This window comes from Calonectris borealis, chromosome 16, assembly GCF_964195595.1.
Source record: "Calonectris borealis chromosome 16, bCalBor7.hap1.2, whole genome shotgun sequence".
NCBI classification, from domain to species: domain Eukaryota; kingdom Metazoa; phylum Chordata; class Aves; order Procellariiformes; family Procellariidae; genus Calonectris; species Calonectris borealis.
Window position 1 is genome coordinate 19,538,980 of NC_134327.1, and position 277,996 is coordinate 19,816,975.

A 277,996-nucleotide genomic window follows, 5' to 3' on the forward strand; every position below is an offset into this window, starting at 1 on the left:
AACTTGGATACATACTGTAGCCCCATCTGTTTCATGGTTTCACACTTACAAGACTTTCGTCCTCCCTGTTTTGTTTTAATGAGGGCTGATAATATGTAACCTCCAGTTCAGGAAGCGGGTGAGGATACAGAGTAGAGTATTTCCCTATAAGAGTGTCCCTGCTGTCAGCATTTTTCACCTAGCCAGTTTTACAAAGCTGATGCTTGTCCTGATTTTATAAACTCTTGTAGCCTGTGACCTGCAGCTTGGGAATCTGCCCGCTGGCTGTCTGGACGCAGCACCCACTGGGTGACCCAGCAAGGTCAATGTGCCTACTGCACACTGACACCCTTCACTTCCAGCTGCAACGTGCCACAAGATGTCCTCTCTCCAGGACATGTCACATCCCCTTCCCACCCGTCTTGCTGATAGCCATGTGAATTCTGCAGCGATTTTGGCTGCAGAAAGATACAGGGTCTGGGAATCTATTTATAACCTGTATTTCCCACAGATTCATTTCCTGGAGTCTTTGCTCCAAAGATATGACAACAAGAGCTGAAGAAGAATCTTTGGATATTTATGCATTTTTCCAGCAGCATAACAACATCCTCAGGCTTATATTGGAAATATTGTGAGGTTTTCCTCTTCCTTGGCTCAAACAAGAATGGTTTGGGACCCACAGGAGAGTGTGAATCTGTTCCTCGTCTTTAAGGTATCTCCCCAGAACCTGAAGAGTTTGTACAGGACATTACCCCGGTATATACAGGGAGGATTTTCCTATGTCAACTCCGCAGATAGCACTGATCTCCATGGGCAGCACACAGGAGGAGCATAGCTTATGTAATATAATAAAGAAAGTGTGGGTAGTTTTATTAGTGATTAAGTTTATCTCCTGCTTCTTTTTTTCCTTCTTGGTGTTCATCGAAGTGTGAATTTTACCCTAGGGAGTCTTACCATGGTGGACTATGGGCAGGGTTTTCAAAGAGCTTTAGGCATCCAGCAGGAGATCCAAGTGCCTGGACAGCTATTTTTATTAGCCTACAGGTATTTGACGGTTGGGCTCTCAGTAAAAAAGAAATATGGATTGCAGAATATCATCTGGCACCTGTCAACCTAAGCAACAAGTGCTGACACTGTAACTTCCTCTACATCTCATCTATGCAAAATGCCTCATCACTGCAGGTACCAAAAATAACTGGTGGCAGAGCTGTGACTACCGGCAGCTGCCACTTGTACATTGCACAGGTATTTTAACCTACACGTCTTTTGTAAATAAATCTTTAAGTAGTCATTTGCACCAGCTTAAATGTTACTTAGCATGTATGCCATGTCGTGGTACCCAGCATTTTCCCAGCAAGCAATGTCATGAAGTAGAACCATAGTTGAGATTCTGTTAGCTTAAAATCCAGTCCCTGGCATGAATGTGTCCTGTGCCAGCTGTGCCAGACCAGGTCTGTACTGGGTCAGGGATCATTGCTACATGAACAGAATATGGGTCTTTGCTGTACCTACCCCTTCTAGCACGAGCTGCTCTCAGTGAAAAGAATCAGATATAAATACCTTGGATTTTTTCCTCAGCTGGGTTTGCCAGATGATCCACTGGAAAGCCAACCACCCACAAGAGAAGGTTTGAACAGATTTACCCAGCAGCTGCCCTGTTGCAAGACTCAACAGAAGGCGAGGCAGCAGGATCCCATAGTGGAGGTGTGGCTGGGAGTGGAGGGGCCGTCCACTGCAGGGAGGGAGCTCTTGCAGCAGCTAGGCTGTTATGTCAAATGTAGGCATGCTTTGAGCCCCAAGCATTAGCAGCGGAGTGGTTTTATCTCTGTCAGAAAGTTTCTGCTACCCACCTGCTAATTATCACCTCACCCCAACTCTTGCGCCATGGTTTCACTCCACAGCTTAACCGGTGCAGCGCTTGCTGCGGTTGGAAGGGGCAGCTACAGTCTTGCCCTCTCCACCTCCCGGCACGCTGCCCCTCCTAATTTTGTGGTGGCAGCAGCACTTGCCTAACCTTGATCTTGACTCAGAGGCAACATGCAAATGGTCATCTGTCCTTCTTCTTCCCAGCGAGGTGCAGATTAATGACAAAGGGCCTGTATTAAAGCTTTGTTGTCCATTAGTAGGAATCTTACTGCCTGCACAAAGCCAGAGGTGCAGGAGGGGTCGCATGCCTGGTTCATCTCAAATACAAAGGGTTTCTTGGGTTTTGGGGGTCTTCCTTTTTTAGCACTTCTAAACCACAGAGGTGTGATGCAAAAGCTAGCGGCATCAGTAACGCTGCTCCAGCGGGCTTCAGGCCTCGGGTGACTTTCCTGGATTACGGTAGTCTGATGCCCTTTTGGTTGTTTCTAATTGCTTAAATGTCAACAGCATCCAGGTGTCTGACGACGTCTATTACTCTCTCATCGCCCAGGCTGTGTTCTTCAGAGCACCGGGAGATGCTGGCAGCTACAGCAGCACTCGGCCCTCTGCTGAGCTGAAGTAAAACTGCATCCCCGTGGCCATTCCCACCCAGCAGCAACCCCCGGTGCAGAGGCACCGTGCAGCGGCAGGCTGCGCCCCTCCCAGGCGCCCCAGCTGAGGCGGACTTTTAAACCTTGTCAGGAGAAAACCACGGCGACAATTCTGCCAAAAGAAAGGAAACACAAGAAGCTTCACGCACTTGGAGTCGAGATGAAGCAATCTATTCAGCCAAAAACATCTTAGGCACCACTTGTTGTTCGCTCCAAAGTGCAAATTATAGCAAATCCGGATATTCTGAGTCAAGCCCCTATTTGTCCAACAAGCAAATCCAGTGGGAATCTCGCAGGAGCAAAAGTCAGTTGACTTAGAGAAGCAGCTGTCCGAAAGGGAGCCCTTCTTGTCCCACTGCTGTGCTCCCTGGCGGGGGGCTCACACATTAAATCTCACAGATTAAACGATTTTCTGAGTGTTTGATATTCCTGTTAGCCCTGCTGAGCCCCCTTAGGCACGGAAGAGCAGGCTGGACTCCGTCTTGGCTCAAGCCTCAAAAGCAGAATTGTTAACAGTGTTTTGACAGTGAGCTCACACTTATTTGCAAGATATACACCAGGAAGGGGCCAGCCTAATTTTCAGATTCTGTTGCAACGTCCGTAGAAAGAAAAATCATTCTGCCAAATGGGCAATTTACACCTGGAACTATGTTGTGATGGTGACTGTGGAAGCCCACAATGTGCTGTATGATCGATTCCATGATTTTATTGATACATTTGTAATGTTTTATAAGGGGTTTTAAAGTCCTGTCTCCATGAGTCACGAGATTCTCACCATTTTCTCTCTAGAAAAGTCTGTGGTTATGTGGCTGCAGAGAAATCCTGAACATCTCAACCTGACGATTCAATCCTCAAAGGCAAAGAACCATTTCTTTCCTACTTTCTAAATTTTAGTTATTTTTTGTTCTGCTGTGCAAGGGGGAGGACTGGATTGCTGCTCCTCAGCTGCCTGGAACGGGCACCGCCGAGTGCCAGCTACGGGCACTTTTGGAGAACCGCACCCCGCAGCGCGCCCCTCTGCAGCAATAGCTGTGTCCCTGACAGGATCCTGGCATTCAGCTGTCAACAGAGATCGTGTTATCAACTAGGCAGCTTCCACAGGCGCAGAACAAGGCAAATTCCTCTCTCCATCAAAAAAACCACAAATTTGTCTCTTTGCTGATGCAGACCAAAGGCAGCAGGAGCAGCTCGCAGAGCGCGGTGTCTCTGCTGGGGCGCTGGACTGTTGGCCCTTCAGCTCTCCCTGCGCTGGCCCAGCCGCCTGGGGATTCCCACGAGGACCCCGCCCGTGGGCTGGACACGGCGCAGGCTGAAGCACAGCCCCTGTGACGGCCGAACTTTAACCTCCAGCCTCCGTGGGCCTTGCGCAGCAGGCCCTGGGGGACCCAGCTCCCACAGCGACGGGTGGGCCGCGCGCTGCGTGTTCTCAGGTGGCTCCACCCGTGCCCCGCCACAGCGAAGGCTGAGAGGAACAAACTCTCGTTTATGCTCTGACCCTCGGGGAGGGCGGACACACGAAGCTGCTGGGACGGGTCTGCTCTGCCAGCGCTTTTTTACCCCCCCGAGGTCGGCCGGCTCCCCTCAGAGAGGCGCTGCCGCGGGGAGGGAAGCGCTGAACCCAGCTGAGAGAAAAACGGCTTCCCGGGTGAAGCGGGCCCCGGGGCTGGGGGATATCCGGCACCCGGCCGCCCGCCCCTGGGCCGGCACAGAAATCCTCAAAGCCCGGGACTGCGGGCGGAGCGGCGGCTCCCCGGGGCCGTTCCCGCCCTTCTCCTCAGAGCCCTCCCGGCCGCGCGCAGGGGCACGCCCCGCCCCGCGGGTCCTGGCAGGGCGCTAAGGAGCGGGAGTGCCGGCGCGGGCTTTGGCCCGTTTCGCCGCGGCGACGCGCAGACCGGCCCGCTGCAGCGGGCAGGACCGAGCCGAGCCGGGCCGGACCGGAGCGGAGCGACGCGGCCCATGCTGCCTGCGGGCTGCGGCCGGCGGTGAGAGCGGGTCGGCGGCGGAGGGGGCGGGCCGGCTGGCGGGCCCGGCGGGCCGCTGACGGCGCTGGGCCTTGCAGGTCGGCGGCGGCGCTGGCGGCGGCGCTGGGCGAAGGCGCGGGGCGGCGGCGGGAGCTGGAGCAGCGGGCGGCGCGGAGCCGGGCCCTCCTGCGGTGCTGGTGAGTGCGGCCCCGGGCCGGGCCGGGCCCGACCCCCGCCCCGCGGGCTCCCCCGGGTGGCCCTGCCCCGAACCTGGTCCGGGAGGGAGGCGGTGGAGCTCGGGCTGCCTCGGCGGGGAGGTCCGGGGTCCCTGGTGCCGGCAGGGCGGGCGCTTGTGTCCCCGCAGCCGTGTCAGAGGCCCCACGGGCCGTGGGGGAAGCTGAGCCCGTCGGTGCACAGCAATGCTGGGCCTTGGCGCTGTGTTTCTCCCCCCCCAGGGGCAGTGAGGAGGAGGAGCAGCCGCAGCCGGAGGCCGGCTCCAGCAACGGACACGGTGAGCGCTTCCCTCTCGACCTTGTGCCTCCCCGTGTCACACGGGCCCTGGGCCTGGCCGGGGTTGAGCCAGCTTCGGTGTTGGAAGTCCTTCCAATGCTCTGCATCGACTTGAAGCTCCCCCTCTACCTTTTTCCTCCCACTTTCCTCCTTGGTGTGTGAGCTTGGAGTCGCACCACGGTAACCAAGGCCGGTGATGAAGTGTCTGCAGGCCTGGCTGAGACGTGGTGGTTGTCACTTGTTGGAGAACGGGAGGTTGACTTGGGAGAACTGTCTCCTCCTGTGACTCCCATCCATCCTGGGTCTTCAGGGCTTTTGGCAAGCCTGCCTGCATCCTCTGTGTAGTTGCTGCGGGAGTGTGGCCAGAATACCCACTGCATCACTCAGTGGGTTCGGTTTCCTTCTGTAATACTTGGAAGAGTGAGTTAGTATAGTGACAAATGGGGAAGATCCAGGTTTGGACCTTCTGATATGTCTTCTACTCTTGCAGAGAACAGGCCTTTGCCCAAGGAGGTGGAGGAGCTGGAACTGCTGAACAGGGCCTTAGAGAAGGCACTGAAAGTCAGGAAAAGCATCTTGAAAACTCCATTAGAGGCCCAGGGAGCTGCAGGAGAGAAATCTGCAGATGAAGGACCTGCTCCCAAGAATGCTCAAGAGCAGCAAGTGCCTGCATCTGTTGAGGATGTTCCTGTGACCGCAAAAGTGACAACTGTAAGCAAAAAGCCTGCCTCTTTGAAGAAGCCCTCTCCATACAAGCTGAGAGCCCCTTATAGGACTGACCCAGATGTGAAAAGAACGCAAAGGAAAGCCCCAGCCAGATGTGTTTCTCAAGGTCCCAGGACAGCTGGGAAGAGCTCCTCAAAAGGAGTGGCTTGCAAACAAGGAAGGAGTCATAGGGCAGCAATCAGTGCCAGGGACCAAGAGGCCTGTGCTGCAGCTGAACCCCAAAAGACACCTGGCTTGTCCAGATCTGCCCTGGGTGAGCAGCAAAGCTTTTTCATAGGGGATTCAGCTCGGGGAAAGAACTCTGTAGCTGCTGGCAAGCAGTTATTTGATGCAGGGAAGAAAAGTTGTGGTTCTCTGGGACAGTCCAGCAAAAAGGAGGACCCTACAACTGAAGGTGCCTTGGGAAGGAGCACTTCCCCTCGGACAGTCACCCTCCAGGAAAAGGGGTAAGTGCTGAGAGATGGGCACCTCTGTCTTACTCTGCTTGACATTGACTAGCACATCTGCAAAGCCTGGTCTCTTCTACTGCTCCGTAGGGCTCAGCTGGGTTTCACCGCTCCTCAGATCCTTCTCAAGAGGAGGATCCTTTACAGTTTAAAAAGCCTTTATTGTGATTGAGTAAGTGTTTTCATTTTAAGGGCTTACTCTTGGATGGCTGGGACTTTGAAAGTCTTTTAATTAAGGCTTTTGATATTTCATAGCCCCCTGTGACTGTTTTGGAAAGCTGTCTCTGTAGAGCTTTCTTGAGCTTTAGTTTTCCTCTGAGTCCACTTTCTGTTATAGCTTATTGATTTCTTTTTTAATTTTTTTTTTTTTTTTACACAGTGATAATACGTAACGCATGAACACTCTCACACACATTCACACACACACACTCTCACACTTTCTCTCTCTCATGTGCCCAATGCTGTTTGGAGGGATGGCATCTGGGTTTAATACTATTCCCTTTAACCTGTAAGATACTGCCCATGTAACTACACAATCAGTATTGACTGGAATCCAGTTGTTTTCAGTGTTTGGTGTAGGAAGAATTATGAAGTGGATGTTACTGAGATTCTCTATGGAAAAGTGGCAAAATAATATTTAGAAGATTGACTTTGCATTCAGACCACTCCGCCTTGTTTAAATAATTTCTATGTTCTTTTCTGTGTGTTCTTTGCTTTAAAGAAGCAGTGAAGTCCAGATCTGATACGTGCCTGTCCCTGGAAAATTTTGAGAAATAGTTCTCAGCTGCCACAACCCAACTCTTGTGTTTGTGCAGGGAGGAAATTATCACTGTTCACATGGTGTTGGAATGGACACAGGACACTGAGTGACAGTTGCTGGGGGAACAGAAATCTGGATTCAAATGTTTATTTACTTAAAGTCCCAACCTTGTTCTTGTGTTCATAGTTTGCATGTGACTAGCTATAACTGCCAACCCGCATGTTTTTGCAATAACAAGTTAGGTTTATTCTGCTTTGGGGTTAAGGCGCATATTCCCAGTGGAAGCTGAAATGTCCATTTCCCATTTCTTTGAGTGTGATACGGTGCTAAGCAAAGCTGCCTTTGTCTGCACAGGTATGGCAATGTGTCTGTACTCTGCCTTGTCAGGGCTTTCCTCCCAGCTTCTCATCTTGGATGAACTTCTGATGGCTGGTGATAGGATGCAGGAGCTCTCTCAGGTCACATCAGCGACGCTCGTGGAAATGAATGAGCAGACCGATCCTCCTTCCTTGAGGACAGGCTGAAGGCAGTGGTGGATTCAATCCCCAGCATTGTTGACATCTTCCATTGCAGCTAAATTAATTTCCAATTTAGACAAAATATCATTTTCTCAATTTGAAGACAAGGCTCCACTGCTTTCCGGCAGTCAGGATTGACGCTTCCCGTGTTTTGCAGGTGCCAGCTGAAGCTACCCCTTCCCTACAGGAAAGCCTATTCCAGGAACGCCAGGTAAGCCCAGTCCACAACTGCCCTCTGCTTCAGGGCTGTGAGGAGGGGTCAGATGGGGGAGGCCTGGCTGGTTTGTGGGTCACGGGGAGGCACTGACCCCAGGGTGCGTGGGGCCTGCCCCTGGAGCAGGAGCGGTGGTGCGATACAGCGTGTCTCCCCAAGGCTGTTCCTGAGGATATGTGTTTTCATGTTATTCTAGCCACTAGTGTTACATTTGTTTTCAGAGTGCTAATCCCTGTTAATCCCTGAGTTGTAAAGGTACTGGAACGCTTTAACCGTGGGGTTAACGGTGCTGCAGCAGTCTCTGCTGACACCGTATGCTGGTAGCTGAAGGCAGGAAGCCGTGTGGGGTGGGTGCCTGTATACCCTGTGCAATGAAAGAGTTTCCCAACCGGTTGCTGACCTGAACTGCTCTGCTGGGGCACCTCTCTAGCCTGGAAGCACCGCGGCTGAGTTTGAGGCTGATTCCTGCTGATGAACTCTCTTAAATAGAGCCAATAACAATGTTATTGCACTGATGGTGCAGGCAGATGGGTGTCTGGTGACTCTGTGCTCTAGTCTGTTCTCCAGTCCCCAGGGAAGGGGTATCCCACCATTTCCTTTGGGAAATCTTGTCCTAATTCAGCAGATTTCTCATTATGTGGTTTGTCCAGATAATTAAGTTTAAACCATAGCTTAAATCTAGTTTATACCTCCTTGTGTAATCCTCAAGAATTCCTCCTCCTCTTGGGAGTTGTCATTTATCAGACACCAATTCGTTAGTCGCCCTTCAGCAAGTTGTAAAGACTTGGTTCCCTTAATTTTCACTTGTAAATTGAGCCTTTCGGCATCCTAATCACTCTGGTGTAATTTTACACTCTTCGCTATTACTTTCAACTCAGTGACAGATTGAAAATAACCTTTGTTCTGAAGATCCCGTATAGAGGGAATGCATCTTGCCTGGTAACTTCTGTTCTATTCTGTTCCATTAACCTTGCTATTTCTTTGCATAATGTGTTTTTGAAAACTGCAGTTTCTATCATGATTTAAAAGATCCATTTGGTTGGAGAGAAGACACATGCACACTCGGGTTAGACAGTCATGCACTGCATAACTATTTTAAGCTTCCTCCTGATGGCTCTCACTGCGGCAGGTTTTAGGAGACTGGCTGAGATGCACTGGCTCTTTAAAGCAGTCCTTTACTTAAAGGATATTATGGGGACTATGCATCAGTGGGGATGTTGAACTCTGTAAGTGAAATGCATCTCTCTTGGTAGCGCTATTTGCGTAACACTTTCTTTTAAAAATTGGACTCTGATACAGCGTCCTGGCCAGCTTACTCATGATACTGTCCTTAAGCCTCTGTGTTTTGTGTCCTGATACTGATGCACTGCTGTCATGCTTCTTGCCAAACATACCACTTTGTCCATAAAAAAAAGATTAAAGGAGAGTCTTGAGGACGTTTGGCATATGAAGGAATCACTGTACTAAAAGCTAGGGTGAGAATTTGTCCGCTCTCTGCTCTACACAGTAATTCCTTTTTGTACACATTTACTGACAGACTAAATGTATAGAAATGCAAATGACTTACCCCTGAAGAAAGTAAGGGAAGATTTGTTGTTTTCTATGTGATAAAAACATAGGTAGGACGATGTGACAGAATTACCGATCTGCTGTAAGTTCACATTCTGCTTGTAGAAATGTGTTGTCTGTCTTCTGAGGGCTGCAAATCCTTCCCCTCAAAACAAGTTGAGAGAAATAACATAGGTGTTTTGCAGTGTCTAATGCTTTCTACAGGGTGTCCTTGTTGATCTAATACCAGCTGTCACAAATGAGGGGGGAATGGCTAGTAAATAACCTGTGAAAGAGGGATGAGAAAGATGCTTGTATTTGAAGTGCTGCTATGTCATATTGGTGTGTTGCAGCTCAGTGTGAGCACTGTCTGGTACAGTGGAGCGTAACTCCTCCATCTCCTACCCCTTTTGAATTTTCAGGGCATGGGAGAGATGTCGTCTCTGCCAAACAAGTGCAGATGCAGCAGCTGCCAGGAACCGTTTTATAGAGAGGATCCAGACAACTGTATCCTTTCTCAGCTCACCGCCCCCTTCCACGAGCACGTGGTGCGGTACAGCAGGCACCGGGTGCGATCCCTGTGCAGCGTGCTCCCATCTGGAGAGAGTTATGCCTCCAATAATAGGAGTTCAAGCTGGGTCTCTAGGAAGTGTTTTTTTCATAGCGCAGCTCTTGAGCCGTCATAAAACTTCTGATCCAGACAAACGAGGCCACAAGGCAATCATGCCATACACAGCTGTGCTGTCCTCGCCTTCCCCTTGCAATGCCACTTCACGGGCTGCTTGCCCTCTGCCTCTGCCCCTGATTCCAGCTACCTGGCCCAGGGGCAGTGCACAGAGCTTGGGGTAGCACGCAGTAGTGTGAAACCTTCCTTAAGCTGCTGCTGTTTGAGTTCTGTTCACCGACGCCGGCCTTCAGTCCTGCAGAGATAGAGGAGGAATTAAAGGTCCTCCAGGATGTCCCCTCCTTTCTGAGCCAGTATGTGGAAGCTGAGCCTGCAGGTAAGGAGAAGAAAAAGGGCGGTGGAGGGGGCAGAAGGTGGAATAAGAATGATTTCAGTGAGCTCCATTTCCATGTGTCTTGTGTTCTTGGCCTGTGCTGGACACAAGGGACAGGAGTGTACTCTGCCTAACGTGAGGGCTGGTGAACCCAAGGCCACTCTAGAAACTGGTATTTGGTGGGGAAGGTTTCAGCATACTCATGCCTGCTGGTTTTCTTGTGCTTCTTTTCCAGACCATCCCACTCTGCAAAGAGAGTATGAAAGCCTTCTAACCTTGGAGGGTTTGCAAACCACAGTTTCCCAGTGCCTGCATAAGCTGCAGCTTCTGCAAGCAGGTGAGCCAGTCCCTGGTTTTGTAGTCAGGTGTGAATGTGGCCAACTATGCTTGAACAGTAGTTTGCCATCTGTGTGCAGAACACTGGACCACCATAATTTTTCTCCTGGTTATCCTTAATGGTAACGTAGCATTTAAAATTCTCTGATGGCAAACAAAGCTGTGGTATCAGTTTGCTACCCATCTGTGTTCAGGAGAGGCTTGGGACTTTTAACTGCTGCAATTCAGGAGGGCTGGTGATGGAGCTGTTGAGAGACGGAGGAGACCGCATGCCATAGCTTAAGATGTCCTGATTGTGCCATGTGTGAGGAGCTTACCCTGACTAATACAATGTCATTAGTCATTCATTTCTAGGAACAGTGAGAAGATCACAAATTCTGCACGTACAGATTTAACTTGTATATTCCTGCCTCTTGCCTCTTCTTCCACCCTGGCAGCTGTGGAGTCACAGATGAGGCTGCACCCAGATTGTGCTGGGGATGTAGGAAGCTGCTCTCCGGCCTGCGTTCCTCCCAGGGGCCAGACGTGTGACAGTGCAGGGGTGCTGGCTGTGCCTCTCCTTTGTTACTCCAGTTTCCAGGAGCTGAGAGACCTGTTTGCCTTGAAGCTTCAAATGTCAATGCTGCACCAAGAAATTGCCTTACAAAAGGTGAGTCTTTAAAAGTGTTAGTGCTCCTGGGGTAGGGCAAGAAAAGGGCAATTGAGGGGCAACAGCTGGCGTGTGGGGTCTTGATGGGGAGCAGCAGCACAGCAAGCTTTCCCAGTGGTGTTTCTATGTTTATGCCTCACGTCCAAGTCCCATCAGTGCCTTGCTTACTTTGTAGATGAATGGACTTACTTTTTTTGATAAGGCTGAGCAGAGGCCTTTAAATGTCTGACCCTCTCCTAATAAGATTTTTTTTTTTTAAGCTACTCTTTCAGAGTTTGACAGTGGAGGATGTTGTTGGTAATACCTGAAGACCCCTTTTGGCAGCCCTTTACAGTCTCATTAGGGCACCCACTCTGTCATTCTCTCCTGCCTGACCTCCAGCTAGCAAGCTCCTCTGCTGTCTGTTCCTTTCCTTTTAAACCTCAAACCACTGTGCGCAGATCTTGACTTCACTGTTCTGAGATTGCCTATACGAACACGCCAGGAAGTCAGTCTCCCCACCAGCCTGAGCAGAGTGCTTGCTGCACAGGGATTGCTTGTTCTTCTCAACCAGCAGCAGCAATGGCAGAGAAGATCTGTGAAATCACATCTACTCCTTTGACCTAACCTTTGTTGTTGACCTGAATGATAGGGGCTTTGGAAAAGCCATTTTTTGTAAACCAGGGAAGAGTTATTCATAACTGGCCACACTCCTCCCTCTGGCTGAAGATAGATTGCTGCCTGTCTTCAAATGGGACTTTAGCACTATAATTCTGAATTATAATAATTCTGAATAATTTTGAGGCTTTTGATTTTTATCTGCCCCAAATGAAGTAGTGACCAAAGCCTGCTGCCTGATGCTTCATCAACTGGCTCAATTTCCTTTGCACATGTATCTAAATAGGTGCTTTGTGCTGGGTGAGTTCTGAGTATCTGAAGCAGGTCTGTGCAGAGTGTGCAAGATAGGTGAAAATCTTGGGACAGGTGAAGTGAATGGACTTGGCACAAGATAAATACTCTGGGAAAGGTACATGTTACTGGGCAAAGCCCGTCCATTGCCTTTCCATGGAGAAATGCCAAGAAGCATAGAAAGTCCTGGTAGCTCTTTGGTGGTGAAGACCTGTTTCCTCTATTCTTATCCATCAGGAGCAGACCAGGCAGATGGAAAAGAGAAAGGGCTCTCTCTTAGGAAGTGGAGCAGTGCAGCGCTCCTTCATGTGCCAACTTTCCCCTTAGATAGCTTTCATGTCTGCAGCTCTCAACTCTTCCCAGAGATTAGCAACTGTGTCCTGTTTCCCTGTCCCGGTGCAGAGATTTTTGGAGAACAGGAAAGGGAATACCCTGACAGATGCCCTGTACTCTATTCTGTTTGGATCTTCCTTTGTTTCCACCACTGAAAAATGCTTTGAGGAAGGTGACTGACACATGCGGTTGATATCCACTCTTCTTCTGGGAAGGCAGTGTGTACAGTAGGCTGTGTGGGTTTTTAATGTGCAGACTGCTCAGACTACATGAGCTGATGCCAGCTGAGAAAAAAAAAAAATCTCAGGAAAAATTTCTGAGCATCTATTCAAGAGTGGGGCACTAAAGGCTAACTTTTGTCCTTTGATTGGAAGTTCACCTGTGCTGGAGTTGTCAGTCACAGTCATAATCCCAGAGTTTTGAGTTGTTAATTGTGCTGCGACAGGCCAGTGGGTTGTTTGAGAGCATGGACTGAGATCGTGAGCTAGGCTTAATAAACCAGAGGGCAGGCTGGGGAATGTTGGACAGCTTTAGCATCCCCTGTAGCCTGTGCTGCTGGGGAGGCCTGCAGCCTTGTTCTGTTTGGGCCACTTGCCCTGTCCGTCTTGGATTAACGTGACCCAACTGGGAGGTGACAGGAACAGTCATAAGTGAAAGGTTGAATTTGCCGTTGGGTGAGTAAGCGCTTCACTGTGTGGTTGCAGAGCTCCTGAATCCAGATTAGCTTCAGCTTCTTGCACAATGCTGATCTCATTCCAGTGCTGGGCCATCTCTGCAGCAGAGGAAAAACACGTTTATCTCACTGCTCTAAGAACGTGGGGTGGCTGCTGGTGTATTTCATGAGCAGAGGATGAACAACTCTGCCTTTGTAAATATGACAAAAGAAAGCATCTATCTCTCAATTAGCATGTTATTAGTCATATTGCTCTGGTTAGATTTCACTTGTTATGCAGCCACTTCACTTCATGGAATCCTAAAAGTGCTTGCTGGCTCTGGTGACGTGTCTCCTTTGCTTCTGCCCAGGTCATGATGGCAGAACTCCTGCCTGTCCTGGAGTCCAGGCTCTACCCGGAGGCCTCTGCAGCTCAGCTGTATCGGGCGATTTATACTCAGCTCTGTGAAGGAGGCAAGCGATTCCCTGTGCTGGTGAGAGATGACCTGGCAGACTGATCTGGTGGGAACCTCCTACTTGCCATTCACAGAACCAGAGACAGTTTTAAGCAATAAATCTTTTCTATTAACTTTTTTACTGTGCCTGTTTGTCCAACTAAATTTCAGGTGGGTTTTTTTTTGTGGGGTTGTTTGTTTGTTTTTCTTTTATATCACTTTTATGACCTGCTAACTCTGAGGTTTTGTGAAGCCCCTTCAGGGCTTCATGGACACTGGTTTTGGCTTTTCTTCCAAGGTCTGTCTCTCTGGCTAGCTCTAGATTCTTGACTGCCTCAATTGTGACACCTGGCTCCTATATGCAGACAGTGTAGCAGGCGATAAAACATGATTTATACTGATCATATAGCCACAGTACAGTGGGGCACAGCCTTCCAGCATCTGAAAATCCAGACAACCTGAGCTGCTGCTTCCCTATTACTCTGTTCACCAATTGGCATATAACCAGCGTTACAGTGGTCACTGTCTAATATTCACTGACTAACAGCGACTAACGATGTCTTCATGCACAGCGGCCCAGGCCACATGCGCTAGTGCCACTTGTGGAGCTACTCTGGTTTGCAGGTACCTGCTCTGAGCCGGGCTGGTGCCTGGACTGCCGTGCAGCTGGAGCGGTCCCTTCTCGTCAGCCTGTCAGTCACATCGCTGCTCAGTTCAGGGACCCTTCAGGCAGCTTCACGACTTGCCAGGCTCTTTTGCAAGGACTTGCACCTAGCCTACCACTGAAATATTTTTGCCATGTCATCTTATCTGGTGATTGTGCCTGAGGCAGCAGTCTAAGAAGGGTTGGGCTCTCTGCGCTTGAGAGATGTCGGGGAATCCAGCTGCGGCAGGAGGGAGCTGATAAAGCAGCCCGGTAGGTGGCACTCGGCCCTTTGCGTTGCTGCTGAACCTGTGCCAGTAGCTGCTGGAGGAGCAGAATTCTGGAGGGACTAATGCAGTGTCCTGCCTGGCTATGGGAGACACAGGTTCTGTGCAGTTCTGACCTTGTCACCATAGGAAAATTCCAGCTCCTGCATCTTAGGTTTTTGCTTGTAATCCCCAAATCCCCTGGCATTTCTATGTGACAATTAAAGCAAAGCTTTAGAGTTGTGTGGAATACGACTTGCGAGCACTTTGAAGTCCATTTAGGGAAGGGCGACTGTGTACCGCTGCTTATTACAGTTTGACTTGCACTGTATCTCTTAGCTGGACTAGGGCTGTTTGCTTGGGGGGATTTAGCTCTTAGCCTGACAGTGGTCATTATTTTTTCCTTCTGTTGTTTTCAAGGCCAGAGTTAGTTGTCTGTCTCTTCTGATTGTTTGGCCCTTTCTGACACTCAGAATTCACTAAAAATCATTCATGTGGTAGATGAAAATCAGCGTCTCTTACTTTCACTTCATTTTTTTTATCGCATTGCATTCATTTCTTTGTAGATGGTATTTGATTTCCCATGGAGTCTGCAATCAGGGCAGGGATTTGTTACCTTCTTCCCACTGCAGCGTGCAGAGGAATCCTCTATGGTTTACACCTGCATGGTCCATGGGGGAAACCATGCTGTGGTCAACAGCACTGAAGGATTGCAAGGTATTGATTAAAGGCTGCTGGTAGGAGCAGACACTGCCTCCTAAATTAACGTGGTCATATGCCATGGGCATTAACATCTGCATGTTTGAATTTTAGAGATGACACTTGGTATTGTTAATTATCGTGCTGTTATCCATAACTTCTGTCTGTAAGCAGTGCATGAGTCATGGAGCATCTGCTTCTTTGCGCAGAGCAGTCCAGTGTAAATTGGCAGTAACTTCACTGCCACAGCGAGGACTGCATAGGTGTGAAAGGACTGCGAAAAAGGCTGAGCCCACAAAAATGGGTTCGCAGGGGTTTTTACAAGCTCAAAAGGCAAGCTAACACCGTAGGAGGGGCGCAGAGGGGGAGCACAGCTCCCAGCGTGATGGTTGGCAGGTAGCTGCGTTGTTTTGTGCCTCTGGGTGCAGTGTGGTTTTATAACTCTTCCTACACCGTGTGAGAGACACTTTATAATTTTCATAAATGTGTAAGACTTTAAGTCATTTGAATGACTCACGTTTTCAAATTCGTCTTGTGCTATAGCAGAGATAAAGATTCAATAGCAACTTAACTCAGTGGTTTGGGGGTCTTTTTTGTTATAAAGTGTGCCATTGTTATAGAAGGAAATTATACTGGTACATCAAATTGGGATGAGGAGAAAAGAAAGACAAAAGGTACTATTTATGATGCCAAGGGATAGTATTACAAAAATACAGGAAATGAGCAGTATTTTTGGAAAGCGATAGATGATACCAGTGTTGTGTAGACATGAGCTGGGACAAAGCACAGTTAGGATCAGGGAGGATTAACAGCTCTTATTCCTTCTTTGTCCCCTACAGTTGAGTCTTAAAAGGTATTTGTTTTTTCACTACAGAAGGATGTGAGGCTGATCCCTGGGAGGAGACAGGTTTTTTCTTTTCTTTCCAGAATCTGTGACTTTAAGCATTTCCAACTGCTACGGTTTGTCTTTTCCACCAGCTTTCTCCTTTCCTTCCCCTCTGCAACTTCTCCACTTGCTGTTTTTGGGTTTGTAAATATGTTTGACCAGTGGAAAGACAGAAGCAGTGCTGCTGTTAGTGCACGCTGCGAGCAGTAGACCCTCTTGTAGGATTTCACGCCCGCTAGTCGTCTTTGGTTAGTTCTGGATGTTCATCGTGTTGAAACCTTCAAGGGTATCCTGCAGATGTTATCAGATATGCCGCCAAGTGCTTGCTACAGCTCCCTCCTTGGGAGATACAGCATGTAGAGAGACTAAACAGCGTGGCTTTAAGGATACTCTCCATCTAAAACAAATCATTTGAGTCTTGGTAAGAAAGAAGGCGAATCTCACCAAGAGGTGTGTAGAGGAATGTCCTGCCTCTTCCAACTTTTTTGAGGGGTCTAGCAGCATGTGAGCAGTGATGGAGCATGACAACCTGTGACCTGCTGAAATGATTGCATACACAGCACGAGCCGCAGGGTCCCACCCCTGGGGCAAGGGCAGGAAGAACTCCCCGGCCACCCGGGCCAGGAACACAGGTTACGGTTTGGAGAGGCAAAACCAGGTGAACTGTATGAAGGATAAGAGAATTTCGTCAACGAGCAATTTAAGATGGTAAGTGTTGAACTGGGGGGGGAACTCCCAGCTCTCTCTGTAGATGATAAATTTGCTGTCAGTGTTATTCTCCAAATGAGCTTTCCAAGAGCTCCAGCTAACTTAATTAAAACACTATATGTAGTCAAGGCTGAAGCATTAACACCTGAATCAGCAACTTGTCGGGCAGTCGTGCCTGTCAAGGGCTTCTAGAAAGAGCAATGATGCTGTAAAATGCTGAGACAGAAAGCTTGTATTTTTAATAGAAGTATTGGGGGGAGCTATGTATCCTCCATGCACTTTTTTTTTTTTTTACTCAAATCAATCTCTCCCTGAATTACAGAATTCAGCGTGATCTTGGGATTTCCAGCTGAAGCTTTGCTGAGAATTTTGTCTGCCTCTGATAAATCTGAAAGTGATGTTGTTGGGTTACGTGTGAGTGCAAACCACGCTGAGGATGCTGAACATGGGTAACCCAGGATGCGTAGCGCTCCTCCAGACTGTCCCATGGTGTCTAATTCTCAGTATACTGTAAGCAATGAGTTGGAAATGCTTTAATAGCCTTGTGAAAGCCAGGAGAACGGGCCAACATGGATTTTTTGCAGGCAGGCAGCCAGTTCACGGCTGCACATTTCCAGTCCCGAGTCCTATCACCAGGTGGGGTCACTGAGAGGCTGTAGCAGATGATGGATCTGACACAGGGGCTCTTACTTTTTATCTGTAAAATGGAGATTGATATTATTTCACTTGCTCATTAGCTTGGTTTTGCCACATCTATGCTCTCTAGAGCAAGGCCTCTTGTTGTGGTTTGGTGTTTGTTTTTTTTTAAGCATATACACTGGGACTGGCGCAGTTGACATCTGGTTTCACTGGAAGCTTCCTAGTCCTCCTTCACTTCCATTAAAAACAACTTCACAAAACAAAAACCCTAATCATGACTCAGTCCGACATGAAAACAATTCATTAAATAGGTATTAAAATTTCTATTATCCACCATGCAGATTGAATACTATTTTTGTAACATCAAAACCACCATCCAGAAGAAAAGATCTATCATCTTGTTTTTAATTTGTGAAGAAAGAAGGGCTTTAGCATTGTAATCAAGAAAAATCTATTTCTTGTTAATTAATCTGAGCCCAGTTAGAAAGAAGAGGGCAGGAAGCAGCGTGCTGTGTATGCCAGGGTATAAAGAGCTGGTAATGGGAGGAAAAAAAAAATTAAAAGCGAGTTTTGAACTGTAATTTCAGAAGGCGAGAAATTAAGCAGTGGGCTATTTAGGTACACAAACGGAGATGTTTGACTTATTTTTAGACAGAACAAGAAAGATAATCAGTGGATCTGGAGTTCGGATAGGAAAAAGCAAATAGAAGCAAGCTCTGAGTCAGTAGGGGAGACTGCCCCTGGAGAAAAGCCTGTCTGAAATCTTCCCTCCTGCTTTCTGAGAACACAAACCCCAGGTTGTGCTAACACCTGCCGGACAGGCTTTTTTCCAGCCCTTGCATGTTACAGTGGGAGACTATTAGTCTCATTTTATCTCCAGTTTAAGAAGAAAACAAGGGAGACTTAATGCACACGTTAGGTCAGCAAGACTTCAGCGTGGGGTTGCTTTATGCATCGCAAATTGTGTTGTAAATGAAGTTGCACTGCACCTCTGTAGCACCTCACCATCCTTTTTCCTCTATTAAAACTATTGCACCACATCTGTTGATGCAGCTGGCACAACCTTGCAGCTTTGGAATTTGGAAAAGTGCATTATCTCGCCCTTTCAGGGTTTTTTTTTTTCCTGCTTCAGGTTCTAAAGCAGAAGAATATACAACATTCTTCTCTTTTGAGATGAAGTCTCTTACAGGACGTGTTAGCAGTAAATCTTGCTTTTGAAATAGTTGGGCAGCTCAGTGCCATCATGCAAGGTGATGGGCATCTGCGGTTCTCACTGCCTTCAGGAGGAATTAAGTATTTGGTACCAACCAAACACGTAAACACACAGAAAGAGAGAGCACAAGAATTATAATTAAAAAAAAACAACAACCCCAAGCACAAAAAACTGCCTTTAAAAAATTAATGAAACCATAAATAGTCTACAGTGCTTTAATTACGGTTGTGTGCTGGCTTGCGTAATGGGACAGAATTCAAATTACTGGATGAGGGGATGAATCGGGCATAGTATTTTTTCATATTTTAACAAGTTTGGGCATATAAATTTAAACATAACCATGTGTTTCTGTGAGCCTGGAAGGCTCACTTTTAGTGTCATTAGGAAATTTGGGGTGTTTGGCAAAATGCTTGCAACTATTATCAATCTTAATTACTTGGTTTTGTCTAGTATTAAATGGTGTTTGTCAGGACCCATCACTGCACTGTTCTGGAGTCTTGAGGGTGACAAGGCTCTCGGCCGTGATCATATTGTCCTTGCAAAAGCAAACCCACCAGATTTAATGGAGTTGTTTGAATGAACAAACCATTCATGATTTGAAGAATATATGACTATGTCTCCCTTCTTCCTAGCAGCGCAAGTGCCACGGTCTCCATTTACAGAGAGTAATTCAGAGTTTTGCTTACGACAATGCAAATGGCATTATTTTGTGGGTTTGGGGTTTTTTGGGTTTTTGCTTTTGGTTGTTTTTTTTTTTTAAAAAAGCACTAATTACAGTAAAATAGCTAATTCTAATGTACTATTGTAGGTGTATTTCTTATCTGTGAGCCTTAAAACTACTGTGCATGCCCGATGAGTCAGACTAAGCTCTGCTCGTGCCCAGCTCTCCGAGCAGCGCCTGCCCAAGGCTGGCCACACGCGTGTCCGGAGCATCTTCAGGGGCAGAGGACATCAACAAATCGGCTGTGGATCAGCTTTTCTGCTAGTTAGCAGTGTTTTCCCGTTTCTGCATCATACCTTGTTCTCAATGTTGTTTGTGTTGAGAATCTGCTGTGGTCTAATGTGGGATAGTCAGCTGATGGGTGACGGGAGAGGAGCAGCAGAAGGCACGAAGGGAGGTCTGTACGTGCTCAGCCTGCACCAATATTGCACAGCTCTGGGAAGGAGTGTAGCTATCACCAGCCAGATGATATAATAATTCTTTTCCATCTGCTCCTATCTATATTTGAATCCACAGGAAAGCATCCTTCTTGTAAGACGCCTGAATCTCTAATTTCAAAAGCCGTCCCTGTTTCGGAAGTTCCTTGGCAGGCTGGCGCTGGTTTCCCTGCCTGTGCTGAGCAGTCGGCGCTGGGAGATGCTCCAGTGGGGCTCACCACGCAGCATAATGACACGGACCCAAAATAGCAGGGCGATGTCACCTAGCAACTTGTCACTGTTGCAGAAGTCTTTGTTGGAGTGGATCAAGGTGACACTTTGCTGTTATTTTCAGACCCACACTTCCTGATGGCTGTTGCCACTTTATTCCCCTGCTTTATTTACTTCTTTTTTTTTTCCTTTTGCTGAATCATAGACCTGGAAAATACTACTTAGGTCACCAAAATCCAAGATTGTGCCTCCTGATTTATTTTGCTGCCTGTTTTCCAGTTTTACAAGGCACACAGCAACTTAAAATGGACCATGAGAGGCCACCTGTGCTTCCTTAATGAAGCTTTCCTGCTGCGTGAGGAGTTTCTTCCCTGCTCTTTGTCTTAGAATTAATGGAGCCGCTCAAAACTTAACGCTGTCTTTGCCGGGGTTGTTTCCGCAGCCGGGTGCAGCCACGGTGCGATGGCCAGCGCTGAGCGACGGCTCAGAGCGTGCGCCCTGCACTGCTGGTGACGGGAGGGGCTGCGTCCCCTGGCACCGTCGCTGCCTCCCATAAATCCAGATGTCGCTGCTTCTGGATGTAATGTAATGTAATTCCTCCCTGCCTCTGAGTTTGCAGCCTTTTAGCCCTTAAGAGCTGCCCCTCCATATTTAGGTAGCTTTTGTCAGTCCAAGGAATGGATATATTCAATGGCTATATTTAATGGCTGTATTAAAACTGTTGAAGTTGCCGTCGAGAGCTCAGAAGAAGCCAGTCCCAGCTTGCAGCTGCGATTTGGACCATCTGTGGCAATGGGCTACATGGTGGTTGATCCCATATTCTCCTGCTCTCGTTTCACTGCAACTCTTTATTGCAGTCAAAGTTTGTTTATTATGGGGGATAGTTGTGCAATTGTTATTCAGTATTTCTTGCCCTAGTCTTAAGCTAGTGTGTGGCTCTTGCATGAACTGTACTGTACCAGCCAAATAAGGCAGAATTATTAATTTCCTCACAGAGCCACAGGAAAAAAAACCTTGTGGGGATGTCTTAATTCTTACAAACTACTGTGGGTTTTATTTTTTTACAGTTCCTCTGTGTGGTAAGTGAATGCATGTGGTCTGTTGGTGTTCAGTTGTTAAACAAGTGAGGGTCACTTGTTCAGAGCACACTTCTCGCAGGCTTCAGGGCTGTCATTTGCTCAGACCCCAGGATGTTGAGCTGTGTGTCCCGAAAATGAGAAACGAGGTGGGCACGTGTGAGTATTATTTCTTTCACTAACGCAGGGATATATGTGAATTGTATAGCAGAGATTATCTTTGCCCAGAGGTGTTACTTGCCCTAAGATATGTTGTTTTCTGTTCTTGTTTGCAGACCCATTGTCTTCTGGAAAAAATAAGGCATAATTCCTTCATCTACAAACCCTTTCTTTTACACAGTCATATTAGCTTCAGGACGTAGGCGTAGGGCATCCTGAGCGCGGCAGGACCCATGCCGAGCAGCTGGCACGTGCGGAGGTAATGGGCTATGCGTGGTGAAGCCGTAAGCAGAGCAAGCGGTGTGTGGGTATCTCTGCATCCTGGCTCTGCGTTCTTTATTTTAAGACTTCCGTGTGGTCTACGAATTATTTTGGCTCTCTGGTTTGGGTCTCTGGTTACCCATGTAACTATGGACCCCCCCCATAAAGCGCCTTCCTCCTGCCTGTGCACTGGGCACCGAGTGCCAGGGGATGTGGATCGCCTGCCGCACCTTGCTCCTCCCGGACTTCCCTGGTGGTGGTCAGTATCATACATGATTCTGGGCTTTCTTACTTCAAAAATGGAGTAATTAATCTGTTTTAGAGGGATCCTGGCTTCCTCATCCTTTCTCACTTCAGCTCTGTTTCCCTCCTAATCTGGATTTCTTGCTGAAAACGCAAGCTTTCCATTGCCCACCAAAGCCATTAACCCTCTCTGCTCTTTTTCTCCTCCTCTGAAACAGAAGTTTCTGTTTCCAGGTTGTTGTTCTTTCCTTCCCGCGCTCTCTGCCACAGTCCTGAGAGCCAGGCTGCAGAGCCTCTCCCCATCCGAGGGCACTGCAGCCCCGCGCTGGGCAGCCTCCCCGCGGCAGGGAGGGCTCCCGCTGCCCCATCCATCACCCGGACGGGTCAGCACAGTCCTTGGGGGTGGGGGGGTGGGGGGTGTCATCCGTCTCAGCTCCTGCAACGTGACTCATCCAGTCCCAGCTGCGCTTTTCTCTCCTCCTGTGGGAAGAGGGAGGAGGACGCATGCGAGTCTCTATTTCTGCTACAAAAATTACACCCTTACGTTAGTCGCAGAAGGGGCGTGGAGGGAGGGAGCTGAGGGCCCAGGCGTCAGCCCCACTGAGGGGGGGAAATTCAGTGCCCCCAAAAAATGGGCTCACACCATGCAGCCCAACCTGAAGCCTTTTCTTCTCTCCCTTAACACATTTGTGAGTTTTATAGAAACCCACTGCAAAATAAGAGAAAGATTTGCCTGAATTTGGCCTCTTTGAATGGAGAAGGGTAAGTTCATCCAGCTGCTTCCTACACCTGAGTATGAGAAGTTTCCTGGCGGTGACCTGTCCCAGCCCAAGCCCTGTGCAGGGCTGTCCTGGTCCTGCTAAGGCTTTTGCTTTTCCTTTCAAACCAGGGGCAAAGCCAGCGTGGCTCCATCATGTGTGGCCTTTGTGCCTCTGCTATCTGCTGTTTCGGTACTTAAAGAACAATTTCTTTTAAACCATCTCTGAAGTTTTAGAGGGTCCTCGGTCGGACGTGCAGGCAGCGCTGCTTGCTGCTTCTTTGGAAACACTATCTGGTGAGCTACGTCTCCGTGGGTATTTGATAATTTGATAACTCCGTGGGAGTTTGATATATGCATGTATACATGCATATGTATGTGTACATATCTATGTTTTACTCCTGTATAATTTTAAGCAGCTGTTAACACGGTAGCCGGTGCAATGGTTTGTACCAATGCAGGAGATGCACAGGGTTGCTACAGCGGGATCACATCAGTGTTGCTGAGTCAAATATTCAAATTCATCATGGATCAGAACTTGAGACGTATTAAAACATCGTGTTTTTCTAACCAGTTGGAGCTTGTTTTTGTCACCTCCTGCTTTTTCAAGGCCAGTTACTGCTCTTCAGCACCACTTAAAAAAAACACGTACAGCCATCAGTCGACTAACGCTGTCGTGTTTCAACAGAAGCCAAGAGTCCTTCCCAACGCGACGAGCGGAGGCTGGAGGCGTGGGGATGCTGTCACGGGTAGGACCAGACTAGGGCAGGCTGAGCTGGCAGCAGCATCCCCTTGGGCTAGAGCTGTATTTCGGGGTGTCGTCACATCACCGCTTTCTTGAGAAGCAGTTTGGGAAGAGGCCCATTGCCAGGCTTCTCACTGGGTTATCTTCTTCCAGACCTTGCTCTCAGCAGCTGCACTATTTTAGCTGAAATTTTCTTCAAGGGGTCAGTTTAGGGTAAATACTCAGCACAGAAGATTTAAGCCTGAACAGTTTCAGGTCTGACAAAGCTTCATGAAACTGAAGATGGAGCTTATAAGCTAAGTATCAGCCTTAAGAAGGCAGGGTTTGGCCCTCGCTGCTCAGAGGGTGTTGACTGGTGGGGCTGTGCTGCTCTTCCCCTCCACTGAGCTGCACATCTGACTTATCTGTAGTTATTTCCCAGTGCTATTTATTTGCACAGCTAGAGCCTCTGTGCTCGGGTCCCCAGTGTCCTGCGGCTGCTGCCTCGGGCAATGCTGCAGGAGCACAAAGCCTCCCTGAAATTTGGGAATTCATCTGATACCTGATCAACCTCCACTTCTGTTATTTATGGATGTTATTTAAGAAACTAGAGGCAAGGAGAGATCCCAGGGCCCTTGCAGACCCAGCCACCTCCCTTTTCACGCGGACAAGTCTCACGTAGCTTTCCAGGCTGAGCCTGGAGGGGCAAAGGCTGATTCAAACCAGCTTTATTCTCCCCCTTCACCGGAGTGGGATGTTTTCCCGAGGGACGGTGTAGGCAAGAGCAGTGCCCACAGAAACAGGGAGGATAACATGTCCTGTGTCAGGACTAATGCCCAAACCTCCCCTTTCCCAAGTCAGTCCCCTCAGCTCCTCTGCTTCTCCGTCTTCTCACCTTCCCGCAGAGCTGCCCTCACTGCACAGATCCCCTTCTGCTACAATGTGGATTTTCTCCCTTATTTTTGGCTTCCTCTCAGTTGATGCAGAAACACAGCTGGGCCCCATCAGCTCGGGGGAAGCTCTGACCTGGGAAAGGCTCCAGGTCTCTTACGTTTGCTGCAATAGCTCATTCCTTTCTCTCTCTCCTTCATGAAAACCAATTAAAAAAAACAATGCGGGAGAAGTGAGTAGAGATGGGAACTGTTCGTGCCAGCTCCGGTCTCTCTGTCTCCCTGATCCACTCATGGCAAAGGTGGCAGAAAAGGTTTTGCCCACAAAAATAAGCCTCCACTGTCAGTCAGAGCTGGATACGAGGCTTCTGTGCTCAACCCTTTCCAGGCTGTTTGTATCTCCATCCCTTCTTCCTCCTCCTCCTCCCTGCCCAGGAGCCCCAGGCAGCATCGCTGGGCTCTGCTGTGCTTTGCCACGTGCTGCAGCTGCTGTTGCAAGTGTGTGATCCTGCGCTGGAGCAGGTCACAGAACCAACGTTACCTACCTGTATGGAATAGTGCTGTTTAAATATAATTTCTCTTGATATTCAAGATTTGGGGGCTGCAGGGGAAGGAAGCAGGGAGCACTGTACCCGAGGGGCCGTGGCGGGTACGGTGGCGGTTCCCGGAGCCTGGCCCTGCAGCACACGCAGGCTCTCCTTCCCGGGCGAGCTGTCCTTCCTGCGGCTCTGCCGGTCCCCTCCTGCGACGAGCGGCCTTTCAGCGTCCTGCCCTCCTGGCTCTTACCCTGCTGCTGCCTCGCCTGGGTAGACATCGTCTCAAATCCCAAATCCTCCTCCACCTCTGCTCCAGCCCCTTCCAGGTCCCCTGACTGGTCACCCCGTGTCTCCCCCAGTGCCACCCCCAGCAGTGTTCCATCACCCCGGTGAGTCTCAGCCTTCAGCCTTCCCCAATCCAACCAGCATTCCCAGTCCATGGGCTCCCAGCAAGGTCCCCCAAGCCCTGTGCCAGGGGACGAAGCTGGCAGAGGGTGACATGGGGAGAAAGAGCAACTTGGAAGGAGGTGATGGCATTAGTGATGCGCAAGGAGGAGGTGAAGGGGCTCTGTGGAGTGGCTCGAAGTCCCGCTGCCTGTTGTTCCTTCAGGGTTTCGCTGCCCGTGGGGCTGCCTAAAGTGATATTTGCAGCAGCGTAGCCCTGGGTGGGCTGGGGGGAGCTGGCGGCGGTGGGCAGCCGGGCCAGCTCCCCTGCCCCAGCGCTGCCTGGCCAGGGACCGGGCTGGCAAAAGCAGATGCAAACTGTGAAAACAAGTCCCAGGAGCATTCCCAGCCGGGCGGCAGGCAGCTGCCTGCCCAGAGCCCGAAACGGTTAACAGGCAGCGAGGCCGAGCCGGTCCTCCCACCGGCATGAGATCACCGCTGCCGCCGCCAATCCTCGCTCCAATCCTTGCTCCATCTGCCAGCAAAAGAGCCGGGAGCCAAAGCTGGGAGCGAGAGCAGCGACAGCCGAGGTCCCGGCCCGTCTGCGCTGAGGCACCCCGAGGCACCGGACAAAGCCGACCATGTAGGATCCAGCCTCTTCCCTCCATCACCGGCACGGCAGCGGCTCGTGGCGGGACGGCGACCCGCGTCTAACCCGCCTGCGCTTTGCACTGGTTGTTCCTGGATTTTCTCGCCAACATGATGGGCTGCAAGTCCAACTCTCTCACTTGCCTGCAGGGAGGAAAACCTGGGCTGCCGCTGGCCACGGCCACCGACTCCACTGCTACACTCAACAAGCTGGCCCTGGCCACGGGCGGGACTGAGAAATCCTGGTACCGCTGCATCTTCCCCTTCGGCATCGTCTCCGTGGTCATCGGCATAGCAGCAACGTGCATCACCTTCACCATCAATGGCCCACAAATGGACATCGCTAAGGTGGTCTCGGTGGCCACCTTGATCTTCGGGGTGGGCCTGCTGGTGGCCGCCTATGTGTGCTGGCGGGCCAAGCGGGAGAGGCAGCGGAAGAGGCAGCGCCAGGAGCCCCTCGCCTTAGAGCAGGGAGCCCTATGACCCGGGCTGGGGGCAGAGGCTCAGCTCTACCCGGAGCCCCCTGCTTACGTACCCCCTCCGCCCGGCGCCCCACGGTAGAGGGGTGACAGCACCGGCTTTGTCGCACCCGAGGAGGTCCGGACCCTGCCTGAGGTCAGCTTGCCGTCATTCTCCACCCCGCCAAGCCACGCCGCCGCCAGCTCCCGGCCATCCCCGCTCCCGTCACGGGGCAGGGGCAGCCCCCGGCCGCGCGGGAGGCCCCGTCCCACCTGCCTGCCCGGGACTGGCACGGAAAGAGCCCGGACAGCGGCCCAAGGAGTGCGTCACCGTGCCCGGCCCCGCGGTGCACCGCCCCGCAGCCGGCAGCTGCAGCGAGCCCACGGCGCTGCTCTGTGCCGGGGGACGCAGCGGCTCGAGACAGCCCGGCAACCCCTGCTCGGCATCGGAAGAAACCGGTGTCGCTTCTGTCCTGTTGTGTGTTTTCTCTGTTGCAAGGACCCTTGTGGCTCAGGACAAAAGGAGTTTCGAAAGAAACTCGCGGGGTGCGGGGAGGTGCGGGGCAGGCTTGGCGTGGGGTGCAGGCAGGGGAGGGCTGGCAGGAGGCAGCAAACACCGGCACGCTAGCGTGGCTGACGGCACGCGAGGCCCTGGGGACAGCACGGGTGACAAGGGGAGGTCGGGAGCTGGGCGCAGCAGGGGGCGGCGGATCTCAGCACCGGCCGGGGGGGCGCAGGGAGCGGAGGGGCTCAGGGTTGGGTGTTGGGTGTTTGCCGTTCACGGTGTGGCGCGGTGTGGCAAGCGGAGGAGGAAACCGGGCTCTTTCTGTCGCCATGCGAGTGAGCCAGCCTGATGGCATTCCCGGGGGGCAGGTCCCCTCTGCGGGGGGGGAGTCTGTCTGCCTGGGATGCCCGGGGAGAAGGGGCTGGTGCTGTGAGCTTGCGGTGGCATCCCCCAGGTGTGGGAGTCTGAAAGCAATTCTGTTGCTGGAGAAGGAGCTGGAGTTGCATTAAAAAGGAGCAAATACATTTTTACCACTTTTTTGGAAATGAAGTGCCTGCTCCCATTCTTGGAATTTAGCTTGGAGCTCTTTACCCTAAAAAATAAGCGTGAGAGGTGGGCACGGGGTCCCTCTCCGGAGGCTCTCGGAGCAGCACCTCTGCTCCGTTCCCGGCCGCGGAGGCTGCGGCAGAGCCGAGCTGCTGCCCTGCCCCGGGCGGCCCCGCACCCAGAGGGGCCTCCCAAAACCAGCCCTCCTCTGGGCTCCTGCACGACAGGCGGCCGTGCCAAGAGCTACAGAGAGCAGCCACGCTCCCGGCCGCTCGGCAGCTTTCCATGCACACAGCAGAAGAGAGTGAATAAGGCCAAAAGCCGCAAGCAGGGGCACGTGGGAGCAAAGCTGAGCTCGCGCCAAGTGCGTGGGAGCTGGGTGCCCGGCACCCTCCCGAGCATGCCATGCCACCCTCCCTCCCAGCAGCTCTGTCCCCGCCGGTTCTGCCCTTGTAATTAAATCATGCTCCGCAGTCAGGAGAAAGCCTTGGGAGCTGCTGTGCTGCAGCGTGCGTCGCCCGGAGCTGCTGTGCTCGGAATACTGGGATGCTGGGATGCTGGGATACTGGGACTTGGTGTCCCGGTCCTGCAAAGTCAGGTTCAAATCCCCATGGAGGTTTGGAGTCATTTTCAGCCCCAGCTCTGACTGGGGCTTTACTTCCCCCCAGCTTTACCTCCACAAGCAATGCGGAGGCAGGGTGGTGTTACAGAGCCAGCCCAGCTCTGCAGCGGGTGATGAGTTTAGCAGGCGTCGAGCCCGGGCTGTTCTTCGTACGCCTGATCGTTTCTTCGGGGTGTTTGCGTATCTGAAGTTCGCGGTTTCAGCCTATTTCGGGGTAAGTGAAGCAGCGGCTTCCAACCGCGGGGGCTCAGCGATGTGTGTTGTGGGGGATGCTCGGCAAAGCACTCGACTATTGAGTGTTGGAGGGGCCAGCTCAATTTTATGATTATTATTATCACGACATTTTTTATTTCTTTCTTCTTGCTGTAAGTATTGCAGCAAACAGGTTTGCGGCTGCCTGCAAATTCCTCTGCTCTCACCTTGCTCATCACCACCGCCCGAAGCTGCCGGCTGGGCCATCAGCCCCGCTCCTAATTCTGCCCAAATTTAGCTCGTTTTTAAAGTGCTCAGCCCTTCTCCCCCCTCACTGCGAAGCAAGCCCCGTCTAAAAAGGATGCAGGGGCGGGTTGTCCGGGTGCGCCCAAGGAAAGCCTTGCCAGCCAGCCCGAAATCGCTGGCGTTGGGCCCTGCTACATCGCACCCTTTTTGATCTTGAAATCTGGTTCCCCAGTGCCGAATTGCCACTCTCCTCCCGCTCCCAAAGGGCTTGCTCGGGGCGGCTCTCGGCAGGGCAGTGCTTACCCAGCGAGGTGAAGCCCATCCTGGAGAGAGCCTGGATGAGCCGGAGTGCCGACCCAGGCCAGTCCTGGGCTATAAAGTCCAACACAGACTTTTCTTTTGTTTCTGTTAAAAGCTGGATGCTATTTCTGTAGTAAGACGCACACACCCAAAATCCCTTCTGCTGTCTGCAAAGGTTTTATTTACGTGGACGGACTCCGGCGAGTTCCCCTGCGGGACTGTGGCTGCTGCACTGAAGGGCAAGGCCTAGAGAAATTCATCTCCTTAAAGAGCACCGAGTGATTTTTTTGGCTGAGGAATACATGGCCAGGAGAGTTCCACCCTGTTCAGCAAAGAAACTGGACGGAAGAAGATAAAAGGGCCCACATGGTCAGTCCTCACTCACAGAGCACCTGGAGGTCCGAAATTTGCCACCCTGCTGGCACCACCCCGTGTTGCTCTTCCTCGGGCAGCGTGCAGGACGGAGCCGATGGCTCCCGTTTGCTGGCAGACGACAACCCTTGTCCTCAAGTCCCCGCTGGTGGCATCGCAGATGTGTGGGAGCTTCCTGGCCACAGCTGTTCCCTTCCCTGTGCAAGCTGGGGAGGCTCTGGAGAGCACCCCACCCGGGCACCCCACCCGGGCACCCCACCCGGGCACCCCACCCGGGCATCCCACCCGGGCATCCCACTCATACATCCCACCCAGGCATCCCACTGCGCATCAGAAGGCGGTTTCGTGGGGTGCAGTGCCCAGCAGACCCCTCGCTCCGGGTGCCTCGGCCCTGGGCGCTCACAGCAGAGCGAAAGGCCGGGTCTCCCACCCGAGCGCCGTTGGCGGGGACGGTGGCTCACTCGGATGCCTCGTTGCCCAAACCCAGTGGCTGAGGTGTCGGCGCAGGAGCTTTCGGTGCGCAGCTGCAGCACGGCCAGCCGGATCCGTCTGTCCCCGGAGCGGGGAAGTGCCCTGGGAAGGCAGCGCGGCAGCTGTCTTATCGCAGTCTGGGGCTGAGAGACGCTCTTTATCTTTTCTAGGTGAACAGAACCAAAAATCAATAAACTTGTAAAGCTCACTCGAACACCAGTCTTCGTCTGCTTTGCTTCCTACCCTCGCAGGCACCATGCACGCAGGGAGCCGCAGCCTGGCCCCACGCAGCACTGCTTGCTGGAGACTCGCACCCTGCCAGAGACCCCCGCTCCCTGGCAGGCGTTATTCGGGGAGAAAAGATGGTTCAAAGGCTGTGCCAAGACGCCTGCTTCCCAAAGTCGTGCCTCAATGTAACCTGCCCCTTGCGTTGCACCAACACCCCAGTCAGAGGCTGTTCTTCCAGTGTAAGGGAGTATTCCCTTATTCCAAGGACTTGCCTCCGGTGACAGCCTCCCCAAGGCTTTCTTCATAACAACAATTCATCCCCACTAATGTATTCAGCTTTTGTGACAGCAATGTGCCCTGTTTCTGCCAGATCCACCCGATCCCACTTTCAACAGTAAATAGGCTTAAAAGGAAAAGTGCAGGTTTTGCTGCATCAAAGTGAAAGGTTAAAAATCATTGCTATCAACTTGGGAGCCGTTACAAAGGGGAAACTTAAAAATAGAAATATGCATCCTTAAAATAAATCTGACATTAATTTCTTATCTTAGCTGCCATGTCGGTCCTCTCCTGCTGCCTGGGTTTAGCTGCACAAGCTGGAGGTGGAGCTCCCCGGGCTAGACCAGGCTCCGAGCTCAAGTCTCCCCAGGACACCCAGTCTCCAGTCCTCACCAGGACAGTGGGAACTCCTATTTCCCACACCGTTTTGCAGAAACTGAAGTCTCGAGCCCTTCAGAGGTGCGGTGACAGAGGGACAGTCGGAGAGGGACCATTTTTCCTGGCTGCCGCAGGACCCCAGCACGTCTGATGGAGGAACAACATCTCTGGCGGCAGAGCCGAGTCTAGCACGGAGGCCAGGTGTCTGCAGAGCTTCCTGCGGTGGAGGACACCCCCTGCCTTCACACGCCATTTGGATATTGGGGTGGGTGCAGAGACGACGCCCATTCGCCTTTCCCGCGGGGAGTGGGACCTGCAGCTCCGCCCGCCCCGCTCCCCCCCGGCGTGGTGGTGCAGCGGGGAAGGACCCGGCCAGCCGGCTCCCGGACAAGGGGACAAGATTTTGGGCTGGGGCGTGCTCCAGAGGTCTGCACACGTGCCTCCGGCCAGGGATGTGCAGTGTCCCCCGCTCCCGGCGGTGCTGCCGGCTCTCCTGTGCCGGGGTCCAGCTGTGACCGGAGGAATCGGCGACCCTTGTCCTCAGTGCATGACTGCGCGTCTGTGCTGCACCTGGGCACCCTAAAAAAAGACACGTGTTCCAGCTTCCTAAACAAGCCCTCACAGATTTAAAAACACATTTATTTTTGCTGCTTCTCCAGGTGTCAGCTGGGCCTGGAAGTTCCCGGGTACGAGAAGCGAAGCTGCTCACCCAGCCAGAAGCAGAGGTCCAGGCGAGCCGTGGTCCTGCGCGGCTCAGAGCCCAGCCTGACGCGCTAGCGAAGGCCTCGTTATCCCAGCAAGGAGCAGAGGAGCCTGCACAGCCCGAGACATTCATCCCTACCAAAAAACACCGCGGCGAAACAGTGCCCGGCACCGCTCCTTGCACTTCAAAAACAAGTCCACGTGCGCAGGGAGGCGCGGGAACGGCCAAGCACGGCTACTTGGCTCCAGTCCAAAGCTGCCAGCAAAATAATGAGTAACTCCTAGACAGCTGGGCTGAATTCATGGCTAATAAACGAATTTATTTACTCCCCTTACAATTTTTTTTTTTTTGCAAGGACGCGAATGGAAATTTTAACAGCTTCTTTCCCTAGCTGTGCGCAGAAAGCTCTGTCTTCCCCAGGCAAGGACAAGGGGCTGGATGCCAGGCACCGAGTCGACGTTGGGAGCAGACTTTTGGAAACATGAAAATTACCAATAGACCATCTGACGCAGCATCCCCCTCCCCAGGGCGTTGCTCTAACATTGGTTTAGGAAGCCTCAACTGGACAATTACCGAATATTTTGCTCTTACAGGAAGGTTTTTTCCAAATAAATGCAGTTTCTGCTGAAGTCTGTGTGGTTGGAGGACTCACTCCCCCAGAAATATCGTTGCACACCAGCCCTGTTTCCATGCTGCGGGGATGTCCCAGCCAGCTACAGCTTCTCCTGGGGCCCTGAGCGAGTGTCAGTGCCGTGACTCAAAGGCGGCCGCATCTGAAATTCGAGGTCCCCCCCGCAAACAGAGCTGCAGCGCTCGGCAGTGCTCAGTAGCCCCGAGGAAGGTCCCTGTGGCCCTGGCGAGGTCCCCGTCACCGCTGCAGGAGGGGAGGGGGAGGTCTGGGGGGAGCGAGGGGTGAGACCAGCACTCACCTCCAAAGGCTGGTGCGGCTCCTCTCGCCGCTGCTTGCTTGAGCCCTGATGGGGCTTTATACCACCTTCCCCCAGGGTTTTTACATAGATCGAGGACAATAAAGTTCAGAAGAACATCAGAGATCTTGCAGCCTAAAATGCATTGCAGAGAAATGCATTGCAACAAAGACGCTGGTGATGTTGAAAGGCCAAAGCTGCTGCAGTTTGCTTGGACACCTGAGCCCTCCCTGTCCTTTTGCTGTCCAGAGATTGTCCAAAAAAACCCATCTCGGCCCATGTCTCCTCGGACGAGGCCCAGCCAGGTGCTCCTGGCTGGAGGTGGGTAGGGAGGCAGGACTCCCACCGAACACAAAGACCAACCAAAGCCTTCAGATTAAGCCAGTTCCTTAGTGCCACGTGCAGTGTCCACTCCTGCGTGCCACCTTCTGCTCATCACAACCTGCCTTCAGGGCAAGGCTTGGGGGGAGGCCGCTGTTTGCTCCCGTGAGCCCTGGCTGGGGAGGGACATCTGAGAAAGCACCCGGGGGCTGGTCACAGCAGCATCCCTCATCTGTCCCTTTGCTGAAGGGGACATCTTCAGGGCGCCAGGCAGTGGACTCGCACGCCGTGCCCGCGGCGGCCCCGAGTGCCGGCAGGGAAGGGGCTGCTCGCAGCCCTCTTGGTCCCAGCCCAGCGGGCGGGGGGCGGCTGGCAGCTGCCCCTCCTGTTTACCCACCTAAGAGCTCACCCACTTAGCAGCGTTTCCAGACCTGCTGCTGAGCGCAGGTCACGCCTGGTTTTGTTTTTTATTCTCCTGGGTTTTGGTGAACCACGAACACCTCCAATTCTGTTTCTCCCCGGCATCTCCCGCTGTCCCCAGGGCAGCCCCTGCCAAGGGCGTGAGACACCCAGGCAGGACCCCAGGGGAGGCGATGGGGCTTGGAGCACTGGAGATGTCTGTAGGACTAGAGCTCCTGAGATCCCACCCAGAGCTCACCTTCATCGCAGGCTGCTTTTCTGTGGAGTGGTGGCAGCCCCGCGGTCTCTGGCACGATGCTGGGATTTGCTGTGCCTCTGCCTTGTAGCAGCATAACCACTGTGCTTTGATGGGAAAAACCTTTTCCGTCTCTTTTTCCCCCTTTGGATCATTTGGTGGGACTCTGAGCACTTGCCCTTTGCCCTTTCCATCCATCGGGTGAAGCTGCTGCTATGGGAAGGCTGGAGCCAGCTGCGGGTCCCCAGCAAGAGCCACCACCGCACAATTTCCTGCACACTTTGGGTATCGCCCTGCCCCAGCAGATGTGCCGGCATCGCCCCACTCCCCTGGTTCAGGTTTGCAATACCATGAGTCAAAACTACCCCTGGGCTCCCATACGTTACCACCAAAGCTTCTCAACTAGTGCTAACCCCTCCCTGGGGCGATGCTGGGGGAAGGCAGCTTGCTCCCCGGGGCACCATACGCAAGACGAGTTCAGAGACTTGGTCCGGAGACATGGAGACATGGAGACATGGAGAAGGAGACCTGGAGAAGGCCAGCTGTGCAGCCAGCTCGAAGGTATCTCCTGTATCAGCCAGGAGTTTATTAACCTTGTTTATCACCGTGGCATCAGAGCACGTCTTAAATGAACGACTCAGCCTCCTTGCAAAAACAGCATCTTTACAACGTGTGGCATGTTCTGTCAGCTCCCAGGAGCAAACCTCCGGTGACACGGGGTGGCAGGTGCCCCAAACCGGGGTTAAAAACATTGCAGGTTTTACCACAAGGCTGAAAAAAATCCATTATAAATGACTTTGCTGGCAGCAAGGTTATTGGAGTGGTGCCCGGAGACTCACCCGTGGTCAGGCACCCTTTTTGCAAGCCCTGCCTGGAGGTGCTCATGCTGCGAAGGAAAGGGGGGTATTTTCTTTCCCTGGCAGAAGAGAACTGAGGCACAGAAACCCAGTGATTTGATCACATTTTCCACACGCTCTTTGCAGAGCTGAGGCTTGAGCTGCGAGCTGAGCAGCCAGTGCCTGTACAGGATCAGAGGGGCCAAGTTCAGCCCGGACACAACGTGCCCGCCCGTGCAGGTGGTGGGTGTAAATGTATTTGGACCTGTGCTGAACCGCCTGGCGTGTGCTGGCAGCCGGCCCGCGCCTGAGCCAGGGATGGCATCAGGCAGCGAGGACGGGCAGAGGGTTTGCCCTGCTTGGCAGCTGCCCGGGAGACACCCGGCAGCATCCCTCGGCGTTGCCCAGCCGGCAGCCAGAGCCTGCTGGGTCATACGAGGCAGGGGCACAGCTCTCCCTCCCTCAGAGAAGTGGAGGAGATGCCAGCCCCCCCAGCCCACCCCACCCTCCGTCCCGCCGAGGCGCCGGCGCAGCGGGAGCAGATGGGCAGGAGCGGCTGGCGTCACCCGCCGCAGCGGGGCCTCGCCGGGGCCAGGTGGCTCCTTCTGCGGGGCGGGGAGCCTGCGGTCGGGGGAGGATGGGGGATCGCTGCGGAGCCCTCCCTGCTGAGCGCAGGCAGGCTCGCGGCTGCGACGGGAGCTGGTGGGATGCACGGCCCGCGGGTGAGACACGGGCTCCCCCACGGAGCACTCTACCCATTATAAACCCCCTATTCTCATTCCAAGAATAAGACCCATGGGCTCCGTCACCTTTATAAACTCTCCCATGACCTTCCTGCCCGTGTTTCCCTGTTCTTCCATTTGCTGGCTGTGCATCAGTCACCCGCCTTGCCCTGAGACCAGGGAGAAGCTACCCACGGCTGCTAATCCCGACAATTAGTGATTACATTAAAACCCATCTAACAAATACATACAGACTGTGCTATGCACAGATCAAGCCACTGAGGTGGACCGAAAGGCTCGGCGCTTTGGACATCCAGGATGCAGCTAAACCATCTGTGGAATGCCGACTTCTAATTTTAAGATGCAATTCTGCTGTCTTTTCACTCAAAATGAAAAGGCGCTGGTGCCCAGCGGGCAGCGCTGAGGAGGAAGCCTCCGCAAGCACGCTCGGACGCGGTGGCAGGAAGGAAGATGCTCCAACGCGGGACAGCTGAGATGCAGCAGGATAAGAAACCCTGCGTGTCCCCCACCGCCCTCTCCTCTTTGTGATCACAACAACTGCCCGGCACCGCGCTCGGGCTGGGCTTCCCACCCGGCGAGATGCAAAACGCGTTTTTCCTGAATCCGCACATATGCAGCTTGTGGAGGTGGAAGAAAATTATGGAAGGTTGTCATTCTCTCTCATTGATCTTGTGAAAACCAGGTACAAAACAGCATTATGGCATGAAATGTATTAAAAAGACTATAAATACCATGACATTATCAAGGTAAAATGCCAGAGATCATTACCTCCTTATGGCTTTCTGCTGGACTAAAATCAGTTTTCATTAGAGGCGCGGGCGGCTGCGGTGCCTCTCTGTCCCGTACCGCTTACGGAGAGCTCTTCCCGCGCTCCAAGCAACAGGTACGGAATAAAATCTCACTTTCATATTTAAAAGAACTAGTACATTAGGTCAAAAATTTGACCTATCTCCACTAAGTCATAGCACAGTATCAAGCACACTCTGAAGCATGTTAAAAATCCAAGCAAACCCACAGCTATCTAATGGTAGCCGACCTGGGGACAGTAAAAATGGTGGGATTTGTAGGCAATGAGGGTGCTTTGGGAAACTTCGTAGCACGTGTTAGCAAGTAATAGGTTTTCCTAGGGCTTGCTGCTGCTGGCATCCCTCTGGAAAAGATGCCACTTGGTAGTGGAACAAGTGTGGTCCTCCAGGAGAGCGGCAGGAGAACGGACGGTGAAAGCTGGTCTTGCAAGAGGCAGCACAGCGGCTGGTGGCAAACACAGGCTGTTTTCAGGCTTCGGAGAGGAGAAAATAACCGGGGAGTCAGGAAAAATATGATAGCTGAAAAAAAGAGAGACGAGCGGTGAGGTTTTGTTTAAACTGAAGTGGCATTTGCTAACGCTGCCAGGGCTGTAGAGCTCTCACCCGCATTTCTCACTGGGCGAATTTCCTTTAACTGAATAAGAACAAGGCAGCCACGCTTCCTTAAAAATACTTCTTTATAAGTACTTCTTTAAAAGTACTTCTTACATTATATTTAATTTTTTTAAACTCTCCATTTTGCAGAATTCCACTTAGAAAGTCAAAAATAAAATTACACCTGCGAGTTTGTTCTTTGCCGTTGAGATGTCACGGAGGCTGTTAAGGGCACCCCTTGGCGGATGCCGTCCCCGGCGCACACTGGCGATGCGCTGTGGTCCCTCCTCCCACCCTCACCGCTTCTTACACCCAGCATCCTGCGATGCAAAACCACTGCAGCTTTTTGCGCTGGGTCTCTCTGCAATGACATTTTCCGGACTTTATAATTTCCTTGTTCTGTTCACAGCAAAATCACTGTTTTACTCAGAGTCCTCTGTCCTGAGGACATTTTCTTGAAGAGCTGCCTAGCAGAAGTCCTGCGGGGCCGGCTCGGCGATTAGGTTTCGCAGGGGGCACTCGCTGATTGAGGTGTTTCCTCTGGTTTTTCATTATGCAGGGCTGTCATGATCATTCTTCACAGGGCACCCAGCAAGCACTTTTGAGGAAGAAAAGCATAAGCCACGCCAGAGCCCAGCAAAACTCATCTTGGTTATCGGTGCCGTGGCTCCAGCTTGTGCCATGTGGGTCATTTTTTGCTGCCTGGTTTTACTCTTGATTAGCTTTTGTTTGCAATATCTACTTCTGCTGGACTTCAAAAAGTGCCCAATAAAGGCTGAATTTGCAGGTTGTAGGCAGTGGCTCATGGTAGTGCCCCAGCTTGGTAAAGCACTTCCATGGGATTTATTTTAAGCGTGTGTTCAAGACCATATGCTGAAATGTTTTGCCAGAGCTAAGAACGGATCTGAAGTTGTTGAGTTTCACATGTTCTTAAGCCATTCCCTGAATCAAGCCCGAACTGGGGGTCCTGGTTTCTGCTGGGACAGGGTTAAACTTCTTCCTAGTGCTGTGTTTTGGATTTAGTATGAGAAGAACGTTGATAACACCCTGATGTTTTCGTTGTTGCTAAGTGCCCTGCCAGTCAAGGACTTTTCAGCTTCCCGTGCTCTGCCAGGTGCACAGGAAGCCAGGAGGGAGCATAGCCAGGACAGCTGACCCAAACTGGCCAAGGGGGTATTCCATACCATTTGGTGTCATGCTCAGTATAGAAATAAGAGGCGTGGTCCAGGAAGTAGCGATCGCTGTTTGGGCATTGGTCAGCGGCTGGTGAGCAATTGCATTGTGCATCACTCATTTTGTATATTCTATCATTATTGTTGTTGTTGTAATTGTTATTATTATTGTTGTTAATTTTTTTCCCTTCCTTTTCTATTCTACTAAACTATCTCAATCCACGAATTTTACTTTTTTTTTCGATTTTCTCCCCCATCCCATTGCGGTGGGGGGAGTGAACGAGCGGCTGTGTGGTGTTTGGCTGCCTGCCGGGTTAAACCACAACACTGGGTTAGTTCAGCCTGCCCCACCAAGCAGCAGGGATCCTGCTGGGATAAAGGGGACAAGAAATCTTGCAAAGTCTATTCTTCTTCACTCAAAGTGTTGACTTTTCAGCATTAAAAAAATACTCCAACTTACCAAAGCTTTACACTGAGATTTTCCAATTGACCAAAAATGTTGGGGGTATAGTAGGTGAACAAACACAAATAATTGGAAATTCCACAGCAGTAGCACATCACATCACTGTCGTCCATGTGTCCCTCCTCCCCCAGAGAGCTGGGCTGTCTGGTGGGACTGTATCTGCCCTGATGCTTCACACAAGCTACGGTGCATCATGGCACCCCCATCATGGGGTCCCACGGGGATGTAGTGACCATAGAGGAGACTGGAGGAAGGAAGCACCCATGGTGTAAAGCTAAGAGGACCCAGCTGGCATTTCTAAATCATCATCGCTGCATTTTTATGTCATTTGGTTTTTTATAGTTGGACATTTATGTCTTGGGGAGGCCACGGTGGGAGCAGAGACCAGGGGAAAACCAACCCACAGAGCCGCTCTGGTGAGTGGCTTCTCCTTCTCCTGCAGGTGGGATGCACAAAACCAGGTCTGCCACGTGCTTGTCGCCAAACGCAAGGGGACCTGCAGGGAAAACACTGTCAGTTTGGTCACTGCTCATGTGGGTGGGTTTTCAAGTCACTTGACCAATTTGTAATAAAAATAATCAAATGCTACAAAGCAGCATGACCCCTTACCGTATTGCCTTCACTTAACTTGCTCTGGCTTTTCTGAACATAGGCACTTCTGGAGTTATAAATTAAGCATGAAAATTGGTTTCTTGAGTTTGGTATTCGAAGTTTTCTGAGCCGTGGGAGTCCTTAAAGCAGGAGCTGAGAGAAACGGCACACTGTCACTTCTTAAAACGGACGGCCATCCTTGTACAATATGAAGACAATCCCAGGACAGGACAAGAGACCTGATGAAGGGTGGCATTTTTTAGGAAGGATCTGTTTGAATCCACTCGTGGCTGCCTTTCTTGTGGGCTAAAATTTGTTAAAGCAATTAAAAATAAGCATTTTATTTTTGGACTAGACCTTATCGGAGTGGAACGGGACCATGAGGGGGAGTCACGAGCCTCACCGTCATGATCAAATCCCACTGTGCTCGCAGTACGGTCAGTGCAGAGCAGCTGCAGGGCTGCCCTGAGCTGGGGTGGCTTATGCCGTCCCCCTGATGTCTCCTGGGGTGACGGGAAACCTGGGGGGATTGAGCAGGATTGGGAGGGATATTGCTTGGCTGGATGGCACTGGCCCAGTGGGCACGGTCTCATGGGGCTCCTCTCCCCAGGAGATGTGTAACACTTGCGGCAATATCGGGAGATGTGACCCGAGAGCCACGGAAGCGGTGGCAGGTCCCCCTTTGGCAGCTCCCCAATGCAGGGTGTGCATCCCTGCCTTCTGCCTCGGGCTCCACGCAGCGACGTGCCCGCGGGTGACAGCTTCGCTCCGCATTAGCACGCAGAGCCTGCTTGAGCTCGTTGGGTGCGGTGTGTGGGCAGCGTCACGGCTGTCCAGACCGGCCACCTCGGTCTGTGTCTGCACGTGCGTGTTTAGCCGTGGAGCATGTCCACGCTTCTCCCAGAAAGTGCTTCCTCAGCCAGCAGAGAGAAGTTCTCAAATTAAACCAGCCATGAGACAACGGCACCAAGCACGGGAGCTAATAGACAGCCTCCGAGGATGTCTGCCAGAGATTTCTGATACTTTGAGATGCATTTAAAAGTTTCAGCCACTGAGTAAAGCTCAGATCTGGGGGCACCCTCGGGCGGTTTACCCCCATACCGCTCGCTCTCCTGTGTCTCCCCAGCTGACAACCTCCCCCTCTTCTTGAGAAAACCTGAGAGCTTCTGAGGCATTTTGCGCCCAGGAAGAAATTGAAAAGTTTTAAAATTTGCTGTTGGCTGTGGAAGTCCTGCAGCATCACTGCACCTCTTCCATGTAAAGGTCACCCCTATTTTTGGGGGTCTTCTGCTGAACATTACCTCCTGCGGTAACACACGGCAGGGAACAGAGTGAGCGCAGCTGGACGTCGTGAGACTGGTGTAATCAGTTTTCGGTTTCATGCCTTCCAGCTTCACTGATCTCCCTTCCGCTCATTCGTTAGGAGACAACAGAGCACAGCAATCTTCTTCACAACACTCCTGTTGTCTAGAGCTTTCTGTTGTCTCCCTTTTCTGAAGACCTTTACAGCAGCAGGAACGTGCCTTCAGTGGCAGAATATATAGAAGCTGAATGTCTTTTGCTGAAGGCTTTTTAGAACCGACCAGTGAAAACCTCTTAGTGCTGGGTCATCGCACAGACTTAAATCCAATCGGCTTAGTTCAAACATCATTGTGCCACTACAGGGAAAGGGAATTTTCATGTTTACTGCAGAAGAATAGGAAAAAGATAGTAATCTCATGCACAGAAGGGATTTAAAGGGGTCCCTAAATTGAAGGCTGAACCCCCACGCAGGCAGCAACTTACATTTGCCATCCGCAGCGGCTGGCATCCACGGCAGGAGACACCAGCAACAAATCTGGAAAGAGTGACTCGCTCGGGAAGGATAAGAAAAGAATATACACAAACATGAAGTCCATATAATTTGTCCAGAGGAGAACCTCATATTTGAAGGCCAGCCTGGAATGATTGCTTTTCTTCCAAATTTGATCTAGAATGGCAACAGATCCATTTTGCTGTCAGAGGTAGCCTACTACCACTGCAGCGTGTACCTGCACGCCAAATTCATCCCTGTGCACGGGGCTGATTACAGCCAGAGTTGCACCTGCTCTTTTTCCAGTTAGGAATTTGTTGGAATCAGGTACGTTGGGGCATTTGTCTGGGTTTTCCGGACATCTGGAGGATGTTGGAAGAGTAGCTCCATCGGGGCTGGTAGATATCTGGAAAACTCATGGTAGATATCTGGAAAACATGTCCACTGTGCATGCATAGGTCAACTCCACAGCAGGACCAAAGGAAATTTTGCAATCTGAACTAAAGTGGGACCTTGTGAAGAGTCTGCGACTGCAAGCTGATGAGGAGAGGCACTTCACCAAACTCAGCTCGCCAAAGCTACAGAAAGGCGATTGCGAGCAATCAGGTTAACCTGCATCAAGAAGCTAGCACATGTCAAGGAAGGTCCGGTCGCTGATTGTACACACGCTGTCCTCTGCCGCTGGAGCCAACCGAGAGAGATTAACGTCAGGCAGCTTGGCAGGGAACAAAACAGCAACAGGGTTAAAGCCAACCTTTTGCTCTTTGCATTTCCAGCGCCTTGCTTGGCTGAGGGATAGGACCTTAAGATGTGCTAATGTGGTTACACTCGGTTGTCTGCTCATCTTCCAAGGATGCATTGACCCTAATATTAAGGGACAGGGTCTTAACTACAGAGGAAGCAGCACTGAAAAAGTTAAGAAGGGACTGGACTCTCCGACCACCCTTTGAACAAAAAATATAGGCTAAATTAATTATAAATGGAGTAATAAAACATCAAAAGTGGAAGTATGTAGAAGAGGGACAGGGGAGGATGAAGCCTTGGCCCCATAAACAGGAGATAAAAATAGGGCAAAGAGATGTCATCAATCTGAGGGCTATTTTCAAAACATCACATCCAAAAAAGCCTTGGACTGACCTTTTGGGGGAGAGACAGCAAGTGTTAAGCAGAGAGCCCCACCGAGAGCCCCACCGAGAGCACTCCCAAGGGTGCCAGCGCTGCCGATGTGGGCAGCAGGCAGAAGAGCTGGGTCGGGTGGAGGAGCTGGGGCTGCTGCACAGTGTCCCTTGGCTCGGGAGCTTCAGAGCTTTTGTCTGCACATGGTGACGGGAACTCTTATTTCTGTATCCAGACTGCTTCTGGATACAGAGATGCATTCAAGGCCTTCTAGTAAGGGACACATACTCTGATGGAAATAATTACAGGACTTTTTATTCCCCTTGCTCTGGAGAAGGTCCCTGTACATATCCATAAACCCGTCCCATCGTTCTTCAGATCTTTTCTCAACGCTTGCCTTTCTTGCATCGCCTACAAGACGCACAGACGAGGACGGCTGCTGTCAAGCTGCACGTGCTGACCAGGACCCTGTCCTTGCTGTTTCTTCCTCCCTCTGTCCATAGGCTGTACCTGGTGGTCGATTTTGATGGGAAGTCCTTGGGACGGGACCATCATCCTCTTCCGTGGCTGCATCGTGTGCTGGGCAGCACGCTTCAGGCCCACTCCTGCAGCTCCTAGGAGATACATCAGTAGCATTTATTTTTTAAGTACAATGATCTACACCATCTCCTGTAGGAATATTAGCAGGAAGAGGCTGTGCAGTGTCAAAAATCCCGTTCTCCTTCAGTACTCCCCAGTGGGATATTTTCAGAGTTGCTCTGTTGGGGTAGAAACTCCCTGGAGGAGTTTCTCTGGGATATTAACACTTTGCTTCCTCCAAGTATGACTCACTCTCAGCCACAGGCACTGTGGAAGAGCAGCACAGCAGCGTTTTGTGGGCACACGGTAAAAATCACTGGTTTGTTTTGCATCCAAACTGGGTATCTCCAAGACCACATCTTCTGCTCCAGGGCAGACCTTACGTCTGGCTGAGATGCCAGTGAGCATCCCATCCAGAGAACGCAGCATCCATGGTCAGAGAAACTGAGCCTTGTGCAGGAAAGGTGGAAACTTACTGTGATGTGAGGAAGAGGAGAGCTGTGAAGGAGAAAATGGTGGGAGAAAAGGGATTTCCTCCCCGCAGAGGTCGGAGCGTTGTCTGGGAGAGAGAGCAGGAAAGCCCAGCACGCCCTTCAGCCCAGAGGAGCGCGTCCTTGAAAGGCTGAAGAGTGGCTCAGGAGGTGACAGAGAGCTCTTGGAAGAGGGACGGAGCAAGCCAAAGCCCAAGGCAGAAATGTCAACTTTTAGAGTTGGGAGCTCCCGGAAAACATCTGGAAGAAACCACATGAGCCCTTTTGGGAGACTGGCAGTGCTCAGCGAAGGCGGCAGCACGCTCTCCGCTGCAAAACCTCAGGGATATTCCAGCGCTTTGTCTCTGGCCAGGCGCATGTTGCTTATTCTTCAGCCAGACCCAGCTGCAGATTTGAGCTGCGGAGGGAGGAACGGGGCTTTCCCTCCCCGCCGCACACACAGAGGCACGAACCCAGGCTCAGTGGGGTCTGGACTTGTTCTCATTTAATGGCATTTTAACCACGCCTCGCTCTAATCTCTGGCCTTTTAGCCTCCAGATCCTTGGCCAGCAGACAGGAAGCTCCCAGTAAGCTTTTAATTGTGCATGTAGCCTTGTTGGGACGGCTGCTGCCGTACTGGTAAACGATGTCCTTAACCCTGCAGTGGGGGTGGGAAGCAGGGTAAAAAAACCCTCTTGACAAACAAGCTGGGATTTTATTACAGCTTGTGTCACATCAGAGAAGCGAGAGCTGAGTCACTGCCAGGTACAGACAGTGACTGTGAGTCACCAGCATAGCCCGGCTCATCAATAAATCCGGTGCTCCGCTGCCCGGCGCCCAGGCCAGCGCTCCCCTGCAGCGCCGATGCTCCTTCGCCAACTTTTGCAGATGCCCTCGCAGCTCCAGGCGCCCCGCTGCCAGGCTGGGGTACCCGTCCTTGCAGCTCGCTTCAGCTCACAGCCTCTCCCCCCTTCGCCGAGGAGACGCTGGGCAGATCTTCACTCTGGCAGAGGTGGCTGCCCACACCACCCACGTGCATCAGGCAGGGCAGGACCACAACCGTGCTCCAAGGGCGCTGGGTGATGCTGGTTCCTCTGGATCCAGTTGCCTCTTGAAGAAGCTGTGGAGGCTTCGCCATACCTGGAGCTGGGGTGCAGAGGGCACGTAGCACTCAGCTGCCGGAGGAGAGTGCTGGAGACTTCCCCGCTTCACGCTGGGGCACCCAGGCACGGTGCTGGCAAGGCCAGCGCAGGCAGAGGCGGGTCCTGTGCAGGTATGAAGCGGGGAGCCAGATGCCTTCAAGGCTTTTGGCATGCAGAAAACCAGCACGTGGCTGTATATCCGTGGTGTGACAAGGAAAGGAATTAGGGATCTGTGAAAGTGTCAGAGACTCAAGGCTGAACTAAATGCGGCCAGCAGGTCGAGGGAGGGGATTCTGCCCCTCTGCTCTGCTCAGGTGAGACCCCCCTGCAGTGCTGCGTCCAGATCTGTGGTCCCCAGCACAGGACAGACGTGGACCTGTTGGAGCGGGTCCAGAGGAGGCCACCAAAATGATCAGGGGGGTGGAACAGCTCTGCTATGAAGAAAGGCTGAGAGAGTTGGGGTTGTTCAGCCTGGAGAAGAGAGGGCTCCGGGGAGACCTTATTGCGGCCTTTCAGTACTTAAAGGGGGCTTGTAAGAAAGATGGGGACAGACTTTTTAGCAGGGCCTGTTGTGACAGGACAGGGGCAAATGGTTTTAAACTAAAAGAGGGGAGATTCAGACTAGAGATAAGGGAGAAATTGTTTACAATGAGGGTGGTGGCCATTTACCAGGTTGCCCAGAGAGGTGGTCGATGCCCCATCCTTGGGAACATTCCAGGTCAGGTTGGACGGGGCTCTGAGCCACCTGATCTGGTTGAAGATGTCCCTGCCCACGGCAGGGGGTTGGACTGGATGACCTTTAAAGGTCCCTTCCCACCCAAAGCATTCCATGATTCTATGATTCTAAATCCATGCAGAGACATAAACTGGCATCTGTTCTCCTCTAAAACCCCAAAGGCCTGAGGTCTCACCCGCATGAGGAACCCTTTCTCTCTCTTCTGAGAGCTGCAATTCGCACCTCCTCCCTGGCTGCAATTCGCACCTCCCTCCCTGGCTGACCAGAAGAGGCTGTGAGGACATGTGGTCCCCGGGGGTCCCTCAGCTTCGGACCCAGCACCTTGCCATGGAATAAATGGAAAGTTTTTGACTGGAGAACTTGTTAAAAGATCTATTTCCACTGGCCGGGCTCGTGAAGGCAGAATGCACTGAGGCCAGTGTGTCTGTAAGGAGAGGGTCGAGCTGGGGTAGCACTTTGTGTTTCTGATTCTTGTTTTAATATGTTGATTTTTAATCAGTGAAATTGAGCTCAGGAGAAAAACATGCTTTCACCTGCATCAGGTGCCCGACTGGCCATGAGATGCTGCCACAGTGTGAGCAGTGTGAGCAGTATGAGCAGTGCGAGCAGTGTGAGCAGTGCGAGCAGTGCGAGCAGTATGAGCAGTGCGAGCAGTGTGAACAGTATGAGCAGTGCGAGCAGTGTGAGCAGTATGACCAGTGCGAGCAGTGTGAGCAGTATAAGCAGTGCGAGCAGTATGAGCAGTGCGAGCAGTGTGAGCAGTATAAGCAGTGCGAGCAGTATGAGCAGTGCGAGCAGTGTGAGCAGTATAAGCAGTGCGAGCAGTATGAGTAGTGCGAGCAGTGCAAGCAGTGTGAGCGGTATGAGCAGTGTGAGCAGTGCGAGCAGTGCGAGCAGTGCAAGCAGTGAGCAGTATGAGCAGTATGAGCAGTGCGAGCAGTGTGAGCAGTGTGAGCAGTGTGAGCAGTATGAGCAGTATGAGCAGTGCGAGCAGTGTGAGCAGTGCGAGCAGTGTGAGCAGTGTGAGCAGTGTGAGCAGTATAAGCAGTGCGAGCAGTGTGAGCAGTGCGAGCAGTGTGAGCAGTATAAGCAGTGCGAGCAGTATGAGCAGTGCGAGCAGTGTGAGCAGTATAAGCAGTGCGAGCAGTATGAGTAGTGCGAGCAGTGCAAGCAGTGTGAGCGGTATGAGCAGTGTGAGCAGTGCGAGCAGTGCGAGCAGTGCAAGCAGTGAGCAGTATGAGCAGTATGAGCAGTGCGAGCAGCGTGAGCAGTGTGAGCAGTGTGAGCAGTATGAGCAGTATGAGCAGTGCGAGCAGTGTGAGCAGTGCGAGCAGTGCGAGCAGTATGAGCAGTGCGAGCAGTGTGAGCAGTGTGAGCAGTGTGAGCAGTATAAGCAGTGCGAGCAGTATGAGCAGTGCGAGCAGTGTGAGTAGTGCGAGCAGTATGAGCAGTGTGAGCAGTGTGAGCAGTATGAGCAGTGCGAGCAGTGAGCAGTATGAGCAGTATGAGCAGTATGAGCAGTGCGAGCAGTGCGAGCAGTGTGAGCAGTATGAGCAGTATGAGCAGTATGAGCAGTGCGAGCAGTGTGAGCAGTGCAAGCAGTGTGAGAGTGCACTGGGCATGCTCCCCTGTCGCAGCAGGAGCCTCTGCTCGGGTCAGCCTGATGCAGCCATGAAGCTGCAACAGCACCAAATAAAACAGTGTGCCCTTAGCAAATACATCCACGTCCACTGATCGCAGCCCCCGCCGGGCAGCTGACACTGCTTCGGGGTGGCCTTGCTGGGAGAACACCCCCCGAGCACTGTCCTGCCCTGCCCTGCAGAGCATCCCCAATAGCCCTCCCGGCGCTTCGCAAATGTGCACCTAATGGAAATGCACCTAATGGAAATGGCTAAAATGACGGGCAGAGGCTGGGTGGCCGGAGGGAGTCGTGCAGGAGACAGGGCCGTCACGAGAAGTCTCCCACAGGGACGGCGGGTCAGATGGGGAAGAGCTTCGGGATGTCCTGGCGGGTGGCCGCTGGCTGACTGGCCTGGAGGCGATTTGGTGATCTTGGGCCATTTCCTAATGGCAAGTGTTCACAGCTGAGCTGGCAGTTAGCGCTGCCTGTGCCCTGCCAGGGAGCTCAGCGGCGAAGGCAGAGCTGTCTGCCAGCCGCAGAGTGCGGCCGTGCTGCCCAGACTCTGTGTTTAAGTGTAATGGGGACCTTTTCCTCTAGCACTGCCCAGTGCCTGTGCTGGGAATAAATGGGTGCTCTCTTTCTGCGGGGTGTTGCACTAGCAACTTCTGAAAGCTTTACTTTTACAAGAAGTCCTTTTAAAGATAAACCAGACAAAATGAAACAATAAACCTCTTGAAAAATTAAAGGAAAAGAAGAGTAATTTAACACAGAGTTAATAAAGGCAATGAATAATCTGCCAAGTAGCCGGGGGACAGACACGGCATGAAACTATCACTTAGAGCCTTTGCATCATCCTTCCTTCCTAACTCACCTTCTCTGAGCATCACCCCATCTCCTGCCCTCGGCCTTCAGTGACACGGCGCCTTTTGTATCAAAGGTGCCCAAGCACTTCCCATTCTTCCGTGTGCAGAAATCACCTTACTCAGTCCCAAAATACATCTGTGAACGTGGGAGGAGTATGGCAGCATGCAATAAATAACATTACCAACAGCTCAGGACCAGAAGTGAAGGATAAACTTGTTGCTGGATTGAAAATAAGCGGGGGTGTGTAGGACGAACCAGTGAAGCTGGAATTCAGCCACGAGCTCCTGAGCCCCGAGTGTGCAAGCAATCTGGCGCTGTGGGTTTGACTTCATTTTAGGAAGTCGCACTCCTGGCCTGGCAGCCCCAGCCAACGCTGGACTGAGCGATGGGCTCGATCTTGACTCAACGCCTCTGACAGCAGCACCTTCTTAACATCTTCATATTTCCAGGAAACCTTGGAAGGGGGCCCAGCCTGCCAGACGGCTTTTTAGAAATTGGGAAACCAATCATAGTTTGAGAAAATCATATTAGGGCCTCTCCACAGACACGGTCCGTGCACACGTGTGAGTCACTCCTAGCAACCCAGAAACCTGCTCGCACCAGTGCAAACGTCACGCTCGCGCCGGGTGAGCTCCGGCTGATGGATTAGTGCCGCAGCACTGAAATGGCTTCACAGCTGGTGCAATAAAGCAAAGATGCCAAACTTTGCAGGAAGCACAGCATATTCTGGGCAGTCCCAGCTGGCATCTGAAGAGCGGTGCCCGCCGAAGCCCTATGAGGTGGATACTTTTGTTTCTGGGGATAGTAAGTTAATTTATTCTTGCTCAGTAGGTGAGATGTTGTTCCGAAAGGGGAGTGCAATAGCTCGTGGGATCCAGGAGTCTCGCAAGGAACGGTGCCAGTGATCAGCAATGACACTGCAGACACCGGGGACCTCAGCTCAGTTCCTGGCTCGTGCTGGGGCGACTCAGGGCGGGCGCAGGGCACAGGCGGCATGGGGAGGACAAGTGCGAGGAGCAGTTTGCTGATGGGAATGGGCCGTTGTGCTGGTTTTGGCTGGGGTAGAGTTAACTTTCTTCCTAGTAGCTAGTATGGGGCTGTGTTTTGGATTTGTGCTGAAAAGAGTGTTGATAATTCAGGGATGTTTTCGTTCCTGCTGAGCAGCGCTTACACAGAGTCAAGGCCTTTTCTGCTCCTCACCCCACCCCACCAGCGAGGAGGCTGGGGGTGCGCAAGGAGTTGGGAGGGGGCACAGCCGGGACAGCTGACCCCGACTGACCAAAGGGTTATTCCATACCATATGACGTCACGCTCAGCATATAAAGCTGGGGGAAGAAGAAAGAAGGGTGGGAGGTTTGGAGTGATGGCGTTTGTCTTCCCAAGTCACCGTTAGGCGTGATGGAGCCCTGCTGTCCTGGAGATGGCTGAACACCTGCCTGCCGATGGGAAGGAGTGAATTAATTCCTTGTTTTGCTTTGCTTGCGAGCGCAGCTTTTGCTTTGCCTATTAAACTGTCTTTATCTCAACCCACGAGTTTTCTCACTTTTACTCTTCCGATTCTCTCCCCCATCCCACCTAGGGGGAGTGAGCGTGTGGCTGGGTGGGGCTGAGTTGCTGGCTGGGGTTAAACCACGACAGCCATCCTTCCCCAGAAGAGCTAGTTCGGGGACAGCCAGCATGGACAAGTAGCCAGACCCTTGTGCACCCCAGAGATGTCATCACGAGGAGCATCTGCTGGTGTCTTCCTCCATCACGGGGATTGCACCTACCAGCAGCCCTGTACAGTAACGCAAACATGCTGCCAACCATGTCATGCAGCATGGGGAAAGTGTTTGTGATATTGAGCCCGATCTGCATGTGCACGCGGTGCTGCAGGACATGGGGTTGGAAGCAATGAGGTACCTGCAGCAGCAAATCCCCCTTTCATCAGCATCCAGCCTCGTTCACGTGGCAGGGGTTTTGAGCACACACTGAGAGCCCTGCCCGTGACTAACAGCTCTGTGTTCGGCAGCCTCAGCAACACCAACGATGCTCTTCTCTTCCCCAAAGGTTTTTCCTCTTGTTCCTCCGCCACTGTCAAAGCTCTTTAGCTAAGGACACCCCCGGCTGAAGCTGTGTCTCCCGCAGGGAGGGAAGGAGGCGCTGGCCATGAAAGCTTTAAGCTCATTAGATGCCACTGGAACGGGTAATTAGGTTGATTTGTGCAGGAAGCACAGTGGGAGCAGCCTTTCTTCTTTAGGCACCACCGACAGAGAAGGGAGGACTCCCTGTGCAGGACTAAGGAAAAGTATGGAGGAAGAAAGAGCATGTTGAATACCAGTTATGCTGGGGAGATCTCTGGCAGGCTCCGGAGCCCTCTGCGACGTAGGATGGGACTGGAGAGAAGCACAAAGCAAAGGGCTGTCTCTGGGTGGTCTCCGGGTCCATGCTGGAAGCATAGGTGAGGGAACAGGATGGTGTGGTGGTGGGACTAGGGTCGGAGTGGCCTGCACCAAATCTCCTGCACAGACCATCCTGCATGATTTAGCCAGGGCTTTTGATCCTAGCTCGTAGCTCCACCAGTATAGAAAAAAATCCAGTTGCAAAATTTGGAACAGTGTGCCACAATGAAGAGCCCCACTCCTGGCATGGGCAAGCGGATGAGGGGCTGCAGCATTGCTGCCCTCACTGGGGGTCCCACAGGACCCTGACCCCCTCCCTGCCCCTCCAGCCCTGGGCACGCCTGCGCCTGGCTGCCCACTGCGCTGCCCTGCCCCGCGTGGCACCAGGCAGGCGGGACGCTGGCATGGGGTGTCCTGCAGTGCAGACAGCAATGGGGTATGGGAATGGGGCACCCAGCACCTGCTTTCTAACAGGCACTAAATATTCTCTGAGCCGCCCCATATGGGACCAAACCTCGAACCCCATCCTCTGCTTTCCCTGAGCCTCCCAGGTGGGACCAGACCCCAAACCCCATTTTTCTCTCCACAGAAGAACATACAATCAGTTAAGTTAAAAATGATTATCACTGGCAAAACCAGAGAGTGGAAATCTGGCACTGGTCTATGGCTTTACTCCTAACACTTATACGTTTGTGGGGTTTGAGACCGACGAGTGTTTCCTGCCCACACCTCCAGCAAAACTTCTCTCCTGCTCATCCAAAAAGCGCCTGCCAAAACTGTGGCTAGTGCAGGAGAGGCACCACGCCGTGGGAGCCCCACATGCAAGAGCCACATGTCTTCTCCTGTGACACCGTCCTCGTCCCCACAGGATGCTCCTGGCACAGGCTGTTTTCCTCCCTGCGCCAGGGGAGAACAATATGGGGCCCTCGGCTGCGCACGATGTTGTGGGGATTTTCTGGAAAGCTGTTAGCCGAAGGCTGCGAAGGGAACATGGTGAGGTAATTGGGGAAGATGAGACTAATCTCATTTTTTTGTTGTGAAAGGGGCGTGAAGAAGAGAAAAGGAGATGTACTGGTAAATTACCATCAGGGCTGCTATAGTAACACGGCTTTAAAGATTGCCTAGTCGGCCTCCTTGGGGCTATAGAAAGCTCTTCAGATTGTTCTGTAGTTTTCCACTTTCTCCTGACGCAGGCTGGCCAGGGCTGCCTCGTGCTTTCTGACCGCGCCATGACTTGCGGTCCTGCCTGTGCACCCACCACCGCCCTCGCCCCAACCTCGCCTGCGGCCGGGCGCAGGCAGAGCTGCCTACGCAGGGAACTGCTGCCTGCAGAAAAGGCGCAGCAGAAGGAAGCGGACTGAATCCCAGCGATGTTTGTTAACCTTTCTGCCTTCCAGCCCCCCGGATAGTTTCAAGGAAATACCTTTACTTACTTATTTACTTCTCGTTTCTCTCTCATTTATTACCTCTACTCACTTGTTTCCCCATAGGGCATCAGCTAAGAAGAGAGGGGCCCCAGACAAGCCAGCTGCCGAAGCACAGCCTCCCCGGTACAGCACAGCTCCAGTGTCGTGTACAGCCTAGTCCCAGGCGACGTGCAGCCAGAGCATCCCACGGCCAGCGCAATGCCCTGAGCCGAGCCCTGTCCGAGCCCCTTTGCCCCGACAGCTCCTGCTGACCCAGGCGTGCTTGCGTGCAGAGAGTCCCCTACGAAAGGGCTGGGGCCGGCACGGGGACGTGCGAGACGTGAGTCAAAGGGCGAAGCTTCATTTGCCACAACTGTGCGGTTCCCTAAGAGTCATTTCCCATCCCTAAAGGGGACAGTTTCCCTCCTCTTTTTAAAGGAAAGCCCCAAACTTCCGAGAAGCAGTGCAACGGCCCCAGTCTGAAGCGCTATGAGATGCCTCAACTGAGACAACACAAAGCATGGGAAAGAGCTTTTTTCCTCCAATCTCACATCAAGCTGCTTGAGCTTGCCTCTTATGCACAGACCATTTATATTTCTAAGCAGTTCTCCAACCTCATCGCTGTAGAGCAGGCTGCTTTCCTCTGCGTACCGAAGAGCAAGCCTTGTTTTCAGCACAGTCAAACTGCGATGTCAGATGCGATGCTTAAGTGTATTTACTGGATAAACAGGATTTAACAGGATTTCTGACTCCAGGGACTACTCATGAACCCCTGTCCTCTCCCAGCACTCTTGCATGTCATTCTTCTCTAGCTTAACATTCGTGGAGGCGTCTGTATTTTATGTCTTTGTTTCTTTGAAGTTCGCTGGGATGGAGATATGCTAATGTTTAATTTCTGCAGGAGGGAGAATGTGCTAACAACCAAACCCCACAAAAGAACCCAGGATAATTTAGTAAAAACAAAAGCCTAGTGAGAATTCTGCCATGAAAAATTTGAAATCAGTAGGTGTGCTGGCCTGCAGCTTCAAGCGTTTAAGAGTTTTCAGTTATACACTGTAAATCCATAGAAATAATCAATCTTATTCTTTATTAATATAGCACCTAAGGTGTAATTTTATTTCAGATGAGACAGATGTTGTCCCTGTGCCAAAGAGCTTAGGGTCTTCTAGATGTGCCGCAATATATGAAAACAAGCACGAGTGAAGTAAGATTTGGCTCACAGCAAATGAGGCCACATGGTTTCGCAGGAGCAGGAAAGAACCAAACGTGTCATCCCCTGGTCACACGCACATACGCAGCCCCAGCGGCTCCCATCATTAGCACACTGTCTTCCCAGCACCTCGATGGAGCCATCGAGCCCATCCTGCAAGCGGGCAAATTGGGGCCTGGAGAAGTCTATGGGGCCAGACGGGATCCACCCGAGGGTGCTGAGGGAGCTGGCAGAGGAGCTTGCCGAGCCGCTCTCCATCATTTACCAGCAGTCCTGGTTAACTGGGGAGGTCCCGGATGACTGGAGACTTGCCAATGTGACGCCCATCTACAAGAAGAGCCGGAAGGAGGATCCGGGGAACTACAGACCGGTCAGCCTGACCTCGGTGACCAGGAAGATTATGGAGCAGATCATCTTGAGGGCGCTCACAAGCCATGTCCGGGACAACCAGGGGATCAGGCCCAGCCAGCACGGGTTCATGAAAGGCAGATCCTGCTTGACCAACCTGATCTCCTTTTATGACCAGGTGACGCGCTAGTGGATGAGGGACAGGCTGTGGATGTGGTCTACTTGGACTTCAGTAAGGCCTTTGACACTGTCTCCCACAGCATTCTCCTAGAGAAGCTGGTGGCTCACGGCTCAGGCAGGTCCACTCTTCGCTGGGTAAAAAACTGGCTGGACGGCCGAGCCCAGAGAGTTGTGGTGAACGGAGTTAAATCCAGTTGGCGGCCGGTCACGAGCGGTGTTCCCCAGGGCTCAGTACTGGGGCCGGTCCTGTTCAATATCTTTATCAATGATCTGGACAAGGGGATCGAGTGCTCCCTCAGTCAGCTTGCAGATGACACCAAGTTGGGTGGGAGTGTTGATCTGCTGGAGGGCAGGAAGGCTCTGCAGAGGGACCTGGACAGGCTGGATCCATGGGCTGAGGCCAACTGTATGAGGTTCAACAAGGCCAAGTGCCGGGTCCTGCACTTCGGCCACAACAACCCCAGGCAACGCTACAGGCTTGGGGAAGAGTGGCTGGAAAGTGCCCAGAGGAAAAGGACCTGGGGGTGCTGGTCGACAGCCGGCTGAACATGAGCCGGCAGTGTGCCCAGGTGGCCAAGAAGGCCAATGGCATCCTGGCCTGTATCAGAAATAGTGTGGCCAGCAGGAGCAGGGAGGTGATCGTGCCCCTGTACTCGGCACTGGTGAGGCCGCACCTCGAATACTGTGTTCAGTTTTGGGCCCCTCACCACAAGAAGGACATGGAGGTGCTGGAGCGTGTCCAGAGGAGGGCAACGAAGCTGGTGAAGGGCCTGGAGCACAAGTCTGATGAGGAGCGGCTGAGGGAACTGGGACTGTTCAGCCTGGAGAAGAGGAGGCTGAGGGGAGACCTCATCGTGCTCTACAACTACCTGAAAGGAGGTTGTAGCGAGGTGGGGGTTGGTCTCTTCTGCCAAGTAACAGCGATAGGACATGAGGAAATGGCCTCACGTTGTGCCAAGGGAGGTTTAGATTGGACATTAGGAGAAATTTCTTTACTGAAAGAGTGGTCAGGCCTTGGAACAGGCTGCCCAGGGAAGTGGTGGAGTCACCATCCCTGGGGGTATTTAAAAGACGTGTAGATGAGGCGCTTAGGGACATGGTTTAGTGGGCATGGTGTGTTGGGTTGATGGTTGGACTCGATGATCTTAGAGGTCTTTTCCAACCTTAATGATTCTATGATTCTAAGATGTGATTTGCCCATGGTCACTCCACGCACCAAGAGATGCGGGGATTAGAAGATGCATCCTGCAAGTCTCGCTCCACCTCTTCACTTCCCCCTGGGCCATGCTCACACCCAAGAAGTCATCAGCTCCATGAGCCTCTTTTGATCCAGGTCCAACCCACTGTGGTGATGGCTGGGCTGGGGGCAGAATCATTCCTACCCTGTCAAATAGTATCTAAAAACCTTAGCTGTAAGGATTTGATAAAAGTAACTAAATACCTATGCAGTGGCTGTTATTCAGTTTGCTTCCTTTGTGCCTTTGGCACAGGAGGAATTCATGCAACTGTCAGTGCGACCACTTATGGGAGTGGGCGTTGAGCCAGTCAATGTCAAACCCTCGTTAGCTGAGAGGCTCTTGTAAGCATTAGCAAAGAAGCAAAAGACTCACGAAACTGTTCACTTCTTATTAAAAGACCAAGAAAAATACGGAGGTGTTATTTAAAAGTGGTTGCACTGGAACTAAATACCCACCTGCCAGCAGCTGTGCTCTGGGCACGGCCCAGACCTGCTTTCAGGGACACACACTCAGGAGATAAAAAGGATCTGCTGTGGTTTGAAGCCTGGGAAAGCAAGGAGCCATAAAACCAGGAGGGCAGCTCCATTTACTCCTCTCCTGGGGCGCTGGTGTTATGTGCTGTAATACACCAGAGGTGGATCTGCTGAATAAAAATATCGGCTAGTGTTTGTCAAAACCAGATAGCTCAGGCTTGCTCATGCATGGCAAGCAAAAGGCTTGCCAGGCCCGCTGCAGGACCTTGCAGCCCGTTGAAGGACCACTGGATGTAGCTAATCTTCTCTCCCGGCAGTGTTTGATTAACATTTGCAACCTCATTTCATCCACCCAGACATCGTGTCATCACCAGGGTGTTTGAGCATCGGCATGTTTTCAGGGAGCAGAGAGCAGGTACCTTCCATGACCCTGAAAGAGAAGAGAACAGGACAGGGCTATTTGTCCCACTGGATGTGAAACATAACTCTGGGGTCCTGCAGGGAGTTGACATAAGAGTCTGATGAACGTTGCCTGGGGTCAGTCACACAAGCCTCCCAAGAGTCAATCCTCATGTCCCTGTCTGCGGAGATGCTTCCAAGAAGGACACCACCAGGTGACTGCTGAAAATTTGCTCTAGAACAGGGACGCAAGTCCAGAGCCACCACTGTACTTGGAGCCTAGGCGAGGACCTTGAGACCTGCTGTAAAACTTCTTGATTTATGGGAGCTGTGTCGGAGCCCAGGAGGCTCCCTGGCAGCTATAGGTCACCTTACGCATTTCAGATAGCTGATGAAGAAGGAACATCCCCTGGCTCCGACATCGGGTTTGTTTACTCTCTCCTCCAGTTACATGTCTCAGATGGAGCATATCCATCTTTGGGAGTGAGACCAGTGCCTACAAAGCGGGCAAAGCTGTAACTAGAAACTTGCTGATGGAGAGGAGGGGATCGCAATCCACAGCTCAGACCCTGTTACGCTGCTCTGTAATTTTCTTCTGTTCTTCTGCAAGTAGCGGAAGGCTCCTACCTTCTGCCAGTAACCGCAGGCATAAATCTCAGCTGTGACCAGACCTGAACTCCCAGTAGGCATATGTTCCCTCATACAGGAATACACCATCGCCCTGGGAGGCAGCCAGTGCCCTCGGACTTTTGTGCTGTAACTGAAGAAATTGCTCTTTGCAATTGAGCCTACCTGGCCTGGGTTCAAGAGGAAGCAGCTCTCCCTCCTCTGCTCCGAGTGCAGACCACGAGCAGTACAGACATACCTCGGAAGGAGGACGGCCCTAGTCTTAGTAAAAAACACTGGTTTTTTCCTTCATGTTTTAATGAAAGTATGCAGTGCCCAGAAGGTTCCTCTGTTTCTATTATGAAATGTTTCGGAGTTTACCAGGATGTGGCTATTATTCATTGTTTTGCAGGCTTGTGAGCTGAAGAGTAAATTTTTATTAATGTCTTCTCAGACGAAAGGACTCAGCCTTGGGGTTTCACGCGTATTTACATTCAATGCTAGACTTGCAGGGATGTTCCTCTTGACATTTCACTTGGTTTCTCTCTGAGAACAGGAATCTTCCCACCCTCTTGCTTAAGCATTGTGCAATATTCAAGAAAAAAACAGATGAAAACCAGCCTTTGGCTAAGAGAGAGGGATCTGAGGACCTGACATGAAAGTTTTGCTCTCTAAGAAACTAGGCTGCTGTTCCCTAGCAGCTTGTGAAGGGTACAATTTATCCATGATCATAAGGAAGTAAATGTAAGAAACTTTCCTGCTGGAGGCAAAAGATGGCTTTAAGACAGATGCTTTGACTTCAGAACTGGACATCTGGAACTGGTTCCCATTTTTGCTCTAGATCCCATCTGTGACTTATCCAAAGCCTTTGCTTTTCATCCTGAGATCCCCTGCCGAAACTCTGAGGTCTAGGGCAGGGACTGCAGCGCCTTGTGTCAGAAAATGATGATTTAAAACACAGCCTTTGGGTGCTGTGATAAGGTATCGTGATGATTCATCGTAAATGGAAGTCATCTCTGCTTGGTAGCTGGCACAGCATCTCTGCTGGCCTTTGAAATGCATCGTCTTCTGCCTCTCCCAACCTGTGCTCTCCTATGAGACAGGAGTGACACAGAGCAAGCTTTTGTGGCACAACCCTCACTTGCAATTTATAAAGCTTTTCAATTGGCTGGGAAAGCCTAAAAATAGCTCTCTAAAAGCTTTCCATTGCTCCTTTTATCACTCTTCCCTATTGTGCTCCTCAGATGGAATAAGGACAGGTCAGCCGTGAGTGTTTCTTTCCTGAGCGTATCTCGCTGGATGTCCCAGACTTCAGAGAAGTTCAGTATGAGGAGACATTGGATCCGTGGGTCCTGCCTTTATCTGAAGTTTGTCTGATGGAGTCAGAGACAGCTTCCTCTGGGAGAGGGGAGGGATGGGGCTGCACGCATGCTTCATTTCAGGGTCTGCTTGGGGGAGGGATGGGGCTGCACGCATGCTTCATTTCAGGGTCTGCTTGCAGCAACCCAGCCCCACGCTTCTTGTTCTGGAGGCTGCCTTCCTCTGCTAAACTCTAAGCTTGCATCCAAATTAAAACACTTAATCTCCAATTCTTCAGGTTGCGGAGACAAAAAGCTTTAAATCTGGAATGGAGTGTAAATAGATCCATCAATGTCTGTCTCCGGGCTGCATGTCTGATGTGCTGAACGGTGCCTGGCTAAGCGGAGGGAGTATTGATGCTGGGATGAGTGACCGACTAAAGTGCCCATCTGTTCACCTGAGCCTCTGCTGACCAAAGTGCAGAAGGAAGGAGAGGTGGGTGAGTTGTGAATGACTCTGTGTTACCCTCTCAAATGGCACTTTAACCTTGCTGCGGAAAAGCTAAGCCCACCACCCATCACAGGAGCTGCAGTATTGTATTTATCTTCATCTTGACACCCTCAGCGTCCCTGTTCTTTTCTTGTTTTTTACTCTTGCTTGTCAAGTTGATATTTAATGCAGCCTCAAGAATGTTTATTGTGCCATCATTTTAATGTCCCTGAAAAGCTGGGCTGGAGAGTGCTGCCACCGACCGCCTACCAGGGATGAGAGCACAACCTCAACAGCAGTGGCACAGCGGCAGTCTCGTGCCAGATGTTTCTTAACAAAAATTGCTTTGTGCTATGGTGGTAGTAAACTCAGGCTTGTCAAGCAGCATGGCATGCATACAGCAATCCCACCTAAAACACAGAATATATTGAGTTCCCTGGGAGTGCCCATGGTCCTGCCAGTGCCCAGGTCACAGATGACCTGGTGGATCTGGGGTTTCCAGCTGGATGGCTCAGTTGAATGCTTTTACCCGGGGCCCCACACTTGCCTGAATTGGGGGCTGCCTCTGCCAGATCTCAAACTGAAACAGACCACAAATTTTTTCCTAAGATTAGATGAGAGACTCCCTGAAGGAACCAAGGCAGGGCAGAGAGCTCCACTAGCAGTGCTCTCCACTTTGAGTCCGACTCGGGATGACTGTGCCTCCGCTGGAGGATGCCGTGCTGCCAGTGAGGCCATCTTTCTGCTGATGAAACTGAAAACGGAAGAGGTTCAGCCTGCTTGCAGTCATGCGGAGTTCCCTCGGTACATTCCCAAGAGGTTGTTAATCCCATTGACCTGGCTCGATTTCAATCAACGTGGGAACACTCTGCCTACGCAGGTTGTTCCGATAGTGTTATTTGGGAGCAGCAGGGGTTCCCATCCTTATTTCATATTTTGTATGAGTTTTGTAAATGGAGTGTTTCATAGATACCTTCTGCCTTGGCACTCACACATGCTCTGTCCCCAGCCATCTGCAGTGTCCATCCCTGGCAACGCCCTGGTTTGTTTCCGCAATAACATAATTTTTCGACTCTCTAGTACCTGCATTAAATGCTTTTCCTTTTTTCATGAACAAGTTTTCCTCAAATTTATGCTCTCTGGCTTGAGCTGTACATGAAACCAGCCCTCACTGGTAAAGCCATCTCTGACAGCCCCTATCAGTCCAGGGTCTGGGAGCACGTTCATCTTCTTGTCCCTTGCACCAGTGCGTAATTTGGCCACACGGTGTGGGGTTTCACAGCCACTGCGTTGTCCCTGCTTGGGAGAGAACCGATGTCCTGTTTGTATAGGTTTTCTCACAACTTACAGTACAAACATTTTTAGATATGAATCCAATATGTACTTTGTTACACGGCTACTAATCAGTTAGTCACGTGTAGTGTCTCTCTGCCCCTAAGATACACTTCTCTGGAGGTAGGATGTATATAAAGAGCTTGCCTCTATTTCTCTGGTCATAAAGTCTTTCCAAAGTCCTGGGTTTTGCTAGCCCGATGGCAAAGGCAAAGCTTTGAGTTATTCCAAGTGTTTGCAGATGATATGAATCCACCAGTATCTGTGCACAACCAACCATGGCCCAGCGTGGTACCTGGGTTCTCAGACCGCCACTTTGGGGCACGTCACAGGTTTTGAATATCCTGCTCTTTCTGTACCGTTGGAGCACTTGATTAAGACACAGTGCCTTCCATCTTCACGTCAGCAAAATGTCGCTGGGTGACTTGCAATGAGGACAAATTGCCAACCATTAACCATGTGGTGGTGCATGCACAGGTGGTCACCCAAAGGATGCTGGTGGCCCCAAGCCTCAGCTGTATGACCAAAAGACTGAGATAGGTCTTTCTATATGTGTATGAGATGTATGCAAGCATGTCCCTGCACGGTGTCCCTCCTTATCCACGTGTCTTGGTCAGAGAGTTGGCAGGGCAGCGAGTGAGACACCATCCCCCTCACCCACCTCCACTCTTCTCTTTCCAATGTGGTTGTCCAGGTTTGCCACTGTCCCCCAGTGTGCTTGGTTCTGATGTCCCATGCTGATGTTTTGCTCACACGAGATGTGATGTCCTGGAGAACACCTGCCAACAAGCAGGACTTGAGGTGAGGAGATCAAAATTGGATATCAGAAAAGAGAAGCTCCCTCTGCTTGAGTCATTCCTGGGATCTGCTAGCGAGCTCCCTGGGCTCCCTCCACGTGCCATCTCATGGCTGGGACTGCCATCTTGTCCCAGACTCTCTGGTTAGACTCTCCTTACACTACCAGCTAAATTCCAGAACACTCTTAAGTAAAATTATTTACTGAACATCTGGCAACAAACCCTGGAAGGTAAATCTGTTCTCTTCACCCCAGCACCATCCACGGCTTTGCCATCTGTGTGGGTCCTGCACTCTTCCAATACGCTACATGGCACTGTCCCTACCTCTGTCCTAATTCAAAGGCATCGAATGATCCTTCCTATCAGATGTGAGCTCTGGAAATGTAATAGTTTGCTCCAGCAATTGAAACAGGTATCCTCTGGGACTGGTATGATCTGATTAAAGAAAGCACTGAAGTGCAAGACAACAGCAACATTAATGAGCCTGTCTGAGAACAGATGAGGCAGGAGAAAAACAGTCTGCCTGCTGGCTTCTGAAAATTAAGCTGTGCTATGGCTATGAAGATGCAGACTATTACAGGTAGCTTAGGAAGGACCAAAATATGACAGCTCTCACCATGCAAAGATACACACGCGAACACCTCATGCTCTTCAGCAGGGAAGAGTGGTAGGGATCTGAGGAGCCATTGCTCATGCAAAACATGTTCCTGAGGAGGGAATGAAACTGTTCTCCACAAATGCAGGAGCAGGCAACCTTCTTGACAGTGAATAAAAATTGCTAATCAAAAGAATTCTCATTAAAGCAATTACCATGTTCTCTGCATACACACACCCTGCATGTTTCATGAAGTCTGATAGAGTACAGTGCTGGGCCTTGATGGATAGGAAATTGCTGGTTAATCACTAGGGAATGGATAACTTCCTCACCCAATCTTCAGCTAATGACTTTAACACGCTCTTTTGAACGCAATTTGTACCAGTTGTGATTATAGAGAGACTGTTCAGTGAAATAAAGCTGGTTGATAAAGTTACTGCTCCCTGTGTGATTCAAAACAGGTCTTTGAAACACTTCACATGAGGTCTGGCTTCACTGAAGCAAAGATGCTTGGGTATTGTGTCATGCACAAGTGAAGGCTTATGTGACGTTGCTGATTGATTGGTCCTCTCGCAGCCTAGGATGGAGTTGCTTGTGGCTCCCCAGCACAGCCCAGAGCACTGAAGGAGGCCACAGCTGCTTCACCCACCTCGTCCACTGGCAAACCCAACTCTCCAGGAATTTATTCTCTGGCTTTTCCATCTAGCGTGGACCTAAGACTGCCCTCAAAAGTCGTATTTCATTTGCAATTACAGATTAGGAGGCCTACTGCCACAGCCTCATGGTGGTCCTGTAAGTGAAGTGCTCGCTCCAGAGCATTTGAAGCCTTTCTGTCTTAACCTTAACTTTTTATTCTTGCACTGGCTCTTTTTTTCCACTTCAATTTCCTTCTTGAAAATGCCTTCAGGTTGATATCTTGAAACCCCATCAGGAAAGCTTTATTCCTTGGAGACCTTTGGCACAACTCAAGAACTCAACAGCTGAACCCCAATTTAAAGTGTTGGGCCGGCAGCTGGCTCCCCAGGCACAGTGCAATGCCACACGGAGAGAGGCGGTGTATTGCTCCGCACATCTGGCAGGCTTTGGGATCTCTTTTAGCAGTTGTTCCTTGTCAGCCTATGGTCAGGACAGCAGCTGCCCAAGTGACATCGCTACAAGTGACAGGAGAGTCAGGCTTTATAGTACCCTTCTCTGAGATCACTTGGATTCCTGGCAACTTTGCTCTTATCTCAGTTTGGGGAAGTCCAAGCCAAGCTGACTAACAGTCAACTTAAATGAAGGGCAGAAAATAAACCTGTCAATCAGCTGCAAGAGCACACAGCTGCATGAAGAAGCACATTAGAGGCAAAGTGGACCTGTCAGAGATTCAGTGTGAGGTGCCTCTTTGGGAGGAGAAGCTCCCATGCTTTAACATTGCCTCTTTAGAGATAACTTAGTATAATTTTCTATGGGTGCTTCATAAAACAATTAAAACAAATGTCTTCAGAGTACAGTTTTCTTCCTCTCTGGGAATGTTTCCAGCTCACTAAATTACAGCATCACCACAAAGAAAATGAAATTTTATAATTATTAAGACAGCTATCAGAAGAGGGTAATACTGTTTAACCATGGAGTTGTGGTAGCATTGGGGCAGCGCCACGGAAGGCACATTCAGAGCTTTTGGCCTGACTTTTCACCCCCCTGGTGCCATCAGGGTCCAGGGTCTGGGAGGAAGCTTGGGTCATTCCTTTGAAGTGCTCAGGAGCACGGAGAGGTGCTGCTCGGGCGCTGCTGGCTGGAGCGGTGCAGAGCTCTCTGCCTTTACCTGCTCTCCCGGGCGTGAATCAGGAGGGGCTGTTGTGTGCCACAAACACAGAGTGGAGCAATTTGTAGGGCTCAGCAGAGTGGACACATGAGCATGCAGTGTCATAGCAGCAGGACAACGACAGGACTTTTACAGCAAGCGCTTATTTAAACACTTTTTTTTATCCACGATGAGTAACATTAAAAATTGAGTTTGAACTCATTTTCTCTCTCCCTTCCCACCCACTGTCCGTTCCTGTCCCCTCTCTCCTTTGCTGTCCTTCAGGCTGCCCCTTCTCCATCCTGTCCCCTGTTGGCCAGTCACTCCCTATCTTCCAAAGTCCTCCATCAACCTTTTCGCTTCCGCAACTGTGTTTATTGCTCTTCTCCTCTTTCCTGTTGCAGGCACACTTCCCTTCCTCCCCTGGTGATGTCCTGGCTTCGAGTTTGCCGGTGTTGGGTTGCAGATTCCTTGGACAGGGCCTGGACCTTGCAGCGTGCTTGGTGTATTCCTGGCCAGCTGTCAGTAACATGTTACGCAGGCTGAGCCTAAGGCGGCTCTTTGAAGGCATTCCCATGCTTGTCTCTTTGGCTCTGCTTGTCCAAGCTTCTTCTGTTACACCCTCAGACCACTTACAGAAATCACTTCTAATTTTGTAGTTCATAAAGCCAGAAATGTAATTGCAAGCATATCAGCGACTTCCTTTTCTCAAGCCAGGACTCCCTTGCAAATGTTTTATTTCATAGCATGTTAAAAAAAGTTTTGATTTACAGCAGAAACTGGAAAACGTGATCTCCAAACCTGGTGTATATGACTACCCGGCTTTCCTGGATAGGACACAATTTTTCTGATTTTGATCAAAACTTTATCACGTTGCCATGCAGTGCCAAGTGAGCACACACTTCTGGCAGGAACCAGTCTGCAGTGCTTATGCAGAGCCTGGAACAGCAGGGTCTTCATCTGCAGTTAGGACTACTTAGTGATATTGTAATGCCAATAAGAGTAATTAAACATGGGTGTCATTTTGCATGAAGAGTCTTTTAATTTAACTTACACCAGAGTGAGAGGAAAGCCAGTTCAGCAGCTGAGATATTAGCCTGTGGCTTGTATGCTGCAGATTTCATTTCCAACATCAAGGATGTCACTTGTGCCTGAATTCACCCTACTTTATGCATTTGAGACCTAACAACTGGGGTCCCTCTCTTGGAGAGCTCTGCAGGGTGATACCACCCGCACAGTGTCTGATTCACGCGCCAGAGACGCCTGCCCTTCGCTGCCGGCTCCACCAGGACCAGCGGCTGCCAGGACCTAGGTTAGGTAATTTAATTAAGGTCTGAAGTTAGGTTGGATGAGTATTTGTTCTTCACCTTCATCATGGTCATCACAGAACAAGGTGAAAATTTTACTTTCCTACAGTGGGGATTTAGGAGGTGAAAACCAGTATCTTGTCTAGCCTTGTGGTAACTTCATAGATAGGACTTGGCATAGCTGGCTCTGCTAGCGGGAGAAAATGAGGATCAGTCAAGTATGTTCTTCAGTGTGATGGGACATATTTACAGAAAACGCACATAAACCCTGGTTTCCTGAGGCTACAAGGTTCCTTCCTGAGGTTTGTTTCCTACAAACAAGCAGGATGACAGTTTCCTTGCTTAGAAATCCGTATCTACTTCCAATGGAAGTACTTTATCCAAAAGAAGTCTCCTGTGGGGCTCAGGCCCATGCAATCCCTCCACAGCCAGTCCCCATCTTCTCCCTCACTGGGATCCCGGCTGCACAGCTCTGCCCTTCCCCGGTACCAGCTTTGTGTGGCTGTGCAGTGAAAACTTTGCAAGGTTAGTTTCCAGATGACCAGGGAGCTTCAGGGCTTCTGCTCAGACCTTCATACAGTTGTCTATGCCTTCTGGGGTGGCCTCCACTGTTTCCATCGTTGCAGAAAGGGGATTTAATTGCTCCTTCCATTTAAGTCGAGCATCTTTAGTGCCCTCATCAGATTTTGTCAGGTTTGTGAGCGATGTCAGCCATCAGCTGCATACCAACACGCATGGCTGAGCTGCTCAGGTACTGCACTAGCAGAACCGTGAGCTACTCCTGTGACCGAGAACAGGCTGGAAAACCCAGAGCTGGCTTGGATGACTGAACAGCATCAACCAGATCCGCTAGCTGCGTTTTCTTTTGCAGATGAGTGTTCATCTGCTCCTAAAGATCATAGCTGTTGTGGAAAGAATTGCTAAGAAGTCTTCCCCCTCAGAGCTCTGCCATCCCATTCCCATCCCTCTGCGCCAGGGAGTGAAGAAGCCCGGCTGTCCGGGGAGCATCACTGGAAGCCGGAGCTCATGCGAAGTATACAAATCACTAATGTAGCCAGCATCTGCACAGAGATTACTCATGTTTCAGACAGAGAGGCTGGCGACTGTGCCAGGCAGGAACTTCCGCATGCTCTCTGCTTCTGGTCATGGTTTGCTCTGCTGTGTTGATTCAGGCAGGACAAATCCAGACCTTCCTCTGTGAGCATGCAGGCACCAAAGAGATGGGAGGTAAGCAATGTCGTTACAGCATGCAGGTCAGCTGTTTAAATGCTAAAAAGCCTAAAAGGCATAAGAATATAGGGCTACTGGGGAGGTGCAGAAGCCAGAAGAGGATGGTGGTAGACAGACAAATTGTCACCCTGCACCCATCTCCTCACCTCATGGAGATCACCATCCATACCAAAGGCTGGAGAAATGTTTATTAGCCTGCCCAGGTGGGCATAATTGCTTGTGTTTTGGACATACCATGTGGGAAGCCTCCACACTGACCCACTGCAGCAGAAGACTAAGAAATATCAGCTGAATAGGGAACCAATTCTTTTTTTTCTAAACTAGATTTCAGACATGGCTGCACCTGTACAGAGCTGGCTGAGCCCGCGGCTGATGCCTCTCGCTGCAGGAGGCAGACATTTTGCTCGTACTTACTCAGAGAGGCAATTTCTGGGAAGCAGACTGAAACAAAGGCAATTGGGATGGCAAGAGAAATGGAGTCACTTTTTATGTTGCAATTAACTAAAAGCAAAGAAAGTGACTGTGTCCTAGAGTGACACAGACTTCCTCCTGCCTCGTGGACTCCAAGAGGAGCTGCAATTTCTCCCCCTGTCTCCAGGTGTGCCTGCAAATTATTATACAAAAAAAAAAACCCCAAAACCAAATTATTTGCCCCAAATTGAAAAAAAAAACCAACAAGCAATCAAAAATAATTTTGTCATAAATTGCCCAATTCGATTTTGCTTTGCAATCACTAACTTTCCATTGCAAAACAATTCATACGGGAGATTTTTGCCAGCCTAATTCTTACCATTGCCCTTCTAATTAATAAAATGGTGGCCTTACAGCTTGATTCTGTTTTCTGTTCTAGTTAAACTGTTTAGAAATGTGCTAATGATTCATTCTCCTTGCAATTAGATGCAGCAGTCAGACTCTTTCCTGCACTTCTGCAAAGTTTGCTGTGAAGAGGAGCAATGCAAGCACAGTACGGAGAAACAAGTCATAGATCCATAAAGAAAATCAATGGTAGTTAGTTGGCAAAATACATTTGGGGATCTGGACCTGTATTTAATGCATGTCATTATCTATTTGCAGGAAACAAAAGACATGAGGGAAAGCAGTTTCATTCTGTCTGCAGAGAGCTCAAAAGATATTCTTCAACATTTCATATTCCACTTCTTTTTTGTATTAAAAATCCAGGTCTCTTAAAGATCTACCTTTTAAAATTGCCTCTAAAGTGTAATGGGAGACACCATGAAATCCTGGCACCAGAAAACTCGGGGAAATGAATTTCCATTGCGGCTGTGCATAAATTTGTTCTTTGCTGAAGTGGAGCCGGAAAAGTGACTGACATTTTTATGCCTTGTGTTTGCAGGCTTTGAGGCTTATATTTCACAAGAGGTGCAGAAGCACCACTGTTAGCTCCTTGGAAGCTGCCGTGTTTACAAGGCTCAAACTGGCTGGGCTGTGTTTAATCCAAGTCAAGTCACAGAAGATTGTGTTCCAGCCTTCTAATCACCATCCAAACTATATTTTGAGGTATGCTACTGCAGAGAAAACATTGCCTATTTGGGAAGGAAGGGTGCAGCATCTCTTAATGTAGTAGGACTTGGTCCAAGGTCAAGCCAAGAAGTCAAGTCAGCTGGTCAGGGTCAGAACCAGAGGGACATGTTCAAGCATGGTCATAGCTGCAATGTAGCTCATGCAATGGCCCCGAGGGCAGAAGCCTGAGCTTAAAGGCAGCTCTGGAGATCCCCACAAGGCTTCTCACTGCTCTGTCCTGCACAGCACTCTGATCCCAGGGCTGGGACATGTACACCCATACCAGAGCTGGCCTCGGGCACAGGCAGCCGAGGCCCGAGGAAGGGAAGCGGCTGTGCTGAAGGCCCTGCCAGCAGCCTCCCATACCCTGCAAGGGGCTGGGCTTGGAGAACCACGTGCTGGGAAGTGATCCGTGTGTTATGCAAAGCCATGGGTGCAGGCCAGGTGGGGAGTCACCACAGGGCTGCTCCATGGGTCTGAGCCAGGGTGGCTGTGTGTTACAGGCATGGGTCAGCTCAGGCTTGGGGAGCTGCAGGGGGTCACTGAGGGGTCCAGGGGTCCCCAGGGCTGGGGGGCTGCTGAACTGTTATTGCCACATTTCTAAATGTGTGGGCTTTGGTGTTTGTTGAATGGTTGCTCTATGATAAGGAAGTTTTCTGTGACCACAGCTGGCCAGTGGTTGCAGTGTACACCTGGAAAGGGTGTTCCTGTCACCCATTTGTTGCCTGTCCTCTGACGAGCAATGCCTGTTGATAGCCAGCGGGCAGTGCCAGGGAGTACTAGTGGGTCTAAGGCTGGCAGAGACGGGTTTGCTGTAGTAAGACAAATGCTAGTCCTGTTGACTGAGCAGGCCTGCACTGGAATGCGGGCAAGAAGAGAAAGCCATGAGCATCGTAACGTTAGCCACAGGCAAGGTTTTACAAGGATTTTGTTTGCTGCAGGAAGAAGATCTGATTTTGCTGGGGTTATAGAAAGCAACCAGTAATCCCACACAATTTCTCTTTTGGAGTCATTGTTTCAGGTTGACTGGAGGGAGGCTCACGCAGACATCACGGCACTGAGTCACAGTCCGGAGAATCTGCAGTTATAGTGGCTAAGCAGTTCGTGCCTTTCTTGTTTTCAAATAGCATCTTCATTTCTGTAGATCATAGATTACAAGAGAGGAAACACTGACAAAGTTGCCAAGTACTTCTATATCCTACAGTTTAACTTGTATCCTTCACACGCCAAATGCGTGTTTCTCAAGAGCTTACTCCTTCCATAAAGCCTTGCACGCTCTGATGCTGCCTAAGTGACAACACATTTGTCAAGTGTCTATATCTGTATCTTCCCTATGTGTCTGGTACGGGATAGCACTTCCCTATGTGTCTGGTATGGGATAGCACTTCCCTATGGGTCTGGTACGGGATAGCACTGGCAAGGGATAGCACTGCACAGGTTAGCGCTCCTCAGAGAGGAGAGCGAATGTCAGACAACGTGCATGCCTGCGCCGGTGTCTAAGCTCTGCTCCAGCCTCTGTCTTGCTAGGGACTGCTTCTCGCCTTGCCCTGCTATTGCAGCCTCCTTCGCTGTGGCCACCCGAGACCTCCCAGGCTCCAGCACCCGTTGTCCGGCTTGTGCGGAGAGACACAGTCTCGTGATGCTCAGCCTGGGCTGAATGCTTTTTCAGTTCCAGGCTGAGGACTGTCCCCACAGGGACTCTGCCTGCATCCCCCCTCTCGTACCTCCTTTCTCTCCTCAAGCCCTTGCGATGCCTCTGGCTTCACAAAGTCTGGAAAACGTCTGTTTTACGGCTTTCTTCGCTACAGCTCTAGCCCTCCAGAATTGCTGTCATTTATCTCTCTGCATCATCAACTCTCCACCCATTTCAAATTCAATTGAAAGCACATTTTCTCCCTTGCCTGTGGTTCCTAAATTATACACCCAGCTCATTTCAAAATATCAATTCAGAAACTTGGCGAGGTGATTATTAATAACAGCTTTGTTCTTCTCCGGAGGAGAAATAATACTAGAAATATGTGAAATGTGTACACAGTTGTCATTCTCACTCTCCTCTTTTGCCAAACACTCTGTTCTTTACAGGAAATAAAAACAACCCTACACCCAGTATTAAATGGCAGAGACTGTGTAATCAGCGAGGAACCACACAGAACTAGGGCAGGAAACTCAGGGTGATCGCCACCTTCTGTGATGAATTAGTGCTTGGCTATACGTAGATCTGCAGCACATATAGCCAAGCCTGACGAGCTGTATACACAGCAATCCGGAGCCCAGCTGGAGCCATGCGGTTTCTTCATTCACTTGTGTGGAGCAGCAAAGCACGTGATAGATATAAATATGCGTAGCTAGTCATGGCAAATTGTGCTTCAGCTATAATGAAGCTATTCATGATTTTATTCCAAGAGTTCACATGGAAGATGGGCCAGGGCTTCCCAGGGACCCACAGCTGCTGGGAAGCACTGAGCTGCGGTCTGGCCTGCAAGCACCGGGCTGGCAGCGGGTTAGGTACATGTTTTTTCCTTTCTTCTTTTTCTTTTCCTAACTGTACTTAAAAAACATGTAGTAGAGTACTGAAGACTCTTTCATGGCCCATAGTGCCACGGGATGTAAGGTGAAGAAGCTCTGGGGTCTCTTCCGAAGCAAACCTGCATGTATGGGTGCTGAGCACACGGGGGAGCTGAGCTTGGCGATTCAGGCATCCCCCCTCGTCCCATGTTTCCATGCCATCCCAGCAGAAGCCAGGATTGTCCTTCCCAGATGCACACCAGGGAAAGAGGGCAGCTTTCCCAAGTCCTTTGGAGGATGAGGGGGAAATAGCAAGATGGAGTGCCCCTAACTCCTGTGGTGGAGGGACAACAATGAGGGCCTCCCAAGGAAGGGAGGGAGAGAGAAATCCTCCAGGGGTGGATTCATGCACAGAAGGGGATCTGTGGTTTTAGCCTTGCAAGATAAGGAAGACCCAGCTAGCAATCACTTTGTTTTGAGAGGAGGATAAAGTGTAAAAGAAGCTATAGAGGTATCCAGGAGCTTCTAACTCTGAAGATTTGCCCGTGCAGTGGTAAGGCCCAGATCTCTTCAGTGGCATTTAGGGACTTGTAGGGAAAGAAGTGCTCACACAAACAAGAGCCAGCTTGCTGCTCACCTTACTCTGTAATGCCAGTGGCTCCAGCTATCGTGGGCCCAGTGCAACAGTCCCTTCCTGGCACCTCAGCCCCTAGCGTGCTGAGGATCTGCATAAAGTATCTTGAAAACATGTTTTTTTTTTCAAATAAAAAGATATAAATTTAATGTCTCGTATCAGCAAGAGCCTCCGGACAAGGAAGTCTGGTCATGGTGAGAGCCTTTGGCTCTGTGTTACGACAGCCAGGGCTTGTCTGGCAGATAAAGCACTGCTCTGTCTGCCTGCGTTGTGCAATCATTTCTCCCAATTACGGCTCACTGGCTCCACTCCAGGTACCTCCCTCCCACACAAGTATGTTCTTTTAAGAAGCGATACTCTGCAAGTGTTTAAAATGCAAGAGTTTAAAGGGAATCGGCTATTGTTTGGAAGAGGATGGCCAAGTTCCCTGTTTTATGCCGGGCAGGTGATAAGTTTCCACTTGAATGGTGGGGGAGTAAAAGATGCTGTGCTGAGAGCCCCCGAAGCGAAGCCCTGCAACCACCCAGGGGATGGGAAAGGCACAGGCTGACAGTGAGCCTGTCCCCAAACCTCTGGAGATCAGTCACTGCTCCGCCGCCTTTCCTGGGGCTGCCGGCGCTGGCTCTCACCGTCACAGGAGGTGGGTTGTTACTGGACCTTGGCTGAGCCAGTGCACTTGTTTCACACACACCACCACGGGACACAAGCCTGTCAGGTCCTATGAGACACGAGCGTCACACCTCGTGCTCTCTTTGACGTGGGTTTCCTGCAGCATCACTGCGCCTTTCCCACCCAGAGCCCCCCCCCGCTGCCGAGAGTCTCTGCGCTGTGCAAAGTGTGGCCCCTGGCTTCCGCAGCACTTGTAGGAGCCCACCCAGGTCATCCACCGCTTCCTACACGGTGCCGTGGGCTTTACCCTGTCACACAACCTGTCCTCTCAGAACGAGGACCTCACATGAGCCCACACACATCCGTTAGCTGATTCAGCGAGTCAGATGCTTGTTTCACCTTGTGCACTGAGACTTCAGAGGCAGATGGTAGATAGCACCAGCAGAAAACACAGCCCCCTTTTCAGGAAAATGAAATCCATCACGGGCCTCTTTTGCCAAGTCATCTGTTGTTAAAAGCCGTGTTCACTCTTCCTCTGCCTTGGTGGGGACAGACCTGGATTTTGGAAAGCACCCATTAACCTACTTCATGAATCGGGCAGATAGCCTGATTCACGTTCATTTACTACCACGGAGTAGGTTACTTCCACCACTCGTGGAAGGCAGTGAAATTACACACAGCAGTACTAAGTGTGAAGAAGCTTTGTAAGATGAAGAGCTTCTGCTTCTAAAATATCAGTGCACTTCTTGGGTTAGGACTTCCGCACTGAGATGTCCTCAGAATTGGAAAAAAACCCCAACAGCTGAAGGTTTGATGCCCCACCATATGGGTTTGATGCCACCTCGTGGTAGCTTCACGTCCTGATTTGCAAGGGAAGGTTTTCACTCTTTTGGGATGTTTCCCAAGCGTGTTCCTTATGAAAGAGAAATACAGTTTGGAAAAAGGATGAAGATATTACAGACATCCTACTCTGCCCTTGCCCTTCATTGCCGATTTGCAGCACTGCCTCCAAACAGCATTGTTAATGAGTGTTAGCATGAACGCAGGGATTGCAAATTATACTCAGTAACATTATGCGGAAATACCTACAGGATAGGGATGTGGCCATTAGAGAATATGCTGAGATGTCCTGACATAAAACTTCAGCCATAGTTGCCTTGTCATCTAAGGACCTCAGACAAACACTTCCACCCAATTTGCAGCTAATTTGCAGATTTGGAGAAGCTCTTTCCTGCCTTGGAGAGCAACTTTCTTCTCTAGCCCAGTAGTTATTATATTGTGCTAAGAGTGTAATAAAGAGTTGAGTTACATCACCCTTTTAAAAGTGGGACAGGAGAAGTTACAAAGACTGGTACCACTATTTCAGTTGAGGATTGGCTCTTTCAAGTAAAAATTGGCTCTTCTACCCTCTCAGTAATTTAGCCTTATGACAGCAGAGAATGATTTGCCAAGAAAATTCATAGAGCATTTCAGCTTTTCATCCAGTAAATGGCCTATATTGCTTTCGTTTGCCCTTTGAACTGTGGAAAAGATACCATTTACAACTGACTGAAGGCATTCTTCAGATGTTAGAATATAAAACTATCATGTTTATTGATTGAATAATCACGGACTATGTAAAAATTGTAGCAAAATTACTCCCTGTTGCATGCTTTTTTCCTAGCCTCAGGCATCCTCGTATTTGAAATGGCATCACATCAGACCCTGCAGAAATGCTAGATCAAGTGCTCCCTCAGTCAGCTTGCAGAGGACACCAAGCTGGGTGGGAGTGTTGATCTGCTGGAGGGTAGGAGGGCCCTGCAGAGGGACCTGGACAGGCTGGATCCATGGGCCGAGGCCAATGTATGAGGTTCAACAAGGCCAAGTGCCGGGTCCTGCACTTCGGCCACAACAACCCCAGGCAACGCTGCAGGCTTGGGGAAGAGTGGCTGGAAAGGACCAGAGGAAAAGGACCTGGGGGTGCTGGTCGACAGCGGCTGAACATGAGCCAGCAGTGTGCTCAGGTGGCCAAGAAGGCCAACGGCATCCTGGCCTGTATCAGAAATGGTGTGGCCAGCAGGAGCAGGGAGGTGATCGTGCCCCTGTACTGGGCACTGGTGAGGCCGCACCTCGAATACTGTGTTCAGTTTTGGGCCCCTCACCACAAGAAGGACATGGAGGTGCTGGAGCGTGTCCAGAGGAGGGCAACGAAGCTGGTGAAGGGCCTGGAGCACAAGTCTGATGGGGAGCGGCTGAGGGAACTGGGGTTGTTTAGTCTGGAGAAGAGGAGGTGAGGGGAGACCTCATCGCTCTACAACTCCCTGAAAGGAGGTTGTAGCGAGGTGGGGGTTGGTCTCTTCTCCCAAGTAACAGCGATAGGACGAGAGGAAATGGCCTCAAGTTGCACCAAGGGAGGTTTAGGCTGGACATTAGGAGAAATTTCTTTACTGAAGAGTGGTCAGGCCTTGGAACAGGCTGCCCAGGGAAGTGGTGGAGTCCCCATCCCTGGAGGTATTTAAAAGACGTGTAGATGAGGCGCTTAGGGACATGGTTTAGTGGGCATGGGGGTGTTGGGTTGATGGTTGGACTCGATGATCTTAGAGGTCTTTTCCAACCTTAATGATTCTATGATTCTATGATTCTATGATCCTGAAGGCAGTATAGCTGTGATGTTGCTGCAGCTGAGCTAATTACTCTTGGGTTTCAGCTTGGCTAATTAATTTCCATGTAGCCCGATAATATCACAGTCATTTTGTTTTCAATTCTGGAACTATCTTGGACAGTGCTAGTCTGGGGGGAAACCACGCAGCTGCACTGTGCAATGAAGACATATGTCGTTTTACTGTAAATCTAAGTGAAATTACTTTTGCAATGGCATGTAATGCAACCTTTAGTGCTTAGGTGCTTGTCTGCAACTTGTTCACCAGACCAAACACATTCTGAATGTCCAAATTAAGCTGTTAACCTGTTCACTAGCTGAAGACATTAGACGGGATGCTATGTTCGTATTTGTTTATATCACTTTCTGTTAAGTCCTATTTGACTGAAATTCTTCATCTTTGCTCTTTCCTTAAAATCTGCACATTTGAATCTGATCACAATCCGTGTACACATTAGGGTGGAAAAATAGACTTAGCTCTAAAAAGACTTTCACAAATGCCCATCTGAAAAGGCTTAAAAGGCTGAAGTTGCTGAGAAACAGGACACCTGAGAAACAGTGAGTGATAATCTGTGTAGCAATTAATCCTCTTTCTCTCACAAATGGACTTGAAAAAGTGCAAGCTGATATTTGCCTAATTAAAAGGTATTTTCAGCAAATTTCAGTTTTGCCAGGATGTATTGCTTAGATGCCATGGTCTCAGGCCCTTGAATCTCTTCATAAGAGGGATCAACACCTTGATTGAAACTTGAACTAGTGTAGCAACATCTCTTGCCCCCAGAAGAATCACAGGTTTGGCAGTATCGCAAGTAAGCATTACACCTTTGTTGAATTTTGTTTAAATCACAGCAATCGAGGTGAACAAAAGACCTTCGTTGTATTTACCCTCGCTTCCACAGCCAATAGATGTGAAGGAAGCAAAGAGGCATTCTGATTTAGGAGAAACACAATCCTCTGCCTGCTCTTCAGTGGAGAAAGAGGCATGATAAATAAGGGAAATCCAGCTCAGGAGCTCGCAGCAGTGATTAAAACACGCACTAATCAACCTTTTCCTCTGTAGGGATTGACTCTTAACTGTGTAATACCCTTCCGAGGAGGTGCAGAAGTGTGAAGGACAGTGTATCCAACCTGCCCGTTGGAGAGGGCGCAGGTCCCACTCCGGTCCCGTCTGCTGGCTCTGGGCAGGGGCTTTCGAAGATCTTGCCAAATGGCCGTGTTCAGGCAACGTGGATCCCACCGCACGCCAGTCAGCCTCTGATCTGGTCTGTCTGTCAGTGATAAAACCACTGGGATGATTCCAGAGAGGACAAAACAGGCCAAAGTTTTACTAATTCTGAAAATCTCAACTCCCATCTCCCTGTGCCCACCTCAGTTTCGGATATAACCCATCCCTTGAATATAACCTTCCCCATGCCCTGCCTTCCGCTGCTGCTGCAATGTCTGGAAAGAATGGGATCTACCTGAGGGGACTCTGCACCACGGATCACCTATGACTCAAGGAGCATCTCCTGCTGGTATTTTAGCTCTCCGTGGGGAGCTGATTATTCATGTTTTGTTTGCTGGTTCAACTTATTTTTAGTTGGCAGAAACAGCTGTGAGGGGGAGAAGAAATAAGGAACAAAAGCCAACAGCATGATTAACTTTTTAACTCAAAACATTTCTCAATTAAAAGAAGCTAAATATTCCCTGTGCTCCTGGTACCACTTTTGCACGTCAGCAGCTGCTGCCCGCCCCAGGAACATTACGCAGCTTTATGGATGGAGGAGGAGGTGGATCCGCATGGGAGAAGGCCTGTCCACAGCAGTTCGTCCCCTGTGGTCACTGCACAGGACTGTGGGCCATCTAGCCGCCTGAGCTCAGCCTCCCCAAGCATAAAATGAGATCACTGGTGAGATTTCAAAGTTATCCCAACCCCTCGCGAGGGTGCATGCGCAGAGAAGCATCCAGAAGTTCATGTTCTACTGATCAAAAATGCTTGTGAAATCTAGAGTTGTCCTTAAACAAAACTCATACACATGCTACCAGGAAGAAACCTCAGCTGCGCTGGGATTGACGATGTTTGTTCAAGGCACATAACGTTGGGAAAGTTTCCAGCCACCACAAATCGTGACACAGTCACTTTATGTCCCACAAAACGACAGCTCCTCTTCTTGCTGCTCTTTCCTAAACGCCTCACAAAAGTCTTCAGGTGAGCTAAAGCAATAACAGATTTTCCCTACGTCGCTTTGTTTGTCTGCCAGCCTTTTCAACACACCTCTGCCTTCTGAGGATCAGGGCTTTCCTCTGAATCCTTGACTCAGGTTTGAACTTTGACTCCTCATTGTCTTCCTAATTCCCCCTCACCCTCACACAAGGCCACGAAGGGGCAGGAGCAGGGCTCTGTGGAGGTAAAGGGTTGATGCCGCAGTTCAGGACATCAGAAATGGTCTCTGTCTGGGCAGCCCCACTCCTTCCTTCAGTGCGCGTGTCCTCCCTGCTGCTCTTGCTCCAGCACTGACGCCCTTAGGCCCCGGATACTCAGGGTGGAAATAAATTAAGTGGAAATAAGACACAAGCAGCAGTGGAAATCAGACACGAGTTCCCTCAGCAGTTGTCTGGTGTAGCTCCCCTGGCCGGGCAAACCTCGGTGCCGGAGCAGGTGGCTGTGGGTGAGCGGCACCGCAGAGGCAGGGAAGGCTGCTGCCGGCTGGGGCCTAGTGTGGAGGAGGGAATCACGGCCCACAGGGCTGCGGGCTCCCACCTCCGTGCTGGGCCCCGGGGTGCGCATGGCGGGGTAACACGGCCCCGGCCCTGAGGGGAACGGGCGCGCAACCGGCGCCTTGCTGTCATGGTAACACCCCCCACACGGGGGGGGTGTGTGTGGGGGGGTCCTTGCCCCGTACGCATGCGCCGCAGCCGCCGTGTCCGCGAGATGCTCGAACCGCCAACTGCCCCAATTCGAATTCGCATCCTCGACGCCCAATCACGGCCCGCGGGGCGGGGCGGGCACCGCCTCTCGTCGGCGTTCCGGCCAATCACGAAGTCTGCTGTGTTTAAAAAAAAAGTGCGCGCGGCTGGTAGGCGTCGCTCAGAAGAGCTGGGCCTATCGCGGGCGGGAGGAGTTCCGGCCGCCCCAGGGAGACGCCTCGGGGGGCGCGTCCTAGGCGGAGCTCGCCGCCTGCGCCTTCCCTGACCCTCGCTGAGCGGCGAGGGGGCGTGGCTGAGGGCCGGGGCGTGTCCTCCCGCGGGAAGCCCCGCCTCCCCGCCGGCCGCTTCGGTCCCGCCCCCTCGCGGCGCCCCTCACTCGGAGCCGGTCTGGGCGCGGCGGCCGGCGGAGTCCGCTCGGTCCCCGGGGACGCGCTGCGATGAAGGCGGGCGGTGAGTGCGGACCGGGCCGCGGGCGCCGTTTCGTCCCTCTTCCTCCCTCCCGCTCAGCTCTGAGGGGCTCCGCCGCGGTCTCTGCCCCCGCCCCGCGCCGGGCGCCTCCTGAGGGGGCTCTGAGGGCGGGAGGGCCGCGCGCCGGGAGAGCGGCGCCTGCCTGGCCACCGCCGCGGCTCCCGCCGGCGCCTGAGAGGCCGCCGGGGACCGCAACGGCCGTGGGGGCCGCCGGCGGCTCGGTGGCGGTGGCGGCGGCGGGGACCTGGCGGCCGCGCGCCGAAATTCAAACGGCGGCGGCGGGGGGCGGTGCGGGCTGCGGCCCGGGCGGGGGGCTCGGGGCTCCGCCGCGGGGGCACGGTCGGGCAGGGTTGCGGCTTCCTAGGGCCTCTCGCCGCAGAAACGGCTCTGCCTGTGGGAGCGGCCCGCGGAGCGCTGCCTGCCGCCCCGCCGGGTGCCGGGGCCTCGGTGCCGTGCCGGAGGCCGCTCTTATCCCTCTTGCTGGAGGAGCCGTGGCTGTGGTCGGCGGGTGTGTCTGAGCACTCCTGCGCTTCTAACTGCGAAGCCAGGTGTCAGGAAACGTAGATTGCGCGTGGAATAACAAATACGACGTCTTTGAACTTGTCGGGCGCAAATTGACATGCGGGAAACCCCGTTCAAACATAAAACCCGGTTTTTACTCTAAGGATGGATGGAACGGTGGCACGGGTTTGCCCAGAGCGGTTGTGGAGTCTCCATCCTCGGGGACTTGCAAACCCGACTGGACGTGGTCCTGCGCAGCCTGCTGACCCCGCTGGGGCAGTTGGACCAGATGATCTCCAGAGGTCTCTTCCAGCCTAAACCACCCTGATTTTGTGAAGCAACAAATTGAAGATTTCCCTGTGTGATTTCCTGTCTCTTGAAATTGAATTTTCTCTTCCCTGAGTTGCTGAAGTGCCCCGTGCTCCCGAGTCATTCGGCTGTTCATACAGGTTTAATTGGCATACCGGTGTAGAAGCCCATTTCTTTTTCATGGCAATAATACTGCTGAAGTTTGCTCCAGAGAGGGGAAGAGGATTCAAAGGATAGCAGTATTCTGCCCTGTGCACGTCAAAAAGTTTTTATTTTCATGGGAGTAGCTTTTTAATCAAAGACAGGTAATAGGTAGGTACATGGTGCTGGTGAGACATTGGATGCTATTTTGTATCAGGCTGGTGGTTCATTTCATTAAACCTGAAATGCAAAGGAAGTTAATAGTATATATGAACAGAAAAACCTGTATTAGCACAGTGGTAGCCATGGCTCATGGACCTGTCGGGAATCTGCAGGCTCCTCTTAAGGACCCTGCTGAAAACCCAGGTAACCTTCCCTTTGCAAACTGAAAAACGTGTATTAAGTAATTGAGTCTGATGCAGCAACTTTGCTTTGAACAAATTGTCTGTAACCTTTGCATTGGCTATGCAGTCTGTAAGTCTGGACACTTCCCGGTGCTATGGGCTGACATGCTCAGGGAGAGGTGAGGGTGTAACTGGCCAGTCCATAGGTTTTTCCTATTCACTGCATGGGCAGCTGGTAAGAGCTGTTGCTCTTATCTTCTCAAAGAGAAATGCAACATGTTGCTTCTCCGGTCTCTCACTGAAGTCGTGTGTGAAGAACTGGAGATTAATATAAGATCGTGAGGTTTTCCATATGTTAGGTTATAACCAAGAGATGTTAAACATCTAAAGTAGAAGAGCAAGCAAAAGGGGAAAAAACATTCATGAAGAAAAATACTTGCCTCATTAAAATTCTCTATCCTCACCTTGACTTTTCAGCCACCTTCTAGTTTTCATCTCATTCTCTTTCACTCGAGAGCTGCACCATTCTCTCAGCTGATGCCTTTGACCCTATAATCTAGTGAGACTGCATAGCTCTGATTTGGTTTACTTCATAGGTAATAGGGGGCAGTTTGGTATATGTATTATACTTTGACTCTGCTGTTTTCATTTAAGTAAAAAAATCTTCAAGCTAGAAATGAACCAGCGAAAATAGGGTAAGCAATGCTAGCATATGCATGTTGCACAGTATTGGACTCTGTAATGGAGTCTGTGTTTTTTTTATTAAACTTTTTAAGAAAAAAGCCAGTAAATAAATTTCCCAAGTATAATCTCTTTGTGTAAGAGTTAAACCGGGTTTGAAAAATACAACGAAGAGATCTTCTGTGATAAAGACAAAGGCCCTTATGTGGTCCTTTAATTTGTGGGGCTCAAGCTTTCACTTCAGAATCTACTTTTTGAGCCCTCATGTCTGCAAAGAAAATGTTCAGCCTTTTTTTCGCTCAGAAATGGGCCTCTGTTGCTTGTATGGACTGCTTCCTGAGAGCTATAAGAGGCTGATGTGGACACGAGCGGTGTTGGCATCTCCGCTGTTGCATGGCAGGGCTCTGAAAGGTACAGCATGAACCAGGATTGATTCAGGTCCACCTCCCCAAGCACCGCTCTGGGAGGGTGATCCTTCACTGCTGCTTGCGGGCTGGAGATGGGGAATGTGTTTTTTTTCCTCCTGGCACTTTTCACTGATTTGAATTTCTGCCGTTTGTTAGACTGCTGTGGGTGTTGGGGCTCCTGAGTGCAGGCAGGCCAAACACTGCGCTATCCCCAGGAGATGGCAAAGGGATTGGGCTTTCTAACATGGACTATGAGTCTCTACAGCGAGCAGTACTCATGTGCTCTTCTTCGTTTTGCCTCATCTGTTAGATCATTTTCCTCTCTTGGCGAATGCAGTGAGGGTAAACTCTGTTGTAATGAGGAACATTAGAAGACGTAGGCGATGCCTTAGTCTACAAGGTGCTGAAACTTCAAAAAAGGGCTTCCTCGTTCTCAGGGATCTTCCATGAGCACTCGTGGCAGCAACTGGCTGCTTAGAACGATGGGCTTTGGGCTTGAGCTGGTTTGGTGCGTCTTAACTTCCTAATCTCTCTGGTCACGTTCCAAGGACTGCTATCAATTGAGAAGGAAAAGTTGGGGCGTGGGGGAGGTAGATGAAGTTGTAGTAGTGACAGTTTAACTAAACACAGTCAAATGATGGAGTTAGGGCACGGAGGGGTTCTCCTCGATGAAGAGGACTTGAGCATGAGCCATCCCTTCTGAGCCTCTTAGCTTAATTGACTAAATTGAATGAGTCACTTACTACTTTGAGCCTTATAGCGTGACGTGACACATGCTAAATCTCTCTGATTAATATGTTTTAAGAAGTGTCCTAAGCTGCAGTAAATAGGTATTCAAGTAAAGACGTATTTATGCATGTGTACACTCCGTAGTGCCTTTTTTCCTTGTACTGTTCCATCACTGACTGAGGTGTCCCATGGTTTTGTTTTCCAGTGATTCACTGTAGGTGTTCCAGGTGTTTTTCTTTCCCTTCAAAGCGAAGGATAAGAAAACGACCCCGAGTCCTGACGTTGTTAAGTCTGCCTGAGGATGTTCTTTTTCATGTTCTGAAAGGTCTTCCTGCTGAGGACATCCTCTCCGTCAGAGCTGTGAGTCTGCTTCTGCTTCTGTCACGTGCCGTGGCTTATCTCTGCCATTAGGAGCCAGGACTGCACATGGAAAAGGCTGGCTTATCGTGTCAGAGTAAACCTAAAGAAAAGCAAAGAATACATGCAGTAATTAATTAGATTTTTGCTATCCCAGTAGCAGTTTTATTTCTCAGTACTCAAGCTTAGGAAGATTAGCAGTAGTATTTGAGTGCTCTGTGTAAATTTTCTGTGGGAATTGGCCTGCTAGATCACCATGGCTGAACAAATTAGTTTGGTTTGGCATCTCTGCCTTAATGATGATTAGGCAAGCAATGAGTTATGATTAACTTGTGATTAATTAGTTACCTATCTAAAATCAGATTGCAAAGAACTATTCTTCTGTTGATCCCTTTATTTTAGTAATTGTTGTTTTACGCTCCCCCCTTGCAGGTGCACTCACATCTTAAATACCTTGTGGATAATCATGCTAGTGTTTGGGCATGTGCAAGTTTCCAAGAAATATGGCCTTCTCCAAACAACCTGAAGATGTTTGAAAGGTAAGCTTTAAGAATCAAATTTGTCTGACATTGTAGAAGAGGATGTTTGAAGGTAGATACACAATTCTAATCAGTCCTCACTGTAAGTGGGGGATCTGACTTTCCCTTTTTGTAGAAGTCTTTGCTTAGGGTGATGAAGAATTGTTGATTTCATGTCTAAGCTGCAGCTTATAACCCCTGTCTCTTTAACTGGAGCGGGGCCCATTGCGTATACCAGAGTTATTTCTCTTTAAGGGCGTTAATATTCCGTGTGGGAACATAGCACATTCACTAAAATCTGTTGCTGGTACTTCCATATGAATGTGCAAGTGAAATCAGAAGCTCAAGAGCATAACCATATTTTTGAGCTGGTTTGGTCACTTCTTGTGCAAACCAGTGTATTGAAAAATAGGTAAATTTCAGTATTAAAACAAGTGAAGTTTGAAAGGGTAATAATAAATCTGCTTAAAAAGGACAGGGAGTGTCTTTTTATCCATCTGATTTGAAGGGGATCCATCAGTTTAAATGTCATGATAATTGCTTTGCTTCTGACTATTGCTTCTTTGATGCATGTATTATCTTCTTTCTGAAGAAGACTATTATGTGCACATCAGTTTGGGAGGGAGGAGCACAAGGGTTTGATGAATGTCCTTGAGGGTACAAGTACCAAAACGTGTTATTGCATTCTGGCGTTGGGGATGTTGCATGGGAGTGGGAAAGAGTTCCTACGAATTGTCAAATTACCCTGGACATTGGCATACGAAAGGGTTGCAGCAAGAAAAGCCTCAGCATAACTTGTGTTTAACGCTTATGGTTGGTGATCACCAAATTCGCAGCCTGGCTTCCACTGAAGTAACTTGTTTGAGGGTGGGGGCCTGGAAGCACCTACTGATTTCAACCTCAGGTATCTTCTCTGTTTCCCATTCAGGGCTGCTGAAAGGGGTAACTTCGAAGCTGCTGTGAAGCTGGGGATAGCGTACCTGTACAATGAAGGCTGTAAGTGTGGAAGCTTGTACTGGGTCTTTGGGGAAGATGGCATGACAGAAGGAAATATAGATGAGCTAAAGGCTTATTTATAGATAGAGACTAATTGTCTCATCATGAAGTTGGCACTTTTACTGGGTGCTTACAAAGCTATTTCTCCTGTATCTCAAACGCTGATGCTTTTGTACCCAGGTTCTAGAGCAGTGAAGTGCAGTGCCCGCTTGCTGCCTTCAGTGTGTGGTTAGGTCTCATTTACTATCATGCCTCTTTAGTTTTACCTTCCAGTGCAGCTTAAGCGCTGGCCGCTAAACTGCTAGGTGTTAAATGATAGTATCGTGCACAGCTCTTTTGGAAAAGAAGTCAATGCATAGCTTATGAATTCATGTTTAGAAGTTATCCTTTGTAAACTTCTGGTCGAACTTGGCTACTTACCTAGTCTGATAAATGTAACAAAAGGGACTGACAATTGACAGGAGGAGCCTCCTTGCAGAGGGTACTGGCAAGGCAGGTGACTTGCATACCAATTTGTTTGTACACTGACAGGGATGAACATTGCTTTGAGTGTTGGTATTTGCAGAATGCCACCCCCCGCCCCAACTTAGGGTTATATGTTCCTAAAGACTGATTGTAGTAAGATTTTTCTTCTTTTGCCATCTCCATGATTTTTAAGGCTCTAAAGGAAAGACACTGTTCAGTCTTTTCCTGGTTGTATCCTATTGTCTGTCTTGGCCTGACTAAATGCCAAGCACGCGTTGTGAATAAACTCAAAACTATTTCTGGCTTTTTTTTGTTCAGTATCCATCTCCGACGAGGGTCGTGCAGAAGTGAATGGATTAAAGGCATCGCATTTCTTCAGTCTGGCAGAGCGTTTGAATGTGTGCGCAGCCCCGTTTATCTGGCTTTTTATCCGTCCTCCCTGGTCCTTGAGTGGAAGCTGTTGTAAAGCCGTGGTCTATGAGAGTCTCAAAGCAGAGTGTCAGTTGGAGAAAGTAAGATTTCTTTCTGCCCTTGACTTTAATATAGGCTAGTAGCTGCATCTAGTTATTTTAGAAAAAATATTTTTGTTTCCCCAAGGAGCTCCTATGCTCTTGTTGCTTAAATGACTGTGGATCAATCATTTTAGTGAATTTATTGCCAAACAACAGTTGGTATATCATGAGTGCCAGAGGCCTGTACTGTCTCTTCTGAGAGATTCAGTACTGTCTCAAAGATAACAAAACATTGAGAAAAGCGAGTGGGAGGAATGATTGAAAGGCAAACAAAATTGTAGTCTGGAATTACTAGCAAAAATTGCTATTGTTTTTTGTTTATCTTTAACAATGCTCTATCTTAATGCTTTCTTTAGGCTCAAAAAGGATCTATTCTCCACTGCTTGGCTAAGGTCTTGAGTCTCTTTGAGGTGAGCAATGTTTCTGATTTGATGTGTATGGGTACTTTTTTTGGTGATGCTAATGCTGTTTACCTTGATTAAAAAAAAAAATAAAAATCAGCCAAATGCTCTTATAAAGTGGCCTAGGAATTTCTGTTCTCATGAGTTTAATGTACTGGTTGTTTAAAGGAACATTATCAACTTAGTTTATTGAATTTTACAAACAGTGAAATTAATTTTGGCTTGATCATGGGCTTGCAGTGTGTTCAGGTCCCAAAGGAAGCCTTCCAGTCATAATGCATATCAAAAAAAAAAAACATATCCTTCAGTGGCAAGCAAGCCAAAAAGCTTTTGTCCAGCCGAGGAAAACCACTAACTGCTTCCTGAGCCTGGATCTTCAAATGACAGCACTGAGTGGATGTGGGAGCACCTCTCATCGGCTGAAAGGGACTCACAACCAGTCGATTCTGCTCTGTAGCTTTCAGTACAGAGCTGTTCTGTAGCTTCTGAAGTATTCAGATCTGGCACCCAGTTGGCTGGACAGCAAAAATACCATCATGCCTTTTGTTCTTAGGATGAAGAAAAAAGAAAAGAATCCCTTGAAATGTTTGAAGAATCTTCAAAGCAGGGTTGTTTAAACAGCTCCTACCTCCTTTGGGAAAGTAACAGAAAGGCTGCTGTAAGTAGTATTTTTTTGTTTCAAAACAACTTTTTCACTGTAACTTCTGGACCTCTGTTTTGTGCAATGAACATACACAGAAAGAAATTGCTGTTCCTCAGAGCTTACCTTCTTCATAAACAAGGAGAGCGCTAAGAGCTCTCTCAAATGAGCTTTGGTGTCTGCCTTGGTGTTTTAAAGTAAGTGGGTCTACAAGCAGTTGTAGCCGAGGTGCAAGCAGAAGTTCCTTTATACTAACTCTGCTAAAGGCATAGGCACTGCTGGCTAGTGACCCTACGGCTTACTTGGGAACAGGAGCGGGGAGACTGCCTGCATTGCCATTAATAAATCTGCCAAAGCTCTCGTGTTGGAATCCCGAGTGACCTGACTCATTTCCTGTGAGACCTTGGGCAAGAACTGAAGAAAGTTTCTTAAAAACAACGTTGTTGTCATGACGAGAAACAGACTGGTTGCTGAAATAGTAGGTGTAGCCACAGGCAGTGTTTTTTCTCTGGATACTAGTACCACAATCCTTCTGTTTGTTGTGTAAAGGTAATGGTTTTTGAAATCTGTTTACATTCCTCTCTGTAGATGTCAGATCCTGGCAGATACCTCCAAAGTCTCAGGAAGCTACGGGACTATGCGGCAAAGGGCTGCTGGGAAGCACAGGTAAGACTGACTTTTCCCAGGAAAACTGTTTTCATTTGGTCTTTCCTATGCTGTCATTGTAGGCTTAGACTCCTCTCTTTAGAAGCAGTAATTTAGAAATTGCTGAATAATATCTCTATATGCATGTGTGTATTTACTCTGCAGATCCCCACCTTTTGGAAAATACTGCATGTCTGTGGTACAATCTGAGTAAGGATGCATCTTTTGACGGGCCTAAAAGCCTACCCCCAAATAATGTGCACATCCAACATTTAAGCCAAACTAAGAACTACTGATTCTGTTACCTTTCAAGTAGTTTGTTGTGCTCACTCTCTGTTTTTAGCAGGAAAATTACAGGACCATCCTGTGCTGCTTTAGTTTGCTTTTAGTAAAAACAAATAAATAAATAATACTTTCTTTTGTGTAATCTCTACTACAGATAGCTTTAGCCAAAGCTTGTGGGAATGGAAACCAACTGGGATTAGAAGCAAAATCTTCCAGTGAAATGGTGTCTCAAATCTTTCAAGCTTCTCTTCCTACCAGCAAGCAAAGTATCTTCACTGTGCAGAAAGGAATGAATGAAACAATGAGGTAAAAACTCATATCTGGGAGTCAGGCCACAGCAGAAACAATGCCTATTTCCCTCTACATCTAGAGAGGGAAACAAATCTAGAATAAGTAGTTCATCTGTTGGAAGATGGCATCTTTTGCTTTACTCTTCTGTGATGCATTGTGTACAATCAGAGAAACACGTAACATTTTGCAAAGAGGAAATATTAGAGCCTTTATTTCAAGCCCCGATGAAGAACTGAAATGAGGAGGTTTTCTCTGGACTCTAAGTTCTTGCATCTGTCAAGACTAACAAGCTCTTCAAGAACTAGGGGCAATTGTTTGACTTGTCGGAGGTTTAGTTACTCTACAGTTATTTTAGGTGGCCTTTAGCCTCCTAACTGGTATGCCTCTTTCCTTGTGCAAGTGCCTATTAATTGTAGGTTAGCTTCTAATTCCATTTCACAGACAACTGGAGATGACTGTTGACCCTTCAGAGGATAACAGACCTCTGGTTGCAAATCCTTATCTCAGTGCAACATGTCATTATTCTGAAAATTCTTTTGGTTGAATTTCTTGGTTGGAACTTTTGAGTGGAGAAGGGACGTGGGGAGGGTGTTCAGCACAGGTTTGGATGGCTTCTAACTGCGCAGATTGTCTCTCTCTCTCTTTCCTGTCTAGGTACATCCTGATTGATTGGCTGGTAGAAGTGGCTACCATGAAAGACTTTTCTAGCCTATGCCTTCACATGACAGTGGGATGCGTGGATCGTTATTTGAAGCTGAGACCTGTACCTCGGGCTCGACTACAACTTTTGGGAATAGCCTGCATGGTCATTTGCACACGGTAGGGGTTCTGACTGGTGAACAGAGGTGGTTATTGTGATCAAACTAACTTTTACAGCTCAAGCTTTTTTCCCCCTTGTTCATAATAATACTAGAAAAAATCTTTGGCTTCCCTCTACATTGACTGCTGCTTGAACTGCGTTCACGTATAAACACTCACAATCTTTGCAAATGAGACACAAAATGTTATTTTGAACATGTTTTTGAATATGAAAAAACTCTGTAGTGGTGGATTGGTGTAAATGCATTCCATCAGCAATTGAAGTCTTTCATGCCATATTAGCATGAGGAACCCTCTAAGGAACAACTGCACCGGTGGTGTTACATAGTTTAGTCTGTTACACTCAGATGAACAGCAAGGTGTGGTGGAAAATTAGTCTTCTGTGTTAGTTCCCTTAATATCTTGCATCTTAACCTAGAAGAGTTTTCATAAATGAGGAATTAGGAATGTTCTAGTAGATGGTTCTAGCTTAAAGGTGAAATAAATGAAGAGCCGCTGTTTGTTCTTTTCTGATCTGTACCTGGGAAAGTACTTTATAAAGTTGTTTTAACTCTTTGGTCACATCAGGTGCATTTATCAGCCACAAAACCAGTAGTGCACTGGTGCAGGAATTTCCTTTCTTCTGGTATTAACTGTTAATAATATTTAATATTGCAGTTTCATCAGCAAAGAGATCTTGACAATACGGGAAGCCGTGTGGCTAACAGACAACACGTACAAATATGAAGACTTGGTCAGAATGATGGGTGAGATCATTTCTGCCCTAGAAGGAAAGATAAGGGTGAGTTTGGAAAGTGGATGGAATATTTCATCCCTTGGGCTGGTACTGAAGTCAGGCTATTCTAATTAGCACTTCTCCTTATCTAAGATGTTGGGGTTTTATGCGAGTGTTCTCAATCAGCTGTGAAGACCATGCACATTTCAGAGCAAGCAGATACAAAACCCTCTGCCCTTCAGTAGATATTAAAACTTACGTTTTAAGAGACCATTTATTCTTTCACTGGAGAATGTTTCAGTGTCAGTGTAGTAGTTAAAAAAACCAAACCAACCCTCCCAGTATAAAGAAAACGGCATCTCCTGGAAACAACTGTTCTAAATACTTAGTGCTCGTCTTGTATTGCCAACCTCTGTTCTCCTTTATGCACTAGATACCTACCGTTGTGGACTACAAAGAAGTATTGTCAAATGTAGTCTCACTGGAGAGAAGAACTCTTCACCTTTACAGCTTCATTTGTGAACTGTCACTCTTAAACACAAGCCTTTGTGTGTATTCCCCAGCTCGGCTGGCTGCTGCAGCACTGCTGCTGGCTAAGATACTACACAGGCAAGGTAAGAACAGCCTCTTCAGTGGAGCTGCAGCAAGGTATGTCAGTCTGCCTTGTCCTTTTAGGGAGCTGCTTTTGTTTGTTTTTTTGGTGTTACTTTGTCTTTAGGCAAGATGTCCCAATCACTTGGGGGGGTAGAGGGGGACAGGTATAAGACTTCATAATGAAGAGTTGAGTTCAGTCTATTTTACTTCTTAATAGCTATGATGAACAAGAGTATTAGCATCAGTCTATGCAAGCTTTGTGTTTAAACGAGACTGAAGATTTCTGTTCTTAAGTATAACTTCAGTTTGGCAGGTAAACCTATCCTTGAAGCTAGTTGTGAACTTGAATGAACTGTCTGCAGGCATAAACTTGTAGAGACCATGATCTTTATCCCATAAAAAAATCTGTCTGATTACGGAACTACCAAGCTTCACAAAATGGTCATATGTATTCTCTTCCCCAGCACGCCCCTGGACCAGCCAGCTGTCTGAGTGCACCGGTTTCTCTCTTGAAGACCTGTTGCCCTGTGTGCTAAGCCTCCACCAAAAGTGGTAATAGTTTTGGAAACTCTTCTGGGAGGGCACATGAGTACTTGGATTCCAGCTCTTGCAGACACGCTGCACCTACACAGGCAGCTTCCCAGAGAAGGACGTGGCTTCGGGAAGCTGCCTTGCTGCCCCCACCGCAAGGCACTAAGGCCTAGGGGCCAGTTCAGGGACAGCTGTTCCGTTTCTCACAACTGGTAGTGGCCCTGGGTGACAGGAAATGTGATGCTCCTCAAGGCTTAAAGGTTTCAGCTTGCCAAACAGCACTATTTTCAGAAGACTGCAACTGGCTTATTGGTAGCTTCAGAAGGAGTTCCAGTAGCAGAACTAGCTCATTTTTTAAAGAGTACAAGGCAAATATCTTGTTTACCTCAAGGAACAGAAAAGGAATTAGATGCTGATATGCTTAGAAACCAAGTGTCCTGGCTAGCTGCTTAGCAGCTCTGCTGAAACACCAACTTCCTTAGCACAGAGCTGAGATGGACAAAGGGGAAGTACTTTAATTGGCAGGTTTTGTTAACGTTGTTTCATATAATCCATTCTAAGATTGGGGCTTTAATCTTTCTTTCCAGCTTCCATGACGATGTCCCAAAGGATTATAGGCAAGTGTCCTTAACTGCAGTGAAACAACGATTTGAAGATGAGCGTTACGAAGAAATAGGCAAAGAAAAGGTGGGTTAGCTCTTTGTCTTCATTTGCTGATGTCTGCCACCAAGACCAAAGCTACCATATGGCAGGATGGAGTAAACTTCAAATAATGGGAATAATAATAGACTTTTGGAGGAGAGAATACCTAAATAAAGTGGTAGTTTTAAACTTGATCTGTGGGGCCTATAACTGCTCTGTTTGAGTACATGTGGGAAGAACTCACTAGGATAGATTTCTCCTAGAAAATAAAGATAAATAGCCACCTCCTGGCTATTTATTCCTTCTGGGAATCTCATGGTCTAATTCTTACTGGCTCTTTGATTTTTTTAGATGATGAGTTACAGCCAGCTCTGTTCATTGTTGGGTGTGAAACAGGAGGACCCGGAGCCCAGTCCCTTGCACACGAACGTGGTGGAAATTCAGACTTTCCTTAGCTCTCCCTCTGGAAAGAGAACTAAAAGGCTAGTATAACTCATCACTGCAGATGTCTCTGAAGATTAGCGTGAGCCTTTCCTCCTCTCTGGTATCCTGAGGTTTCATTCTTAAATATGATCAATTTTTCTGTAATTACCTTGCCATACCTATTAAGAGACAGAAAAGAAGACCTGGCTTTTAATGTGATTTCTGCATTTCCTTGCTACAGGAGGAGGGAAGACAGCATTCAGGACGACAGAGGCAGCTTTGTGACTACACCCACAGCAGAGCTATCCACCCAGGAAGAAAGTCTTCTAGATAACTTCCTAGACTGGAGTTTAGATTCCTGCTCTGGTTATGAAGGTGATCAGGAAAGTGAAGGCGAGAGAGATGGAGATGGTGAGGGGTTTATTCTCCTTATAAAAAGCAGACGAGAGAATTAAAACTGTCTTTTCATCTTTGCTTAAAACTGTTTCTCAGGCAACAGAAGCCTGAACTTTCAGCTGAAGACCAGTTGGGAAAACTCTCCCCCTTCCCCAGTGGTTATAATTGTTAAACTATTTTAGAGGTATATATCTGTTCTCTTTCTCTATACTGCTTCAGAATGTGATGAAGGGTTTGGTAGCTGCTTAGTGTTTCAGAGTGAGACTGTTTTTCAGATACCAGTGACTGGACCAAACGTGATGAATGGCCCACTGTGTTAGAAACGCTGCATTATCTGTTTGTTTTGCTGACACTAGGACTGGCTGTTCATTTTCTAAACAGCTCTTAGTACCTATCCAAACAGTCTGAGGGGGGAAGGTTGCTCTTATTTAAAACAAAGGGTGAACTTAATGCCCTACCCTCCCCTCCACGTGTAAGTGGACGTAAGGTTTATGGTCTTGCTTGTTTTTTTTTCTGCTTGATTCTGTGCTGAATGTCTGCTTGGTGTTGCCCAAATCAAAACTAACCTTTTTCTTTTACCATTCCACAGTGACAGGTCCCAGTGGGATCCTGGATGTGACGGTGGTCTACATGGATCCTGTGGAGCACTGCTGTCAGGACTCCAGCGATGAAGACAACCTAGCTGTAGAGTGGGCTGGGCACGCGGCACCACTGAGGGAGGCTAAGCTGCCAGATGACACTCGCAGCCTTTCAGCCTATCTCACCCCAAGAAATCCTCACCTGGAAGGGAGCTCAGGCTACTCTTCCGTCAACAGTGCCAGCCCTACATCTTCTGTAGAAGGCAGCCTTGGAGTACCTCTCAAACCTACCTCAGCACTGCCTCCTGGCAGTGCCATGAACAAGGAGCCATGCCTGCCTCACTACGTGGAATCGTGTTTACAGTCAGTCCGTGCTAGGCCTAGCGATGGCAAGTGTGACAGAAGGCAAGTCAAGCGAAAAAATGTGGCAGAACACAGTGAAGAAAGGGTGAACTTGGGCTGCTTAAGCCTCTGATTTCTTCATGCTCTTTACTTTTCTAGCATTCCTGGAAACAGTATTTCTGTTGTAGTCATACAGGGATGATAGTGAATAATTGTCAATACCTCCAGAGCCCTTCCCCTCAACTTCGCCTATGCCTATCTTGTAATTCTGTAGCTCACTTCTGGGCCATTTCTTTCCTTGATAGCTGCCTTTTTAAAGTGCTCCTTATTGTCTGATCCTCTGCAAATTAAGATTCTTCTCCATATGAAACTTTAGCTCACTTTTGTCATTCCTCACCAGTTACACCTTGGTGATAGAAAAGAACTTGTCATGTCCCTTGCTTTGCTGTGAGGCCTGGCACTATAAAAGAAAAGAATTGACTTTGGTTCTCAAGTTACTGGATGTAACACTATGCTTGAATTCTTCCACTTGAAAGACCTTTTTGCTTGATTGGTGATTTTGCTTGAAAAGGTGCTGTCTTTTCCTTCTGGCCAGGTACTGTCTCACTCAGCTGGTGCTTCCCTCTTCTATGTAAATACCATTTGCTGCACTGATACAAGGTTTTTATAGACACAATCAAGAGGTAAATGAAGGCTCACTGCAGGTCTGAGCTTCTTTTTTACCTACCTCTCAGATGGTTTTAAACCCCATTTGCCTCAGGCTCTAGTTGCCATGTTTTCCTCGCCTGAAAAATTCTCCTTCTGTGCCTTAATGCTTCACTGCCCTGTACTACAGTAAGGTGGTCTCTGTGAACTGTTAGTCTCTGCTGGAACAGCGGCTGGACTGCCACCTCCAGCCAGTGGCTCCATTTCATTTCCTGTCCTGCACAGTCTTCCTTGCTATTTCCATTAACCTGTCCTCAAGTAAAGCGCAAATCACTTGAACACTAGAAACGGGCAGCAACGCAGTTAAGGGCAGACAGTTTGTCGTACTGAAAGCCCCAATTTAAGCCTTGCTACTGGCTCCTAATCTGCAAGGGCAGCAATGCTTTTCTTATCAAACGTGAAATCTGTGCTGCTTTGGTGACAATTTGAAGAAACCACCTACACTGACCTCAGCCTGTGAACATTAGGAAAACAGCCTTCTCTCTACAAACAGGTAGTGAGCATTGAAATACCAAGGTACAAGACTTCCAGGAGTTGTCACTGAATTTAACACTGGAACTGGACTCCATAACTCTTCCTTTGTTTAGAAGTTACTGTGGCAGATGGCAACAGTTCAGATGATACACACACAGTGTAGTGACTTTTTTATAAAACTTTTTTTAATATAGATGGCTCCCTGTCTTACTTCAATGACTGGTATCCCACTGTCCTGGGGCTTGGAGAACTTGGGATGTTTGGGGATGAAATCAGAGTTTAGCTCTGAGCCAAGTTCTTATGATTAAGTGGCAGACGGAACTGCCTATAGACTATTTACATTAACATGAGCAGCTGGGAGAACCCTGCACAACATGGGGCTCAAACCACCATCACAACTCTACAGCAGCCCCAGAAGGAGAGCCTACAGAAAGGCCTTGAACATGCCAAATAACCAACTAGCAGCAGCCTTGGGCGCTTGTCCACAAAGTTTATTACAAAACTATGTACTGCCACTGTAGTTAAAAAAAAAAACAAACACCAACGTCCCTGATTTGGTTTTTCTGTGCCAGGCTTCACCCTTCTGGTGGCTACACTGCAGTTCTCCAGCTACTGCTTACAATGACTTGCCATGCAGGAGTGTCTTCACATTAACTTGTTACAGCAGTGGCTCAAAATTCAGCATTGGGTCACATTAAAATTGCAAAAAACCACTTATAAAAACCTCTCTCAGTTCTAAAACAGGTAGGTAAAAGTTAAATATTTGCAGGAAAGGCTGCACACTGCAGAAAGCTTTGAACTCTTTTCCTGTGCAAGTTTTCTTGATCTGAAAGAAAAGGCACAAAATACGAATTAATCACTTCAGTTCCTTCCCAGGAAGAGTAAATTAAGGGATGAGGAGCTAGCTCCATCTTCCTGGGGCTTGCTGCTTAATCCAGTGGCCTTGGCTGATGGAGAACCAGATCTGTCTCTGTATCAAGCCTCAGTCTTGGAGGTGCCTCATGGATAAAACAGAGCACCTGGGCCTAGAGAGCCACCACTTACTGCCTGAGGCAACAGAACCAGAACTACAAGCTACTTTCTGAAAAGAAAAAGCAAAAGATACAGCCCAGAGCCTCAGTTCTTTTAAAAAAGTGAAAAAAGGACCAGACTGCATCAGTCCGCATTTTGTTAGCACCCCCACACCCCTGCAGACTGTTCAGCCTTTGCTTTATTAACCCTTCTTGTATTCCTCCAACGACAAGTATTTCCAGAAAAAAATTGAGGAAACATATGCTGTAACACAGGCTAAGCCTGGCTTTGCGTAGCACTGGACTGATCTCTTAATAGGGAATGCTGAAGGGCCAGTACTCCCTCCACGTCGGGAGGAGCCCCTAGGTCTCACTGGGAGACATTTCACAGACCACCCGGCTCTGTCCTCGCCTCCTGACTGCTGCCTGCAGCACCCCGCGAGCAGGTCAGCAGCGCTGTGCTGCTCCTGCGCTCCCAGCAGCACAGGGGGACAAGCGCTTTGTGCTGCTGCAGTCTAAACCGCTGACACTTACTTAGGGCACCATTTTGATATCCACAGAGTCATAAGCTGAAGCTTTCATCTTTTCCAGTGGCTTCTTGAAGAGCTGCCGCAGGGCCTCATAGTCAGGCTTCTCCGCATACTCTAGTGCCATTACTTGCTGCAGGTAGCTCTGTAGGGCATCTGCAAAGCAAGGAACATCTGCACGGAGCAGCACAGCAACCCCAGTTGTCCTTACAAAGCTGCCAAATGGCCTTCTCGGACTGCTGTCCCTACAGACCGCTCACCCACCTACCTTGGCCAGCTGCAGAGAGAGGAAAACAAAACCAAAGACTAATAGGAAGCTCAAAGACAGGATGGAGAAATGACCTCTAGCCCCAAATGTTGCATTTTTAAAGCCACCAGAACACTTGCCTCTTCGGCAAGGCTCATGAATACAGATAATGGGTAGCAGCCCTCCTTATTTTGCTGTAAAGAAAACAAGGAATTTGTTTGCAGGAGGAGCCTGTCAACCAGTCCATGCAATGCTGGGTCACCGTCGCCGGACTAGCACCTCAGCACAGAGAAGGTTCTAGCTTCAGGTACAGTCAATCCTCCTTCCCCAAGTCCCGCCATCACAGAGAGCAAGCCCATACCTGGAATGGATCTCTGCCTGAAGCACAGTTGGAGAAGGCATTTCACATCTCCTTTGTACCTGGAATAATCAGTGCAGAGTGCTGTCAGATGAGAAGCAATGGAGCAGGCACCTGAACAGCCTGTCTTTGGCAATAGGGACAAAAAAAAAAAAGGCTGAATCCAGATGGCCACGTTCTGAATGGAGCAGAAATCAGGGTTCATCAAACACCCTTTGGCCAGGCTCAGCCTTCACAGTGGAATTTACCCACATCCCAAAAGTGTGCTATGACCGAGTGATTTCTCTTCAGTCACAAAACCTCCCTCACTGTTTTCTGTTGAGCATTTCCCAAAAGAGTAGAAGATTTCTCCTACTTTTCCTTCTTTTCCATCACAGTTTCTACTTTGTCCAGCTCATCAGACCAGGGCAAGAAGCCACAGAGCCATTTCAGAAGACAGTAGCCCAGAGATTCCAAGTCACTCCGGCGAGATGGTCCTGGTGGAAGGGAAGAGACATTCACATGTGAAAAAACAAGAGTTTGAGAGCCATCTTAGAAGAGGCCCAGGCTAGTGCCTCTCCTCCAAAGGCAAGTAAGGACTCCAGCACTCACTGCACAACCTTGGAAGTCTCTATGTGAGGTGCCCCTCCTGTAAAACAGGCATGTTTACATGCCCGCTTCATGAAGGGGCACAAGTCTGAAGAGCAGAAGTAAAGAAATGCAAGAGCTTCATTAAGATGTGCTCTAGGGTATCACTACTTCTGGGAGCCTGCTAACTCTCACAGTTGAGGAATCACCTCCCAGCCTCTGGAGGAAGATTTGCCCAGTCTGAACACTGGGAGACAACAGTCACATCCCAACCAGGAGAGGAACTGGCTGATTTAAAGACCTTTCCAGCTCTCATTGCTTCAAGGTCAGACCAGAGCCTGCTGCAAATCTGTTTTGGGCAGGGATGCAGTCTGGCTTGAAACAGATCCCTGCTAAGCCAGCACGAAGCAGCCCTGTTTTCTATTCCTCGCACACCTGCAGTAGCCAAGGCTCCAGATGGAGCAGGAGCATCCCTGCACCTCTTGCTGCAGTCGCTGAGTGACCTGGCAAGTCCCAACTCAGCAGCCCAGAGAGAGGCAAGAGTAAACAGCCCAAATAGGAACTTGGTTCCAGATGCATGTGAATGCCTGGAAAGCAGCAGTAACAGAAATGCCAGCAGGGAGCCCTAGCTCCAGAGAGCACTGCCACAGTAACAGCTCTAGCTGAGTTTTGCTGCTTGTGTCAGAAACAGAGACTCACCTGCTCCCTTGTGGCTGTCCAGACTGATAAATTCTATCGTGCCTTCATGAGGGGTCCTGCTGCCTTCGCGCTGAGCCACATGCTTCCCTCCTGGGCAGTAACGGAACGCAAAGCAATAGCCTGCTAGGGTCACCTAGAAGACATCAAGAAGTACGCATCTCAGCGTGTGTGTGGTGTGAATTCTGCTTACAGTGTAGCCTACAATCCTGCACCACAGCACCTGCTTGAGCACTGCACAGACTGCACTGCTCCCCTGCCCAGCAGCAGGAACCTGGGTGTTGCTCTATCCCATTTCACGAGCCCACCTTCACTGCCGTTTCCTCGCAGCACTGCTCCCGCTCCCTACCTGTGTGAGGTCTGCTGGGTTCAAGTAGATGTTCTCAGCTGTGATGTCCCCATGCACATACTCGTTTTCATGAATGTACTCCAGGCAGTCTAGCTAGGAGTAAACAGAAGAGGCGAGCATATCAGACTCCTTCAGCACCCTGGCTATCACTGAGCTGGACCCTCCCCAGGTCCCCACAGCTGTGTGGAGGAGCACAAAAAGCACCATGTCTCACAGCCTCTAATTTTCAAGTATCAGGTTTCTCTCATTCTCCTTACCCCAAATTCCTTCAGGGTGACACATTGCTCAAAAGATGCTACTCAAGTTTACAACAGGCTCAAGAGATGCTACTTAGAGACCCCAGCTAACCCCCTGGATCAGCTTTAAAACACCTTTGAAAGATCTGGAAGAAAGTTATAGGTCTTTTCTGAAAAAGTCTCTTAGAAAGTATTGGTTCTCTACTTACCAGCCGGACTACAATCTGAAAAGCTGCCTTCTCCCTCAGTAGGTGTAAGCCATCATTCAGGACGGACTGAAGAGTTCGCCCTAAGTCACAGAATACCAAAAACCTACGAGAGACAAGGGCTTAGCATGTAGCAGTACCTACCCGATTTGGACACTTGTCAAGCAATCCACCTGGATTAGACCCTGCTTCAATTCCAAGTTGACCTGGGCAAACGTTTCCTCAACTTTTAATAACAGAATGGGAGAGACATGCTGATCATGTGTTCATAGAATCACAGAATCATTTAGGCTGGAAAAGACCTTTAAGATCATCGAGTCCAACTGTTAACCTAACACTGCCAAGTCCAAGTGTTGCAGATGTACAGTCTGAGTCTCCCCTTTACATTACTATTAAAGGCAGGAATAAGGTGTCCCCTGGCCTGAGGGGCAGAAGCAGCAAAAGCAATGACCTCAGTAGCAACACAAGGACTGAAGGAAACAGGATAATGAAAGAGGCACACCATTTGTTAATAAAAGAGACAGGAGCAGTGCATAAGGTTAGGAGCCCAAGGGACAATGAGAAAAGGAATAGCAGACAGCAAGGAGAGAAGAGGGAAAGCCCGAGTAGATGGCAGTTGTGGACAAAAGAGCTCAGCTGTGCCCTTCGCAGAGCCACCTCACCTGTAGCTATCTGCATGAAGTCCAAAGCCAACGCAATTGGGGATTCCCAGCAACGGCATGGAGTGCCACTTCTTCCACTTCTGCACTAAAAGGGGAGAGAAGAGGACAGACTGTGGCAGACACTGCTAAGGAGCTCCAGAACGAAGGAGCTCAGGCAGGGATGCCCCTTCTCCAAAGGCCTGCTCTGCCCTGGGCAGCTCACAGCGGGAAGCCTCTCTCATACTGATTCCGTCCCAGAAATGCCAGCCTGATGTGCTGGGGTATTGGCATGTCAATGCACATAGCACTGCAGAGCAAGAGTAAGTCAGAAAGGAGGCTTGGAATACTAAGTGTAAGGCATGCGGTTGCTATAGGGCTAGGCAAAAGAAGGGGGCAGAGAGAGAGAGGGATGGAGAAGCAGGTTTTTACGGTCCTCCCAGAAGTGCAAGTTTGACATGGATTCCCCCATCACCCCTGCTCAAACACCTGCCCATGTTTTCTGGTTAGCTTTGCTCTTGCTCAGGTTTTTGGGTCAATGGAGTAAATACCAGACAGCAGCTGACAGAAACACCCATGGAAGGGGCACAGAAGAGGGAGCCAAGGCAGGTCATGCTGCAGGGCTGAACAGCCACCAGTGAGATCAAGACAAAGCATGGGTAGAGCAAGAAAGCTTCAAAATGCCAATACTGCAGTGTCCTAAGGTACACAGAGACTCCTGGGAGAGCAGGCTCTCAGCCAAACTTCTCAGCACTCTGGCACCAACCAAGCTGTCAATCAGTTTATTCCAGCCTGGCCTTCCAAGAGACTCACATAACCGATGAGAGGGGGATGCCGGTTTTCCTAACAAGCAGCCTAGTCCTTGCCCTTCCAAGAAGCACCAACCTGTGCCTGCCTTTGCAGCTCGCTGGAAGAAGTTCTGTTCATTGTAGATCTTGCCATCTTTGACATCCTAAAGGGAACAGGAAGGAGGAGCGTTACTTCAGCCACACACACCCTGCTAGAAAGGGAAACTTGGGCAAGACTGCTACAAGACCTTCACTACTCATTTTAAAGAAAGCAACAACCCCCCACCCCAAAAAAAATCAAATACCGGATCAGCAACAGAGCTGAGAACAGAGCTCAGGTCTTTCGGTTCACGATGTGAACCTGTGCCTAACAACCACATAAACTCTGAGCATCAGCACAGAACAAGGGAGTGGCTGTCTCACGTTGGACACTTCAAGCACTACCACTTAGCACTGTCTGTGGGTTAAAAGCGTCTAGACAATGCAGACCATCTGGCAACCTAGAGCGAGCTCTAGTCCCAAAGCTATTATTTTAAAAGGAGCCAGAGGTGAACTTCTTATCCACAACACAGATGAGGTTATTTCTGCAAACAGGCAAGTCCCAACAAAAAACTGTAACATTTTATTCTAGCTGTCAGAAAGTGAGACAAGTAAGAAAGTCTGTATTTGTGACATTCAAGTGTCTGGGTAGTGTGCCGCCACCTTACAATCCATCTTTTAAAATCAGCAAGCATTACTGCCCCTTACTGCTGTTACTGAGTGACCTAAAATGCATATAGTTTACAGTCAGTATGTATATATTTGCCTACGCACACACGTGTGTGTATGTGTGTGTGTATATATATATTTTCAACATACTGCAAGCTAACTTAGGACAGATGCTTTATGCATGGGAGGAGGCAGCAGTTTTATATTCTGGCTGGTCCGATACCAAAGGCCCTACCCACAATTGGCCAAGGCATCTGGAGGATCAGCAGGCCCAGACAACACAAACGACCATGTTCCAGTGGATATTTTATTCTGCACCTTGCCTGGTGAGCCAATCTGAGCCATCAAACCCAGGAGCCAAAATGCTCTCGTGTGCCATATCACACTCTACAGTCCTCTGCAACCACAAGGGCAGGGCTGCGCCCTCAGACTAACGAGCAAAACGCCAAAAGATGCCAAAGGTGCAAAACAGAGGAATTGGGAGTGTTGCGTACAGAAGTGATTACAGTTTCCCACCTACCAGTTCTAGTTTTGTGGCACTTAGCTGTGTTTTCTCATTAACACTCTGTTCTTTCTCCATCCTCTTAAATGGCTCCTCCCTGACAAAAGGGAGAGGGAGTTTTCAAGAGTGGGCACCACCAGGTCCCCACAGAGCCATTAGTCAGCACTGGTCTTCCCACAGGCGAGCAACCCCCAAGAGCCACAGCAGACAAGAAAACGGTCTTTCTGCTCTGGTTTGCAGGTTACTGAAAATCAATCATCAACTGAATTTCCATTGCAGAACAGCTATTACTGGAAATAGCACGTTTCTGGAGAACCCAAGTTATTGGCAAGTACCTAGAAAGCTGGCTCGGAACTCCAACTATAATTACTGTTTGATTTAAAGATGTGCTCTGGCCTTACAGAGTCTCTCAGTGCTGGTTCATCACACTATCTCGGCACAGCCACCAAATTCTAACCTCTCCGGTTTCCCCAGACTTCAGCAGGGTATGCGCACACTCACCATACAGGAAAAAAGCAGGTCTGACGTGAATGAATCAATATCTCTACCTTACACCACCAAATTCGGTTTTGGAGATTACAGAGCTTGGCGGATCGAAGAGGCAACCTTTTGGGATGAAGGCTTTTACTTTTTTTAATCCTTATACCTGTTTTCTTCACACCTTTGGTGGAAGAGCCAACTTCTACTGAAATCCAAGCATGACACTCTCAGGAAGTTATATCCATCTCCTAAGCTAGAAGGGGCCTCTGTGACCACTTTCTCTGAATTCCTCGGACACTCTTAGCCATGCAGGCCAAACGGGTCAGGCCCTGAACACAGTACACTACGCACTATTCCTTACCCAAACAGATCAAAACTCACAAGTTTGAGGGAGTATCTTTGCTTTTGAGGACAGGTTCCAGATGCTGACTGTGCTGTGGAAGGATGGAACAGATGTGGTTACAGAAGCACGGAAAAGAGGTACTTGAGTGTCAGCTGCATCATTAAACACAGCCTGCGCAGCTGGCTGTTACTTATCCTCTGCTTCTTTCACTCGGTCTTTGCAAAAGCATCCTCTGTGATGTGACAGCGTCTTCCCAGATTACTACAAAATAATTCTTACCTTGCTCCAGTAGCACAGCACCCCTGCCATGCTTCCAGTGCAGTTCTGCTTAAGTCACAGAAGCATCTAGGCATGGCTACAGTAGTGGGGTGCTTTGAAGGTGGTATGTAAAGAACAAATCATTAGTAGAATCTCAAAGGCACCCCCAAATTCATTTGCTGAGCATTCCCTCCCTTCATAGTTGTTGAGTCTGTAAGAGATGCCAAAGTCCCTTCTGCTCTGCGTGGATGTTAAGAGTTATATGTGGCCTTCTCCCTCCAAAGAGATTTGCACCTATTACTTGGCCTTGGGGTAGTTCTCTTCTCCTGCTCTTAGACCGAGCGCTATGCACAGGTTATCTGCTGCTCGTCATCCAAAAGGTGTTTCTAAAAAGCACCCTCCACTATAACAACAACATTTATCTTCTCTTTTTCTAACATCACATCTTTTTAAAGATGTAGGTGGATGCCCAGACTTTGCTATACAATAGCATAAGGAATTAAAAAGAAACTAAAGCCAAATATCAGGCAAAGCTTACTAATGGATAGAATTCCTCCTGAACAGTGTTTCCAAGTTAACAATGGAGAATAAGATCGAAACCTTTCCTTTGGAAGTTTACAACTAGACTGGAGAGAAAAGATCAGCACTCACTGAACAGCTGAGAAGCAGTTCAGATGATTTAGCTGCTTTCTTTTGGCCCCCAAAACAGGCTGAGAATCCCAGACTGACATTTAGTCAATGCTGACACCACCTACAACACAGGAACTCCTGTACGGTGCCGGCAGCATTTAGGTTTTGAACCTAAAAGCCAGGAGGAGGAGGCACGGCCCCTAACGATGGGCATTTCGTCAATTAACAGAGCAGCCCAGCCTCTGCTCGGGCCCACGCCAGTGCGCTGGGGTGCCCAGCGTGGGGACGCCAGACCCCGCGGGCCAGCCGGTCACTGCCGGCCGGAGAACGCCCGCAGAGCCTCATCCCCTCCGCGCCGCTCCTCCGCGGCGGGTTCTGGCGGTTTAGGGACGTCCCGACAGCCGCCGCCGGACACCGACAACGGCTGCGGGCCCCGGCGAGGCGTCCGGCCTGACAGCCGGGGACAGGCGGTGCCTGCAGCGGGGCCGGCCCCTGCCCGCCTCTCTCCTCCCCCCGCCCGCCCCGGACCCCACAGCACCTTCGTACATCAGCCCGCAGCCGCCCTGCTCCAGGAGCCGGACCAGCCTCCACTGCCTGCTGCCCTGGTCCGTCAGGACCGCGTCCACCGGCAGCGGCACCGCCGGGCCGGGCCGCGCCCTGCGGGGCGAGCGGGAGCTGGGCCTCGCTGCGGCGGCGGGACGGGCTGGGGAGGCCGCGGGGCTCCGCGCCGGCTGCCGCGGCGGGGCCGACGCTGCCTGCTCCGTCTCCTCCTCCTGCAGCGGCGGGGGCAGCCTCCCGCCGCAGGCCGGGCAGAAGCGGAAGGCGGGCTCCACGCCGCGCCCGCACCGCGGGCAGAACCGGCTCTCCCTGCGGGCAGAGCGGGGACAGCCGTCAGCGCCCGCCCGCCCCGCGCCGCGCCCCAGCGGGCCGCCCCGCTCCCCCCCGCCACCGCCACCACCTCGGGAAGGCGCAGGCCGCCTCGGGCCCCGGCTGCTCCGGCGCCGCTCCCGCCGGCCCCCGCCGCCCGCGGCCCCGCCGCCCGCGGCCCGACATCGCCCGCCCGGGAGCCGCCCCGGCACCTGCCGCCCGCCCCGCGCACAGGGCGCATGCGCCGGCACCGGCCACCGCTGGCGCATGCGCGCACGCCACGCACCGCCTCCACGGGCGCGGCGCCGCCCGCGCATGCGCACGAGCTGGCCCTCCGCCGCTCGCTGCCCCCCGCCCGCAGAGCCGCCGCGGCCCCGGAGGGAAGGAGGGGCCGGGGCGGGGACACCGGCGCTCATGGCGGTTCCTCGGGCATGGCCGGCCGAGCGGCCTGGGACTGCGCGGGGACAGGCAGGCAGGCCGCCCTCGGCAAGCCTGGGCCGGAGCGGGGGGAAGGAGCCTCCCCGGTGGAGGCCGGCGGCCGCCTCGGGGGTCTCCTCAGGGGTCCCTCAGGCAGGAGCGGGCCGTGTCGCCAGTGCTTCCCTCAGGGGTCCGGCTGTTGGGTTGTTACTTAAGACATGGCAGCAGCAAGCTACTTAAAAACGACCTTAGGCCTGCAGAACAGGTTCTGGCAAGTTAATGAGTACCGATCGGTGGCACAGGGCCAGGAGGGGTAAGCCTGTTCGGTGTCCATGCCTGCACGGACCATCCCTTATGTACATTGTACGCCTGTAAACCGCAAGCAGGCACCAGTGTATTACCATAAAAGAAACAGAGGTAGACTTAGACCTTTCCCTCCGGGAGGGGTGAGACCGAGCTTTGCTTGGGGAAGGTGCCCGGCACGCGAGGCCCCGCGGCTCGGGGGAGGCGTGCGCTGCAGGGAACCGAGGTTCCTGTCCCAGAGAACATCTGGCGTGTAACGAGGTCGCTCGTCAAAGCCTGTCCCAGTGAGCCATCCGAACGCCACGGCCGTGCGGTGCGAAAGGGAAGGAGGGGGAACTGGGAGGCGGCAGCTCATACGATGAAGGGCCAAGTGGCGGCAGCTGCTCTGACAGAAGCTTGGTGGGGAATGAGGAATGAGCTCGGTGTGCGGGTGGTGAGGAGAGCAGCGGCAGAAGGTAGAATAAAATAACGTATGGGATACCAACCCCATGACTGAGCCCACCACAGAGCCTTGGGGCTTGGAAGATGCATCTCCGGACAAGGTGTTCCGCACAGGCCTCATCCTGCCGCAGTCCCTCCGCACACCAGAACGTGTTCCTAACGTTCACTTACTGCTAAAGCCCTCCATGGTGACCTGTGGCACCGCTGTGAATGCCTTGTTTCAGCAATGATTTATTAAGCCTTACAGTTACTGGTTTTTTTTTTTAAACTTTTTAAAACAGTGTTAATTCATGATCATAGCTCTATAATTTCATTGGTGGTTGCCTAGGGAACAACGATCACGACCTGATTACATTCAATTTGGGCAGAGAATAATCCATTCAGTAAAAAATACATGGTGCTTTAAAAAGTCAAACCCCATAAAGACAAGAGAAACTGAGGAAAAAACAGTGATGGGAAAAGGCAGAGAGAAAATTGTGGAAAAAAGACAATTCTTTAAGATTTATTTCCAAGCTAGCATCACAGAAGAGAAACCCCCACCCTACTTCAGTGGCGTATTGAAAGTAATAATTAGCAATAAAAAAGAAACCCATAATAAATGGATGAAAGGGGAAATAGATAGCAATTTTCTCCACTTCATAACTGGTAATTTGCATCGGCAGTGCGGCAGGGCAAGCTGGGTGCCTGCAGTGACGCTGTAGGGGATTGTGTCCGTGGGCATTGCACCTTCCATCTCAGCTCAGCAGGAATTTGCTCCTGCTTTCCTGCCTCAGGCATTGAAAAGCAGCCTGGATTTTGGGCTGCAGAGGGGGACCAACTCCTGGAGAGCCTCTGGGGAGCAGGATGGAGCAGACCTCGAGGTCGAGCTAGGCTCTCAAGCCCCACAAGTGAGCGCAGGAGCCCCCGGCCCGGAGCTGCTCAGGCGCTGCTGCTGTCCCAAAGGGCTGTCAGGGCATGCAGGAGAGGGACGAGGAACCGGGGAGCGCCTGGGGCTGGTCCTGGGGCAGGTACCAGGCTCTGGACACTGGGGAAGGGCCACCGGGCTGATGTGCCCGGCGCAGCCGCAGCGAGGTAGGACCAGGGTGGGGAGACCTGGTCTCAAAGGCTGAGTCAGAGCAAGCAACACGGATCTTGTCCTTGTCCTCTTCAGCCTGGAGTGGCCTGGGAGCATCCCGGACTTGCCACAGCCCCAGCAAACCAACCCTCTGCGCGCTCTCCTGTTCCCTTTTGAATGCATTTGCATGCTTGATCTCCGCAGCAGAGGCAGCCTCCCACGACAGGGTAATGCATGGGTTGAAAAGTGCTTCCCGTCGTTTCAAACCAGATCCAGCCCTGTGGTGCTCTTTGAAGCTCTGCTCTAGGAAATGAAAATACTCCTTCCTTTTTTCCCCTCCTAGTGACACCTTACCAGGTCCCTTCCCCGTGGCCCTGCCAGGCTGTGGCGTGCACCGAGCCTCTCCCCCGTGGGAGCTGCTCCATCTCCCTGCTCGGCTGCTTCTCTGCCTCACTGCCCTGTCCTCTGCGAGCTGCCCTAGCCGTGCTCACACATCACAGCAATCCCAGCAATTCCTTCCTAACGCCCTTTTCCCGTGGTTACCAATATGGAGCGTGCAGGCGAAGCACCCGCAAGGACTCCAGCATCTCTTTCCTGAACGACAAAGCTCATTTAGAGCCCATCGCTGCGTACACATAGGGTTACTTTTATGTTGCCTTGAATTTAATTATATTGAATTGCATTTGATGTCTGTCTGCTCAGCTGCTTGTCGTCGTGCGATCCCTTTCCAGATCTTCACAGTCAGCTTTAGATTTGACCATTGAAACACTGTGTAGTGTCAGCAAGATCTGCTCTCTTTTATGTGTGTATCAACCAGCGCAGGTCTGGCAGGGATCCTGTCCATTTGTTCCTACCCTTGTCTCCTAACTTTTAAGCAGTTAGTTTACAAGCAAAACCTCACTGTTAATCCACCTTAATGTCCTGAAGAGCTTTTGGAGAGAGATTTTGTCAGTGTTTTGCAAAAATCGTTGTTTATATATCACCTGATTCACCATTATTTACATCTTCCATCTAATTCTCGCAAGACCTCCCTTCTCCAACGCATGCTGGACGTTGTCTCAGCATTGCATGTCATTTCATACATGTTCTAATGCCATTTTTTCTTCCATCTTTCAGCAAATTTGCCTGGTACCAAAGCCAGGTTTAAGATCCCAGTGTTTCCTGGATCCCTGTGGACCCCTTCCTAAAAATCAGCCTGGTGTTTGCCACCTCCCTCTCTGGTGCTGGGGAGGTGGGGGACCTGCTGCCTGCATCCCGCTGCAGGTGCGGGCTCTGCCCCGAGCATGCGCCAGCCCAGCCCCACGCCAGCTGCAGTGGGTTTCCTCTTCTGATGGGTTTGCAAAAATACACTGGTGTTAATTTTTACGTGGTAAGCAAATTATGCTCGAATTTATTTTCATCTGTGTGAATGAAGTTTTTAAATTGCTGGGGATTTTGCATATTGCTGTTTTCCTGGTTTGAAAAAGAAAATGCCGTTTTTGAAGAATTTTTATTTTATTTTACAATTTATTTGTACTCTGGCTAGCTTGCTATGCTGCTAAACCATCCTCCTGCAGGTTCATCATGGTATTGCATTAGGATCTCTTTTGCTAGCAGCCACACATCCACACTGGGTAGATGGTATCTCCCTGTTGTTTGCAAGTATTTTCCTCTGTATTTGATTTTCACTTCTTCCATCCAGTTTCTTTATTTTATGTAGTTCCTTCTGGCAAGGACAGGTAAGCCTGCAGAGGTTTTTCACCCTTGACTACACCAGTTCATGGCTCAGGGGATGCCTCTTCTTGTGGTTCTCTAGCTGAGGCTCCAGCCATTTAGGATGGCTTTGCTGTGACTCTTCCCCACTTCAGGTCTCCCCAGGCAGCGGTTTCTTGCTCTCACAGCCTCGTAGCCTCCCTTAGCATTTTGGGGGTATCGTCCTGGGTGGTTTATAGGCAAGCCCTAAATGCCCTCCTCTGTTCATCCTCCGTGTTTCGTGGTCCTCTCCCTGCGGATCCATGTGGATTCCTGATGCAGATGACCCGTTTACTCCCTTGAGCCAATGCCGCCCCTCGCCCTGCTCACACAGCAGTCCTCCACCAGCTGCTTCTCGACTCTCGTCCCTGGGCTGTCCCCATCACTGCACCGGTGCCTTATCCTCATCTAAAACAGGCTGTGCTCCTCCCCCCGCCGGGACCGCAGCCATCGCAGAGCATTTGATCTTGTCCGGGCAGCCTGCTTTTTTAATGTCCCTTTTTTCTGACTTTTCTCATTCCTTTATTGAAGGGACAGAGTTATGAATTTACCTCTGGATGATTCCCCGCCCCACTGCCCACTCATCTCACCCACTATCCTCCATTTAAAACCCCTTCTATGATGGTGTTCATTTTAAGGGCTAGCACCCCAGCTCTGTTTTCCTTTAGCCAGAGCTCATCTTTCCTGGAGATGCTCCCTCTACCCCAAAAGCGTCTCTAGTTCTTTTCCAAGCCGAAATCCAACCCACATAGCCAGCAACCTGCCCACCCTTGCTGAGCTAGCGGCACTGCCTGCCCTGGATCCAGCTTCCTCTAAAGCAGTCTTTTAGGTGACTTTTTAACTCTCCCTCTGGCCTTTGTGTGCTGAGGATGGTCCGTGCTGCTGTGCCTGCTGCTGTGCAGCTGGGGTGGCAGCAGAAAGATTCCTATCTCCTCGCTTCAGGGATTTCCTTAGTGTCGGCTCAGTTATGTCTTCCTTATCTCATCCCTCGCTTTCCAGCACGGCTGCCAGCAGCCCGAGCGCGTGACTTATCGGGTTTATGTGCTGGCAGAAATCTATGAGCTTGACAGAGCGCCCAAAGCTGCCAGTTCTTCAATTGCTCATAATGAAATGAGGCTATTCCTTTGCATTTACACGCCTCTTTGATCCTGAAGTGAAGTGATGCCTCTTGCGCAGTGGTGCTACAGTCCTGGGAGAGGCCTCGGGAGCCTTTCAGCTCCAAACTGCCAGTTCCAACCCAGCAGCCGTGAGAGGTGCTGGCTGTTGGCGCAGGAGGGCTGCCTGCACGCCCACGGGAAGCGGCCGCGGGGACACCAGCAGCCTCTCTGGGGAGAAGGGACAACCAGCCTGCCCTCGGGCAGCAGCTGGGCAGCGCAGGCAGAGCCTGCCAGTGCATGTCCCGGGCTGCGCTGCCTCCCCAGCTCCGTCCGCCACCTCTCCAACCACAGCGGGATGCTCAGCCAGGCACGGAGGAGCAGTGGTAGCGGATGTGTCCAGCCATGTCTCCGCCATGCCAGTGGTGCACCAGGGTCTATCAACGGTGCACCAGGGTCTATCCCCCCCAGCAGGGACACAGGGACAGAGCAGGGACACCCCGGGGACACTCTGCAGGAGGCTGGTGCGGCCAGAGACTGTGCCAGCCCCCAGCAGAGCTCTGCCAGGAAATCGCAGTTTGAGGAGGGCAGGGATTGGAAAGAGCAGCAGGGGTTCCTGGAAAGTTTCCTCCCATGCCAACCTTCCCAGCGCATGGAATCTTCCTGTGTCTGAGCACTGCAAGGGGAGTCCGTCTTCCCTGCACATCTCCCCAGCGCTTCCTGGGGTGACACGCTAGGAGACTCCAACCTGGCAGCCAAGGTTGGGGGGCTGCAAGCTGGCGTGCCTTGGGGGGGCAAGGGAAGAGGGAATCCACGCCCGGGGGAAAGGAGCCCGAGAGATCTGGTCCTTGCCCGAAGAAGCACCTGCACCTGGGCGAGGCAGCAAGGTCGCTTCATTCCCCCCGGGACGTGGGGGAACAGCCTCTCCTCCCCAAGCCCCCGCCGTGGTCTCGCAGGCAGGCTAAGTCGAACGTCTTCACCACTGCACCGGCACTGCAGGTGCCGGGGAGGACGAGCTGCAGCAACCCTCAGGGTCTTGCCTGGGAAGCAACAAGGACACACCTTTCCCTGGAGTAAGATCAGATGGGAACCCCCCATCCCTTCTGCTTTTATGCAGCTGGTGTTCCCAAGAAAGATGGTTGTTCCCAGCCCGCCTGGCTTTGCAGAGCAGATCCCTCTGCCTGTGGCCAGCAAGGATTTGAGCATTTGTGTGTGCACACACACCCCCCCTTTCTACAGCAGCAAACCCTTGATGTTGTGCTGCTGATAACACCCAGGAGCAGGGCTGGAGGTTGTGTGGCCGTGCGTGCTACTGGTGCTGGGAGACAGGCAGGAGCAGGGCTCTTCTTCTGGCGAGTCTGGGGGAGCAGAAGGTGCTGGATCCACTCCCCCATTCATGGGAACCACCATCCTGGCGTTTCACTCCTGGGCCGTGACGCTCGAGGGTAAAAAATGCCAGTCCCAGGATTGCACCATCCAGCACCGCAGCAAAGTTAAGGAGTGGGAAGAAACTAGGACAAGACGGGAAACGCTCTCAGCAGAAGTCGGTGTGTTTGTCCCTGGCCCAGCGGCTCACGGGATGTGGTGTCCCGGGCAGCCCTTGCTGCATGTCCCCGAGCCACCGGCTGCCCTGGAGGAAGGTGCTGCCGGGCATTACGGGGTGTCTGCCCTGCTCACGCTCCCTCCTGCCCAGGGCAGCAGGAGGCTAGGATGCAGGGCAAGGAGCAACGCAGAGGTGGTGGCACAAAGACAGCGATAGCGACCACCAGCCGAAGTCCTTGCCCGGATACTGCCCTGGGGTGGCAGGGCCATGGGGAATGCAGAGGAACTGAAGGAGAAATTATTTAGCAGTGTTCCTCTTCCCAACATCTGCATTTTGCTGGTGGCTGCAGGAGGTGAGGTGAGGAGCCCACACGCCCTGTGCCGGGTCCGGGCCGTGTGTTCGAGCTGGCATGGCTGCACTGGGGACTCGCCGGCACGTCCCCCCCACGGCGCCTCTGCCAACTCATCCTGCATTTTGGGTGTTGTTGGGATGGTGAAGGGGAGGCTTTGCCTCAATGGGCAGATAAGATGGTTTCCTGATGCCAGCCAGCATCTTTAAAACAGGTTTAACCCTGAAACCAGGTATGGGGTGGGCAGGGCTGGGGTTTCTGAACCAGGCAGGGGGTCTGAAACAGCCTGATGGGCATCCCCGCTGCTGGTGGTGGGGTGGCCCCAGCGGCTGCCCCCTGGGAGTAACCCCTAGGTAGATGAGGGGTGACAACAGCCAACAAGGGAAGGTGGTGGAGAACAGCTTGAGCCAGTGAACTCGGGGACACGCAAGCCACCAGCAGGTAGCAGGAATGGGGTTGGCAGGCTTGGCCTGCCAGCACAGGGGCCGATTCCTCCTTTCAGATGCTGATGAGACAGTGATGGGAGATCTCACGGAGGGACATCCCCCAAGCAAGCACTCCCTAGCTGCCTGATACCCACTGCCCTGTTCTGGCAGCGTCCCGTGGGTTTCTCCTGTGTCCCTGCTCAGTCCGCCACCGTGTCTCCTGCACGCTCCCCATCCCGGGTGCGAGCAGAGTCACCGCGATGCCACTGCGCCTCGTTGCAACATCTCCTGTCTTCTGTTCTAGGAGCCATGAGGAGCCTGTAAATACTTTCTTTGGCAAGACTTTTGTTTTGATCTAATCGCTCAGCTTCCTTCAAAGGCAGGCCCAGAGAGGAACTGCATGAGGCAATAGGGAAGGTCACAGGGAGAACTGAGGTGGCTGTAATTGGGGAGGATCAAACCTGGGCTCAAGCTGGGGTGTGGATGGGTGGCTCAGCCCGGGCTGACATGAAGCTCCGGCATGTCACCTCAGGCACTGACTGTCCCAGATCCTACCCAGGACCATAATCATCTATGACCTTCTGCAGCTGGCTGCAGGCATCATCTGAGATGGGGCCAGGGTCCCCACGCTGCGGTGAGTGCTGGGGCGCAGACCCACAGTGAGACCTTCAACACGCCATTCCCGTTGTGACTGCAGCAGGATGCTGTGCAAGATGGTGACAAGCGACGGGGGAAGGCAAACGGAGAGGTGACAAACCCTCAGCCGGACCACGCTCAGTGGGAAGGCACGTGCCATCCCCACGCCCAGCCAACCTGCATTATTCACGTTTCAAAGCGCACGTGCGGCTCTGCGGAGGGATGGCAACTCGCTAAGCCGGGTTGGCTCCTTCCTGCCCCTGAGCCCTGTAATGAGCTTTGCTGGATGCCGCTAAGTAGATGAGCGAGAGCAGGAAAGCTTTGCTGTGGTCTGGTGGCTGCGCGGTTGTCCCTGGCAGACGGGCTTCAGCTCCGCTGGTGTCTGTTGAACGAGCCGGGGGAGTGCAGGGACACAGCTCCTGGCTGTGGTTCTGCAGATGGGACCCGAGCACAGGCCAGCCAGTGGGGACACGTCTTCTGTGGCCACCCCATCCAACGCAGCAGCAGCACCCTCCAAGCAGAGCATGGGGAGAAACCCAGCGGGCGGCTGTTATGGGGCCAGACCCATGGCTGTAACTCGCTCCGGGTGCTCCGGGAAGCCAAACCTCAGCTTTTGCCAGCGACAGGAGCAAAGCCAGCGAGGCGGAGAGCGGGGTCTCCCCTTCCAGCTCCGTGGGTCCTGGCAGTGCAATCACGGGGTGTCACTCTGTTCGCACATGGCTATTTTTAAAGCTGATATGGCCGCTTCCCTCTCTCCCTTGCTGAGACAGCTTCACCCTTGCCCCGGTTCTGTTTCTTAGTTTATTTCCTCCTCTCCCAGGGGCCAGCTGGGACATGGGGATGACTACGAAACCCCACACCGATCGAGGTGAAAAGATCGCAGGAGAAAACCATCTGCAAAGCCAGTCACGCCCAAAGCTGTCACTGCAGCACTGAGACCCCCCCAAAACTGCTTCTCTTTATCACCTGGAGAAAGGCAGCAGCTCGAGGCTGCCCTGCTCCCCTCCCTGCCATGGCGTGGAGGGGCTGAGGGTCACCGTGGCACCCCAAATAACCCCCGGGCACTTCGTAGCACCAGGCAGCCGCCCGAGGGGGATCCCACACCCCTGTTCACGCAGCAGAGCTGCGTCGAGCCATGGCTGTCCCCGTCCCCATCCTCGTCCCCTCTCCCCACCCTCCTCTTCCTCCTCCCTTTCCTGTAAAGTGCCCACGGCAAACTTTCCCCGCTTCGGTGTTCCCGGCACGAGGAGCGCGTCTTGCTCCTCCAGGCCCTTCGCCTGCCAACTTGGCAGCGGGAGCGGGCAGGGCTGGCGGGGCCGGGCAGGGCTGCCGGCCACCCGCCCCCGCCACCCCCCTCCCCAGCCGGCACCTTCATCCTGACCCGGACGGTGCCGCTTGGCAGCCCGAGGGGCCCCGCAGCGCTGCGCTCCCACGCACGCTGCCCAGCCGCACGGGGCCCGAGCCGGCGTGCGCTCCCAAAAACCGGGGCAGGGCACGGCGTGGAGCGGTGCCGCCCGGGATTGGGATGGACGGACGGACGGACGGACGGACGGGCGCGCAGGCACGGACCTGGGAGGGTTCAGCCCAAACGGTCCCTGCAGCGCAGCCATGCACGGCCGCTCACACGCGGCAGAGCACGCGAGCCCGTGTCAGGTACACGCACAGCCCCTTGCACACGCACAGCCCCCTGCACACACACACACGGGCCCCCTGCGCACCCGCAGCCCCTTACACACGCACCCGATGGTCCCGCAGGCACTCCCGGGCACACACGTGCAGCTCTGCACTGGGACACACGCTCGTGTGCGCTGCCCTGAACACGCGTGTGCGCACACACGCATTCCCACACGTCTGCGTACACATGCAATGCCCAGCGCACACTCACCCCCCCCCGTGCCTGTACGCACCCTCCAGAGCAGGCACACACACTCGGCGCACCCGTGCGATGCCCCAGGTGTACGCGCACACAGGGTGACACGCACAGAGTGCATCGCACGTGTACACGGACGTGTGGGAACGTGTGTGCGCGCGCACGCGTGTTCAGGGCGGTGCGCATGAGCGTCACACACGCGTGTGCACATACACACTCGCACACACACACACACACACTCACACACTCACACACACTGTCTCACACTCACACACTCACACTCACACACACACACTCACACTCACACTCACACTCACTCACACACACTCACACACACACTCACTCACACACACACTGACACTCACTCACACTCACACACACTCACACTCACACTCACACACTCACACACTCACTCACACACACACTCACACTCACACACACTCACACTCACACTCACTCTCACACTCACTCTCACACTCACACACACACTCACACTCACACTCACTCACACTCACACACTCACACACACTCACACTCACACACACTCACACTCACACACTCACACACACTCACACACACTCACACTCACACACTCACACACTCACTCACACACACACTCACACACTCACACACACTCACTCACACTCACTCACACTCACACTCACACACACACTCACACTCACACTCTCACTCTCTCACACACCCGATGACGCACAGCCCCCCCGCCCCCTGGCCCCGCCCTCCGGTGCGGCGCGTGCGCGGGGCGGGGCGGGTCCCGGCCGTCGGGGCGGGCGGGGCGGCGGGACGGAGCCGCAGCCGCAGCCGGAGCCGCCCGGCCCGGTGAGTGCGGGAGCGCCGGTGGGGGGGTGAGTACCGGGGGCGCGGACCCGGCGGGGTGGGGGTGGGGGCGCGGGCGCGGGGGGCAGCGGCCTTTCCTCGGCGGGGCGGCCCCGCCCGGGGCTGCGGCCGCACCGGAGCCCTTCGCCCCGCTCCGCCCGCTGCAGCCGCCGGTCCCGGCGGGTGCCCCCTGCGTGCGGCCGGGGCCCGCGGGGTCCCGGGGCGAGCTCACCCGCGCAACGCCGGCTGCTCAGACCTCGCCGGCCCCGGGCGCGGCCGGCGCCCATCGCGTCCCGCCCGCCCCGGGGACCGGCGGGGCCTGGGGGTGCGGGCCGGGATGGCGGGGGCCATGCGCCGGCTCCCCGCGGGCAGCGCCGCGCCCCTGCCAGACCCCGCCGGGGATGCACGTAGGGCCTGCACCGCTCCCGGCGCCCGGGGAAGGGCCGCGCCTGGCCGGTGACCCGGCCGTCGTCTTCAGCCGTGGCTGGTGCGGGGGGAGCCCCGGGTCACCCCTCCCCGCTGCACCGGGACACCGGCTCTTGGCGGCGGCCAGCCACCCAGCGAGCACCCGCTGGCGCCCGGCTGGGCCCGGGGCTTTGGCCACGCAGGTACCGCGGGCAGAGGCGGCTTCCTGGGAGTGTAAACAAGCGGCCGCTTGGGTCTGCGGGGCCCAGGCCTGCGAAACCTCCGCTTCCCCCGCTGTCGGCACGGCAAGCGGGGCCCAAGCGCCGGTGGCCCCCGGGAGAAGGGAGCTCAGCCGGGCGCTGTTTGCCGTGGGCTCGCTGCGGGCCCGGGTGGGCTGTGCTGCCCGGGTGGGCAGGGGGGTTGGCAGGAGGGCTCAGGGGAAGCTCCCCCTCGGGCTCCAGACCTTGTTCCTTTGCCAAATCCACGAGGCCACTGAATCTGCAGAGTTCGGCTCTTTATGTGCAGCTGCAAACTCTCCGGACAAACCAGCGAGTGTTCTTAAAGCAGAGGGTACGGCCAGCTCTGATGCAGCAGCTTCTTCCCTCCTCTCCTGCCGCTGTCGGAGCGCGGGGGCTTCTTGTGGGTGCGATTCCGTCACCCAGGAGCCTGCCGGGCTCCCCGTGCCCACCGGCCCCCTCCTTGCCTCACTCCGGGGCAGTGGCCCGGCACAAAACCGACCCCCCGGTTCTGCAAACGGGACCCGGCCCCAGCACTGGTTGTGTTTACTTCTATGTTTTGAGGCCTGAAGTTCCCGTCTGGGGAAAATCCGGATCCCTAGGGGACCCGGTGGAGTGCTGTGGGCTGTGAGGCTGCTGGGTCCTGCGTGCGCAGTGCTCGGTCAGCAGCCCCTCGCACCCCACCGGGCTTGCAGCCTCCTAGAAAGTTTTATTGCTCTGTTTGCACAACCTCTCACGCTGCGGTAGGTGGGGTTTTTTTATGGTCTGGCTGTGTCGTGACTCTTGCATCTCTGTGAACAGCAAGAGGGGGAAGAAGAAACAGCAGCGAGGGCTGCACGCCTCCAGACACCCCTGGCTGGTCTGGCGGCCACCGGCCCCGGTTGCTTTTTGCAGCAGCCAGCCACAGGAGACGGGACTTCCTGGACGCGCAGGCATTGGAAATCACTCGCTCTTCCTGAAAACGCTGACCAAAAAAAATCCTTCCCCCTGCTATGGCTGCTCATGCTTTTAATTTCGAGCACGGGCGCTGCAGGGAGCAGAGAGGCGTTTCCCGCTCCGGCAGCAGCGTGCAAAGCACCCGCGTACTGGCAGCCCTCGCCGGGGTGTGATGCCATCACCCCGGGCACCGCGCGGTCCTTGGCACAGCCACGGAGACGGAGGTGCCCAGCAGGTCTGCAGCTCGACTGCTGGGGATGAGACGGTGCCTCTGCAAGTCGGGGGGGAGAAACGCCGATTTTATTACAAAAAAAAAAAAAAAAGCAACGTCTGCCATTTCCAGGCCTCGTTTCTATGGGAACGGGACATCAGAAGAGCAGAAATGCGGCGAGTGCTCTAAAATAACTGCCAGCTCCCGGGAGCACGTGGCCTTTGCTCGGCTCACCCAGCCCTTTCCGCCGAGACGGCGGCCGGGGATGGCCGGCTCCCGGCCACGAGGCGTCATGGAAGTGGGTCAGGAGGTGGGATGCTGTGGCCTTGATCCCTGCCGATCCTCAGCCTGTCCTCATCTAAATCCACCAGCAGGAGAGCTCCGGTCCAGGCTGGCAGCTGGCACGGCCTCCACGTTATCCGGCACGGCCCTGCGCTGCGCTCGGCAGCGTGGCAGGGGCTGGTGGTGCCAGCCAGGCGGCGAGGACCTGTCTGGCTTCCACCCGTTTGGGCTGTGGGTTGCGGGCAGGAGGGTCTCCTTCCTCCTGACCTCCCTGGGGATGGCCAGGGCGAATCTGCGCTCACGTATTTAGGAAACTCTTCCTCCCACTGCGGTCAGGTGTGGAGAGCAGGGTATTTCCAGCGAGGGGGAGAGGAACTGAGTTCTTCTCCCAGAAGCTGGTGGTGGTCGTCTCTCTCTTCCCCCAGAACTTTGTCTGTGCCTCTTGCTGGGAAAGTCAGTCTTATCTCGCAGCACGCAGTGCTGAGGTCAGGCAGGAGAGCATCTCCGGAGGGGACAACCCGACCTGCCGCCGCGCGAGTAGGCAAGTGCATTGCGGGGTGTGCTGCAAGGTACGAGCAGTGCCTCGGAGGTCGTCTTGAACCCTCCTTTCCTGCCAAAGTGGTCCCAGACGCGGGCAGGGGGCGGACGGGGCCCCTGCCTGTGGTCACGAGCATCTCGGGGCCGATCCAGGCAGCACCTTCCAAAAAAGGCTTTCCCTTCTGCATTGGGAAAAAAATAATTTCTGTGGGTGCCCAGAGCCTGGAAAGCCTTTTTTGCTCTCAAATCTGGTAAGAGTAGCTCTGTTGTAACTGAACTTCTTCCTTCTCTCACTCTCCAGCGAGCGAAAGGTCCAGTACGGGTTTTCTTGGGACCCTTAAAAGCTTGGAAAAAAATGTATTGGCAGTAATGAAGTTTTCTGCCTTTGTGTAGTGTTTGTGTTACCCAAGAGCTGCTTGACATTTTCTCAGCGACGTACCGGCCCCGATGGCAGACGTAAGACCTGCGTGGGCGGTTGGGGGGGGTCCAGCTTGCATTTGAGGGTGCGGCGGGGCGAGCAGCCAGGAGAGACGCGGGAGCAGGAGGTGGGATCCCTGCGAGGGCCAGCCTGACCTGTCGCTTTTGTCTTCTTTAAAACGAGCAAAAAAGTTTGATTCCCTTGATTTGTTCTGGATTCCCTCCAAGCGAGCGTGGGAGGAAGGTTTCTGCTCCCGGGGGACTCGTTTGGAGGTGTGTCGGATCCTGCCGTGTGCGGTATGTGGGCACGTGGGGCTGGGGGACCAACTACAGGGGTCCTAGGGCAGTCCGGTGGCATTTCTGCCAGGGCACGTGTGGACCGGAGACCAGCTGGAGACAGGGCGCTTTGTGATGAGCTTGAAGGTGTTTAAGCTGAAATCTGGCAGCAGCCACCTTTGCAAAGTCCCCTTTGCTGTTCCTTCCCCGCTTGCCGCTCCGGGGGTGTCTGAGAGGCTTTTCTGGGGTGTCTGGCAGGGCTTTTCGGGGCTGCAGGAGTGGACCTCTTCTGGGTCCCAGAGCAGGATGCTCGAGCACAGATGTCTCTTGCTGTTGCGGGAATCTGACTTCTGCGCGTGGAGTGGCAAAAAGAAGGTGGTTTTTTGCTCTGAGAACGCACCTGGGTGTTGGTTTGGGGCTGGGAAGGTGCGTGCCGAGCCAGGAGGGCTCAGGGAGGTGGTTGCGTAGGGCAGGCTGGGGAGATGGATGCTTGTTGCTTTGTCCGCAGACCTACGTGGTTTTTGGCTTGCTCTCGCTGCAGCTCAGTTGCTCCCAGCTGTCGGTGCTCTGCCCGCAATGTGCATTTACCAGTCACCGGTCTGGGAGCGGACGTTGGGCAGGCTGGGTCGCCAGCCCCCCCCCTCCGCTCACTGCAGCACCCTAAATTCTCTGTTGAGGTTGGTGGGTGCCGGCTGGGTCTGAGGAGCTGATGCCGTCCCAACCGGGACTGGAGAATGTGCTGTTGAGGATCTCCGGGGGGCTGCTGGAAGGGAACGTGCCCGTCCTTGTCTCTGCAGAGGCTTTGGGTGCTGCCAGGGTCTGGAGCAGAGGCTCTCGGAGGTGAACCTGGCAGCTGCCCGCTCCTGGGGGGTGCGGCAGGGCTGATGGGCGCTGCTGTGACCTGGGTTGGCCCCGTCGCTGCGGGAAGAGGGTTCTGCCGCGCTCGGAGGCTGAGGGGCTGCTCGGCCGGAGGCTGCCCTGCGCCTGGCAGCGTGGGCGGGCGGCTCTGCTTGTGCCGGGGCTGCCTCTTCTCCGTGCCACGCTGCTGGGTGACTCGCTGCGAGCGTGCCCCTGGTGGGACGGCAATGCTTCGTCAGGAAACGCCGCTGCAAATGGAGACAAAAACGACTTGGAGGGATGGCAGATGCTTCCTAAAAGAGGGGGAGGATGTGGGTGTATCGTCCTCGAGTGCATCGTCCCCGAGCGCCGACCTTCCCTTCCGCTTCCCTGCCCTTTTCTCATCCTCGCCTCTCCGAGGAGAGTTTCTGCTGGGAAAGCGCCGTGAACGTGGCAAAACCGACCCTTCACGTTGCAGGAGGCGGAGGCACAACTTGAAATCTTCACCAGTCCTAAAACAATGGGCTGCGAGGAGTTTGGTGGCCTTCCTCGGGCCAGCGTTTGCAGTTCTGTAACCTGGTGCTCCCACTGCTTAAGGAAAGCTGTTCCCTCCTGCCGCTGGGTGAAGGACCGCTGGCGCTCGCGGGTTGGCTTTCTGAGCAGCGGCCTCCCTCTCTTGTGGCTCGGGTCATCCTGATGACCGGGAACGGGTCGCTCCAGAAACCCCGAGCTCTGGCTCTTACGGGTCAGTAACGACCCTTGGAGAGGGAGCACGACAGTTGTTTTCCCCCATTTGGGGCCGAGCCGGCTGTTGCGACATCAGGCTGGAAAGAGCTGCCCTTGGGTCGCGGGCAGGCGGGATGCGGGATGCTGCCCTCCTGCCGCCCAGGTCCGCCAGCGCCCGGCCTTCACGGCTCTCTTTCCTCTTCCAGGGTCCTGCGGAGCGGCGGCGGCGGCGGCGGTCCCCTTCTGATGGGAGGATGGTTGTTCTCAGGCAGTTTGGGCTGCTGCTCTGGAAGAACTACATCCTGCAGGTAGGCTGGCGCCGCGCTCTCGGGGGGCTGCCTCTGTCGCCCCTAAATGTGGGTACGTCAGAGCTTGCCCGGGGTCTTCGTTCTCCAGCAAACCTTCACCGTGAGCCCAAGGCATTTCCTGGAGGAAAACGGAGCTGTTTGTGCACGTGGTGTCGTCCTGCTTTTGTGCTGGGGAGAAACGGGCAGGGCTGCGTGCTCAGTGGTCCCTGTCCCCTCCTTCCGCAGCCCGGCCACGAGTCCAGCTCCCCCGCCTCGCGGGGATAACCCACGCACCCTCCTGCGCGGCGGTGGGGTTCTTCAGCTGTCTTGTTACACGGCCGCCTCTGGAGGTGGCGATTGCTGCACGGTGCCTCTAAACCCACCAGGGCCAAGATTTTTTTTTTTTCCCCCCTCCATTACTTTCTACAACCCTCAGAAGCAGCTTTTGGGGGGGGGGGGGTCTTAAAAAATTAAGCTACCATTGTCCTGGCATCTGTCCCCAGCCCAACTGGCTGCGTGGCAGCTGGCTAGTGATGAAGGATTTCGGGACCTCGAGGCCTCCTTGCCCTGCTGACCGGCTCCCCTGCTGCTGCAGCGTCGGTGGGCAGCGTGCGGGCGCTGCTGGGTGGAAACTGCAGCTCCGCTGGGACCCAGAGCCGGCCCTGGCAGAGGGCGGTGAAAGAGGAGGGAGCGGAGATCGCCACAGCCTGGCTTTGTGATTTCAGTTATCCTTCTGCAGATCAGCAGGACGTGGCTTTGAAAATAAACAAAAGGAAGAGGGAAGGGCTGGCTGGGCTGCCTGCGCCTTCCGGCAGGGCAGGGAGCAGGCAGCAGGGCTTGGACGTGACCGAAGGGACCGGCAGCAGGTCTGACGTGCAGTCAGGAGCGTGCTCCGTGGCTGTGCGTGATGGCAGCCCTGTGAATCCCCCCTTGTACACCCCAGACACGGGTAGGACAATCCCCCATCCCCTCTGCAGGGGAATAATATCTTCTTCTGGGCGTGCTCTGGGGCGGGGGCACCCCTTGTCCTGTTTTCTGAGGCCACAAGCTTGACTGGGATCTACCGTGCCAGAATACCACCTGGAGCCTTTGCTCCCCTCTACCAAAAAAATGTGCTCCCGATGAAACGCAGAGCTCCCAAGCCATCACCACCCCGGGGTGAAGATGGGTGCTGGGACACGTGGCTTGCTTAAAGCTGGGGCAGCCCTGGCCGGGCGGAGGTAGCGATTATGGATGAGTATCCCTGTCACCTCTGGAATACGGCAGCTTAAATGACTTCTGCGGCAGCGAAAGCCTGCGGTGGTAAATGTGTATTAGCCTGCAAGTTCAGGGAGCCAGGCAACCATTCTGGAGACAGCCCAGGAGACTGAGAGAGGGTTAATACGATAGTAAATCAGCGGGAGGCAGCTGGTCTGCCAGAGCTGCATTATAAAACCATCAGACATCTGCAACGTTCGCTTTTATGAGTGTGGCCTTCGGAAAGGCTCCTTCTTCCCTGGCCGTGCTGCCGGGGCTGGCCGCAGCAGTGGCTCATCCCCGGCTGCGGTCGGAGCGGGCAGCTCCTCCCAGGGGAAGCCCGGAGAGGGGCTTTTGGCTTTTGGCAGTGGGTGCTGAGAGCGGGGGCGGTGTGGGGAGCGGCTGCGTGGCCCTAAGCCCGTGTGTCCCCTCCTGCCAAACTGGCCGAGAGCCAGTTTACCCCGGCTGCTGCAGGGCGGACTGTCCCCTTCCCGGGAGACCTGGGCTGGTCTGTGCTCAGGGCTCCGTTCCTGCCCCACCGGAGACTCTGCCCACCTTAGCATGCCCCGCTTGCTGCCTTTTTTTTCCCCCCCATTTAAAAAAGAACCCCTTTTTCCACTCTGCAGGGGGACGGGAGGTATAACTCCATGGTCAGCACAGCTCGATGCTTGGTGTTTGCAGAGCTGAAGGAGCTTTTGTGGCGGCCGAGGTGCTGCCTCCAGCTCGTGGTGGGTGCAGGCAGGAGAGCAGGCAGCCGTACCCTGCCTGCAGCGTGCTCGCCCCGTACGGGCGCCCGGCGCCTGCCGGGGTGTTTTCAACAGCACCGCAGCCCATCGCTGCGCCCTGCCGTGATCCGGGCTGTGGGGCCGGGCAGGAGGAGGTTTAACAGCAGAGTGTGCAGAGATGTTGCGCCGTCGGATAAAACCCAATTGCTGAGACGGCAAAGTTGTGAGAATAAACCTCTTGGTGCTCCTCTTGTGCGTTTGGTGTTCTTCTTTCCAGCCCGGAGGAGGTGAAGGGCAGAAAACCCCCCTGGTCTGGTAAAGCCTGTCCTAGCCAGAGCCCTCAGAAGAGGTTAATGCCGCTGCTTCTGCTCTGGGCACGTGCTCCAAGTGAGCAGCCGTGAACCCCTGCGCCCAGAGCTGCTCCCGGGGACCTCTCGTTAGCTGCCGCTGCAGCGATTGAGGTTTGGCGTGCTGCGCTGCGCTGGCGCCTGGGCTGGGCTCGGGGGAAGGCAGCTCGGTTTGCAGGCGGAAATAAGGCGGCTGGGTCCAGATTCCACCTCTCCTACCTGGACCTGCCCGGCTGCTGCCCGTGGCGGGACGTGGCGTGCCCGGCCGAGCGCTGGGTGCTGCCGCCCTCTCCCACCCCCGCCCCAGCTGGGTGATGCAGCTTCAGTGGGAGCAGCCCGGTGCTCGCCGCTGCCCTCCCTGCAAGCCAGCGTGACCTCTGCGGTGACTTCAGAAGCATAAATCCATCGGTCAGCAGCGCGTCCCGGTTCCTGCCGAAAAACAGATCAGGAGGGTCGCGCTGCAGGGACGTGGGCGTGCGTGGCACTGGTCGGGACCGCTGTTGCCCCTGCCCCTCCGGTCAGAGATGACCCCAGTTCCCCTGGGACGAGCAGAGTTTTAAATGCTAATTAATCGGGATTGGAGACTAATTAACCTGGGTCAGTGGTGGGTGTTAGTAGCTAGTGGGAAGTTTGCAGGAGAGGTAGCCCTGGGGGAAACCGCTGGAGGGTCGTGCTCTGGCTTGGCTGCCCGAGTGCGTTCAGCGGACTTGAGTTCATTATCCGGTTGCTTGAACCTCAATTAAAAATAATAAATGAGCCACCGCATTTAGTGCAGACGGGCCTTGGGGTGACGGCTGAGCTCGTGTGTATGTTCTTCGTGCTGCGCGAGGGCACCGATGCCTGTGGCCATCCCGGCTGGGACACAGAGCCCGTGTCCCGCTGCCTGCAGCCGCTAAGCTCCGGCAGAAAAATCTTCACTGACTGCGTTAGCTTTGCTCTGCTTTGCCTCCCCGCTGCTTGCTCGTCCCAGCCTTTCATTCGGTTACAGTATTTTTAGCTCCCAGCCCTGTAAGCGTTGGGCAAGGTTGCTCTGCTTTGGTGAAAGCTCTTCTCTTCGCTCTCCCGCTGTGGCTGGTCCCAGGCACGGGCCCTCTTCGCAGGAGGTGCATCGCTGCGCGTGCCTGCAGGAGTGGTACAGGCAAGCCCCGAGTGCTGCCCGCTCCCGGGCAGAGCCCCGTTGCACGGGGAAAGGGCAAACGACCAGCTCAGCTCATTCAAAGCGTGGTGGGGAAGGCTCTAAAGGAGGGTGGGTTGAGACGGGGCGGTGCTTAGGGAAGGGGAGACCTCGGCTGGAAGGTCCTGAAGGATGCGGGAACCGGTGCAGTGTCGTTCCTGGGCTCCGGAAAAACCCGGGTTGTGAAACCTTGGGAAATGCAAGAACGCTTCTGCTACGTGGCATTTGCACGCCCTGAACCTCGTTACTGTGTTTGATCTGCCTTCGGTGTTTACTTTTGGGTTTTTTTAATATTTCCTGCAGAAACGGCAGATCTTGGTGACAGTCATCGAAATCTGCCTGCCGCTGCTCTTCGCCGCCATCCTGATAGCGCTGCGGCACCGGGTGCACTCCATCAGCCACCCCAACGCCACCCTCTACCCCCCCGAGTCCGTGGATGACCTGCCGGGCTTCTTCTACCGCCGGCACCCCAGCAACCCCTGGGAGCTGGCGTACGTCCCCTCCAACAGCAGCGCCGTCAGGAGCATTGCCGAGGCGGTGGAGAGAGCTTTGCCCGTCAGCATCCGAGGTGGGCAGGGGCCGGGGGCTGCGGCTTCCACCCCAGAGATCGGTGCAGATGTGAGGAATCCTGATGCTCTATTCCAGGGATGCGTCAATTTTATCAGAACTTGAAGGCAATGGTTTTATTTTCGTTTCGCTAAAAGGAAAAGATTTTGTTTTGATTTTTGGTCGCGTTTTGTTGCGGTTTCCGTCTAGAAAAATATTGCCCTAAAATAGTTAAAGAACGTGGCTGTCGCTTCCCCGAGACAAAGTATTTTTGGAAATCTTGTCACACAGAAAATTTTAGCGCTTCATGTTCCCAACTGAAGATAACGTTAGGATTTTCTCTGAAAGGAGAGCTGACTCCTGCTCTCGAGGAGGAGGAGTCGTCTGGGGGCCCCGTGGTGGGTGCAGCAGCATCCCACGTAAATCCCCCGTGTCCGGCAGCAGCGGTGTTCCCCAGCCCTGGCTGGAGCGCGTCCCTCCTGTCCTGGACCAAAATGATGTTTGCGGTGACGGCTGGGCATCAGCCGGCGTTGAGTTGCCGTGCTCGGCGCCTGCATCGCCGTCTCTCCCCCTCCGCAGCTCAGGGCTTCGCCTCGGAGAGGGACTTCGAGGAGTACGTCAGGTCGGACAACCGCTCGGGCAGCGTGCTGGCCGCCGTCGTCTTCAAGCACCGCTTCCATCAGAGCGCGGCCCCGCTGCCCCTCCAGGTGAGCGCAGCCGGGGGGGCCGAGGAGGCGGGGGGGCCGGCATCGCCCTCTGCACCCAGCTGTCGCCCCGTCGCTCCCCCTGCGACGCCCTTGTGTGCTCCCCCAGGTCGACTATGAGCTGCGCTTCAAGTACAGCCCCAGGAACGCGCCGCGGAGCGAGCAGACGGGTCTGAACCCCAACCTGGACCGGGACTGGCACACCAGCTACCTCTTCCCGCTCTTCCAGCTGCCCGGGCCCCGGGAGGCCAAGTTTGCCGACGGGGGGACGCCGGGTGAGGGCCGCCTCCCCGCTGCCGCGGGCAATCTCACGGCCAGAGGGACGGGTGTCATTTTCTGTACAGCAGCTCGGCTCCTTCCAGAGATTCACTGAGGCTCTGAGCTTTTAAATAAATAGTTTAATTGGAAAAATGAATTAAAACGCATTAATCTTAAAAAGTAATTTAACTTTATTTAAATATTTTTAATATTTATTATATTTATTATTTATAATATTTATTTAAATTTTATCCTGTGACGTCCTGGGCGCTGCTGGCCTCTGGGTACCTCTGCTGAGCGGGGTCGGATAAGAATAAATTTTGCTTACGTGAATTTTTTTAAATTTAATTTTTTTTTTTTTCCTTTGACATTTTTAATGGAAAATTTATTTCAGGGTCCAAGCCGCTCAGCGTTTATCATGCTGCTTAAATACTTTAAAAGTAAATAGAGCAATTCTGTGGTTTGAGCGTAGGTTTTTAAGGGAAGCCAAACCACTGACCGAGTAGGAGGCAGCGGGGACGTCGCTGGAGCTGGCGCTGCCTTCGGACTTGATTTTTTGGGAGCTTCCTCTGTGGCTGCAAGAGGATATTTCCCTCGGTTGGGTTTCTCCTCCCGTCGTTCAATAGCGGCGTCAGGGAAGAGATTGAGAGGCCGAGAAAGCTGGCGAACGGGTTCTGCTCACGCAGTGTAAATAAACCTGAGCGCGAGAGGACGGTGTCTGCTGGCTCAAATGTTCTGCAGGACGGGGTGACCAGGAGCCCGGATCAATTCCCTCGCTAGTGTTTGTTTAGTAAATTAGTTAATACAAAATGTTGTTTATGATCTCATATTCTTAGTTTTTCCTTCTCTGTCTAGGTCATTTTAAGGAACTAACTTTCAAAATGCTCCTCTGGAGCTTTGTAAGCAGAATTTGAGTTTCCATTCAAGTAACACGTGGCAGAAATCCCATATAAAAATAAACTAGTTGAGAATTTAAAATCTTTCACTGTTTTCTAATGCACAAAAATTTAAGTCAAATGTGTGAGTAACGGGATATATTCTTCCTCACCAAAACCTGCGTAGTATCCCGTATTCTCTTGGTTTACAAAAAAAAAGGGACGAAATACAAGCTCAGCGGCATCGGTGGTGGTTAACGATGGTGGAGAATCTCCCCCCTTACAAAAATAAAGCCGAGCCTGCAGAAGGGCGACTGCGGTTCAGGTTGAGTTTTCCTGCCTGCTGCTTTGAAGTGATGATTATGAGAGGTTTAAATCCTTCCCGAGCCCCTCTGTGTCTGCGGCAGCGTGTCGATAGTGATGTTTATTTTGCTTTTCCTACCAGCTCTTTTTCTTCTTGTTTTTTTCTTGTTTTCCTACAAGCTCTTCCTGTTCTTCTTCCCAAGCAACCCCTCCCGCAAAGGCTGTTTCTCCCCTTCTGCCTCCCTCCAAATCCCAGACCCGTCTCGATTCCCCCGTCTCGTTTTTGCCGTGCAGGCTATATCCGAGAAGGTTTCCTGGCGGTGCAGCATGCGGTGGACAGAGCCATCATGCAGTACCACGCCAACGCCAGCTCCACCAGCCTGCTGGAGAACATCACGGTGGTGGTGCAGCGCTTCCCCTACCCGGCGTACGTCAACGACCTCTTCCTCCTCGCCATCCAGAACCAGCTGCCCCTGCTGCTCATGCTCAGCTTCACCTACACCTCGCTCAACATCGTCCGCGCCGTCGTGCACGAGAAGGAGAAGAAGCTGAAGGTAACGCGAGTGGTGGGACGTCTGGGTGCTCCCCTCCCTCTGCGGCGTTTCCCATCAGATGCTGCCTTTAAATTAGGAACAAAATCCCCGTTGGGTTTGGAGCCAGCGAGCAGGAGGTGGGGATGGCAGCAGATTAGCAAGCCCCAGGGAGGAATGTCGCTAATCCTGCCGCCGGGACGCGGCTCGGCTCTCCAGCCAAGGCTGCTGGACCGAAGGGCTGGTGTTTCTGCTGGACTGGAAGGTGGCTTGGAGAGAGGGCAACACTTGTGGATTCAAGAGTTCTGTAGATTCAAGAGTTCAGCCTGTGGGAAGCAAGACTTTGGTCTTCTGAATGCAGAAACCCGTGTGTCTGAGTTGGGTTGTGGGGGCGGTTGGAGCTCGGCTGATGCGGTGGTTGCGACAGCAGGGCTTGGCTTCCCCGGGGCTTTGGGTTGTCCTGCCCCGCTGCCGGGTGACCGTGGTGGCCCTGCTGGCCTCAGCTGCTGTGGTTTTGGGTTCAGCGCAGCTCTTTGGGGAGGTGTCCTCCTGCGGCGGTGGCAGCCCTCTCCGGGGAGGCGGGGGACACTGTGTGATGCAGGACCACTTCGGTGGGACCTGGGGCTGCCACCTCCCTCGCCAGTGCTGCAGGGCAAAGCCACCACCACCGTCACCCTGAGCAGGGCCTCCGCCTCGCCCCGGCCATGCCCGGGAAGTGTGGGTGCAGCCCTGGGTGACGGCGTGACCTCCCCGCAGGAGTACATGCACATGATGGGCCTCAGCAACTGGTTGCACTGGAGCGCCTGGTTCCTCATGTTCTTCCTCTTCCTCCTGGTCTCCGTGTTTTTCGTCACCGTGCTCTTCTGTGTCAAGGTGAGCGTCTTTCCCCCGGCCACCATTGCGCAGGCCAGAAGCTCTGTGCTGGCAGGGCCCAGGGGTGACACGGCTCCTCTGCCGTGGGCTGGACCGTCCTGGTATCTCAGGACTCCTCCACCTGCGTAGTGGGGGCTGGAGTTGGCCTTTTCCAGAGCTGGGTGGCAGAGCCGCCCCCCACAGCTGCCTTTCACGGCAGGGGTGACCCCCCCGGGAGGGGGCGAGGGGTGGGAGCCCCACGGGCAGCGGGGAGGCCCAGGCAGTCGCATGCAGAGCAGGGCCACCCCACTCCTGCAGCCCGGCGTGCCCTTGGAGGGACTTGAGCTCTCCTCTCTGCTCGTGCCCACACCAGAAGCAGGAGGTGGCTGCCTGGATGCTGAGCAAGGCCTCTTAGGCCCTGCGTCCCACAAGGGCGACCCATATTTCTTCCCTCTGGAGTGGTCTAGGAGGGCTTGGGCGTTCTCACCCGTCTCTCAGTTTGTCTTTAACCCATGGAGAACATCAGGTCTCGGCTGCCCACACGTGCCTGCAGCTCTGGGCGTAACCAGATTTTCTCGGTAGGTGAGCGAGCAGGGAGCGGTGCTCACCAACAGCGACCCCACGCTGGTGTTCACCTTCCTCGCCATCTTCTCCATCTCCTCCATCTCCTTCAACTTCATGGTGAGCACCTTCTTCTCGAGAGGTGAGTCCCTCCCCGGCTGCCTCCTTGCATTGCTGACCCGCAGGGCTGAGGGGGGTGTTAGGGGCCTCGTGCTGTAAAATATTTGGTTAGTTTTGGTTGGGAGGCAGCTCTGGAGGTCATCGGTCCATCCTGCTCAACTCCAGAGTTACGTGAGGTTGCACAGGGCTCTGCGTTGGATAAATTGCTTCGACACGCGGAGGGGGGGCCTTTCTTCCCTTTTTTGGCTGCATTTCCCCCACGGTGCGTGGGAAGGGATGCGTGTACTGTCGCTTCCCAAACCGGACAAGCGCATGCATTAGGGCATCACCTGGCTGTCTTGGCCCCAGGGCGCTCTGGTCTGGGATGGGCAGGGCGCTTCTGCAGCTGCCCACCGCGGGGTCGGGGTCCGGCGCTGCTCCTGCCTCGCCGGGGGACTTGGGCAAGTCCTCGTCCTGCCCCCCTGTAACCACCCTTGGTGCAAAAGGCTGGAATCTCCATGGATGGAGAGCTGGTGAGAAATACTCGGTGGCATCCCCATGTTATTGACGTTTTCCCTCCTGCTTTTCTCTGTGCTGGCAGCAAACGTCGCGGCTGCCGCTGGCGGCTTCCTCTACTTTTTCTCCTACATCCCTTACTTCTTCATCTCGCCCCGCTACGACCTGATGTCCCACAGCCAGAAGCTGGCGTCCTGCCTCATCTCCAACGTGGCCATGGCCATGGGCGCGCAGCTTATAGGCATGTTCGAAGGAAAAGGTGAGCAAATGCCCCCCGTCCCTCGGGAGAGGAGGCAGCCTTTTTTTGTGGTGGGTTGGGACTGGCTTGTGTGTGGGGTAAAGGGTGGAAAGAAGTCAGGGAGAAGCACTTTCCTGCTCCTAACGAGAGCAGGAGGGCTAATTGCCGATTGCTCCCACAGGTCTTATCAGCACCAGGGCTCTGCCCCTCCGAACCCATGCCCCTGGCAGTCTGGACTGTGCAAAATGCCATCATCGCTTTAATTACCAGGCGAATTCTGTTCTAAGGGGTGGGAATCCGTTGCGTTTCCTCCTTGCCAATATATATCTTTAATTTCTACGTTAATAAGAATTTGCCGTTGGTTCCAGCAGCGGCCACGCTATTGCAAAGTGGCGGCACTAAGGCGGCGGCTGCGGTGACAGCGGGGCAACGGCTGGAGAAGAGTTTGCTTCTTCCCAGGGCAGGTGCAGAGGATGCGATGGAAGAAGCTTGATGGGGTGGGGAGCCTCGAGGTGTCAGCGCCCTTTCTGCTGTGTCTTTTCCCTCCATCTAGAGAAGGGATTGTAGAGCCGTGCGTGTGCTCCTCGTTACCCAGCAGTGAATTAGGACAGTCTTGGAGAGCGCTCTGTCCTTCTGGGGGTGCAGAGGTAGGCAGTGCCCCGTGTGCGTTGCAGGCACCGGCATTCAGTGGAGGGACCTCCTGAAGCCCGTCAGCGTGGACGACAACTTCACCTTAGCCCAAGTGCTGGGGATGCTGCTCCTGGACTCGGCGCTCTACGGCGTGGTGGCCTGGTACGTGGAGGCCGTCTTTCCAGGGGAGTACGGCGTGCCTCAGCCGTGGTACTTCTTCTTGACGGTGAGCACTGCTTACGCACCCCTTCCAGCGGGCTTGACGGGCGTCTCTTGGGGATGGTCCCCGCTTCTGTGCTATGCGGTGGCTAGACTAACGTACAAGGGTGGCACCATCTGGCCTCCAAAATCAAGGGGTCTGCAGCACGTCCTCAGTGAGGGCTGATGCAGCTGTATTTTTTTACTGAATATGAAGGCTTGGCTTTAAATCTTTGTCCTGGCACTTGTTGGCGCGCAGGGTGTTGTTGAGTGTCTCCGTGCCCCAGGCATTGGAGAGAAGCCCCAGGTGCGAGCAACCAGATCCAGTCATTTGAAACTCCCCAAGTGCTGCCAGCCGGGTGGACCGGGGTGGTCTGCGTCCCGCTGCCAGCCCCCACGTGCTGGTACCAGGGGATGGGTGGTGACTGTCACCCCGACAGCTGAGCTGCCCTCACTCTGCCAAGTCAAATGCTTGGCATCATCTTCAGCGGCTGTAGCTGCGGTGGTTACTGCAGCTCAGCTGGCTGCTGAGGATTCGTTAAGCCGCAGCGACACAATCAATTTTGATCCTGTGGCCCTATCCCTTGTAATTTGATCAGGAGGTTTTTCCTCCTCCCCTCTGAATTCCTTATCCCAGCGTGGTTTTGCTCCAGCATCCCACTCCCTCTTGCAGCTAGACCAGGGTAGCAGAGGTACAGCTGTCTGCCAAAAGCCACAGCGGGATGCTGATTTCGGGTCCCGGAGTTGTTGAATTGCTATTTCCACAGCGATTTAAGGTCCTGAACACTTATTTTCATTCCCGGAGAGCCTGGTCAAAAAAAAGGCTGTAAGTGCAGCAGCTGAACCCCAGGCTTTTTCTATTTAGTGTCTGTCAGGGTTTTTGGAGGGGGTGATCCTCCACTGCGTGGGCTCGTCTAGGCAGGGTGCTTCTGCCTGAGCAGTTTTGCTTCTCATTGAAGTACTGACCTTTTCCATGGGAATGAAGACGGGGAAAAGCTGCCTGTGTAATCACGGACAATCCTGCTGTAAGGGAGAACCGGGGGAAGGCAGCAGGGCAGGAGGAGCAGTTTCATCCTCTGCCTGACCTCCCCGCTGAAGATGTGCTGGTTGGCAATTCCCAGGCTGAGGAGAGTGGTCTTGCAGATCCCTGGGAGGCATCTATGTGGGAGGAGGAGGGTGGACAAGGCTGGCGGGGTCTCTGCCTGTGCCTGAGTTTCTCTCTCTCTGCCTTCTTCCATCAGCCCTCGTACTGGTGCGGGCGCCCCAGGACTGTGGTGGGAAAAGAAAAGGAGGAGGAGGAAGACCCCGAGAAAGCCCTGAAGAGCCAGTACATTGAGGAGGAACCTGCCGACCTCGTGTCAGGAATCAAAATAAAGCACCTTTCCAAGGTATCGACTGCCCGGCACAGCACAAACACCTCCTAACGTTGTTTTTGTAAAAACTGCTGCCTGCAGGCAGCTTCCTTCTCATTTCGCTGCCCTCCTCGCCCAGGGCTGTGTCGCTTGGCTGCTGTAGGGCAGGGAAGGCTCTTCCCCAGAGCTGGCTGCATTTTGTTGCAGGCTGAAGTGTCAGGTACTTGCAGGTGCAGTGACATCTATATTTAACCTGAATTAGACCTGCTGCCTAATGCCGACACCACGTGAGCGTCACGGGCTTTGACTGCCGGGTGGGAGCGGAGGGGGAAGATCTGAGAGCGCTTTCCTCGAGTGCAGCATCAGCTGGTTAACGTGATCTCCGCAGGTCTTCAAAGTGGGAAACAAGATGAAAGAAGCAGTCAAGGACTTAACGGTGAACATGTATGAAGGGCAGATCACCGTCCTGTTGGGACACAACGGAGCTGGGAAGACCACCACTCTGTCCATGCTCACAGGTAGGAGCCGTCTCCTGCTGTCGGGCTGGCACGTGGCAGGGAAGGGCTGATGGCTTGACTTGCAACGAGGAGTGAACCCCATCTCTGAGGCCGGGGAGGGGTTTTTGCTCTTCCCTGGAGCACTTCGGTTCACTGAGCTGTTGGCCAGGGATGCAGGGGTAGCGAGAGGCACGTCGCTGCCCGGGGAGATGGAGGGAGGTGGGGGTCCCTGCTCAGCCCTCCTCGAGAGTGGGATCAGCCAGCAGGGGAAATGACAGCCAGACTTTGCGTTGGAGAGCCCTGGGCAAGAAAGGACCCGCTGTAAGATGGGTCTTTGTAGGCTTTGTCATGATAAGGCAGAGAGGGCACGGGCCAAGAACTGGTCTTCATCATTCCCGAGCTGCTGAGCTCTGGGCAGCCTATTTTGGCACGGTGGACATGGTGACCTTTGATGGTCCTTTCTTCCCTCTTCTCTGTCACTCTGTGCTGCTCCTGCCAGCCCAGGGTGCTCACGGGACCTTCCCTGGAGGTCTGCGCTGGCCTCGCCTGGGCCTCTGCCGGGCTGAGACCCAGCCTTGCCTGCCGCTTCACCGCTTGCCCGCCCGCGCTGGCAGCACTGCCAGGTCCGCTCCTGCCTATGGATGCCACGCAGCCCACCCAGGAGAAAGCTGCCATGCCCCAGCCTGAGCAAGAGACAGGCTCGCTCCGACTTCTGGCAGAAAGCTGCGTGTGGGGGTCTGCAGGACCCCCACCTTTCTGCCGGCTCTTTGCCACCTGGGGTTATCCTCAGCCGCTGCGTCCCGCTCCTCCCAGGTCTGCACTCTCCGTCGGGCGGGCAGGCGTACATCAACGGCTACGAGATCTCCCAGGACATGGTCCTGATCCGCCACAGCCTGGGCCTGTGTCCCCAGCACGACGTCCTTTTCGACAACATGACGGTGGAAGAGCACCTCCACTTCTATGCAGGGGTGAGCACGGTGCTTGGGGGGAGCACTGCTGGACCCCGGGGAGCCAGCCCTGGGGGGGCACCCTGCAGCCACCCTGTGGCTTCCTGAGGCTGGGAAAGCATGGTGAGATCCATCAGGTGGGTCCAGAGGAGGCCACAGAAATGACGAGAGGGTGGAACACCTCTTCTATGAGGAAAGGCTGAGAGAGTTGGGGTGGTTCAGCCTGGAGAAGAGAAGGCTCCGGGGAGACCTTATTGCGGCCTTTCAGTACTTAAAGGGGTTTATAAGAAAGATGGGGACAGAGTTTTTAGCAGGGCCTGTTGTGACAGGACAAGGGGAATGGTTTTAAACTAAAAGAGGGGAGATTTAGACTAGAGATAAGGAAGAAATTTGTTACGATAAGGGTGGTGAGACACTGGCACAGGTTGCCCAGAGAGGTGGTCGATGCCCCATCCCTGGGAACATTCCAGGTCAGGTGGGATGTGGCTCTGAGCAACCTGATCTGGTGGAAGATGTCCCTGCCCACGGCAGGGGGTTGGACTAGATGACCTTTAAAGGTCCCTTCCAACCCAAACCATTCCATGACTCTATGATAAGCAGAAGAGCCCTTGCCTCCTCTTTCCACCTCATCTGCAGGCAGGAGCTCCCTGCTTGGCTGATGGAGGAGTGGGGGGTCGCGGGCGCATGGCTCCACGGAAACCCCCACGTCAGCTGTGCCAACTCCTTCAGCGTTGGGCAGGAGTCCATCTCTGTTCTTCCCCACTTTCCTGCCTGGCTGTGGAGGAAGGAGGGTGGTGGGGTTTAGCAGCCGGTGGCTGATGTAGTGGGAAGCGTCTTTGCCAGATTCACTTACCCCTGCCCTGTCTGGCAGCTGAAGGGGTACCCACCCTCCAAGTGCCCCGAGGAGATCAACCACATCCTGAGGATCCTCAACCTGGAGGACAAGCGCCGCTCTCTGACCAAGGCGCTCTCCGGCGGCATGAAGCGCAAGCTCTCCATTGGCATCGCCCTCATTGGGGACTCCAAGGCAAGCATCTTCAGTGGGGCTTACCTTGAACCTTTCTCCCTGGGGCCAGCGTAGGTCCTTCTGGTGGCCCTGAGGTTGTTCCTCACCTGTGGTGAGGCAGTGGGAGATGCAGGGACAGCGAGGAGGGGGCAGGAGCATCCCCCCAAAGGGGGACAACTCTGAGGACAATGCCCTGAGGCTGCAGGGCAGCTCTGCTGCCTGGTAGCTGCTCCCCCGAGCAAGATCATCGCCTGCATGTTGCGAGGTCAAGGCTCCTTCTGGGCCCTGGGGTTGCCCCCTCCTGTGCTGCGGTGCCTCTCCCAGCCCTTTTTGACCAGCCGTCGTCTCCTGTGTGCAGGTGGTGATGCTGGATGAGCCAACGTCAGGGATGGACCCAGCCTCTCGCAGGGCCACGTGGGACCTCCTGCAGCAGCAGAGGAGCAACCGCACCATCCTGCTGACCACCCACTTCATGGATGAGGCTGACCTGCTGGGGGACCGCATAGCTATCATGGCCAAGGGCGAGCTGCAGTGCTGCGGCTCCTCACTCTTCCTCAAGCGTAAATACGGTAAGGGAGGAGCAGGCAGGCCATGCTCGATGTCTTCTCCTTGCCAGGGAGGAGCAGGAGGGGGGATATAGGGCAGGGAAGGGGACCCCTTGCTCCTTGTCTGATGGCTGCTTGCTCCCCGTCGTGCTGTTCTGCCTCTTCTGAGGCCCATCCCCACACTTGCTCCTGCATCGTGTCCATAGCCCAGGCAAAGCCATCAGGGCTCTGCGGTGCCTTAGCACCCCTCTCTGCTCCAGCACCCCAGGGCCAGGCTGGGCTGTGATTCACCCTCCTCTCCCTTCTCTTGCGGCTCTGCCCAGGGGCGGGATATCACATGGTGATGGTGAAGGAGCCCTACTGTAACCTGGGGGAGATCTCCCGCCTCATCTGTCAGTACGTGCCCAACGCCACCATGGAGAGCAATGCCGGGGCAGAGCTGTCCTTCATCCTGCCCAAGGAGAGCACGCACAGGTAACGGCGTCGTCCCCTGCTTGCCCTCCCCGGGTGGGTCCCCTTGTCTGCACGCACTGGGGCACACACTGTCGTCACGGGCTTGCTGGAAAGGGGAGCCGCTCTCTGCATCAGCGCTGGTCTTGGAAAAGCGGGTTCGGTTCCTCCTTTCACCGCCGTCCTCCCCTGTGTCTGCTGGCACATCGCTCTCGTGCCCCCATGCCCACCGTGTCGCTGCCCAGGCAGCAACTACGCGAGACAGCGCTGGTTGTTGGTAGCTGGTGACGGCAGGCGTGGAGGGTGGCACGAACGACGCAGGCTGGTTTGGCTCCGAAATCAAATATATGGAGGCTGCCTGTGGCAAGAAAGAGCAGAAGATGGAGCCCAGAAGCTGCTCTTGGGGAGGGTGGGCTGCTTAGGCAGCCCCGGAGCAGGCTGCAGGACTCAAACCAGCTGCAGGACCGATGCCCAGAGGGTCTCAGCCTCTGAGTGCCCCCTCTCATGAGTGTCAGCATCTAACGCCTCGCTTCTCCTTTCAGGTTTGAGGCCCTGTTCACGGAGCTGGAGCAGAAGCGGGAGGAGCTGGGCATCGCCAGCTACGGCGCCTCGGTCACCACCATGGAGGAAGTCTTCCTGAGGTAGGCGGGAGGGAGGCTGGCCCCGGTGGGGCGTCATCTGGTGATGACCAGTCCCCGTGTGCTTCGGTGACGGCAGTGTCCTACACGGCTCTGCGGGGCACGTGTTGGGTTTTTTCTCTCAGGTTTGGCTTCCCCAGCTCAGAACAGCTTTGATCCTACCTGGGTCTGTATTTCATCACCCGCTTTCCCTCCTGGCGCAGGGTTGGGAAGCTTGTGGACTCCAGCATGGACATCCAAGCCATCCAGCTGCCTGCTCTCCAGTACCAGCACGAGAGACGCTCCAACGACTGGGCCATGGATGACTCCAGCAGCCTGAGCGGCATGACAGATATGACGGATGACAGCGGGGCGCTCATTACGGAGGACTGCTCCAGCATCAAGCTCAACACCGGGGTGAGTGCTGGGGGTGTCGGTGCAGCAGGAACGGGGAGAGGGGGTTTTCTGGAGCGGGGTTACCAGGTGGAGCCTCCCCCATGGCTGGTTTTGTTCCTTGTGGTTTGGAAGATCAAATTGGAAGGTCAAATTGGACTCCGCATCTTTAGGGCAAATTATTTTTAGGGTTGTTGGGAGTGGTCACTACCATCCTCTTCATGTTAAGCTTGAGGTCTACAGAGGTGCTCTTGAAGGTGTCCCAGTGATCTAAAGTGGTTTTCACCTGCCGTTGCTACATCACTTGGGATTTCCAGCAGGGAGATGAGAAAAAACATCTTCCGTCCCTCGCTAGGCTCGTGTCTCAGATCCCTGGCAGCCCTTCACGGCCCGCTGCCTGTGCACCTGTGATAAATTTCCCTGCGCTTCTCAAGGGCACGTCTCAAAGCAGAAGAGGAGAAAGATGTTTCAGGGTTTAAAAAGCAAAGAAGGTGCTTGCAGAGGCCGGGCGGGGAGCTCCCAGGCGTCTCAGCCCGGGCGCTTTGGCACGCAGCCGTGTTGCAGTAATCCTGTTTGCGAACCTCAAATGCTGAGAGGTGGAGGAAGGTAAAGGTCATGGCTGAAGGTGCTTTTAACACTTGAGATCCCAAAGTGACTGCATCCCGTTGGGAAGCCGTGGAGTTTGATGGGCTGACCTGCTGTGCTGGAGTCAAGCAGCTGCCCTGCTAATGCCTTTACAGGCTTGGCTGGAGAGGAGGCTCTGCTGCGGGCTCGGGGGCTACGTGCAGGACGGGGAGGTGGTTTTGGGGTCGTTCCCCCCATCAGCTGCGTGGGGTCATGTGGCCGGCGGGGTTGTCCACAAGGCTCGCGTTGACCTGACTTCTCCCTTCCCAGTTCTACCTGTGCTGCCAGCAGTTCTACGCCATGTTCATGAAGCGAGCCATGTACAGCTGGCGCAACTGGAAGATGGTGGCAGCGCAGTTCCTTGTGCCTCTGATCTTCACTGCCTTTGCCCTCATCGTGGCCAAGACCTTCCCGGGACCCAGGGACTCCTCCCTGCTGAGGCTGACGCTGGAGCCCTACGGCCAGACCATCGTGCCTTTCTGCGTCTCGGACGCCGCGGGTCTGTCGCAGAGGTTGGCGGAGCAGTACGTGGAGCTGCTGGACGCCCAGCGTCAGTCACCGCTGGAGGTGCTGGGTGAGGGTTCACGGAGCACCCGTGGAGCAGGCGATGCCCGGCGGGGTGTGCAGGAGCCACGGGCTCCTCTTGCCAGGGCCCTCGGTGTGGGTGGCGCGGGTCCCAGCTGCGGTGTATCTGATGTGTCCCCTTGTATCCTCTCCTGCACGGGAGAGTCCCACAGTTGGCAGGACCCCTCTTCACCCAAGCAGAGCTGTTTTCTCCATAACCCTGCGTTTGTGGCCATCATCGGGGCTAGGGTGGGCCACCAGGGCTGCGGCTGCTTGGGGTCTTTTCCAGTTGGCCCCAGTTAGCTCTCATGTGAGCCTGCTTATAACAGCCGTGGTGTTTGGCAGGTGGCCTGGAGGAGTACCTCATCTCAAGAGCCTCTGAGGAAGGGGGAGCCTTCAACGAGCACTACATCGCAGCCGCCTCCTTCGAAGGAGCCGGGAACCGCACGGTGGTCACCGCGCTCTTCAACAACCAGGCATATCACTCCCCCGCCACAGCCCTTATGCTGGCCGACAACGCTGTCTTCAGAGTACTGGCGGGCCCCAACGCCTCCATCACGGTCACCAACTACCCTCAGCCCCGCAACATCACCGAGAAGGCCAAAGACCAGCTCATGGAGTACGTCTGATGGCACGGTGCTTGCTTTCCTGCTAGGGCTCGTGGATTCCGTGGGTGCGGATTGGCTTGGTTGTACTGGAGTCAGCAGAGGAGCCAGGCTGGAGCTTCTCAGACCCAGACGTAGCTGTGGTTGTACTCGGGAGGTCAGGAGAGCAAAGCTGTGTAGATGGCTTACCTGCCAGAGCCTGGCAGCCACGTCACCCCATGCACATACCCCAGGGGTTGGGTATTCCCCACTAGATGCTGGTTGGGGTTGGTTTTCCCCGGGTGTTCAGAGCAGAGGGGGCCGTATGGCCGCCCACTTCACGAAGTCCTGCATCCAGGGTCTCTGAACCTCACCTGTACCAGAGGGGACGCGCGCGGGACCTCGCAAAGGCAGGGTGGAGATTTGTGGTGGGCTAGGTGGGCTGTGCGTGGGAGGTGCTCATCCTACTGAGGTGCGCTTTTATTGTGGGGTGTTTCTTCTGCACGCTGGCTTCCTGGGTGAGCGTAGCCTCCACAAGAAGCACGGTGTGGGTGTGCTGTCCCCGCGTAGCCTTGGCGTTGGTTTGTCAAGCTGTCCCTGTCCTAACCTGCCCCGCTGCTCTCCCCGCAGAGGCCAGACCGGGTTCGCCATTGCCATCAACTTGCTGTACGGCATGGCCTCGCTCGCCAGCACCTTCGCTCTGCTGCTGGTCAGCGAGCGGGCCATCAAAGCCAAGCACGTCCAGTTTGTCAGCGGCGTCTACGTGGTCAACTTCTGGCTTTCTGCCCTTCTCTGGGACATCATCAACTTCCTCATCCCTTGTGCTCTGATGCTGGTGAGTCACCCCTGACACCCCGATACCCTCCTGTCCTCCCCTTGGGTGGGAGCTCTGGGTGCTGCTGCTCTGGGAGAGCTGGGATGTGTGTGGGTGCAGGGAAAAGGATGAGGCCACTGGCATTGTCTCAGTTAATAGAAAGGACCAGCAAGAAAGCTGTCCCTTGGTCCTGCTGGGAGCTGGGCCATGGCCAACCAGCCGGTTGGGTCGGTTGACTGCAGCCCCTGGCACCTGAACGCTTGGGTGTGGGCACTAGAAAATCTCAAATACGTGGGAGCATGGAGAGAAATTCTCCAGATCTGCCCTTCTGCGTCCCAGTCTGCAGAAAGAGGGCTTCCCTTGGGGACAGGCGTGGGCTGCTGGCAGGAACCATCTGCGAGGGGGTATCCGGGTCGGTGCGGTGCTGCCGTTCCCGTGCTGCCTGGGCTGCTGAGACAAGGAGACATCGCTTGTGGTCCAGACAAATGTGCATTCTCCTCGCATTGGTGTGCCTCAGGTGATATTCCAAGCCTTTGACGTGCAAGCCTTCACCCAAGACAGCCACCTGGTTGATGTGATGTTGATCTTCCTCCTTTATGGCTGGGCCATCATCCCCCTCATGTACCTCCTCAGCTTCTTCTTCTCGGTGGCAGCCACGGCCTACACCCGTCTCACCATCTTCAACATCCTCTCAGGCACGGCCACCTTCCTCGCAGTCACCATCATGAGCATCCCAGGTGGGTCGCTTCCGTCTGTGCCTGCCCAGCACCACACCCTGCCGTCACCAAGAAGATCCAGCCCCCAAGGGGACTCTTGCATCCCAGGGCTGTCCCCACACTAGCAAAAAACCCCAATGACAGTCCATTCTCACCCATTAAACGTGACAAAAACTGTTGGTTTTTCTTCTGAACTTGGAATTTATCAGGGTCTTTCTCTAAAACCAGCTAACTCCAATCTGTTGATCCTCCTGTGCTCCTCTTTCAGAGCTGGGCTTGGTGGATCTCTCCAAAACCCTGGATAAAGTCTTTCTCATCTTACCCAATTACTGCTTGGGCCAATGCATCAGTGACTTCTACCAGAATTACGAGTTCATTCAGTTTTGTACCTCCTCCGTTGAAGCCATCTTCATCTGCAAGGCATTCAGTGAGTCTCTGTGTTGGTCCTCACCTGCCCATCCTGGCCATCCCACCATAGCTGCACTGGGGGGGTCTCTGTGGGGTGGGTGGTGGAGCTGGGCAGTATCGTGGGGCCTCTAACCCTGGGCAGTAGCTCCAGGTACCACTTTAAAGCAAAAACCGGGCAGCCTTTGACACTCATAGGTGATCCAATTAAGGAATCTTTTCCTTACTAATGATTTGGAGGAAAACGTGGGCTAGGGAAAGTTTCACAGACAAGTAAAGAAATCCCAGTCCCAGAGTGACTTGATCTCCTCTGCGTGCCTCCAATGGGCATCTTCTGCCAGATCCCCTCCAGACCTGAATCCTCTTGTGGGAAGCGTTAGAAAGAGCTGTGGGCAGGGAGCCAGTGTGGGCTGGGCTGGAGATGAGGCTGGCAAAGCTTTGGGCTCACAGCTTTCTCTGGAGCTTATCTGCCCCTCCCCAGGGTGTGGATTGACCCAAGTCTTGATTTTGTTCCATCCCTGCTCAGATATCAGTTATCAGATGAACTATTTTTCCTGGGAGGCACCTGGGATTGGACGATACCTGACCTCCTTGACCATCCAGGGTTTCTCCTTCCTCTTCCTCCTTTTCCTCATTGAGACAAACCTTCTCTGGAGACTGAGAACTTTGGTCTGTGGCATCTGCAGGCGGCGCAAATGGGTGAGCTGAAGCGTATGGGAGGGAGAAGTAAGGTGCCCTCCAAACCAAGCCCAGGAGTCCCTGCGAGCTGGAGACAGGCTCTCTTCACCTAAATCATCTTCCCGGGGAGCATCCCTGGAGCAGGTTGCTTGGAGGGGCCGATCCTGTTGAGTGTATGGGTTGGCAAAGGGAGCGAGGCATCCCCAGAGGTGGCTGATGGAAGGGATGGATCCTGCCTGGGTTGGGGACACTGGAGGAACCCATTTGTCCCACAGCAGCTAGGTGGCAAAGAGCGTTTTTTCTCCCCCGTGTTTAGGTGGCACTGCTGAACAGGGTGTCTGTGCTGCCAGAGGACCGGGACGTGGCAGATGAGAGGAAGAAGGTTTTGGAGTCGCCACCAGAATTGCTGTCATCCCTCAGCAGCCCTCTGGTCATCAAGGAGCTCACCAAGGTGAGGAGAGCATGGCCCTTCCTGAGCATCCTGCTGCCAGCTGAGCCGTGGTCCTCACGGGGCTGGTAAAGCCACCGCTTGCCTTGCCATCGGGCGGTGACCGGCGTGGCTTGTGTGTTGGTCTCCACCAGGTCTACGACAGCCGGGAGTCCCTGCTGGCGGTGGACAGGATCTCCTTAGCGGTCAGCAAAGGGGAATGCTTTGGCCTTCTTGGCTTCAATGGAGCGGGCAAAACCACCACCTTCAAGATGCTGACTGGTGACGAGAGCATCACATCAGGGGACGCCTTTGTGGATGGCCACAGCATTCTGGCCAACATCAAGAAGGTATCGAGGGCTGCAGGGGCGGAGGGCAGCGTTAGAAACAGTCCTGCGTCTGCCTGGGCTGGGCCACCTTGCAGGTGCCTCTGAGGAGGACACGGTTGCAGTTGCCAGGGGTGCAGGTAATATCTCGGGGACGTTGCGTCCTTGTCTGGCCCAGCTCTCTGTTATCTGGCCCCTCTCCACTGGGATGACAGATGTGAAACAAATGGAAGCCAAACCTTGCGAGGGAGGCAAACCCTTCATCAAAGGGTTTAGCTCCGTAGTTGGAAATGTGAGAAATGCGAGTCAGTGATCACAGTCGGATGACGGTCTCTCTAACACAAGAGGGTCGAACCTTTCCAGACCCTGCTAGAGGTCTCCTTGCTGGGAATTGCCCACTCCCTTTGGAAAAGCAAGAAATGAGCAGGGACCAGGCTTTCAGTTCAGTCCCTGGATACCTCTACCACTGTCAACCCCAGACAACGTCAGGCAAGGAGAACATGGGGAGGGTCTGCCCTGAATGCCCTCCTGGCTTCCCCCCCTGGGACTCTGCCTTCTGTTGGGCTCTTGTCCCCACAGGGGACCAGGATGTGGGGAAGGCACAGACCCCCCAGTGCTTTCCTTCTCCTGAGAGCCTGGGCCATCTCAAACGGCCCCTCACAATGAGGAACCAGCTTGGGAAACGCAGCGTGAGAGCACGCGGTTGCCATCCCGAGGCGCGCTGCCTGTGTCCATCCCCGCCAGACCGGCCGCTCCAGCGACGGGGGAATTTCCCTCTCGTTTCACCTGCGGTTTCGGAGCTGCAGCTCAGTCCCCATCGCTTTGAGCAAAAAACTTGCAGAGGTGCAACAAAGCCCCATGGGTGCCAAGGCACCTTCTGGCTTGGACACCTTGCCGAGACCCGCCTGTGAGCTAATCGCCATTGGGTTCCTCTTGCCCCAAGGTCCAGCAGCGGATCGGCTACTGCCCGCAGTTCGATGCCCTCCTGGACCACATGACGGGCCGCGAGACCCTGAGCATGTACGCCCGGCTGCGGGGCATCCCCGAGCGCTACATCGGCAGCTGCGTGGAGAACATGCTGAGAGGGCTGCTCCTGGAGCCCCACGCCGACAAGCTCGTGAGGACCTACAGGTGAGGGGAGATGTGGAGACACCCCATGCCCTCTGCGCCTCGTCTTGCGGAGCTCTCCCTGTGCTCATATTGGGTCTCTGTCCCCATCCCCGTCTCCTTCGGCAGCGGTGGTAACAAGCGGAAGCTGAGCGCTGGCATTGCGCTCATCGGTGGTCCCCCCGTGATCTTCCTGGATGAGCCCTCCACCGGCATGGACCCCGTGGCCCGACGTTTGCTCTGGGACGCAGTGACGCGGACGCGGGAGTGTGGCAAATCCATCATCTTCACCTCCCACAGGTGACACTTGTCCGGGCAGGGCTTGGCCTGAGAGATCGGGGAGCGGCCAGGAGGGTGGTGGGGTCCAGGGGATGGGACCCACCTCCAGAGCCTGGTGGATGGGCTGGCTCCACCCAAATCTCCCTCCTCCAAAAACCCGGAGAGGAGACAATCCACCTCCAGCCCCTTTCCAGAAGCTTCTGCTGTTTTGCCTCGGTGCTGCTTGCCCCGCTGAACAAGTCCTCTCCTGCCCCGCAGCATGGAGGAGTGCGAGGCGCTGTGCACGCGGCTGGCCATCATGGTCAACGGGCAGTTCAAATGCCTGGGCAGCCCCCAGCACCTGAAGAGCAAGTTCGGCAGCGGCTACACCTTGCTGGCCAAAACGCGGAGCGAGGAGGAGGGTGAGCTGCAGGTCTTCAAGGCCTTCGTGGAGAAGACTTTCCCAGGTACCGTGAGCTGCCGGAGCGGGTGCTCTCCAGGGGAGGGCAGGGTGCTTGCTCGTGAGCTGCAGCGCGTTTCCTAACTCAGAGCCTCTCCTTGCTCGTCTCTCCCAGGCAGTGTCCTGAAACACGAGCACCAGGGCATGGTGCATTATCACTTGACCAACAAGAACCTCAGCTGGGCGCAGGTAAGAGGGCGCTGGAGCACGTCCCACCCCTGCGCTGGAGGGGCAGCCCTATTCCTGCCCCTTCGCACGCTCTTGATGCTTTGCTTTCACGCTCAGCTCTTCCTTTTCTTCCAGAGCCGCTCTCTGTCCAAAATCCAGGTGATTTATATAAAACAAGCTAATTAAAAAGTGGTTTTCCCCCTGACCCTTTCCCACCTCCTGGCCCAAACAGGTCACCCGCAGGTACGGTCAGTGTGCGACACCCAGGCGCCGGGACCGCCCCATCCCACCCCCGCACGGCTGCCCTGGCCGCAGCGCTCCGGCGGGGAAGCGGGGTCTCCCTGGGCGGCAGGACCTGATTTTGCCTTTGTTTGTACCTCTCAGAAGATGTCATGAAGGCTCTGGAGGGGCTGGAAGGGATGTGTTTGTAGTTGTGTCCTTCCCACCCCGCCTCTCCCTGCTGGGGGCAGGGCGCTGGTGGGCACAGCATCGACCCCCAGCACCCCTCTGCTCTCTGCGCTGCCCCGCGGCCCAAGGGCTGGGCACCCCGGCTTCTGCTGCCGCCGGCAGGGACCGGCGCCGTCCCGCCCGGGGCTACGGGCATGGGCTTCACCAAGCTGCGGACCCTGTTGGATCCCAGCCCAGGGATGTAGATAAAAAAAATGTATAGGGAGAGAGTATGTAACTATCTGTATACAGTATACATAGTTATATGTATAGTATATACACATAGTTATATACTCTCTCTATATAAATATATATAGTATACAGATATATGTAGTATACAGAGTTTTTATATACAGTATGTAAGTATATATGTAGGGGTTTTGTATATATCTGTATATATATACTCTGTATATAGTGTATATAGTTTTTTATATATCTGTATACTTATACAGATAGTATACATATATATGTATACTCTATACGCTCTGAATGCTCTCTATATAGAGTATATAATATAGTGTATGGTGTAGAATATATAGTAAATATATGCTATATATAACGTACATAGTATACAGATTATATAAAACCTATATATAGAGTATATAACTATATATAAAAACTATCTGTATACTATATACAGATAGTTATGTATAGTATATGCAGTGTACTATATAGGTTTTTATATATTATATATATGGTTTTGTATATATAACGTATTGAGGAGAAACCTTGGGCTGGGATCCCAGCCCAGGGATATATATAAAAAACCATACATATATATATCTAAGTATATATCTTTTATATATAAGCAAAAACTACAGCTACACATCTGTTTTTAAAGGGGGTCAGGTACTCTGCTAAATAATCCCCCTCCTGGCTTCCCACCGCCCACTGCCAGGGAAGGTTTCGCTTCCCCCGGGTCTCCCGGGAGGAAGCAGCTTCCTCCGCGTCCTCCGTCGCACCCGCGGGGCTCTCCCGCAGCCGAGGTGCGCTGCCGTAGCCCCCGCGCCGTCCCTTGCAGGTCTTCGGGGCCTTGGAGAAAGCCAAAGAGAAGTACCGCCTGGAAGACTATTCCGTGAGCCAGATATCCCTGGAGCAAGTCTTCATGAGCTTCACTCGCTTCCAGCACTACACAGAGGACAGAGGGAAATGAGCAGAAGCCCCCACTGGTGCCCTTCGTCATGGACTGGCCCTGCTGCCTATACATAGTATACATAGAGACAGTAATTTATATATCGGCGTGTCTTAAATAATGTATAAATGTAAGAAACTTTTCACCGGGGAGGGGGGAGAGGATGGCGGCGTTCCTTCTGCCGGCGGGACACAAGTGGTGCGTGTGCATCGCCTGCCGCCGCGGCGCCGGCGCGGGTCTGGGTGTGAGTGTGCGTGTGCGCGTGACACTTCCACTCCCCAGCCTTCATTCCCATCTCTACAGCAAAAAAAAAAAAAAACAAACAAGCCCAAAAAGCAGGGGGAAACCTGGATGGGTGGAGATGGGCGTTGGGGATTGGGCTGGCAGCGGAGGAGCTGCTGTCCCCAAACAGCACTGCGCTCCCCCCACGCCCCCCTTCCCTGCCCAACGCTCGCACCCATCAGGACGCTGCTTCGTGGTCTTCGCCCGCATGTCGACGTGTTTCGTTAGGTGGTTTGCTCGTGGTTTAACAGGAGGCTGTCAAATAGCTTAGATCCAAACCATTCGCTGGGTTCATTAGGATGCGCTGTGGTTGCCCTTAGAAGCACTGTGTGTCCAGCTGGAGGGGACAAGGCAAGGCTCCCGACTCCTCTGCGTGGCACGGAGGAGGCCCCGTCTCCTTTAGCCTCTTAAAAAATGCTGTCCCCTCCTGCGTGCTTGCCCGTGGGTGGAGGCAAGCCTGGCCCGGGGAGCTGGCACCGGCCCGAGCTGCGCCGGGTGCTGGCGCCGGGCGGCAGGGTTAATGGCGAAACGCCCCGAGCGCGGCCCCTTGGCGCAGCACGTGATGGGCACGGCTGCGGAGCCGGAGCTCGGGCTGAAGGCAGCCACGGGCGAGAGGTGTCGCAGGGGGCCTGGGGACGCTGCTGGGCTCTAATTGCGTCCATGAAAAGGTTTAACCAGCCGCACTGCCCCGCAGCGTGCTATGCAGCCGCAGGACCGGTTTTGAAGGCCAGCGATGCTCTCGCTGCGCCCGTGTCCTGCTGCGCTCTCCCCTCACACCCCACAGCTCCAAGCAGAGCGTCCCCCTCCTCGTCCCCGTCCCCTCCGCAGCACGCCGGGCTGCTCCGGCAGCAGGCAGGGAGCGAAGGCACTGGCCTGCCCTTGCCCGGCCGTGGGGGATGCTCTGGGCACGGTGCATTAGGCACCAGCACTGCCTGCGCCGAGCCGGAGGCAGCACCTGGGATTTCTTTTTTGCCGTTTCCCAGTGGTTGGGTTGCTTTTTTTGTTTGTTTGTTTTAAATCCGTGTTGATTCTTGTCTGTCCTTAACTAGTCCCTGTGTCACCTGGGGGCAGTCCCCTTCGGGCCGGCTGCTCCACGATCAATGCAGAGCTATTTGCACTATAGTAATACACACAATTGCACATATAAAATGAATTAATATTTATGGCGAGGGGTGCTGATTCCCTTCTAGCGATCGCATTGTCAGGGGTTGGGTTATATTTTTGGGTTGGGTTTTTGTTTTGTTCCTGTGACTGACTCATTCTTTCCTGTTCCATTTTTTCCCTTTGCCTAATGTTGTTGTTCAAAACGATGGTGCATCATGTTACTAAGAATTTCCCTGGATCTTAACGATGTGTGTTTTTATTAGTAAGCAGCCAGCAGGTGAACGGCAGCCCTGGAACACCTCGGAGCCCTTCGGAGCTGCTGGCATGGAGGGTTTGCTCCCTGGGAGCATCCCTGCAGGCGGTAGAGCCAGGGGCACCGTGCGGTGAGAACCCCCCAGCACCAGCAATGGTCCTGGGGCAGCGCCTGTGCACGGGCGGGGGGTGCTTTCTGGTGGGAGGGTGCCTGGAGCCACCAGGAAATTGCTGGGACTCCCAGTAACTGGGTTTTTTTTGGAAAGGGAGACATGGCAGGAGGCAGCAGAGCCTCCGGGGCTTTGCCTGGGATGGGGAGCAAAGGGGGGTGTGTGGGAGGGCTAGATGCTAAATTGCAGCGTGGGCTTACACCAGGCACCGCAGGCTGGCAGCACCCCGAGGGTGGCGGCAGGAGAGCTGGGACCCCCCAGCACATGTGTCTTGTTGCAGTACCGGTGACCCCCCCTGCAAGGCCTGGTCCTGCGGTGGGTGGTAGAGGAATCAATGGCAAGGACGGCATCCCCTGACTCCTGGCCTAAACGAAGAAAGTCCTAACGAAGCAGCGTTTCTCGGTCACACGGTGCTGTAACAACCCTCCCCGCCCGCCGAGGCAGGAGCTGCCGGCGTGGTGCCGCTCGCTCCATGGCGGTTACAGCCGCGGTGCCGAGTGGCAGCCGGCCGGGGCAGGAGGCAGGACCAGGATCGCCCAGCGGCTGCTCGGGCTCAGCCAGGTTTCGTGGGTCACGGCTGCCGCTGGCAAGGCTCTGGCCCCCCGGGCTGCGGTGGCCGTGTGCGGTGGGAGAAGCATCACAGGTCCCAGGCGGCTGCTGCTCCCTCCGGCTGCAGTGTGGTTGTTATTCCCATCATAGGAATAATAAAGATTTTTTTTTTTTTTTTTCAAGTGGGTGTTTCCTGGCCTCCTTTGCCCTGGTGGGCTTGGGCTGCTCGGGCTGGGCTGGCCTCCTGCTCTCTGCTCTGCGGGGGGAGGACATGGGGAGTGGGGGGGGAGGGTTGGGGGGGATGTCCTCCAAAACCTGACCTGGAAGGGCTCAGTGCATCCTGGAAAAGCCCACGGGCCGAGGGATTTTTGTGTGCCAGGTGCCACTGGGAGCAGAAGGGGGGGGTCCCCATCCCTTCCACTGCAGGCAGCCACAACCACCCTCTCTTAGCCCCCCCCTGCACCCCAACAGCCATGGGCAAGGGGGAGACCTTGAGCTTGGGGCTCAAAATGGCTTTTGTCAGAGCAATGTCAAGGGCCTCCATGGCAGTGGGGGGCTGGCCCTGGCACCCTCATTCCTGCAGCTTGACCCACCTACACACTGCAGCCTGGCTCTGACCCACAGCCAGGGTGCTCAGCCCCCTGCCCATGCCACCTGCAGACACCCATATGTCCCCCCAATCCCAAACATACACCCAAGGCAGCACCAGCCCCTGGCTGAGCCCAGGGAGATGAGGCCGCACTGGGGCAAGGATGCAGCTCTAAGAAGACAGGGAGATGCTCCAAGCCCTTTGCCTCCAGAGCAGCATGGTACCTGCTCGGCCACGAGCATCCGCGCCGCACAGGGATGCCTCGCTCCACGCCAGCCCAGGGCACGATGCTGCACCCCAGCCGCTTCACCACCTCCTGCAAACGCATCCTCCCCGTCCCGCAAGCGCCTCTCCACTGGCAGTTTCAGCGCTTTATTGTGTGGCGGTCCTGCTACAGCACCCCGCTGTCCTCCCCGTGGCTACGGCCGCAGGGGGGGATCCGCTCCCTCGTCCCCAGCATGGCACCGCAGTGTCCCTGGGAGCTGGAGGCTGCAGGAGCTGCAGCGGTCCGAGAACTGGCACTTAAGGAATCCTGGCTGGGGCCACACGCTGCTCCTCCACACTGGGCGCAGGGAGCGGGCGCGCGGCCGGGCATGGCTGTGGTCCGGTCCCACTGGCTGGGCTGGCAGCGTGGGTCACTCGATTTCGGTCATCTTTTAAAAACGTGGTTTTAAAATGCCACTGATTCTGGGTTCTGACCAGATGCTCTCAGCTTTGTTTCTCTTAAAAAAAACCAAACCCAAACCTTTCTTCCCTTTTATGAGCAGTTTTCGATTTTGGCCAGAAATTGCTGTGCCCACCACTCCTCCAGGTCAATGGGAACAAAGTCTGAAAGAGAGGGGAGGGAGAGAGGAGAGCGTAGCAGAGCAGCTGGAGCAGGGAGCAGAGCTCCGGGGGCTCCCCCTGAGCCATACCATTTGCCACTGGAAAAAAACAACACCCCAAAATTTCCCCCACCCCTGTGCCCTGTCCCCAAAAGGCCAGACTGGGTTTACAGGGACCTTCTCTTCTTGGGGACTTCTCAGCCGCAGCGGGAGCCCCCAGGCTGTGTTCACAGCCCTTACTCCAGCTGCCATCAGAGAAGCATGGTGTCCCCGTCCCCGCTGCACCCCGGCTTGGTCCTGCTTGGCCCCGGGAGGGGCAGGTCCCCACGGCAGGACCCGGGGGGCTCCTCTCCGGCACGATGTTGAACCCACCTTGGCGGCTGGAGAAGGCATGATTCCCAAGAGAGTCATCAACCAGGCGTCCTGCTTGCTTGGGCTCCTCCGATGGGACATCCCCACCCCAGGGCTGGGGGCCAGCTGCCCCCCCGCACCCTCCGAGCGGCCTCAGCACCGGCAGGACAGACCCAACCCAGCCCCTCTGGCACATTCAGCACTGGGATCCTCCTCCTCCTCCCATCGTAGCCCTGCTCTGGTGCCCGGCTGAGCCCACACCAGCTCATTGCACCCGTGAGCCCGATGCACTCCAAGTGCCACGATGGCTTCCCACTTACTTTTCAGTCCGGGGTTGGGGGTCTTCTCTACGTACTGCACGGGGCCGCAGGCGCTCTCCCCGCTCCGGCTGCCGTCCAGCTGCTGCTCTACCTGCTGCCAGGCTGGGGAGGGGGGAAACAGGCAGTGGATGGTTTTGGGATGGGGATTTCCCAGCTGCGGGAGAGGAGCAGGAGCTGGCGCGAGGGAGGGCAGCTGCCCAGGCTGGGGACCCCCATCCCTGCCGCCGCGGTCCCCAGCACGATGCAGCTGCCTCAGGAAGGACCCCGTGTCCTCCAGCCCCCCCACCCCGGGATGCGACGGCGAGCGGGTGCCTGCCCCCAGGGACGCTCTGCCCTCACCTTCATAGACGAAGCGGACGTTCTCCTCGTGAGCCAGAGTGTAGCACTCCTCGGGGGCCGAGACCTGCTGCGGCAGCACCTGCGGCCTCTTGCCGTTCACTCTGTTGAAGACGAGTTTCTGGGCTGGGCTGTCGAGGGAAGCCGGGGGCAGGTGAGGGGGGACAGGCAGCTCTTCCCACCACGGTTTAGAGCAAGGACAGGGGTTGTTCGGATGCCCCAGGTTGCCCCACGGCATGCACGGTTGCCCACAGCCCTGGCGAGGCCAGGGGCACGGTTGCAGCCAGCCAGCCCCGCTCAGCCCTGTCCCCAAGGGAGGGGACCAAAAGGGACCCAGCCCCCAGGAGAGGGGGTTCCTGCGCAGAGAGGGGTGCAAGCAAGGGGAGCTCCCCCGGGAAAAGCACGCGCTGACTGTCTCCCACCCATTCTCCAGCCCCGGCACCCAGTGCAGTCCCTAAAATAAAAATATCTGCCACCAAAATTGCTGAAATATCAGGAAAATGGAAGTGAAATCCAGTTAGGCACCGGGCGGGGGGATGTGCCTTCGTGCCGTTCTCCGCAGACCAAGCACCCTGCTTTGCTGGAGCAGCCCCAGCCCCCAGCACATTCCCAAGGTGCCCCAGGACTGGGACAAAACTCTCTGCCAACTGGGAGCAGGTCAGGCTTCCTCGGAGCTGGGATCCCCTTCCAAGAGCAGGGCGCTTAAACCAGCCCCAGCCTGGAAACAGCAAAACCAGGCAGATCAAAAGGAAAGGTTTGGGATGAGCCTTGTGGGCACCTTCAACGCCAAACTGCAGTATTTTGGCTTTTTTGCCCAGCTTCGGGGCAGGACAGGTCTGCAACGGCCACGTTTCTCATGGGACAAAGTCTAAGGGGCCGCGGGAGCACAGACGGGTTATGGTTTGCAGGGCGGGCAAACACAGGCAGCCCCTGCCTGCACCTCCCCTGCCTGTACCTCGCCTGCCGGTTCTGCAGGCAGGGCCTGGGGCAGGGTAACACACCCCAAACCACACATGGCTGGGGGGCACCGGGCAGGCATCCCTGCCTGCTGCAGGCAGGGCAGCAGCCAGGAGCGTGCCCAACCAGCCTGAAGGAGGGTAAGCAGCCGCACCAGTTAATTAGTGAAAGATCCCAGGAAGGAGGGGAGCTGGAGGGGAGGCTTTTCTCAGCCATTTCTTGATGCTGGAGGAAATGGGCAGAGCTGCCCGGGCCCCACAGCTGCCTGCTCTGCCAGGCTGGGGGTTGGCCCCAGCTCTCCAGCTGAGAAAGCATCTCTTGAGGAGAAGCAGCCAGCACCCCTCCAGCTGCTTAAACCCCCTCCAACCCCCGCCCAGCGGCTCCAGCTATTTCTGCTAGAAGTTGGGAGTTTCTCCCAAAAGATACTGCCCCCCTTCCTCCCTTGAGGGACACAGGACAACCCCCAAACCCTCCCGTGGGCCACCGCAGCCTCCGTGGATCCAGGGCTGCAGCCGGGACCTGCCAGCCCCGGGGGCCAGGCGGTTACACACCAGTCCCCGGTGCGGTGCGGGCGCCCACGCTGGCGCGGCCAGTGGGTTTGTGCAATCGGTGCCTTCCCGGGGCTTGCGGGCGGGTTACACAACCCCAGCCCGGCCGGGCCCCCGGCCCTCCTCGGCCCCGGCACCGGCACAAGGACAGCGGGACCCCGGGCAGCGGGGACCCCCCCCCGCCCTGCTCCCCGGGGCAGCGGCACCCCGGCCAGCGGGACCCCCCCCCGCCTGGCCTCCCCGGGGCGGGCAGCCCGCCGCTGCCTGCACTTTGCCCGCTCCACTGGCCCCAAATCCCGTTCCCCCCCGTGCTTTTTGGAAATAGCCTCTGCCTAAACAGCCCCGGGGGGAGAGGGGGCACCAACTCCGGTGTGTGTCGTGCCCCCCCGAGGGGCGGCCCCCGCCACGAGTGTACAGTCACCGTGGGAAGCGGGCGGGGACCGGCAGCGTTCAACCCCCCGCACGTCCCGGCATGCGGGCACCGAGCGACGGCCCCCGGCCCACCCCCGCCCCCCCCCGGCCCCTCCCCCGCGGCGCGGCCCGGCCGCCCCGGTAACCTTTCCCCAAGGTCACGGCCGCCGCCGCGGGGCTCACCTGGCGGGGGGCCAGGCGCCGGGCTGGCCCCGGCCCCGCAGCTCGCCCAGCTTGCTGCTCTCCACCGCCTGCTGCGTCGGACCTGCGGGCGGCGGCGGGGCGTCAGCGCGGCCCGGGGGAGCGGAGCGGGGCCGGTGCCCGCGCACCACCACTCCCCCCCCACCACCCCCCCTTCCCCGGGGTCCCCGGTACCTGTGCGGCGCTGCGTGGCCAGCTTGCTGGGGCCGCGCGTCAGCGTGTACATCCTGCGGCCCCGCACCGGCACCGGCCCCGGCCCCGCACCGGCCCCGCCGCCCCCGCCCGAGTGCGGCGCGCGCCCCTCGCCGGGCCTTTAACGGGCCGGGCCGGGCCGGCCGCCGCGACACGCCCCCGCCCTTAAAGGGCCCGCGCGGGACGGGCGCGGGGGGCGGCGGGGCGGCCACGGAGGCGTGGGAGGGAGAGGCGGGAGGCGCGTGGGAGATGTCGGAGAGAGGCGCGGGGAAGGTGGGAGACGTCGGGTGTTGTGGGGGACACACGGGCCGCGCGCGGGATGCATAGGGGGCACCCGTGGGATGTGGGGGGACACACATGGGACGCACGTGGGATGCGGGGACGCACATGGGACACGCGCGGGACATATAGGGGGCACACCTGAGACGTGGGAGGGGGACATGGGACACGCAGGGCACATAAGGGGCATACATGGGATATGGAGACACGCACGGGACACATAAGGGGCACACATGGGACGTGGGGACACACATGCAACACGCACGGGACACATAGAGGGCACACGTGGGACGTGGGGACACATATGGGACATGCACGAAACACACGAGACACACGGGACACATAGGGGGCACATGTGGGATGTGGAGGGCACACAAGAAACATACAGGGGACACGGGGGCACACGTGGGACATGGGGACACAGAGGGGGCATGCATGGGGCCCATAGAGGGTACACGTGGGACATGTGGGAGATCCGGGACGTGCTCGGGACGCATAGGGTGCACACAAGGACCGTGGGGACACATGGGTCAGCAGGAGAGAGGGCACAGGAGACATATAGGACACAAGATGGCACAGGCACGCAGGGGACACAGGAGTCACAGGGAACGCAGAGGGGACATGCACGGGGACATTCAGGAGACAGGGGACATGGAGCCATGGGACACACAGGGGACACATAGGAGTCACTTCTGGGACACACAGGGGACAGTGAGGGGGTGCAGAGGCAGGGCTGAGGTGCCACCACCATGGGAACAGCGCTGTGATGGACCCAGTGAGCCCCGAGCCACGCACCCGATGATGGCCCGGGAGCCGCAGGCCACCCCGTGGCACAGGAAGCCAGGGCGGGCGGCCGTGGCCCGGCCATCGCGGTGACCTTTGGAGCGGGGAAGGCGCATCGAGGTCTCCCCACGTGGCGGAGGTGCAGCCCCGGGACGTGACCCCGGGCCGGTCCCCGGCCACCCTGCAGCATCGCCTGTGGCTGGGTGGCACCCAGGGTTTTGGGGACAGGCCATGTGACAAACCCACCGGGGTCTTCGGGGATGCTCCAGCCTCGCTCCGGGGGCAGCAAAGCCACCCGGCTTGGGTGACCTTGGCCTTTCTGCCCTGCCGGCCGCGTGGCTGCAGTGGCACAGCTCTGCTAGGGCGGGAGGCGGTGCGGGAGGGTGCCCGGCCCCCCAAAAGACCATCCTGTGAAGCAGGGCCTGATCCTGCAGGGTGCCGGGCACCCAGCAGCTATCGGCCCCCCAGCCCTACAGGATGCGGCCCTCGTTATGTCCTTAAATACCACCGTGACCCAGGGGGACCCCACCACCAGCTTGTCACCTGCCCTGTCACCCAAGGGGTTGTGCCTCAGTTTCCCCACCTGAGATCTGCCGAGGATTCACGCCCCGGGGTGCCCCCCGCAGCCAGGGCGTCCCACGCACCCACCCCCATTTTCCCGGGGTGTCCACGCAGAGCATTAACCTGCTCCTGTTAGGAGCGGTGGAAATAGGGTGGGAAAGACCCGTACGCGGCGGGAGAGCGGCAGCACTCACCGCCCCACGCCACCCCCGGGGGTCCGCCCCGCCCCGCGGTCACGCGTGGGGAGGCTGAGTGCCGGCGGGGCGGGACGGCCGGCGGAGGCGCCGCTGGTGTAGTGGTATCATGCAAGATTCCCATTCTTGCGACCCGGGTTCGATTCCCGGGCGGCGCAAAACCGCTCGCTTCGTTTGTGTTTTTTTTTTTAAACGCCCGTGGGAGGCTCCACCCGCGGCGTGTGGGGGCGGTCCCCTACGTGGGGGCGGCTGGGACTTGTAGTCCCCGTACGGCGGCCACCGCCCGCTGCAGCCATGCAAGCGCCGGCAGCAGCGGAGCGCAACAAGGGCCCGATCCTGGCGGTGTTGCGAGAGTACGTGGGGCCCGGCGCCCACGCGGAAGGCGGTGGCCTGCGGGTGCTGGAGGTGGGGGCGGGCGCGGGGCTGCACGCCGCGCACTTCGCCCGGGCGCTGCCGCAGACCCGCTGGCAGCCCTCCGACATCGACCCCCGGGCGCTGCGCAGGTGAGCGGGGCGCAGGGGCGGGGGGGTCCCCCGGGAGTGCAGCCTCCAGCCCCTTCCCCTCCCGGCGGACCCATGGCCAGAGTGCCTGGGCTCCCCAGCCCGGCGCTGTGCTTTATTCCAGGACAGTCCCGATATCCAACTCTCCGATGGCCCAGGCTCCCCAGCCGGATGCTTTATTTTTTCCCAGGAAAACCCCGATATTGATCTCTCGGACAGCCCAGGCTCCCCAGCTTGGTGCTTTATTTTTTTCCAGAAAAGACTCAATATCCAACTCGCAGATGACCCAGGCTCCCCAAGTCAATGCTTTTTTTTTTTTCCAGGAAAGCCCCAATATCCAACTCCCAAACAGCCCAGGCTCCCCCGCTCAGTACTTTTATTTTTCCCGGAAAAGCCCCAATATTCAACTCTCCACCAGCCCACCCCGCTACGGAGCGATTCCCGCCTGCAAAGCGCCCGACCATGCATTGCTGAGCGGTGGTCGCCCTCCCGTTCCCCACGCACGGCCGCAGTGCTCCGCGGGGATGCCGGGCCCAACGCCCAGTCCATCACGATGCCGGCAGTGGCTCCCACCCGTGCGGTGGGTGGCTCGCACCCTGCTCCCAGCGTCGTACCGCCCTGGCAAGCCGCGTCGGGCCGTGTTTATTTGTTCTGCTGCGTCTGGCCGTGGCCAAATGCCCATTCCAGGCGTTGCAGCGCCGGGCTGGAAGGGCTCGGTTTCCATTCAGGAAACAAAAATAAACCCCAGCACTGTGGCGCGGGGAGGAATTCCCCCACAAAAAAAAATAAACCTGGTGGGGAGGTGCCAAAATCGGTGCCGGTCCTGGGGGGGGGGGTGCAGCTGGTGTCCTTCCCACCCATCACCTCTCCGGCAGCGGCACCCAGCACGCGCTGGACTGGTTAAAAATAATCCCCAGGCTGGGGCTGGGGGGCTGCGGTTCCCTGCTCTGACACTTTGGGAACCGAGACCTGGCTGGTAAATGTGCCAAAAAGGGTATAAATCCCACCAAAATCACACGGTACCAGTGCAGCGGTACTGGCGGTGTGCAGGCAGCCCGGGCGCAGGGGTGCAGGCAGCGCTGCGGGCAGCCCGGGCGCAGGGGTGCAGGCAGCGTTGCAGGCAGCCTGAGCACGTGGGTGCTGGCAGTGCTGCAGGCAGCACGGGCGTGTGGGTGCAGGCAGCGTGCAGGCAGCCTGGGCACGTGGGCGCAGGCAGCTCGCATGCAGGCAGCTGGGAGGGCAGTGTGCTCCGGCTGCCCTGGTGAGAGGCAACGGTGAATTGGGGTTTTTTTAGGCGCTGGGGTCTCTCGGTCCGTGTGCGCTGCCGGTTGTCCGGTTGCTGCCGGTTGTCCGGCTGCCCTGGCAGCCCCGTCACCCTTTGGCCTGTTGCAAAGCTCGGTGATACCAGACCCCTCGCCGGTGCAGACCCCCCCGGCTGTGTTGCAAGCACAACCTTATTATTAGACATCAGAGACTCCACCTGGGAGCTGCTGCCGGCAGCCAGGGCAGGTCTCGGGTCTGCCTGCAGTGGGTGCTGGGGGGGGGGATGCGTGGGGGGGCAGGCAATGCCCCGGCTGGGGTTGACGTGGGGTTTGGTGCCCGCAGCATCGCTGCCTACGCGGAGGCCATGCGGGTGCCCAACGTGCTGCCCCCCATCCTGCTGGACGTCTCGCAGGGCTGGGAGACGTGGGGGGGCACCCAGCCCGCCACCCTCGACCTCCTCGTCAGCATCAACATGATGCACATCGCGGAGCTGCGGTGCACCGAGGTGAGCGGCGCAGGGCTGGAGCCACACCGGCCCTCGCCAGGTCCCTGTCCCCCGGTCTGGGGGTCCCAGGGCCGAGGAGGGGGCTCCCGGGGGGGTGTCCCCAGCCCCCTGACCCGGTCCTCACCTTTCTCTTTCCTCAGGGGCTGTTCAAGGGTGCTGGGGTGCTGCTGAAGCCCGGAGGCGTGCTCTTCACCTACGGGGTGGGTGCTGCTCGCTGAGCACCCGTCTTGGTGCGGGAGCATCCCGCCGGGCGCGGGGTGTCCCTGGGGATGCTGGGGGGGGCAGATGGGAAGGCTTGGGGGGGGGCTGGGAAAGGCGGGGCTCGGGTTTGGGGGTCTCAGCCTTTCGGGGCACATCCTGAGCCCTGGATGGGGCGGCTTTGGCTGTTGGCTCCCAGGACGGGAGGGATCCTGTCCTCCCTCACCCCACCCACGGCAGGGTCCGGGTGGCCCGTGGTGGGTGACAGGACCCACGGTGGGTGATGGTGGGTGACGGGACCCGTGGTCCCTGTCAGGGGCCGTGTCCCTTCTCGCTTGGCTTCTGTGCGTGGTGGGGACAGCAGCCCTTGGGCTGGGGGGGCCGGGGGGGGGACACACGATGGCTCGTGCCTGCAGCTCCGGCTTCGTGTCCCGGCAGCCCTACGCCGTGGACGGCCAGATCAGCCCCCAGAGCAACGTGGACTTTGACCGCAGCCTGAGGCAGAGGTAGGAGGGGGGGTCTGGGGGGCCGGGGGGGCTGGGGGCCCCTCCTGCCCATGCTGCCTGTCCTGCCTGTGCTGCCTGCAGCCGCAGGGAGCTCCCTCCCAGCGTGGTCCTTCAAGACAAGACCTAAAGCAGTGGCTGGGGGGAGCCCCCTCCCACCTGGGGGCACCCCCAGGAGATGGGGGTGCTTCGGGGAGCGCAGGGGTGAGATACGTCCGTCTGTCTGACCCACGCCTCCCTCCCCGGCAGCAATCCCGCCTGGGGCCTTCGGGACACGGCGCTGCTGCGGCAGCTGGCCGCGGCCAACGGGCTGCGCCTGGAGAGGATGGTAGGTGCTGGGGTCTGCGGGGGGGGCAGTCCCCGCACTGGTGGGGACCCCCCTGACCCCCGGCTCTGTGCTTCCAGGTGGACATGCCGGCCAACAACAAGAGTCTCATCTTCCGCAAGCAGTAACCTGCCCCGATGGCACCTCCCGGCACCTCCCGGCACCTCCCGGCACGGCCGCCCCCCCTCATTGGTGCCTCCTCGAGGGGTCTCACCGTCCCCGCGCCAGTGCCGGCTGGGGCTGGGGACAGCAGCGATGGGACGGTGCCCCAGTTGCCCCAGCCTGGGCTGGGCTTGGCTGATGGGCTGGGGGGGTGTCCATCTCCCCCCGGGCCTTTTGGGGCTCCCTTTGCAATGGGGTGCCCCAGCCTGGCCCAGAGAAGCTGCTGCAGCTGCCATGGGGGGCACAGGCATGGGGAGGGGGCACAGCACCCCTGGGTGCGGGGGAGACCTCTCGATCGGCGCCAGTTTCCCCAGAGGACGCCGTGCCAATGGTGGGGGGGGCCCGTCCCCCTTTCCCCACCCCAGGACCCCATCCCTCCCACCAATAAACTCCGGGGCTTTGCCCCCCGCCCCAGCAGCTCCCTGATGCTTTCAGCACTGACATTGGGGGGGGCATCCCCATTCCCCCCCCCCCCCCCCGCAGCGCCGATGGGGGATCAGATCCTGCACCGGGAGCGCCCCGGGGTGCTACACTGGGCCCTGAGGCTTCGGTGCGGTGGGAAGGTTTTTATGGGTGGGGGGGTCCTGGCAGACCTCCACCCCTCTGCAGCCCAGCCCAGTCCTTTATTGCTGCCGGCCGGGCTGGGGGGGCGCATGGGGGGGGGCCTGCGGCAGATAAATTACAGGGGAGGTGGGAGCTGGGCTGGGGCTCAGCATGGGGTTGGGGGGAACTACACGACGGTGGTAATCCCTAGATACAAGCACTGGTGCGGGGGTCCCCCCCCGGCTGCGGCCCCCCACGGTGGGTCGGTGGCCCCCCATGTCGGCACGTCCCGGCTCTCTCCTAGTCCTGGAAGCGGTTCAGGAGGTCGCAGGTTTTCTTCTCCATCAGCTCGTAGATCTTCTTCACCCGCTTGTCGTTGGCCGCCCGGACGTAGCTGCTGGGGTCCAGCGTGGCCATGCCGTCGTGCACCTCGCCCATGATGATGAGCGGCCCGTCCTCCGCCGTCATGTTGGGGCAGGGGCAGCTCCAGTCCATGTCAGTCAAGGTCACCTCCAGGTACTTGATGTTGAAGAACTTGAGGCCCATCTTCTCGTCCTTGAGGACGTCCTCGAGGGCGAAGCGGGCGATGCCGGAGTCCTGGTCCTCCACGATCTCCATCAGCCGGCCCACGATGGCGAAGTCGCTGCGGCAGAGGCTCAGCACCATCTTGCTCTTCAGGCGGCAAGCCTTGCACTGCAGGCTCTTGGGGAAGGGGCAGACGTCCTCGCAGGTCTCCTTGCTCTCGAAGTTGTTGGTGTTGCCCTCGCAGCCGCCGTAGACGAAGGAGTGGCACTGCTTCAGCAGGTGGTTGTAGGCCCAGCGGGGCTCCCAGTTCTGGCAGGGACCCTGCACCATGGGCAGCAGGCAGGTGGGGCGGGCGCTGCCCAGGCAGGCGGCCCGGCACTCCTCGTAGGTCTCAAAATGGTTCCTGTTGGCCCCGCAGCCCCCGTAGCGGAAGGTGAGGCAGGAGCCCTGCTTGGCGTCGAAGTGCCAGCGCACCTCCAGGGCCTCGCACCGCCGCCGGTCCGGCTCCTTCAGGCACTCGGCGCTGGGGAAGGGCTGGGGGCTGCCGGCCCGCGGGGTCCCCCCCGGCTCCCGCCTGACCACCGACAGCGGGAAGTCGGCGCGGAGCAGCCCGGCAGCGTTCCTGGCCGTGCAGGTGTAGATGCCGGCGTCCTCGTGGCGGGCGTTGTAGATGACCAGCTGGCCGATGTTGGTGACCACCACGTTGCCGTACATCTGGTCCGGCCGCATGATGAAGTTCTCCTCCCGCTCGCTCTGCTTCTCCCAGGTGATGTCCGGCCGCGGGCGGCCGCTGACGTCGCAGCGGAAGCTGACGGTGCCGCCGGCACGCACCGACTGGTGGAAGGGGTTGCTGTAGAGGGCGGGGGGCACCGGCACCTCGGGGCCGGCCCCCGGCGTGGGGCGCGCCGTCGTCTCCTGCGGCACGGGGCTGGTGTCGGGCCAGGTGAAGATGTGCTTGCAGGGGACGGTGGTGAGGCGGGTGCCGCGCAGGCACGCCTCGGCGTCCATGTAGCACTTGTTGTAGTAGGTGAGGCCGTCGGAGGCGCAGGTGAAGTTGGGCTCCTTCTCGCAGCGGTCCTTGCACTTGCAGACGGGCTGCCCGTCCCAGATGTCGCAGTCGGAGCCCTGCTGCGCGCACACGAAGCTCTCGCACGAGGCCGCCGGCGCCAGCGCCAGCGCCGGCAGGCTGCCGTCGGCGAAGCGGGCGGCCACGCAGCTCCGCAGCCCGCACACGTTGGTGCAGCATTTCTCGAAGCCTTCGCAGTCCTGGCCGGGTGAGGAGGGGGAGAGGAGATCGGGGGTTGGGACGTGGAGGTCACTGTCGTGCCGTGGCCGTGGGTGCTGCTCCCTCCCCCCACGCGGCTTTCGGGTGGGCAGGTGTCCCCTGCGCAGCCCTGTGCACCCCCAGCATCGCTGGGCTCCACGTAAGAGCCAGACCATCCCAGAACGGCTGCGCTGGCCCCAGCCCACCCTCAGCCCCCCCAGACTCCCCCCAGCAGGGTTAGGGGTGCACTTCAGTGGCGACGGCCCCCTCTCCCCCAGACAGCGTCTCAGCCCTCTCAGCTTTAGCTGGCTGAGGGGAGGCAGAACTCGTTGCACAGATGAATTGCGAAGGAGTCACTCCCCCGGAGTCCAGGCAGCCCCACCCGGGGCGGAGGCGCTGGTGCCCCTGCCTGCTGCTGGGGAGCTCCTGACCCCGGGGAAAGGCTGGGGGGGCCCGGGGGAGGCTGTGCACTGCCTGATGGGGTCCCTGTCCCAGCGCACCCGTTCCCCTTGTCCCAGCCCCTCGTCTGGGTGGGAGCATCCTGGGGGTGCACAAAGGGGGTGTGGTGGCCATGGGGCATGGCCCGGGGTGGGACATGGGGGGGCTACAGGTCTTTGCCTGCTGGGGGCCAGGGAGTGGCCCCAGGGCTCCCCTTGCGCCCACCGACAGCAGGGGCTCAGAGCGGCGAAGTTGCAGCCGGGCTGAGCGCGTTGCACCGAAACAACTGCACCAGCTGCGCCACCGGGCACGGGACCTGCACCCCTGGGGATGGTCCCCCCCATCCCAGTCCCCACACCCCCCCCCCCCGGAGCCCCCCGCTCACCTGGTCGGCCTGGCACTCCCGCTCGCAGGTGCTCTGCGCGTCCACCCACAGGTTGGGGTTCAGCTGGTTGGGGCAGACCCCCAGGTGCCGCATCCTGCCCGCCTGCAGGCTCAGCCCGGCCGCCGCCACCGCCAGCAAAGGCAGGAGGAGCGCGACGCCCATGGGGACACGCTGCCGCCCACCCGCTCGCCGGCCCCGGCCCGGGCGGCCAAAATTCCCGCGAGGAGGCATCTGGCCACCCCGCGCCGCCGGCCTGGCTCGCTGGCGAGGGCTCGGGATAAATCACATTCAGGATGGAGGGGACGAGGCAGAAGGCGGGCGGGCGGGGGGGACAAAGAGGAGGAGGAAGAGGAGAGGACCAAACCTCTGCCCTTCAGCACGCCCAGAGCCTGCCGGACCACCGGCGACGCTGCCCGCCGCCTCCATCCATCGCCGCCGCTCGGCTCTCGGGGCGCCGGGGACGCGGTGGCAGCGGCGTCCCTCGGCGAGAGGGGCTCAGTCCATCCCGGCTCCCCGCCGGCACGGCGAGTGGGGTGGAAGGGGAGGATGGGAAGGTTGTAATCTGAATCCCCTCCCTTCCCACTGATGTTTCTGGGTGTTTGGAATGGGAAAGGCGCTGACCTCAGCCTCTAACCCCGGCGAGCCCAGCGATCGGCTGGGCAAACACGGGGGGAGATCAAAGGCAGAATGCGGAAAGTCTCCAAAGAGGGAGAGTGAAAGGCGGGGGGGGGGGACACAAAAAAAACCCGCCCGGCCCACGGAGCCGAATTCCTGCAGGATGAGAGAACAGCCAGAGCCTGTTGTCCACTCGGAAAGGGCCGCCGGCGGGGAGACATGTGGAGCCCACGCTGCGGGGCTGCCGGGGACCGGGCTGGCCTGGGAGCCCCTCACCCCGCACCTCGCCTCCCGGCGCCCACTGGGCACAGGCAGCCTTGCGCCCAGGAGCTGGGTGCCGGTGCCGGCACCGGCAGGCGTCCACCCTGCTCACCCCTGCTCGCCAGCCAGCATCCCGCCAGTGTCGCGCTGCCCAGCACGGGACCCCGGCTCGCCCGGCGGTGTGGCAGGGTGGGTGCCCACCCAGCCCCCCCGGGGGGGCTCACCCAGTCCAGCAGCAGCTCCCAGCCTCCCTCCCCGCTGATTTACGGCCAGGCTTGTTAAACTGGCTGTATTTTTCTGAGCTGGAAGGCAGCGTCTGGCCGTGCCAGACCCCGGCGGGACTGCTCCGGCACGCTGTGCCTGGGCTTCAATCCCGCCGCTGCCTCCCCGAGCACGTCCCGCAGCCGGCCCTAAGCTGGCAGGAGCCGGCCCTGGCTCCCCGGCCAGATTTCCCTAATCCCCGGTGGAGACTGACCTGCAGCAGGAACATTTCACGGCATTTTGGGAGCATTAACTCTTCCGGCACTGGCGAGAGCCGTGACCCACCCGCCGCAGTGCCGAGGGGGGGGTCTGCAGCTCCCGGGAAGCCGCAAACCCACCCGAGGGGCTTTTGCCCTGGGGGGGGCAGCTCAGAACCCCCAGTCTCCCTTCTGCAGGGCTGTGAACTGGGGGGGCAGTGGAGACAGGCAAAAAAAGGTGGGGAGCCTTTTCTTGACATTTTAAGGGGGAAACCAACCCACCCGCAGCCCAGAGGTGATTTTGCGTGTGATGGTTTGGTGCTCCCCTGCGGATCCCGGGGGGGCCATTGCCCCGGACCGGGCGTTTTGGGGGGGCCCTCGACACCCGCCACGCTGGTGCGAGCGGGACGCAGCCGCCGTGCCCTGGCACGCTGACCTCCCGCCAGTGCCACGGACACAGCGCTGCAACCTGCAGCCACCGCCACTTCCCTGCCCGTGCGGCCGCCGGGGCCGGCAAAGGGCTGCGCTGCCGGCGGCACCGTGCCGGGGCTCCCCGGGGGCCTGAAATCCCAAAGCACGGCCAGGCCCGACATCAGCTTGCCGTGACCGTACGCGGAGGGCTGGACTGTGCCCCGGGGCTCTGCCCAGGGACCCCACGCACCCCGGTTTCGTGACCAAGCAGCCACCCGAGGGTCCGGCCGGCCCTGGATGCAGAGGGGAGGTTACGCTGCCCTGGGACACTCGCAGGGAGGCTGATGAGGTGTTTTGCAAACAGGGAATTGCATCAGGACGGCCCGGTCCGGGAGCTGCCGGGAGCCGTACCCTGCCTGCCCCGGCAGCCCGGAGCCCCCGGACCCACCCAGCCGACCCCAGCCACCGGCTGCCTGCAGCAGTGGTTACGCATGGAGATCCCTGACCCCCAAACCCACCTCGCTGCGGCCGGGCGGCAGCGATGCTGGCTGCCACGGCGCCTCGCTCCCCGAGGGTGCAGCCTGGGGGCATAGAGCCACTTCGGGGTGCGCTCGGGGTGCCCCAGGGTCCTTCCAAGGATGCTGCTGCAGGAGGGAAGGGAAGCGGGGTTGAGAAAACCTGGAGGCCAGATTTTGCCCATCCCCACGCTGGCGTCCGTGTGGTCACAGCAACAGTCCGAGAAGACACCGGCGCTGGGGTTTGGGTCGGCTCCTGCCCCGCTGAGCCCTCTGCGGAGCCAGGGAGCAGCCCCTGAGGGGTGACCCGAGCTTCCCTCGGGAGCCTGAGATGCCTCATCCCTGTGTCACCAAGATCAACGGCGGCGAGGCCGGGACAAGCGCCTGCCGGGAACCTTTGCCTCGGCGGCACGAAGCCGGCCAGAGGGATGCTGGATGCCGCGTGGTTGGAAATGCAGCTCGCAATGACTTGAGAGCCTCACCCACGCCCGGGGACCCCCGCCCAGCCTTTTCTAGTGCTTCTTCAGCAGAAGATGAAAGAAAAAGCGACTGTCCCCAGCCCGGACCAAGCACACGACAGACTTTCACCATCTAAAGGCTTAAAGCAGCCATAACTTCAGCCTCTCCCAAACTGTTCGCCTCCGCGCATCCAAGCAGCCGCCGCACCCCAAACCGGGGATTTTTTGGGGTCTCTTTCAAAGATCCCAGACACAGATGCGAGTTTTATGGCTCATCTTCTCCCTGCGAGACAAAGGAGCGCAGGAAGCGGCTCAGCACCCCGTCCTGGAGCGCAGCGCCGTCTCCCCCCTCCAATAACACCCTGCACCCAGGGGGGAGGGCTCCTGCCCCACCAGTGCACCCACGGGTAGGTGCATCCACATTTTCACGCAGCTCAGGCGCAGTCAGATGGGGGGGGTCACCATTTCTTCACAGCCTGCATGGTACAACCCCCCAGGGGACAGCGGGACCAACCCAAGTCACCCTCGAATCGGGAAGGTGGGTTCAGATAAACGCACCCAACTAGGAACGACCTGAACCAGCCCGGGGCAACCTGCTCCCTCCTCTTTCTCCAAGGGACAGGGACCCTCAAAGCTCCCTCCAGCCTTTCCCACCACGTTCAGGCTGCGCAGGCTGTTTTCTCGCCCTGCTCTTCCCGAGCAGAGACAGCTGCAGCAAAGGCAGCCCCTGCTGCTCCGGCATAATGGGCTCCGGCTGTCCGTACCCCACCTGAAACCACACACAGCCTTTGTTTCGGCTCCGAGAGGGAACAGACACTTCCAGAACCCCCCCCCGAAAAGAAGGGAAAAAAAAAAAAGTCTCCGTGACTCTTCCCTGACCAGGCTTTCACCTTAGCTCCAGGGTTTTCCAGGCTGCAGACACTATCTCATTCCCCCCCTGCCCCCTCCCAGCCCCGGCAATTACTGCTTAAGCTGTTAAAACAAGCGTGGCCAGTCTGGTACGAAGTGGAAAATCTGATCCTAGGGAAGCGAGCAGGCAGGGGAAAAGGGAGGTCAAGGGGAGGTGGGATGGGAGCGAGAGAGAAAAGGATCAGGCAAGGAGAAGTCTCCCTCCACCCGAGGAGAAAACCCCCCTCCTGGGGGCTCCCGAGCCGATGCCTCGGGACGCCAGCCCCGGTGACAGCCCAACGGTGACACCGGTGCCCTGAGCTCCCTGCCGCATCTTTTCCATGTCAAAGTCACATTTATCCCAGGCTGACTTTCAGCTTGTTCCAGCCTGGGTAGGATGGGGGAATACTGCCGCAGCACTCAGCCCCCTCCCCTCCCCGAGATCGCCCGGACCCAAAGAGGCAATGTGAGGCTTCGACTGTACTTGCAAAACCCGTCCCCGCATACCAGGGGCTGCGCGCAACCCCACGCAAGCTGACGGGGAGCCTGGCTTCCTACAGCCACCTACGGTATTAAAGGTGCTGGAGGCTACTCTGTGTTTTCTTAGAGCTCCGCTACCCAAAAATCAGCAATTCTGCGAGAAGCGAGCCTTTAATAGGAACAGTTTTAGCTTCTGCATTTGTAGAGAAGGGCAAAAAGAATCCCAGAGCCAGGAATTGCGACTTTAAGACCCCCCCGAAAATGCAGTCTGAGGTTAATGTGAGTTATTTTGAGGCTGATCAGGAAGTGGCAATACGCACCTCCATCACAAGCAGTCCCAAATCCCCAGTTTTGGGCAAAACTACCACCTTTTCCGTTCAACCTCTTCCCAGCCCACACGAAAATTGATACAACTTCTCCACCTTTCAATTGGTAGTTCAAAACAAAAAAAAAAGACTTTAATTTATACAAAACAAAACCATGTATAATCAGTTGAACAACATTGACTGTACAAAGGAATAAAAAAATAAAAGGATAGTCCAAAAAAACAACTCAGGAATGGTACAAGTGTCGGAGAGCAGCTACAGACTAGTGTTGACATCAGATGCAAGAATCTTTTCCTTTTAAATTAAAGAAAAAAAAAAAAAGAGTTTTTTGCTGAGCAAATGCTCCAGGTAAATCTTTCATCCTCACTCCGGACAGGATCTGTTGAGACCTTATAGGGTGAAGAAAAAAAAAAAAAATCAACTGCAGGGAAAAAGGTGCGGGGAGGCGTCACACGTGGCAAAGCCAAACCAAGCAGAGGTACATCGAGTTTTTCTAGACATGCAGCAGCTTTGTGATTTCAGGAAGGAAACCTTCGTCCCTCCCCACCCCGCGCACCGGTGCCCGGGGGCAGCCCGGCGAAGGGGCCCCGCGGCGCCCGGGTGATGTTTTCCAGGAGAAGCCGCTTTGGCGGTGCCGGGGCGCATCACCTGTTGGCCGTATATCCCCGGGCTGCTGAGCCAGCGATTGTCTTCTGCTGTGTGTTAAGTGATGGGAAACAGGTGCCAGCCACCCCAGACAGGTTCTTGAAATCCCCCGGCCTCTGCGCCACCACGTCGAGCTCGGCTGCAGCTTTGCTCTTGAGCCAAACCACCACTACAAAGGATTCTTCTCCCCCCTCCATCTGCCTGGGGTTTAATTCTCTCCTCGCTCATTTGAGCTGGGCAATAAAGCACGCTAGAGACGAGCCAAGAGACCTACCCCTGTATTGTATTTGCTTCTACAGAGCGGGGAGGGGGAAGGCTCCTTCACCTCCCGGGTCGGCTCAGGAGCAAGGGGAAGGAGATGTCCCCCGTGGAGGGATGCGCCCCTGCCTGCTGCCTGAACAAAGTGGGTCCGTCGGCCGCGCAGGAGCCCCTGCGGCTTCATTCTGCCCATGCAATGCAACAAGCTGCTCTGGGAGGGGAGAAGAGCAAGCCCGGGCCTTGGGGAGTTGCTACCACCAGGAGGAAGATGGCAGCACCGTACCGGCTGGCCTCTCGCCGAGGAGGAGACCGGCCCAGCGCAGGGAAAAGCAGTGCGCTTGCCACCGCGCTACTCACACCCGACACGTCCTGGCTGCCTACGGGAATCTGTCGACGTAGCTTAGTCCCACTGCCAAGCCCCGCTTAGCTTCTGCGGTAAGGGCTGGGCGTTATTTCTAAGTTTCCAGGTGAATTTCCAGCACAGATCAGCCATGGGACAAAGCCAGGGAAGCACATGCCCTTGCTTGACACGAGATCTTCTCCAACGGCACGTCCACGTCTCAAGCTCTTGCTGCTGAGCACGCGTGCCCCTCTCAAATCCAGGAGGGTCCTACAGAGCAGTTTGCTTTCCCGATTTCCTGGCGCTGCCACGAAAGCCGAGTGCTTTCGCCACGATGGGACCTGGGGATCGCTGGTTTCCCACACAAACCTTTCGCCTTCCCAGTCCCTGCTCCTTCGCGCTCCGGTGGGAAAAGCTGCTTCTGTCCTTTCCCCACTTTCATCCAGGAGGAGCCGCAGCAACGCTAGCTCAGGCAGAACGTCTTTGGAAAAGCAAAGCAAGAAGCAGCCAGGATTCGGGGGCTGTCGCACGGGGCGGTGTCGTGTCAGGGCCCAGAGGGCTGTGTCGTGGATGGAGGGCTCTGGAAGCGACGGCCGAGGCTTCGCAGCAATAAGGGACAAATTCAGCACTTTCCCTCTGCTTTAGGCGCGATGCTTCCACCCTCTGCTCCTCAGCCCCCGATCGGCCGCGCATCAGAAGGTGCAAAGCGAGCAAGGCATCAGTCTGACCTCAGAGCTGCCTCCTCGTCCTGCCTGCCGAAAACAAACCCCGAGACCCTGGCCCCTCCGCTCTGCCCCTCGATCCACTTACATCCCACCCTGCCTTCGGCACTCGCAAGTTTTAGGGAATGATCGGAATAAAGCAGCTTGGGGTATGTTACACACGAATCGTTCTTTCCTTCTGCATATGTAGTATTTAAAAAAAACCCAGCACAAGCCCAGGCGGTGATTGAAAGTCTCTTAAAGCATTTGTATATTTTCATCGGAAAATCCTCCACTCCTCCCCTTTTGCTGACACTGGGAAAGTTAATCCAGTGCTTGTATTTACATGGCTGCATAAAATTTTCCCTGACTGCTTCTTAAAAAAAACCTTAAAAAACAAGTGAGATATATATATATATGTATAATATTTACATAAATAGACGAAGAAGGTGAGCAGACTGCTTCCTTCCCCTTTCCAATTGGCCAACTCTTGCCTTGTTTTCTTTGTTTTTGGCAACAGCAGGTTAACATCCCGGTGAAAGCTGTCATTAGTCCCCTGTCCCCGTTTCTTTTTTTTTTCCTACATCCAATGATCACTATTGCACCAGCAATCTGTTCAGGAGTCCAAGAGTTAAAGTTGCAGCACAGACTCTCCTTGCCTACTCCCTTAAGCCTCTCAATCTTCCATTAAATCCATTTCTCCATTGAGACTGGATGAGCTTTTTCCCCTTCCCCCCCTCCCCAACCCGGCAGCTGCTGAATTTTCCACCCCAGGCCGAAAGGCAAAGCCCAAAGCATTCTTGGAGGGTCACTTGGCAGAGTCCTCTCCCCGCCAGCGCTGCGAGATCCAGCCGGCACCACGCTTCCTACGCGAAGCCAAAACGTGAGCACATTCCCAACGCTTGTGCGTGCCATCAGAAAAGCAACCGCGGCCCATCCGAAAGGATCCAGTCGAAAAGGGTTAAGTGTGCAAACAGCTGTACATCGGTGGGTGGGTGTGGATACTTTAGAAGCTCACGGCGCGTCCATCCTGCTAAGAGATCTTGCAGTTGTTGCGTGAGCAGTTCTGTGGGGGGCTCTGGGGTGGACGAATGGATTTGGATCTCTTCAAGCTGTTACCTTTGCTGCTGCTCCCACCCCCGCTGCTGGCCAAGGAATACGACCGGCCGTGCATCATCACCGCGTTCATTCCGTTGGCCATCGAGAAGGATTTCAGGTGACTCTTGATGGTGACAGGCAACGGCAGCTTGTCGATGAGGTGGACTGGGGTGCAGGAAACGATGGCGCGGCAGCACAGGTCCTGTAAGCTGAACACTGGTGGGAGAAGAGACCAGACAGTCAAGGGCCAAGAGATTTCAAGGGCTTCCTTCTCCCTACAACTATTCCTTATGCTGTGCAGTTCCTGCTCCTATGACTGCATAGCAGCCTTGAATAGGGAGCAGATTAGTTAGGACAAAAGCTCAGCAAACTCCAGGTAAGCTCTGCCTTAGAGGTTAGTGCTTTGCGAGACACCAGCTTTGGCGTCCACATGGGGCTTAGACACTGCCACCCGACACTTGGCTTCTCAGGCCATCGTCTGGCAGCCAGAAGGACATGCCCTGGGAAGGAGGCAACAGGGTCAGCAAGCCCCGGAGCTGGACGGTCTCATTTGGGACCTGCTCAGCGATCAGCAGCCACGGGGCCAGCTCTCTGCAGAGTGCCTGCAGCAACAGAGATCCCACCAAGCCAGAAGAAGGCTTTGCCCTTTCAGGCTTCCCAGCGTCCTCTTAGCTCAGTGTCCATCACGTGAGCCTGCTTTGGGAAGTCTGCTTGGAGAGGATTTCCCAGCAAGCAGCCACACGAGGGCACGCTTTCACCTCCAGCCTGCCTGAAAGCCATGCTGCTATTCCCAAGCAGGCAACCAGCCGTTACAAGTCCTGCCTCTGGAAGAGGTTCAGAAGAGGTCTGCAAATGCAGCCCAGTTCCTGCTCACCATCCTTCCATGAGCTGGAGACAGCAGCATGGCAGCCAGGCAGAGCAGATAATTTGGTGACTGGGGCTGGCAAACAGGATTTTCCCTCCCTCCAGAGCAGGAGCTGAAGATCCGTATGAAGGCAGGTCACCCCTGGAGCGCAAATCTCAGGGCTCAGACTGCCAGTGGGGCACACGGCTACCTCCAGCCAGAACGTGGGACTTAAGACTATATTGCTTCAAACACATCAGCCTGAGATGCAACACGGACTCTGCTCTCCACGCTGCAGCCTGGATATATGGAATACCCCAGCCCACTGCTCCATGCCGACAGCAGGGGTGTGATTTAGACCCTTTCAGCTCCTTGGGCTCATTCTGCCTCCACATCTCTCCAAAACAGGAGACACAGGCTCAGGCAAGGGTAAGGACAGAGGCTTATGCTTGGATTCATCCCACACAGCCATTTGATTGAAGTACTTTCAAGTTGTGAGCTTAATTGCCTTCAGCCTCATCCAGAATAAGCGGAGAGGTGTAGGATGCCCCGGAGCAATTCAGATCCTAGACATGCTGAACTGCCTCCCGGAGCTGCCCCTCCCTCACCGCTGCCTGCCGGGTTCCTGCGCTAGCACAGGCAGCTTGTTGTGGCTCAGCTTCAGCTTGTCTGACCCGAGGCATTTCTCCATGTCAGGTGCTTTCAGATCCCACAGTTACTAATAAATACACCTCCCACCTAGGCAGTCAGTCCTATCCCTCCATTTCAGCCCAGCCAGCTCTCACGCCTTCCCCGCGCCGAGCACCTTCCTCACCACTGACCTCTGTTGGGTCTCCAGATCTTCTCCATGCCGTGCCGCATGAGGACGATTCGGGACAACTCCGTGAAGGACTCTATGACGTTGAAGTTGCACAGGGGGCTGACCTCAAAAAACGTCATGCAGTTCTTCTCCGCATAAGCCCGGGCCTGTTCCGTTGGCACCTGCCGCTTGAAGGCGAGGTGAAGCCTGTTTCCCACCAGGATCCGAGGGACACCTGGGGCATGCTTAAAAAAGGAAAGAAGCGGAGAAATCATGGCTTGTCCTTAGTAAGGGCAACCTATGACGAGTATTCTGCTTAGCTGCTATAGCAGTGAAGGGCAAAGAAACAGAAACTGCTCTGCGACCGAGAGGGACTGCCCAAATCAGCACTACCTGGTGAGGATTATCCCCTCTACAGTCCATTTTAGAGGGAACCTTCCTATCTTTCTTGGCCATTCCCAAGCCCTTTCCTACTACTCCGGATTTACACAGAAGTGTAAGGCAGACACTTATCCCCTTGCTTTGCTTGTTAGCGGACTGCCATCGTTCCCTCTCCATAGCAGAGCCATTCTTGCCCCCATATCAGAGGTGGCACCTCCACGATTTTTGCTACAGACCACTGCACGCGTTCTTCCATCCAACTTACCTCATCTATTTCCTTTATCCATCGGTCTATGCCATCGAAGGACCAGCGATTAGTGATGTCGTACACCAAGAGAATTCCCTGGTGGAAGAAAATCAGGAGCAATCAGGAAGTTTTGTAGTAGGCAAACTGAAAGGGAGACACATCTGAAAGACCACCTCCACACGCAGAAGCCAAAAGGCTAAGGGACAGAACATTGCTCCAGCTGCATTATTTGTGCGCTTGCTAGGGCAAAAATTGAAACAACAGGTCTGTACTCAGTCCCAGACTATTAGGGAAGGTTTTATTCCTGTTTTGGCTTGAACATCGCCCAAATCATTTCCAAAGCAGCAGTTTCTACGAAGGAGGAGGAACTGCCTCGGTGACTGTGTATCTGGAGGAGCAAGGCTGTGCAAAACATGCCCTCCTCCTGTCACAAATCCGATACAAACTCACTGAGGCAGAAACAGTCTTTTTCTTTTCCCCTTATGCAGAACAGCTGCATTCCGTGGTGGGATGGTAGCAGAACATGACAAAGTTAATAAAACACACCCGTCTTCAGCACGTTTTCCCTCTCCAGAACCTGTCTCATTCCGTTGCCCCTCTGCTGGCAGGGAAGAGGTTGAGTGATGCCAGTAACCAACACAGCATCTCCGGAGGAGAGATCTCATCACCAGGATCCATGCCAGGCGTTCCTGAAGGCCGCCGGTGTTGCTAATTGTCACTGCCACACCGGCAGAGAACAAACACAGCGCAGCGATGCTGGCAAACCCCAGAGGGGCAGATCAAAGGTCCCGCTGAAGGACCTTTCCCCCTGCCCTTTCTTCTGGAGCGAGAGGTACCTACTGCACCCTCAGGCCCACATCCCTCTTCCCTAACCACCACCCGCATCCACGACTCGCTCCCCAGTCACCTCTCGAGATGCAGCACAATGATGCTGGCACCCAGGAGAGGCACAACTTAAGGCAGGGAAGTTTGTGCCTGCAGCCACGACGACACGGAGCAGCATCCCGGAGGGTTTCCACCCTCGCCCCGAGCCCGGCTAGCAGGACTCAGGACCACGACCAGACTGCTAGCCACCACTCAGGTCCACAGCAATTCCTAACAAGTGAGCTTTTCTTGAATCAAAGTATTTCTGAGGACAGACACAAGGAAAGTAGGCTACGCATGGCCCTGCAGGCACGCAAGTCAACGCGTCCGGAGCTGCCTCTCAGTACCCGTTGGACACACGCAGCATTTAAAGAATTGTCTTAAGCAGCAGCCTTTCTGCAACTCTCCCGTTATTTTTCTGACTTCTTGTCACTCTCTTCTTTGCAATCAAGGACATTTCAAGTGACAACAAGCACTTCAAGGTTACTTCGCAGAATCACAGTTGAAGATGCCCTGAAATGGGAACTACGGAGGAACAGATGATCTCGCACTGCAGGAGGAGGCAGCCCAGCGGGGAAGGCAGCGCCGGAGGAAAGGTAACCCAGCAGCAACAGGACTAAGCTAAGGGCAAAACAAACCAGCCCGAGCTGACTGCAGGATAACAGATCATTTAGCAGCAAGCTCGGCAGAACCAGTCTTTTCTGAATCAGGGGTATCCTCCAGGAACAGCCGCCCCTACGGCAAGTCCCCAGCGCAAGCAAAAGAGATCTGAAGTTGGCAAAGGAAAATCTCCGCTGGCAGCCCGGTCCTCCCTAGGAGATGCCTCGATACAGCGCAGCGAAGGAGGGAGCTGACAAACTGCCTAGCATCTGTCCTGGTGCAAGTCAGAGACTATCAAGCACCCTCACGTACCAGTGGAATTGCTCCTTTATTCATTGAAATGGAAGACCCACTACACGGATGGGAGACACAAACTACCCAGTCCTCCTGAAACTCAACTTTACAGTATTTGCTGCTGCCAAAGCCCGTGATGAACTGGGGGAAGCCTGTACAGGAGGCATGTATGTGATATACCTCAAGTTTATGAAAAAATAATCATCAGCATGAGATCTAGAGCACACAGGAATGATAAACGCCAGGGCATCTGAGCCACGAAAGCACTTGAATCCTCATAATAAAGTCACGTCTTGAGCTGGCACTTGAAGTGTTCTCCCCACTTGGAAAAGCAGCCTTCCTCCAAGTATACTGGGTGTGCCTCGACGTTGTTTGCCTTTCTCAAAGTGCTCTCAGAACAAGCGGCTCTCACAAAGCCTGCCCAATTTTATCATTTTTAAAAGTCTTGGTCAGAAGAATTCAGGTTCTTGAGCTTTATCCCCAACCTCATTGCACAGCACTTCCATCCCGGGCAGTTGCTCTCCAGGCACAGCTTGCTTTTTCTGCCCTTGCTGGCCCTCCAACATCTATGCCTCTGCGTTTGTACCATTTGCAGAAAGGCTCAAACGTACAAGAACAAAGAAGCAGAGAGGGTACAAAAGGCAAGTCATGCGCGGTGGGTCGGTTTTTATGTTTGATAGCCCTACATGAAGAGCAAGCCCTTCAAAGTTTGGGTTTAAGGTTGGTCTGAGGGACCTAATGATGAGTTTTCATAATTGCAGAAGCATGTGTAGGGTGGGGGGAGCAGATGCATCTTCAGTTTCCTCCAAGGAAAGTCTAGGGCTCATGTCTACAGTCCATAATTTTTTGCAGTGTCATTTCTAGAACAGTCAAAAAACTTCATGCTCAAAAAGAATTGGAGCTTGTTTTTGTTTTGGAGGAGAGAATCAGTTTCTCCTAGGTTTAGATAGGAAAAAATCAGACAGAAGTAATAATTTTCCATAATTAAAAACCCCACAAAACCAAAGACACTGCTCTTCAAGAACCCAAATCAAGAAATACCAGGATACATCACATTTTAAGTGCATTTTAAAAAAAAAAAAAGAGACTCTGAGCTTTCTTTTCATTTTTGTTGTATTTGTTTTGACTTTGAGCTTCCAAGGCTGCACGTGTGAATGAATGAGAGTCAGGAAATAACAAAGCAAAAAGTTTGATGACCCCCTTCCAAGACAAACTGCCAGCAAGTTAAATAAAGTCTACTTACTTTATTTCTGGATTGACAAGTTCCTTTAGCCAAGAGAAACAGACCCAAGACCTAGTTTGTGAAGACTGCTTCTGCCAGAAATATGCTCTAGGAGGAGAAAGTTTTTAAGCTTGCTGGCAGCTGCAGCCTGGATTTCTTTAAATAGGAATAAGGATAAAACATCAGCAAAAATGCAGCCCCAAGTTCTCAGGAGCAGGGTGGAAGGTCAAGACCACGATATCTAAATGCAAGAGACAACACACGGTCTGCCAGCTTACCCTCCAAGCCATAACACAGCTCCATGCATGCACACTTAGCATCAAGATTGTCAAGTAAAGCTTCCCAAAGGTCAGAAGACACCAAGGCCAAGTTGTCTCATGCCTTGCTTCTGTCCCCCTCCTCCCCAGCACGGGTATTAAGACCAGCTTTACTGTAACTCAGCAGAAGATGGAGGAAGCAATCTTAAAAGCCTCTAGCCAGCTCATGGTGCTGCCAGATATCCTCGTACTTCTTCCAAGTAGCGCTGGCATGCTCCAGACAGCACGTTTCTAGAGCACACATCTCAAATACACTTTGTCATTAGCATTTTCTCCCCTAGAGAGAACAGTCACAGACAGGCACGCAGACAGGGAGCTGGCTCCGTTTCTGCAGACAGTTCCAAGTAAGATCTGTTGTTTCTTTATTTTTTTAAAAAAGGTCTCCTTTGGAATAATGTGCACAGAATTTTAATTTACTCAACTAGACAAATGAACAGTTTCCCATTTGCAGCCTAAATTGTTCTCTAAGTGCCTAGATGGTTGTCAACACCGTAATATCGCCATACCTTTCAATTCTTAGTTTCACAAAGCATCTTTGCAAGTCTTACATACCCCAGGTTCCCACAGCATGAAGTGAAAAGCTGCACCCTCAGGTTCTCAGATCAAGGCTATTCTGGAGCCCTCACCAACCCTCCAACAGCCTTTCTTCTTTTTCTCCTCAACCGGCCTACAGGCTTCTGTGTGAGGTGGAAGACGACTGGACTCATCCCCAGACCTGTCTCGGGTCTTTTCACAATTGATTTTCAAAGTTCATTTCCACTCTTTTTTTGTTCCATGCTACTGGATTGGCACAACCCTAAGCACACCAGCAACAGAAATTTCCACGAGTACGTCGCGTAATGAGCAAGGAACACAGAGAGATCATTTGTTATTGTATCCAGCAGCACACGTGGACACTTACTCTGCCAAAATCCAAACTCGTTTTCAGCAGGAGCTTACACAAAGATCTGTCCACACTACCAAGGAGGGGGGAAGTATCATCCCTGTCTGCTTGCTGCAGGTTTAGACCAGGCTTATAAGCGATAAGCTTTTAAAGGTGAGAGAGAAGCAGCATGCTCACCCATCAGGGCAAAGCAGACTTCTCCAAAAAGGCTTCTCAGATGCTTTAGGAGCTGGATCGCCAGCCACTCGCACAAGCACACAAGAACACGGCCAGGGGGAAGCAACCGCTCGCACGACTGCCAGAGACTTCAGCTCGCTGCAGGCAGACAGGGCGGCCAGGAAAGCGTCACTCACCGGTATTCTCCACTGATGGAAAAAAGCTGTTGCTGAAGAAGCCTGGAAGACCCCCCCAGACTGGATTTCTCTGTCCTCTCTCACAGGACAAAGTATACCATAAACAAAGATCCAGTGCTGACGGCAGCCAGAACACTTTGTCTCTCCTGCCTGCTCTTTCGGAGCTATGTTTGGTCATGGCTTTCCAGCTGGCACCTCGGACCTTGGCTCACGGGCAATTACATCCTGCTGCCAAACCACTTCCCAACAGCATAACACATCGTGGGGGCTTATTCATCACTGAGCTTTTGATAAACATTTTGGCAGGCAGGGCGGACTCCTCCAGCAGCTGGACAACGCCATCAAAATGACCCGAGGCAGGTAAGCTATTTGCAGCAACCAGGAAAGCCATAAGGTAGAGCAGAGCCTACATCTCAGAGTCTGCTGAGCTGCCAAAAAAGCCACCACCTTCCTGCATACTAAGAAGCCCTGAACAGGATAAACAGCAGCTACTCAAATCACCTGCCTAAGCAGAACTCGACAATATTCATTATTCTGTGAGGGCTGCAGCTTTGCTGTACGATGGGAGCATTTTTGAATGTTGATTATGGCTTCCTGTAGATGGTCTGAAACTATTCATGAGGGACCTTCTGTATCACACTGTCTGGGTAGAGTTGGCAAGCCACATTTCCAGAAACTGTTTAAATTACTGGCACAGGGGGACATGAGGAATGATACTAGCACTGCTTCTTCCTTGCTAGATCAGAAAGTGTCACCACAACCCTCTTTCTCCCCTCTGTGATGACTCTTGGAATAGCTTGCATTTGCTCACAGCAACAGTTGAGCACGGTGTGCCATCTCTGCTGTCGGTATGATTGAAACGCTAAAGCCAAGCAGAAAAAGTCAAAGAGCAGAAGTCCAAGAGCAAAACGAAAGATTTCTGAAGCACCTTTAGGCATCACTAAATGCCTTTCACCATACACTATGCTGCGACATATAAAATTATACACATATATATAATAATAATATAAAAATACTTCTGCAACACGGCAAGCTCCAGACTCCTGAATTTTGTTCTGCAGGTCGCAACACTACTGGGTTTCCATCTCTACCCTCCCCTGGCCCTGCAGTCACCATGACGTGGCCTGCCCCACCAGTGCCTAGAGGTCAGGGCTCTGCTATCCCAGACATGACTCCTCCTCTTTTGCCCCAAAGCGAGACCCTGAAGTGATGCAGTCAGGACCTGCAGGCCCAACAGACCCTGAGAGGGAAGGGATGCTGAAAGCAGCTGTGATAGCAGAAGGGAAACTCAAACCTCGAGGAAGCAAGAAGAGACAAGGAGGGGGGTCCCAGGCACACCACTATGCCACAAGCCTTCACCTCGTGCCATGGAGCTCCTTGCACCCCTAATGAGATCAGATCAGCTAGGCAGGGCAGGGAGGGAAAGCAAGACAGATCTGTGATCCTTGCAGCAGATCCTGAGGCAAACGTGGCTGGTCCGCCTTGGCTGAAAGAAGGGACTGGTCCTCATTTGAAGCCAACTCATCAAGGACAGTGAAGCTATTTTACTTCAGATGTTTTCAAGAGGAAGAAGTTCCTGCTGAACATGAAAGCCATGTGGCTATGTACCCAGGCAAGCGGTGCGGAGTCTAAACTGGGGAAGGCATCGAGGTGCTCAGGAAGAGTCCTTTCACTGGGGAGGGACTAGCCTGCAGTCCAGACTGAGCAAAGCATGAGGCTGTGCTGTGGGAGAAAGGAAAACTCCCAAGAAGGTCTGCTCCCTATTTGGAGACTGGTTTTCCACTTGGCAGCCTCCCCAGGGTTTACTTCAGAAAATTCAATTCTTATCACTACACTTGAGAAACAATAAGGTGTGTGTGGGAAAGTCAGGTGTGCGTCCCTTTCTTGAAGGCACTTTTCATAACAAGTATTCTCTTGAGCACTGGCTATTCAGATAGACTCACCCTGTTCTCAGTCATCCCTGCAAGGGCCGCCAGGTTGGTGAGGCCAGCCTCCTGCTCTCACAGCTAACCTCTCAAAGTCCTCTTTGGAAACTCATTCTTCAAGCTCCCCTTGAGCTTCTTACGGGAAGCTCAGTTCAGAGTCTCAGTCCTCTACACAGTGAGAACCTTCTGCTAATTTTCAGTGTGAAGGTGCTCATGGCCAGTTTATACCAAGCCGTTCTTGTACAAATATCACCCTGCACTTTAAATAGAGCTTTCCCCACCTTGGCGTCTCTCTTCTCCGATGTATTTATTCCTCCTGAGCTTTTGGCTTGTTAGGTTAAAAAAAGCTGTTTCTCTTGCCTCCAACTGGATTTGCACCAGGCTTCCTACAGCAGAAGTCTTGAAGTCTGATGATACCAAGACAGTGGAGAGGAAAGCAGACAGCTGAAGCAGCATTAAATACATCTTGAAGAAATAAGAGAACTTGGGAGCATTTTCTCTCTTTTCCCCTGAGATTGCACTGGGTTAAGTTGTCTTTATGCTAAGGCTATGCCAGAAGAAGATAGCTTCTGCATACTGAAAATAACTGGAGGTGTCGAAGTCCATTCTTGCAGTCACACAGGCATTTGTTATTCAAAGCAAACAGTCCTCTTGCTTTGATTAAGAGTTTAAATTAAGATACTTTCCTCTTCCATTGAAAGATGTGGCAAGCTATTTAAGAAAGACAGTATCTGTGTTCCTGCTAATACAGGAATATTGCTGTGTCACTCCATGGAAGCCAACCACCTGATGCTGAAACCAATCTAAGTTTTACTCCAAGCATCCCGGAGAAGACTGTACAAGGACTCTAGCTGCCAGCCCTCAAGAGGCACCCACTTTTCACTGTGCTCACCTCAAGAACACTTCCAGAGGGCAGTGGAGATATTTCACTACTGGGCAAACTTGCTGTTTAAGGCTGTTTTGTTGTTTTTAAGGGTAAAGGTTGACTATTTTGGCAGATCACGACTGAGGCATCACAACAGTACTTTGGAAAAGGGATTTGTTGCACAAGCAGAACGCAGGCTTTGAGGTAAAGGTGTAAGCTACACCCTCCTGCATAAGCTCGCTCCATACCCCAGCATTCAGCAATAAAGCACTCACATTAAAGGTCCCTCTGGCTGGCTGATAAGGTTTACTGCTAACATCTCTCAGACAGACTCCTTGAGAGGGGTGAGCAGATAAGATGGATGAGGCAAGCCTTGTGGATGTTCAGGTGAGAGTTCCTAAAGCAATACTGATAAATACAGCAGAAGGGCAAGATGTTGCCTCCACAGCAAAAAAGGTCAAGAACTTCATTTTGAGAAAGGAAGATAAAAGCAATTTTCAATTTCAAACTTAAGGTCAGCCAGATACACGACACCTTATGGCATCCAGTGTCAAACGTAGCGTCTAGGGAGAACAGGCTGCAGGAACCCAAAGGATGCACTGTGCAAGCGCCTTACGGCTCCGCTGCAGCTTCTCGACAGATGTCTACCTGCCTCTCCATCCAATTCAAGTATTCTCATCCCTACTTATTTCACCTTTCCCGTCTGCCCCAGTTCGCTGTACGGCGGCAGCAGCTACGAGTTCTGGCATGTGGGTGCAGGCTCTGCAGGGCGCAGGCCGGTGGAGGCACAGCACTTGCTCTGGGGAGCTCACAGTCCACACGAAGGGGAGAAAGTCTTCTGTACAGCAGTTTGGAAAAGCAGGTCATGCTGCAGAAGGGGTAAAAGATCTCAAACGATATTTCTGGACAGTTGGGAAGCCTGCCGCTTTCTATTCCCAGCTTGATTTGGGCATCTGACACAGCATGTCTCAGAAAAAGACTGACCAAAGCTAAGTTATGTGGTCATCAGAAAACCACTCGGACTGATTCTGTTGATTTATGACTGGTAAGGGAAGTGACATGGTCTCAAGCCCACAGGTTATATTGGGATTGGAGCTCTAGATTTTTCTGAAATGTAGTAAGGGCAGAGGGAAGCTTAAAGATAAACTGACACATTGGACCAAGCATGCGAACGGGAGATCCCGTACTCTTCCTCTGCAAAAGGCACGCTCCAACACTCCTTGCCTTGCACTTCTGCAAGCACCAGGAAATTGGCCTCTGCTTCAAAGGAGCTGCCTCAAAGCCTTCCACAACAGCAGAGATGTGCACAAACAAGAATAAACAAGACACTGGAGGAGATATCAACAGCACATCTCAGGCGAAGTGCTCTCATGTCTACAGCACAAGTGAATTTGCAGGAAGTCTTAGAGAAAGAGAACATAATGGATTTTGCCAGTTAGCAAAGCAAAGGACTACAGCTACAAGGAGCAAAAAGCCAAGAGCAATAGTGGCAAGAGCTTGAATAAAAGTGGCAAAGTTTCCCAAAGGCTGGGAAGCTGCCAGAATACTGGCACAGTCAGGAGGTTGATATATAGCTTCCGACTCTTAGTGTCTAAGAGAGGAGGAATCTTCTCCAAAGTTTTCCAATTTGGAAACAAGAGGGAAAACACAGTAGTTCATTTAACTTAGGAAGACCAACCTGGAGGTACCCTGTCACGTTACTAAAAGGATGACAATAAAACTGTAAGAACTAACAGCAATTTTTCAGAGGACCACAAGATTTTTCTGCTGTTCAGAATCTAGACCCTATTCTGGAGCAGGGCCCAAAGGAGTAAACTCGAAAACGCTTTGTCTCATGTTTTAAGGAACGTACCGTACGATCCAATTGAGCTGCTCTAGTTTCAAGCCTGCATCAAACATGCAAGTAGCAGCCACCCTATTTTTGGAAGTGACTTGAAGGCAACACAGACTGGAAGAACTCCATTGGGAAAGCCAGTGTCATATTTAAACAAATCTGACAAACCTCAGAAAGTACGAGCTCCCACATTAAAGCTAAGGCAGATCTAGAGTAGAATTGCCTTGTCCTCTACAACCCCATCTTCTCAGCGCTTCTCTAGAAACGAATACTGAATATAGTTTGTAACAGACCTTTTCTGCAGCAGTCTAGGAAAGTCTGTCATTCACTCTCCTCTCTCCCACCATTTCATAAAAACAGAATACCAGGCAGCAAGACGACACGCACTGCCTCTTGGCATTTACATAGATCCTTTTGACGCTTGATGTGTTCCCCTTCAGAGCTCTTTACCGTGGCATGAAAGGTTTTTCCAGCCTAAAGGAAAAGCAAGTGTGCCCCATCAGAGCGCCGAGAGCAGCACTTACCTGGGCTCCTCTAGAGTAGGATCTGAAAATGGTGCAAAACCTTCCTTGCCCTGATGTGTCCCTGCAACAAAGAAAAGTTAGAGCAATGAAATTTGGAGAATCGAATCCCATACTGCACATCTCCTATAAAATAAATAAATCACTGTTGATCTTTTCAAATCTTTAGAACATGCACGCTACCCAAACTGCTCTGCACGGTGTTTTTTGGGAAGAATCGGTGGGTGCATCACCACCTTTGGTTACAGTCAGACACACTCCAGAGGTCCTCGCTGTCATCGTACTTCCCACGGAGAAGGTACAAACCAAAACCACTCAGCTTCAGCACTACCTTATGATGTACGAGGATGTAAGTCATTTTACTCCCTTGGGCAAAGGATTTTCTCTCTAGCTCCCTACAGCCCACGGAGTTCAAAGTCAGAGTGAGACTGCAGACCTCTCCTAGTCATGGGGACCTATTGTAAAATGAACATAACCACTCAAGATACGAGAAATTGTCTTGCACTGCCAGTTTCACTTATCTTTCCAAACAGGTTTTAACCAAAAATGAAAGGAGATATCTTTATACCCAGATCTCTGACAGACCTGGTTGATCATACCCTACAGAGCGCTCAGGAACAGGACTAGGGAACGGCATTTCTCGCCCACTGTGACAAGAAGGGGCTATTCAGTCATTATCGCTTGCCTTGACTGCAACTCCTGACATGGTGTAAATAAGTCTGACTAGATGCCCAGCACCTCTCAGTGCCTGTGGGAACATCTGGGACAGCAAGCCAGCACCCAGCACGCTGATTTAACAGTATATACTGAAATGTGTCGGGGTAGTCGGAGACACGTTATGATGTTTGTCATATCTATTCACTGGGCCAGGATAACAAACACATTAATGACCACTGAGAAGCCTGATGAATCCCTCAGCCCCAGATTTGCACCAGCTGTACGAAAAAGGCAGTGACCTCAGTTCAGGACAGTCACCCTTTCAGATCTAAAGCTTTCAAGGATCATATTATTGGTCATGGATGTCAATCTAACAGTCTGTGCTTAAATCTCCTTCTCCCCCCACAATCAAATATTGGGTTGTATGAGGAAAGTAATGGTAAAAGATTACATTAAGGCATCATAAACCAATGCTACCAGCTTTTCAGGTTCTGTGCTGGTTCTCCAGCTCAAGAATTACAGTATAAAAAGAAGAGGGTTTCAAGAGGGAAGCAGTAACCACACACTTGGGGCTGAAACGTTAAAACAGACATCTTACAAGACAAAAGAATATAAGCAGCACATATAAAGATACAAGCTAGAAGAGATGAATTAGCTGCTTCTGTTCTTTTGTAAGAAAAGTGAGGACATTCAGCTTCAGAGAGCAGGGGTATAATTAAACCATGAAACTATAGGCTGCTGGAGTCAGTCACTGAGGTTGAGATCATGGCGTTCATTCCTATTTAAGAATTCACACAGCTTACCAATATTCCTGTTACTTGATACAAGCGTTGGTAAAAGGGCTATTTAAGTTCATGTTTTAGGGCCTGTGTAATTCCCAACTAGATCTGGGTGAAACCCAGAATAGGGGCAGGCTACCTACCCTTCCCCTTTCATCTAGAGGATTGCTGTGGCAGCTTCTCAGCAGGTTAAACCTCAGACAAAGCTCGGCCAGAAGGACTCCAGCTCTCCCTCCAGCACCGACAGATAAGGCAGGGGTCACCCCTCCCATGCAGCGTTCTCCCATCTCCATCCCAGTGTCAGGTCACTCCAGTAAGTCCTGCTCTCCAGGGGTTTACCATACTCTGACACTGACTGTGAGGTCTATGCACTGCTCTTGTTTTAATTTTCTGCTCGAGTCATTGAGAAATATCCAGCTTCTGTAGGGACTAAGAGCTTCACTCATTTTTTTTTCTCCTCCTTTCCTATTCTCTCAGCTGTATTTCTCATCCTACGTTTTCAGGGAAATCCAGTATTACTTCCAAATAATATTGTTCTCTCAGTGATTGAGAGCTGTATGGGAACACGGTCTGGTATGACGGAGAAAGAATGAAACCAGACTATTCCAGCAAGGAACAGCATGCTGTTTGTGCTACCCGATTATCAGAAAGAGGTCTGGTTTGCTAGAATAACTCACTGGTAAGAACACCTAGCAAGTCTTGCCATGTGCCTGGGGATGCTCTGCACTCTCCGCAGCTCGGTACAGCAGCACCACCGCCCCTGTCTCCGGTCCTGCGCTCGCAGCCAAAGCGGCTCAGAAACACTCACCAGAGTTCCAGCTTGACCCTTCTGCCGTCCAACAAGATAGTAGTGGTCTTGTAGTCGATTCCTGAAAAGAAACCAATAAAAAGCTGAGCAAACACCAAGCAGGTCTTCAGAGACAGACAAGAGATCTGCTCTGCCCACCCAGATCTACCACTTCACGTTTACAGAAAGTGATGTTTTCTCCCCCTTGCTGTATTGCGTGTTTGCGGAGGGCTACAGAGACTTGATAGAAAGAAACCTCTGCTTCAAGGCAAAGCCTACTCTTGTGGAGCTCTCTCCCTCCTCCCTAAAAATATAGTTAACCCCTAGATTGCTTCTTACTTCTCCATTGTTGGACAAAACCTGTTAGGACTCAAGCTGTAGGAGATTCAGCGGTCTGTAGCATTATCCCAAGTGACAGCATTAAGTTACAGACTTTTGGGGCGTGAGCCAGAAAGACGAACAATTTAGAAGCATCTCTGCTGAAGTCAGCCTGCAGACCTGCCATCTCTCAAACATCACTGCCCGAAACATTCAAAGGACATTTTGGGAGGTGGGTGATACTGAAAGCCTGTCCAGAGGATGCTGTTTCTTCTTCTGAGCCGCTCTCAGGTGCGTATCATAGCGGGTCAGAGAAGGCAGAGAGCACTCCCCCTTTACCACCAGCCGAGAGAGCGGCACAGACAACTGCTTTTCATAGAGCCATGGTACCAGAGCAGCAGGAGAACCTCAAGGCCACACCACCAGGCTGTGCTGACAAGCGACTGGTTCGCACGAGGGGTGCCCAGCATCTTCAGAGACCCAAAGAGTTTGTTACAAACTGGGAGCCTGTCTCTCACATTCAGGCAAAGAAGTTTAAAAAAGAGGCAACTCCACTTGCAAGCAACACGTCCAAACCGAGCCGAACATGCTGCTCCCCAGGGCCCCAGGCACAGGGGGGAAGAGGCACGACCGCACCTCCCACCTCCTTCCCCAAAGCCTGGGCTCGGGAACAGCCGAGGGGCATTAGGTGCCCAGGAAAAGCAGCTTCTCCGCAAGCTCCAGTTAATAAGCTTCAAGTGTATTGAAGTTGCTTAAACAAAGCACCATGCACCACTACTGCACACCCACTAAGGCATAAACTAATTCACAATCGTCTTTAATAAAGCAGAGTCACTTCACGCTGATTAGATCAACTTTCTTTTTTCCTCTCACCAATAGATATCGAACTTTGAATCCATATTAAAAACCCACCGTTGTGTTACGACCTGTATTTCCCTTTTCCCGCAAGGAGAATACTGCCCCGATAACCAAACAGACAAGTTTGTCAATAAAGCAAATGGATTTTTCTGAGTCATCAACAGGAGCTCCCTGTTAGTGAAAAACAAATTAGATTTCAGCCTTCACAGGGTGCTATAAAAAGCAATAAAGATAATTATCTTAAATTCCAACTATTTCCATTGCTTTATCACAGAAAATAGACAGTTTACACTTTATCTTCCTCCAGAGACAAGTGAATGATCTGTATTTATTTTCAGGCGGATATAAATGTCCTTCAAGCAGCAGTGGGAGCAAGCCTGCTCTGCAACCAGGAGGAGCATCCAGACATCTCCCCCCCAGTTCCTGAACCAGGATCATCCCCCGGCACAGGCTGATGGGCCGTTAGGGGGGGTCTGATGAAGCCCACTGCCCTGTTTCAGATGCAAAATCCCCAGAGACTCTGCTCCAGGCAGAACTGCCCCGTTTCTCGTTAGGCACAAGAGCTCCCTGCAAGCAGTAAGTCCTCAGCAGCCCAGGCGCATGGACGGAGCAGTTGCGTGCAAGTATCAAGGAGGAGGAATAACGACACCATTTTCGGGGCACAGAGGCCACGCACTTCCAAAAATGCCGCCATTGGGTGAAACAAATCACTCGACTATCAGCTCTTAAAAGTAACAGGGGTCCCACTGGACTGGAAACGGAAGAAAACTCATTAATGGAAACGCCAAACACACAAACCCAGAAATGCCCTCGTTAGGCTCCGTGCTCAGGAACTGCCCAGCCTACACCCCCAACACAGGGAACATGTGCTCCCCGTCACAAATACATGACTCAGTCACCAGAGCAATGCTTTAAATACCCATTCCCTCCATGCCCATCTGAAACTACACCACATCCTTTAAATCACAGCAACACCAGCCTTTGGGCAGAACAATATGGCCATGACCAAAGTGGGCAACCACCAGAAAACAGCACTGGGAAACTTCCTGAGCTCCTGCTGCAACTGCTCCTCGCTCCAAAGATGCTCAGGGAAAATAAATAGGCAAAGTAGAAGTCCCTTCATGTCCTTCACAGCGATGTCTACGCTCAGAAGAGAAGGTATGAGATGGAGGGAGGAAGCACGAGGTGCCTGGCTGTACTTGCCCCTGCAGGTATCCCCTCCCAGGGGACAGGCGGGATGGCAGCCCACCGCTTGTGTGGGAAATTAGTAGAGCTCACCACAATGGAGCGGTTCCGGCAGGCTCTCCAGGCGCCCGCCGCCACGCTCGATGTCAGACGCCAAATGCAAAACCAGAGAGAAAGGGAAGTACCAAATCTCTCTCTTCACCTTTCCAGACAGCCGCCAGCCAACCGGCTTCGCTGCCTGCCCTCAGGGCAGCCCGTGTCTTCGTGCAGAACCCCCCTCCTCGGCATCAGAGCGCTGGAGGTGAAGGGGAAAGGCCTTTCTGAGGACTACACACCCGGGGCACTGCCACCAAACCGGCCTGGGGAACTCACATACACTCGAGTTAAAAGCAAAGCTGTTTTGACTTTTTATTCTAGGCTACAGTCAGCATTTAAGCAGTATCTGGTAATATGGGTTGGAGGAAAGTGATGCAATTTTTAACTTGCATACACCCAAATTAGGACTAGGGGCTAAATTTACAACAGGTTTTTGAGCAAAAACTCTACCTACAAGCTCACTGATAAGGACAAAAACTGCACAACTGCAACATTTTGGAGAAAATTTCAGCTTCCCTCGTCCATACGCACTCAGCGCATCAGGACAGCTCAAACGGACTCCCTTTAAAGCTTGCACGCAACAGCTTTTTTTTTCTTTTGGTCTGGTTTTTTAGCTGGTTAGTACTCGGAGCAGGATGCAGCTCACAAGCGCAGCTCTCCCGCAGCTGTGCAGGACGGCCATGGCTCGCTGGTGCTGGAAAACTTGCATCAATCACAGATGCCCGTAAAATCACGGGACTCGCCACAGCAGCTAACACCAGTACTGGCCACCTCACAGCTGGTACCTTACTATTTTATTCCCAGTAACACACAGCCGTTTCCCCCCTGCAGCCCAATACACACTCCCCCCATTTACAGCTGGCAAGGAAGCCAAGCAGCCCAGCTGGCTTCCCTAGGCCCAGCCTACAGCTCAAGCTCAGCCTTGGCCTCCCCCTTGTCCCAGGGACCTGGGGACAGAGGGCCACAGCCCCGCCGGCCGCGGCAGCCGCTAGATGCCACCACTGCACAGAGGCTGCTGGCAGCGCGAAGTCGCTGGCAGAGCATGCGTGGCCGTGCCGCGCCAGGGCTGCTCCTCTGCCTTTTCGTTTCAGGCAGCTCAATAAGTTAAGGGAAGTTTTTAAAATTTAGTTTCTGTAGTTGACAGGGTTTCCCCCACCTGAGCATCACCTCTGCTCGCAGCCAAGTACAGCTCATCTCGAGACTGACATTTGTTCTCCAGCAGAACGAGCTTTGATCCCCCGGAAGGGATGCGCTGCTACAAAGCCCACGCGATGCTCCTGCGGCACACGCAGCATCAGCAAACCAGCCGACTCGCCGCCAGCAGCTGCCTCCGCAACCCTGCCTGGCCCTCGGGCACGCAGCACTGGGGAAAAGAAAACAGTCCTCTTTAAAGCTTATTTTATATCAACTGATCTCTTTCTTGACCAATATCTAGCATGATGCAACAAAATGAATGAGGCTTGGAAAACAAGTCTGGGCTGTTCTCTCTAATTTAGCATTCAGGCCGACTCCTCTGCTATTTTTCTAGTCCTGCTTTAGACTCCTATTTACGCTGACGCCATCTCAGCCCCACTTCTCGAGCAGCGAGCCGACCTGGCACAGGGTGTTCTGCAAAGCGATCTGCTGTCACCAAGCCTGATGTCAGACACCCGATTCCCCGCTGCAGAGCCGGGTTTCACGCTCCCGGGCAAGACTCCAGGGAATTCCAAACCTTTATTTCTTTTGCCAATTGGTATAAGGAAAACCTAAGCAAGCAAGCCATTTTCCCATGGGAATAGGAGGATGTGCTATAGGAAACTCTGACCTCTTCCAAATTACTCATGCAGAGCACAGCACACTTCGCATCAATACGGCCTGAAAAAACCCCACACCCAATCTTAGCTTAGTTAAAACTTAAGACTTTCACCTGAAAGATTACACCTGACCAGGAAAAGTAAAACCCCTCCAAGAGAAATGACAATTTTCTTCCAGCACTTGATACTACTTTGTATCAGGCTGTCAGTCCCCCTTCCTCTCGGGAATTCACGGCTCGGAGAAAGGCGTCCCTCCGCTCCGCCAAGCCCCGGCGCTGCACCTGCACGAGCAGCAGCACTCTGAAAACACAATGGAGGAGGCAGCAGGCAAGCAGGTACGTGGAACTGGAAGTCACATTGGAAAAGGTAGAAAGACAAGGGAGATACATAGTTTATGCTACTCTTGGGGTCTCCCTTTAAGCAGATTAATATCTCAGGAAAATTGCTTTAAATAGCTCAAGTGAACAAGGCTCTATAAATATTTACTGCTGCAAGCACAGCAGCTTCTTGGCTTTGTGTAGATCTTTGTTTTACAGAAAAGGAGAGAATTTTGCAGTTGCAGACTCTCAAGATGACTCTGCCCCAACGCCTGGGCGGGGGGGCCAGAAGAGTCGCCTCCCCTTAAAAAGGCAGATTCGAGCAAAACCTTACAGCAGTAAGAGCAGCATGTGCCTTTTTCCTCCTTTAGCTTTCCAAGGAGATCCTCACTTAGTGCAGGGGCGAGAGCGATTCCAGCTCTCAACGTGAATGCTAGGGCCAATACTGCATTTTAGGTATTGGTCCAAATCAACTGTCCTCCTCCAGAGATGCTCTGATGATCCAACCCCAACTAACAGCCTCATCGCATCTCTACGAATATCAAAAAGGTACAACCGGGACTCGCCCCGTGACAGAGGGACGAAGGGACTCGCCCCACATTAAACCAAGCCATCAGCAGGTTTTCCTGCGACCTTCCTCGAAGGCTAGGCTGCAGCAGGCTAGCAGCAACATCTCCAGTTTGCATCTGCAGTGTCTTTGAGAAGAACATAATTTATTCACAAATCTGGGGCAGAAGACATTCCAGGTGACGCTCAAAAACCTCTTCCCAAAGAAAAGAAAAAAAAAATCACCAATGCACTCAAGTGAGACTGATACAGTTTTAAGATAAGCTTGCTTTCCTTCTGAGAGACACTCGACTTGTCACTTAAAGTCATTTACAGTTTGCATGAATCAGATTGGCCAAAGACGCTTTTGCCACCTCATTTCTTAAAAGGATTGTTCGCTGCTTGTGGGAGCTCGAAATCTACCACTTCACTTTCTGTTAGTCCACCCACAACAAAAAACAATGCACATTATTTGAACTTCATTAAAAATATAATTAGTGCCCCTAGATGACAGACATGCGCTTATGATGCCACCTCGGCTTTTTTTTCTTTTTTTTTTTTTGTTTTTTTAAATTAAATTAAACTGGGTTCAGTTTATTTATAATTCAAAAAAAGTCAACCAATCCATTTGCAAAGTGATATATAAGGTCAATAGTCAAAACTTGAGGTGCACCATGATGACGAGCCAAGGCCAATCCTTCACTCAATGCATTATATAAATAAGAAAATAAGATAAATTGACTAGACTTTTGTTACTTATCTGACTAATGCTGTTTTTTGGCAGATTGTTATTTCATCTATAGACGTAATTAAGCCAGAGTGGCTCTGTTCTGCAACTCTCCTAATAACGATGGCATTTGAGTCCTCAGAGGAGGACTGATGAGTGAGATGTGCCTTATCTGTTGGCACCTCTAGAGAAACGCTCTGCTCTACTGGGATATTTTAACACTGGCTCACAAGCCACCAGAAACACTCGTCGTGCCACCGCAGCCCCTCACCCAGCAAGCCTGGTGACGGAATTTCATTTGTGATTGTCATTAGTACAGCCAAAGCCACCACGCCACAATTTTCTAACTGAAAATGCTGGATGTTCCCCCAAAGAACCCCCAGATGCTTCTGTTTTCCTACAGGTCATCAGCTCTACTGAGTCCAGAAAAAGGTCTAGCACTTCTTAAAAGGTCGTCTTAAAAATTTGCAGGTCTAATGCCACACTGACCAGTGACTGCTGGGAGGAGGGGAGAGCGCAGGGCTGGAATAAAAAATAGAGAATACACATCAAATATTTAACTTGCTGCGGTATCGCAGTGAACTCGAGTAACCAGCTATGAAGGGCTGGTCGTGCTGCATCGCGTTCAAGAGGATCCTCAGGAGAAAGTGATGTAGGTTTCTGCGAGCAACTGGCAAATCAATAACTGAAAAATTTAAAGATGTGCCATGATCATAAAACAGGCAAACCCCATCAAAAGTATCGAGCAAACCCCGTTTCTCCTGGGGCAGCACTGAGGATACCTCCCAATCAGTGTGGCGGACTTTACAGACAAATTGCAATGAATTTGTAACCCAAGTGTCGTGGAAATCCTTACTACACAAGGAAGGATCAGAAAGCATAATCATCCAGTGTGCAGCTGGTCTTGCGGCAGTGAAAACATTAATTTAAAAGTAGATAAACACCAAGAAATACTTTAGAGTGGGTCGATGGGATGTAAATAATTTTATCCTTCCCTTTTGCAAAAGGAAAAAGTTAAGAGTGAGTCTCCAATATAGCTTCTTAACAGCAAGGACTCCAAGAGCTGCGGCTAAGCAGAGACAAGTAAATTTAGTTTAAAACCTTTATCACCAGTTCAGACAACACTGTGGATGCCAGCAAGAACACCGTAATCAACTGTGAATTTTTGGGAAGACAAACTACACACACGAGCCCGGTCCCCTCCCTGGCAGTGCCTGACCAGCCAGACAAGTGCTCACGGGCAGCCGGGCCAGGCTCCGCGGGACGGCCCCGGGAGGGGTCTGGGCAGGGTGTCCCCTCCTCCGAGACCCTCTCGCAGGGCTGGCAGAGCCTGGCTGGGTATCACTTGAGCTCCCCAACCTGCCACCGTCCCTCGGCACACCTTTGGGGATACGCAGACTGGTTTTTTATCACATAAACTAGCAGTCATCTTAGTTGTGCGTGCAAAACGCAAGCTGCTGAAAGGTCCCTCCCTCTCCTTCCAAAGGGCTTGTGCAACCCTTCCAGCTGGATTAAAAAAAACAACCAAGCCATTAATCTGAGCAAAAACCAGTGCAGTGACTGTACAAGAGACTTGGTAACTGCAGCCCTTCCGTGCTCCGGTAAGTTCAGCCTAAAGCCATTAGTGCAGAAATTAATTTATCCCAAATGCCAGCAATAACCGAGCAGTGTCCAAAGACGGCTGTTTATCCTACCAAGTCCCTGGGTGTCGCAGATGTTAACTAGACCTTTCTCAGCCATGACTCTCACAGCTCAGTTTTAAAATGGAAAGCCTCGCCCCTGTGTGGGCAGGCACCGCGCGAGGCTGCCCGGCTCCTTCGGAAAGCCGGAGCGACTGCGGCGTGCCATGCACGCGGGGAGAGCGGCCAGCAAATTGACCATGGCCAACGTTTTCGTAGGGGCAAGTTAATGATGCAAAGCAATAATCATTTCCAACGGGGCAACAGTACCACGCCGCGCCTGACATCTGGGATAGTATGCCACTTGGTTTCCCCCAAACCAAATTAGCAGGGATGCCCCTGTCCCTGCTGAGTGCAGAGAAAGGGCAGAAGCAGCGACATCCAGTCAGTCCCGTCCTCACCAACAAGCCAAAGAGAACAAACGAGGGAAGAGAAGTGCTGGGAGGTCACAAAATTGAGGCCAAAAGATGGGTGCAGGTCTGCTTTGGGACACGACAGAAGACCAGCTCCAGAATAAGAGCACCATTCCCACTTCCAAGCCTCGGCATACAAAAAAACCCACCCCAAAACCAAGGCAAAACCCCACAGACCACCACCACCCCCAAACCGCATTTGCTCGTGGGGCTGACAGCAGGGATTTGGACAGCAAGGACGCCAGGCCACTGGCACAGCAGCTGACAACACCCCCTGAACAGAGACCCTCCCCGTCAGGTTATCTCAGGGTGAAATAACCCCCCACCCGCAGGGTGTTATCCACAAGCAGCGTTCCCGGCAGCACCCCTCTCCAGTGCCTGGCTTTGGGGGTGCACCGGGAGCTAGGTCAGGCCGAGAGGGACAGAGTTACCCCAGAAGTTTCATAGCACGTTCCTGCGACACAGACAGCGCCGAACAAACTCACCGGCTTCTCCGCAGACTCTTTGCTCAAACCAGAGTGGGCACTGGCCTCTTGGGACTCATTTTCCTGCAGAACAACTGTACTCCACAAGACGACGGCAGTTATTGCACCCCCCCCACACACACACAGAGCCCCTGTCACCATGTTCACACGTTCCCTCTCACTGCATCCCACGTCCTGCACCTTTTCATTTAAGAAGGGTTTATAGCGAGATGTTCAACCGTCAACCTACAGCTACGAGTCCAGCAGCTTCTCCAAGAAGGAGAATACGAAGCTAGGATGCATTATCAGTATAGTTCAAAATGCCTTATTTTGGGTTTTTTTGGGTTCTGGGTTTTTTTTCCATGCCTTCATCAGCCTATGAGTAAAAGGGCAGCCAGGGCTGAAGACTCATATCAGAATTGTTCGCCTGTGGGCAAAAGTCGATACAGAAAGACTTGTCGTTTCACTTCTAGTCAAACGAGGCAGATGGGTACAGCAGTGACAGCAGGCCAGGAGCTGCCAGCTGTTGAATGCACGTTCGCAGCGAACAGGTTTTGCACTGCAGTGTGCAACAACTGAATGTATCAGCCCAAGACCAAAATCCGCTCCTAGGCGGAAGGCAGCTGCTGGGGCCAGCACCCAAGTAACGCGTGCACCAAAGATGCAGGTATCGAGATCCTCTGACTCAAGTAATTTAAAAAAGAGGCAGTAGCATCTGTACATAGAAGATACTACCAGGGCATTACATTCCACTGCAGCGCCTACTATTAACTTAGTTATTTTCTCCATCGTCTGTAAGTGATACTAAATAGTTCAGAAAATATGTGGTATGAGCACATAAACACTAGCTCATGAAAAAAGTGAATTCAAGCTATTCAAATAACAACTGATGAAGTCATCCGACCTTAAAAAGTGTGTACAACAGCACATTAACAGCAGCAATTTAGCTCGTCAGCTCAGAGCTGTAAGCCACAGAAAAATCCCTTCCAAACAACACATGAGCTCATCAGTTTGAGTCATGCATTCAATTACCTACTCTTTAGATAGACAAACAACAAATTATCTCCATCAACAACAGGGGTCAACAAAACATATGCTTTAAAAACAAAGGTGGATTCACCCCAGGTCTGTGTCTTTTGGTGTTAGCATTTACCTCGGCAGCATTACTTCTTTGTTTCAAGCAGGGTGATAAAAGTTCCCAAACAGCATCACTGCAAAACACCCCCAGCTCCTGCCTGCAGAGCCAGAGCTGAGGGTCAGAAAGCGCGTGCTTTTACCACTGTGCTCCTGCGTTGTAGCTGAGCAGCCACCCTGGGAAGAGGAACAAGAGGTCTCGGTTCTCACCGGGCACGCAGGAGACCAGCGCCGCTCCCGCATGGTGCTGGCTGGGGGACAGGGGTAGATGTAAGCCATCTGCTCAAGCCTTCGTCATGTCCTGCTCACGCAGCAAATGCAAAATCCACTCTCGCTGCACAACTCAACGGGAGGTAACAAGGAGTTTCCGATTATTTCGCTGTGCAGCAGATGAGTTCGAGCTGTTTCGAGCCGGAGTTCAGCCTCACGCGCACGGCCAGGAGCCCACGTCCCCGAACGAAGCTCGGCGCGTCACGCGAGCTCCTGCCAACTCCAGGGAGCTGCTGCGGCACTTGGCAGCTCTGCGCGATACATCCAAGCTGCCAAGCACCTCGTACAAAGACACATGCAGAAAGAGAGGGAGAACAAACACCTTTCAATTATTTGAAATTACCCAAACTTGTGGATTTTCTCCCAAAAAACATACTCCGTTTTCCACTCGTATTCACCTCATTTCAACTGAGAGTGCTTTCGATTTAGACTGGAAGCCTTGCACAAAAAGGCTGCTCGTGTCAGAGTTTGTTCCCAGGCATCTTCACCTACAGCTGAGGGCTCGCAGGTGGGGACCTCGGCCAAATAATTGCTTGCTTGGATTTCTAACCAGCCAGAAGCAAAACACTTATTTGGAGACCTCTAGGAAGCCCAGATTTGCAGAAAACTTCACTTCTCGGCTGCCTGCTCCACAGCCCAGCAGTGTTTCAGCAGCTACATGGTCCTCGCACAGAGGAACTCTGTTCTGGGCTCATTTAAGGATGACAACTGCATCTGAAAACGGCACTTGGAGCCAGAAGCAAATCTGTTCCTAAAGCTCGAACAATTTCAGCGGACACTCGGGAAGCCACAGAAACAGTCAAAAGTCAGTTCAGAATTGGGGATGTTAAGTGGATTTGTGCTTTAGAAGAAAATCAAGAGTGATTTTATGCACAGAAGCAACAACAAACAAAAGAGTTTCTTCATGCTTTGCAGTTCAGATCTCCATAAAAACTATACAGCTGCATGCAGAAACAAAGACGGCCTATGAGGAAAACCAGAGGGCACCATAACAATCTTCATTGTTGCTGGATTACCATACAAACACCAAGATATGCTTGGAGACAAAAAAAACACCCCATCACATTCAAAAAAACCCCAAGTATTTGTCCAAAATATCTTCAGTATCAGGATACTGAAGAGGTTCACCTCCCATTTACACCTCTCAACACTGCACGTTAATACATGGGCAGTGCTCCTCTACAGCACCAGACCTTCGTGGCATCACCACCAGGCTGAGGTGCATGCCACCATGCCCGAGACGCCGGGCTCACACGTATGGCTGCACACCTGCTCCGGGATCCTGCACGTGGATCCAGACGCACACGGCGGCAGTTTCCAATCGGCGGGACACGCGTCCGCAGTCCCTCCTGCATCCACACCTCACTGCCCAACGCCAGGTGGCATCTCCAGGTTTTGCCATTGAAAGGGTCACATTGCAACGCCGCAACAGAGGCAGCCAGCAATGACGCAGCCGTCTCCAGCCTGACGCGGTACACCCGAACGCCCAGAAAGAAGGCTACAGCATTTCAGCTGGGCGCAGATGGGTTAAGCACCACAAGCCTGCCGAGCACACGTACTTACAGAGCTCCCGGAGCAGCTACGGAGAGCCCGCTCACCATGAGTTTCACCAGCTCTTGAATTTAGTCTCGCTGCACCGACCGCGAGCCTCACGCCAGAAAGGGACCGCTCCACGCTGGAAGCATCAGGACGGCTGCTAACATTGGTTTCACATCTCGGTGTGCTGTTTCCAGAGGTAACAACAGATCTCCAGGGATTGGACCTACAATGCATCGCTGCGTACACTCAACAGCCCCTCCTTGCCCTTTAAGCATCGGCTGGCCCTGCTAGCAGAGCAAGCACCCCTGCACACACCTGCGCGAAGCATGCCGCGTTGCAGCGGCTCCACGGCAGCTCTCAACAGCCTGAAATCATGTTTTCAAACCCTCCACTCTCAGCCCAAATTGGAGCCTCGCAGGTCCTCTCCTCCTCCTGACCTACAGCTGTCGCAGGACAAAGATCTCACCCCAGCTACCCTGGCTGCAACTCCGAAGCACGACTTTTGCTGCTACCAGGAGAAAGCCAGCATTTTGCATTTTTAAAAATACAAAAAAGGTATCGAATTTTAACCTTGTAATACAGATGACACCGACAAGAACACAAGCGTGTCCCAACCTAAGGAGGCATTTCACAGTAAACATATGTTTGCTAGCATGGCAAGCGGCACAGACAAGGCTCTCAGGTTAGGTAAGATCAACCCCACAGAGTTTTATCTCCTTGTGGCGTAGCACGGACCTGCACACTGTTTCCTGTAGGGATTTTACCATCAAGTTATTTAAGCAGATTCTCAGCATAAAAAAAAAGAACAGCTCTCGGGACAACAAGAGATGGTTTAAGAGTAAGTAAACAGGACAGGCAAAATAGTGGGATGGGTTTTTTGAGGGTTTGTTTGTTTGTTTTGTTTGTTTTCATGTAGTTAGGTCTCCTGTCCACTTGGGCTCCAGAACCATGGGCAAAATGGACTACAGCCTGTTGCTGTCAAAGCCTGTACAGAAGCAAACAGAAGACGGGGTATTTTCTGTGTACATGACTGGGGGTGTGTGCAATCATTTGCAAAGACAGGAAAGCGGTACAATAAAACACCCAAATGGACCAGGGAACTCAGAAGCTGGGCTGGAAAATAACTTAAAATAGCATCTCTAAAAAGAAATAATAAAAAAAAAAAAATCTGCATTTTCTTTAAAAGGAGATTATTCCAGAGATGCACAGCACCTTCTGTTAAACTGCCAGTTAAATACAGCCTCTCAGTGTCCCCTTCTGCCTGTCTCCTCCTTAACCACTGATGGTTTAAACAGCAAATATTTTGTTTGAATGGAATGAGGATTTTTGTCCAAATTCAATGCCCAATACTGAAACGGCTGCAGCAGTGCACAGCACATACAAGCCATTAATCACTTCAGGGGTTATATTTATAGGAGAACAGGTGTCTGAAGTTTTAAAATGATATAATATTGTCTAGTTTCCCAATGGGGTGATGGAAATGAGACAAAGAGGAGGTAGAAAAGAGGAAGAAAATCTAAAAAGCTACGGCTACGTAAAAATGCTCACAGCAAATAGAAGCCCTATAGGAACAAACAGTCTCTGAGCTCATGTTGCAACCTTACTATTACTACAACTTTTGCAGAAACAAACCGACCCCTCCGATGGAGGGCCCTAGCCCTGAGCCACGATCCTCTACGCCCCAGGGAAATTTTCTTTCAGGTGAGTCCCAACTCACAGCAAAGTGTTTAGCAAAACAGGGCTGAAGATTTTCACATCGGAGCTTCCTTCCTCCTCCTCTGCCTGCAATCAAATAGATACCGGTATGACATAATGCTGCTGTATCGCTGCTCGTTCCGTGCCGAGCCCGGGCTGCCAGATGAAGGTGAGGGGTAAAGGGAAAGAAAATGAGATAAAAAGCAAGGTTATAAAACCTCAGCTCCAAAACCTAAGCTTGTAGCGTAGCTATTTGCAAGTGCAAGGGAAAGATGCTCTGCTCTTCCAAGAGCAGGAGGCTGCCGGAGGAAAACATGCCAGGGAACAGCTGGAAACAAAAGCTGAAGGAGATGGGGCGGAGGAGGAGGAGACATTTTCCATGGGCTTTCTATGCGGCTTATATACCGAAACAACCAAACAAAAAACCCCCCACACCAAGAGGAGTGGACAATGCCATCACGGGATCTGGATAGAGCAAAACCTACTCGCTTTTTAAAAATAAGAAATACAGAGAAACTTTTAATCCCAGTTATTAGAAGAACATTCCACCCATTTCAGATTTATACCGCTCAGTTCATACCACCTTTGTGCACTTAGGGCTCAGAAACATATTAACAGCCACGTAAAAGCAAAGCTTTTATACAGGGGATTAGAGGTGGCGAGAACTGCCCAGTGCCGTCGAGAACTTTGCTGAATAACTCCCCAGCTTTATAAAAACACAACAAAAACACAACCCTCCGGAAACAACTCTCCTTCGGAACTGTGCATCCTTAATCCTGACTTGAGAGAGAGATGAAGACATCAAAACCTGCTAGGCACTCAGTTTGGGGTTTTTGTTTTGATGGGGGTTTTTTGTTTGTTTGCTTTGGGTTTCGTTTTGTTTTGAGTTTAAGCCACAGCTACTTAGTCCCACATCAAGCAGGGAAGAAGGTTCAACACCGTACGTTTGGAAATATTTTTCACACAAAGGATAAGTAGTAAACAATGAAGAAATAAGAGATGCTGGAGTTGTTTCTCAGCCAAAGCCTGCTCTGATGAGATCAGTTTTGCGTCCCTGATGACAGGGAAGCGAACGTCCCTGAAGGACACTGATGCAAGTGCTGGCAGACACGGGGAATTGCTGCAACAACCACTCTCCACTCTGCACGCCATGGAAAGTAGCAGCACGACCGGTGCGGTCCAGCTGAAGCATTCCCTGCAGATCAATTCTGCAGCCACTACAGGGATGTGATGGCAAGGCTGCACTTAGAACATTTTGCCTCAATCCCCCTCGCATCAGAGCGCTAAAACCTCAAAATAAAACATTATTCCAATTAATACAGTCATGCCAGAAAATACACAGCAGTTTCCACTGGCGTGCAGCATCTGAAACAGCGGGCCAGCCCAGCCGGACGGCTCGCGTCTACCACCGACAGGGACAACGCCGCTCCGGAGACAGCAGGAACGCACCCGGCGGCACGTGGCCAGGCGAGGAGGAGGAGGCAGCAGCAAAGCAGCACTAGGATCAACGTTTCCCTCCCCGCTGATGCCAAAGAGAGCCCTGACACGCTGCAGCAATGCCGGGATGAGCACTCAGCTGCAATCTCAAGGCTGCGCTCAACATCTCTCGCTCTCATGTCTATGCCCAGAAGGTGCCAGCACATCAGTGCTGCTCCCCTGAGGTTTTAGCGAACACAGGTACACCCAGCAACTCTTTCTTGTACGCTCAAGAAGGAAAGGTTAGATGCTGTCAGGTGTTTACAGAGGTCCTGTCCTTACAGAAGCTGCAGAAGTGCTCGGGCGCACGCTTCGTTAAGGCTTGGGAAAAGCAAACCAGCGACGGCAAACTCTGCAGCAGTGCAGCAGGACCTCCAGCCAAACACGGCAGCAAACACAGAGGCTGCGGATGAGAAGCAAGAGACCACCTCCCCGATCGGTCTTGGAAACTCGGCAGGCAAGGAGCAGAAGCGTCGAGAAGCATCCCCTCGCACGCCCTCCTTGGCAGCGAGGAAGAAAAGACAAGGCAACCCCCTTCCTCCATCCCTGCGTAGGCTGGTTGCGGTACAGACGATCTCCTGGTTGGCAAGTGTCTAACCTGAAGACTGCTACGAAGCAAAGCAGAGCACTTTTACAGGTGATGTTTCTGGATGCACGCTGACAGAGCGGTCACAGGACATACCGAGAGAGTAATTGCTGTAGAGAAAGACTTGAAAGGAACAGCTTAGGGATCTCCAAATTTAGACAGCTGCACAAAAACAACCAGAGGGAAAAGACATCCAAAGATGTGGGTCAGTCAAATAAACAACCTGGTAATTAAACAGCAGTGGTGAGCTCCCCAGGCAAACAGCACCAGCTGGGAGGGTCCTGACCACCTCCTAGGGCTGAGCAGCGTCTTCAGCCACCCTTCGTTAACGCTGCCTCTCCCTGCCCTCCCGGCCAGGGAAAAGGCACAAAGCTACCCTGCTCCAGACGCTGCTCCCTGCACAGACACCGAGCCGCAGTGGGCTCACCGCCCCTGCCCAAAAGCCGAATTGCTGGCACTTCGGCTATGGGGGAAGAGCTCTTGGGAAAGGTCCAGTTTTTATCTGAACCATAAAACCAGTCGGTAGCTATTGCAATTGAGCACTTACGTTGCCTTTTTCCTAACATTTCCTTGGGTCTTTGGATAGCAATGGGGTAACAGAGCACCCACGGATGGTGCTCAAATAAAGGCACTAAGCCCCAGCTAAGGGATGGGGTCAAAACATTGGGGCTCACTGCATTAGGGCCGGTCACAGCACCATCCCTGCGGCAGGGCAACGCTTTCACGTGCTCTTTGAAAGGAGATCAGAGTGAGGACATCAGGCTTCTTTCTCATCACTTTCTTAACACAAGCTGAGGACAGGGAAAAAAACAAAAATAAAAATCCATCCCCCTTCCAATCAAAGCCATCTGCTCAGAAACACGCTCTACTCTTTCCCTAACACACATTTCTCCTTTCCTATGGGAACAGCAGCAGGTGAGGGGGAAGGCTCTGCCGCAGAAAAAGCCCTCTATCATGTGAGGATGGAGCACATCACGTTCACCTCTGCGTGGTGAGACCAGCCCGGCCCTATTTCTGGTGCAGGCGAGGCACCGTCTCATACGGCAGCAGTGGCACTCGTGCCTGCCGAGCGCTCCCGGGCGAGGAGTCCTCCCCTGACTCACCCGCTGTTGATGCGGCCCGAGCAGGGCTGGCTTCTCAAGCAAGCCAACAAACCAGCTAGGCAAGATCATTTCAGCACAAGCACATGAATTAACTCGATATCCGAGAGTGGATGTACGACACAGTAGTGACAAAGCCATGGGTCCTTCAGGTGGGGAACAGCCATGTCTTCCTTTTGCAGGACACATCCACTGCCCCTGCTTTCACAGCAGCTCCACCACGTCTCGTTGTGCAAAACCACCCTGCAACCAGAGACGTTTCTGTCCCGCTTCGGTACTTGGGGAAGGATAAGGACAGACCTCAAGTGGGCAACTTAAGCACCAAAGTGAAAAGTGGTTTCTGTAGTTGACTTGTATCCGTGAGTAAGGCACGCAGTTCTGCTCCGAGTCAGCCGTGATGCCGCAGCTCACAGCACAGGGGCCAGAGCAGCCCTCTCCTGCACCTTGGGAGAAGGAGCGAGTGCTGGGAGGAGAGGGCATTCGGGGGAAAGGCAGGATTTTCGGTTCCCAGGTGAGGTCCTCTGGCTGTCAAGAGCAGTGGTAGGGCTCCGAGAATGGCACCCTGCCTCCACAGCTGCAGATTTGGGGAGTGGGGTGGGTGAATCTTGGGAAGGAGGACAACACTGGAAGCCCAGAAGAAAGAACCATAATGTTCTCCCAAAAGCCCACATTTTTGCCAAAACACTAGTAAAATGGCTTAATTCAGGGCCTTCTGCGGCTGGCCAAGAAAAAGTAAAAGGCCACCTCAGTTACAAACCCTCCTGGGGATGGGAGGTGACAATATCCAGCCACACGACGCAAACAACACTCCTGGGGCAGATCCTGCTCTGCGCAGGGAGTGCTTGGCCTCCTGGAGACTGACACACTTGGTAACTTCAGCACGAAGCTACTAAGGAACGCACAGGTGACAACTGGACCTCAAATCCCTCCTCAATATGCTGTTCTTAAGGCACCAGAAGTTCTGTATCCAGTGCCCGTGCAGCTTGGATGCAGCAACGGTCAGGGGCATCACCCACGCCTCTTACTGCAAGGGCCACCAGCATCCAGTAACAACCACCTCTGCTTACATGGACCAGATTCGTTTCTAACAGTAATTCACATAAAGGCCTTTGCTAAGGTCTCGCTATACACAATAGAAACTGCAGCGTCTAATTTAAGACGTGCCTGATTTAGTATGAGGTGCCAAGCTATAAAACTAAATTGAGAAGCGATGCTTCGGCTCAGGGATCCTGAACAAGGATGGACAGAAGCGACTAAGATGCTTTAGGCATCATACAGCTCATACTGTACCCGAGGCTTTCAGAGACTGGATGCAAGCAAGCAGAGGATGCCCGCTGCTTACTGCTCTCAAAAGCAACGCTGATAGAAAAAGGGTTGCCTGCTCTTCCGACACCCGGCCGCTCATGGAGAAGAGAGGAACCCCTCAAACCCTTTTCAAGAGGCCAGGTGTACGGCAGATGAGCCGCAGCAAAAATACAGAGCTTCATTTACAGAGCGTCACTTTTAAAGGTACGCCTTCCCAGAGCTGAAAGGACAATCCATTTCACACTGCATTGCAAAAAACCTGTGTCAAAACATTGGCCAACACAGCAAAAGCAGCAGATCCCAACGAGACAGAGAGGGCACAACGGCTTTACCCCCCCCCCAGAGGTTAGAGAACTGAGCTTGACGTGAGATGTCCCAATCACAAGATCAACCTAAAACACACTCCATTTCACACCGATAATGGCAAGTGCTGTTCTCTGGACAGATCAAACAAGCAGTAGATGATACAATACTTGTTTCAGATTGGGATTGGGAGGAGATGAGGAGGAGGAGGACGCACTTACAAGTAAAAGATTTACAAGAAGAGCCTCTACGTAACATTCCACCGTTGCAGTTTTGGGACAGCGTTAGGCACATGTCAGAAAGGAGGCCAGGCACTAGCTGCTCTCAAAACCCAAGTGCCTCCACGCCAGGGGATGGTCTCCTCTCCGGCAGGGCAGAGTGAAAGCACGCTGGCGGAGAAGCGTGCCCTGTCAGTACACACATCCCAGCTGCGCCAGGGACGGAGGGAGTTTGATTGCCCAGGCTGTCAGGAATATCAGCAGTATCAAATTCACTCAGGTTTCAAAGCTACTCCATCTGATTATCCAAAAGGCGCGTAGCTTCGCAGAAGCAACAGAAGCAGAGACTATCAGAGCATACATTACTGTGAAAAAACAGTATGTGACCTAATTCTCTAAGTAGGAACGGGTTCGACTGCCCACAGAAGATAAGGGAAGGTTCTGAAAATATTAGTTCACTGAGACTTCTTCTCCTAGAAAAGAGGTGGTGGTATTTTGTTGTTATAAAATAGCAGGTACAGAGACAAAGCTTTTATAGCGATAGTCAAAGTCACTGCTCTTTGGGTTTTATGTATATACCAAAGAACCCACCACACACTCACTTTGCACTCGTACTATTACTCCTGCATCGCCTTCTTCAAAACAGCGGTCAAAACCACTTCTCTCAGAAGACAATTCCAGCTTTGACACTTCACTTAAAACAACAACCCCGTTACACTCTTCATCCCTTTCTGCTTAGGAAATGCTAACCCCAAGGAGCAGCTCTACAGCTCCCAGATGAGACAGATTCTTCAGAGACACAAACTCTCTTCAGGGAAGCTTAAAAGCGCCAAGCATCTCCTCGAAGGCAAACCGCACCAGCTCAGCCAGACACCCGAGGAGATGAATGATACCACAACCTTCTAGTTCCAGAATTTGCTGCTCTCATTTCACAAGCATCCTGACTTCTGAGTCACCACCTCCTTGTAAATCTCTGCGGAGCAGGTGCGCACTTGCATCAGCTCCTACGAAGCTGGTAGTAGCTCCGAGGACCGAGCACGCAGTCAGGAGCCGAGCCACGCCACTCTTCTACGCTCTAAATTCAGCCAGCTTCAACACAGAGCATCAAGAAGGACCCGATTCCCTCAGACTCCTGCTTACAGGGAAAACTAAGCACCACCTGCTCCAGCCCTGGGGTTGGTTGCGGCGACGGTGCAGGGTCTGAACTGGATTGCTTCTGTCAAGCCCTTGGGGACGTTATTTTCCACGGAGGCTGGCGGGGGAAGGATGACAGATTGAAAACCACCCCAGGACCCTCATCCCGCCAGGCCGTGTTACGCTTTAACTGCGGCGAGGGGATGCAGGAAATAGCACAGCGCCACTCCTTGGCTCTTAATTATGGTCTTGTGACACCGTAGTTAATGGTCTGTCATGGGCTCCATTAGAAACCTCGATGTTTGCAGGAGGCGGACCAACCACGCTGCGCTCGCGGTAGCCAGCTACCAAGCGACAGCAGCTCTGGCCTGGAAATAACGCTCCTGTTCTTTTGTTACAGACCCGCTTCCTCCGGGTACAGCTGGGTCCTTGCGTTAACCCCTGCGGCGGCCGTGGGAAATCAGCTCGGCTCTCTGAGCTCCGCTTGGGAACGTCCAGCTGAGCTGCGGGATTCCCGCATCCAGGGATGACATCAGACACCGACCCCTCCGCCGACTCTCTGCCCAAATTCTCCTGCAGATCTTTGCGATTCTAAGGAACAGCCGTGGCCTGGCCGCCGCCAGCGGCGCGACCCCTGATAAACCGCGCTACGCTTCCAGTTAATAAAAAAAAAACAAAGGAAAAAAGCAAAACGACCCCTCCCGCCCCACGGGCAGCGGCCCCTCGCAGCGGTCCCGGCTGCGGCCCGCCACAGGGTGCCGGGGCTGCGGCTCGGGCTCCCCCGGAGGGCGCGGGGCCGATCCTGCCCCCAGCCCCCTTACCGTTGCTGTAGGCGTAGGGGGACTCGGAGGCCCCGTCCTGCAGGCTCTCCAGGATCTCTCCCTTCCCCACGTCGCTGTCCCCCACCAGCAGGAACTTGAGGAGGTAATCGTAGCTCTTCACCGGGCTGCCCTGGGTGCCCATCCTCCCTCTCATCGGCGAGGAGGCCCAGGCCGCATCCTCCGCCGCCCGCCGGCCTGAGGGCGGGCTCCGGCCCCGCTCCGGGGACGCCGCCGGGCCTCTGCCCCCGCCGCAGCTCACAGCCGGCCCTCCGCCTCGCCTCGCATCTTCCGCCGAGGGACGCGCTGGGGACCTGCGGCGGGAGGAGGAGGAGAAGGAGAAGGAGGAGGAGGAGGAGGAGGAGGAGCGGGAGGAGAACCGCCCGGCCCGGCCCCGCCGGCTCCTCAGCGCCCCCCGCCGCTGACAAAGCCCCCGCGCCCGCCCGCACAATGCGCCGCCGCCCCGCCGGGCCCCGCGGCCCGACCCCGCCCCGCCGATCCCCCGCGCCGCGCCGCGCCGGGCCGGGCCGGACTCACCCACCTCAGGGCCGGGGCGCCCGGGGCCGGGCCGGGCCGCGCAGCCTCCGCCTGGCGCCGCCGCGCAGCGCCCGCTCGGCCCGAGGGAGAGGCGGTGGCAGGGCCCGTCCCCCGCCCGGGTCCCGCCGCTCCCATAGGCTCGGCGATGCGTCCGTCAAAGCCGGCCCCGCCCCAGCGCGCCCCTCCGGGCTCTCCAGGGGCGGGGCCGCGGGGCGGGGCCGGCGGAGGGATGGGCGGTGCCGCTGCAGACTACAGATCCCGGCGTGCCTTGCGGGGGGCGGCCGCGGCCGCGCGGGGCTCGCCGGAGCAGAGCATGATGGGACAGCGAGTCTGGGAGGGGTGGGTGGTGGCGGGACCCGGCGGGGGGCCGGCCGGCGTGTGGGGGGCACCCAGGTGTGGGGTCACCCATGATTGGGGGGCGTCCAGGTATGGAAGGACATCCACGTGTGGGGGGGCATCCAGGTGTGGTGGGCACCCAGGTGTGGGGGACTCCGAGGATTGGGGGGCATCCAGGTATGGAGGGGCACCCATGATTGGGGGGCATCCAGGTATGGAGGAGCATCCAGGTGGGTCCAGGTATGGAGGGACATCCAGATATTATGGGGGCAACCAGGTGTGGGGGGCATCCAGGTGTAGGGTGGGCATCCAGGACTGGGGAGCACCCAGGACTGGGGGCATCCAGGTATGGAGGGGTATCCAGGTATCAGGGGGCATCCAGGTGTAGGGTGGGCATCCGGGCATGGGGGACATCCAGGTGTGTGTCCCCGGGGGGTGGAGGTGCGTGTGTCCTGCTGGCCGTGGGGCAGGCTGGGGCTGGGGCCGGAGGGGTGACGTCCCCAGGGGACAGTGACGCCGCGGAGCCGTGGGCGCCAGGCTGAGCCTCTACCCACGCAGGGCTGTGGCACCAACAACCGCCCCCGCCGCTTCAGCAGCACCTCACGGGCACCGGCCAACCTCCTCCGGAACCCTCGGCAGCGGCCTGGCAGCGGCCTCTGAGAGGTCCCGGCTCCACGAGGAGCCACTCCCGGGCCCGATCCTGCGGAATTCCCATGGGAAGGTGCCGGTGCCCAGCTGGGCGAGGGTGCCCTCCCTGCCCGCATCGCTGACAAATCCCTGTGCCGAGCCCAGCACCCTGGCTGATCTTTTCAGAGCCGGGCAGCCCACTAATTAGGTTCCCAGTCTGTTGCCTCCAATTAGTCCCATTTAAAACGCTGGTTCCCCCCAGCCCCAGGAGCGAGGGGTCCCTGGGGACATCCACCAGCAGGCAGGGATGCTGCGGCTCCCCCGGCTCCTCCCGGGAGCTTCCAGCGGCTGCGGGTGCCGGAGAGCTCTGGAAGGGACCGAAGAGCGCGAGAGCCTCTGCATTAAAGCCAAATTAAGAGTCGGGGTCAGCCCTGTGGATGTGCCGGAGGAGGGGGAGGTGGGTTGGGGTCGGCGTGTTTGGCCGGGACCATCGGGCTGCGGGTTCCCGGCTCGGCCGCAGCGTTACAGGGTGCCAGGGGCCAACTCCCACCCGCACGCCTGCCCGTGCCTGCACACGGGTGCCCTGCCCCCGCCGCCCTGCCCAAGGGAGGGGGCAAAACCCCACGGACCCCAACGCACCCCGGCGCTGCTGCCCAGGCTGGTGTCCCTCAGGGATGGAGGGGGAGAGGGGATGGAGGGGGAGAAGGGGTTGATGGAGGAGGAGAGGGGATGGCTGAGGATGAGGATGGAGGGTGGGGGGGCTGGGGCAGCAATTGGGGGGGCGGTTTGGCCACAGCTTCTGGGGCAGATTTGGCAATCAGGTGAAGAGGAGGAAGGGTCGGGGAAGAAGAAGATGGTTGGGGAAGAAGACTGTCCCAGCCCCAGGGCGAGGGCCCCGGCAGCCTGGTGCCCGTGAGCCGGCTGGGCCAGGAGCGCCGGCACTGAGAACCGGCTGGGCAAACGCTGCTGGAGCGGGGCTGCCCGCAGCGCTGCGGACACCCGCCGTTGTCGGAGAGGGATGGAGAGAGGGGAAAACCACCCCCAACCCACCAGCATCCCCCCAGCCCCGCTGCCGGAGCTGCAGCGCTCCCGCCCAGCCCAGCTGGTCCCTCCAAGTCTCCAGAAATATGGAGATAGCGAGAGGTTGTGTCACATCGGCCCAAAGCAGGAGGGATTGCAAAGGGCCGTGCAGCTCAGCACCCCGCTGCGGCAGGGCTGGGCTTCTCCCCAGCACACGATGGAGGCAGTGACCCCCCAGCTTCAGGCTTCTCCCCTTGACCTCGCTGCCAAACCCCCCTGGGAACAGCAATCCCAGCAGAGGAGCTCCCACAGGAGGGTTGGAGACGGTCCTGTCCCACCGTGGGGTGGTGGGTCCCTCCCAGTGCTGGTGGCAACGGGTGAGCATCGCTGGGCACTGCTGGGGAAGGGCCCGAGCCTCCGCGCTGCCCCGAGCAGCTTTGTGCCGTAGTGGGAACCGGTGTCACCGCAGGTCCCAGGGCAAGGACGCACCCGGGACGTGCAGGGACCTTGCAGATGGTTCAGCTCCATCCTGATGGGCCAGCACAGGGTGAAAGCGGTGACGGGGAGACAGGATGGGACCCACCACCCAGCCCCGTCATGCTCCAGCACCCTCAGCCATCGCTTTGTTCCTCTTCCAGCTTTCAGGCTGCAGCCCCCAGCCCCGCGCATGGTGGTCCCACCTCCCTCCGTCCTGCCTCCTCTCTGCTCCTCTCCCAGTTTTGAATCCCTTCCCATCTGCCTCGTGCTGGGGAGACACCGGCATCCATCGCACCCTCCCCTGCTGCCTGCTACGAAGGTGCCCCTCGTGTAGCCCTGGTGCCCCGGGTCCCTCTGCTCCTCCTGCCTTGCCCCGCAGTCCCCTGCCTCTTCCCAGCCCTTCTGTCTCCCCGTTTCTACGATTCTGGGAGCCCGATCCTGCGTGAGACCCCCCAGCCCCCCCAGTGCTGCAGCTTGTCAGCGCAGGATCAGGGCTCTTGCCTTGCCCAGTGGCATGGAAGCCCACGGCTCTCGGCTCGGCCGGGCTGACGGCAGCCCTCCCTCGGGCTGCTGAGTCAGCTCCTCTGCTCCGCTTTCCTCCAGCCTCCGCTCCTCCTCCTCCTCCTCCTCCTCCTCTGCTCCCTGGCCCGCACTCCTCAAGTTGCAGCAGCAGCAAGACTTCTTGCTTTTATAAAATATTAATTGCTGCCCAAACCTGTCTTTTACTGCACGGCTGATTCACCTTCCTCTCTGGGGGATTGCTCTGCGCCAAGCAATGGGCCAGGACAGCGGCAGCGACGGGCGTGTGGATAACCCCCATCACCAGCTCCTCTGCCAAAGAGTGGGGCTGGCAAAGGGGAATCTGTAAAATGGGCTCAAGGGGGGTGAACCAAGACCAGGCAAACGGCAGCTGGCAAAGCCCAAGCGGCTCCACCACGCCGGCCGGGCAGCCAAGGGGACTTTCCACCCTTGGAGGTGATGGACTGGCAACGTGCAGCGCCGGGGGCCGGGCAGTGACGAATGCATCAGTCACCGTGGCTGAGACACAAGCTCCGGGCACCAGGATGCCTTGTCTGAGCACCCCACGGGTGGCAGGACCCCTCTGCCCCGTGGCTCCGGGGACGAGGGACCCTCCTGTGCTCCGGCGAGCTGCGTGCAGCATCTCTGCCGCCCTGGTGCCGTGCTGCATGCAAGAAAGGGATGCTCTGACCCTGCCCAGCCGGGGGAAGGCAGATGTCGAGCCCTTCCCTCCGCGCCCATAGGGTGAGGGGAGATGGCAGAGCTCTGGGGTGAGGGGCTGCTGCTGCTTCGGCGGCCCCAGCCTGGCTCCCTGTCCTCTCCTGCGGCCTGAGGGCTTGAGCTCGTTTGCTGCCTTGGAGCCAGGCGATGTAAAGTCCTTTGGGCTTGTTTTGATGGGGGGTTTGTACCCCCACGGGGTGAGGGTAACCTCACGCTCAGCGCTGCTCAGTTTGGCTCGTCTGCATGGCAGGGGCCAAACACAGCCCCCTCCGTCCCCCCGCCCCTGCCTCCCGTTGGCACAGCTCATCCAGCCTCTGCAAGGGCAAAATGAAATAGCAGACGTCCTGCTGACTCTGTCTGGAGCTGCTGCCACCCCCAGCCGCTGCCGCCGGCATTCCCGGGGGAGCGGGGGCTCGGAGGGTAAAGCCTGCGGAGAAACCCTCGCCCCAGGACAGAGCCCGGGATGGCGGAGCAGGGGCAGTGGAGAGGGGGGATCTGTGTGTGCCCGGATTCCCCAGGAGGAGAGAAAAGCCGTTCCTCTCATTTCTGTCCACCAGTCCATTGGATCCAAAGCGGCGGGGAGCAGGCGGGAGGAAGAGGATGGGCAGGAATCTACTCAGTTTTGTTTCTCCTTTCTTAGCCTCTGGTTCTCAATCCTGCCATTCCTCCAGGGCCAAGCCCAGAGCCCTGGCTTATGGCTCATTCTAGTGGCTTCTCACCTCCTTGGTGGGATGGTGGAAACCAAACTAGAGCCCAGACCGATGGGAATCATCAGGGAGAGGAGCAGCGCGGAGAAGGCGCTGGGGTTGTTTAAGGGGCTGCAGCCTCAGCGTGAAGCAGACATGGAGGGGTGATGCCGGCAGAGGCTCGCTGCCGCGTGGGGACGTTGTCACAAGGGCGGGTGCCCTGGGCCTGCTTGGATGACGGCACGCTGCAGAAGGCAGGCGGACTGGGTGCTGCTAGGTGGGCTAGGGTGCAAACTGCTGAGGAAGAAGAAGAAAAGGGAGAAGAAGGAAAAGGAAAAGGGAAAAGGGAAAAGGGAAAAGGGAAAAGGGAAAAGGGAAAAGGGTGTGACTGCTCTGACGTGAGAAGGTGAGGAGTGGCCACAAGGCACCCATCATTCCCAGGCACGGCTTGTGCTCCTGCTCAGACTGCACGGTGCGAGTGCTGCGGAGGTTTGCCCCCCCGCCGTCCTGCCCCTCGCACTGAACAGCAACGCGTCGCGCCGGCAGGCTCACGGAAAACAAAGGAGCCCCCCACTGAATCACAGGGAAAAACGGGGCTGGAGGAGCATCACCTCGGCCACCCCCCAGGCCTGCGGCAGGATCCCCCAGATCAGCGCTCCTCCTTGCGAGGGCTTCATGAGTTGGCCTTTGCAGAACGCTCTCAGCCGGACGAGCGGCCAAATACCCGCTGTGTGCGGGGAGCAGAGATCAAGTGACCGCCCGGCCGGGCCTCGGGATCGGGACGAGCCGCCCGCTCGGACAAGCCGAGCCTCCAGCAGCCCCCCTGCCCAGTCCCGTGGCGGTGGCAGACGCTGCTGCGGGCAGCCACACACAGGTGCTCAGCGGCAAGTTAAACAAGAGGGAAGAGCTCGATTTTTCTCCCAACATCTTTATTCTAGTGTAATCAAAATCCATTTAAGTTCTGATTATAAGGTTTAATTAACCAAAAAATCCACACCTGTCAGCGGAAGAAAGCTCTCCGTCCCTAAACTCTCAAACAGAAGCACCTGCAACCGGTGCACGCAGAGCCTCTCTGCTCCCAGCTGTGCACGGACCTGCCACACCAGCCCTGCCAGCACCGCCATGGCCCTGCCGGGCACTTCTGTCTGCAGGAAGGGTACCTGAGGAGCACGAGGCAAGTCTGTTTACTAAGCCAGGGGTTGTTCCCCGGACTGGTAAGGGGCACGGCTGCGTTTTAAATCAGGGCTGCGGTGGGAAGGAAGTCACCTTCAAATGGTGTTAACGGTGACATTTTAAAACAAACAGTGTCTTGCTACCACGTGAGCATTTTGCTCCTGCTTAACACTTGGTAGTTTATGTGAATGCAAAGAGAAAATGTACCGGTGCTTTCTAACCAGCAGATCAAATTTCCTCATCATCCCTTACGTGCACACGCAAACACACACACGCACACACACTGCTAGTTCAACTGCAAATGTTTCAGCACTCTTTTATAATACTTTATTTAAAAACTGAAAACATTATCAGTAGGAGGATTGACTACAATAGTTGTCAAGTTCTCATGAATTTCCCCAATGCCAAATGCTTAAATAACGCTGTGGACGGGAGATGTGCCCCTCTCGACCCCCTGGGCCCTGGCTCTGCTGCTTCCCCGGGCGAGCAGCCACCCAGCACCCCCACCTGCCCCTCAGCCTCATCACCCATCTGGAAACAAAGGGTCCGTATTCTGTCGGCTGCAGCGTTCATAATCGCAGGTACCCTCCTCATGTTCAGCTTGCGGAGACAATAAATGGGGAATTTGAGCATTCTTGGTTTGAGGTCGGGGCCCAGACGTGGGTAAGGACTGGAGGTGAGGCTGCCAGCTGAGCGTCAAAGGGGACAAACTCTTGTAAGCAGATGTTCTGCTCCCAAAATGGTGAGCCAGATGCAAAGGTGATGGGCACACTCTTCTCATCGGAGAAGGGAGATCAGCTGCCCACATAAGGTTTGGATTGCTCTGAACATGTCTATCCTGCACAACAACCCAAAAGCTCCTGCACTAGCTGGTAAGCCCTGTGGCCTCACGCCGTGCGGATGGACCAGCTGAGACCCAGACCCATCCCATCCGCATTCACAGCGCGCTGCCACCGATCACTCGCGCAGAGCCTGGGAGCACCCCACAAAGGCGGCTCCCCGATCCAAGCAGACTTGCATGCTGCCAGCCTAGGGGTTTCTGCTCCACATTTCCCAGAGTTTCCACTCCATGCTTAATGCAGGCAGCGAGTTTGCCTGCAGAGCAAGCACCCTCTCTGCTACCAGGCCCAGAAAAGCTGGCAAAGAGCAGGTCAGGTAACTGACTCAATGAGCAGGCAACCCCCAGAAGGCAAAGGGACTGCTGAGTAGTCCCTGACTACGACTGCTCAGGAACAGAGACACATGGGACTGCAAATCTTCAAATTCACTGAAGAGATTTGAGTTATGGTGTCTCCTACCTCAGCATAAGATGACAGGACAAGAGGCAATGGGCATGAATTGAAACACATCAAATCCTGTCTGAAGATCAGGAAACACTTTTTTACTGTGAGGGTGACCGAGCACTGGCACAGGTTGTCCAGGGAGGTGGTGGAGTCTCCATCACTGGAGATATTCAAAAGCCATCTGGACATGGTCCTGGGAAACCAGCTTTGGGTGGCCCCACTTGAGCAGGGGGGTTGGACCAGATGATCTCGGGAGGCCCCTTCCAATCTCCACCAGTTTATGATTCTGTGATGGTGTAATCAGCAGGTCTAAGCACAAAGAGTAAATCACTAAGGGCTTGAGTTAAGCAAGAAGATGCTTGTGTTGTGGCAGCAGGATCAGGCAGCACAGGGCAGAAGGAAAGCAACTCATTATCTTCATGATGACAAAGCAGGACATTTTCCTGCCTTACACTCCTGAGAGTGTAAGTCAACATATGGATTATACATCCGTGCAATGCTCTTTCTGTGGGCCTGATGGTATATTCACATGTGCCAGCAGAACTAGGCACAGTGCAGCTGCAGGATCGGGGAAAACTCCCAAAACCATAACCAGAGCCTTCAGTGCAGTGTAATTACTGAGATTTCCTTTCAGCATTGTCACATGCTATTCTGGTTAGGAAAGGAAAGTATTTCTCAAAGGCAGAATTTCTATCTAGGATGGAGTTTTGCACGCGGTGAATCACGTTTTCCTTCACAAAAACCATGCCCATGTAAAGAGGCATATCGAGTGTTGTGCCAGCACTGGGAACCATAAAGTGGAAGAAATAATAATAAGGAAATGCAGTATTGAAAAAAGTCTGCAAGATTACAGTCTTTGAAAGATGGTTGGCAAAGACTGCTTGTTGCCTGCTATAAGGGGTAAGTGGTAGGAATCAGAGAAGATCTGAAATCTTTAACTACTTGTCATCCAAGGACTGATATGGATAATATGGATCTAAGGATAAATTCGAGCCATAACCTTACCAGCAGTCTCTCCCCTGAGGAAATGCCAGCGCTAGGCCAGTCTGTGCTGCTGTGGAAGATGCTGCTGATCCCAGCTTCTAATTAGAGAGATGACATAAGGTCAAATGTTCCTGAGCAGGATGTCTGCTAAGTTGTTGTAATGTCTCTGCGCAGAATCGGAAAAGGGTGGGGGAAGACTATTTCACAGCAGTGACTGGAAAGGAAGAGGAGAGACATGGCAAATATCCAGCAGAAGAAACTCATAGGCTCAGATACCACCATGGGCAAGGAGAACACAGAGTATGAGAAACAGTAAGACAGCTCCGGCAGCAGTTCTGCCTGACGCAGGAGAACTGCACCCACAAGGGGCTGTCACTTCCCCGCTGGGGGACTCAAGGTCCTCTGTGTCGCAGAAGATTCAAGGTTTGCGGAGGAGTTTTTTCTCAGTTTGATATTTCACCGGAGTCCGTATCAGCCTTTAGTAAACAGACCCAACACTGGAACGTCTAATATGTTTGGCAGGTTCCCAATAGGAAGGTCACATTTGCTGGTTTTCATGGCTCTGTGCTGTCTCTGGGGCTTTCAGGTCACTTGATCCCAAAGGACAGCCACGATTCGGACCATCGTGAGCTGTTTGGTCTCACAGAAAGATTTTAAAAGCCAGGATATTAGGAACATTATTTTCACAAGACCAAAAATAATAGTTTGTCGCAGCAGTTAGTAAACCAAACTATGCAGGCATGGGAGGAAGCAGGGGGAATATCATTTAGTAGCTCCAGTGGAAACATGAGAGGGAGATAAAGTGTAAATCTGCTCTACTGAGTGCCAGGTAAGGATGGGTCTCCGTGACTCTGACTTAAGCTGAAGTGAGAAACATTATTCAGACCATTCATCCATCAAATAGATCACAACCTGGACTTATTCACACCTGGAGTGGAGAGAAATACTTGGGCATCGATATTCCAGGAGAAGATGATACTGTATTTGTACATGAATTTTAAGCACTGATCATTAAAGAAGAACAAAGATCTCTCCAGTTCCTGCCGCCAGTGACGTCCCACCCAGAGCCTGCGGTGGCAGACGGTGTGGGGGGGCTTTTACCACTTTGGTGGCTTTCTTCAATGATGTGCCCTTCTTCCCTGGATCGATAGGGTAGGTAATAGGGTAGCAGTGCCCATGTAGTATTGCCTCCCTTCACGACGTCCTTAAGAAAACTGTAAGACCTCAGCAGCTCCTGTCTTTGCCTGCTAAGGGACGTCTGGACCAAGCACCTGCTTACAGAGCTTCATTCTCTCCTGATCAGGCTATGACTGAAGAGGCAGTGGCTGCACCGCAAGAGGCTTTAGCAGCTACAGACAAACCAAATACATCTGGCCAGGGACCTCTTAAAGCAGCCTACATTCCTGGGGCCATAACCCCTTCTCTTCTGTGACAGCTCCAAGTACGCGGATGAGACATGGGGCTGGGGTAGGAAACTCTTACCCTGCCAGTGGAGGTGCTGACTGAAGGCTACGAAAGCCCAGGGCTCCTTGCCGTGGCTCCTTGCCTTGCCTCCACCTACTCCCACTGGAACACGCAGGCAGCCCTCCAGAGAAGGGCTGAGCAATGCAGCAACAACACATCCTCCTCTTCCTCCTCCATCCTTGGTACTTTCGCGTACTTTTGGGTAACGATTGCATGTAAATGTCTACACCACAACAAAGTACCCAGTGGGCCATCGCACTCTTGTGCACAGAGGCACTCTCCCCAAGACAGGGAATAGAAGACTCACATCAAAATGAGCACACAATCAGACTGGGACACCGAAAAGCTGAGCACTGCTGCACGGTGGAGGTAGTATCCAAAGCAGGAAAAGTCTCCTAAGAGAAACGTGTCTACAGTTTCAGGGAAAGAAGTGGTTTTAAAAGCCTCATATCTGAGAGAACTTTAAAAGCATCTGGACTATCAGCAAGTGCAAAAGATGAGGCACCGCATGACGAGGCTCTCACCTGGGCCCTGAGAAACAGGGGGATGTACTGACCCTTACGGGAGCGCGGCACACGCTTCCCTGAGCTGGTTGAGCTGCGCACAAGCCGGGCTGCTGCAGTCCTCTGGCACACACAGCAGCCGGGGCTGGACTCGGCACAGCTGCGTCTGCCTTACGCTGCGACTAAGCGAAGAAGCCCTGAGCCCTGGCAGAGCCCAGAGCTCTCAGCTACCATGGCTCGCTGCCACGTAAACCGGAGCAGTCTGGGGTCTGAGGCTGTGTGCTCTGCTCTTCAGTTCTGGTGTCAGCTCAGGGCTCAGCTCTCCCCAAAACATTATTTGCTGTTGAAAAATGTAGATGAGACCATATAGGCACAAATGTACAGCAGTCTGTGTTTCTGGGCCTCCAGCCCCGCTGCTTCTGTGCTTAACACCTCCTCTGGTGCTGCAGTGGGGGTGAATCCAAGCCCACCCAAAAGGAAAAGAATAAATATCCTATGAACCCAGATAACCCCGCTGTACAGTTTTCAGTATAGGACTCTACAAGCTGATCCTTCATCTTGGTTTTCATCAGCTGGCTTGAAGGCTGAAGCATAAAAGGTCCAAAATACCCTTTGGCAGAATGCACCTCAGCATTGTGGCTTTGAACCACCCAAAGGGCAGTTTTAATACGGCCCTGTGAGCTTACTCGGAAGGATATATACATCATCAAACCATTCAGGAGGTACTTCCTCGATGACACTAAATGCTGGTTCCACGAGGCACTGATGGGTTTAACCTTTTGCTTCAAAAATAATCATTAGCATATTACACAAACACAGTGCAGGGGAAGAGGAAAGTTGAAAAATAATGTTTAAAAATATTTGCCTTTAAAAATTCAGCCCCTCCCATGTTACCGAAATCTAATTAAAGGGATTCAGCAGTTGCTGGCTCTGAGATGCCTTTGGTCCACAAGCATTAGGATTCAATATGTTTTTCTGACCAAGTCTTTCAAGCTCTTTTGCTGTCTTTAGTCCTGCTTCTCTCCTTTGTGTTTCCAAGGGTAGATTAGCTCTCCAAGGAACAGCTTCTTGCAGAGAGATGTCCAGGAATCCTTAGGGTAACAGCTGTAGGTTGGCAGCCTGTATGTCTGTACCACGCTGCCGTACGATAGAGGGTTGATCTATGAGGAGAAGAACGAGGGATAGCAGCAATGAAAATGCATTGTAGTAAGAAACACAGGCAGCTGAGGAGGGCAAGCGCAACTTTTGCATAGCACGGGCCTCTGTTAAAACATCAATATTGCTACTCACAAAATCCCTCTCTGGCTAGCTAAAGTTATTTAGCCTTCTACAACATCCGAAAACAGTAACAAATCGAGCTTTGGCAAGGAGTATTATGAGAATCATTTTCAAGCAGAGAAGCAGACGCAAACACCAGCAGGACTTGAGAGCGATGCTCGTTACACAAGGGTGTGGAATGTCGCCTTGCTGCGTTAGGAGGTTGCAGTGGCTGGAGAGATGGGGATCTCCCACCGCAGACAGCAATACTCCGCTGGGGGTGCACTACAGCTCTTCGGAACTCCTCTGTAATGTGCCAGTTAAGCCGTATCTTTTACGGGCCTACTGCTTTAATGTGCTAAGCCCTCAGCCCACAGCTATGCTTTAAGCTAAACCTGATACCACCCGATATCCACCCAGTGGACTCGAGTCCTAGCAGAACAGGATGCATACCACACAATGCCACGCAGGGCTGCTCATTACCATTTTAAATTAAGTCTCCTTGGCCGAGTTCACCTTTTTCAATTTGATTTCAGTCACTATCCCAAGAACGACCACGTCTGGAGTCTCTGCCTACGAAAGCTCGTGGCCTCTGATCATGGTCACAAAGTCGCTGTATTGGTCTTTTGGAAGATGGGGAGGCAGACAGACACGTTAGCTGACAAGGGGCGACAGAAACACATTAGACCTTGGAAAATCTCATTCCAGTGAAGCATTTCAGGGTAGAGAGATAGGTGAAGTCCAGAGGATTGATCCAGTCTGGTCAAGATCTGATGCATGAAACGGATGCACAGCAACAGATTGTCTCCAAAAGAGTAAACAGATGACACAGAAATGGTGGATCTCAGAAAACAGACCATGAGAGACACCAACGTGAGGAGACTTACAGAGCTAAAGGAAGCTTGGACAGTGGGGAGAAATGGAAGGACATCCTCCTCTAGTGAAAGGATCCAGCTATGCTGGAACCAACCAAGCAGCTGCATGGAAGGAGACTATAATTCACAGTAGAAAATCCAGCCACAAAAAGGAAAAAGAGACAGCAAAAACCACACAGACAGTCACTACTTTGTCAAAAGCTGAATATTTCTTTTGTCCACTGAAGAGCAACCAGTTTTCTGGGAGTTCGCCTGTACCACCAGTTTGCTTCAGCTGTCTGGTGCTCATGGAGAGGGGGAGGATGAACTCAGAGTGCCTACAAAGATGCAGCTCTGGGAAAGGATGATTAAGCAAAGACTTCTTTAGAATTAGTCCTGGAGATCTTTGTCAAATTAGTTTCAAAATACAACATTGCTGAAGCAGAAGGAGAAAATACCTGTATACAGAAGCATCCCTATGAAGTTTAGGAAAAAGGCCAGGGCAGCAGCTCACCCAGGCTGAGGGAAGCCAAAGAACAGCCAGACCCAGCGCGGTCCGGCTGCGGGACACGGCCTGCTGAGCAGATATTCAATGGGTCCCAAACAGATTCACAGGAAGCTAGTTCTGAACGCGATCAACACGAACATTTGCACCAGAAACGCAAGAGCGGAGCTCATACCACCTGGGGTATGTCTAACCCAAACTCATGCAGCTCATATTTCAAATACATTCTACAGCTTAAAGCCCAAGGATCGACCACAGCATTTATGGGACGTTCTGCATGACTATAACCGACCTCATCTCATTGCGGTCATAGACAGTTGCTAAAAAAAAGAAAAAATAGGAAAAAAAAAAGAGACCAAAGAAACCTGCCCCCAAAACAAACAACAGTAAAACTTGAGTAACTATTTCTGCCTATTTCCTCAGCTGTAGGCAAACCAGTATGTTTTAAGTGAAAACATGCTGGGGGAGGATAGGAACTGCTGCTATGCAAGGGAGATACACAGTGTATGTTCCTTTGACTATTAGCTACGTGGGCTGGAAGGTTTGGACACAACATTTCTCGCCGAAAATCATCCCTAGGCAGAGTGGTGATACCGAGCGCTAACGCTTGCCTACTGAGAAATAACAAGCGATGGTTTTACGCCCAGCACAATATATGCATCTGCCTCTCCTATTATAAATGGAAACAAAAAGCAAAACAAAAGCAACTGTTTATTAGGGAAGTGGCAATACGAGTTCCTTTTATGCAATTTCTGTAGTCCAAAGCTATAATATACCCTGATATAATATACATCCTTTGTTTCATAATGGAGCTTTTCCCTTTTCCCTTCCTCTTTTGCTTAACCCTTTTCACAGCAGTTGCTGTGAAAGATGACACTTCTAGCAGAAGGTATACAGATGAATCAAACTCGTCGTGTCTTCTCACTGGGCTATCAGTTCAGCTGAGCCACGCTGCCAGAAGTATTTCTTCTTGTACACCAAAATAAATGATTTTAAACACTAATGAAAATACTGAACTATCTAAGACTTCCTGGAGAATATTAAGTAGCATTTGGAATGGAAATATTATCCCCCGCCCTTCGTCTGCCTGTGTCTGGACTTTGCGTTCTAGTGACACTATCTCAAAAATAAAAAACAATCACTCGGCTGAACCACAAGCCGAATGTGAATGCTCAAAATCAGCATTACTGATTTCTAATCCATTACCAGCGCCCAAAGGACAGCTGCGGATGTATCAGTCATCTATAGCTTGAATTGTTTGGGGCATAGTTGCATGCAGACAGCCTTACTTCCATCGAGCATGGCTCCGGAGGACTACCATATGGGGAGGGGACAAAGCCACTGTGAAATTTCTAGAAAGAAACATCATCGTGTACCATAAATAAGAATTTTAGCATGTCACTTAAAAATAGGCTTTTTAGATTGTCCTCTCAGAAGACCTATCAGAAGGTGGTATATTCAGCAGGATTTCTGACACAAGCCTATTTTTCAATTCCACCAGCACAGAGAGCAAAAAAGTGCCTTTAGTGACTCTCTGCTCATTATTATTTGAACGGAAGGCCAAGAGAGACATCCACTAAAGCACTTCCAGCTTTTGATATGACGACTTATGCTATATTCTAGATAGCAGAAGGATCTTTCTGCAGTGGTCCAAGGAAAATTCATCATACTCGTATGACTGACTCTCTAAATCATGAGCTTTTTCCTCTGGAGAAGTTATCCACCTCATCTCACAAACACACTGATGCCAAATTCTCCGCTCAGCAGCTCCTGTGCCTCATCTTTGGTGTTCGGTTTCCTTTTTATGGAGTCTTCTGGCCACAGAGAATGACAGATTTTGGTTCTTACACCCCTATGCTACCGAAACACAGGAACTGGGAAGACAGCATGCTTAGGAAATGCTAGTTTTGCCCTAGAAGACATCCGTTGAAGGGATTCCCTTCTGAATCACTGCTAGCTGATGTGCTGGTTCCGTGCTAATCTGATCTCTGCTGAAACGGGGCTGGGACTGGACTGGTGATGGAAAAAGCAAAAGAACTGCGAAGCTGCAGTTAATTCCTTCCCACACACTCCCCCAGCGTCCAAGTGTTTTTTATAAATTCTGTACGCTACTTGCAGACTCTCCTCCTAGGATGCAAAGAGCAAGAAAAGCGTCCCTGTGATATGGCAGTGCTCCCGCAAAGTCAGGAAATGGAAATTTCACAATCACTCCTGAAAGCGTCATGAGAACTTCACTGCTACCACCACATCATTTCTTTTCAGAAAAAAATTTCCCTTAGTTTCTCTGACGACAGAGAAACTGTCGCATGGAAATAGGAGGTTACAAAAGCACAGGTAATCTTTTTCTATGCACCTTGCCAGAGCAACTCAGGAGAATAACAGGAGGCCCTTCCCTCTCTTGTCTCACCCACGCACTCATCCTGCCGACATCACGGAGCAGCTAAGGCTTTTCAGCACATCTGGAGGAGAAGACCTTTTACAAGCCCTTAACTGTCTTTCATTCTGGATGGTTTAGCTGCCTTATTTTGCTTCAGCAATTATTAAGGCGAAGCTGCATAGAGCCAGGAAGCGAGGTGATAAGGACGTGAAGTCTTAATTCCAGAAGTAACAGAGCTCCACGTTTCTCCCATCTTTCACGTTTCATTTCTCACCATACAAGACACTGCATTTTCTCTAAATGGAGGACTCAAGCAGGGTATTAAAAAGAAGAGAAAGCAGTCATTGCAATATGAAACGTATTTCCCTCGTTTCAGCATTTCACAGCTGAAATTTTTTAAGTGGGGCATTTCAGTGGGACCAGTCTCAGAACTCCTACAGAAGACAGAAGGACCTTGGGGTCAGTCTGAGGCAAAGCCTGCAGCGGAAAATGTCACGGAGGGCACGAGTGGCTTACCTGCATAAGGAGTCGAAGAGGTTTTCCATCCTGCTGCTCAAGGACTCTGAACTTTACACCAGCTGAAAAGAAACAAAACCAAATCCATGCTGGAGAAAAGCCCATGCCATTTGCTGTTCAGCTCTGTTGGCTGAGCACCGATCTCCTAGAAATGGAGTCTTCAACCTTTCTTGATTTGTGATCCCTTACACATTTTCAACAGGAAGCAGAGATTCTCTCTGTAGTGTTCTTAAGTGTAATGACAAACAACACATTTCTCTTGGTCCATTAAAAGCAGCCCTCTGACTTCCAGCTTGAAAACGCAGTCCTAAAGAAATTACAAAGCCTAGAAATCAGAGAGCCAGACCTGATAATGACAAAGGGACTGGAAAAATCTTTCTCTTTTCCCAAACTTCCATCTTAGCAGGCAGAGAACTCACCTTTAATTTGTGCTTATGTGGACACAGCACGTGGAAATCTCTCCCTCTTTCAGACTAAGGGAGGAAAGTGGCTGGCCTGGAGGCATTAAAGACATTTCAAAGCAATCGCTGCCTATTAATCCCAGCATTCATATGTTTCTAACATACTACTAACCCCACCAAACCTGCCACTTTTACGTTTCCTCTTGGCTTTGCTACATTCCCAATATAAATATAAATAGGAGAGATTTTGGATTCCAGTGGTGGTATACTGCACATGAACGTTTAATGCAACGTTTCAAACAAAGGTAACAACTAGCACTAGAGAGGCATTTTTCTTTGAAAGATCTTGAATCACTTCACAGAAATAAAACCAATCCATCTTCTGCAAACCTGTACCAGCCAAGTGTGCCCCTATTATTCCTTCCTACAGGTAAGAAGATGAGGCAAGAGTAATGAAGTGATCTGCCACAGATCAAACAGTGACTCAGGAATACAAATAGAAATAAAACTCTTCATCTGTGTAAGCCCCATCACTATAGTATATATGTGACTCTTACACATTTAAAAAACCAAAACATTTTCTCTTTGAAATAATTTGAATTAATTACCATTACACAGTTTACTCCTTCTGGGAGAGAACGCTCTTGTCTAGCGGACAGCTCTGGTTTAAAGTGTCTCCCCAAATCATAAAGCCTTTTTTGTATAAGACAGGAAGGATTTATCTGCGTTTTGCTGGGTTATATTGAAACATGGGCTTCCCCAATGGCTTCAAAAAAGATGTTTGAGTACCCTGGGTCTCAATAAGCAAATGTGCTGGATGACAAAAAGTGTTCCACATGATTCATTGAGTTTGGCTACGAGGAAGTGTCTAAGCCATTCCAGGAACTGCTTTTCAGGCAGACAATTTGTCAGAGAGAGACAGAAACAAGTGGGCACTGAAGTTTCAAATACATGGACGAGCACTCTAGAGCCTTATCCTAGGAATAGTCCATTAGAACAGAAAATGCTGTTTCTGTAGGTCATGGCCACACACTTCCCTTCTACAGCTGCAAGCCAACAATCTCTTTATTAGATTATTTAATTGTTCAGGAGTCTTAAACTTCTAAGAAAATACATGCACAAAAAGGCTACAAATTTATTTATTTATTTTAGAATGACCTATAGATTACTACAATGCTCGGAGGTCTGAGCAATTCACTTCACAGGAAAAGCAGGAAGGCTCGGTCTACTGCAGATCACTCTAGCAGAGAAGAACCCTAAACTATTCCGTGATTGCCAGCCAACTCCAGAGCTCAGGGTTCTGCTTTTTCTGTACACCGGCATCATCGATGGCACAAGAGAGGTCGGGACATGAACCCATTTGCTTTGTTTCACACAACAGCGTACTAAAGCAAGGTCACTGCTTGTTTGTATTCCAGTAATCACGGAGACACCACCATGACAGGTCCTACAGAACCATGACAAAACTGGGCCCAAAGTTTGCGATGTGAATATCTATGTATTGGGCAAGAGGGAAAGAGAAGTACAGAGAAAACGAACTGACCTGTGTACGATCAAACAGAACGTTGGAAACCTGGGTGTGGGCAGAGTCCGAGACCCATGAACCTCACTGCTACGCTTTACTTCACACTCTCAATCAACATCACAGTGTACCCATCCCAACCAAGGTGGCATCCCTTGAGCTCACACTGGGAGGACAGACCTCTTGCAGAGAGGACACCAGCTTTGACATATTTGCAAAAGGCTCTTTAGAGTCCGAAGTATTTCACTTCTGATGTGTGGAAAGAAAATACGGATTTTGTTTCTGGTGTGTGGATGGATCGTTTATCTATCCTGGCCCAGGCTTCACCAATATAATACTTCGTCAATTCAGAAACTGAGTCAAAGAACTTGGAGGCCAGATGCCACGACCAAACTGAATTGAACCTAACCACTGCACTAAACCCTTGCTGACAGGAAAAGCTATCCATTCACGTTGGTGGAGCCATCTTTATGGCACCTGTAAAATCAGCTGCCATAACATATGCCAGAGGATGTCTTATCCAAGTTCTGAGTATGAAAGGGGAGGCAAAACCTAAACAGTGAGGACATCAAGTGATGTGGACTCTCTATACTCCTTTGAATTTGATTCAACTGCCCCCATTGTTACCACGCCAATGACATGTTTTTGTGCTGGGGCAGGAACACAGGCCGCGGAAATTCTCAGAGATGCCTCTTCATCTCGCAGGCAGCATGGCATTGCAGTGTTCTCTTTCTTAAAATGTTTAAGAGGAGCAAACAAATAGTCAACAAAGAAAGTAAGTCAGGTAACAAACTCAACTGAGAAGACAATCCTCTGCCTAGGTGGAGGCTTATTACCCTGCAGAAGGAGCTGGCTGAACAAAACTGAGGAGAAGTAATCTAAGACTGATGAGAATATAGGGCCTTATCTCTCAGTGGCAACAAGATTTCCTTCTACCCTATGACCTGCTGTTTACTGGGTCAGTCTTCTTCAGCAGCATCTCCTGTTCTCCAAAGACAGCCCTGAAGGGTTAAGAAGTTTCTGCCAGGAAATGCACAGGAACCTGCTGAAGGCACACATGGAAAAGCAACAGAGTTGGTAACATGGCTCAGCTCTACTTTCCCAAAATCGAGCCTGGCACTGCTCCAACAGGCAAAGCTTTATCGGTTGCCTCAAGCTTCCTTTGCATTTAATGACTTAGCCTTGGTTTAGTGATGATCAAGCTCTTTCTTTTCCTGCTGCATGCTCTTTAAATGGATGGGAGATAATAATTTAGATCTGCTTGATTTTAACTAGATTAACCATAGCTGTTGACGGTTAAACCCATTTCAGAATGGCCCTTTACTCTGATGCCAACCATAGCTGATGGTTACCAAAAGCAGAAAAACAATGACTAGTTTCAAAATGGTGACAGATTAGTCTCAAAAAGAGAACGATTACCTGAAATCTGCCCAGAGCTCTGAAATTAATCCAGACACCTCAGCTCAGGACTTCAGTTAGTCAAGTCAGCACAGAACTGAAGCAGCTCCATTGATTCATAGCCACTGTAGATCCAGCCCTTTGAAACAGCAGATGTTCCAAGTATTTTTGTAATTTTTGTAATTTGGCTTGTTTCAGAGCCCAAATCCCCAAGGTTAACAGCTTGTTTAACTCTCAGAAGTTTTACCTGACCTGGTACACTAGAACTCGAATCAAAAGATGAACTCATTTACACGGTGCTTGTTTGGATGTCACTTTTAGTTGCCGCAGGCTTTGTAAAGGTCCTCCTGATTCTGCTTCAGCATCAAATTTCTTTTCATTGACATCCTCATCCTGCAGTAATTGGTTAACAGTATGGACAACTGCATGACTTGAGCCTTAGGTTCTTTCCTGCCCCTGCTGCACCTTTCTATTCAGAAGCTGCTCATTGCATCAAAATTAAATGCATAATGCAAAATCCTTGAACTTCTGCATGTGCAGTGCTGAAGGACTTACCTGCGAGTCTGTAGGATCTGCAGAGCCGAAGGATGATCGAATAAAGAGGCAGGGAGTCAATCAGGTCAACTAGCAAGTGTATCAGGCCTTGCACAATCACCACTAGCAAACGGAGCTACAGAGAAACAGTTTAACAAGAAAATCTCAGAGAAACAGGAGATGCAACACTTGCAAATTCATGAGCTGATCTGCAATCTGACCTTGTTGTGTGCTAAGCTAAAGACTCCCAAAGTGGCTTTGACGTCTAGAAGTGCTGGACATCCAGACCCCGCCTGAGGTTCCCTGACAATCTCAGCTTCAGGGTGTACCTGAAATGAAGCCCCTACAGTTGCAGAGGCTGTGACCTGCACGGACATGAGAGCTATTCCCCTTTCAACAGCCGTCGTCTAAAAGGGAAAACTCAGACTTCCATTTCTAGTAAACTCCATCACTGTGTATCAGTGAATGCAAATTTTTCTCTCTCCAACAGCGAACTGAAGTAGCTTATTTCTGCCTGAAGAAACTGCACGTAGGGCATCTAAGCAAGAGCAACGCAGTCAGAAATGAGCTTCCTGCTCCGTGTTTTCTGTCCCCTGATTAAAGCACCTCCTTTTGTCAGACCACATTTATTTTTGCTGCCTAGCTCATCTGAAAAGAGAGGGCTCAAAAAAGATGTTGAAACCACGTGATGGCCACTGTCTATGGAAAATTTTGCTCCAGGCAGGCCTCGGAGAGGACTGGTCATATTGGGGGAAGAAAAGAAAAATAAAGAAATCCAACCCGCTGAGCAAAGCCTGGCTGAAAACATTTAACACAGCAAGTTAATTTCCTGAAAAAAAAGTTCTGGATCAAACTGGAGGGGCCGTCACCCCAGACGTGGGATGGAAAGATAAAAAATGACTTCCGAGTGAAAGAGAGGGGAACAGTTTGTACCGTTGACTGGGATTTGCTGGGAATTCCCTTTGGAGAAACACAAACACGTATCCTGAATTCCACTTGCTTGGCCTACATGGGCTGTGCGAGAACCCTTCCTGGGACACTTAGACAAGTCTTATATTTCCTCTGTGGATGACAGCAAATGACTAGGAAACCTTTTTTTAATATTTCAGAAGACAGTATATGACTAGCTTCAAGGGTTAAATCTTACCAGGGTAAACACCAAATAATACAGTGCAGTCGTAGGCAGGAGGAACAGCAGGATTGTAAATAGCAAAGTGCCAATAAATAACTAGGGGAAAAAAAGAAAGACAAACAATCATTAGCAGAGCAATGGCCAAATAAAATAAAATAAAAACAAAACAATAGGAAACTGCGAGACAATGAAAGTTTGCAAGACTCGTGACGTGTTTTTTTACTCCCTATGTGAATAATGCTGTTACCTTGAATATTTTCAGTACTAATTCTCTCACTGGGCCTTTTTAGAAAGCTCCCTGTAATAGGACTATGTTTGGAAAGATAAATAAGCCGGATCCTGACAGCATTTTTTCCTTTATAGACAATAGTCAAGATTTCCTATTGCAGGCCGGCTTCCTTATGAAACAAGACTTACATGATCGTGCTGTTTGTCCACCCCCTATCCCCGCAAGTTTTAAAGCCATTGGTCCGTTTTTACCAGGAAAAGGTGGAAGGGTACAAAGAAGTAGAAATTTGGTAGGGAGTTTTGTAGGAATTGAGAAGTATTTTTGTCCCTCCTTGTTTTAGCAGAACAAGCAGGTGGGGAAAAGCTGACAAAATTTGGTTGATAAACATTCCCAGCAGTAGCCGTCAGCTGGTCAGTCCAGCCACAGGACTTCTGCCTCTTGCTTAGTGGGAAACTGGGAGAGAGAAGGAAGTTGGAGTTACTGGGGTGGGGGGAGCAATATTCAGAGGATGAAGGAGAAAAATCCATAGGAAAGCAGGTGTCATTAGCTCCGCTGCCCACAGGAAAAGTTATTTTTATTCTGGGCCTTGGCGTAAGTCTAACTAATTCCAACTGGGAGAAATGCAGATTTATGACAAACAGGGATCTGACTCTTCAATTTTCAGCCACCACTTCCAGAACAGAGAGGCCAGAGGAACACAGGGCACTGCCATTTCTGCAAGAAGAGATCATGGCCGTGGTGTATTATGAGAGAAAATAACCCAAGACAGTCCTGTCTCAGGGGTGGATCAACATCCCAGCTTTATGCACGTAACCAGAAATAGATCATAACCCAACCCATTCTCTTCACAGCAGTTGTTTCTTCCCTCCTCTGTCACTCCACTGCAGTTGCTTAACATTTCCAAAAGTCTTTTAAGGTCTGCTTTGAAAGCCTCTTCCCACCCAGGCCAACGACATAATTCCCACTGGCCTTCAGAGCAGCAGGATGAAGCCTGAAGTGCCAAAGCAATTCTCCTCAAAGTACACAGGGACCGAGCCCTGACGCAAACCGCCTTCCTGGCACGGAGGCTCTTACTTTCCATCACCAAAGAAACAGAAAAATAACTCCTCCACTGTGGTGTAAGAAGCTCAAGGTTATCTGTTGCAATGGAGAGAGAGGCACTGGCCCTGGAAGTTACCAAATATGATCGTATTATTTTAGTTATGTTTGCAACTGCCGGTGTGGAGCAGTTCAGGCTCTGCTGAACTTTTGCGTGGCATTTCAGAAATTAAAAAGAGGCTACAGCATTTGACAAAAAACTGCCTCTGCTGCTCGAGTGAGAACGTGTGGGCCAGGCTCCAGCGCAACGTGAATGAAACAGGGCCTTTTAATAGAAACGCTGGCACGTCTGTTACTGTGGCAACACTGCTGGGCACCACTTTTTAAATTGCCTCCCTCCCCCATACCCAGTCCCATGCTCCAGGAGCTGCGAGCATCTGCAGCACCCACCGAAGTTCACCAGGGTGCCTTGCAGGTGCTCAGAGCTTGCCAGAATTAGGCCCCCTGAACATGCAGAGAAGTGACGGGGTGCCGCAGAGCAGCAGAGTCCGAGCATTTGTTTGAAGAGCCACGGATGCAGAGTGCCGAGGTGGGCACTTATTCTGGGCACCACGAGGTCTCCCATGGCTTCTGTCTCACTATTAGTCGAAGCAGGACAGGATCGTATTGCCCGTGGGCAGCGTCCTGCAGTGAGCCCCGGGCGCTGCAGCACTACCTGGTCCAAGTCATAGGAGCAGGAATCCACCCGCTGCCGGAGAACGTTCCACTTCTTCCCACGGAACAAGCGCCAGAGAGATGACAGGCCGTAAATCTTCAGGCAGTAGAGCCTGAGCAAAGAGAAGACGCTGTGCATCAGAGCTGCGAGTTCCCGAGCTTCAACACAAAACAGCTGTCATCATTGCACCCCTGTGCCCACCCACTTACCGACGCCGCAGAACTCAGGGTGGCAAAAGAAATCAGCCCGAGAATGACGCAGATGAAATACTAATTGCTCAGTCAACCGTATTTGGGCTGGCCCGTGGCACGGGCAAAGCAGGCTACTGCAGACAGCTCTGGACCACCGGAGGGCAATGGCCACACCATGGCCCGGGGCTGTGGCAAGGCTCTCAATTTCTGCTCCCGTTGATGAAGAGGCTGGCATAGGGGAAGTGGCAAGTGATGCTGGAGGGTGGCCCCTATGAGCAGCAGCAACCGTCAGCCCCATGTCACCACCTTTTCTGCAGCAAAAGAAGCTGCAAGCTTATTCCCCCGAGCTCACCTCTGTCTCTCCAGTTTAGATCTGCCCTGTTCCCCTTGCTTCACACCCCTTCCACGGCAGGAGTGGCCAAGGTCTTACCCCTCACGCTTGAGTCAACACAATTCAATTTTGCCTCCGCAGCACAGAGAGGCAAGGGAGAGGACTGGAGCCCCTGCATCTTCTTTAGTAAACCAAAGCTTCAAACATCCGTAAGAGTGGGAAGAGATCAACTAAGTGGCTGATGGCACCCCTACCGCATCCTTTCCTTAGGCTTTCGTAACTTGGTGCTATAACACTTGGAGCTACTTCCCGCCCAGAAAAATGGCAGCAGTGAGAGAAGCTTGGGGTGATAAGGGCTGGGAAATAGACACCCCTACAGAATAACATAGAGGAAGAAAGAGCTCCTGGGATGCAGAAGAGGCACGAAGAGCCCTGGGCAGCAGTGTCCAACATACAGGGATGTAAAGAAGGGGGACACAGCGAGTCTGCGGGGCAGAACACAGCCTGAGAAAGCCTGAGCTACAAAAGCCAGACTGGTTAACCAGCCTAGTTAAGGCGCGGAGGCTGCTCAGATTTCAAGGCAGTGTTGTGAAAGCAGAGGCAAGGAGTCTTATCCAAGAGAAGAATCTGGTTTGAGGAACACCAACTGCTTCAAGGAATTGGCAGGGTGCCCCCAGACTGGCAGGCACAGCTCAGTGCGCTAATCCCTAGGCAGGAGAGTGCCCAGGACAACTCCTGCAGGTTGCTGGTACACACCTGCCCCGTGGCTCTGACTAAGGCCACACACTCCCCCGCGCACCCTGACACGGCACCGAGCGGGTGTTCCTGCTGTAGCACCTGCCCCACCTTCCCTGGCTGCCTGCACACACATGCCCGCTCTCGTTTCACCGTGCGGTTTGTTCTGCAAGGGGATCTCAGGCTTCACCAGCACCTGAACCAGCAAATTCTTCCGCCAGCTGCAGGCAGGCATGGTGTTGTGGTGGCTCTGTTGATGTGGGTGACTGCTATCCCCTTCTGACTCTTCACGGGCGGCACCTGGCACAGCAGGGGCAGTTTGGTGCCAGCGGCAAGATAACGTATAGCTGCTCTACACTTCTAACAAACAGTCAAGGCAGGTAGACTGGCTCCCTGCAGCTGACAAGGGAAAAGCAATCAGCTGAGAAAACGCTTTTCCTATTTCCACTCTCCGCACAATTAGGAGGAGCAAAGCCACTCCTCACAGCCCAAAACAGAAATTCCAATAATTAGAGGTGTTGGGAGCTCACAACAGAACTGATTCATAAACCATATCTCAATATTTCTAACCATCTTCTAAACTACCCATAACTAAAATTCTATTATTTCTTTGTTGTTTGCTATGTAAAGCCCTCTGCTCACAGCCTGGGGAGGAACAATGACCATTCTGTACTTTATAAGCCAAAAGTTTCTTTACTTATTACCTTGTCTCTCTTCTCTTTGGCAAAAGCAGCTATTCTCCAGTGGCCTGTGTGACACCTTGCTGCAGCACGTGTTAATGGAGGGCAAGAACAGAGCACGTTGGTGGGCACCGTTTGCACAGTGACTCCAACATGCCCCGGACATGCCCCAAAGCCCTCTGCACTCCCACACTCTCCCTCAGAGCCTCTGCTGGGCTCTCAGGCTGTGGGGCCCTCCAGTAGCTCCAGACAATGACACCAGGATGGTGTCACAGCCATGCTGTAACCCCAAACCTGCCATCTGCGCCCACGATGCACACAAGAACCTCTGAAGTAGGGCAGAGGCAGGGACTTCGGGGCTTCTCCAGAAGTACAAGGGTTCCTCTTTCCTCCTCCTCTCCTCCAGTTCCCCTCAAAACTACTGGGTAGGGTACTGAGAAGAGTACTATAAGGCTGAATCAAAGGGATAGGGTGAACTGCTTTCTTGTCCTCTGCCTATCATGTAGTTTTATTTTTCAAGGTCACTACCACAATAAATAAATATTTAAATGCAGGAGAGCTGAAAGATAGGTTGCTTGTACTGCTGCGGCCATCGCTTCTACATGCATAAAGGAATGCAATAAATTAACTGCTGGCTAAACTGTGAATTCAAGATAACTATGTCAGGATTGAATGCTCCAGAAATTAAACACGTGCCCTGAGTGTTCAGTGGCCCTTCTTTCCAAACATACACAAGGCATAACCAAGAGAGATCAACTCACCTGGCTCCGTAGACGTAGAAACAGTAGATGTGGAAAGTCAGGAGCGCAATGATGTCGGAGAGGATGCAGAGAGCCACGGTCAGGCCCAGACAAGCCGACAGACCGACATACCAGAGGATCATCTCAATGAACGGGGACATCAGGTGAATGTAGCCTAGTGGACATTGCAGAGTGTCAGTATTTGACCGAGACGCCTTCCTGTGGACACTCTCAAAAGACTGATTATCTGTGCCCTGGAACATTGCTCCAGAAATCATAGCCATGAAAACATGGAAGTAAAACTGAAAAACTCCTTTAGATGCCATCTTCTGTTTAGGAGGGCCAACAAAAGTTCTCTTTCCCCCTAGGTTTCTGTTCAGGTGTGGCAGCTCTGTGAGGAAGGGGAGGACATGCTCAGCTTAAGCAGAGCAGTCGCCTTGCTCCACATGTGATTTGCTCTTCTAGATTTGTGTCCAGATTCCTAATTACATTTTTAGCTGCACACATCAAGCTTTACTGCAACCATTCTCCTTTTCTTGCTATTCCCACAAAAGCCATCCCATATGGCTTCTGTAAAATAAAACAGTGTGGAGGCACACAGTCTCTTTCATCACTAAAGTGGAGTAAAGTTGCAGAAACAAGACCGTACTTGATTGGCGAGCAGAGTAAATCAGTATAATAACTGAGGAGTTCACATCCATCATGACTGTACTCCTTCATCAAGACACTTATCAAGGATAACAGGGGTGTGCTGAAATAACAAAACTGCTCTAAGCTGAAGGCAGCGACAAGAGCCTGCACTTGCATCCCGAGAGCACGCTTCTCATCCCTATCCTATCAGCTGCCTCTTACAGGGCAAGGACTATGAAAGCCTACATGAGATCTAAAGCCTTCCCTTGGACACTCACCACTAATGGCACCAAGTAAGATCCGTCGTAACTTGCACTTCTTACAAAGCATCAATACAAGCACTTTATTTAATATGCATGATTTCCTTGTGTGGGAATCCAACTTTGGCTTGGGTTCCCACAGCAGGAAGATTCACAGACAAGTTTGTACTTGCAGTAGTGCATTTTGATTCATTATTCACCTCTAGGCAAACATTAAACACTCAGGAGGGAAGAGATGAAAAGGGAGGCTGAAAAGTTAAACAATTGCACTTACTAATCCAAAGATGGATGTGGTAAAGGAAGAAGCGGCCCAAAACCTGATCCAAAGCTCGGTTCATTTTCAGTCCAGCTGGTGCTCCCATTAGCCACCGGAGCAGGTCCTGGAGCTCTTCAGCTACATGCTACAAACACACGGAAGCAAGGCACCTGAGATAAAGGACTGCTACCACACTGAACAGGTCCATGTACACGCTGCCCCCAACAAAGTATTCTTACCACGCTCTTCAAACCAATGGAAAAAACCCCATCCAAACTACTAACTTTACAGACAACTAGTTAAATCAGAAATGCACCCTTATGGGCAAATAACTCTTTACTGAACCCAAACATAATAGCAGAGAGGAAGCTGAACTGCTTAAATGTGGAACAGTGCTGGGAACACAAACCTAGTGTTTGTTCATGGTCATCTCAGGTAGACTTGGTGCAATGAGAGTTGTTGAAACAGATGGCAAATGCTGGTGCACAAACTGACTTGGTGCCATCAACTGAAAAGTCAGAACTGAGCAAGTAATCCAACTATGGGGAAGGCTGTCAGGATTTTAAAAGGGGCAAGATGGCAGTGCACTCATGGGCAAAAAAAGTGAATTTGTACAAACAAATAACCTGTAAGTGTTTACAGCAGGGTAGAAAACACAATTATATAAATGTATTTCATACATAAACAAACTTTCTTGATACTTTGTGGTGTTCTAGGCAAGACGAACCACGCTGTATAGCACTGATCCTGCCTACCACTATCATGTCTCTCTGCAGGCTTCATGGAGAGATACCCATGACATCCCAGTAAAAAAGAAGCCCTCGGAAACATTGAGAAAAAAAGCCTAATGGAGCTCGCCTGCAAATCACTGAGGGCTTTGACTCACAATTTCTGGTGATTTAATCCTAGGCTGATGTTATTTGCTGATTTTCTCTCTCCACCCCACTACTCTGCCAGAGGTCCCCCTTGCAGTCGGCAGGGCAGAAGATGGGGTTGCTCTGCTCCTCAGCGGTTTGCACCTGACCTACTCGCCTAAGCTGAAATCAGCGGTGAAGTCCATTTACCAGGCTGTGAATTGAGGTAGCTGAGAGCGGTAACCTCCAGCAAACAGGTGGGGAACGTACCTGGAAGAAGTGACCTCTCACACTGTCCCGTATGAACGGAGATTGCGAGTAAAAGCCTTCTACCTCTAAAAATCCCCCTTATATTTATAAGTCCATGCAAGTGAATTGCACTGCAAATCATGCACGTGTAGAAGAATCAAGACATGCTACCTGAAGCTGATGCACTGTAGCCTACTTTCCCCATCATTCATATGGATAATTTCCCTCAGGGGAAATTATTTCCAAGGAATGATTCCATTTTATTTATTAACCAACAGGATCTTTGCAAAATGAATTTGTGAACATCTGCTTTTAGTGTAGCGGCAAAATTAAGGGCTCCATCTTCAACCTATCCAAAAGGATTGCCTTTTTATTTCATTCATTTTCCCTCTGTCTCACTTCAAGTCAGAACTGATTTGAACCCATGGATCTTACCTCTGTGGCTGAGAAGTGTTAGCTAGTTTATAAATAGACTGTTTTTAATATTTAAAGTGTTGGATTGGTAACTTAGAAAAAGCATTTGGGGATTTTAATGAAATATTTAAATGCTTGAAAGCCTTCAGCAAGGCTGTTTTTCAGCACTGAATACTTCTGGAGGCTGCCAGTCCCAGAGGTGCTACTAAATTCTGACAGGGGCACGAAGCTCTGGGAAGGTGCCCTAGCTTGCTGTTATTTAGCTGGGCAAGGCATTTCAAAACATAGTCCTAACCTTGCAGGCTGTTTTCCAGCCAGATATTTTAGGACTGATCAATAGCAAGCAGAATCAGAAAAGGTGACTGGGAGTCCAATTCTCCTGTTGCAGTCATGAATACTGAATGTGGTCAGTATTAATAAATAAGATACAGTGAATTAGAAGTGTTTCATAAAGGGGTGTAGGGACATTACCAAACCAGAGACTAAAGCTAACATGGTTTAGATGAGATCACTGTGGAAATATTTTCTTTACTGTCGTGCTCTTCTTTCTAGACTCCGTATGGAGAGGGCCTAATGGTGATGTGACATCGATGGAGAAGGACACACAGGGCACTGCGGATGGGCACCGGGAAGCACGGTGTAAACTTCCTGAGCGGAGCATCTAGTGCAAGTCAGAGCAAGCAGAGCCAAAGCACTCCCTACCAGACACATTTGCCCTGCCTCTGTTGCAGGTGTTTGGGGCTCTAAGTTATACTATTTTACAAATCAACATCTAAGAATATTTTCCAGGAAGTGTCCTCTCTGCTTGCTTTGTTTATGGATTAGCAGAACATGACTGAATAGGAACTTACATTCAATTATCTCTAAGCCCCAGTAACATTTTTGGAGGCACGATCTATGATAAATATTTAACTGTTTCAAAGAGATTACAGCTTAAGAAAAAGAGACATCAGCAAGGATGAAAGAGGTGAAGGAGAAAAAAAAAAGAATATGGTTTATAAGCAGTTCTTTTTAAACAGACAAATGTAGCACTTTGAATTGGGTATTTTTGAAGGAAGGCTGTCTTGTGGAAGGCAAAAACAAGGACAACCATTGGGAAGCCTGGTGGCAGCGAGAGGAAGGAGGAGGGTAGGAGTTGTGAGGGCACCTACAGAGAGAAGATTATTCACATTTTCCATTCTTGCATTTGAAAGCCTGTTCCAAAAATCAGCCCTTCGTATTGCATACAGCTACTCGCCAGTTACTCCCTAGGTGTCTCTGAATCACATCTGCCTCATTTACTGACAAAAGCAACTTGTTATTACAGTCAGCACAGCTCAGCTCATCAAGCTGTGAAAGTGGGAGCTGCAGTCAATGATGTCTTGTGCATCATCAACAACTGCTAGCTAAGTGCTGATTTGAGAACCATTATATCAGGGGATGACGAATGATAGCTAGGGAACACGGCTTGATCCTCACGTCAGCAGGCTTGTGACCCTGGCAGTTGTTGAGAGCCAAAATAACCTACCTGTATCTGCTTCCTTCCACAGAGAGATGTTTGCTAGGAAAAAAAATGAGCACTGCATCCAGCCCCCACACAGCTATGATTCTGTCAATATTAAAATCAATCAATCAATCCAATAAGGTTATACGTTATATAAGGTTAGTTTGTCAATATTAAAATCAATCAAATCAATAAAGTTAAAATAAGGTTATGTATATAACCTTATAATATATAGTAATCTTATTATAATATATAAAATGTCCTATTTCCTAACAGATACAGAGATGTAAGGTCAATGCCACCATCAGATCTGGGGGACATATCAAAAGCAGAACAGCAAGGAGCATTAGGGAAGGAAAAGCAACTCATTCTGCGCATGGGAAAGTTTGCGTTACTGCACTTGGCAACACATAAGCACTTGAGAAAGCCCAAGTGGTGGGAATAATGCATACCAGATGGACACTCAGCAGCAAAGAGGAAACCTACCGCTGAATGGCTAAGGGGAGATTTTGCTGTCATACTGGAAAAGAAGTGGTGCTGGCTTGCAGACCAAATGCTGAAGTCATTGGTATATTTTGGGATCATCAGATCTGCATTTTTTAAGGCCTGCACATAATGCATATAAATCAATGTACACCTAAGGCAGTAAAAGGACTCCAAATGATTTTATGTCTACAATCTAATACACTTGAAAGAAGAAAGTAAAGCTGGAAAGTAAGAAGAGCTGTAAGTGGCCCGAATTGATAAGGTTGGAGATATTGCAGAGAAGAAAGGCACCAACTGACTGCAAGGCCACCCACACAAGCAGAAGTAGCTCTTCGTGATACCAAGGTAATGAAGTCTGCACATGTAGGAGACATGGTTAAAATAACTGACACGGTGATGCATAAGTTCAGTGACAGATGAAATAAATTACTGAAAGAGGAACGAATGAGCAACTCTCACAAGCAAGCCTATCCAGGACAGGTGCTAGGATCAGATACACCTTGAGCTCGGAGAGCATCCATCTGCCAAAGACACTGGGCAGATGGAACCCTGCCTGGAGCCACCTGTGCAAACAGGAACGCAGCCAAAAGCCACTTCCTTGCAGACTTGTTAAGAAATCAGATTTCTGAGAGCTGGACATTTACAGTAATCCCATAGGGAGAGCTCTAGAGAACTTAAACTTCTCCAGCTGAATATCTGTAAGGGAAAAGACTTAGGAATAAGACTTAGAAAAATATTTTTAGTGTATAGCTCAAATACAAGAGCAAGTGTATTGCAAGAACTGTGGTCCCTTCTACCCCACCACTGCTGCTGAATAGCGTCTGCAGCAATCCTTAAAAGATGCAATCCTTAAAAGTTTGACTATGAAAGATAAAAAAAAAAGCAATAATAATGATCCATAAGTGTACACACTTTCTGAAAGCACAGCATGTACAAGAATGATCAGAGACCTATAGCTTGTAACAATTAAAAGGTTAGACACAGACCAAGCAGATCATCATCAAGGGACACGTCAGCTCTTCCCAAGAAAGACAGGATAAGTAGGAAAAATAAATTGCTGCTGGAATTCTCTAATCAGAATAAAATTCCTCCCAACCAAGAAGCTGGAGAAAGAGCAAAGAGAGGATGTTCTCCAGCTGCTAGAAAGAAACCATTGGAAAGATCCATCTTCTCTCCCAAAAATGAAAGGAAAGTGGGCAGAGAAAGGATTAGGCTGTGCAGCTGCATGACCGTGCTCAACATTGGCTGCACATGTATTCCCAAGCTCTTAAAACGAAGCTAACTTCAGATTAGTGGTCTGGTCTCCAGGCTCTGAAGTACATGTTCCTTACTGCCACTAAACAGATATATTGGAGTACTGCACCTAAAATGAGCCACCAGAAAAGCAGGATAGTATGAGTCATACTTGTTCTTCATGAATTTATGCTGATGCCAAGGAATCTTAGTGGGCAAGAGGAGTTATGTTTGAGAAAAATCACAGGACACAGCAAGTTTTCCTAGTTTACCATCTGTACACCACAGCTCTCAGACAGGATTTCAGGTGCTTGTATCCTGACTAGCTAACGCCTTTGGATTTCCCCGCGAAATTCCTCTTCACAAGCACAGCTGCACTGCTTATCAAGTTTGACTTTTCAGTAGTTTATCAGATTCAACGCAGGTTACAACTTTTTTTTTTCCCCCAAACACCCCATATAGCAACAACTTGAGGACACTTCCTGTCGACTCCAGAATAAAAGTATTCTGGCTTGATAATCACTCAACCTGCAGCTGCAGAGCTCTGTCCAAGCCATAATTGTTACTTTAGGAGCTGGAACAGCCCTCCGGTAAACATCTAATTACTATTCACTGCACACGCAAAGCAGAGCTGTGTTCCTTTTGAGCAGCCCCAGCAGGCTTAATTTGAAGATTTCGCTGTTCTTGAGGAGACATAATTTGCATGGCCTCAGACAGGACTCACTCTGAAATCCTTGTGCGTAAGGCATCGCCTCCTTACAACTACCCCAGGCATCAAGAGCTGGTCAGTACCCACAGCAGGCGAAGGAGGAACAGCTCTGGCCAGACTTACATCAGCCACGGGGATCAGAGTGTCAGCAAGGTGACCAATTCGGTTCTTTCTGTACAGCCAGGACATTAGCAGTATCCCCAGAGCCACATCAATCAGCAGAGAGACAAAGATGTTGGCTTTCCTGCATGCAGGATAAAGAGAAACAGCGTTAGAGCAAAAGGAAGGGCGGTGTTTAATGTTTCAATGACAATTGTCGGCTTCACTTACATAGCATCTTTAACGTCCCAGGGAGACCAGGACAATTTACTGAAGAGACACGGTGTAGAGCTCTTTTGACTTTCACTGGTGGGCTGCTACTTCTGTGGCCAGCCACACGGAGCCTGCCACACCACAAAACCTTTCTTAGTAAGGGGAGCGAAGAGTGGGATTGAAGCCACAAAGAGGAATGTTAGACAACGTGTGTATACATATACTCAGGGGGGATTTACCAATACTAAGGGCACCAGCACTTGGAGTATCCACACTGAGATCAGATGGCTTTCCAAGAGGTATACTTTAGTTGAACCACTAGTCAATGTAATAAATAGTGTTTCTGGGTACACAAACATACCCAGAAGGGCTGCTGAACTGCCCCTTCACTGCTAGAGTTTCTGAATGAAATTCCATGACGTGAGTTATTCAGGAAATCAGATTAAACAATCACAGTTACTTTTGGCCTTGAAATCTGCTAATCTATTTTAAGCGTTCCCTGGGAGTCTACTACTGCAGGATCAGAGAACCTCACAGAACAAGACTCGCTGTGTAATGGCCGTAGGGCATTCAATATCTGTCTCAGATCTCTGCCTCTCCCTGTTCCACTCACTGTGCTGCATGTTTGCTTTTTCTGTTACACTGACTTTGTTACTGCTGTTGGAGTCTCTGGTCTCCAGTTACTGCAAGAAAGACTCCCCAAAAAAGTGGGTGAAAGAGGGGAGCATTTAAACCTTTCTGCTCTTATGGAAACTGAATACTGATGGCAGTTTTTGGTTAACAGGAGCATATGTGAAAGCAACGAGCTTGTGGGAGTACTGATAGCAAAGCACTACACACATGGGTGCAGTACAAGCGTTCTGTGGGCAATATCCCGGTTGCCTTTCCCAGGCTAGGGAAAAAGGCATGTATCTGGCAAAAGGCATAATTAATATAAACAGAGTGCAGAGTAAAGATCTGCAAATTAGCAGGGAGTAGAGCAAGCAAGGCAACATGACACGGTGCAATGAGGACCCCGTAGTGCTGTGCGGGCACAGGATCCATGGTTTGGGCTCCCCAGAGGAGACAGGGCTAGAGCAAAGGTGTGCATGACTTTATGCGTACTCCATACCTCATCAGTTGAGTCTGGGTTTGAGCCTTCTTGTTGCTGCTGATGACCTGGAGGTGCTGCAGGCGATGCCCCAGCTGCTCACAAGTTGAGAGTTTGCTCCATAAGAAAGACAAAGGCCAAAACTTCAGCACCCTGCAGAAACACCAGGGGAATGTCCCCCTTTGCTTTTGCCATATAGCAGGCTGTCCAGCATACAAACTCCATGCAAAACATTCAGCGTAAAGTTAAGGTTGTGCAACCGGAGATGGTGTCAACATATTATCATTAGAGAATATTAGATGTTAACTACTCTCTTAAAGGTTAACAGAATTAAGCAGCCTTTCCAGATCAAGACATCTAAAGCAGACAACCCAACCTCTCATTTCCATTCTGTAAAACCAAGTGCTTCGCTCTTCCAAGGAAGCCAGAACGCAATCCTGATTCCACCCTGTGCTTTGGGATACATCACTGGGACTGCACACTGCTGTAAGCCTCCAGGAGACTGGAGGCAAGGCAGTTGTCTGTACAGCGCAACTGCTTCACCAACCCCAATATTACTAATCACTAGTCTCTAGTGTGAGCTTGGTATAACAAACAACTGTTTTCTCACTGCAGTTTCCGTCCCTTTTTCCCTCTTTTCTTTTTCTTCCACTTGATCCTTTTCTTCTTCTTTTCTTTATTACTTCCAAATTCCTTTCTCAGGGTCTTCATTTCTATCTTCTCTCCCCTGCCTTGCCAAGGGTGACCAGCATTATGTAGATAACACAACATTTAGCATTTAATTAGGTTTCAAAGTTAACTTCCACATTAGGCTTGTAGGGGAGGAAATATTCACACGGTTCTTTTTTTATGAGTCAGAAGAAAAGTACTAAATGATGCTCAATTATTTTTGGGAGTTACTTTTATTACCACACAACCTATAAAGAAAGAAACGATGGTGATTTGTGTAGTCTAAAATGACACCACTGGATGCAGGCCAGTCAAAGAATGCACAGTAGTGGTACAGCAACACAAAGCACCACGTTTGTTATGGGGAATAAATTCTGACGTGGACATAATTTGGATCACTTCTTTCCTGTACACAATGGCTGTTTCACTATTTTCACAGTGTTTTACTGTTTCTTATTAAGGGTCCAGGAATCTATGTCCACTTTTAGTCACTTCCTTCACCTACTCTCTCTTACTGCTTTGGCATGTTCCTTCAGTTTACATTCATTCCAAACCCTAAAATTATTCCTGGTATCCTGCTTCGCTTTTGAAATTGTACAGCTGTTTGGATCATTAGTGAGCATGGCCTGGAGACGGCCCTGCAAAGTGTGCATGCCTCCCCCAGATTTCATCTGGAGGACTTCAGCCTGTCAGCCAGCAGCAGAGTGCCTTCAGGACTGGCCAGGATAAAATCCAGGATGGGCAGACTGGGGCTCTGGCTGCTATTTATACATTTTACACAAATCGCAAGGGTATGGCTCGTTCAAAATCCTGCTCAGTTCACTGTGGTTGCTATCCCCTTCCTCCCCCCATCCTCCTGAGCCCTTCCAACCACCCTTTGTGCAAGGTTTGTCAGCTTAAAAAACAGTGTGCTGAAGTCCCCCCTTCTCCCTCCCCATTCAAATTTCAGACTCATCGGTTTTGAAACACACGCAGTGTACTGTGAATCATTCTTCTTAATTTGAGGCCTCCGAGTTACGCAGCTCTTCATTACAGCCTCCCACCTTAGAAACAAATGAATGCACCGCTCTTCAGCTGACTTGTCAGGAGGTGATATCTACAGTGGCGGAGGAGAGCGCGCCGTGCAGGGGAGGAAGACACGGGGGTGACTGCACTGGCCACTGATCTCAAAGACCTGGGTTCGCAGATTCACCGAGGCACAAGTGCGGATGAGTTTTCTCTTCCAATTCCATCCTAGCCCAGTGGTTACAAATTCTGGTGTGGCCAACCTCTGCTAGAGCAGAGAATTGCACTTGAAATGCAAAGAAGGGGGAAGGAGAAACGCTCTACCTGTGTGGTTATGTACAGACGGCTGGAGGTGAAAAATTACTGGCCAAACCAACAGCTGCCAGGCCATCTCAGTTCAAGGAGCAAGCAACGGCTGTGGGGCCCTGTGCGGGACAGTCTCCCCATCCTCCCCCAGCAACGTGTGTCTCTTACCATCCACTGCTGCTCCACAACTCCCCACGCTAGAGGCAGCTAGCTTGTGGGTCACCCATCGACCAGATATCCCTGGTCAGAGGAAAGGACAGGCTGCTGCTCTCTGCTGCCTGAGGAATGTCTTGCACAAGCGAAAATGATTTCCAAAGCAGCCTCATCCCCAGGAGCACCCCCCAACATGTGCACCCACTGCAGCCTGCAACGGGTAAAAGCATCTCCTTGATTGAACAGGATGGGCCCAAAAAACTCATCAGAGGTCTGTGCTTGTCTGTACTATGACCAACTCTCTTTTCTTTTCACTTAACATCAAGGGGACAACCTCTATCCCACTTACAAACTTTCTTCGGAAATTAAATACATACACATACTTATTTAAATAAAAATACAAACATACTGCAAAAAGCTTAATATAATAGTTGCAAGATGTGCTACGGTAACTCATCTCTAGGAGTACTGAGGAAGAAAGCTAAAAATATTTCTTGCGTGGTCTCCTACCCCTATGCATATCAACTATGCACTGCCATAAATGCTCCCACTTGTTTACCACACAGTATATAGAATGATTTTCAGAAGTGCAACGAAAAACCAACCAAATGAAAAGAACCAAACAAACAAAACAGTGACGTTCTGTCATTGCATTATTTAAGCAGCAGAAGATCTTTGGCGTATTTCCAAATACAAAGAATTTTAGCAATAAATTAGTATAGCCTGCATGAGTAAATCTTGATTTTCCAATTAAATATTTTTTCCAAGAGTGAGAGTGGATTTTTCAGATATCAGATGAAAAGCCATCTTTCCAAATCTGGATCGCATGTCAATGTTCAAGTTCCATTAACCAGAACCCCCAGCTGTCTTTTTGCTCTTTGCTAGAAACTGCAGGAACGGTGCCTCCCTTCTAGATGAGGAATCAGCGGTCATGGTGTTTATAAACGGACTTTTTTTAAAAGGAGCACACAGAGTTTATCGCCTCAATAGTAAATCATCCTGGTGTCCCCGACAGCACACTAGAGACCTTCAGCGGTAATGGAAATCCTGCACACAAGTCCCTCTGAAGAGAGAATTGCAATGGCCACCCCTTAGCACAAGGTGGTGCTGAAGAAATGCCTTAATTTGAGATGTACAGGACTTGAGAGCGCTCGGTAAGCTTGGATAGATGTCAGCGCTCACTTTCTGAGATTTCTAACGCTGCTGCCCTGCTTCCCCAGTGCAAATACACAACAGTGGCATATCCAAAAAAGCCCCAAGCCTCCGCAGCCTGAGAGGACATCACTAATCTCTTTCTTTAGCTTTTCAAAGCTGACTATCCCTTAACATCACAAAAACCTGGGAAAAAAAGAAGTCCTGGGACCAGAAGGAGCAAAAACCTGGTAAGTCTCATTTATGGGACGTCCTGTCCCAGCACGGGCAGGAGGGGGCTGGAAGGACACCTGCACATGCCATCTTGAACCCTCCCTGCCTTGCGTCTGTTGGCACAAAGGAGGTTGTACCACACATCACGTGCTAAACTGAACCAAATTACATTAAATGACTTAAAAGGTCAAACAGGAGGTTTGTTATAAAGCTAGGTGCTAACCTCTGTTCTCCAAGACTGATGTTTTAAAACACCCGTAAGATAAGTAAGTATGATGCTGATACTATGGGTGAATAAAACAAAGCAGAAAGAAACCTGTATCTACTTCCCAAGGTTAAGAACAAGTTCAACCTAGGTTTATGCACAGCGAGCCTCACATTCTGCCTGCTGGTACGTACAGCTGGCTGCTAGCCTGACTGCTGCTCTGGCTCAAAATGTCCGCACTGGGCTTAGGAAAAGCTGAAATCAGAACAGCTCCTGCTAAGCTGGGTAGCAGCTATCTGTGCCCTACCTGCCAGACTGAGCTTGAGCTTCCAAGTTACGCTTAGACTGTGGCCTTCTGGAGACCTGCAAGGCTTGGGCTCAACCTGATTCTAAGCCTGGTCTGAGTCCTAGCACTGATCAAGGCGGGTAAGGCTGACCTCGAAACCAAGTGCCTACGCAGAAGAGGATCATCCTGTTAGTTGGTAGTCACACACAGTCCACGGTCAGCCAGAAAAAGGACCTTCAGAGCTGACTCCCAATCTTCTACCCAACCACAAAGTTCTGACTTAGTTACCGTTAACAACCACTAATGCATAGTCAGTGTCTACAAGGCAGTCCCAGGAGCCAGTGGTCCCTGATTATATCAGGTTTGGGTTTGACCCTAGATCTCTTCCAATAGAGTAGCCCAAAACCAGTGTTCGCTTTGCATACCAAAATGCCTAACCCAACTATTCAGAAAATCTTTGCATATGAAGGGTTTCGCTGTGATTTTTTTATGACAGTATCATACAACTGGAAACCTGTTAAAAAGACTCCGTTCCCCATACCCTTAGGCTGTACTTGAGAAGATTTATCCATGAATACAGTAGTAGCTGTTATTCAAATTTCATCAATCAAAGTGTCCCCTTGCAGCTTGGAACCTGAACTCCACTCCCCTCTCTGGCACAACCTCCCTAGGCAGGCTGAGCAGATGTGTTATTAAGCTTTATACGCAGAAGCTTCTCCCCTTTGAATCTGCTCAGAATTCCTCTTCAGTGCAAGCACTGGCCTCGCATTACATTCGAAGCATCCTATTCAGTTTCATGGCTGTGACAACGGAATTTCACCACGGATTCATGTAGACCAGCACTCCCTGTAACCTGCTATAAGGTCAAGTTTGCAGCACCACTGCCTGTTAGAGAGACGATGGACTTAGACACACTATTTGCTGATGTTTCACAGCCGTGGAGGGATTCATAGCAAACAGGGAGTAGGGAGTGCCAGCTATCGAGGCGTTAAGGAGATTCTCATGTCATTCATGGAATGGCTGGAAATCCAATGTTTCAGCTGTGATGAAATTGAAGTGGGGCTGAGCTACCCCTGCTGCAATTGGGGAGGAGATCAGTGCCTCCCAGAAAACCTCCCAGCTCCTTGAAGAGCTCTACCATACTTGAGGGAGCCTTTAGCCTTGTGTTTTCAACGGAGCTCCCCAAACTTTAACAGCAGCTCCGCGGCAGCCTGTTTCCAACAGAATGATTTTGTATCAACTGTATTTCTCACTGGGGCTGAGCAGGAACCCTGGAAATGCCTAAACGTGAATTACATTTCCATGCAAAACGTAAGCTGGCTGATGTCACATCACCTACCTGCTCCTGCAGATCCCAGAGACAAGTGAAAGCAGGAATGTCAGCAGCATGCACACGGGCACAGAGGCCTGCTTCATCAGCTCCACGATGATACTAGCTTCAACGCCATCCGACTGCCAGTGGGTCAACTTGACGGGCCCATCATCATATCTGTCCGTCATGAACAGTATCTTACTCTTCGCAACTGTGTCAAAGATGGCAGAGAGCTTTGAAGCATCGTCTGCCCTGTGGTCAGTGGAGGTAGCTGTGTCCAAAGGGGGATGTAGGTGGGAAAGCATGACTTTGCGCTGGTCATAGTATACCAAGATGATTTCTTCCTCCTTAGGGTTGTTAGAGTGTTTCTGAAGGGTAGAACAGCTCCAGAATTTGCTGTCCCCCTCTTTGCTTATCTGAATCCATGGCTCATGGGAGAATATTGTCCCAAGGTCTTCCAAGAACTCACTCAGACTCTCTTCTTTCTCTTGTTTGCTGTTGCTCCATGAGCCGAGCACAGAAACACTGACTTTAGTCACCCGTTGGACTTCACTGAGATACTGCTTCACCTGGACAGGAATAAAAGGGAAATGGACCACGGCAAGGATAACAGCAGAGTTCTGTTCCGAGATCCAGCGGCCGATCAAAATGCCACTTTCTGCCAAGGAGCAGCATGACGGAAAAAAGACCTTAAGTACCATGGCAGCAATCCTGGAAGAACGGTACACCTGCCAATAAACACAGAAATAGAACTTAAGAATGGCGATTAAATGCAAGGAAAATTTGAGCTGACCAAAGTCTCTGGGGAGGAGGATCAATCAAGTTTTAAAACACAAAGTCCAACCACTCGCATAACAACATTAGTGACAGCCAACAGATATACACACATCAGAGGGGTATTTAGGAGTTTCCTGACAATCTGCAGTCTTTGAAGTGAGGGGTGGTGAGCGTGGAGTTTCTCAGCAAAGCCCTTCTCTGAGTCCTGGAGCAGTCTTTCATGGTGGTACACTGATAAGCACAGCCCGTCAGACCAGCCAAAATCAGGAATCCATCCAGCCTTGGATCTTGGATCTGACACTGGCTGCGCTTGAGCACTTCCTAGAGAAGGGACTACACCGTAGCACACCGTGAAGCCTCTGGGGAATATTTCCTCTATTTCTGACAATCAAATACTGGTTTATGCTATAAAGCCAGGTAATTTCAGAGCCTCCTTTGTCATCTAGGAACCCAGAGCTGTGGTCTGCAACAAACTCACTGAACAACCTTGGTCAGATCACTCATCTCTTCTTGTCTCACTCCCCTCATCTGGAAACAGAGACAATAATTTTGTCAAAAGGGACTATAATGATTAACAGATTGAAGTTTATGTAGTAGTTTTAATTCATTAGATACAAGATCCTAAAAAAGGGGAAGCATCTCTGCTTTATCAGTGTTCTTTATCTACAATATTTTTCTTCATGTCATTAAGAAAACATCTTAATGGCTTTGTAAGACTTTTACAAAAAGGAGCTTTGAAGCAGTTGACAATGTCTCTTTAAATAAGGTGGAGGTTTCTAGCAGAAATATAATTGCAGTAAGGAGGGCGCTGGCGCAGAACAGTCGGCATTCGGCGCCCGTTGTCCTTTCCCGTCCTTCAGTGCTTTGTTAGAGATGTGAAAACTCCGCAGGCCCCCGAGGCTGGCTCCTCTGCGAGGGACCCAGTCAATCGGAAAGAGGAACACAGAGTGTATTTATAACACATAGAGAGGATGCGCAACGTGGAGGTCCCTGGTGGTTTTAGTTTTCTCTTTTTAATACAAGACAATTGATCTAGTAAATCTCAGCACCTGGCAATTTGCTACAGCATGGAGGCGGCGATGGGGAAGCAGCAAGGGCGAGTGATTAACCTACTCCCAGCCCCACAGCCCTGCCAAGTGCAGCAGTAGGAAATGTCTGCTCACGGATGAGTTGTCAGCCCCTCGAGGCAGCAAGGTGAAGTTTCCTTGGTGCACAGCTCGCTCCTCCGACGGGAAAAGCACCACAGTTGCTGCGTTTGCAAGGAGTAACGGGTTTTTTTCCTGGACTGAATTTTCCCTTTTACTCCAAAACTGCAAAGCACACCCCAAGACTTCCCCTCAAACAGGCATAAGGGTGCTCATGAGGGATCCTGTTCGCTGGAAGCAAACAGCATTCACAGGTGCTGAGGGCAGTGAGCACCGTCCCTCGCTGCCTCACAGACCCTCCAGCCCACGGGGGGATTTGGAGGCCACAGAGGGACTTACTCCTCTCCCTCCAAGACCAGGGGGATAACCTCAGAGAAGTGGAGTCTGTGAGGAAGCAGGCTCTCAGAAGAACCTCAAATAGTATGTGTTTTTCCAAAGGGTTGCAAGCCTCCAGCAGAAGGGGAAGGGAAAAAGAAAGATTTATCAAAGGAAGGGTAGAAAAATGGCAGATGTGACACCCTGAGACTGTAAGGTGCAGGACACCAGGCATGGGAAAGACCAAAGACTTGCAGTACAACTGAAAAATTTCACCTTTCACCCAGCCAAAGTTTAATGACTATTAGACCCAAATGGACTGCAAAACAAAACATCCAAGCTTACTTTTAATTTCTATTGAAATAGCTAAGACTTGGGTATTTTTTGGTGGGGTTTTTTTTGGAAGACCACAAAGGCAACAAAGAACACATATCCTATCTGAAAGAGTTGTTCCCGACACACATAGGAAACCTTGGTGAAAATCAGCTAACAGACACAACTAACTAGACTGGCCCTTAAAAAAGTTTGAAATAAACACCATCCCCTACACTTTGCTTTTCTTTTAGAAAGACTCTGTAGTTTGTCCAAGGATACTGGCCAAAACGGTCTCCCCTGCCCCACCTCTCCTACCTCCCTGCCTAACTCAGATTGTTAAAGAAACATTATCAGGTGAGATGAGATTTGCTTCGTGATTTAGCTTTAGGTTTGAAAAAAGATTTTCTTTTTTTTTTTTTTTTCCTAAGACCCACAGACATATTCCCAGGAAAAAAAAAAAAATTATATCAATACAGGGACTCTGAAAGGAAAAATAACAGATTGAACATGTTGGGAACGTACATACACGCATATGCTCAGAAATTATTTAAAACAATATAGATTTAGCTGGAGATAACATTCTAGCTATATTGCAGTATCAAAACCTTACAGGGGAAGTTTACCAATACCAACTGAACACTCTAAAAACTGAAATTGAGCTCGATATTGTAAAGAACCCAGAGAAAAATGAAGAAAATAAGTACTTGAATGGGGTTTTTCAGTATTTCTACTTTAATTACCAAAGCTACCACCAGTAATATTGGACAGGTAACTTTTTAAAGTTGAATTTTTATTCTTTTCCTGAAGAGATGTCACAGTTGTTTGAGAGTATCACTACATGAGACTTCCAGTGTCCCTGCACGTTTTTCCATCCATTGGACATTTCAGAGAAGAATTATCAACTGACTCTTAATTCAAACATTTATTTTTCACTGAGATTTTTTTTAAAGATAGCCACAGTCATCTGGGAAAACTTCTCATGGAGGAGAAGCACTTCTCATCCTTATCTTCGCTAGTTTGTGAGTTTTTCCTCTTACACCTTTCCCAACCTTTTAAATTAACTTAGTTTTATGCAGATAACTACTTTGGCTATAGCTCTGCTTAAATAATACCCAAGCACATCATCTGTCCTTTGGCTGCTGCAGATATGGCAGAGAAGACTCTTATACAATTTCCAGGCTGTACAAAATATCTCAATAGTTGAAGACTATCAACTATCCATATGTTAATGCAGCACACGGCAGTAACCAGGGAGCCGGCCTGGGAGCTCAGGCAGCAGGGCTCGTGTTCCCAAATCCACGACTGGTTGTGCATCCTACCTTATTCATTTCAATAAACTGTTTGAAATCTAACGTTGACATTTTAAATGTCATCACAGTCAACTGTTTCACTGCTGCTAATTTTAACAGAAATATCCTACCAACAGGCTTAGTCTGTACTCACGAAGTGCCTAAAGTCTTCCAGATCTGCCCATTTCTGCTGGAAAGCCCCAGCTTTTCCCCAAGACGCCACACGGCATCAACGCAACGATCTCGGGCTCAGCAAAACCAACATCGGACACCGCCTAAAATGCACCAACGCAACCAACAAATGAAGAAAGGACCCCAGGACTGATTCATTTCAGAATTTTAGACGGAAAAGCAAAAGTGCACAGCGGGATGCGGCCCCAGCCTCACCATGCAAGCTGCCCGGTCACCACCAGCCATGCCAAGGGGTACAGAAAGCACCGACAAGCTGGCCCGGGGGAGCAGGAGCAGGGCTCTCTCCCTGCAAAGGCCACGGGCTTCTTGTTCACCCATTTTTTTTGTGGTTTTTAAATGTGATCTTAGGGCACGGGTGGGCTGAAAGACAGCAGCAATGAAATGCCTCCTCCCCCACACCCCTCGTTCAAGCCTCAGGCAGATTTAATCACCACCCTCTGGCCCTCGGGCCGCCCCTACGGGACCTGCGCGGCCGCCCCCAGCCCAGGCTATCCCCGGGCTGAAGCAGCCGGTAAGCGCTAACAGCTCCAGCCTGGCCTCGGCGGGGAGGGAGCCCCGGGGCCGGGCCGCTGAGGGCCGGCGGGGCCGGGGAGACCCCCGCGGCCGGGCAGGCCTGCGCGCCCCGCTCCCCCCCCGCCGCCGCGGTCCTGCCCGCCGCCGCCTACCGCCCGCTCCGCCGCGCCGGCCGCTTCCGGGGGCCGGTTGCTCGGAGACGCCGCTGGCGCCGGGCTGTGCACCGCGACGGGCCCGGCCGGCGCCGGGAACCGGGCTCCCGCGTTCCGCCCCGCGCTGTGCCGGTGTCCCGGTGCCCCTCTGCCGCCCTCCTCGCTCCTCTTTCCCCCTGGTTTTTAAGGCCGCGTCGCCCAGCAGCCTGGAGAGGGCCCGGAGCCGCGGCGGCGGTCCGGCCCGGCTTACCCGGCTGCTCACCCGAGGCTCGCCCCAACGCCTTCCCGCGGGGCCGAGAGAGGCGGCGGGGCCCCGGCTGAGCCGGCCGATAAGGAGCGCCAGCTCGCCCAGCCCTCAGACGGGCCATCCCGGGCCTGGGGCAGGGCCAGGGGCTCGCCTTTGCTCACGGGATCCCGTTGTCCCCCATCCCCAAAGGCAGGGGCTCGCCTTTGCTCACGGGACCCCGTTGTCCCCCGTCCCCAAAGGCAGGGGCTCGCCTTTCCTCACGGGACCCCGTTGTCCCCCGTCCCCAAAGGCAGGGGCTCGCCTTTGCTCACGGGACCCCGTTGTCCCCCGTCCCCAAAGGCAGGGGCTCGCCTTTGCTCACGGGACCCCGTTGTCCCCCTTCCCCAAGGGCAGGGGCTCGCCTTTGCTCACGGGACCCCGTTGTCCCCCTTCCCCAAGGGCAGGGGCTCGCCTTTGCTCACGGGACCCCGTTGTCCCCCATCCCCAAGGGCAGGGGCTCGCCTTTGCTCACGGGACCCCGTTGTCCCCCATCCCCAAGGGCAGGGGCTCGCCTTTGCTCACGGGACCCCGTTGTCCCCCATCCCCAAAGGCAGGGGCTCGCCTTTGCTCACGGGACCCCGTTGTCCCCCGTCCCCAAGGGCAGGGGCTCGCCTTTCCTCACGGGACCCCGTTGTCCCCCTTCCCCAAGGGCAGGGGCTCGCCTTTCCTCACGGGACCCCGTTGTCCCCCATCCCAAGGGCAGGGGCTCGCCTTTGCTCACGGGACCCCGTTGTCCCCCATCCCAAGGGCAGGGGCTCGCCTTTGCTCACGGGACCCCGTTGTCCCCCATCCCAAGGGCAGGGGCTCGCCTTTGCTCACGGGACCCCGTTGTCCCCCATCCCAAGGGCAGGGGCTCGCCTTTCCTCACGGGACCCCGTTGTCCCCCATCCCAAGGGCAGGGGCTCGCCTTTGCTCACGGGACCCCGTTGTCCCCCATCCCAAGGGCAGGGGCTCGCCTTTGCTCACGGGACCCCGTTGTCCCCCATCCCCAAGGGCAGGGGCTCGCCTTTGCTCACGGGACCCCGTTGTCCCCCGTCCCCAAAGGCAGGGGCTCGCCTTTGCTCATGGGACCCCGTTGTCCCCCATCCCAAGGGCAGGGGCTCGCCTTTGCTCACGGGACCCCGTTGTCCCCCATCCCCACCGCCTCAGCGGGCCCCTGGCCTGGCAGAGGCCCATGGGTGGGGAGGACACTGGGCAACTTGAGGGGGCTGGAGCGGGTGCAGCGGTGGGGGGTGCAGGCCCCGCAGGGGTGGGCTAGAGAAAAGGCGGGTTTTTCTTTTGTTGGACGCCACATAATTGGAAATAAGGTGGGGGAAGATTGGTTTTCTGGCAGCTCATGTGAAGGGAGGGGATGGGACAGGCTTGTCCCTGTTCCTGCAAACCCCACGGCCGCCCTCCCTGCTGCTGGGAGCTCGCGGGGCTGCCTTGCTCTGCAGGGAGAGGGGGTCTGGGAGGGCACCACAGGGTGTCCATCGCCGTCAGCGCTTGTTCCAGGGCCAGGAGGGAGAAAGGGTCTTCTCTGGGGTTCGTTTGGGATGAGAGGTGGTGACTGGGCTCGGGTCTCGGACATGGGCAGAGGCTGAGGAGTCGTACGGTGCCGTGCCTGCGCCGAGGGCTGGAGGGGGGAGAGGAAAGCGCCCTTCCCTTCGCCACCACGCCCTGCCCGCTTTCCCCTGGCCGCTGCTGATAAAGCTGCCTGCTCCCTGAGCCCTCCTCTCCGGGGCAGAGCAGGACGGCCGGGCAGGCTCAGCCCCGGCACCCGGGCTGGTGTGAGCAGTTCTACATGCCCATCTGCAATTTACTCCATGCAGTAGTTGTTGCTTCCCTGTAGAGGTCAGGAATGCAGCACAGAATGGGTTACATTCATTTTACCGTTCTCCTGAAGCCTGCTGCAAACCCAACGTGCCAGATAGACCATGGCTGCCAGCTCCGGCCTGGCCTTATCCCTCCGGTCATACTCTGGCATCAGAAAGGTGGAACCACGGCCACATAAAAACGGTGTGCGGGGAAGAGAAATAATTATATTATCTTTGCAAAAACACACAAGGATTCAAGGGCGTGGTGATAACAAGTTTGCCAGGGCACCAATGCGTGGCCAATTGTGAGTAGCTCGGTCCTCCTTTAGCTACTCTGGTGGGTCCAGGAGACTCAGAGCTGGTCTAGCCCTTGCTCCTGCCATCTGGAGAAGCTGGAGGGCAGTAAGGCAGTCGAGTATGGGGACAATGCCCGGCTATGGGAGCAGTGGAGCTCGTGGCCCACCAGCAGACCCAAAGCTCAGCGGGGCTGCAGTGGAACCAGCCCCAGTCCCCTCCTGGGTGTTAGGCTGGGGTCACCACATGGTGCCCCAGGGTTGGTGGGGCTGTAAGGGGGCCTCACACGGTACTTAAAAACTTTGACACAGTTCTCCCCTGCATCTGCCACAAAGAGGTGCCCGAAGGAGGAGCAAGCCACGCCGGCAGGCCTCCGCAGCCCTGCAGACACCAGGCAGACGGGAGCCCCGCGCTCTGGGAACAAGTGGACTTTACGGCGCTGCTCGTCTGCCACCAGGATGCTGCCATCCACGTCAACGCAGACCCCAGCTGGGTTGCCAAACCGGTGTCCGTATTTGCTGCTGAGGGAGCAGAGGAGCTTACGGCTGCTCGTGAAGACCTTGACGTCTCCGCACTCCTCGCTTACCACAAAGCCTCCATTGGGCGCTGGACTGATGTAGCGAGGTCCCAGCAGGTTGGGGACTGAGTGGATATTGAGTGTCTTGAAGGCATGGTCCAGAGCAAAGCTGTGGACTTGGCCTTGTGCATAGTCTGCTACCAAGATCTTGCCCATGGAGTCCACTCCAATACCCCTGGGGGAACCAACCTTTCTGATCTTTATCCATTCCCCCCTGGAGAGACTGGTGTGAGGGTTGAAGACCCAGATGGCTCCATTCGTCATGTCGGCTACAGCCACCATTCCCGTCCGAGTCACAGTCACATCTTCTGGCAAGAAAGTTCTGCTTTCCTTCCCCGTTTGCCGGCAGGGCAGGGACTGCAGCGTTTGGCCTCTGCTGCTGAGGACGTGGACCCAAGGAGCACTCTCGGCTGTCACGTAGATGGAGCCATCCAGGGAGCAATGGATTCCACTTACTCCCCCATAGCGGCTGCCAGTGGGGTTGGGGATCCGCCGGACCAGGTCATCCTGGCAATAGTGGAGGAGGTTCTTAATGTTGTCCAGATCTCCGCACAGGCTTTTGGCCTTGTCCGCCAGCTGGTGGACTTGGTGCTGCGTCACCATGCCCATGCCACACTGGCTGCTCAGCTGGCTGCTCAGCAGCGGGCTGGCTGTTTGGAGTGTGGCAATTGACTTCAGCTGGAGGGTGTAGATGGTTTTCAGAAGCTTCTCCTTTTGCTGGCTGGTCTCCAGAGTGTAGTCCATGACAAATCTCTCGTCCCTGTTTGCGGGAAGCAGGAGGACTGTTACTGTCCCTGCCTGCTGCCGTCTCTGGGGACATGCTCTGAGCTCAGGTGCTTGCTGTCTACCCAGGGGCAAGGTGTTGGTGCTAGTCTGGATTCACTCCAATGCAACAGAGACCAGGTCATAGCCCTGCCAGCTAATTATGTGCTCAGAATGTAAAGACAAACAGGGACTGTGGCACAAAAATGAAAGAGTCGGCAAGCTGGATCTGCAGCTGGAGGATCCAGCCAAAAGGTCCATCAGCTTGGCTGATGCCAGATCTGGCCTGAGGATTTATGTGTAAAGGAGAGCCCTATGTGTGAGCACATTGGATGGGGTCTCCACCTCTCTGGTTCCTGAGATCAGTGGCTTCTCTCAGGCCTTTAACACTCCTTGACCCTATTTTCTGTAAGCCTTATCCCTCCAAACCATGCTCAGTCCATGCCGACACTTAAGGCACTGAGGATGACTATTCCTCCACTCCCACCTGGATCAGATGTCACACTTGGCCAGCGCGTGTCTTTGCTAAGGGCAGCCCCCTCCCCATCCAAATAAATTAAGTTATTCCTGAAACGGCCAACGACTTGTCAGGAAGGAGGAGGGAGGTACTGCTCTGAAGGACACATTCAACCTATACAAACAATTTTTTCAGCCACGGGAGCCACCATGAGAACCACAACTGCTCTTTTGCCCACTCTCCCTCTGCTAAAACCATAAGGAATGAGTTCTCCAGAAGGCAGAGGTGACAGCCCGGCTCTGCTGCGTGCTCTGCAGGGGCTGCTGGAGCACAACTCATAGCACACAGCCAGAAGCTGGTAAAAGAAATGTTAAGAGAAATGCGGCCTTATTAAAGTACCTGGAGAGCCAGAAGTTAACTTTGCTTTAAATGTGATTATAATTATTATTATAATGGACACACTTGGCTGTTCTGAGTTGTTTGCAAGCCACGGCTCCACCTTGATCGCCCTGTCTCCTGTGATTGCCTGGTATCACGTGCTCTATGCTGCCTGCAAAAGTAATGCTTCCCCAAACCACGGCTGAAATAACACAGTTGTCTAAAAATCATCCCCTGAATACTTGCAGAGCTATCAAACGCAAATACATGATGGTGGAGATGAGTGTGAATATGGAGGGAATCCAATTTCTGCTGGGTTGGGGCTTGGGAACAGCTTTGTGACTTTCCCCAAAGAGGTTGTGCCTTGTGTCTCTGGCAGCAGAGATCCGCTTGGTGGAAGCAAGCCTTCCACCTCCGCCCCCGTGACTGCTCGTCGGGGTCCTCCTTCAGAGCTGGACAGAGTTCAAAATCCAAGAAACTGGATTTTACGGATGGGGAAACTGAGTCACCAACCAGGGAGCCAACGTGCCAGCCACCACATACCCAGCACCAGGAGTGTCCATCTCGCTTCCTGGGCGCTGGGCACCCAAAGCTGCCATCGGACCCTTGATGGTGTCTCCTGGGCCAAGCCTGAGCTGCTCAATCACAGGTCTAAGCCCATGAAAATGCTGTCCCCAGCACAGCTCAGGCCAGTGACCACATGTGTGGCCGCAAGCCCAACTCAACAGATCTTGTACCTCTGTCCTGACGTCCTGGGGGCTGCTTGTTCTCCCTTGGTAGCACTGCCCTCCCGCCGGCTCCGTCCTGCTTCCTCGCCAGGCTCAGGGCAGCGGGGCCGAGGGATATTGTGTTGTTAGTGACGGGCGATTGCCCTTGAGTCTGGGTAAACACAAAAGCTCCTTGTGCTGACAACCAGAAGCAGCAAGACAAGGGCTGATATGCGCGGTTTTTATTCCCTGCTGGTCCCATGCCCAGAGAAAAGGTGCCTTTCCTCCAAGATCAGGCTGTGTCCCATCTACCTGCTCCTGCCAGAGGGAGGAAAAGCCCCAAGGTGCCCAGCTGCAGGGATGATTCGAGGCTTTTATGCAGAGGCAAAGGCACTGACGTGCTGTACCTGACCCTTAGCGTGAGATGCAGCTGCTGGGGTGGGACAGGGGTACTCTCACACCTTGAATCAGGGCTCCTGGCTTGTCTCACTGCTTCTTGGCAGGCTCCCCGTGTGCTTCCAGCCTGGGCATTGTGCGGTTGCGTGCCTCAGTTTCCCCACTCGCAAAAAGGAGGATACTGGTGATTTTTGCCACGTCAGGCTTCGAGGTCCAGTAATGGACGAGGCAGATCAGCCGGGACTCCTGGGCACAGCCCCGCTCTCCATCTCCGCGCCACTCAACCCTGGCTCCCCCCCAGCTGGGCAAGGCCGTGTTTGGAGTTGACGGTGACATTTATCGGTTCAGCTCAAGCAAAGAGGGTCAGGAATAAAAGCAGAGTCAGCCGGGGCCAGCCTGCAAGGGGCCGGTCAGAGCCTGCCCTCCCTCCCTGGCAGCACTTGCTGACAGTGCTCAGTCCACCCTTGCCAGCAGTGAGCTCAAAGCATCCACCTTAAACCTGGCCAAGGCTTGAAGAAGTTTGTGTCTGTTCATGGGCCAAAGGTAAAGGAAGTTTGGATCAGACTCCCCCCACCTTTTGGGATGCTTGGAGGAGCCATGTGTGCCTGGCCCTTTGGACGAAGGACGTGGGTTGGGGTCCGGCTGGCTGCAGGAGCTGCGGGACAGGGATCTGCCTCGGAAGCCCTGAGGCTGGGTGCTCCTCTCTCAGTGTTTAGGGTCCTTCTGGTCCTGTACCAGTACTGTACCAGTACTCCCCAAAGCCCACAGCATCTGGGAGGCTGCTTCAGACCTATTACCAGCCAAAATTACAAAAATAACTTGATATGACAAGTGCCGGGGCAGCTCCATCCAAGCCCCAGCAGGACAGTAGGCAGCTTCAAAAACCATCTCCCAGGGCAACGGGATCTGACCTTTTGTTTTGCTGTTGTGTGCTCCATCACCAGGATAAACAAACACAGCCTGGCCCTGGGGCTCCCGTTCACCTTTCCAGGACCGTGGCTCTGTCACAACCTGTTTGAAAGCCACCCCGGACCCCAGGAGACGCCTGTGTCATGGCACGGCCTTGGTACAGCCCATGCCCGTGCGGACACCGGGAGCTGCAGGGTTCAAGGACGGGGGCATGGTCTGGCTGCTGGCGCTGGAGATGGACCAGCGGGAAGAGAGCTTGGATCCAGTTCAGGCTCTCCTGGAGCGCGTTACTTGCAGGCATTAGTGGTGAACTTCTCCCCTTGGGGCTTTTCCTCCCCTGGCCCAGGGACAACAGCTCTTGCTTGAGTGTCCACAAGAAACGCGCAAGCCCTGGGTCTCTGCCAGTCCCCGTGCCCAGGGAGATGGGCATGGCACCCGCCTGGCACTATGCATGCGTGCAGGGAGCCAGCGGGAGATCCCATGGGACGAGCCGATGTTATTGCTACCTAGTCACAGACTTGTGGAAAAAAAACCCAAACCCATCTGTTGAGAATATCTCCCCATCTAGATCACACTCTGTGCTGGGAAGAGGGTCAGCGGGACATGGATGTCCATGGCATCCGTGGGGCGTTAATTGTTGTGGTGCAACGAAACCCCCCTGTAGCTCAGGTCCGTGCCAGACACCGGAGCACTCCAGCCCTCAGGGTCCCAGCAGTCCCCAGCCTGCTCCAGACCACCGTCAGCACGGGGAGATTTTGGCCGAGGGCTGTGATTGTTTGCTGAGAGCAGGAGCGGGCGGTTGCGAGGATGAATCGGGGCGGCGGGCGGGTGTCCGGCCGGACACGGGCTTGTCGTTTCTTTGCGCAGACGCCAGGCGGCTCCGTCTGTCCGAACAACCGGGGAGATGATTGGCACTAATTATCAAAAAGATGCAATTTACCATGTGTGCGTGTGCGTGCATCTGGGTGCGCAACAGAAAGTGCTGTCCCAGGGCTGCACGAGAGCTTTCGGTGGGAAGCCGGAGCATCTGCCTGCACAGAAAACATGATCTCCAGCCCGAGCAGAGCCCTCGTCCCGGCTGCGCTCCCACACTGTCCCCAAAAGGCCCGCAGTGTCCGGCTGGGGACACGCAGGGGCTCGGGGGGACGCTGGGGGACGGTGCTCTCGGAGCCCAGTCCTCCACGCAGGCTGGGGCTGGGGCTTCCTAAACCCAGTTGCATGGAGGAAAGAGCAGGAATTCAACTCCTCTTCAGGCATCGCAGAAACCCCTCCAGGAAGGAAAGCTGTAACTACTGTGGTCCCTAAAACTGCCCTGGTGCTGTCCTCCGGCCAGCACGGGCACCCAGAGTCCCTGCTGCTGGTCAGCTAACCCATGGAGAAGATTCTCCAGGGTCTGATAAGGGCTGAGCTGACGCCTCGGCTTCTCCCTTGCTCTGTTCCTCCTCCGCAGCCTCCCCCCCTCACAAGGCTCACAAGAGGATTAGGAAGTTAATCCTCTTTGAGACATCAAGCTCCCTGTTAGGTCTGACTGAGAGGGCCAAAAGCTGTGAAGCACAGCGGGGCACCGGCACAAAGCCCCTTTCCTGCGGGGAGCAGCCCCATGGGCGAGCCCCAGCCGGCCCTGGTGGCAGCGTCCCCATGGCCACCCCCTTCCCCACCCGCCCCAGGCACCAGCCTGTCCCCGGGGCTGTGGAGCTGGGCAGTGGTCCCACCAGGCTGGCCCTCTCCATCCCGCCCTGGCCCACCTCCTGCAGCCTCTCCACACCGGCTCCAGGAGGCTGGTGGGAGGAAAGCAAAGCGTCCTCATGTCCTGGCAGGGGACAATGTCCCGAGGCCATACGGGAAGTGGGAGAGGGACACGTGCTTTTTTGCAAACACAGCCCTGTTCTCATCCCAGCAGGGAGGGCTCCTTGGGGGTCCAGGGGCACTGCTGAACAGGGGACACGGGGATTACTGGAGCAAAGCTACATGCCAGAAGCATCCTCTTATGGACAGTACTGGGCCATTTGGGCTTCCAGGAAGGGTTGCTCTGGCTCCCAGCGAGCAAACGTGCAGGCTGGCATGCTGGCATGCAGCAGGCTGGTGGGCACCAGCTACAGACGGGCAAGGAATCAACTGCACTTTCTGCTCCCCCTTCCCACCCAAAACACAAACTCTCTACATCCTTGGGTACCCCACACCTAAAATTACAGAGGAGATAACAGTGGCTCTGGGGGTTTGACCCCCTGCAACCCCAGATCCAGGAAAATGTGGGTGTTTTGGCTTTGCAGCAGTTGCTGCCTGGGCTGGGAAAGCCAGGGCTGCCCAGGCACTGTACCTGGCCACACAGCCGCTCCCAGGTCTTCAATCAGCTTCTGCCTTCCAGGAACGTTTCCTCCTTCCCTCTCCACCCTTTGACCCTCAGCATCTTCCCCCGCACCCCAAGGGTGCAGCAGCGGGGAGCACCCAGCCCTGGTGCCTCAGCACTGCTCAGCATCTCCCCAGCAAGTGCGGGCCCCCTTGCATGCACCCTCCAGGCAGGGGAGTGAGCAGGCAAGGCAGGAGCTGATCAAACTTCATCCTCAGCTGGGATCTCAGCCCGCCGAAGCCTGTGGTGCCCAAGGGAAATCCTCTCCCCATCGGCTTGGCTGCCTTCGGGGAGCATCAGCCCCGGTGAGAGTCAGAGCGCTGCTCTCGCTTGCCCCAGCTCTTTTAAGTACTTAAACCCTCAGTGCTTCCCTCCGTGGGCCTTTGATCCAACTCCAAAGCCGGAATGGTTCTGCCCTGGGCAAATACCCAGTGAAACGATCCGTTTGGAGGCATCCAGGAGCAGGGAAAGGAAACCTCCAATTGCAATAACAGATGGGCAGGGGGAAAACGCAGCAGGGAAATTTTGTAGCTTTTTGTGCTCTTTTTCCTCACTTAAAGCTGAGGAGATGGGACAGCTGCTCCTCCGCACTCGCCGACGCTGCTGCACACCACGGAGGGATGGAGAATACAACCGCTACCTGAGCAGCTCCGGAGCTGCAGTCCCCCAGGACTGCCCTGCAGTTCAGTGTCCGTTGCCGCTTGCTGGGGGTTGAAGGGTTTGCGACAGACTTGGGCCACTGCAGCAGTGTCCCGGCAGAGCCAGGGGACAGTCTCCAGGACACAACTGGAGGCAGTGGTGCCACCACGGTGGTTGTGATGGCGAGAGCGGTGAGGAGCAGTAGTGCTGCTGCTGCGAACAGCTGGGACCAGCAGATCCAAGATGAGCCACAGGCAATGCGTGCAGTGATGCCTTCTGGGCTGCCTGAGCTCTGCTCCTCTTCCTCCCACAGAGGTGATCCCAGGAGGATGAGGAGGACTTGTGGTTCTTCCACAAGAGCTGCAGTGTGGGTGAGAGCAGTTGGTGTCGCAGGCTGGTCTGTCCATCCATGCGGCCGCATTGCCCTTGCAGATCAGCCTCCTGCCAGGTCTCAGCACATCTGTGCTGCCGCCCTGGTGTGCCACCAGCCAGGGGGATGACATTTCTGCCTCGAGGGGAGTCAGCATCCTCCCCTGCTTGCTCCTAGGGTGCGGACGCTTCCAAGCAAAGGGAGGGACAAGGCTGAGGACTGAGGAAGAGACAAAGAGAATGGTGTTCCTCCTGGCCCTGCTAGTATCTTCTAGGATACTTGGAGCTTCTGAAAACACCACCGCTCCTTACTTAAGGTCATGGGGAAACTACCTGCAGCGTGCAGTCATTTGGCAGAAAGAAAACCTTGCATGCCTTTCCCCAGGTGGGAAGTGCAAGGTGGGCTGGGACAGGCTCCCTGGGACTACGGGGACCCTTTGGGGGCAATTCCTGATTTGTCTTCCCAGCTCCAGAGTCCTCCCAACGCGGTACCTCCGCCTGCCCTCGGCTCACAGTTAAAGAGCGCGTGCTGCACTCAGCCCTGCCGCCGCTGCAGAGCTGGTTCATTACCTCCCTCCTGCCCGAGACAGAGCAATTCTGCTCCAGGTTGTCTTTGCAGCTTCACACGTCTGCTCGGAAATCTCCTGGCCGACCTTGGCCCTTCTTTAGTCCACGTTTGGTAACTTTCCACTGCTCCGAGCTCTGGTCTGCCCACGTTGGGGTAAGAGAAAACTGGTTGTGCTGGGCAGGAACCACTTCTCGTCCTCAGCTGGTTCCACCTGGTAGCCCACCGTTATGAGTGAGTGCCCAGCTCCCCAGCCCTGCCGCAGGTGGGTCGCGGGATGCCTCAACTTGCCGGGCAAGACGCAGGCAGGGCACCTTGGCACTTGCCTTCCCCCCTCATTTCAGCCATGGCCTGACATCCAAATCACTTGGATATCCCCCACTCAGCTGCCAATCCGTGCGTGCAGGGGGTTAACTCACCCTGGCATCAAATGTGTTCTTGGTGCCACAGCAAGCACCCTGCCAGTGCGTGGCAGCACCTTCTTTCCCTGAATACGGGGTTGTGTCTACCTCATCTTTTACTTGTGGGCAAACCCGAGGGCGTTTGCAGCTCCGTCCCTTGCACCGTGGTTTCCCCTGCCAGGCTGGGGTGCGTGGGAGGATGCAATGCCCACCGCAGCCCCTGCTGTCCTCCGGGCCCAGGGACTGTGCCTCTGCAGCGACTGTCCTGTTCCAGCACGGGGTCCATCCCCCAGATTTGTTGCTGGCTCTTTGCCAGGGAAATCGCGGAACATGGCATTTTCACGGGGTCTGTGGGATGCTCCCACCTCGTGCTTGGGGCTGCCCTGCTCAGGAGAAGCAGCCTGACTTGACGTCCTGCCACGCTTCCCCACAAACCGTGTTCCCATCCCCATGTCCTGGGGTGCCTGGGTTGCCCCTGCGCTGTCTTCCCTCGCTGTTGACCCTGGCAGTGCATCGAGCTGGAGCTCGCAGCCATGCCAACGCGGCTGAAAAACTGTTTGGGGATGCAGCAAACCCACCCTCGGCGTCCTCCACTCGCGCTTGGCGGCCTCCGCTCTCAGCTCCCCTGGGGCCACGTCCTTGTGCCGATGCGATGCGGAGAACAACAACCTTCTCTTTTACAAGGAACCTTGAAATCTCGTTCCTTCCACTGCCTTGCCCAAGTTAAGCCTTCCCTGAGGGTTTGTTTATTAGGAAACTTCCCCCCCTCCCAATCCCTGGGCTCTCCTTTGCTCTTGAACCCGGAGGAGAAGGAATACCTGAGCAGGAGCAGCTGTACCCACCTGGAGTTAGAAACCCATAAAAGTTGTGCAGCTCCATTGACCAGGAGCTGCTGGGCTCCGAGCTGTGCTGTGGACCTGCTGTGACCTCGCGTCCCCCCAGCCCTGGGAGAAGGGGGGCTGCTGGCCTTGGCAGGGCAGGGGAGGGATTTGGCTGGGTCCTCCAGCTGCAGATTGGGACTGGTCTTGGTTTGGCAGGAAAGTGGGGGGGACATGCAAGTTGGGGGACTTTGGTCAACCATGACCAAGAAAGATGGCTATCGGGTGGGCCTGCCATAAAGGGCAGGTAATGGCTTGCTATCAGATGCCTTTAGGGTGACCAAATAGCCGTGTAATGGGCGCTGTGCTGGAGTGGGCTGAGGGCCCTGGGGGTACAGATTGCAGACTGGATAAGCCACCCTGGTAGTTCAACTCCCATCCATTATTTAAATGCTTTCATCTTTTCAACTGGAATGGTGCCACCAGCTCGGCCACCTCCTGAAGGTCCCATCCTGGTGGCCTGCAGGCAGGAGTCCCTGGGCAGGGGACTGCCCTGGACAGCCATGGCAGGGCAGAGAGGGGAGCCATCCCCTCTGCGGGGGTGCCACCAGCACCCCTGGGGACAAGGTGCAAAGGCAGGGTGGCACTGGGGACGTGAGGTTTGACCCTGCACCCTTCTCTCTGCTCTTCCCTGCACCAGGACCCAGGCTCTGGTGCCGCGGCCCCGTGGCCCAGCCGTGGTAGCTGGTCAAGGGAGCTGGGCTGCCTCTCTCGGAAGGAAAAGGCTGTGTGTGTGTGCAGGGACTTCTGCAGGAGGAATTAGGACCCTCACGGCTTCTGTGAGGGCATTTCTCCTCCTGACGACTGCCTTCAGACGTAACGACTGCCCCTCTTCCCGGCACGGGACAAGGCGGTGGGGTCCCAGTGCTGATCCAGCAGAAGAAAACCATCAAAACCCACCCACGTAAATACTGACCGTGTGCGGCCAGGGTCAACATCTGGCCACATCCTGCTGGTGGCTAACCCCGAGCCTCCGAAACCCGGGCAGCGCGTGGCTCCGTGATGGAGAGCCACGGCGTGGGGCCGCTGCAGGATCCGGCCAGAGCAGGCAGGGCTCCCCGGAGAGCAGAACAAAGCAGCAACTCCCGCTCAGAGATTTTCCCTTTAATGGTTTGGTTTTTGTTTTGTACATTCGTAAAACTGTGAAGAATAAATACTGTGTGATCGGCCTCCACCTCCCACTTCCCCCCCCCCCGGCTTTCTATGGAGGCGAGGGAGACGGTGAGCGACGCGGCAAGGGCTGCTGGTGCCGGCTCACGGGAGAGGTGCCCGGCTCGCAGCGTGGGCACCGCGGGGCAGGGCAGCATCCCCGCTCGGGGTGGCAGGATGGAGTCAGGGGCTGGGGAGGGAGAGGTGACTTGTGTGCAGGCAATGTCTCAGCTAAAAAGGGGTGAAAGGCAGCACTGCCTGGTGGTCTGGGCACGGATCTCCTGCTGAAGCCCAGGGCTGCTGGTCACAGACCTCAGCTCCCCCTCTGCTGTCTTGGACCTCCAAGGTGCCCAAGTTCAGATGGAGATCTGCTAAGAAAAACAGTGCGGTGCTTGATGGGGCTGGGAGGAGATGGGGCTCCTGGGTGGGCGGAGGGACCTACACGTCTTGTTGTTCCTCAGAGGAGGTAAAAGCTGGGTGGGCAGGGAAGGATGTCACGGGAAAATGGGGCTCCAGCTTCTTGGCTGTGCCTGTGGGTGCCCTGCTGTGCGCTGGATGAGGGTCCCGGCATGAAAGATGCACAGAGAAGCTGATGTGGGGGAGGGTAGGGAGCCCTGAGATACGGGAATGGGGAGGTGCTGGCGAGGGGGACAGCGGCTGTGTGAGCGAGGGAGCTGGGAAGGGGTGGGTGACAGAGGGGCACAGGGTGGCAGAGGGGCACAGGGTGGCAGAAGATGCCGGAGAGAGAGACTGGCAGGCTGTTGGGAGTGGGTAATGTGAGAGACGTGCTTGGGATGGAGGGGGGTGCCGTGCTGACGGTGTTATGGCATCCAAAGATGACAGCACTATTCAAACCCAGAAAGAAAGGCCCAGGACCACCTTCCCTGGGCTCTGGGATCGAGGAGCCTGCGCCCAAGCTCTGGGGTCTGTTCTGGTGGGGTCTCGTGACCTTCACTTGGGCCTTGTGGGGCCAGGGCCATGCTGGGAAGCAGCAGGACGTGGCCCATCAGGAAGATCTAGAGCTGGCTCAAAAGGGCCACGGTGCTGAGCTGAGCATCTCTCCTTTTGAATGCCCCCCCGCCCCACACTTTTCTCCAGAGAGAAGAGACCAGTAACTCCATAGGCCTGTGTGCCCTAAGCAAAGTCCTTGAGTGAGAAATAAACCCCTTTGATGAGGTGGAAGCTTTGTCCAGAGAGCAATCAGGTGAGAAGAGTCAACTCTTCCTGTTGGCTGGGTCCATCAAAGTACTTGGGAGTCCCAGGTCCCACAATCAGGCTTGCCTTCTTCAGCCACCCGCAGTAGGATTGTCCACTTTGTGCCCAGAGAAGAGCCAGCATCTAAAGCTCCCTTGCTGTGCTGCGTAGGTCCCTTATCCGTGGCTCTGGTTGCTGTCTGCATTGTCCTGCCCTCCTGCCCCCCACCCCGGCTCGTCTCATTGCAAAGAACAAGCCACCAGGTGAAGGCCCTGGGTGCCAACAGGAGACCCCACCATCTCCTGAACAGGGAGTGTGGATGGGAGAGGAAAGGGTGCCTGGCTTTTCCAAGCTGAGGAAAGCACATTATACCTGCCACAGTGGGAGGGAGTCCAAGAAATCCTGGCCCGAGCATGGGGACATCCTGAGCCAGAGCAGATGCTGCTCAGCAGGGTGGCAGGGGACGGGGAGGTGTGACTGCCCTGCCCAAGAGAGGCAAGAGCCTGGGGAGAAGGTGGCCTTTTGGGAGGGCCAGCGCTCAGCCCGCAAGCAGCAGGCACCTGCCGGGCGGTTGGCTCTCCGGTGCTCCGGCTGAGGGGTGGCTGCTCAGCATCGTTCCAGCTTTGGACAGGCCAAGTTTGTCCCTTCACAGTTGTTTTTAGGGTCTTTGCCCCTTGAGCACTGGGGTTCGTGGCAGCATCGTCTCACCTATTTTGCTGTCCTGTGTGTCATCATTTGGGGGATTAGGACCAGTGGGCAGGAGCTCGTGGGAGCTGTACTCTGCAGGATCGGGGCCTTTGTGAGGAACGTGCATCATATCGGCATGGGGAGAGGCCATCGGGGCAGAGGGAGGGAGGGTCCTTTCTGTGTAAAGGCAAAAGAAAGAGCCAGACACTGGAGGACTGGTGGGCAGGAACAAGTCCCCACAGCCCAGCAGTCCCCACATGTGGTAAGTGCCCTTGGCAGGAGAGCTCAGGACTCAGGTCTGGAGCTGTGGCAAGGTGGCTTCTGTGTCTTCTTGTCACTGTGGCTGGGAGGATGTTCTTGTCTCCACAGTGCGGAAAGTACTTGGCCTCTGGGTCAGTCCAGCTGGGCATCCAATTCCCTGCTGTGACCCTCAAGCCACCATGGGGTGAAGCCACCGTGTCTTTGCTCTGTATAAGGTGACAGCCACAGTCTGTTTGAGCACAACCGTGGCTGGACCGAGGCTTGGCCTTGCAGGTACCCTGTCTGTGGTCCTTCCCCTGGCCACAGATCATGGGAGCTGGGTTGCAAAAGTCCCTGAGTGTCTCTGATGAGAGTGCTGGATGAGCCTTCTGCTGAAAGCTTGGTGCTTTTTAGCAGTTTTCTTTTTTTGCCTGCTAGTGACTTCCCTTTGGAAGGGAGCTCCAGGACCAGGGAGCTGAGGCTGTGGAGCATGCAGAGCCCAGGAGCACCGTCCTTGACACTGGGGTAGTTCAGGGACTGGTTTTTTACACCTCGTGGAGTCAGCTGGGGGAGCTAGCTGGGACCCCACACAACGTGGCCCCAGCCAGGCAGTGGTTAAGCTTTCATCCATGGGGAAGAGGGGGAGCGGAGATGTGGGACACTAGGAAGGTGAAGCATGAGGTGGTCAGTGAGATCCAGGAGCTTTCGAGCAAGGTGGACTTAGGGGTCGGCATGCAGAGGGCTGTGGACACACACTGCGTCTGTCTCGCTGGGAAGGCTGCAGGACAGGGAGCGCTGCATGGCCCGACAGCCCAGGGGCCCATCCTCGGTGGTGACCGGGAGCTGAGGGCCCTGGGCGGTGCTGGATCTGCCATCGGAGCAGAGCAGGACGCTGGAGTCTGCCTCGCACTTGGTGGTACGGCTGTAGTAGGGCTCCATCACGTGCCGGAGCTCCAGGGGCATTGTGAGCGGCAGGACCTCAGCCTTGATTACAGCACCCAGGTGGGCCTCGGAGGAGGATGCCCGGAGGCTTTCGGAGCGGCTCATCTTGATCAGCAGGTCGATGGTTTTGTTCTCGGCCTCGAGGAGGCAGTTTGGCAGCCCCTCCCCGTCTCCAGCCTCCCCGGTGGCCGTACACTTGTTGAGGGCCCCTTGGTCTTTGCCGTGGAGCTTCTCACTTCCCAGGCTCATGTTGCAGGGCTCCTTCTTGGCCTGCTGGACCTTCTCCAGACCTTCAGAGGATCTCTTGACAGAGAGGTCCAGAGGCCCCTCGTGGGGTTTGGTGGCTTTCTCCAGTGCCTGGTGGATGTGGTAGAGCTCCCTTCGGATTTTGACCAGCTGGTCCCTCAGCTCTTTTTGCCCAGGGGTGTCCTCCTTTGCCAGATCAGACAGTTTTTTCTCCACCTCTTGGTACTCCTCTAGGGTTTTGGACAGGTCCTCAATAAGCACGGTTGTGGCCTCAGAGTCTGTCATGGTGGCAGAAGTCTCTTGGGGTCTGCTCTGCTTGCAGAGGCCATGGTCCAGGCCAGCACCCACAGAAGGAAGAACTTCAGTGTCATTGCCCCTCTCCTGTTCCTCAGGCTGGCCTGCGAGGACCTCTGTGTGCCAGTGGTCCAGGGCCTTGGGGATGTGGCCAGGGTTGGCCCTTGAACCACTGCAGAGAAGAAGTGGATAGAATCAGTAGGGAAAGAGATAGGAAAATCCTTGGGCATATGTCCAGGGCCAGCATTGCCAGATTCAACCAGGGTTCCTCCACTGCCTGCTGCCAGCATGAGGCCCTTCCAGGAAGGGCTTTGATCTGAGCATGTAGAGCCCTGGCTGGACCTACTCCTGGCATCATTCTCCCAGGAGTTGGATGGACCCTGACACAGGCTATTTCGTGACACCCACTAACAAAGGGAGAGACCAGTCTGGGGAGATGGTGCTGATAAGTGATCCCACCTCAGCTAGCCAAACCTGGATTCTCCTTCTTCTCGGAGCACTGAAGAACGTTGATGGAAATGACCATCCCATAGTCCTGAAGGCCCAGTTGTAGGGGAAGTCTCCAGCCAGCCTGAGAGCAGGGAAGAGGCAGGTGGAGATAGAAAACCATGGAGAGCTTCTCCAGAGAAAGCTCCTCTGCGTACCAAAAGTGGTGGGTTTTACAGTGACATTTTTCTTGGAGCCACAGCTGGACTTGCACAACCAGGGGAGGAACTGAAATTTTGTTAAAAGGAGCTGTGCACATTTCTAGCCCCAGGTAAAAGGAAATGTTTGGAAACGTGACCCTCCCTCTGGGCTTTGAAACCAGAAGGCAAATCAAAGGAATGCAAATGTGTATGTTTAAAAATAGGCAATGATTGTTCCAGCAACCCTGGGATAGCTGGGGACCCAAGAGGAGATTTTCTGGTGCCTGAGGAGCGCAGGTCCACACTGCACAGACACCACATCACTTCTGGCTCTGTATAAAACAGGGGACAGCGAGGGACAGCAAGTGGTGACATAGCCCAGGTGCTTGGACGCACCTGAAGGCTATTCAGGTCCTTTGTTCCTGGAGGGCAGAAAGCCCTGCTGAGTGGGCATTGGTATGGGCCACCAGCCTGGGGTGTGCTCAGCCCTTGGAGACTCATCTCACGGTTTAAAGGCAAGTCGGGGGACCAGTAATACGATGGGGTATGAAGATGATGTTTAGGGCCAACCAGATCTGAGGAGGAGGCAGAGAGATCACAGGCACCTTACCTGCTCTGATAGCTGAGTTTTCCAGGCATCAGCCTCTCGGGTCCTATCAAATCCAGCCCATTGGCAGTGAACTTCCTCTTCAGGGAGTTGCCTGGAGGGCTGCTGGTCTCCAGACAGGTCACCACTGGTAACTCTGTCTTCCGGACGCTGCTGGGGGCAAAAGCGCCGTCCTTCATCCCCACCATGTTTTGGTAGATGTCAGTGACTGGCTTTTTGCGTAGGTTGTTGAGGCCCAAAGCTGGGTTGCTCTCCTTCTCTTGGGACAGCCATTTCTCCTCTTCTTCCTGCCCCAGCATGGCAGGGTGGCTGAGCTCGGAGGCTGGCTCTTCTGTGACACCTTTGGACCAAGGAAAACCTGTCTTCAGAACTGGTACCTTCAGCAGCCCTGGTTTGGTTGGCTCACTGGGAGGTTTGGCTTGGGGTGGCGTGGGCATGACAGAGCCCACGAGCTGCTGGGCTTCTGGCTTGCTGGAGGACATCTTGCTTTCAGTGGAGCCGAAGGTGTGCTCGAAGAGCAAGGGGTAGTAGAAGCGGGGAAGGAAGGCTGAGCGCTCGGGGCTCTGCAGAGGCTGGAAGTGGGAGGCATGGGGGTGCATCAGCTGGGCCGTAGAGGCCAGGAAGGGCAGCTGAGCCAAGTGCGGGTGTGTCGTAGCACTGTTGGCCATGGTGGGGCTCAGGTAGGAGAAGAGGCTGGGGTTTAATGGGTAGTTAATACCCAGCAGTGAGAGGTTGAGGCCCTGGGGTTCATGGTAGTCACTGTAGGCTGGAGGGGGGTAGCACGGGATGATGTTGCTGTCGGTACAAGGTGGGGAGACCTCAGGTGTGTTCCTCCTTTGCCCATTTGCCACCAGCTTCCACTGCTCCATGAGGATCCCGCTGCTGGCCAGGCATTTCTTTGGCACTTTGCAATGCTTTGGCTTAGCATCTAGGTCTGGGGAGGCCATTTCCCTGCTTTTCATGACATGGTTCTTGAGGGAGAAGACATCCGTGATGATGAAGTCGGGCTCCACCTCCTTGCAAGGCTTGTCTCTCTTGTTTTTGAAACCGAAGACCAAAGTGTTCACTTCTGGTTCACCTGGGTCACCTTGGCAACCTGCTTCTTCGTTTTTCTCTTTCTTCTCCCCGGCATCCATCTCCCTCAACAGGCCAGCAACATCCTCCTCCTCCTCTTGGAACGGGCCACCTTCTTCACCAGCCCCTTCAGCAGGCAGGATCTCCACCCCTGACATCGGCTTGTCCTCATGGCCGTCCCTGCCAGAGGCCTGCTTGGTCCTAACCGACCCTCCCGACGTGGCCGAGGAGTCGCAGGTCTCCTGCTCGTCCCGCCGCCCGTGCAGGCGGGAGGTCTCCGTGGCGTGCAGGAGCCGCAGCTCTGGGTGGAGGAGATTACCCTTCTTGTAGGGCCAGTCGGACTCGATGAGGAGGGAGAGGGAGTTCTTGCACAGGCTGTACTTCATGTGGTTGTAGAGGTGGGACTTCTCCATGCAGGTGAAGGGGCACTGGAAACATTTGTAGTTGTACGGCTTGCCCCATGGCCTCGGGATGTAGTGGGGCTTTTTCGGCTTCCTCTCCTTGTGCTTGTAGACCGAAGTCAGCTTGCAGCCCATGTCATCCTTGGACATGGTGGCGGGTGCCTCGAGATGGCTCCTTGTGGGAATGGAGGGGCACGGCACGTGAATCTTCCCACACCTCTCCGGGAACCACTGTGTGCCCTGGAAGAAGGAGAGCATGGAGCTGGTGAGCTGTGCCTGTGGCTCCCCGGGACGGTGGCTCTGCTCCATGGGCACCTCCTGGCCCCAGGGAGCGAAGCAGCTGGGACCTTGGTTTGGACCTCCCGTGTTTGGGATTTCAACTCAGGCCAGTGATGGCATTTTTGCCCAAACCCTGTTGGGGTGTCTGTACATGCTGGCCCCATTTTTAACCCTCTTCTATCAAACCACCCCAGAGGAAAAGGAAAACAAACACTATTCAAGGCGTTGAAGCTAAACCACCTCGAGCTGACACATTGAAGCTCCCAGGCAACCTGCCCTCCCAGCCCCAGCCCGGGGCCAATTCCCCTGCTGAGGGCAGGGAACGGAGGAGAAACCTGCCCACAGCCCCGAGCGCTGTGCTGGGCATGGACTTGGGCGGCTTTGCCCGTCTCCTGGGGTGCCGCAGTGCCGGAGCCGACCGAGATGTTCCAAAGCTCATGCACCAAAGCTGGTGCAGAGCGGGGCTAATGCAGATACCTGCAACCCTGCACATGAGCGTGCAATCGTGGTGCAAAGAGGAAAGTCGGATGGACAGACTGGATGGGGACAGGCTGCGGACTGACTGCCTTTAGCCTGGCGTTGCTGCTGGAAAGGCGGTCCTGCCTGCCCGGCTGCGCAGGGCTGACCCTGTCCTGGCACAGGACGGGGGTAATCCAGCCTGGAAAGCCAGTCTGGGCTAAAACGCACCTCCCCACCTCCAGGTGTCTTCCCCGAGATCAAAATGTCTGGGAAATGTCCCCCGCAGCCCTCCGACGCAGGGCTGGCCCTTGTGCGCTTCCCACCGCAGCCTCCCTGGGGACGGCGGGAGCAGGCAGGGGAGCGCAGCACCCCGACTTCTCGCCTCCCAGAGGAGCTGGGTCTGCAGAGGCTCCACGCTCACAAAACTGGGCTCCTCCACAGATGGCCAAGCAGCCATCTCCTGCAGTCGCAGGGCACCCGATGCTGATGCACGCGCCTGCGTCACCCCTCCCGACGCCGCTTTGCCCTGGAGGGACGTGCTGGCTTCTTCCCCATCAGAACAAAACCCGACATTTCTCCTGGGGAGGGCAGCGAATTTGAGGGCTCATTCTGCATGGGTGGGGCTCATTTCTCAAGGGCCAAATCCTTCCTCCACGTGGCAGGTCCCGGGGCAGAGCTCTCCCTCAGGAGACGCTGCAGCAGGGCTGGCATGAGGATGCACAGCCCGGGAAGGAGAAGGGGGCAGCAGCATCTCCAGATTGCTGCAGACATGGCAGCCGGGGCCGTTCACGGAAACAATCTGCTCCCTGGCTTTGGGCATGCTGCGGCTTTGGGCAGCCAGGACCCGGAGGTGCCCAGGAGCGGGTCGAGGCGGTGGCTCAAGGAGCTGACAGCCCCTGCAACGGGCATTGCTCCCCACTGGACCAGAGTGTGCCCGACCCATCCCAGCCATAGCCCCCATCCTCTGCACATGGCCTGGGGGGCTTCCCCGGGGCTGGGGGGGAGCATTGCCGCTCCCGGGGGGAACAGGCACAGCAGGGCCGAAGAGCTGGGATCAGAGTGGGATGGGCAGGGAAGGTGGCAGCAGCACCACGGTGGGAGGCCGGTGGCCATGTGGCCCCGCGATGCTCCGCACCTCCCGGGGCTGGGTTGCATGCCCAGCTCCCCTCGGTGAGCCCTCGTCCTTGGGGCTGGCTGCTCACCCCATGGCCCTCTGCTCCCTCTCCTGAGCATCCCGCTCCAGGTACACGTCACTGCTCTGGCCGCAGCCCGAAATACCGCCTGCCCTGCAGCAGCAGTGGCCCTGGGGACAGTCCCACCAGCCCCATGCCCAGGTGGTGGCTGTGCTGGGCTGGAGGGTGCTCCGTGCTCTGCTCCCACTCTCCTCACCACCAGCACCAAGGGGCATCACCTTCCCCTGGAAGCATGGTGACAGCATTCGCGTGGTGGGAGAGGGAATTACCTGCATAGGACCCTTTCCACTTTCTTCCTGAGGTTTGTCATCAAACAAGGAGAGCATCTCCTGCCTGCGATGGGGACAGGGAACAAGCCATGCCGTGACTTCCCCAGTGCAGCGCAGGAGCCTGCGGGGCAGGCTGGGCTGCAGGCAGGGTTTGGGGACAGCCGTCTGCACGCCCACGTCTCGGTTGAGCTGGAAGCTGACCCTGCCACTAAGATCTGGTCTTGCAGAAAATAGGCAAAAACATCCCCTTGTAATGAACCCGTGTCCCCTGGGGTTTTGAGGGGAGCTCCAGGGGTGCAGACCTGACCTGCAGCAGCCAAGGCTGATTTCTCCCATCGCATGGGATGCGCAGGCAGAGCTCGGGGCCTCCTGCCTGCAGGTTCACCGCAGTGAGCGACAGCCTGACCGCCTGCCCGGAGGGACACACTTGTCCTTGAGCCCTCAGACGCTTTCTGCATGCGTCACGCCTGTGAGCCGTGAGAGCTCTGCACACACGCTGCCCTGCTCAGGGGAGCAGACGGGATGCAGCAGCAGCTGTGCAGGATGGGCGCCCTCTGAGCATCGCTCCCTGGCTCCAGCCACCGAGCCTGGGGTGCCCCGAGCATCCTGGATGTGCCCTGGTCCCCTGCCCCATCTCCCCGGACACCCACCCTGCTAGAGGGCAAGAAACAAAGAGCGGCTGAGCGGGGAGCTGGGCGCCTCAGCCCCGCTGCAACGCACGCCGCCTGTTTGCAGGTCAGTTGAACAAACATTTGCTGTTTATATGCCAGAGGCAGATTAAATCTTTGCTGGGAGACTGGAACTGGTTGTTCCATTCCTGCACACCTGATCCTCCTCCTCCAAGGCTGCTGTGAAAGCCGTTCGTTCCCCTCCTGTGTCCGGTGGTGCGGGGGATGGCCGGGAGCCGTCCCGCACGGGGACAGGCAGCTTGGCTGCTTCCACCTCCCTGACACTGCAGAGAGGAACAGCAAGGGAAGAGATGAGGAAAGAGCAAAGAAAAAGAAAGGGAGAGGGTGGGAAAGTGCCCCGCGTGTGAGCCAGGCAGGCTCCGGCGGAGCGGAGGCATCCCCAGAGCCGGATCAGGCCCTGCGGAGCCGGGAGACAGGCGTTGCGGCTCCTGGTTGCTGAGCAGTTCCCGCACCAGCAGATCTTCGTGGTCTGCTGAGTCTCTCTCTGCCACAACACATTACTTCCAGTGGGCTGTCAGCTGCGGCGGTGGGGGCCGTGCCTGGGGGCAGCGCGCGGCGGGGACCGCGCACCTGTGCCTGGGAATTGCAGCGTCCCTGCTCTCCTCCCCGGGACCGCCAAGGGGAGGGGGGGCACGGTCAGATGGAGGGAGCGGAGTGGCAAGGGGAGAAGAAAGGGAGGGAGAGACAAAGGGAAGGAAGAAGGGAGAGATGCCCAGGAAAGAGATCTGCACTCCCTGGTGCTCCAGTACTTAAAATATCCCAGCCCCAGCCTGAGCTCCAGCCACAGGGATGCAGGGAAGCGCATACAACCATCGAGGCAGCATCGCATCAAACGCCCATCTAGCTCATGTCTCTAATAACAGTCAAAAGCAGATGCCCAGGATGCGGGGCGACCGTCTATGGCACTGTTCCGATCCTCCTAAACCCTCAGCCGTCAGAGCGCGGTCCTACAGCAGAGCGGGTGCCGCTGCCTGCAGCGCGCGGCAGTGACCCTCCCCGCCGTGAATCTGTGCGGGCTTCTCTTGAAGCCGTGGAAATGCTCAGCCCCCAAAGCGTCCTGCAGCGGGGAGTTCCCAGCACACCGCGCAGAGCTTCATCCTTCGGCTTCCCGAGCCTGTTGGTCCCCACAAGTTCTTTTGATGTCCCCCAACTCTTTGGCTAGAGGAGGCAGTGACCACAGTCCCTGTCCACCCTCCAGCCACATGGTCCACCATCACACCCCTGCTTCACCATCTCCTTTCCAGGCTGAAGCCAGACATAAGGCCAAATTCTTCCAAAGCTGTTCCCCTTCCCTGAGCCTCCTCCCAGTCTGCGGCAGCCGTTTGCAGGGAGGGGCTGGGGCCGGTGGGTTTCCTCTTTCAATACAAACCCACCCTGCAGCCCTCTCCACCCGTACGTAGGCATACCTGCGCCCACCGCTCAGGGGAGGGAGAGACAAGACGACTCTGCTGAAGTGCAGCAGTCTGGTTCAAAGACAGGTCTTCTGCAGCGTATGCATCCATTGGAGAAGCTCTGCCACTGCAGACCTATCCTGATGCCTGTTTTTGCAGACCCCCAAGAGCTTTTCTGGCTGGGACAAAGACCCCATCTCTCAAACTGATGTCCTCCCTTCTTTGCTGCTGTTCTCCGAGTCCTCCAATGCTGCCTGTAGGCTGCCAGGGAGCCACAAAGGTCCCATGGAAATTGGCTGCCCTCAACCTTTCCCAGATGACCCTAGGACATGGTATGGAGGAAGGGGCTCAAGAAAGGCACTGAAGTTCTCCACTCAGTGATGCTGGGATGAACCTCCTGTCTCGCACCCATCCTGCAGCTGCAGGCTCCTGCAGTCTCTCTTGAGCTGGTCCTCCCTGCACAGGTGGGAATTCATTTGTGGTCCCCTGCACGCCCAGCACCAACTGCAGGGACAACTCCACCGCACCTACATCCACCCAGCTGCTTCCTTCTGGGCTCTCCAGGTCGCTCATGCTCCTGGGGCTCCTCATCACACCAGTCTGTGTGGTCCCGGCATTGCTATTTGTCGGCAGCAATTGCCATCCCAGGGAGCTCGCTGCCCCCATGACCGGTGGGGAGCAGGAGAAGGATGGCTTTTCTATGGGATCTCACACTAACCCCACAAACCATCCTTTTCCTGACATTACCTGGACTCGCCGGTTCTGGTGCTTCCCGTGGGGTTCTATCCCTTTTTCGCCAGCGCTGAGGCTGGAGCAGGCGGACAGGCATCGCGGGGAGGGGAGCGGGTGGCAGCGGGGAGCCACCGATCAATGCAAACCACTTTCCCTACGCTACATGCTTTTGCCGCAGGGACTGCTTGGCTATTAGCAGATACCGGGTCCCTTTTTGTTTTCATAGCCTGGGGTTGTGTGATTTGAGCTTTTAAGTGTTTATCGGAGGCTGGGATGAGGGCAATTGGCCATGGCAAAGCAGCAGGCACGCGGCAAGAGGAGGGAAGCCTGGTTGGTGGGGCCTGGGAGCTCTGCACCTCCCGAACCTCACCCCATACGGCGGCTCTGTGCTGAACCGCTCTTGTAAAGTGACCGTGTGAGCCATCCTGCTACCACCGCCTTTGGGGGTCCCTACCCCAGCAGCTTTGAATCTATTCCCACCTCGAAACGTGCCTTCCTCTGGCTTGGTCTCAATTGTTGCGCCAAAATCTCTTCTCTTCCCAGAGCCACATAATGTCTTCAGAAAGGCCTGGTGTTTCCCATCTGCCCCAAACTGCCAGTCCTTCCACCTCTGCCCACCCACCACGTCTCTGCGTGCGAGGCCCAGAAGCTGTGACCCATGTCCTGTAGCTCAGCGTGGCTCTGCCGCCTGGGGGGTTCTTGATCACCAGTTGCATGTCTCCATGTGTGGGGTCACCAAACCATGTGCTTCACATCCCAGGGGCAAGCCAAAGTCAGAGTCATGGTCTAAAAATCTGATAGCATTTGTATTCCAGCATTTGGAGGGATCTGGAGTTTCTGGTTGGGAAAGCTCACTTTTCCTTTACAGACAGCTCTTGGTGAGGGCCACCTGCAGACCCAAAGCAGGTCTGTAGCTCTTCCCAAACACCAGCCCAGACATGAGGTGGCTCCATCGTTGTGAGCCCTGCTACCTTTCGAAGTGCGGGCAGTCTGGCACCGCCTGCCCAGCCTTGGAGTGTCCTTCGAGCCAGAGGATAACTTACGCCCTGCTGTGCGCCAGAGCCACAGCACCTTCACGCACACAAGTCTTCTCTAATTTTGGGTCAAAATCTTCTCCCTGTCATACATTTGTTCAAGAAGCATTTCTCAACCTCTCCTGAGCACCTCTGCCTCTAGCCTCCATCCCCAAAAAGCAGCTGTCTGTCCCCGAATCTCAGTTAGCCTGAAGACTCCCTGGGGCAACCCCAGCATGCTATGAAAAGCACGCGTGGTGGCAAGCGTTCAACCAAGTGACAATGGATTGGAGTCGTCGTCTTCTGCCTGTGACACACACAACACAACTCACAGGCTCCTTGAGAGATGAGATCAGGCCGTCACCGCCTCCAGGCTACTCGCCAGAGATGCGAGGGTCCTCCACCGCGAAAGGCTTTCCTCCCACAGCCTTTCCTGCTGCAAGCCCTTCAGGGAAGAGGCAGGTCCTGGTGAGGAGATGTAAGACTGTCTCTCCACATTATATCAACCACCCGCACAAGCTTGTGCCTGGGCCCCACTACAGGAGCTTCCTACGTCTTCCTCCACCTCCACTTCTACTTGCTAATGGAGCCCCAGGAGACCACAGGCTCCCAGCCGTGGAGTCAGTGGCTCAATGGCAAGCAGACTTCCAAATCTGTGAAGACAACATTAGTCTCCAAATGAAAATGTGCAGCTGGATAGAGGGGAAGGTGGCTGTGTGCAAGCCAGGAGGGTCAGCAGCGTGGCTGGAACCTAAAAGTAGGCAGAGGGGATGGTGTCCAAGGCTGGCATGGAGAGCAGGGGAAGAGGACAAACATCTGGAGAGAACTGGGGAGGGGGGTAGAAGTGCACGCAGCTGGAATAGGAAGGTATTTTCCAGGTCTCCTATGTGGTAAAGTCTGTGTCACACCTGTGATGTGCAGGGCTCTGGAGGTCCAAGTGTTCTCTTTCCTGTTCCCAGGGGTGGAAGGGTGCTTGATGTAGTCACCTTCATGCTGCACATGAAATGCTGCACATGAAAAATTTCCATAACTTCTTCCAGTTTCTATGACCTCTGAAGTTTCTTTCCCCACTTACAGGGGAAGTTTCTTTCCCCACTTGCTGGTCTGACAGCCCGGGATGGCGTCCCACTGCCTGTGACCACCTGCCCTGGGAGATGCCCTCTCAGCCTTCCACCTGGCAGACCTTCGGAGACGGTGGCTCATCTCCAGAAGCCCCTTCCTCCTGGTCACCTGGGCCTGTCCCCTGCCATGTGCTGCGGCACACAGGCAGCAGTCCGCGCAGGGCAATGTGGGGCTCAGCTCTGCGCCAATTCCCAAAATCCACCTCTTTCACCCATCACAGACCAAGCCGTATGAGGATCCTCAGCGTGGACATAGTCATTAGATCATCTCTTCTGCCCTGTTGCGAACACGGGTCCCCAGGCTGGGTACAATCACAATGCACCCCACCACCTCCCCTCAAAGCTCTGTCGCACAATGAGGTGCATTTTGTCACCCCTTGTCCCCTCAGAAGGCTCCATGACTTTCTCAAACCTCTGCAGTCAAGTTCCTCAGCACCAATACTTAGAAACGCTCTCCTCCTTGTCGCTTTCCATTTATCCTTGGACGGTTCACGCTCCTGAAATGCGCTGGGGATGGGAATGATAAGAAAGGAAGGAGATCTTCTCTCCCCTTTGCTCTTGCTGGCCTAGCAGAGCCCAGCTCTTGTCGTGTCTCCTAAGACACCCCAAAGGTGGCCAAATTTTCCCGTCTTGATATAACCTTTCTCACATCCTGAGCTCTCTCCCATGATGGAGAGAGCTGGTACTAGCTGGTACCTGTGCTGGTACTAGCTGCTCAGGTGTCCTGCTCCACCGAATCGGTCCCCATCTTGCAATCAGAAAATTCACCTTATTCCAGCTCTAATCCACCCAATTTCCTTTGAGGACGGGGGGGCAGAGAGCCTTCACTCCTCCTCTGCCTGCCCACCTCCTCCCTTGCAGTCCAACCCTCCTTGCTCCTGTGTCCCTTGCTGTATCCTCACTTACCTCGTTGCCTTGGCTACAGGAGAGGATCTGCACGCATGGACATCACAAGCACTTCCCTCAACTTTCCCCATCCATATCTTCACGTCCCCATTCAACGCTTCCTGCTTTCTTCAGGGTCTTTCCCATCCTCTCCTCTCTTGGTCCAGCTCCCGGCAGACAATGGTCCAGCTCTGCTCGTGTGATGGATGTGGCTCCTTTCCTGCAAAGCTGCTTTTGTGCCAGTTGGCTCTGGACGTGTCCTGCTTCACAGGCTTACTCCATCCCAGACTCAGGACTTTGCATTTCCCTTCGCTGAGCTCCGGCAGGTCACTGCCGGCACATTTCTCCAGCACTTTGCATTGCTCAGCACAACCCATTGAGCCTGGCAGTCCAGCCAGTTTTTGACCCACCTTGTCCTTATGTCTCCAATTTGGCCATGAGGATACTGCAGGAGACCATGTCAGGGGACCTGCTAGGGTCACATAAACAACATCCCTTTCTCTCCCTTTATCAGGCAGCCAGTCACCGCCTCGCAGAAGGCAGTCCTGCTGCTCCAGCACATTTTGCCCCGGTAAATTCACCCTGGCACCTTCTTGTCATTCGTAAGGCTGGAAAGGACTTTGAGGAGGACTTGCTTCACAGCCTTTCCAGAGCCTGAGATGAGGCTCCATGACAGGTCTGGGCCACCGTCGAGCCAGGGGCCATCGTGTCCCTGCAGGGACCTCTGTGCATCTCAGCCAAGTATGGGATGGAGCAAGCAGTGCTTGGAGGATTGCTTGGCTGTCCCACATCTGACCCTCCTGGGACTTTCTGAGATGGGTCAGTGTCCCTGGGGGCTTCCCAAGCAGACCCCTGCCGGTGGCAGCCACCCAGCCCTCATTTGGGACCACCCCATGCAGCCAAAGAGCCTTCCTCAGTGCATGCTCGGTACAGGGACCCACTAGCAGACACACTCATTCTCTCCCTCCCTCCTGCCGGACCCTCCTGCCAGCCTGGGAGGGCAGGGGTGGGCAGGGGGAGGCAGGGCAGGGCAGGAGAGGGGACCGCAGGTCACGGGGGACAGACCTTGGCGCAGACACAGTACACCCCTCCTTCTGCTTGGCTGGGGTCCTGGCTCTCCCAGGGCAACCCCCAAAAGATCCCCCCTCCCCTAGGTTGGAGGACAGGTCTCTTTTTAGCCAAAACACGGCCAGGATGGGTCGGTGATTTCAACCAGCCCTAGAAATGCTGCTCCCACACCCGGCAGGACGCGGGCTCGTCCCAGCTCCCGCCTGCCAGCTCCCGGCACTGGCTCCAGCCAGCGAGTTTAGGACACGGCCAGCGAGGGAAATGTTTAAATCCCGAGAAGGTCTAACCAGCCACCAAGGAACTGCTGTCTGCAAAGGACTGGCTATATTTCAGGTAAAAGCTGATAAACTAAACTGGTGGGGGGGTTGATGCGCCAATCCGGCAGCGGTGCATGCAGTACAGCCTGCGGCACCGGTGCGCTTTGGTGTCCACATCCATGAAATCCAGCCCGTTGTAAAACCCATTTCAAAACGGCCCCAATTAGGAACCTCCTCTGCTTCTCCCTCCCCATCCTTAGGCGAGCACAAGCGACTCCAGCTGCGAAATAAAAAGCAAAAGGGGCAACGGTTTTGCTGCCGGTTGGGAGAGCTTGGGAACAGCGAGGGAAATTGCAGAGCAGGAGAGATGGTTGGGATCGACTCCAGCGAAGGTGCAGGAGCTGAACCAGCCAGGAAACTTCTTGCAGGGCTGGGATCGCCCTGACTCCAGGCAGGCAGGGAGACCCGCAAAGTCTGCAGGAGAGAAACTCTGATGTTTCCTGGGGGATAACGCGCTCCCAGCGGAGAGGAGGGCAGCAGGAGGGACACGGCCCTGGCAGGAGGCTGGCCAGCGAGACCCCGAGCACGCCAGGCAGCACTCCTCTTTGCAACTGCTTTCCGGGCAGATTTCCCCCCCAAAACCACGTATTTAGTCTCAGGCAGGAACATTTGCGATGCTGCGGGCTCACCTGCAGGCAGCGGACGCCTCTCTGCCTTCTGCCTGTTCCTTGATAAGGGCGTTTGGTTGGGGTTTTTTTTAACGCAGCTCAAGGCAGCTCCGGGGTGGTGCTGCCTGGTGGTCTTGCTCCCTGCGTTTCCAGCTCCTTCCCCCCCCAAAAAAGGGCAGAGCGGCTCAGCCCCTGGCCCCGCACCCTGGGCAGCATTTGGGCTGCGGTGCGGGGACCGGAGCCAAGGGATGTCGCTGAAGGCGGAGGCTGAGACGCCGAGCGGGCAGGTAGCATTTGGCCACGAAATCACCCAGCGAGGTCTGTACTGGCCAAGGAATGACCAGGAGGAGTAATAACGGCCTCAGGCAGAGCCACTGGGACTTTACACGCCAGGATGTTATTAGCTGGAGCATAAAGCGGGGAAGGCAGCTCATTAACCTCTGCTGTGCCACAGGATCACGCGAAATGGCCGTGCAGCCGCGTTTCTGCGAGTCCCAGGCTGCCCGGCAGCGCGCGTCGGCAGCACCGGAGGGTGCCGGGCCAGCGATGTCGGGAGCAGCCGCTGTGAAAGTCCCCGAGATGCCTGCGCAGGAAAGGGGGGTGACTTTCTGCCTCCCCCCACTTCAAACCTGGGCCCCCCCCAAACTGCCTCTGGGTCGGGCAGGGCTCTGAAATGCCTGGGGGGCTCCAGGAAAGGGCGAGAAGACCCAAGGGGATCGGGTCACAACCTCCTGTCCTGGATTTTCACAGAGGGGAACCCAAATCCTCCCCGTGGAGGCTGGGGAGCGGGACGGGGCCACCCCGTGCAGCCGTGCAGGCAGCACCCGACAGATGCCCGAAACTTCTCCCCATCCCGGTCCCAGGGTTGCCACCACCACGATACACATTTGGGACCGGCTGACCTGATTCCCTGGCCTTTTTTTTTTTCCTAAGGGCCTAAGAAGGCTCTGACTGCTGTGAACTGTTCCTCGTTACGTGACCTCTTGATTTAATTGCCGAAATTACAGTAAACATGCATTCTCTGGTGTGAGGAGGTATATTCCTAGTCGACACCATTAAGCCTTTCAGAAACCAGCCTCCTCCAACAATTCAGCAGCTCAGTTTAGTTTTCGCTTCCATTAAGAAGGATTTAGAGGAAAAAAAATTACGGATAATATGGATAATATTGTCTTACTGCTAAATTTCACCCTTCCCTTCCATTTGCATTTCTTTTTCACAATTGCAAATACTTATCATGTCTCCAAGCCTGCAGAAAACCATTGCTGCTCTTGATTATTATATGAACACGGAGAGGTAAATACGTTAAAATTAATCTGCGCTCTGTGCCCGCCCAGGCTGCTTCCCGACACGTTGCTTCATTTTTCAGTGAGATGAAAAATCAGATCTCTGCAACCCACCACACGGTCACGGGGAAACGGTCCAAAATCCGCCACGAACTTTCTATTGTCAGAGACTCGCGTGAGCAAATTCCCAGCGAAGGCAATCGGACGTGTCATTAGGAGAGCAACCCAAGCAGAAAGGCCCCATATGACCTCCCCGGTGCCGAGCGCCTTTAATAAGAAGGAGTTACAAGGCTTGCAAAGAGACTGGCGAGTTGGATCAAAGAGCATCACTTGGAAAGGATCGCGTCCCTGCACCCAGCGGTTTCTCTGCCCATTCCCACAGTTTGCACATCCCCTCTCAGGTACCGGCTCCTGCCCCCCGGCCGAGCCCCCGGCTGCGGCACGGCACCGGGCTTGCCACGGGACGGCTGGGCTTTTTTTTGGGAGAGTGCAAAACCGATGGGAGAAGGCAGCTTTTAACAGGGGGAATGTTTCCTCCCCCAGGTCTTGGTGGGTTTTTGTTCCCCTGCCCAGACCCGCAGTGAGACCCTCGCCGCCCCCAGCGCCTTCCACCCCCTGCCCACCCCGTCCAGCCCCGAAACAGATTGAAATGTCAGGACTTACAGCTCGGCCCCCTTTCCCGTCCCAGCTGGGTCCCTGCTCGGGGCCGGGAGGCTGCGGGGAGGCTGGGGGAGCGGGGCGAGGGCTCTCCCCCCCGGCTGGGACCCAGCGTTCCCAAACCCCGCCGAGGCGGGGGGCAGGTGCCTTCCAGAGCTGCTCCTGAGCATTTACAGGGTTGTTTGCAGGAAACATCAAACTCGGGAACAGAAGCACCAACCCAGGAGTCATTCCCCCCCGCCTCGCCGTCCCTCCCCACCCTCTTGCTTGGTCTCATTTGTACCGATTTGCCCCGCAGGCTTCTCGCTGATTTGCCATGTCCCTGGCAGGGCTTCGACCGGGGAGGGGGAGCGGGAGCCAGACGGGGAGCGGATGGGGGGGAGCCAGCCATGGGGAGGGTGGTGGGGAGAGGGATAGGCCAACAGGAGCCTGGCTTGCCAAAAGCAGTTCAAACCTAGAAAAAGCTTTAATGTGCACAGACGGAGCAGGCTGGGAGCAAAACCAGCTGGGCTGGAGGAGAACGTGCTCGGGGAGAGGCTGGTTTGGGGCTGGGTGCGTGGCTCGGGGCTGGCTCCTCGCTCCAGCCCTCTGCACCCGGGGGGAGGCAGAGGCGGGAGGGGAAGGTTAGATGTGAAAATTCCCCTCCCAACGTCAACTTTTCCTATCGACAAGTGATGGGCAAGATGCCAGCCTGGTTTGCTCCGGCATTAATCATTTACCTGCTCCAGCTGGCAACCCGTGCCCTGACAGCTCCTGCACCACATCTCCAGCGCAAGATGCCCCCCTTCGCACAATGTGATGGGTCCCCTCCGGCTGGGACAGCCCCGCCATCGTCCCCACCCCGTGCCCAGCCTGGAGCTCATGCCCTGGGATCCCTGTGTGGGGCTGAGCACCCATGGAGGGAGACCGAAACCCCCCATGGGGGTGATTCAGACCTTGGGTGCCCACCTTCTCCCCTTGCAGGTCCCTTTTTCCTACAATAGTGAGTCTCAGCCCACCCAGTTCTGGTGCCTGGTACCCACCCGGGTGTTGGCCCTGGCTGGAAGGACCAGGGGCAGCTGCAGCCTGAGAAACCCCTTGCAAGGTGCTGGATCCAGCCCAGACGTGCGCGTCGGGCTGACCCTGCATGGCGTTGTTTAATGCAATTCCTTAAAATCAGACCCTCCCAAAACTGCCTGATGCTCCGGCCCCGCTCGTCTCTTTGGGGCCAAACGAGGGGACCCTGTGTCCCCCCTCACTGTTGACCCACAGGCTCCCTGTCGCCTGGCCGCATCCTCGGTTTAGTATTTTACAGGGCTCTGGTGCCAGTGCCGAAGCACCGAATCTGGCACCGGGCACGGCAACACGGGGATCCGAAGCTGTCTCCGGTGCCCCCCTCGGCTCTGCACCCCCCGCGCCATGGGGGGGCCCTGGCTTTGCTCTTGTCCCCGAGCCGTGGCGGGGACGCGGCCCTTCCCGGGCGCGTTGCAGGCAGCCGGCCCCAATCTGCCGTGGCGCAGGGCCACCTGTGCTGGCTGCCCACGCCATCTGCGAGGGGGGAGGTCGGGGGGAGCCGGCTGCCGTCCCCCCGCCCGGGTCAGCGAGCAGGGGGACAGCGGGGGGGGCACGGCTGACTCGCTCCATCCGAGGGCGCTGGCACTGCCACTCGAACCCGGCGGGAGGAAGAGGAGGGGATGGAGGCAGCCCCCACGCAGGTTCCTCCTGGGGTTTGCTGCTGTGGGACTGGGGGGGTTTCTGAGCCCTTCGGTGGGGTGCCCGGAGGGGCACAGGCTGCACCCCCTGTCCCCGCAGATGGCTGCAGTGCCACACTCCCTGCTGTCCCTGGATGTCCCCTTGTGCACGAGAGCAGAGGTGGACCCTGGCCGAGGTGTGTCTTTAGGGGTCTCTCGGATCCAGACCCCCCCACATGGCTGAGCACAGGGGGGTCCCACCCCGCCCTGCCCGGGACTGCCCCGGGGCCGGCACAGGGGTGTCCAAGGGGAGCAGCCCCGAGCAGCCCCGGGAGCCCGTTAGCAGGCGGGGGAGCCGGGGACGGCTCTGATCTGCCCTCCTGCTCCTGCTGGTGGTGGCTGCCATCCCCTCCTCCCTCCCTGCTCAGCTCCGGGAGCATCCCGAGAGCTCCCGGCCACGGCCGGAGCCCGCCGTGCGTCCGGCACTGTACAACCGCTGGAGCCGGGCACCGGCAGGTTCATTCCAGGAATCCCCACGGGCGCTGCGGCAATGGCTGTCCCGCTCACAGGTGACGTCGTCCTTTGATGAGACGATAACGAAGCCTGCCCTGCGCCTTCCTACAGGTAGCCAGAAAGTTTTATTCGTCACCGGCTGCTGGAAAGGTCATGGCGTCCTCCTCCCCCTTCTATTTCTGGCCCGTGCCCTTTCGCCGTCGGAGCGGGGAAGCGCTCTCGTCCGCTGGACCCCGGACACGCCGTCTCGGTGCGGCCGCATCCCTGACGCGTCGGCCCCGGAGGCGCGTGGGAGGGCTGCGGGGAGGATGCTTTCTGGCTGCCCGCACGCTGCCCACGCCAGCTGGGCTCTTTACGGACCAGAAAAACTGCTGCGGGGCGATGAGAGCTGCGTGCGGGCTCGGTGCCGTCAGCTTCAGGCCCAGCGCAGGGAAATAATGGGAATTTTGGGATGCAGGCAGCGCGCGCGCGATGCTCTTGGAGTCTCCTTGCTGCCAAATTCGCAGGAGAAGGGTCTGGCCCCGGGTGTCACGGGCACAGACGTGCTCCCAAGGTGATGAGGCTGAAGCAGCCCGTGCCGTGCCTGGTGTGGGGTGTTAGGGGTGCAGTGGGGAGCGTGGGTCTGCAGGGACCCCGGCAAGCACCCAGGGGATGGGTCCCTCAGCACACAGACGCTGGCAGGCAGGCAGGCAGCTGCCAGGGGCTCTCAGCATCCCTGCCCGGGCTGGGCTGGTACCAGCGATGGGAGGGAGACTCACGGGAGCACTGGCAAAGCACGGACTGCGGGATCTCCTGGGTCTTACTGGTGCCACTCAAAAACGGGGAGCAAAAAGGGAACACTCCTCACAGACAACAGGAGACAGAAAAAGGGGATTCACCCTGAAAATTGCCCTTTGCCCAAACCCTGCAGGTTTTTTCCTAATTCTGGGAAATACCCAAACCTTCATCTGAGCTCTTGTCTCCCGGGGCGCCAGGCAGGACCAGCCCAGGGATCCACTGGGCTTCCCGGTCTCAGTGGACTGGGATCACCCTGGACCCAGCTCTGCACACGAGGAGCCCGGGAGACCCTGGGCACCCCGGGGAGGGCAGCTGCAGACCCCCATTGCTACCCACTTCATCCCGGCACGTCTTGGGAGGGTTGTGAACCCAAGAAGAGCTGCAGAGGAGCCCAGCTCCCATTTCCAGCCTCCCCAGCTTGCCCAGACGGTGTTGTGCCGTTAGACCCGGCCTCGCTGTACAGAGCCCAGCCTTTTCCAGCTCTGGGCCAACCTGAAGAGGCTTAAGAAAAGCCCCGGGGAGCTTTTTCATGCCTCTTTGTTCGTGGAGCAAAGATATTCCCAGCCCTGAATCTATAGATTGGCCCTTAAACTAAAACAACCTCCGGGGACCAGAGAAACAAAAGTAGATTTTGGTTGTGGTTTGTTGTGTTTTGTATTTTTTTTTCTTTTTCTTTTCCTGCGTAGACAGCCTTTGCCCAGGAGGGGTTAGCATGAAAAATGCATGTGGGGACTGGGGGAATGGGGGAGTGTTAGGAAGAAGCTATCGATCAAGTATCTCTGAAAGCCACACAGCTGTGCCAGCCCTGCTGCCTCTGCCAGCCCTTCCCGGCGCTGCCGGTGCCGGGCTCGGTGCCCACCCCGGGTTTGGGCTGGGGTGGCTGATGTTGTGCCCAGGAAATCACCCCGCATCCCGGAGAGCGATCGGATGCCTCTGCTATCCCTGCCCTGTCTGCGGCTCCCTCCGGCCGGGCTTGCAGCTCGCTCCTTGCGAAACGGCACGTCAGAAATGGGGTCGGTCCCTTTTCTCCCCAAATCTGAAGGATGCTTCTCTGAAGCTCTGCAGCACCTATGGGACAGCAACAGCTCTGCCCTCTGTGCCCATCAACCCACCCGCCAGCCCTGTACCTCTGTACTGCTCTGCTCCGGCAGATCAGAACTAATAATAACTGCAAATCATAACGAGCCCAAGCCTGATGCAAACACAGATGGCAGCCCAAGCCCCAAGGTGAGCGACTAAGCCCACCTCCACCACGAGAGCAAGGCGATAGCACCTTTGGGTCCGGCAAGCGCTGGTGCTGGCGGGAGACCAGGGACACGGGTCCTGCTCTCCGCTGTGGAACTGCACTTGGTCTGGTCCCTGCAGGGCTGGGGTTCCCACGCAGGCAGTGCCTCGCAGCTGCGCGGGGGCTGTAGGTGCCACCGAGAAACCCGGGGTACGATCCTTGGAGTAGGGCAAGGCACTGCAGGGGGAAAACCTTCTCCAGACGGTGCTCGTCAAGAGTGGGAACATCAAGGGATGGTGCTGGAGTGGATGCTTCGTGCTATTGATGTCCCCACCACCAAAAACCACACTGCTAGCCGAAACCAGTCTGGGGTCTGGGAGAAGGGGCAGGCCTGACTTTAGGCTTCAGCTTGGCCAAAAGTGCCCTGAAATTTGTCCCAAATTTGAAATTTGGGAAGGGTGGGAGAGGAGAAAAGCGGTGAGGAGAAAAGCCGTGTGAGATGGGGATGATCCGATCCCACAAGGAGAAAAAAAACCCTGACGTCTTTGCTTCTCCCTCTGGCTGGGCACCAGCCTATGGCGCTGGGCGCCTCCGGCTTCGCCAGCGGGCACCGGGACGGGGGGCACCTTGCACCTTGCACCTTGCCTTGCCACCCCCTCGCCCGATTTCGCTCTGCTCCTGCCAGGCGTGCACCTCCCGGCCCCGCGGGTGCAGCTGGGTGCCCTGCTCGTGGCTGGGATTTTGCAGCGGGGAAGCTGAGCACCAACTCAGCGGGGGAAGGGAGGGGGCTCGAAAAGCTGGGGGGGGTTGCACTGCCCTCCTTTCAGTGGGGCAAATCCGAGAGCCGGTGTCCTCTCCTCTCCCCGGGACGTGGTCCAAGCCGTGGGCAGGGGACCCCCCAAGCCCCTGCCGGCTCTGCCTGCGCTGCCCGATCCTGGCGACGCTGGGCTATTGAGAGCAATCAGATTTCCCCCCCTTCGCCCAGGAAAAGCTCGTGGTAGCAGAGAGAGAGTTTGGCCCAAATCATTGATGGCACAGCAGGATGCCTGGCACTGCCAACCCCCCGGGCACATCTCTGGCCCCTCAGGTCCGTAACCCAACTTGGTCACAGGCGGTTGCCATCAGGATCGACAGCTCCAGCCGTGCCCGGAGCCCCAGCACCCATGGGCAGGGTGCAGGGTGCTGCCCGGGTGTCCCCCCGTCCTGGTCCAGTGTGGTGGGGACGCAGCCGTCCCTCTCCCACCCGTGCCACTCCGCAGAGCTGGCTCTGCTCGCAGAGGTGCCTCTGACGATGTTGCAGGTCCTCTGAGTCCCCTCATTTAATTACAGTCTTAATTACGATCTGTGGCTGGATTCTGATGCCCCGATGAAAAGCTGCTCCCCTGGGCTGACCCCTTTGTACGTACGCAGGGGGATGGCAGCGAACGCTGCCATTGCCCGGGGCTGACGGGTAGGACCGCAGGAAGGTGAAGTGCGCAGATGGGGAAACTGAGGCAACGTCCTCAGCCTGGCCTCGCCCTTGCACACACAGAGCAATTTTATCATCTGTGCACTCACTGGGGGTGTATAAGCAGAAACACCCCAAAATATTCATTTTAATGATTTTGTCCGTCGTTAACCCATTTACAACTACAGCCGTCTGTTTTGCCTGGGACCGCGGGGGCTTGCTCAAGTCTGGGAGGTCACGGAGGTTCCCAGCCCCAAACACAGCCGGGGCTCCTCCGTCCCCACATCATCTTCAGACACAGTTGATGCCCCGAAGAAAACCAGGACCCCCCCTGCTATAAACTCTGTGTGGCCGCGGAGAGCACGTAGCTGTTGCTAGGATTATTTTCCATTCAGCAGGACACAAACTATCTCAGCACAAAGTCTGTTCCCCCACCGGGAGGGCGGGTATATGGTATAGGGAAAGCCGCAGCAGGTGGGCTGTATAGACCCCCCCATACATACCCAGACGCGCACACACAGACACACGCACAGACAGACACTCGCCCGGCGCGCTTTGTTTTGCATTTTGCCGCCGCGTTGCCTCCAGCCCACGTCCCCCGTTCAGGGAACAGTTTCCTTTGCAAAGGAGATTCCAGCACAGGAAGGTGAAGGCAGCCAGGCAGGCGCTGGAGGCGGCGGGCTGAGCAAAAGTGCCTTTTAAAGTTGTTTGATAATTCTTTTTGCTCCTTTGTAAAAGGCAAGGGGAACCCCAACGCGGTCGGGTGGGACGGGACAGTGCCCGGGTGGGAGATGTCTCAGAGCAGCCAGGCAGGAGCCGTGCGCTGCGCGCAGCCCAGGCAGCCGTCGACAGCAAGAAATACAAGCAAAGGAACGCGCGGCTGGTTCGGGATGCTCTCCAGCTCGCAGCGTCGGTGTTTGCAGGGAGAGAGGCTGAGGCTGAGCTCTGCCGGACCCAATCTCCCACGCGCTCAACCGCCGTCCTGAACTTCGACTTGCACAGGCACTGCTGGCACCCAAAAGGGTTAATAAAACCCCACTGATAACACTAATAACTGCCCCATCCCGCCTGCCTGCACAACAGCCGGGCGCTGCCGCTCGCCGCAGGAGCGGAGCGGGTCCCTCGCACCTTCCCCCTCCCCGGGACAGCCTCCTGGGGAAGGAGACGAGGACCTACCTGCACGCAGGACTCCTCTTCCCTCGCCACGGCTCCGCTCCGCCTGATGTTCACTCTCTGAAAGTGGGAAGCGTTTTAGATCATGCAGTAGGTTATATATTGTCTGCAAGTCTGGCCCTAGGGCGTCCATCAGTTGGTCTTGCTTTGCTCCTGCCCCTATATGGAAGATGCATCACATGCTCCGCGGCTCCCAGCTATCAGCCTGGCGAAAGGGGAAAAGAAGAAGGAGAGGAGAAAGGGGGAAGAAAAAAAAAAAATTAAAAGGATTTTCATCATCATGAAAGAGGCAGAGAGAATTTCTCAGTGGAAAACCCACCAGCCAGAAATCCCTGCCTGACCCGAACTTTCCTCGCTCTCCTTCTGTTATCCCTGGCTCCCAGCGGCCCCCTTTCATCTGCTGTTCAAGGCCGGCGAGATGTGAAGGCGCCTTCGCCTTGATCCCGCGCCTGCCTCGCCGCCGAGCAGGTGAGGGGCTACGGCTTCGCTTCCAAATGCCGCCGTCCACCTGCAGCTCTCCGAGAGCAAAATATTTATCCCTGCCCAGCAATGCCCCCGGTGCTGCCAGGCTGGGCAGGGATGGAGCGCTCCCAGGGCTTTCCAACCATCCTTCCCCAAGAACAACCGGAGACCAGCTCCTGGGGCATCAGGGCCACCACGCTGGTGCAAAGCTCCTGAGATGGCATCTCCTGGAGCGGGGTGCTGGCCAGGAAGAGCTCTATGTGGATCTTGGCAGGTCCAAAGGGAAAGGGGAT

The 277,996-nt window shown here is 53.5% G+C and overlaps 9 protein-coding genes and 1 non-coding gene across 23 annotated transcripts; 5 read left to right on the forward strand and 5 right to left on the reverse strand.

The window, feature by feature from the left end:
* Positions 1–4,436: 4,436 nt before the first annotated feature.
* On the forward strand, positions 4,437–13,631 carry TEDC2 (tubulin epsilon and delta complex 2). The gene is made up of 10 exons (XM_075165767.1): positions 4,437–4,477; positions 4,555–4,653; positions 4,912–4,967; positions 5,457–6,138; positions 7,574–7,627; positions 9,601–9,685; positions 10,071–10,179; positions 10,412–10,513; positions 10,950–11,161; positions 13,406–13,631. The coding sequence occupies exons 1-10, from the start codon at positions 4,452–4,454 to the stop codon at positions 13,550–13,552; spliced, it is 1,572 nt and encodes a 523-aa protein (XP_075021868.1). The 5' UTR covers positions 4,437–4,451; the 3' UTR covers positions 13,553–13,631.
* Positions 13,632–74,557: 60,926 nt separating this feature from the next.
* Positions 74,558–89,647, forward strand: CCNF (cyclin F). Its single transcript, XM_075165768.1, has 17 exons — positions 74,558–74,650; positions 77,986–78,140; positions 78,570–78,676; positions 79,584–79,651; positions 80,435–80,628; positions 80,985–81,038; positions 81,583–81,687; positions 82,258–82,335; positions 82,754–82,905; positions 83,545–83,709; positions 84,367–84,490; positions 84,858–85,038; positions 85,483–85,570; positions 86,137–86,236; positions 86,543–86,673; positions 86,856–87,025; positions 87,600–89,647. The coding sequence occupies exons 1-17, from the start codon at positions 74,638–74,640 to the stop codon at positions 88,061–88,063; spliced, it is 2,349 nt and encodes a 782-aa protein (XP_075021869.1). The 5' UTR covers positions 74,558–74,637; the 3' UTR covers positions 88,064–89,647.
* Positions 89,586–98,723, reverse strand: VRK3 (VRK serine/threonine kinase 3). 2 transcript variants are annotated; one of them, XM_075165769.1, is made up of 12 exons: positions 98,611–98,723; positions 98,191–98,519; positions 96,803–96,855; positions 94,829–94,895; positions 93,968–94,052; positions 93,309–93,411; positions 92,864–92,956; positions 92,518–92,650; positions 91,607–91,727; positions 91,255–91,313; positions 90,654–90,802; positions 89,586–89,935 (listed from the first exon to the last, which is right to left on the reverse strand). In XM_075165769.1, the coding sequence occupies exons 1-11, from the start codon at positions 98,703–98,705 to the stop codon at positions 90,654–90,656; spliced, it is 1,287 nt and encodes a 428-aa protein (XP_075021870.1). In that variant the 5' UTR covers positions 98,706–98,723; the 3' UTR covers positions 89,586–89,935. The 2 variants fall into 2 exon arrangements, with proteins under 2 accessions (XP_075021870.1, XP_075021871.1); XM_075165770.1 differs by lacking the exon at positions 96,803–96,855 and having other exon boundaries at positions 93,968–94,047; positions 98,199–98,519.
* A 10,450-nt stretch (positions 98,724–109,173) lies between these two features.
* ABCA3 (ATP binding cassette subfamily A member 3) lies at positions 109,174–140,308 on the forward strand. Of its 3 annotated transcripts, none has more exons than XM_075165772.1 (31): positions 109,174–109,222; positions 114,289–114,390; positions 118,155–118,419; positions 118,977–119,104; positions 119,211–119,376; positions 120,832–121,091; positions 121,824–121,940; positions 122,502–122,622; positions 123,181–123,354; positions 124,008–124,189; positions 125,403–125,549; positions 125,902–126,031; positions 126,824–126,978; positions 127,829–127,984; positions 128,322–128,532; positions 128,832–128,982; positions 129,501–129,599; positions 129,800–129,992; positions 130,863–131,166; positions 131,502–131,775; positions 132,371–132,575; positions 133,072–133,291; positions 133,539–133,697; positions 134,202–134,374; positions 134,670–134,804; positions 134,936–135,130; positions 136,050–136,237; positions 136,343–136,513; positions 136,751–136,938; positions 137,047–137,120; positions 138,568–140,308. In XM_075165772.1, exons 2-31 carry the CDS (start codon positions 114,337–114,339, stop codon positions 138,697–138,699), a joined length of 5,127 nt encoding a protein of 1,708 aa, XP_075021873.1. In that variant the 5' UTR covers positions 109,174–109,222; positions 114,289–114,336; the 3' UTR covers positions 138,700–140,308. The 3 variants fall into 3 exon arrangements, with proteins under 3 accessions (XP_075021873.1, XP_075021875.1, XP_075021874.1); XM_075165773.1 differs by having other exon boundaries at positions 109,199–109,248; XM_075165774.1 differs by lacking the exons at positions 118,977–119,104; positions 119,211–119,376.
* Positions 140,309–141,975: 1,667 nt separating this feature from the next.
* Positions 141,976–145,856, reverse strand: MCRIP2 (MAPK regulated corepressor interacting protein 2). Its single transcript, XM_075165775.1, has 5 exons — positions 145,747–145,856; positions 145,555–145,636; positions 143,459–143,586; positions 143,120–143,221; positions 141,976–142,452 (listed from the first exon to the last, which is right to left on the reverse strand). Exons 1-5 carry the CDS (start codon positions 145,796–145,798, stop codon positions 142,382–142,384), a joined length of 435 nt encoding a protein of 144 aa, XP_075021876.1. The 5' UTR covers positions 145,799–145,856; the 3' UTR covers positions 141,976–142,381.
* Positions 145,857–147,668: 1,812 nt separating this feature from the next.
* TRNAG-CCC (transfer RNA glycine (anticodon CCC)) lies at positions 147,669–147,739 on the forward strand. The gene has a single exon. It is a non-coding gene; the product is annotated as a tRNA-Gly (tRNA).
* Positions 147,740–147,806: 67 nt separating this feature from the next.
* Positions 147,807–151,472, forward strand: METTL26 (methyltransferase like 26). 3 transcript variants are annotated; one of them, XM_075165777.1, is made up of 6 exons: positions 147,807–148,084; positions 149,687–149,849; positions 149,990–150,049; positions 150,486–150,553; positions 150,800–150,878; positions 150,956–151,468. In XM_075165777.1, exons 1-6 carry the CDS (start codon positions 147,876–147,878, stop codon positions 151,001–151,003), a joined length of 627 nt encoding a protein of 208 aa, XP_075021878.1. In that variant the 5' UTR covers positions 147,807–147,875; the 3' UTR covers positions 151,004–151,468. The 3 variants fall into 3 exon arrangements, with proteins under 3 accessions (XP_075021878.1, XP_075021877.1, XP_075021879.1); XM_075165776.1 differs by lacking the exon at positions 150,486–150,553 and having other exon boundaries at positions 147,839–148,084; positions 150,956–151,471; XM_075165778.1 differs by lacking the exon at positions 150,486–150,553 and having other exon boundaries at positions 147,863–147,934; positions 150,956–151,472.
* A 320-nt stretch (positions 151,473–151,792) lies between these two features.
* WFIKKN1 (WAP, follistatin/kazal, immunoglobulin, kunitz and netrin domain containing 1) lies at positions 151,793–154,618 on the reverse strand. The gene is made up of 3 exons (XM_075164899.1): positions 154,557–154,618; positions 154,193–154,463; positions 151,793–153,371 (listed from the first exon to the last, which is right to left on the reverse strand). Exons 1-3 carry the CDS (start codon positions 154,616–154,618, stop codon positions 151,881–151,883), a joined length of 1,824 nt encoding a protein of 607 aa, XP_075021000.1. The 3' UTR covers positions 151,793–151,880.
* A 4,083-nt stretch (positions 154,619–158,701) lies between these two features.
* RAB40C (RAB40C, member RAS oncogene family) lies at positions 158,702–196,415 on the reverse strand. Its single transcript, XM_075165779.1, has 7 exons — positions 196,334–196,415; positions 195,796–196,106; positions 175,840–175,900; positions 173,599–173,659; positions 163,936–164,013; positions 163,312–163,534; positions 158,702–161,862 (listed from the first exon to the last, which is right to left on the reverse strand). The coding sequence occupies exons 2-7, from the start codon at positions 195,947–195,949 to the stop codon at positions 161,582–161,584; spliced, it is 858 nt and encodes a 285-aa protein (XP_075021880.1). The 5' UTR covers positions 195,950–196,106; positions 196,334–196,415; the 3' UTR covers positions 158,702–161,581.
* A 5,211-nt stretch (positions 196,416–201,626) lies between these two features.
* On the reverse strand, positions 201,627–239,579 carry PIGQ (phosphatidylinositol glycan anchor biosynthesis class Q). 9 transcript variants are annotated; one of them, XM_075165787.1, is made up of 11 exons: positions 239,252–239,493; positions 234,581–235,281; positions 229,274–229,405; positions 227,974–228,094; positions 222,441–222,567; positions 221,298–221,451; positions 218,600–218,711; positions 216,633–216,713; positions 215,507–215,621; positions 211,631–211,692; positions 201,627–207,281 (listed from the first exon to the last, which is right to left on the reverse strand). In XM_075165787.1, exons 2-11 carry the CDS (start codon positions 235,252–235,254, stop codon positions 207,129–207,131), a joined length of 1,731 nt encoding a protein of 576 aa, XP_075021888.1. In that variant the 5' UTR covers positions 235,255–235,281; positions 239,252–239,493; the 3' UTR covers positions 201,627–207,128. The 9 variants fall into 9 exon arrangements, 8 of the variants coding, with proteins under 8 accessions (XP_075021888.1, XP_075021889.1, XP_075021886.1 ...); XM_075165783.1 differs by lacking the exon at positions 239,252–239,493 and adding an exon at positions 207,862–208,036 and having other exon boundaries at positions 207,200–207,281; XR_012676188.1 differs by lacking the exon at positions 239,252–239,493 and having other exon boundaries at positions 218,335–218,711.
* Positions 239,580–277,996: the final 38,417 nt, after the last annotated feature.

Bases quoted from the DNA above. Each gene is read 5' to 3' on its own strand.
- METTL26 (XM_075165776.1), top strand. From the start codon at position 147,876: ATGCAAGCGCCGGCAGCAGCGGAGCGCAACAAGGGCCCGATCCTGGCG. The intron at 150,050-150,799 runs GTGGGTGCTGCT...CCTCCCCGGCAG, and splicing joins GCGTGCTCTTCACCTACGGG to CAATCCCGCCTGGGGCCTTC. The intron at 150,879-150,955 runs GTAGGTGCTGGG...CTGTGCTTCCAG, and splicing joins GGCTGCGCCTGGAGAGGATG to GTGGACATGCCGGCCAACAA.
- CCNF (XM_075165768.1), top strand. The intron at 82,906-83,544 runs GTAAAAACTCAT...TTTCCTGTCTAG, and splicing joins GGAATGAATGAAACAATGAG to GTACATCCTGATTGATTGGC. The intron at 83,710-84,366 runs GTAGGGGTTCTG...TTAATATTGCAG, and splicing joins TGCATGGTCATTTGCACACG to TTTCATCAGCAAAGAGATCT.
- MCRIP2 (XM_075165775.1), bottom strand. From the start codon at position 145,798: ATGTACACGCTGACGCGCGGCCCCAGCAAGCTGGCCACGCAGCGCCGC. The intron at 145,637-145,746 runs GTACCGGGGACC...CGCCGCCCGCAG, and splicing joins GGCCACGCAGCGCCGCACAG to GTCCGACGCAGCAGGCGGTG. The intron at 143,587-145,554 runs GTGAGCCCCGCG...TTCCCTCGACAG, and splicing joins GGCGCCTGGCCCCCCGCCAG to CCCAGCCCAGAAACTCGTCT.
- RAB40C (XM_075165779.1), bottom strand. From the start codon at position 195,949: ATGAGAGGGAGGATGGGCACCCAGGGCAGCCCGGTGAAGAGCTACGAT. The intron at 173,660-175,839 runs GTGAGTGTTTCT...TCTTTGTTGCAG, and splicing joins AGGGTCAAGCTGGAACTCTG to GGACACATCAGGGCAAGGAA. The intron at 164,014-173,598 runs GTAAGTGCTGCT...TTCTTCCACCAG, and splicing joins CCTACTCTAGAGGAGCCCAG to GGAATTCTCTTGGTGTACGA.
- WFIKKN1 (XM_075164899.1), bottom strand. From the start codon at position 154,618: ATGGAGGCGGCGGGCAGCGTCGCCGGTGGTCCGGCAGGCTCTGGGCGT. The intron at 154,464-154,556 runs GTTTGGTCCTCT...ATTTATCCCGAG, and splicing joins GGGCGTGCTGAAGGGCAGAG to CCCTCGCCAGCGAGCCAGGC. The intron at 153,372-154,192 runs GTGAGCGGGGGG...TCACCCGGCCAG, and splicing joins GGGAGTGCCAGGCCGACCAG to GACTGCGAAGGCTTCGAGAA.
- VRK3 (XM_075165769.1), bottom strand. From the start codon at position 98,705: ATGTCGGGCCGCGGGCGGCGGGGCCGCGGGCGGCGGGGGCCGGCGGGA. The intron at 92,651-92,863 runs GTAGGGAGCGGG...GATGTCTTCTAG, and splicing joins ACCCAGCAGACCTCACACAG to GTGACCCTAGCAGGCTATTG. The intron at 90,803-91,254 runs GTATGGGCTTGC...CTTGCTTTGCAG, and splicing joins CAGGCAGAGATCCATTCCAG to ATGCCCTACAGAGCTACCTG.
- ABCA3 (XM_075165772.1), top strand. From the start codon at position 114,337: ATGGTTGTTCTCAGGCAGTTTGGGCTGCTGCTCTGGAAGAACTACATC. The intron at 118,420-118,976 runs GTGGGCAGGGGC...CCCCCTCCGCAG, and splicing joins TTTGCCCGTCAGCATCCGAG to CTCAGGGCTTCGCCTCGGAG. The intron at 125,550-125,901 runs GTATCGACTGCC...TGATCTCCGCAG, and splicing joins AAATAAAGCACCTTTCCAAG to GTCTTCAAAGTGGGAAACAA.
- TEDC2 (XM_075165767.1), top strand. From the start codon at position 4,452: ATGCTGCCTGCGGGCTGCGGCCGGCG. The intron at 4,654-4,911 runs GTGAGTGCGGCC...CTCCCCCCCCAG, and splicing joins CGGGCCCTCCTGCGGTGCTG to GGGCAGTGAGGAGGAGGAGC. The intron at 6,139-7,573 runs GTAAGTGCTGAG...CGTGTTTTGCAG, and splicing joins GTCACCCTCCAGGAAAAGGG to GTGCCAGCTGAAGCTACCCC.
- PIGQ (XM_075165788.1), bottom strand. From the start codon at position 235,254: ATGGTACTTAAGGTCTTTTTTCCGTCATGCTGCTCCTTGGCAGAAAGT. The intron at 229,406-234,580 runs GTAGGTGATGTG...GTGTTTCTGCAG, and splicing joins TCTGGGATCTGCAGGAGCAG to GGTGCTGAAGTTTTGGCCTT. The intron at 228,095-229,273 runs GTATGGAGTACG...TCCTGCATGCAG, and splicing joins ACCCAGACTCAACTGATGAG to GAAAGCCAACATCTTTGTCT.